This window comes from Sebastes umbrosus, chromosome 21, assembly GCF_015220745.1.
Source record: "Sebastes umbrosus isolate fSebUmb1 chromosome 21, fSebUmb1.pri, whole genome shotgun sequence".
NCBI lineage: Eukaryota > Metazoa > Chordata > Actinopteri > Perciformes > Sebastidae > Sebastes > Sebastes umbrosus.
In genome coordinates this window covers 12,743,086-12,948,261 of record NC_051289.1, presented here as the reverse complement: position 1 = coordinate 12,948,261, position 205,176 = coordinate 12,743,086, and the positions used below count along the sequence as shown (strand labels likewise).

The 205,176-nt window shown below is 40.5% G+C and overlaps 7 protein-coding genes and 5 non-coding genes across 17 annotated transcripts in view; 11 read left to right on the top strand and 1 right to left on the bottom strand.

Moving 5' to 3' along the window:
* Nucleotides 1-37,466, top strand: part of jph1a (junctophilin 1a) — a 40,540-nt gene extending 3,074 nt beyond the window's left edge. Inside the window, 6 exon segments of the mRNA XM_037756833.1 lie at nt 1,872-2,640; nt 23,524-23,642; nt 33,344-33,945; nt 33,947-34,084; nt 34,722-34,818; nt 34,979-37,466. Of these exon segments, the coding sequence (XP_037612761.1) occupies nt 1,872-2,640; nt 23,524-23,642; nt 33,344-33,945; nt 33,947-34,084; nt 34,722-34,802 (1,709 nt within the window). The 3' untranslated portion in view covers nt 34,803-34,818; nt 34,979-37,466.
* An 8,118-nt stretch (nt 37,467-45,584) lies between these two features.
* On the top strand, nt 45,585-49,650 carry eloca (elongin C paralog a). The gene is made up of 4 exons (XM_037757432.1): nt 45,585-45,719; nt 46,143-46,169; nt 47,205-47,348; nt 49,155-49,650. The coding sequence occupies exons 2-4, from the start codon at nt 46,166-46,168 to the stop codon at nt 49,343-49,345; spliced, it is 339 nt and encodes a 112-aa protein (XP_037613360.1). The 5' UTR covers nt 45,585-45,719; nt 46,143-46,165; the 3' UTR covers nt 49,346-49,650.
* Nucleotides 49,651-53,589: 3,939 nt separating this feature from the next.
* On the top strand, nt 53,590-65,162 carry flj11011l (probable ubiquitin-conjugating enzyme E2 W-B). The gene is made up of 6 exons (XM_037757019.1): nt 53,590-53,726; nt 56,261-56,352; nt 59,176-59,278; nt 62,453-62,608; nt 62,707-62,782; nt 62,883-65,162. Exons 1-6 carry the CDS (start codon nt 53,712-53,714, stop codon nt 62,894-62,896), a joined length of 456 nt encoding a protein of 151 aa, XP_037612947.1. The 5' UTR covers nt 53,590-53,711; the 3' UTR covers nt 62,897-65,162.
* Nucleotides 65,163-67,404: 2,242 nt separating this feature from the next.
* Nucleotides 67,405-167,939, top strand: stau2 (staufen double-stranded RNA binding protein 2). 6 transcript variants are annotated; one of them, XM_037756725.1, is made up of 15 exons: nt 67,405-67,520; nt 71,427-71,634; nt 71,843-71,973; nt 72,677-72,836; nt 75,105-75,240; nt 93,411-93,570; nt 99,984-100,091; nt 106,851-107,063; nt 107,563-107,700; nt 112,347-112,475; nt 115,192-115,249; nt 122,214-122,584; nt 137,184-137,297; nt 165,176-165,241; nt 166,402-167,939. In XM_037756725.1, exons 2-15 carry the CDS (start codon nt 71,436-71,438, stop codon nt 166,435-166,437), a joined length of 2,019 nt encoding a protein of 672 aa, XP_037612653.1. In that variant the 5' UTR covers nt 67,405-67,520; nt 71,427-71,435; the 3' UTR covers nt 166,438-167,939. The 6 variants fall into 6 exon arrangements, with proteins under 6 accessions (XP_037612653.1, XP_037612649.1, XP_037612650.1 ...); XM_037756721.1 differs by having other exon boundaries at nt 106,851-107,138; XM_037756722.1 differs by lacking the exons at nt 165,176-165,241; nt 166,402-167,939 and adding an exon at nt 144,602-145,370 and having other exon boundaries at nt 106,851-107,138.
* Nucleotides 167,940-172,683: 4,744 nt separating this feature from the next.
* Nucleotides 172,684-184,429, bottom strand: rdh10a (retinol dehydrogenase 10a). Its single transcript, XM_037756781.1, has 6 exons — nt 183,844-184,429; nt 183,023-183,258; nt 176,899-176,997; nt 175,637-175,782; nt 174,426-174,557; nt 172,684-174,298 (listed from the first exon to the last, which is right to left on the bottom strand). Exons 1-6 carry the CDS (start codon nt 184,127-184,129, stop codon nt 174,175-174,177), a joined length of 1,023 nt encoding a protein of 340 aa, XP_037612709.1. The 5' UTR covers nt 184,130-184,429; the 3' UTR covers nt 172,684-174,174.
* A 4,088-nt stretch (nt 184,430-188,517) lies between these two features.
* Nucleotides 188,518-194,422, top strand: rpl7 (ribosomal protein L7). The gene is made up of 7 exons (XM_037756783.1): nt 188,518-188,616; nt 189,107-189,206; nt 190,120-190,286; nt 190,839-190,976; nt 192,688-192,797; nt 193,506-193,721; nt 194,373-194,422. The coding sequence occupies exons 1-6, from the start codon at nt 188,603-188,605 to the stop codon at nt 193,712-193,714; spliced, it is 738 nt and encodes a 245-aa protein (XP_037612711.1). The 5' UTR covers nt 188,518-188,602; the 3' UTR covers nt 193,715-193,721; nt 194,373-194,422.
* On the top strand, nt 189,650-189,741 carry LOC119481070. The gene has a single exon (XR_005205110.1). It is a non-coding gene; the product is annotated as a small nucleolar SNORD12/SNORD106 (small nucleolar RNA).
* LOC119481073 lies at nt 190,674-190,765 on the top strand. Its single transcript, XR_005205113.1, has one exon. It is a non-coding gene; the product is annotated as a small nucleolar SNORD12/SNORD106 (small nucleolar RNA).
* Nucleotides 191,083-191,174, top strand: LOC119481069. The gene has a single exon (XR_005205109.1). It is a non-coding gene; the product is annotated as a small nucleolar SNORD12/SNORD106 (small nucleolar RNA).
* On the top strand, nt 193,110-193,201 carry LOC119481072. The gene has a single exon (XR_005205112.1). It is a non-coding gene; the product is annotated as a small nucleolar SNORD12/SNORD106 (small nucleolar RNA).
* On the top strand, nt 193,771-193,863 carry LOC119481071. The gene has a single exon (XR_005205111.1). It is a non-coding gene; the product is annotated as a small nucleolar SNORD12/SNORD106 (small nucleolar RNA).
* Nucleotides 194,423-195,090: 668 nt separating the features above from the next.
* si:ch211-171b20.3 lies at nt 195,091-201,637 on the top strand. Its single transcript, XM_037756782.1, has 7 exons — nt 195,091-195,430; nt 195,527-195,572; nt 197,306-197,397; nt 198,297-198,435; nt 198,980-199,087; nt 199,188-199,243; nt 200,883-201,637. Exons 1-7 carry the CDS (start codon nt 195,232-195,234, stop codon nt 201,020-201,022), a joined length of 780 nt encoding a protein of 259 aa, XP_037612710.1. The 5' UTR covers nt 195,091-195,231; the 3' UTR covers nt 201,023-201,637.
* Nucleotides 201,638-205,176: the final 3,539 nt, after the last annotated feature.

Sequence of the window (205,176 nt, the reverse complement as noted above, 5' to 3'; positions counted from 1 at the left end):
AGCGTTATGCCGGTTTAACATTCTTATCATTAGGATCAGTATTGTAATATGATGCTCTGAAGAAGCTACAGTAGGACATCGCATGCTCATTGTGGGCTCAGCAGCACCAAATGGGATTAATGAAGTATTCCTCTCATTATGTGACTCATAGCAATTCCCTGTCGTCAGAGACAAACGGATGGCGGCGAATGTGCCTACTGTCAGTGGGGGAGTTATTGGCCGCCTGAAAATAGGCTCTTGGCTGAGTGATTCACATTCATCCCAAGTGATCCTCGGTATCAGTACCTTAATCAAATCTCTGTGATTGAGTTAGTTATGCTCACAGTCCCAGATCTGAGGGGAAGGAGAGAAAACATTTCATTAGCTGACATACTCCGCACCCCCTACAGCAAGGCGCCTCTGCTCCCATATGTAATGCTGTTTCAAGGACTTAGTGCTGATATAGAGAATACGTGGCCGGCAAAATGCAGAGGAAACAGATTCTGCCACCACTAGTACCGAAATAAATCCAAACTCTCTGTAACTGCGAAGGTAAATGTTACCCTGGTGTGACTTAAAAAGCATTCTCAAAATAGGTTAAGCTATTCAGACATACATATCTTCAAATAATCTGCTGTTATCATCAGTGTTGGTGCAAACACTCCCCGTAAGGACTCATCTAGAGGAGCACTTTTTTTTCTGATAGTTTATGGAAATCCCACACTGCAGACATTTTCTAAGCTTGAACACTATTTCAATTGATTTAGATAAAAGATGAAGAGCCCTTTTTTGGACGTGGGCCCGGTGAGACAAACAGACTGTACACACAAGCAGCTTTGCTTCTTATAATCATTATGAGACCACTTCTTTATCATACCAGCCGATGCTAACTGTATCTTCTTGGAATTGATGGGTAATAGAGAGGGTTTCTCAGAGAGTGAGGCCTAATTTAATTTGCCCAAAAAGTGCTATTGAACAAAACAAAGAAAAAAAGATTTACCTGGTAAATACAGTATTTCAAATTAGAGACATTGTGTTAGAATAACATTAGAAATCATGTTAGAATATCATGCCATCTTTGCTTTGAAACGACTTTTTCAATACTATGTTGCGTTGTTTTCTTCCAATTTGGCTCCCAACGTGGGGTTCAGAGCCCATCCAAGGGGTCGCAAGATGATCCCGAGGGGCTTCAAGATGATTTACATACAGGACAGGAAAGAAGACAAAACATACTTTCAAACATTTTCTCTAATCTTTGCTTGCTTCTTGTGAAAAACTGGATAGTTTAAACTCTTTAGGCCACAAAAAATATTCACATGAACCAATTTGAGAAGGAAAGCTCTTCACTCTTTGGTGGAACTACTTCCAACTCATACAACATGTGACGAGAAGTCACAAGCAGACAATGCGTCATTTAAAGGAGTCATGAGGTAAAAAGGTTGAGAACCACTAGGATAGCGGGGCTGACCCAAATGTTTCAAAGCTTCGACCATTGCCATGGTAATCAACCTCCAAATCAGTATTCAAATGCTTTTTTCTTTTTTTTTTTAATATAAGTATCTAATGATAAAGTATAAATCCCAAAGTAGCTCATGACATAAGGAATAACCCCACAACATTATTCATTATTCATGTCCAACATGAATTATTATTAGTTATTCCCAGACGGATATTTCTGTGTGTACAGTAGTGCGGCGGCGGCGGCACTGAAACGGGGGAGATGGAGACAGACAGACAGAACAACATGTCAGCCTGCTTCGCCGTGAAACTTCGAATGCCTTCGAATATTTCTCACCGAAACTTCGAAGCCCAAAAAAATAGTATTCGGGACAAGGAACCTAGGATATTTGTGACTAATGTGATTCACTGACCCATGTCTACTGGCTCCTCAGGTACCTATCAAGGCCAGTGGATGGGTGGGATGCGACATGGCTACGGCGTGCGTCAGAGCGTCCCCTATGGCATGGCCACCGTCATCCGCTCTCCTCTCCGCACGTCTCTGGCCTCCTTGCGCTCCGAGCAGAGCAACGGCACGGTGCTCCAGGACCTCTCTTCCCCAGCGGACACGCCGACGGGCAGCCGCGGCGGCTTCGTCCTCAACTTCCACTCGGACAGCGAGGTCGTCACCGGCAAGAAGAAGGGCCTGTTCCGCCGGGGCTCGCTCTTCGGCAGCCTCCGGCAGCTGCGCAAGTCTGACTCTCGGACCTCGATCTCCAGCAAGCGCAGTTCTGCGCGCAGCGACGCCGCCATGAGCCGCATCAGCTCCAGCGACGCCAACTCTACCATATCCATCGGCGACGGCGAGCTGCCAGACGAGGACCTACCTCTGGAGGACCACGTGGACGCCACCACGACCGAGACTTACATGGGCGAGTGGAAGAACGACAAGCGCAATGGATTTGGTGTTTCGGAGAGATCCAACGGGATGAAGTACGAGGGAGAGTGGCTTAACAACAAGCGCCATGGTTACGGGTGCACAGTTTTCCCAGATGGCACCAGAGAGGAAGGGAAGTACAAAAATAACGTGCTGGTGCGTGGAATAAGGAAGCAGTTGATTCCTCTTAAGAACCCCAAAACCAAAGAGAAAGTCGATCGGGCCGTGGAGGCGGCGCAGAGGGCTGCAGCCATCGCCAGGAGTAAAGTGGAAATAGCAGCTTCCAGGTACTGTGTTTATATGTGTGTGACGTGTTCATTCATGCTTCTGTGTGTGCATGTGGGTGTGTACTGTGTAAACACAAAAAAAGACAGGGCGAACATGCTCAGGAGTCACCATTGAAGAGTCAGTTGACAAATGTCTCCCGGTCTGACAGACAGCTCAGTCTTGTGTAAGTGGAGTCCCATGACTCCAGCGCCGACCTTTATACATCATCAAGGCTTTTGTGTAGCCAATGTGATCATCCCTGGAAAAGATTCTGTTTCTATTCTCTGCCCATATCTTTCATTCCCAGGGAGAGGGGTCAGGCATCTTGTGTGTGAGAGAGAGAGAGAGAGATTTGTGCGCCCGCCAGTTCATGTGTGTGAGCGGTATAGCCATACCTGCGCCGGCGCCAAGTGCGTCTCGTGTGCCCAATAAACGATACCTGCTCCCCCTGCCAAGTACCGCTCTGATGTGGCATCTGCTCTTTAACAGGTGGATGAGATGTGACCTTTTCATTTAAAGCCGCCCTCCTACTGGGACACAGTTCAGTGTGCGCAGCATCGCTTTGACATCCTCTGGTTTCAGAGCATCAGGGAATCATTAAGACTGAAGACTTGTGAGGATGCGTACAAGCTGTGAAAAGGTCTCCATGCAATCACGCGTGTTTTGATTTCATTTTTTGCTTGCTCTCCAGAGGTGCACATGAATTTGCATACATGGAAACACAAGCTAAATGCTTGTGTTTCCAATACGCAAAAGCAAAGACATGTTCATTGTGTTTTCTGTCTCACACACACTCGACACAAATAAAATGGTAGCTCGTACACATTCGCACACAAACAATGGTAGTTCCGAAACAATTAGTCAGTCAATCAAATAATTAGAAACATAATGAACTATAATTAACTTTAATCAGTTAATCACTTCAATTATTTGATCCTGCTGAGCACAGCTTCACAAACTTCCAGATTTTTTGCTTCCCTACATTTTATATAGAAGACTAAGAGTTTACAGCCTCGGCAGCTGTTCTGCGAGGCTATACTTAGGCACATTGAGCTAAATGCTAACGTCAGCAGTGTTGACAGTGACAATGCTAACATGCGGATGTTTAGCAGGTAAAATATTTACCATGTTCACCATTTTAGTTTAGCTTGTTAACATGCTAACATTTGTTAATTAGCACGAAACACATCACGTCATAAACTAAAATACTGGAAAAAATTTAATTTGACCTGATGATGGCACTGGATGAGATGTTAAGTTATTGCCATTCATCCTGTTGGGAACATGAACTTATGTACCAAATCATGACAATCCAACCAATAGTTGTTGACATGACAATGACAGAGGATCATCAAAGTTATTATGATTCATTGTTGGGAACTATAAATGTTTTGAAAATCCATCTATTAGATGTTGAGATGTTTCTCAGGATAAGTGAAAATCACCCGAGATTCATCAGTGGACAACCTCCGGGTTTGAGATGTGAAGCCAATGCTGAAGTGCCTTAAACCTGCATTCCTTCTAATAACCAGCAGGGGGCGACTCCTCTGGTTGCAAAAAGAAGTCTGATTGTATAGAAGTCTATGAGAAAATGAGCCTTCTTCTCACTTGATTTATTACCTCAGTAAACATTGTAAACATGAGTTTATGGTCTCAATCGCTAGTTTCAAGTCTTCTTCAATACAGCATGATGTTCATTTAGTAAATGATGGTCCCATTTAGAGTCAAATAGACCATAAAGCATGGTATGCTTTAGGGCGTGGCTACCTTGTGTTTGACAGGTCCAGTAGTTGTCCGCGTTTTCATCTTAGAACTTTCACAGTGTGTTTTCAGTTCATGAAGGTTAATTGAACATTTTGGTTGTGCTTAGATGACAACGGCCAAAATACCAAACTCGAGAATTGAAAACGGCAGTCCACAAACCAATGGGTGACGTCACGGTGACTACGTACACTTCTTATATACAGTCTATGGGATTCATCCTCTGCGCACCATGAATATCAGCACCAAATTCATGGCAGTCCATCCAAGTGGTGGATCAACCATCAAACTTACAAACTGACAATCTTTAGAGTCACTCTGGTCTGCTGTTCAGACCAGCTAAACAATAATAAATCAGTACTTTGTGCTCTGATCTTTTATAATGGGTCTCATTATTTCAACATTTTTTAATGATTATCAGTCCTTTTTTTTAACTGATAGATTAAAATAAAATACACGCACTCAATATAACAGAAACAATGAATAAGAGTATTTTGACCCGGGGCTGAACCCAGCCTTTTACAGCAATGCAGTAATAGCAGACTCTATGAATAGCAGGCTTTATTATAATATCCAGACATTCTCTTAAAATATAAAAACTCCTCTCCAGCGAGCTGGGAGAAAAAAGAAACGCTTTTATTCTGCAGATTTCAAGGATATAAGATAACGATTACATAAGGTGGATTTAACATGCTTAATATAAAAACTCCTGCATACTGTTTGTTCCACAGATAAGACCCGTGATATTATGAGTGTGTGTCCGTGTCAGCGAAGGCCGACGAGGTTGTGACAGGAAAAGAGGAAAATGGATAATGTGCTGAAAGAAAGAGCCATCTGATCTCCTCTTTGGCTGAGCATTAGAGAGCAACAGTTTACAGCAGAAGGAGACACATGACCTGATGCATGGCGTTAAAGCAGCAACAGTTAAAAGCATTCGAGCTGATACAAAGTGTTTATGGCAGCAAACAAGGTCCCCTGTACTGTAGTAAGCGATCGAATTACTGCCTGGTACGTGTCGCTCCATCATGTGCTGCTGGGAATCTCAAAACAAGCTCTTCCGTTCTCCTATTTGTGCTCCAAACAGCCAGAATGGCAGACTGTGACGGTTGTGTGTGTGTGTGTGTGTGTGTGTGTGTGTGTGTAAGCAGGTTATGCAAGTCTCATTATACAGTGCATGGTGAAAGATGCACTCGCATCGATCCACTTCTAGTCACGTGACTCTCTAGTCTTTGAATGTGGAGCGTTTGGATCCACAGGGAGGGGAGATGTAGGGGAGGGAGACGGAGCTAGTAGAAGAAATGGATTGAAGTGAGGGAGCCAGGGGGATAAATGGTGATTGGATAAGATGGGGGGGGGGATGCAATGCAGAGACTTTGCTGAGCAAGAGGTTTTGAAGTCTGGAGTGGACAGAAATGAAAAGAAAAAAAAAAGGGCACAGCAGAGGGGGGCACGGCCGCCCCTCCCCTGCGAATTACTGTACAGAAGAGCTATCCCATCAGCCTCTGGGGTGGAGCTGATGACCTCATGCTCGTAATCAGCCAGTCGATAGAGAGCTAGTGTGCTGAGGTGGAGTGGAGTTCTGTGTCTGTGACCCCCATTCACTGTTGTCAGCCTTATCTATGTAAAATGGACTTCTACACACACTCTGTTCAGTGTGTGTGTGTGTGTGTGTGTGTGTGTGTGTGTGTGTGTGAGAGAGAGAGGCCTGTGAACTGAGATAAGTGCCATTGAACAGTTTACCGTGTCATGATGCTTCTCCCACAAAGCCTTTTTGTTACAGATCAGCACTCTCGGTCTCCCGGTGGCTCAGCGGTGTGTCAGTGTATATACACTGTGTAATCTACTGTAATGGCCCTTGTTACACCTAAACTCGCCATGCTATCTCATAAAAGCAGAAGTCTTAAAATGAAGTCTCCGTGTGTGGTGTTATAAATGACCTTACAAAGCTGCAAAATTGCATATTAGTTTCTTCTTCCTGCTTCTTTTTCTTCTGCGTTAAGTTGATTAATCACACTACCTCTACAATGCTGAGAATGATAAGGATGCCAAAACAAACACACACTGTAAGCCAGTCCGTGCCTAGCAGCCGAGGGTGTGCGTGTGTCCATTTGATAGCAATGTTTTCTCTGTAGGCTCTAGTGAAAGGTTAACCAACACCTAATATGCAGGTCCGCTGGAGTGGGGAAGATATTTATATGAGGCTTATTTTTTTCTTTCGCTGCAATCAGCGAAATGTTGAGACTGATGATATTTGGGAGTGCTGAGTGTTTACCATCGTCACATCGGGGCTGTTTTTGGCTCGGTTTTCCCCGTCCTTCTGTCACACATATTAATAGATTTCCTTTAAATCTGCAAATAGGATTGATAGGATATTGGTTAAGAAAGTTTCTTGTACTTCTAATAAATTCTACTGCACTTGCGACTTCATTCAGAACTTTTTCACGTCCACAAAATGGTTAAAAGTCCATGTACCAAATGTTTAGAGAGCTCAACCACTTTGTGTTTGGATGTTTAGTATAACATCCAACTAATACAGTAAATTATAATTTGCTATGATGTAAACTAACTGTAATTATAACCATAGATATCTAATTACTGTGACAGAGGTAATTACACAATTTCAAATCCTTCAAATATGTTTCAGAATCACAAAGTTGGGGAATTTGTCAGTATTATCTATTGACTGTTTATAAGAAGAGGACGTAGTCACCGTGACGTCACCCATTGGATTGTGCAGTGCCGTTTTGAAGCCTCAAGTTCGGCATTTTGGCCTTCGCCATGTTGATTTTTTGCAAGCAGAAGTGACACAAGAAGATGGAGCTAAGTACAACCAAACACTGAATGAGACATTTTTAGGCGACCAAAATGTTACAATTAACTTTCATGAACTTAAAACACACCGTGAAAGGGTTAAAGTTCTAAGATGAAAATACAGACAACTCCCAGACCGGACAACACCGTAGTAGCGACCCTGTCAATTACAAGGTAGCCACGCCCTAAAGCGATTGAGACCATAAACTCATGTTTACAATGTTTACTGAGGTAATAAATCAAGAGAGAAGTAGGCTCATTTTCTCATAAACTTCTATACAATCTGACTTATTTTTGCAACCAGAGGAGTCGCCCCCTGCTGGCTATTAGAAAGAATGCAAGTTTAAGGCACTTCCGCATTAGCTTCACTTTTCAGACCTGGGGGTTGCTCACTGGTATTATCAGAGTTTTGCTCTTTTATAGTTTATAGTTAATGTTGTAATGTGTGGTTTATATATTTATAGGAAGCTACCGACTGTACATATTAGTAGTAAAACATTAGGTGCACGTGTATCCATCCACCCTCTTACACACACACTTACGAACACTCACAGACACACAGACTATCTATATGCATTCACTTAATCAGAACTCACCTCTCTCCACGCAGGAACACCTCTCACACACACACACACACACACACACACACACATAACACACGCACAAGACAAACACGTACAGTGAGAGTGCGTGTGGTGTGTTCTACTCTGCTAGCATGTCAGCAGTGAGTACTGACTAAATAAGGCAAGGCATCAGTTGGCTTATCAGCACCAGCCAGGAATATATACCCGTCCCCACCACTGATATAGCATCCCGCCATCTCACTCACACTATCATCTCTCCTGAATGTCTGTCTGTCGGTGTGTGTGTGTGTGTGTGTGTGAGAGAGAGAGTGTGTGTCCACATAAGCGGGAGTAAAAGATTTAAAGAGAATGGGAGACGCTGTGTGTTTGGAGGTGAGAGGTGAGATACGGTTGCTATCATTTGGCAAGAGAACAGAGAAAGTGTGCGCGGTGTGTGTGTGTGTGTGTGTGTGTGGTGCATTTGTATCCAGGGGTGTTTATTTATCACCTGCTGTGTGATGACCTCAGCCTCTCACCACCTGCCCTTTTTGGAGAGAGTTATAGATCAGCCTGTGTTTCGACATGCAAACAAAATAATCCCATCTCCACAGTATATCACGTAAGATGCCATCTCGGCTCTCCTCGACGGGGACGACTTCTTCCGCTCCAAATAGGGGCACAGGGTTCATTTTTTCTCCGTCTGTGCGTGCGTGTGTTTGTACGGCGTCGTTACAAAGTGGCGCCACACACCTTTCAAAAGTATGTCCCTTTATGAAGTGACAAAATATACAGTAGCAATGAGGCACGGAGAGTACAGTAACTGTAACTGCTGGAAAGACCGCCAGCCATGTGAATCACGAGTCAGAGTAAAGCAAGCCGCATCATACAGTATATTTATCCCCCCGACATGTCTCATATTTATGGCGATGTGATGGTGTGAGGTAACACAACAGTTATTGCTGACAGAATCAAATGGTCACACACACACACACACACACATGAAATAACCGGCCTCATGTGCCTCATATTATCTATATCAGTGACATTAATGGCCGGCGTCATTGCCAGCTTGTACATACGAAAGAGCTATAAATAATGTAGCTGATGCAATGGCACATGCATCATGAGTTAGGCAAGCAGTTTTCAAATGACCCACAGTGAAATCAAATTACAGTGTGTAATGTAATCTTATTCTGTACTTCAACATGTTATCGTTATGGAAAATCAGAGTTAGCAGCCCGACAGATGTCAGCAGATGGAACCAGGGAAGGAGTTGAAGTGGTGATTTAAGGAAAGGCTGATGTTGCGCTGACTGAGCTATAAGGGCTATTTTCTCATATTAATATGTTTTATGATGTACAACAATGATAAAATCTCATATTCGTATGTAATGAATGATTTCACTGTTATGCAATAGACTAACTTCTTCGTATTCATAAACCCAAAACTTTATTAAAGGTGCAATGCGTAAGATCTGACCACATGCTCCGAACAAAAAGGGGTCTGCATTTCACGTCTACTACTAGGTCCATACAATCTAAATTTACAGTCATCAGTTATAAAAAATAAGCCAACTACTAACTAACAGCGGGGCAAGAATACATCAAATTCAACCAAACGGCTGAAACTCTGAGAGACGGTCAAAATACCACTGATATCTTGTAATCTTCACGTGTGGCGTTGGCTTATATTGTGTTTACTGTGCCACTAACCGGGGGCTGTACAATCCATGTACGTTTTGACAGTTTCTTTATTGGAATAAATCCAAAGTGGAAGAAACAAGGCTCTGATAGATGGACCTTCAGTTAGCTGTAGCAACTTCATTCCACCAGCGCAAACCCCAGCACCGCGAGTCAATTCTGGCCAGATCTTACACATTGCACCTTTAACTTGGTTTGTTATTTTGGCCTTTATTTGCGGCATGGCTTTAGGATGATACATTTTATTGGTCTCTCCACCACTTTGGTCCTGAATGAAATATCTGGAAATATTTCATTGCCATGAAATTCATGGTTCCTATACGTTGCCGTTAGTATTTAGCTTACAGCACAACTGGGCTTAAGTACAGCCTCACTGAGCCAACAGCATGGGTGTAGACTCCTAGTCTTTGCACAGCCCTACCTGTAATAATTTACAGTTCAAAACACAAATACAATTTAAAACACACAAGAGAAGATTTTACAAATCACAGCACATACCAGACAAGAAGGGAGGTGACTAATTAGATAGTAGTATTACAGTCTAGTAAAGGTTTACTCGTCATTCTACACGCTACATCACTTAGAACATATGACTAAAGCTGATGCTGCTGCTGTTGATAGACATTATGATGCAGGAAGAAGTCGGAGAAAGAAGAAAAATGAATATGTTGTTTCCAGAGTGAGAGTAAAAAAAACGATTTTCTCTCCATTCCTGAGAGGAGAACATTTTGGCAGGAATCAATCCTCGGCCTGCAGGTCCAGCAGAAAGAAGTTTACACCAAAAAAGAAGGTTTGATAAGGGAAAGAAAGTGTGAAAAATCTACTGTGTGTGTACATGAAGGCTGCTGGGATAGAGTAAATTGTCTGACTTACACTGTATGACAGCTTTGTTCCTGCGGGAGTAGAGTTGAGTAGCCTGTGTGTGTAAACGTGAGTGGAGCGCTGGGCCGTGCCGATAGCAGCGGTGATAGGATTGGGTTTCACCGACATGCCATTACACTGTGTGGCCGTGGCTTGTAATCTCTCTGAGAATGGCACATATTTCGGCAGCTTCTCAAGTAAGTAAGAGTGGGATGAGTCAGATGGGCGGAGGGGAGGGGGGGGAGTCATGTGGAGTCCAAGGCTGTTATATAGAGGTTAACTCATGTAGTGGTTCACCTGCAATCATTAAAAATGTAAAAGTGCTCCTTGTGCAGATGGTTTACCCGCTCCTCCATTTCCTCTATAATCGTTTAATTTATGAAGAATTTCCTACAAGACTGTGCTCCCTCCATTACCAAACAGTGAATATGATTATCTGCTTGTCTTCTGTGTTAATTGTGCGGTTAATGAGAGTCAGAGTCTGTGGAGTGAGTTAGATATTGTATTAGACACACTGTGATTTGAGATATACAGAAATAATGAGTGCAAGCAAATAGTGTTTCAATGTGAAATCTTGCACCTGTTCAAGAGCTGTTATTTTATATTGGTACAATATGTATGTCAATACAATAATCAACTGATGAGGTGAATCCAGATAAAAGCTATTGATTTACATTTACATTATAATGACTTGTGGGCTCTGCTAAAGGTGCAGCAGCTCGATAGTAGGAAGGGATCCTTAATAACCGTCAGTTCAGTGTAGGTTATTGCTATGCTCGACCTGAGCTCCAGAGGAGCCATCACTGGAAGGGAATAAACCTGTTAACTCCTCAAAATAGTGTCCACAGCATGCAGACTGTGACTGTGACAATGTCTTTAAATAGATAGGCAGTGGAGAGGCAGAGCTTTTATTGTATGTTATATATCATCTTAACTGTCTGTTTTTCTATTTTGGTGGCCTGTCAAGATGTTTGCTATTTAGACCTGTGGATATATTATAGGGATGGTTGATGTATGAATGACATCTTCCATCACAGTATTTGTAATTTTTAGGGCTGTCAACGTTAATAATAACTGAGTGATAACGCAAATTTGTTTTAACGCCACTAATTTCTTTAATGCAATCAATCTTCCGGAGGTTGTACCAGGCTCATTTTTAAAGCAAGAGAGACGATATGAAACTATAAAAACCTAAGAAATCCATTGGTACCAACCATGTCATACTAGCTCTTCGAGAAGGAGGTTAAATAACGCTACGAAGTTACGCTAAATTTTGGCGAGGCAAAACTGTCATGGCCATTTTCAAAGGGCTCCCTTGACCTCTGACCTCAAGATATGTGAATGAAAATGGATTTTATGGCTACCGACGAGTCTCCCCTTTACAGACATGCCCACTTTATGATAATCACATGCAGTTTAAGGGGTCAAGTCATAGTCAAGTCAGCACACTAACAGCTGTTGTTGCCTGTTAGGCTGGAGTTTGCCATGTTATGATTTGAGCATATTTTGTATGCTAAATAAAGTACTTGTGAGGGTTTCTGGACAATAATGTGTCATTGTTTTGTGTTCTTAATTGATTTCCAATAATAAATATATACATACATTTGCATAAAGCAAGCATATTTGCCCACTCCCATGTTGTTAAGAGTATTAAATACTTGACAAATCTCCATTTATTTATTTATTTATTAATCGCGATTAATCATGCACAATCATATGATTAATCACAATTAAATATTTTAATCGATTGACAGCCCAACCTATCAGTCAACACTGCCAAAAATCAGCTCACCGATGCAGAATACTGATGGCAATGGCCTGGAATAACAGATAGCTACCTAAGAATGACTGGTATTGTATTCTCATATCATCCAACCCTATACCATTACATTATTTTAATACCAAACAGACATGAAATATCACATGCAATGTCTTAAAATGCACAGATAAAGAATCGTGGCAGCAATAGATTTAACCCTAATAATTGCCATCTGCTTATCCGAGGCACAAAGTGAGTCCGTCATGTCAGTTTGTGTCGCCTGAAGCAACTCTTAAATTGTATTTTTGTACCTGCTATGCTCCCGCAGCCGTGTGTCTTTGACCTCTCTGGATACTAATGTGTGCCCCACTAAATCTGTTCAGCCACTCTGATTGGCTAGCTAGACCGCTTTCACTCCAGATGTTCACGGATTGGATTATGGAATTATCACTTCTCTTGTTGAGTCCGAGTATTGCTTTTCCACGCTGAATCCCCTCGTGTGTCATGCGACCGCTCTTGTAATCACGACGCCGTATGTGTGTCCGGGATGCATTTTCTTTAGGATCTGTTTTGCTGTAAACACGGTTATGCAATGAGGACATTTCATCTATCACTGTCACCGTTTCACAATAATCCACTAGATTATAGTATTGTAATGACACATATATAGTTAGCAGGTGCAGTCGATGATAGTGAGACATAATTGTGTAAATGTTTTTCATATTTGGCTTTTTATGTCACTATCATTAGCTCATGAAATAGCCATAAAAGATAAGTTGTATGACAATTGCATCACAATTTTTTCAGTTGTGGACAGCCTGATGCTAATGCTCCTTTTGGCTTTGCACAGAAGAGGAAATTGATGACTGTGTGTGTGTGTATGTGCGCAGACACTGGGGTGAATAGTGGCAGGAGATTGGAGGAAGAGAGCACAGACCATAATTAAAACTATTCCTTAAGCTCAAGTGGTTACCAGGCGATGTGACCTTTACTCGCGCAGGTTCAGCTTCGGATGTTGAGCCTCGTAGTTAAATGAGACACAACCATGGAGCGGCTGTATGTGTGTGTCAGTCTGTTTCTTTTTGTTTTCAGCCAAGTTGTAAACCTTTTACAGTGTATTCACTTCGCCAAAGCACACTTAAATTGATCACATTTTAAAAGACGCTTTTGAGCGTGTGTTATATGTGTGTATGTGCAAGATTATACCCATACAGTATAGGCTGTAGTGTGGGTTTGTTCATTTGCAAATTCATTAATACAGGCCAGATGCCTGGTTGGACAGCTTGCTCAAGTGTCTCCGGTGGTTGCCGTGGTTACTGCCTCACCGCCGTCATCATCGTTGTCAGCCATTTGTTGATTTTCTTTATGAAGTAGTGGAGTGAAGAGGCGTCGTTCGTTTAACATTGTGTTTATTCATCCTGTAAGGCTTGAACGACGTGTCTGGTTCCAGTCGGAGATTTTACAAAAGATTTATGGACTGTAGATACAACACTATGAAGTCACCTCAGGGTGTCCTTTATTCACACTGATTCCCAGTGGGGCTCATTATGGCACGTCTCACTAATGGTCCTTTTCAACTTCTCATGCAGATTTGATGTATGTGTGTGTGAGTAAATCATTGAAATGAAAGGTAGCTCATTTTTCTAAGGTGTAGGTCAGAAGCTTTTGCATGTATGCGTGTTTGCATTTTGTATATGTTGTGTAACGTCATCTGACAACATGTCTTGATTTGCATCGGTAGAGCCCTGTGTGTGTGTGTGTGTCTGTGTGTGTGGGTACAGTGTGTGTGCTGCAGCTTGTCAGTGTGAAAACAGGCAGATGCTGCCTGACAGAAACACAAAACCTGGAGAACCAGTCTTGAGATTCAGACTTCAGTGATGTTTTTTTTTGGATAGTGTTTTCCTCCATTTCATCTTAGTGCTGAAAAAATGAGTCAATGTGTTGATTAGGCAATCGACTGAAAATTAACCTCAATTTTGATAATCACCTAATCGTTTAAGTCAAGCAAAAATAATAGGGCTGGCAATCAGTTGAAATATTTAATCGGGATTAATTGTTATTAATTAATTTATCAGTTTAAAATGTACCTTAAAGGGAGATTTGTCAAGTATTTAATACTCTTATCAGCATGGGAGTGGGCAGATATGCTTGCTTGTATCTATATATTTATTATTGGAAATCACTTAACAACACAAAACAATGACAAATATTGTTCAGAAACCCTCACAGGTACTGCATTTAGAATAAGAAATATGCTGCAGCCCAACAGGCAACAACAGCTGTCAGTGTGTCAGTGTGCTGACTTGACTATGACTTGCCCCAAACTGCATGTGATTATCATTAAGTGGGCATGTCTGTAAAGGTGAAGACTCGTGGGTACCCATAGAACCCATTTTCAGGTCAAGGGACCGCTTTGAAAATAGCCATGCCAGTTTTTCCTCGCCAAAATTTAGCGCAAGTTTGGAGCGTTATTTAGCCTCCTTCGCGACAAGCTATCTTCACTCTTGCTTTAAAACTGAGCCCAGTAAAAACCTCCGAAAGATCGGTTGCGTTAACGTGTTAAAGAAATTAGTGGCGTGAAAATAAATTTGCGTTAACTTCGACAGCCCTAAAAAAATACCAAATATTGCTCTCTGCGTGTTGTCATTTTAAATTGAATATCTTTAGCTCAGGGGAATTGTGGTAAATTTTATAGGGATGCACCGATCCGACTGTTTTCTCCCGATAGCAAATCGTAATCGTTCACATGGTGTAACATAAGGTCAGTGCTAAAAACTGAAACTCGCCATGACTCAACGAGTGTAGCGGAGACAGTCAATTTCATAATGACATTCACAAAGAAACTGTTTTTTTATGTGGATGGGTTATTTAGCCCGATCCGCTTAATACAGATTTGACGAAACAATTATGCGATAAATCAGAGAAATTATCAATAAATTTAAATAATAGTTGCAAGCCTACTATTAATCCACAAAGACCTTATCCTTTCACCAGTAGATGTTGTATATAGTGATGTTGTGCACTGCAGTGAACTACACTATACTCAGTGATCTTAATTGCCAACAATTATAATAATTGCCAATTTCTTATATGAGTTACATGTCAGTTACATCCACTGTATATAATAATCTAGATCTAGGAGCATGCAAGGTGAACTCAGCTCAGGTGCTTTAAGATGCAGCTCCTTTAACATTGTATTTAAGTGTCCTTTATTTTTTTTTTTCCATTTGTAGTTAGGTGTCCATTCATTTTTACATTCATGTCTCCGATATGTTTCTTGTTAGTGATTTTAAAAATGAGTTTTGTGTGGACAATATAAAGGCTTTAAAAAAAGGGTCTATTTGAGGCTGTGTTGGCTTGATTGACAGGTGTCTCAGCTTTAATAGTTGTTTCCTCATCCCTCCTCAAAAATTGTCTGCCTTAAAGCGACAGTAAAAATCAAATCCAAGCTTCAAAACGTCACGGATACTACAGCCCTGTTTTCCTGCAGTGTATGGTTCAGCCACCATCACCCCCCCCCAACCCCCCTCTCCCTTTGTGTCATTAGCTGTATCAGCTGTGGCCATGTTTCACTGGCAGTGTTGACACAAAGAGCACAGGGCTGAGGTCTGAACCCCTGCCATTGCCCTTCACCAAAACCAGAGGGATCATCTCAGCAAGGGATTCTGTGTCACTCTCTCAACGCGCCAACGAGGGCTCGCATCAGCAGTCAGAGGAGAGCGTATCAGACCTTCAAACATAACAGAGCTCTAAACATGTACCACACAAACACGTGCACAGTATTTATTACAATACAGTAGGCTATTCGCATGTTCACAGTAGTTTCTGAGAAGCACTATACACTTTCATACACTGATGCAAAGGCATACACACACACACACATACCTGTAACAGTGTTTTTGGATGGAGTCCAGGTGGAGTCTCAGTGGAGGGTTCAGTGCAGAGCTCCTGAGTAGAGAACACCAGTGGGAAAAGATTAGGTCTCTTTGTAATCCACAGCCAAAAATGTCAGTAGAGTTTTGGGGGATTTTTTTCCTGTTTAATCAAAATGGATTCTTTTCATTCTTCTTCCCAGAAATGAAGTCTGTTTATGGAGCTGAATTTCAATCTGTCTCTACCTGCAGTTAATCCTTTGTATCATGAGCAAACACTGTTATTTGGGGGTAAATAAAAATGGATTCTGAATCTTTAAATCATGAAGGTACAGATAAAAAAAATACTCCTTGGCATTAAATTATATTATAGTTCACAAATTTGTGAAAACGAAACTAATTCGCTGCATTACTTTAGTGTATAATCACTTGATAATAAGTCTGCCATGTTGCACCAGAACGGACAGTAGCCCAGAACGGACAAACCAAACTCTGTTAACTTTTCCTGCTTGGGCCAGAGTCGATAACGTAACTTGCTCCCGTCATCGCCACCGCTCTCTCTCTCTTGCTTCACCACTCACTTCCACGTACACACACACTTTATACACTGGCTCTGCTCCAAATGGCTCTATAGAGGGCCATTTGCGTTTTCGCGTCGGCCACTGTAGCTCTCCAACACACTGGAGAGGCTTCAGTTGGTTGCTATCTCCTCACCTCACTGCTAGATACCGCCAGATCCTACACACTGGACCTTTTAAAAGAATAGCTTGACATTTTGGGAAATACACTCACCGTTTTTGCTTTCAGACTGATACCACTCTCATCTCTGTGCTCTAAATATGAAGCTAGAGCCAGGAGACAGTTATCTTAGCCAAAAGATTATTAGCCTCGCTTAGAAAGACTGGATTCAGGGGGAAACTAGTCTGGTTCCAAAGAACTAATATTGATAAGAAATGAACGCTAATTGGTCGTTCCATTGCAACATCAGCACGCAGCAGCAGAACTCTGCCATTTTGGACTGAAAGCCACTGTTGCAAGGACGCCAGTGAAACGTCCACCTACAAAGTGCCGTACAAAGTAAAACATTATTTCTCTTCCATTGTCATATATTTAATGTATCTACCAAAATGGCCTGTGTTGAACAATAAAAATATTATAAATATGCATACTATTGTAACTTTTTTACTTACTTACTTATTTTTTTATTAAACTTTTTTGCCCAGCCGTTTCTAGAGGAGCATAAAGTGAGCGATGGACATAAACGGAAGTTAGAAAAATCCAGCACACAGATTTTGAGCACAATCTCAAACTCTTTCACGTCAAAGACTTCCAAAATCGATGTATAACAGACCATGGATGTACAGTATATGAGGATGTGTCCTGTGCTTTTGTCCTGCAGGTTAGAAAATAGCCTACAACTACATTAAATTGTGTTTATGTCATGCTACTAGCACTACTAGCTACTGGCCGATAGCCGGTTGTTTGGGAACAGAGACTTTAATACATCTACCGTGGTACAGGCTTACAGAATGCAGCCCAAAGGTGTATTATAAGATAAAAAAGTGATTAATTACAACCAATATATCCATTATTACAGCGGCATACAGCTAGCAGAATGTGTCATATAAGTGTGCAGTCGGGCACAGTCCCGTGGGTCTGATGTACGTTCATTATGCCGAGGAAAATAACTCTGGATTCGGTTATTAGTGAATTTTACAACTGAGGACTATTTAAGTGTTCACACTGGGAAGTTGATTCTTGTTAAATCCCCGCTCAATGTTCCATTTCCCTGCGCCCTGCCTCTTGCTTTCACCCTTGCAAGTGTTTTTTCATATTGTTGCACCATGTACATTATTCAAGTACCTGTTTTTTTTGGGGGGTTTTTTTGCTGCTGCTGCAGTGAACAAACCTTGCCAGAAAAACATTTAGATTCCTTATTCAGAAAGCATATTTTCCTGTTCGGCCAGTCATAAGACTGGAGAAAATTCAATAAGCCTAATTGATCTTTAGATGCTGCTTTTCTATTTTGGGCATATCTCTACTGAAAAGGCTAGAAAGGAGAAAGAAGGGGAATATGTGCCCAGAGCCCCAGCCTGCCAAACCACCAGGATGTCCTGAGATCTAAACAGTACCTAGCCATGCCCAAATATTCTCATTATACAGCACCGCAGCTCTCTCTTCAGGATAAAGTTAGTTTATCTCATAATAACAGCCACTCCGTCTCCCATTTAAAGCCTCATTTGCTGTAACCATTGTCCCCCTGCACTGCAGCCCCTGGTAATGTGAGCCAAGACCTCAACCCAGGAATAATTCCTGAATAATTTCAGAGTCGTTTTTTAGCTAACCACTAATGATGTTAGTCATGCTCGAGTAATCCTGAATTAGCACCAGCCGGGGATTCAATAGCGGGCATGCACGGATAGAAGAGATATGTGCAGGGCAAACTAAGTGCTAATTTGTGCAGACTTTCTGTCATGTTCTGTGCTGCTCTTTTGGACCTGGGGACTGTTTGGGTAAGATACAGGGGCAGTCATTTCTGTTGATGTATGATATCCTTTCATGAGCAGAGCAGGAGCAGCACTGCCCAACAAATGGTCTCGAAATATGACTCTTCACTGTAAACAATTGCTTTTAATGTACAGCAGGATTTCAACAGTATTAACCTGTTATTGCTAAAAACAGTGTTTTACTGTTAATACAAAAGAAAACCTGTTAAATTGCGCTCATAGTGCCTTTAATTGTATTTATTGAGACTATTCCTATGTCTGTAACCTGCTAAGTCTATTCATCTAGGCAAAAAATAATGCAATCTAAATAGTGCATTAAAACAAATCAGTAAGATAATATAAAAGAAAGGTGAAAAACAGCTATATAATGTATCTTTAAACAGTAAATTAACTGTAAAATACTGTGAAATTAATAAAAAACAACCAATTCAAACTGTATTTTTCATTAACAGTACAAAGCTGTAAATTTCAGCGACAGTATAATAATGTTAATTTTACAGTTACATAAAGGCAACCCTGCTGCAAGTTCTTTACTGTTATTTTACTGGGAAATTCTTAACAGTGTTGCTTTATCGTAGCCGTTTTCTCCCGGATCGTGGGCGATGAAAGAGAGTGATGGAGTTTTTAAGTAAGATTGTTGAGTGCTGACGTTTACCACGGGCGAGGTCAAGACTAATCTTCTATCTTATTATATACCGTACCAGTCAGCATTCCAGTTACCAAGCTTGGACGCCAAGCTTGGCGGGGAGGGGGGAGATGAGACTGCGATGGAGAGAAGGAAGATGAGGGGAAGAGAAAGGGGAGGGGTGGCGTTATTGGAAGGAGCAAAAGGGGGGACCAAGAGACGAACGGGGTGCAGAACTGTGTCAGCATATGTGAAGGAGATTCCTCAAATAGGACATAGCCTGGGGAATGATTGACTGAAGCTTCACACGACATACACATACACAACAGTCACATAATACAGATACACACAGGCCGGGGTACGAAAACCTTAAAGGAGGATGCACCGTGCTGCATCGTGGGAGCTGGGGTTTGAAATTTAACCCTACAGTAAAATTAGAGGAGCTGAGATGCATAACTCAGCAGTTCTAAATGCCCGGGAGTCTTTAGAGGGTCTCTCTCTCTCTCTCTCTCCAGTTCTGTCTGTCCCTCTTTACCATTTCCATACCTTTTTCTCAGTCTCTGTTTTTACTTTTCACTCTCTTTGTTTTTCCCACCTTCATCCTCTATCTCAAACACACACACACACATTCCACAGAGAGAAAGGCGCCACACCGACTGCCAAACTGACTCAACACTTTTCACACAATTCATTTGTCACAGTAATGAAACAACCATGGATCTCACCGGGCCTTCATCAATATCATCTCTCAAGCGGGGGCTTCAGTCCAAAAAGGAATTGCTTCAAAGTCTTTGCTCCTTTCTACACTTTGTCCAAATTTCTACAAACGGTTGTGTGTGTGTGTGTTTGCTTGATATTTGCATTTGTGCCAGCAGGTGCATTTATGGATTCAAATACTTTGATTTGCTTGGACCCATCCCCAACCAGACAGGAGCGCCTGCAGAGCCCAAAACTAGACATGAACAGGTGTTGCTTTATATTCAGAGGCAGAGCGGCTTCAAGTAGAGAGGCTGCAGACTGTCTGACGAGTTATAGAACTTAAAACTTTTTCAAAGGTCAATCGTGAGCTTGCATATCGTTGTTTACCCAGACTTTTTTTTTGCCTTGAATGTGTGACAATGTTTTATATAATTTGGTCTGAAAAATGTGTTCATGCGTGCTGCTGCACATTGTCGATGGGCATTACAAGCCACTGACGCATATACGGTAATGCATATTAATGCTGCTAAAAACAAGATTTTTACATTAACAATAGGTCAAATGATTATGTGTAATGTGAAGGGGGTTGCTCGTAGTGACCGATCCAGGGAGAATTATCCCCTCACTCTGCAATTTCCCTCACCTATACGAAGCATTTTATCATCTTTCAGCTCATTGTTTTGGTTTTACAGCCACAACTGTTTTGATTCACTCTCAGAGCTCTCATCTGCAACGCTTTTAACCACTTGTGGCAGCTGTTGTTTGTAAAAAAGCTCTAATAAACTCACTGTACGCTACCTGCCCAGCACTAAATGGCTGACAGGTAAAGTTAACAACTAGCTGGTGACAGGCTGTTCTCATTCACCGTTAATAGGTATACCTACAAAAAGTAATTTACTGGAATTCGTATATATCCCAAAAAATCAATTTGTATGTAATCCATGTAATTATGAACCAGGAATTATAAAAGAGCGACAAAGACCGTGTAGAGAGGTGGTCGGGGTGGACAGTGGGTCAAAAAACACCTGACATTCGCCCAGGAGACCAGTGTTCCAAGTTATTTTAACCCAAACCACAATCTTTTCCGAAACCTAACCAAGTAGTTTTGTTGTCTAAACCTAAACCAAAGTTTATTTTGAAAAGACTGGAGCAGAAATTGCAGCTGAAGAGCTAAATAGTGAATACTGAACTAAATTGGACTTACAGCTTGTTGCGATGCCCCCAAGTGGACAAAAAAAGAACTCATTGCAGGTTTAACAGTCCATGCATTGTGGAATTGTGCTGGTATCGCTTGCTAGAGTGATTAAAAGTATGTGTGTATAAGATGACATTTTTCCGCTGCCTGCCTGGAAGAAAACCAACCAGCCCTTTCGTCTCTGCGCTCCACATGCCCATGTTTTCTCGCCTTTCATTTCACTCTTGTTCCACTGCTCTATCACACCTCTACTCCCATCGTTCTCTGCCTGTCACCTCCCACCACCAGACATCCTGTCTGTGAACGGTCTGCATCGCTTCCTGCGTCGGCCCGTGACTTTATGCCCACTTTACCTAAAGGGAACTGTGTCTGCCTGTGACTTTATGCCAACTCTATACCTAAAGGGAACTGTTAATATTCTTAGGATATGTCACGGGGACACTGTATATATTCAGACGCATACATGCCTCCTTTCATTCGCCTGCACATTTCACACATTTCAGAAATAGAATATGTCCTTGTGGTAGCATGTGTGACAAGTGGATGTCTATGGTATGCATGTCAGTGGTGTGATGTAACTGGAATGTCGGGTTTTAACAGGCAAGTGCTCTTAAGTAAGAACATAAAGCTGCTTTTAGCCACACCGGTGACATTGCCATGTGTTTGTAATAACTCATGGCAAGAAGAAGCAAAGCACTGTGTGATATATTATAATTTCTTAAATCTTATTTTCGTCTGCAGCTGGCCAGTGTTTTCCAGAACACAGCTTGAGTGTGTCCTTTTGTCTTCGGGTGATGCAGTGTCTTATTTCTGGAGAGGAAACGGTCCGTCTCTTTCCCGTCAGCATATGGCTCCTCATGCATTTTAATGTCTCACTGTCCCAGCGCGTCCAAAACAGGACAGCCCAAAGTCCAAGGGCAGTGAAGTACTCGGAAATAGAGACATCTGTCCGTTGGGGTCACTTCAACAGAAAGACAGAGGGAGGGAGGGAGGGAGGCGGAGGAATGAGGATGAGGGGATGCAGCGTCAATAGACGGATGAAGAAGGATCGAAAAAAAAAAAACAGGAGCATTGATTGAAAGAGAGAAGGGAATGCATGGTGAAAGAAAGAGGGAGAGGAAGATGGATGAGTGGGGTTAAGCAGGGCACAAGGCACAGCTGTCAATACTTACAGTGATACTTGGACAGCCCATCTGGATCCTTGCATCCCATGTTGCATTGTCATGTATCGTGTAAGAGTTCCACTTGCTGTTCATGCAGTAAATGACTTATCCTCTGGGCTTTATGCATTTCATATTGTTGCATAATTAGGTCTTTTTTAAAGGGAGCCTGGTGGTAGCAGTGGTTATCATTTTTTACCACTAGTGCGTATGTCCTCTCTTTGCATGCGCACGAGCGTGTTTACTTGTACGGTATCTTTCGGTGGAGTTTTCAAGGGATTTGTTAAGCAGGTCACCCCCGGGCCTCTGTCTGTCTCACCATGGTATGCTCCTATAATACCTCTCAGTGCTAATGCTAAGCTCACATTGATTCCAGAACGTATTACTCTTCTGCCTTTTGGTTTTTGAGCATCAGCGTAGTGTAGTAGTAGATGTGGATGCAGGCTTTTCTCATACTGGTGTTAATGCACTGCTACATATTGTTTTCATTACAGTGTCTTTTTTTTTTTAAGGCTCACTGTAGATGGATGTTTATAGAGTAGGGTTGAAAACACCTTCCCTAGGGTTCCCAAGATTTTTGAAATTTTGTAGAATTTGTATTTGTAGTTATTAATTTAATTAGCTTTATACCTAATCAGTCACCTCAGTCAGGATATGTTTGCTGCTGACTGGCATGGGATTCAAACCTAAGCCACCTGCTGTTTATACACAATATGATATGATACAATATACGATATGATATGATATGATATGATATGATATGATACGATATATGATACAATATACGATACAATACATGATACTATGATATATGATACAATATGATATACGGTAGGATATACCATACCATACGATATACCATACGATATACCATACGATATACCATACGATTCAATACATAATATGATATGATATACAATACGATATGATGTAATATGATATGATATATGTTATATGTGTGTGCGTGTGCGAGCGTTTGTGCGTGCGTGCGTGCTGGGCACTGCTCCCGTGTGGTCCAGCAGCAGTGCAGTGCTCCAGACTGGATTAAGGTCTTGCTTGGATGTGGCTGCGCTCCATTTGGAAAATCAGGATTTGGATTTGAGATAGAAGCACGAGGGAGGGAGGTGTTATGTTATCCCCAAGAGGGGACAGGCTGAGTGATACAGCTCAAAGATGAGGAGAAAGAGGGGGGGAAGGAAGGTCAGAGAGGAGGAGCAAGAAAGAGAAAAAGATAGTAAAGGGAAGCTTATGATGATGTAAGTGTCATGGATGACAGTAGCATGCAGACACAGTCACACAGACCTGTAAAATGTTTGTTTGTTTGTGTATGTTTCTATGTAGAGTTACCAGAGTTACTCTAATATTGTCTCTGTTTTGTGTTTTTTTCCAGAACGGCCCATGCCAGGACAAAAAGCGAGGCTGCAGACCAGGCTGCCATCTCTGCTGTGCACGACTCAGAAATTGCCAGGGCGGTTGCTAGGGAGCTCTCCCCCAACTTCTACCAACCAGGTAACCCTTAACAACAAGCATTCATACATAACACACGTCTGATATTTTAAAGTGTGTTCTCTGTGTGGTCATCACACAGTCTTAGCGGGGATACATGTCTTAAGTTTCTCTAGATACTTTCCCACTGCCTGAATGACTGACTGATGAAGGACTGCAGGTGCACTGAGGGGTCAGGGAGGTCAGAAGTGTGATGAAATACGATATTTTGACTATATTTCAAGCGGCTAAATTTCCATAAACCTTTGGCTGACATGCAAACTATTTTTTCAGACATTTTAGACAACACATGACCGACCCAGAGATAGAGTTTCAGTCCTTGCTAAGATTGTCACAGAAGCCTGGATCGGGGCTTTAAAGGGTAACTTAAGTATGTTTCCACCTGGACCCTATTCCCTAGGTTTTTGTGTCTAAGTGACAAATGGGAACAAAAATTTCTGAAATTGGTACAGTATTGAGGGATAACGCTGTAATGAGCTGTGAGGGCAAGTGAGCAGCGTCAATATAACGTTACGTTCACTAAAAGTGCATGTTTTTGCCACTGACAGGCTCAAATTGTTATTATAAGTGACAGACAACAGAGAAATAAAACCTTTTTCATACCTTTCGCTTGATCCGGTCTGTTTGTTATTGTGTCCAAGTCCCGCTCAAGGAGAAGTCACCTTGTGAAATCTGAATCTGAATCCTACTCCACCACAACGCACTTTCCACCGTGGATGTATTCCACTATTCACCCGGCAAGATTTCAGAACGAGACTCTTTCCATAACGTCAGGCAATTATAATAACAATCAGAGCCGGTCATGGCAAAAACAAGCACTTTTAGTGGACATAAACAACGGCACCAGCTTGCCCTAATAGCACCATGTTGCATCCAGTGAGCAGCTGTCATGTACAGCGCTCTCCCTCAATACTGGACCAATTTCAGAAATTGTTGTTGCTATTAATCAGTTAGACAAAAACATGGGAAATAAGGTCCAGGTTGAAAAATACCGAAGTGACCCTTTAACACATGAGCGGTTCAACCCCGTCAGTTGGACATTTACCCAGCCAAGCTATCCTGAAACCCCAACCTCACCTCCACCATCCCTGTTTTTTAGCTACACCCTCCTCGAGCAACCAATTTGTCCATTCAAACCATGTTTTTAGGAATTGGGTAACTGCTAAGAGGTTGGGCACTTTGTATGAATAATGATGTTTGCACAGTTTTAGAGTTGTTTACACAGGCTGCGTTTGAGTCGGTAATGAGCTTGTTGTGGGTGCACAAAAAGCATAGGGTTTGCTGTTCCAGGGCTGTAATCGAAGACTAGAGAGGTATTGAGGATGACTTCCAACACCACAAAGGGGGCCTGTGTATGTGCGGCTTGGAGCAGCGTACTGTATTCTGGAAGGAAGCCTCGTCGTCCTTGCTCTCAAAGGCCTTTTGTAACAGCTCGGAGATACTAGCTAAAATTTGCAGCTGTAAACTCTGCCAAAAAAAAGTGAGAAAGACAAAATGTTTTCTGTTCTTTTAGTTTTGCAGATCATATCAGACATGTGCTTTAGTGGAGATGTCTTACAGGTACAGTATGTGCACGGAGGTCAAGGAAACCCAATGCTCCCAATACCAAGTAGATCTCATCTTTCCTCTGCTTGGAGGTTTAACAGGCACACTGCCATACTATACAGCAGCTCACAGGGTAGGGTGTCAACTCAACTCTGTTTAGTTCATTTACAAGGTAAGCCGAGTTTTACAAGGACATATAATACTACCCAAATAGTGAGGGGGACAAATCCTTTTTGGTCGAAGAGATGGGGTCAGAGGTGGGACACAAACGCACGAAGAAGGCAACATCATAAAAACGTGAATCCAAATTGAGTTTTTTAATGTTACCTTATTTTTTCCCTTTTTATTCCTGTATTTTTTAGATAAGCCAGTATTTGGTTATAAGTTTAAGAAGAATTTCAAAAAAGCAAAATCATTAGGGCTGTCAAAGTTAACACAATACTAATGCGTTAACACAAATTTGTTTTAAGGCCACTAATTTCTTTAACGCATTAATGCAACTTGCAATTTTTAGGTTGTAGCGGGCTCAGTTTTAAAGGTATAGTGAAGATACTGGCATCATATGAAACTAAAAAAACTTAAGGAATCCATGGGTATCAACCATGTCATACTAGCTTGTTGCAAAGGAGGCTAAATAATGCTATAAACTTACACTAAATTTTGGCAAGGAAAAATTGGCATGACCACTTTCAAAGAGGTCCCTTGACCTCTGACCTCAAGATATGTGACCCCTTTACAGACATGCCCACTTTATGATAATCACATGCTTGCGGCATGTTTGGGGCAAGTCATGGTCAAGTCAGCACACTGACTCACTGACAGCTGTTGTTGCCTGTTGGGCTGCAGTTTGCCATGTTCTGATTTGAGCATTTTTTTATACTAAATGCAGTACCTGTGAGGGTTTCTGGACAATATTTGTCATAGTTTTGTGTTGTTAATTGTTTTCCAATAATACCTATATACATACATTTGCATAACATAATCAAATTTGCCCACTCCCATGTTGATAACATTATTAAATACTTGTCAAATCTCCCTTTAAGGTACATTTTGAACAGATACAAAATTTGTGATTAATTTGCGATTACTCGCTATTAACTATGGAAAATAATGCGATTAATCACGATTAAAAATTTTAATCGATTGACAGCCCTAAAAATCATACATTGAAATAATTTGACATTGTTCTATAGCCATAATTTGGATGGATGGAAGTGACAGAGGTGCCATGTCACACCTTTTTTTGTTTATTTTTATTTACAGTGTAAGATCTATAGCCTTGCCTCTTTCACTGTTTGTAATATATTTAGGCCTATGAGCTAGCCGACCTTGGGCACTTGCCAAAAGCCACCACAAAATAGTGGGTGACACATAGATTGACAATGGGACCCATTCAAGCATGTCCCCCCACTAAGCCGCAGAAATGGCAAGCCCAGGGGCCAGAGACATCCTGCGTGTTGTGTTCTGTTGTGTTGTGTTGTGGAAAACGGCGATCATGCTTGGCAAGGCCGGGGTGATCTCTGTGTTCACAAGTCTGCCGCGGAGAGTGTCCTTGCCTTATAAGTCAGATCATGAATGAGAAAGCGGGCGATGTCATAATAATGTGCAGCGTGGGGCGACATCTGAGCCGCAGCGTTTTAAACGTTTGATTACGTAAGCGTGTCTGGTAAGCCCAGCTGAATGCCAGACAGGCACCTCCAAAAAAAAGCATTACTAGATCATGAAAGTCTTTATAAGTTATTATATAAATTAGAATATAAGAGCAGTTTGGGGAATCTTGAATGGCCTACTTTTAGGTTTGCTGCGGGTTTGTCTTTTGACAGGTTATGTCATGTTTGAGTGTAAACAGTTTCCCTATTAATGAGACAAAACCACACAATCGGAGTACCATTAGACGGAACTTGTGTGACTTTCCCAAACTAATCTGCTTTGCTTCCTCAATGTCTACGTCTACAGTGGAAATATTCTCACTTACCCCCATCCCACAGCTTCTAATAAGTCCTCCAGGGTAACAACCAGGGGCCTAAACCCCTTGTTGTTTGTAATTGGCATTTCAGACTCATAGCAGATTATCACCCAGATTGTGGAGTGTGTACTTCAAAAGGGAAGAGAGGGTCACAGGGAATAGGACCCTGACCTTTATGATTGGTTCGCACACAGCGCCCAGGAGGGGTTAGCTAGGCGTGGTCTGTTTCGTGACGTTAATTGGGCTATATTCGGTGCCGATGTGTGCCCGCTGGGGTCTATTGGAGACATAGCTGAAATCCTTATGCACTGAGAGGAGCTCGGCCCGCCGCTCGCCCCTCTCCAGGGCTGACGCAGAGCAGCTGTCCCTTCCTTCAGCCGGGGGGGTAGAGCGTTGGCAGGAGGGGGCGGCAGGGATCCCACTTTGCCCTGTTTGACCCAGTCAAGGTACACTTGGACCGGGTGGAACCATAAAAGCCTGGACCTGTCAGGGCTGAACACCAGACATGAGCAGGTGCTGCTTTATATTCACGGCAGCAGGTGTTGTGGAGTTTCAACACGGTAGTTCAGCCGAAGTTCAAAGTTATGCAGCAACTTCTTTCAAGGATAAAACAAATTAAATATTGGTGACACTTTATATAACCATCATCTATAAATGGTAGATTGGTAGTCAATAAACTTTAGTTAATGGTTATTTTACTGTTAACAACCAATTAAATGATAATTAATAATGTTTACTAATTATAAGTTATACTATAGTTTCTGTTATTTTATCATTAGTTTGTGTATGAAATAATTAGTTTATAAATTATATATTGTGTCATAGCTGATAAGAGATGATAACAATTATATTCTGATTACATTAGTAAAGTATTTTTTAACAGTTTATTGTTGCACACACTATAATTTTATATACTATTTTATGTTTTTGTTAATGATTACCAAATGATTTGTAAACCAAATATTAAGCATTGAAAAAGTATTAACTATCTATCTGAATATTTTTTAGAAATGCTTCACAACATATTTATTAACCATTTAAAAAGGTATTATAATCACCAGTTGCAACTTTATAAATAGCCATCCAAATAATGTTTTAGAAGGTTTGCAAACCAATTATTAACTGTTAACAACGTGTACAAATATCTATGTAATGTTAGATGTTTTAAAAGCAGTTACTTAAAGATTTACAATTCATTTGGTAATCATTAACAAATACTTGATATAATATATCAAATGTGTATGTATGCATGTATGTAACTGTTAAAATAACATAAATTGCAGTATTACTAATGATCATATGATTGTTTGTTAATAGAAAAGTAAGTATTAACTTAAGTTTAATTAACTATCAATTTCCCATTTATTAATGATGGTTATAATAAAGTGTTATTATAAGATACCACTGATCTGATCCTTTTCCAAACAAATTTCAAAAGAGTTTTTTGGATAAAAGTGGATAGAAACATGCATCAAACATTAGCTGTAAAAATGCTTCCCAAATACGGGGATACATTTAGATCCATAATGTCCATGTTTGTTCACTCGTCCGGATTTGACTCTTTTCATGTGGTGTCTTCCATCAGTCACATGTCAGTCCATGTGAACATGAGGCCCTTCCATGTTCTTCTTTGCATGTGGCCACTTAAAAACAAAGCACAGGAAGAGAGCGATTACACTCAGCCAGTAGCCACAGACAAAGGGGCATGCTTTATTTGCATGTGTGTATGAATGCAGATGTAAGTGAGTGCGTTCGCATGCCCAGTTTTGAGCCTTATAATCACCACACTAGTGTGCATGCAAACGCACACTGTAACAATGACATGGCTCCCCCTGCCCATCTGCCAGTGTGAGTAGGAGGAAGAAAGATAATCTAAAAAGCTACAAATTGAGTCATGAATATTAAATATAACAGTGTAGAGAACATGCTGAGATCACAACCCACAGAACAGACTAATACATATACAGTATAACGCAGTATTAGAGTGTGAATAGAATAACCAAATGCATCATAAGCAAAGAACACAAACCGGGAAAATGCCCTTCACTACCACTCAGAAGACATGCTATTATGTTTGACATATAGACACAATTGACACACTTAAGCAAACAGTTTGCCCTAGGAAATGTACAGTATATATCTGTCCCTGTTGGCTGCTCGGTGCATCTGACAAAGATGTATCATTCATAGTAGCAACAGCCTTGGGTCAGTGTTTGATTGTCATGCAAAACAACATTCAAATGGTGAAAATAGATATTTCCTTTCAGGTCAAAGTGGCTGAATTCCCTTTCAACTCTGGGGTTCATCACACCAGATTATTATTCTACTGTCCCGTCCGTTGAACCCAGAATGGTTCACAATGGCAACAGATGTGATAACCGCACACACTGTATGTCCTCCTCCCCCCTTACACACATCCATGCATGAGCACTCATACTGACGCTACTGCTGTTCATCTCATATTCAGGTCAGTAGAGGTTAGGCTGGGTCTTAAACAGCCGATCCGTTGTGTTTTGTGAGAGTATATGATTGTGTGTGTCAGCGCGTGTGTTTTGCCAAGAGTGCACTGGAGCAGAAAATGTGCTGTGGATTAACATGAAGCAAACTGGCAACCACAGCTTAACCCTCATCCTGCCGACTGGGATCCCCGCAGACCCCGGAGGTACTTTTTGTCATATCTCACAGGTGCTTTATTCTATCACTTTTCACAACTTTGTCAATCAATTCGTTGTTTGTTGGTAGTCCTTGTATGTTAAATAGGTTGGTAGGATGAGGGTTAAACATGGCATTTTGACAGGTGATAGTGCTTTTTGTATTCAAGCATATGTCTCACATGATGACAATGTTTTACATATCACCGATTTAATTTTTCTCCACTGACATACTACAAAACAACTCTAAGGAAACATTGGAGCATGCCGGGCCCTTCAATCAAATGCTGATTGCTGAAATAGATCTAGTTTCGAGTATAGCGGGCGACCGGGTCGAGAACAGCGGGCGACCGGGTCGAGAATAGCGGGCGACCAGGTCGAGTATAGCGGGTGACCGGGGCGAGAATAACCGCCGACCGGGTCGAGAATAGCAACCGATCGGGTAGAGCATAGCGACCGACTGAGACGAACGAGGGGCCGAATTGGTTGAGTATAGCGACTGACTGGGTCAAGCACAGTGGCCGTCTGGGTCAAGCATAGCGACCGACCGGGTCGAGCATACCGACCGGGTCGAGCATAGCGACTGACTGGGTCAAGCACAGCGGCCGACTGGGTCGAGTATAGCAACCAACTGGGTCAAGCAAGCAAGCAAGCAAAAAAAATGTATGTTTGGTGATATGGAGGTCATGCTCTGTCTATTTTTTACATTAATTACATAACTAATAATGTTCTGAGAAGAAATAAGTTAACATTTTACTATGATGGTTGTTTCTTACAGTAGTTTATTCTTGGGTCCCCAGGGACCCCAGCCGGTAGTCCTTGTATGTTAAATATGTTGGTAGGATGAGGGTTAAACTAAAGCTTGTATTCTAATAACCTCAAGGAGACAATGATGAGGTAAAAAGACACATTACATATTACATTACAAAAATGCACAAATCTGCGAGAAAAAAATCCTGTAATTCAGATTTTTATTTGTGCTTACTGAGTTGCATATTTTTGTCTCGGTCATGACTAATACCATGGCCCATTTTAATGACCCTCTTTGGAAGGCTGCAGACTCAGCCCAGCTGATCAATGCTCAGATGAAAGAAACACCAGGGGCATTTGAGTAATTGAGTCCTAGTACATGTTCCAGCTGACCTGGCAGGATTCCTTGGTAGAGTACATCTAATAAATCTTCACTCACTCATCATAAACAAGATCAACAACATGCTAAAGTATCTACAAAATCAACAACAAGTAATCAGATCAATCAATTTACAAAATTCCAAAAGATTCTTCAGCTTTCTAGTGTTGAAACACAAACAAAAAGGCATGATCAGCATATTTTGAAATCCAGCATGGCTTCAGAAGTGTAGTGGAAATCGTTCTTAATGACTGCCGGTGTTGCACTTCTATGTGAGTGTGAGTATGGGAGTCATTTTAGTGTCGACCACCATTCAGAAAATGTCAGGAATCCCTCGCAGGAATCTGTCCCCAAACAGGGGGAAACTGCTCAGGCCCGCCCACGAAGCCCTAACTCTTATTGAGTTATGGTGTGAAATTAAGCTTGTGGATATATTAAGCCCTGCAGATGTTCAAATGTCCCCCCAGTCTCTTTGTAGTGGGTCTTATTGGATGAGGCGGTTATGAAACAAATCAGGAATGCCATGCAGCTGAAAAATACTTTGGGCTTATGAGTACCGAGGCCCAAAAGATTCTGCAATGAGGCGTTTTTTACGCTGATATGGGATTGGATACACTTGTTCCCTATCTGGATTTGATGTTTACATAATTATTCCTGGAGGGGATGAGAGTCAAAGCTAAAACAGAATGAATTATTTTCGAATTATTAACTTAAAGAGGACCTATTATGCTTATTTTCAGGTGCATACTTGTATTTTGGGTTCTACTAGAACATGTTTACACACCTTAATATTAAAAAAACGCTTTATTTTTCTCATAGCGGCTGTGCTGCTTCACCCTCTGTATGAAACACTCTGTTTGAGCTCCTGCCAGCTATTAGTGCATTTTACAACTTTTAGGACTTCATGATTTTAATAAGGGCTGTTCAAGTGTTATCAAATTATCCGCTGAGTTACAGATGTCTCTTTCCCTAATGTTAGTCTATGGGGAAAAGTATTTTTGGGCCCGATGGCATCACGCGACGGACACGGAAGTTGTAATTCCATGGTTTGGCCACTACGAAAATTTGCTTCAAAGCCCGGCGATCTTCCTGGGCTTGCTCTGCTCCAGCTCCGCTCTAACTAGCTTTGTTTGAGGGCGTGCCAAACTAGCCACTAGGCAAATGTGTTACTTGGTGACATCACCATGTTACAGGAGAAAAGGCGAGTCGTTTCAGGTAGTTCAGGAGCAGTGTTTCTGTGGGGGAGAGTAACTACCTTTGGCATTGACTTTGGGCTTTGTAACTTTGCAGACCTTTTACATGCACAAAAATATAACTCACTAAAGGAAACGGAAAAAGCACAAAAGCATAATAATAAACTCCTCTTTAACAGATGGCATGCATATACGAGGCATCTTTTTTGATTGATCTCTGAGATTATCCCGTTTTTAAATTGCAATAATTCTGAACCAACATGAAAACATTAGAATCACATCACCTCACACTGACTCAGTATATAGTATTTGGTGGGGTTGATTAGGAGTGAAAAACAAGCAAAACAGTCTTTTCTTCTACTTGAAAATATCAAAAAGATTGTCTATATAATTTCTAGATTTATTTCACTCTATTTCAAATTGGCTATACGGGATGCGGAGGATCCTTCTCTTCTCATGCCATCTGATGCGCTTCAAACAAAGCGGCATTGTCCCTCTCTTAGTCACTCTGACACCGTCTAATTTAGGCGAAGTGAGAAAAAAAAACAGGCAAACAAAGAGCCCGATGTCTCTAATAAATATTAATTCAGTGCAGAACAAAGGGACAGATAAAGTGTAATTTTTCTCGCATGCAAAAAGGCATTTACATTCAGATTCGGGCCCTTTTGTCCACACATTAGAGGACGTGATGTCCTTAATGGAAATTCAAAACATATAGATAAAAGAGGAGTGTGCCTTTAGTATCATTAGACTATCTGTGTCCAATAACCCAGGACCTCAGGCCATAAACTCCAACAGTATGAGCTTCCCCAGACAAAAAAGAGACATCACTGCAGCTTATCCTTCTTTATCTGTACAGCCGTGCTGGTTGGATGCTGAGAACTGATGTGACAAGGGCCTTTCCAGGAACACAACATACTGATAAAAGAGAATGGCTGATGAGAAAGATGAGCCTGCAGAGGAGGCTTCCTTTGTGAAATGGTGTTTGTGACCCTGCATTAATCAGTCTTTTTTCCCCTGTCTCCCCCAGTCCTTGCAGAATGATTGCATATATAATGTTGATTCATGAATATTTTAATTGAGAGTTAAACTGTGCTTAGGGCTAGCTCCGATTTAAAGCTAGCTGTGGCAGTGGAACTCTCCATTCAGTCGGGATGGATGGCAAATTAAGAGCTGCAGAAATGTCATGTTAATGTGTGTCACCTCTCTCGCCTCTGCAGGACCTGACTACTTAAAACAACCGGTGAAGGAGCCTGTGGAGATTAAAGAGGTCCCTGTTGAAAAGAAGGACAGCTCCGCGGGAAATTCTCCCCACTTTTACCGCAAAGGCACCACTCCTCCCCGCTCCCATGCGACCAGCCCTGTAGCCACGCCTCCCCCTTCGCCTCACTCCAGCAGCAAGAAGAAAGGTCAGCTCGCCAACAGCACCAGCCGTAAAACCAGTAAAGAGGAAAAGCCTTCCCGCAAGACGAGCAAAGAGGAGAAGTCAAGTCATAAGACCAGCAAGGACGAGCGGTCTAATAGAAAGATAAGCAAAGAGGAGAGGCCGCCCGTCGCCGATGGCCCCAAAAGTTCTCATGTGCACGTCGAGGCTCCGCCTAAACCCGCTAAAATTCAGCAGCCTACCGCGGCACCTGCTCCTCATCCTCCACAGCCTCCTGCACTTCCAGTCAATGGCGAGCTCCACACCGAGTACCACAGTTACTACGTCAAGGCCCCTACAAGGGGCCAACCACCCCCGGACCCTGAAGAGGATATAGAAGAAGAGCCTAGTATCCTGGACCTGGCACGTATGCCCCCGCAACTCCCTAAATCCTATAGTCTCCCCCCCTCCTAAGCCAGCCTCCTTACGGGAGAGCAAGAGCGATCCGAAACTCAGGAAGCAGGATTCCCTAAAGCCAAAGAGCCTCGCAGACGCAAAGAAAAGCAGTATGGATTGTGCAGAAGGCATGGCAGAAACAGTAAGTATCAGTGGTAGGATAGGAAAAAGGTGTTCTTGAAGGAGTAGTTTTACATTTTGGGAAATAAGCTTATTCGCTGTCTTGCCGAGAGTTAAATGAGAAGATTGATATATCACTCTTATGCCTTATATTTTATCAATCTAAAATCACAAATTAACTGGCTATATCTTGTTTGTTTAATCCATACAAAATCTGAAGTAGAAAAATAACAATTGATATTTTGGACCAGTAAGGACCAATAACTTCCTGGAGTGTCCTCTGGTTGCCTGACAATTGGTCCCAGTTGCAAGTGTGATTAAAGCGTGCAGGCAGATTTTGTTACCTTTGGACAGAGCCGGGCTGGGTGTTTCCTCCTGTTTCCAGTCTTTGTGTGAAGCTAAGCTAACTGGCTACTGGCTATAGCTTCATATCTACCATACAGATATGAGAGTGGTATCAATTTTCCCATCTAACTTTGACAAGAAAGCATATTTCCCAAAATGTACAGTATTATATTAATACTTTCTATTCTAATGATTCTTAATAACATTCTTAATATCTTTGTCATGTGAAGATATGGCAGTACATACCATTTGATTGTTGTTGTAGATTATTATGTTATATCTGATCTTTATCATAATGTAATTTTTTTTTGCAGGGTCCTAACTCGATCCTTGTTGCTATGGTAATGCTGCTGAATATTGGCCTTGCAATTATATTTGTCCACTTTCTGACATGATGATGCTGTTTCTCAGGTAAGTTCATTTATTTTCTTAGACAAAAATGAATAAGTAAGCAGATGAATTAAGATGAATCTGCCTTTTCTATGTACTCCATGTCTTGTGTGTGCCACAATGTGTGTTTGAAATGTGACAAGCAGCCAATTAAATCCTAACAAACTATTTTATGTTGCAGTGAAACCATGGCAACCGGTACAGTTGCATCGCCGGCCTTGAAAAATGAAAATGGCGCCAGTGAGACACGGGGGCGGCCGTAGGTGTTTAGGAATCAGCGCGGCACCGAAGAGAATCAGGAGGAAGGCATCGCTACCACCAACCTGTCATGGGCCTTCTTTAGGCCCAGCCCTGTGAATTAGCACTCCTTTGGCTTCTCTGAAAGCTGAGGTGAAATGTCGTGTCTAGTGAGATATAAAAAAAAAAGTTTAAAAACGCAACCAAACATACACAGTCTGAAAAAAGAAGTAATTGAAACCCACACGTGTGCTGATCCAAGCACTGGTCTCTGTAGCCCGCTGCCTTGGCAGAGATAGCGGCGGGCTGACGGACTTCGCTGGAAGAGTGTGGAGATGCACTTTTAGATGACGGGAGCAAACAGCTGCCTTTCTATTTTGCCATCTGACGTTTTGATGGGGAGATGTGAGCCCGGCGGCCGGGGAGGGGAGGGAGAACAGTCGCAGCGGGAGCGTGCTCGGGTGTTCGGAGCGTTTCCTGGGGTTCACACCACTCTGGGACACAGGAAACTGGGCACGGCCGTTGCCAGCAGCAGTCAGTGCTTGCACGGTCACTAGCCAGTCTTACTCTGTTTACCCAATCATCACCGCAGCTTTCTCGAGCTCCGTCCATTGTAACCCAGGATACACTGCTCTGAAACACTCCCCATGCATGGTACAGTTTTAACCTTTTTTGTTTGTTTTCTGTTTTATTTTTCGTTCGTCGTCGTTCTCTGAATGTTGGTTACCTGCAGTCATATGCTTGTAGTTGAAAAAGGAAATTTCTTCTCCTCTCAAAATGAGTAAATACATTTGTTTTCCCTTTTTATTTTTTGAAAGTTTTCCCTTTTATTTTGAAATTCTACTCATTTCTAACAATTGAGTTGTAATTTGACATTACACATTCATGTTACTGAAAGTGCAATATGTTTTATTTTTTCAAAGAAAAGCTTATAGTATATTTTGCCAAAAAGAAAAAAGGGGCAGGGTAGGGTGTACCATTATAAAAAAAAATCCTATGTTCCGTTTATTTTGTCAGACTCTTATAATTTGAATCGACTGGTTTTGAGAGAGGTTGTCGCTTAACAGCCGGCATTGTGTGTTTAGGAAGGAGGCTCACACTTTAAAAGCTACCTAGCTCTGTGAGAGTGAAGTAACAAATGTCTTATGTTATTTATTAAATCGGAAGGAAAATAATGTCATTGCACGTCAATGCTTTACTTCCTTCCTTCTATTCTTTGCTTTCAATGTTTCAGAATACCACTAAAAATGCAAAGATGCAGTTCACGCAGCTGCTCCTGTAGGCCCGGCAGTGTTTGCGTGCTTGTTGGACGGTGGATGTTGAATTTATTCAGGTTGAGGCCATGGGGAATGTGGCACCAGGGAGAAGGAGAGATGCCTTTAAAAGTCTTTAACAGTACTACTGTTTACCTCAGATAAAGATGAGGAAGGGGGGGAGGGGAAGAGATGCCATCCTTGTCTTAACTTTGTCGTGTGGGGGATACTTTGACTGTTGTCATCACCTGAATCATGCTTGCCTCATCGTAGCTGTTTGTAGTCTTTGTTGCAGGTATGGCATGAGTTTCTTTGATTTTAAAAGTGGTTATTTATGTGGTTGGCATTTACTGTCATCACTACCGAGGTTAATTATTTATTCAATGTACAACTGATGTGTTTGTGAACATTGGTCATCATAAAAAAAGGGCTTTAATACGGCTAGGTTTTCTTTTTCTGCAATTCAGTTTTGAATTACACAATGAGCAGCACGTTGCATCTGGAGAATGCTTCAGTCTGTTAGATGTTTGCAAACTGTCCACATAACTAACTGTTAAAATATATATTCAAATTGTGGAATAGACAATATAAAAGCAGACCAAGACACTAGATTATTAAAAAATGTTATATTACAAATGTGAGCATTAAATAACCCTTTCTTTGCTACACCCTCTTTTCTTGTTTTAACTGTCTTCACGTGAGCATGGTGAAGACCGACGTTTCGGAGGGTTTAACAGATCAGCCTGTTTATGGGATATTTTTTGAAATGCAACATTGCATGTCGGAGTCATTTATATATAGATTATTATATACTATTTGTAAGGATTTTTACAGAGCACAATCCAGAATCTGGTATATGAGTTGGTATTTTTCTAACAATTTGCACACCTGTATTTTGACAATGAATATAACTTGTTTGTAATTGGTAATGTAATGCACATATGATAATGTTTGACAGTGGAGAAAAAAAAATACTTTATTTCTAATTGGTTGTACTGTATGTACCATTTGGGGGATGTGAAAGGCAGATGTACTTGTTTGAGTATTTTAGGATATGACGAGGAACTGCGGGAGACTTTTGATATCTCAAGGTTCATGTGACCCCACTGATTTGTGCAAAGTCTTTGGAGATGAAGTTATGTGTATAACAATAAAGATGTTATGCCTTGTTAAACTACATTTCGCTTGTTTCTGATATTTTTGATACTGCTGAAAAACACAATACAGCACAAAATATACTATGCAAAACAATCTACAGATGAATTTGAATTGATGGATGCAGGGATTCCCACTTGTCTTATGAGAATGTTTCCAATTCCAGTCCCATGTTCACTTCAATGTGTCGCGGAGTTTCGTCGTCTCTAGCCTCCCAGCAATGGTGGCCCCATGATGACCTTCTCATAATGAGATCCGGGGGGAAAAGAGTAGGCATGAAATCAAAGTGTCTTCGTCGGGGTCTCGCATTAGCGGTGTGTGAGCGCAGGCAGGTGCCCCACTTTGTCTCGGGTCAGATTGTACTGTTTCCACTGCTGATCAGCCTTGGATTAGTGTAGTGTTACACCAGCAATGGCACCTGTCTGGAATCAGCAACGCCGTGTCTTGCACTTGCTGCGCCCTCTGCCCTGACGCCTGACGAAAAAGTTTACTCATCTCACCCTGTTCTATGGTGTAAATTTTGGAGACGATTGGGTTTCGCAGTAAATTTCAGTTCCTATAACTCCCTTATATTGCTATTTGTTTATCATAGTTGCATTTTGTTTAAACAGGTTAGAATATCAGGAGTCCTTATTGCTACTGACAATTATAGCATCAGACGTTTTGCCTCTGAGGGAATATTCAGAAGAGTGTTAAATCCTGGCACTTAAAACCTCCTGTGTGAAGCCAAACTTGTCAGTAATAGTATAGAATATCTCTGTTACTATTCTGATATGGCACAGCATGCTGGACAAGATTTGATTGCACAAGCAGTCCTGGACGAATATAAACCAAAACCTTATAAGTGTATCATACCTTCATAGAAGCCATTTAACAAATTCTAATGACAGCTATGATCCTGACGAGGAATCTACAATCATCTTTATATTCAGCAATGGCGGATGTACCATCTACTCTATGGGGAAGAGACTCCATATTATGAGTTCATTGCAGCAGGACTGTGACACGTGCCAACCTTAACCATGGCAGGTATTTCACATGTATTTTAGTTTGGTCGCGCTGCACCTTGGCCTGTTCAAAGCTTCCTATTCGCCATGTGGTTATTTAACCAGCCACCATAAATTGTTCTCAAGTTTTCACAGCAAAGGTTCATTTGGCAGAAGAAAAAAGTAAAATTTACAGATGCGGTATAGAAAACCAAAGGTGTCATGGAAATAGTCATTGATTGTTTTAATGTTTTTTAAAAAACTCTTTTTAATTTAATCAATTCATCAATGGAATATATATTAATTTGTAAATTCTTTAAATATTTTTCTTTTTATTCCCCATTTTAAATATCACTGAATGAGGTGCTTAATTTAAACTCTTTATTTAGAGATTAATTAATTAATTTGTAATATCTTTATCAATTCCTGTTTTTATTGTCCTAATTGGACAATATCAATCAATGAAATGCTTAATAACCATTTCCATGACACTTGTGGCCCTCCATATCACGTGATCAGTTTGGACACCAATAATTGACCACTGAATATGTTTTGATGTTTTTTCTCAAGTATTGATAATAAAACATTTAAGAAATGACAATCTCTCAAAAGGTGACTATATATGGCAAGAAATATTCCGATTTTTTTTCAGCCAATCAAGATCACTAGCAAAAATAGACACTTTAAATGAACCCCCCTATTCAGCATTTTAAAGGTGCAATGCATAATGCCTAGCCACCCGCTCCAAAGAAATAGGGGTCAGCATTTCACCTCTACTACTGGGTCCATACAATCTAATTTACAGCCATTAGTTATAAAAAATAATAATAATAATAAAAGAACAACAACAACTAACAGCCGTGCAAGAATACACAAAATTCAAGTGTTATTACAAGAGAGGACCGGCTAGTCGGTTAGCATGCTAATTTTAATAGATATCTAACAACAACACAATACATACAGTAGACGTTTTTGACATAACGTCAACTCTGTAACCGCTTCACATTCTGTTGATAATGTTAGTACATTTTTTTGAATGTTTTAAACTACAATTCTGGCCATATCTTACACATTGCACCTTTAAGGCCGTATTAATAATAAAAAAAATGCGCTTGTAACACCCAATAATGTAGTTATGAGCAGATGTAAGGACATTTTTTAGTCTTTACAAATTTATTCGTCAACATCTTTAACTGTTATACTGTGTTATAACATAGTTGTATGTATCTGTAAGGATTGACTCAGACATACAGTATAGAGTAGACTAGTCTGGAATATACCCACTAAGATGAAAGCAAGAGATTCTCATGTGTATATTTAACTCGCAACTTGCTTGTGCTTCTAAAATTGGATTAAGACTTGTAAGCAGTGAGGGGATATCGTTGGCCGGCGTTTTTTTTAAAAACTGTTGCTCATCAGACATCATATTAAGCAGATCCCCTTTCCATTCCTTGCATAGCTAGCTTAGCTTAGCATCACTCCATCAGTCACACAACCATAAAGCTATCACTCTGACATCTAAAGTAAACGATTATAAAGCAAACATGCAGCACTTTCTTTTTTTGCCGTATGCTAATGTTCCCACATAACATATATAAAAGGCATGCCTTATTATGTCCTGTTTATCTAATGACATCTGAGCGATGAGGGTTTTATCATAGGCCACGCAAGGCCTCAACACAGTGCATTAGCCTCAAGCCATTGAAAGTAAATGGTTGTCACGTCCACTTAACTGTCTGTTATGCCATTTGAAGCCTTCATGCTGTGTGGAGTAGGGACAATAAACTAGCACTGTTTCATAGAAAACAAACATGCAAAGGGTCATTTTATGATTTTGGAAGATGTTTTTTCCCATGCATCACTCTCTGCTTGTGACTCACTTATTATGAGCAATCCATTTTGTCTTAATGGTTGCATAAGTTGGTGGCTTTGAATATTTATTGTATTGCAGGGTGCCCTGTTACTGACGATCATAATAATGTTGCTTCGGTGACTCAGAGCGCATTGTGTCAGTACTGCCGCTGCTGTAGCTGTAATTTTCAGAAACATATTTGATAAAATATACAAAAGCCTCTTTTCTCTATGACTCTATGTCTGTTTGGTAAACAGCTCTGCTCCCTGTGCATCTATTTATCCTAGAAACACACGATTAAGAGACTCCACCACTGTATTTGGGTATATACTGTAAGGGTATACAATTTTTCGTTAAGTTGTCATTGTGTGAGCACTTTTCTGTCAACCATCAGCTTGTAATGAGATTCCCGAAGAATTGAATGATTTAACAATTTGCCAGACGTTGTATCCATCCAAGAATCGCACACGACAGATGTGTGTGTGCCGCGAAGAGTCAGTGTTCGAACTATCACCAAGTGATATTACTGTATGTGGTGTTGTGGTAGCAACGAGAGCTGATACGCTTCAGCATGTCTCAGCTAGAAATCACGCAATAAAGCCAGTCTATCTGTCTTTCTTTCATATTATGACACATTATCACAGATTTTCTTGTCGACGGCGCTATATGAACCCAAATGCCATTATACAAAATATAAACAGAGCTCTTTTAACAGCATTGAAATAAATACATATTATCACATATACTCATTTTACCTTTCGTCCAATGAGACATAATTGTTCGTGATGTGCCATGGGTTGCTGATGATGCTCCTCTCTAGTAAAGGTTCATGGGATTAGGAGCAACATGAGAATTGCATGGCACTGTGACTCGCTGCAGGCAAAAGGGGCAGCGCCCTCAAATTCATTGTGACAAGCCTCAACCCTCTTTTCAGAGAAGAAATGCCCAAAGACATTCCTCCCCCATCTTTCCCTATCATGACTAAAATTCTGACCTGGTTTCATTCAGGGCCTCATCAACTAAGCTATTGTACCGTTCATAAATGATCCCATGTATTGACATTTGACCGACTCATATTGAAACTGGTGGTATTCAGAAGTGGAAAATGAGGTATGTTGGTCAAATTATTATAAGGTCTACTTACCTATTGTACCATGTTCACCTTTAACATAACTTTTAATCATTAATGGTGAGCAAAAAGGTGGGGAAATGTTTTAACGAGATAATATCAATCAATCAAACTTTATATGTATTGCACCTTTCATATAGATTAGTGAAATTCAAAGTGCTTCACAGATGGCTGACAAGCCAAAAATAAGACAGAACAAGTGTGGACCGTGAAACCAACAGAAAAGACAAAACATTTCAGCAATTTAACAATTTGAGAATTTGAGAATAATGCACGCAAAACAATAAAATTATGAAAATGTAATAAAGTAGAATTAAAAGCTGTAATAACATTGATAATGGTTAAACAGTGTGAAGTAAAATCTAGATAATAAAATAACAATAAAATAAAATTATACAACTTAAATACAATAAAATAAGTGATTAATAAAATAACAATGAAATAGTATAATTTGTTCAACTTCTACAATAAATTAAGTGAATAAAATAATAAAATAATAACCAGTCTTAATCAAAGGCGTGGCTGATTAGGTAGGTTTTAAGTTTACATTTAAAGATTTCAACACTTCATGCAGACTGCGGCTTGGAGCATAATCGAACACCTATTAACCAAGTGAACATCATTGTATGTGCACATTTGCACGCCTATATGAATTTAAACCATGCCGGATGTGGCACCTTTGACTTAGTAAGATGTCAAACGAACACCAATATTTAATTGAGCATAAAGATGGACAAGTGCCTTTTCTAGCAAGTTAGCTGCATCCCACCATTTCCAGAATGGCCTGGGTGTGCAAGAAAGTGTGATCTGAGAGAGTATAGGTTACAGTTGATGTGTTAAAGGGATGGGTGATATCACTTGGCTCAACAAGAGTGTTTGGATGTATTGTGTGTGTGTTTGTGTGTATGTGTGTGTTAAGGAAGCCCTGTTCTGAGGGCCCACAGCAGCCTCCCCAAAATAGAGCTGAGAGCAGCTGCAGCGGGGTGAGTCGTATCAGAGAGACATCAAAGCGGCCGCCGCCACCCGCCCGCTCTGATCATAAGCACTAATGGTGTAATGGGGGACTGGAAGGTCAGTGATTGTTTTTGGTTGTGTGTGTGTGAGTGTGTGCAAGTGTGTGTGTGTGTGTGTGAGAGTCGACAGGCAACACAGCCAGTCAACAGGCGGGAGGCTACTGGAACTTTCGGGAACACAAACTGACAGCATAGCTAAGCCTGGTATTACTGTAAGACAAATATCAGGTCAGGTGTCACCTCTGCAGAAGTCACCACTGACATCTGTTGTAGCAATGTACAACAAGTCTGTAAGAATGGGCTCCTTTGATCCTTAATTTCTGTGTGTAAATGAACAACACGAGGAGCATTACACTTCTTCAGAAAGCACCTCTGGGGTCAAATGGCACGGTTTACAGGCACGCTCAGAAGTCTACTCTTAATGTCACAGCTCAGATAACTCTGTGTCCATATGGAAGCCTCCGATTTCACCAGTCAACGCTTTTCCTACATGACAGAGCTCCAGAAAGGATCAGGGCAAAGTCACATTCTGAACCTGACCGTGACTACAGTATGTGCCCACATCTCAACTGTCTCTGATCGATAGCGGACAACCCTTTACCGGCCCTGAAGAGACTTTATGAGCTGTAATGGTTGTCTGTTGGTAAAAAAACAAATTTAATTATCTATTTTAGAAAATGTGGGTCTTTTGGATGGCACAGCAAGATTATAACATTATTCACACAGGTGAATACTCTTACTTTTGTAGCCTAATGTACAGTAGAGTGAATTGATTGTTTTCTACTAACTGGACTTTGGAGAGTAGCCTATATGATAGTGCAGAGTGCATGCCTTCTCTCTCTCTCCACCTCTCTCCCTCTCTCATTCTTTCTTGAATCCAGATTTATGGGCCTCCAAAATGTCTCTGTCATGTCCCATCAGCACCTGTTCTTGCCCATCACAACTAGTGGAGACAGTCAGGAAGAGTAACCTGAAACACAGGCGCCCCCCATAGGCTTAAAGAGGACAATCTCATCTCTTCATGGATGGCCTGTAAACCAGTGTAAATTTGACAAGTCATCTCAGCTCTTTATTAAAATTAAAAATAAATATGAATATGTCCCCTCTCTTATCTAAACATATTATCTAGTTAGGCTTAAATGTTTGTTGTCCAGAAATAGCCTCTGCTTTGCACATTATTTTTTTCACTTACGCTTTTTGTGATTACAATAACATTATTTTGTTGTTTTTTTCTCCTGGGGTTGGGGGGAGGTCCTTTGTATAAGCCTGTGGCTTCTTGATCTCTCCTGACAAATTTCTTTTTTTTTTTTTTTCATTTACTGGATTTTGTGCAGTTTTATATATGTGCAAATAAATTAAAAAAAATTAAAAAATTACAATATAATTTAATAAAAAAATATATTATTCTCCTTGGAAAATTGAAGAGAAAAAAAACATAAAACTCGATTTTAATTTTGAGATAGACATGTTTGCGATGAGCAGGATATGTAGACAGTAGGTGGGATCGTTTCTCTCCGCATCATCACATTCTACGGAAGATCTCATCTCTTCATGGATGGCCTGTAAACCAGGGTAAATTTGACAAGTCATCTCAGCTCTTTATTAAAATTAAAAATGAATATTCTTATTTCCCCTCTCTTATCTAAACTTATTATCTAGTAACACTGATGTGTAATCGTAAATGTTTATTAGCCAGAAATAGCCTCTGCTTTGCACATATTCCCCTCAGCACAACACAAAGCGCCTGGGTCAGTCCTTCATGCTGGTAGTCATCAGGCTCCACAACCAAGGCTGACCCCCATATGAGAACTATGAGGACTTTAAGAACTTTAAACATGCACTATCTGCAACAATCTTGGACTCTAACCACAGGCACACTTTACACTTACTTTACACTATACATCCTATATACCACTTTATGGACTGCACATATTACATTTATTTATTGTACATACTACATTTATTTATTGACGGACTGTACACACTATGTTCACTCATTCGCTCTGTATCTTTTATATCTCTATTATTGTTTTTATAATTTTTGTATACCTTTATACCTCTCCTGTGTTTCACTCTGTTTGCTGATGTTGCTGCTTTGACACCTGAATTTTAATAAAGGTTAATTTTATCTTATCTTATCTTATCTGAACTTATTATCTAGTAATACTGAAGTGTAGGCCTAAATGTTTATTATCCAGAAATAGCCTCTGCTTTGCACATCATTTTTTCACTTGTGATTACAACATATACTTTTATAAAAACGTTTTGTTTTTCTCCTTGGAAAATTGAAGAGAAAAAAAACATAAAACTCGATTTTAATCTTTTTAAATAGTATTTGTTTGCAATGAGCAGGATATGTAGCCAGTAGGGGGGATCGTTTCTCTCCGCATCATCACATTCTACGGAAGATCTCATCTCTTCATGGATGGCCTGTAAACCAGTGTAAATTTGATAAGTCATCTCAGCTCTTTATTAAAATAATAAAAACAAATCTTATTCCCCCTCTCTTATCTAAACTTATTATCTAGTAACAATGACGTGTAGGCCTAAAATTTTATTATCCAGAAATAGCCTCTGCTTTGCACATAATTTTTTCACTTTACAATTACATTATTTGGGGGGTTTTTCTCCTGGGGTTGGGGGGGAGGTCCCTTGTATAAGCTTATTGACCTGTCCTGACACATTTCTTGTTTTTTTTCATTTACTGGATTTTGTGCAGTTTTATATATGTGCAAATGAATAAAATAAATAAAAACAATTTCTTTTGACAGTGCATTTGGTTGGTTCGTAGCCGCAGAGCAAACGGCAACAAAGTAAAATCAAGTTTTAAAAAGGTCCTGGTAATCTTAAACCACATAATGTATGTTCCCATTTTATTGTGACATTTTTAGAATTGCATGCAAATATATTTCTGTCTCTTTCTGTTTTTGATTATGACTTGTACCTAGCTCATCCCTGCAGAGTAGTATGGCAAAATAGACAAACAATATTACACATTTTGGCCATCTCAGTACTTTTATATATATATATCTATTTAAAAAAAAAAAAATCTCCTTGGAAAATTGAAGAAAAAAAAACAAATCTCGATTTTAATTTTTTAAATAGTATTTTTTTTGCAATGAGCAGGATATGTAGCCAGTAGGGGGGATCGTTTCTCTCCGCATCATCACATTCCACGGAAGACATTTATCGCGGACGGATCGGGTGTTCACACAAACTAGTTCCGGGTATCAACAAGCCTGGTGGCTAACATTAGCTGAAACACAAAACCTCCACTCCACTTTCTCCTACAGAAAGGTAAGACACTGCTGTGTTTGTGATTACAACTTAGTGAGTGTTGGTACATCTCAAACTGTTTTATCCGGCATTTATTTAAAACCCTAAATAAAACAAATTAGAACGTTATCGGTCGCTCTGGCAACGCTGTTAGCTTATGCTAAGCTAACGCTGACGGCGTTTTAAACTACATTAGAGCAGAGACGCTACAGATGTTGTTATCCAGATGTATCTTAACTATAGCGGTGTTACTGTGTTGTTCATTACTGGTAGCGATTTGAGTGATCTTACTCAACGTTAACAGGGTGATTATCACAAACAACTAAAGGCCTAGCTGGTGGAAAACCTTCACATTAGAGTCATTATTCAACATAACAGTCAGTTTCCAGCTTAAGTGACGTCATACTGTATGTTTGAGGGTCTTATTTCTTTGTTGTCTTTCAGGGTAAACAGATTTCCAGAACAGGATGGGTGAGTATTTAACTGATTAATATCATCATCATAATATCATGGTTTGCCAATTTATCAAATATCTGTTCACATCAGAGGTGTGTTTGTGCCACACTAGTCACTACTCTTATTACAAGGCAAGGCAGCTTTATATGTATAGCACATTTCAGCAACAGGGCAATTCAAAGTGCTTTACATAAACATTCAAGAACATTGCGACAAAGTGCAAAAGAACATTATAAAAACATAAGAACCTAATGAACCTGAGAGGTGTGGATGCTTCATAACATAGCAGAAGATCAGAAATGTATCACTACTCTTATTACAGATAAGAGTCCTATCAGAGTCCTCACTAAGACCAAGAAAGTGGATCATATCAGTCCAGTTCTGAGGTCTCTACACTGGCTCCCTGTCTCTCTCAGAGAATTGATTTCAAAAATACTGCTGCTGGTTTACAAAGCACTAAATGGTTTAGGGAGACAAAATACATTTCGGATCTCCTGCTATGTTATGAACCATCCAGACCTCTCAGGTTATCTGGATCAGGTCTGCTCAGTGTCCCCCAGAGTCACAACTAAACATGCAGAAGCAGCGTTCAGTTTTTATGCACCAAATATTTGGAACAAGCTCCCAGAAAACTGCAGGACCAACTCTGAGTTCTTTTAAATCAAAGCTTATAACTTTCCTGTTTGCTGCTGCCTCTTATTAAACCAAATAATGATCTTATACTGCACTAGAGCTTTTACTCTTGTGTGTTATACTCTATTTTAGCTTCTATCCTAGTTTTTATTTTTAGCTTGTTTTTATTTTTTAATCTTTAATGTTTTTATAGCTGTTTTAATTATGTCTTAATGTTCTTTTGCACTTTGTCGCAATGTTCTTGAATGTTTATGTAAAGCACTTTGAATTGCCCTGTTGCTGGAATGTGCTATACAAATAAAGCTGCCTTGCCTTGCCTTACAGATGGTCAAATGTGTGTGTGTGTGTGTGTGTGTGTGTGCATTTGGCTTCCACCTGTTTGAGATTCTCAGTATGTGTTGTTGTGTTACTTCACAGACGGTGAAGAGAGAACCTACGGCGGCTGTGAAGGGCCAGATGCCATGTATGTGAAGTTGATCTCTTCAGATGGCCATGAATTTATTGTGAAAAGAGAACATGCCTTGACATCTGGGACTATCAAAGCCATGTTAAGCGGACCAGGTGAGGATTTAGGCAAATTAGTCAAAGTATGGCAAACGGCTGTGTTTTCTCCTAATGTTAAAGTTAGCACGCATATGCATATGGATTTACTAAAAGGTCCTTTACTTTAACTGAAATACTTTTAGACTAGGGTTGTAATGGTATGAGATTTTCATGGTAGTTTAACTGTCTCTGAAAATGTCACGGTATACGGAATAACACTTTTATTAGTATTATTATTATCAGTTACAATGACCATTAAAGGAATGAGAACGGAATTATAATAATAAAAATAATTCTAGATCTAAACAAAAGTGTGTAATATATTGTATAACTGAAGCATGTTAATTTACACATTAGCAGCACTATTGCATGTTAAATTATCTACTAGATGGAAAATATCATCAGTTGTGAGCTTTTGAAATAAGACTCTATGATTATTAACAATTAACATATACTGTAGGTGCGCAGTGTTATACTGTAGGCTCACACACACTCTCACTTATGTCAGGTTTTTTTCAATACAGCAAATGTACACGGTATGATAACTGTCAATCTTCATACTGCGATACCGGTATACCATTACATCCCTATTTTAGACCTGGTAAACTAGTTAAAGTCCACCATGTGTAACAAATAAATAATATCCTGAGCACATTCACTGGTACTCTGATAAAGAAGTCCAGTGTGTACTGAAATAACTTATGAGTCATTAATGTGACACATTTTTGGGAGCTGTCAGAAATAAGTGGAGGATCAGCTCATGGTGTTTTCTATCCAGACTGCTGCTGATTCCTATCATTCTTTTTAACCTGTTTACATGTTTTTCTGGAGTTGCATACATAGAATGTGCACAACAAGTCACCAATCTTCACAAGAAGGTTGAATATGCCTGTAGATTTAAATACTTCATTTTGTCCAGGTGGACTATGCCTGAAATTCAAGATGTTTTATAAAATTGCTTACTTTTGGGAAAAATGTGTCGGAGCATTATACTTTTCCGTTATCAGTGCTGCACAGATAGATATGACTTATTTGTAAACTGTAGACGCAACACTTAATGTTATACAGCTGTGAACGCACTGTTGAACAAAAAAGATTGCTTGGATATCTTCAGACAGTACTGACTTAAAACCCTGCAAACTGTTTGTCCTGTGGAGTTGTGTAATCTGAGATTGTTTTTACTGGGCATCTAAAAGTAGGTAAAACACTCTTTACTGACTCAGGCGTGCATAGTCTGTAAAAAATATTGAAATGTCCACTCTCTTAATCAAGTTCAAGTTTCTTTTATTTCCACCTGGCTAAGTTGGTGGAATACTTAGTTAGCACTAAGTATTAGTTTACGTCCCCTTGTTAAATATGTTATGAATAGGGTTTTACTATAAAGACATTTAGAGCTGAAACAATTAATTGATTAGTTGTCCACTATTAAATCAATCGCCAACTATTTTGATTATCGATAAATTGGGTTTGAGTAATTTTTTGAAGGGAAAAAAAAGTCAAAATGATCTGATTAAAGCTTAAATGTGAATATTTTCAGATTTCTTAACTCTTCTATGGTATTGGTGTTTATTTAGTTAAGTTAATTCTGCATGTCCAGTTGGTGGCACTATGCTCCCTCCATACAACGGTTTTCTTACCTCTTATTAAACATCTTGTGCCTTTTTTATGTTTGTGAGTAGCATCTTGCAGAATTATTCCGTTTGACAGCTATTTCTAGGATAGGATATTCAAATGTATATTTCTTACATTGCATGAATTCAAAGTTGCTTGTCTTAAGATCATTGTTTCTAACTCCTGCCCTCTATTGTAATCCTCCATCTGCAGGTCAGTTTGCTGAAAATGAAACCAACGAAGTGAACTTCAGGGAGATTCCATCTCATGTCCTGTCCAAGGTCTGCATGTACTTCACCTACAAGGTCCGTTACACCAACAGCTCCACAGAAATCCCCGAATTCCCCATCGCCCCGGAGATCGCACTGGAACTGCTCATGGCTGCCAACTTTTTGGATTGCTAAAGTTACATTTGAAATAATGTTGCAGCTTTGAAAAAAGTTTTAGATTTTTGTTGAAATATTTAAATTGTTTTGCCATTTACTTATATGAAACATGAATATAAGTATGTATGTCACCATTTTTTTTTTTTTTTTTTGCACCTTGCGTTCTGTCATAATTTTATTAGTATTAAAGGATTCATTTTAATGTAATAAATGGAGATGGCAGGCTGCATCACTTGCCACAGAATGTGATAATAAATCTGCCCCCACCGCATAAATGTTTCCTCACCTCTCCAGATGAATAAAGACCTGTTTGGTGAGCACACTTTATTGCCAGTTGCTACCTCACTATGCATGTTCCATATTTAGTACAGCGGACTTTAAATACCACTTTCACAATTATAAAAATCATACTTTAATTGTGTATTTTGGTCTAGCTCAAGCAAAACATTACAACATGTTTGAAAGACCACAATGTTGGCAGAGATATTGTTCATGTATTTCATCATACCCTGTATCCTTTCTAAAAGGAAGTTACACCTCAAATGTGGTGGCTTATACTTTTAGTCTTATTAGTACATGCTCTTCCAAATGCTGGATGAAAATGGATTTTGGGAAACTGTCGATAATCTCATTTAACATGACACTTTAAGGTCACGCTGCATGCACTGCTCCAGTGAAACACTGATGTGATTTTCCAAGATGGGGACGTGGTAGTCAATAATGTTGGTACATTGTGGGGCAATCAACAGTCAAGTATTTAGGGTTGGTTGACGGGTACATGTTACATAAACACATGGTATTTCATTATAATAATACACTTTATTTGTATAGCACCTTTCATACAAGAAATGCAAACATAACATGCACTGAGTGTTTCACATGAAAATGAACATAAAACATTAAGATGGAAAATAAACCAGAAAAAAACACATAAATGATAAAATTACTAATCTAATCCGCTTAACTGCCCACTGTGGGTTCCTCAATCTACATCAGTGACCTGCACATTTGCACACATACTGTATTTCAGGTGTGCCCTTTAATGATTTACACTCGAGAAAGTGAAACAAAATGGCCTTGTGATCAATCAAATTAGACAAAATGACAAGTGCAAATTGGTGGACATGATCTTACAATTCTGAACAAATATGGCTTTGAAAATACACATACTGTATGTCCTTAAGCAAATAGCAACTTTTCAAGATATTAACTGGCTTATTAAGTTGCTCCTTGTGTCAACTATATCAGGTGGGAGGACATATCACATCTCAGTGGCTACTGAGTGATATTGTTTTAAAGAAACCTTAGGAGGCTTAGTCAAATTACAGTTCAGTTGAATAAAATGTTCTGAAATTTGCTGACACAGATACATTGGTATACTTCCTGTGGTTGAGACGATCTGGGGAATGAAGATGTATGAAACGCATACATTTATGCTTCTTGGAGATTACACCTGGGATTTTGAAAACATCTCATAAAAGGGAGCTCTAGATGACATAAAAACATGATATTCATTTATCACACAAGTGTAATAGGAGACGCTATGATAAAAGGTTTAATCAATTCATAGTGTAATTTAAGATGAATATCTAACTGCATGATAATATGGTTAATCAGAGTGTGTTTTAATATCTCACTTCTAGTTAATTATTTTCCTGATTGTGACAGCTCAAAGATAAACGTGAAAAAAGAAAAATATTTGGTATAACCATATACTGTATGTGATATATCTCTCTGGATCAGGGGTGTCAGGCAGGTGCTAATTATTATCTATTTACCAGCAGACATAGAAATAAAGTAGATCAATTTACTTTGTATACTTTTCCTGGAAATGTGTTAAATTAATTACCAGCTATTGAGAAATAGTGGAATAAATGAATAAATAATGTTTATAACAAAGTCATGGCAGGTGACCTGAAATGTTCACCTGCCACAACCAACATTTAGCCTGTATTTGGCAGGTGGAGGGAGCTAATTTCATTCTCTGCTCAGGCATAATCAATTTATAGTGTAATTTAAGATGAATATCTATGATAATATGGTTAATCAGAGTGTTGTTTAATATCTCACTGATTGTGACAGCTAAAAGACAAACATGAAAAAAGAAAAATATTTGGTATAACCATAGACCATACATGTATATAGTATATCTCTCTGGATCAGGGGTGTCAGGCAGGTCATCCGTCATTGAGCAGAGGTCATTGACCCACGTGACCTCAGTGGATTTTTAACACCACATTTATTTATTTTTATTTTATAATATTCTGTTATAAAGCCGCTAAATAGTCGACATAAAATGAGTGAGAGGTGACATAAATACATGATATTCATTCATCACAAGTGTAATGGGAGATGCTATGATAAAAGGCATTATTCATTTATAGTGTAATTTAAGATGAATATCTAACTGCATGATAATATGGTTAATCAGAGACAGCTAAAAGACAAACATGAAAAAATATTTGGTATCATATCTTAAATTCATGAGCCTGGTTTGATAGCTCAGGGCTTATGTCCTTTTCTATCCATAGGAAATCGTTGGAGGGAGGAGAGAGGAGATGGAGGAGAAGCCCAGTCGGTTGATGCATCATGGCCCATGACTGGCAAGTTGAAGAGTTGTTGTTTTTTTTCTTCCTTTTCCTCATAACAAAATAAAATAAAATGAAATATGGATAAAACAAAATGGAGAGAAAAAAAATTAAATAAATAAAAAATAAATAAAGAAAGAAAGAAAACTTGAAAAAAAAAGAATTTGGTATAACTATAGACCATACATGTATATAGTATGTCTCTCTGGATCAGGGGTGTCAGGCAGGTCATCCGTCATTGAGCAGAGGTCATTGACCCACGTGACCTCAGTGGATTTTTAACACCACATTTATTTTTTTAAATTTTATAATATTCTGTTACAAAGCCGCTAAATAGTCGACATAAAATGAGTGAGAGGTGACATAAATACATGATATTCATTCATCACAAGTGTAATGGGAGATGCTATGATAAAAGGCATTATTCATTTATAGTGTAATTTAAGATGAATATCTAACTGCATGATAATACGGTTAATCAGAGTGTGTTTGAATATCTCACTTATTATTTTCCTGATTGTGACAGCTAAAAGACAAACATGAAAAAATATTTGGTATCATATCTTAAATTCGTGAGCCTGGTTTGATAGCTCAGGGCTTATGCCATAGGAAATCGTTGGAGGGAGGAGAGAGGAGATGGAGGAGAAGCCCAGTCGGTGTTGATGCATCATGGCCCATGACTGGCCAGTTTAGGAGTTGTTGTTTTTTTCTTCCTTTTCCTCATAACAAAATAAAATAAAATGAAATATGGATAAAACAAAATGGAGAGAAAAAAAATAAAATAAATAAAAAATAAATAAAGAAAGAAAGAAAACTTGAAAAAAAAAGAATTTGGTATAACTATAGACCATACATGTATATAGTATGTCTCTCTGGATCAGGGGTGTCAGGCAGGTCATCCGTCATTGAGCAGAGGTCATTGACCCACGTGACCTCAGTGGATTTTTTAACACCACATTTATTTATTTTTATTTTATAATATTCTGTTATAAAGCCGCTAAATAGTCGACATAAAATGAGTGAGAGGTGACATAAATACATGATATTCATTCATCACAAGTGTAATGGGAGATGCTATGATAAAAGGCATTATTCATTTATAGTGTAATTTAAGATGAATATCTAACTGCATGATAATATGGTTAATCAGAGACAGCTAAAAGACAAACATGAAAAAATATTTGGTATCATATCTTAAATTCGTGAGCCTGGTTTGATAGCTCAGGGCTTATGCCCTTTTCTATCCATAGGAAATCGTTGGAGGGAGGAGAGAGGAGATGGAGGAGAAGCCCAGTTGGTGTTGATGCATCATGGCCCATGACTGGCCAGTTTAGGAGTTGTTGTTTTTTTCTTCCTTTTCCTCATAACAAAATAAAATAAAATGAAATATGGATAAAACAAAATGGAGAGAAAAAAAATTAAATAAATAAAAAATAAATAAAGAAAGAAAGAAAACTTGAAAAAAAAAGAATTTGGTATAACTATAGACCATACATGTATATAGTATGTCTCTCTGGATCAGGGGTGTCAGGCAGGTCATCCGTCATTGAGCAGAGGTCATTGACCCACGTGACCTCAGTGGATTTTTTAACACCACATTTTTTTTTTTTTTTATCTTATAATATTCTTGTTATAAAGCCACTTAAATACTCGACATAAAATGCAAGTGAGAGCTGGACCTGACTCTGCACATCATCAGATTGTTGTCCTCTGTCAAAACAACAACTTGTATCACGTGACGTAGTGCCTGTGACGTCGCCTCCAGTGGAGGAGGGTGATGCAGGGGGGTTTCCATCATGGCGTCGATGCAGGTAAGAACACAAATTGACAGCGGTCGCGTATTTATAATTTACCTGACCTTCAGTCTTTGTCTTTCCATCTAGTTTGTTGACCATTTCACTCATGTAAACGTACCTAATCGAATTAGTGACGGCATTATAATAGAAAGCGATGATTTATCCTCACACTGTTCCGGGTTTAGCAGGTTGGCTTGTTAGCAACACAGCTAGCATCATCACCAACAGCAACCAACTATTATCATATATATATCATATGTATTAAGGACTGGTGGTGTGTTTTTACAGTAGCAACACATGGAGGATAATTCAAGTAATGTGATGTTATGAGTCCAAGTTAATTTTAATGTTTTAAATGACTGCTATTTGAGGCTATCTAGTTGACGTTAGCTCGCTATAGCTAACAGAGCCAGTGCGCAGCAGATTGAGCAGTTCTAGTTTCCTCTCGAGCTGAACAGGTGCATCGCGTTTTCTTAAAGATAGCTGTGTTTTTCATTTGCCTTATCTATAAAAAAACATAAAGTATAATTAACTGAGTTAGTTGCTTATGTGTAAATCGTTTCAACTGATACAAATCGTTTGATTTGGCTCATGTAGTTAGAAGGTATACAAGTTATATCAGGCAGGGTGGAGTTTTTTGTTGCTTTGGTTAGCACTGTAATCCGAGCTATAATCGAGAGATTATATATCCAAACATCATTGATGGAGATATTTTACGGTGGTTTGGTTATTGATCTCTTAATAAAAATGAATAGATAGATAGTAACTTTATTGATCCTGAGGGAAATTCAAGTTTCCAGCCTCACAGTTCCATAGTGCAAAACATGTTAGTAAAAAAGTTAGTAGTGCAAAGTACAAAGTACAAAAAAATATACCAGATATAAAAATACAAGGAGATGAAGAAAACTTGTACAAAGTACAAAAAAATATACCAGATATAAAAATACAAGGAGATGAAGAAAAACTGTTAAAACTGAATATAGTGCAGGGTAACAGCTGTGATACAGGACTATTAAAAAGTGCAGAAGAGACTGTTAAAAATGAGTATAGTGCATGGTTACTCCAGTAGCTTTGTCTATGAAAGTGCACTGTATGCATTATTATCTGTCCTGCAAACTGTCCTCCTTTGAATGAACAAGTAGGCAATATTTTCTATAAGCCAAATATGTTTTACAGTAATTTATTATGGTTTGCATTTTGTTGTGATCAGGGAATGGAATTAGCACCTGCAACCTGCCAGATACAGGCTAAATGTTGGCTGTAGGTAAAAAAAAATCAGGTTACCTGCCACCATGGCAGATTCCTTATATTAAGAAATATTATTTTAAAAAGGCACTGAACAGGTGCATCGCTTTTTCTTAAAGATAGCTGTGTTTTTGATTTGCCTTATCTAACAAAAACATAATTTAATCTACAGATTAACTGAGTTAGCTGCTTATGTGTAAATCGTTTCATCTGATACAGATCGTTTGATTTGTCAAGTCAAGTCAAATGTATTTCTATAGCACATTTAAAACAACATGAGCTGACCAAAGTGCTTTACAGATTTAGGCAAAATAAAAACAGGTCAACAGAGCAGACGACAAAATCTCACTCATTCCACAGACAGAGACCAAGATAAAATCCATGAGTAAAGACTGTTATAATGAGCATTATAAAAGGCCAATTAGTAATCACAATTCAAGTACATTCAAAAGAAAAGAGGTGGGTCTTGAGCTGTGCTTTGTCTTATGTAGTTACAAGGTAAACAAGTTATATCAGGCAGGGTGGAGTTTTTGCTTTAGCGTTAACTAAGTTAGCACTGTAATCCTAGCTATAATTGATGAATTATATATTCAAACATCATTGATATGTTACGGTGGTTTGGTTATTGATCTCTTAATAGAATGATTGAACAAGTAGGCAATATTTTCTGTACGCCACCAATTAGTTTTGCAGTATTTTATTATGGTTTTGCATATTGTTGTGATCAGGGGAATGAAATTAGCACCTGCCACCTGCCAAATATTAAGTAAGTAAAGCTTTATTTATATAGCACCTTTTAAAACACACCGTTACAAAGTGCTTCACACACAAAATGAAACAAACAATGATGAAAACAAGGAAAAATTACAATATGAAACACAGAAACAATGAGAAACAGATCAAACAAAAACAGACAAACACATGTGGATGAGGCCTATAGAAAGGCTTGCCTATAGAGATGGGTTTTTAGAAGCCGCTTAAAATAGTACAGAGATTCAGCAGCTCTAATAGATTGGGGAGGTGATACAGGGTAAATGTTGGCTGTGGCAGGTAAAAAAATTCAGGTTACCTGCCACCATGGCAGATTCCTTATATTAAGAAATATTATTTTAAAAAGGCAATTCCTAAATTAAAAATAGTCAGGGAATTAGGTTGCATGATATACTCCATATTTCTACTGTCTTGTACCACTGACTCTGTGTTTACAACTCTAAAGCCCATTTCAGATTTCAGAAGTAGAATAGCAGAATAGTTTCACTATTTTTTGAGTGTGGTGGAAACCCAAACATATTCTCTCCCAACAGAAAAGGCTACAAAAGGAATTATTAGCCATGCAAAATGATCCACCCCCAGGAATGACGCTTAACGAAAAAAGTGTACAGAACACCATTACGCAGTAAGTATTTTTTAATATTTTTTTATTTCCCATGATTCATTTGTTTCGTTTGATGGATGTCTGGTACCACACATGCAATAAAAGTAACTCTTATAATAGGGAGGTATTAAGACGCAAAGCTGATAGTCTCAGTAGCGACTGGTGAGGAAGAATCGGGGTCATTCCAGTGACTGGCAGGCAGCTCTGACCCCTCAGTGGAGTGTTTCTAATACACAGTGTCACTCACTATTCATCCTTATAAAATATTTAATGGTTGGCATGCAGGGAGTTTGGCTAGGGTAGCAAGGGACAGAGGCTGCTTGGCTAACCTTTCTGTGTGGGTGTCTTGGTGTTCCATTTAAACGCCCGTGAATATGATAACCGAGTGAGTCGAATTGTGTTTGATCAGCAGTAAGGAATGAGTTGTAGTCCACTCTTTCAAAGTTACAACGTGATCAGAATCATTGCGAAGCACTTTTACGAAGAGGCAGTACATGTTAAAGTGGTTGTGGTGGTTAGTAATGTAACAATGAAAGATCTATTATGATGGCGTCTCCCTCATTGGATAACAATCGCTTTGTCAGACCGAATGAATGTTTTGTGTTTTGCATGACTGACAAGTCTACGAACCAGTTCGGCTAGCTTCCTCGTTCACTGCATCCCAAGTTTGAGAGGGTATACTGCATGTATGGGTGTGCCTTGTTTTCTTCAACTCTAATGTCGACAGGTCTGTTGAGCCTGGGTTTATTTTTTTTGTCATGGCGACTGACAGTAGTAGGGCCCTGTTTTTATCAAGCGTGTGCTAGTGGATTAAGATACAAATAGACTGTTATCCTATCTTTTAAACAAACATGGAAAAAAAAACTCACTAGTGACAATGCTGTGCATGTGACGATGATACAATGATCCTGTGTTTTTAGTTTTTTATAGCTTTTGTTTATAGTACACGTTGTCTCTCTGTGCTACTCATTAGATTATAATGTCTTTCAGTTGACTGTGTGATAGTGCCGTAATGAGTCAGCGGCCTTTGCAAATAGAAAACTGCTGCTTTAAACCACTGCAGAATCTCTCATATTTGTACTCTTGTTTTTTCCCCACTTTCACTAAATGGCTCAGTGTTATTTTTGTGACTGGATCATATGATCACACCAGGCTATGGGGAATTTGAGCATTATGTCCTTGGAGTCCTTGCCTGTGATCAGTGTGGGTGGCATCAGGTGTAACTCAGCATCATGTACAGCAATACTGCCTCCCTCTAAGCTTTACTTCCTGAGGAAAAATAGAGCCCCTTTCAGATGCTTTGACCATTGGACTTTCTAAGGGTGACCTCCAATGTAGGCCTAAATAATCATGTGCTGGAGGCTAGATTTGAAAGAGACACAAGGCTATAAACCCGAACAACAGCCACAAGTCTCTGTGGTGACTTACAGTGTCTGCACTGCTTGCCTGGAAGAAATTAGGCCAGAGATTGTGATGCTGCCCTCGGTGTTCCTTTTTCTTTTCTTCTGAACAGGCAATCCCCCTAAATGTTCTACACTGGACTTAAATATTGGCTGTTTTGCCAGTGAAGCCTCTGGGTAATGGCCATAGAGGTATATTAGGCAGGTAGACTGTCCTTCATCCCAGCGATTTAGGATCAAGCCCCTGTGTTTGCACTCATCTCCCATTCTGAGCGAGACATTGAATCCCTCCCAGCTCAGTCAGCACAGTCCTGTAGCCGGGCTACAGAGGCGAAAATGGATTTTGTCCAGTAGATCAATAGAGTATCACATTGTTATTAAACCGCTGTCATAACCCAGCTGCATATTGAATGTCGCTGGAATGAGTCAGGCAAAAAGCTTTTGATTACACACTTGCTGCAGTATTGGCAGCTCACATTTTTATGATCCTTTTCTAATGATAATGAGATGTGATCAAGTCATTGTGTACATGTTTTACTCTACTCCAGAATGATGGGATATAACTTACAGCATGTTATTAATCATTAGTAAACAAGACTGTGAGTGTATAGCTATGCTAGCAGCTCTGTGGAGCTTAGGCATTGGTCATGCTCACCATCTTCCATGCTAAAATTTGCTAATTAGCAAGTAAAATAAGTACAGCTGAGGCTGATGGTAATTAGTTTTGCAGGTATTTGATCATAAAACAAAGTATTGGACAAATTGACCTGATGTTGGCGCTAGATGAAAAGTCAGGGAATCACCAAAGTCATTAGGATACATCAGCTGGGCACCATGAATGTCTTTACTACATTTCATGGCAATCCATCCAGTAGTTGTTGAAATAGTTCAGTCTGGACCAAAGTGGTGGACAGAACAGTCAACAACATTGCCGTCCCTAGAGCAATGCCGCTAGCATGGCTTTAAAAAAGAAAAGCAAACAACCCTGTATTCCATAAAAACATTTTTTTCCCAACGCTGCACAGTAAAGGTTTGTTGTTAAAGGAAGTGTTAACCTGATATCGTGACTTGACAAGAGGAATTCAGGTTTTACTTGCTCCATTATCTTATCAAGAAATGTTTTGCAACAGCCTTAACATGTCACAGGGTGTAGAAAATTAAAAACATTGAAAAGTCAACTGGCCCATCTCTCAGTTGGGCTTTTCAAACTGCTGGGTGCTTTGGTGATTTAAATTTTAGCCAAGGAATACCAGTGGCTCAGAAAGCTAGCTAACCTCTGGGTTTGGGACTCAAAAACAGGGCCGCTCTATGAGGTCATGAACAGTAACCTAAACTTTCAATCTGAGCTGCGTGTTAAGTGTTGGATGATCAGTATATATTTGTTTTTACTCTTTGTTTGAGTGAAATGTTTAACATGTTTTAATATAGTGTGTCTTTCTTTTAGGTGGATTGTAGACATGGAGGGAGCATCTGGCACACTGTATGAAGGAGAGAAATTTCAGCTGCTTTTCAAATTTAGTAGTCGATATCCTTTTGATTCACCTCAGGTAAGCACAAGTTGCTCTGCAGCCATCAGTGTGTGTTTATGTGGGTGAATGTGAAGCTCTCTTTGTCTTGCTCTCTTGCTATATAAGTGCAGTCCATTTACCTTATCTTCTTGTCTCAAGGACTTAGAAAGTCCTTTCTAATTCAACCTTGAAGCTCTCACCAATGAATGAACAGATCTGGAGTCTGGCTCCATTTACTTTCAACTATGCTGTCGGTCTTCCTGACTAAATATCCAGTTTCCATGACGGTTTGATCAAAGAATGAAGTTCTTAACTATTAAAGTGGTTACCAAAACCGATGCATATGCTGCCGGTTTAAAGGTACAGTGTACAGAGGTGCTCTGTTCCAAAGAAAATCAACAACTGGAGAGCTGTGTAACCAATCCTCTATATATCCACCGTCTGGATGCCTGCAATAATCACATGAAACACATCAGCTCTGCAGTTGTTAGTGGAATGGATCTCGGCTTGGAAACGTCGGAGCCAGGAATCACTGACAGAGACACCAGTACAGAGCTCCCACTGAAGCCACAGTTGAGGGGATTAGTTTATCTCAACAGTATTGTTTCACTCATTAGGAGCCCTGGCCACCTATAAATAGAGAATGAGTAGGTGCAGAGAAAATTAGATAAACATAGCTAGTATCCTGGCCTACTGGAACTCAGTCGATAACTTATGCATTAACAGCTTGTAGCTTCTGTTTCCTCTTCTACTTATTTCTGTTATGCAGGAAAAACTGCATTCATTTAGTTTACCACACAGCTTTGTCCAGCTCCTCACAATACACTTTTGTCTGCAATGTTTCGACAGTGTATTGTGATTGGTTGCGATTTTTAACATTGTCTTTTAGGGCTGTGTTTTCCTGGTTTTCTCACCATGTATCATCCTGATTCCCAATTGATTTAATTTTGAGTTATATCCCTGGCTATTGGCTATATAGTTTCCTTACATGGTGAACGTGGGGTGTTAAAAAGAAAAAAAGAAAGCCCATGCATTATAGCAGAAAGGAAATGGGCACCTCCTTGCTTGTTAAAGTGAAAATATGTATTAAACCCTCTGTTGCACACAAATCAACAGAAGCAGCACACAGCAGGATACAAACATGAGCCGCACAAGAGTAGCTGTAACATGACATCGAGATAGGAAACAACATGTAAATTACCTATAGCAGTCATTTCCAAAGACTGGGTAGGAAGTAGTAATAAGTAGGTCGCCAAAAACATTTGCGGAATGTCTTCTAGTCTTTTGTTTAACATTTATATCTGCAGTACACCTTTAAGCCACATGAGGGGAGCCTGGATGTTCGTTTTGTTTTGATAATTGTAGCCCACGTACAGTATATAACATTGAAGATAATATGAAAGGCTAGCGTACATTCTGTTTGTTTTACTGATGAGAGGAAAAACAAATCGGAGAGCTTGTTATCTCAGCATCAATGCATTTATTTGGTCTCATTTATAAAGTGTTTAACATGTGTTTTCAATAGCATGTGCATAAAACAAAGTTGTGATTTATCAAACATATATCTCTTGGCTGGTTTACCTGTTCAAGATAATATGAGGTAATGCGGAAATGACCGTAAAAATGATCAGGAGCGTTCATTTACGCTCAATTCGATTTATAGATAAAGCTTATTGTGAATTGGGTTGCGATGGTTTAGCTTTTTTAAAAAGTGGGTCATCAGAAAAACAAGTTTGGGAAACACCGACCTACAATACCTGTCTGCTAAAGCTCAGACCTCCTGAGCTTTGTGTGTATCCGACGTTTCAGTAAATATTTGAGCTTCCTGTAAGCAGTGAGCTTTCAGTTTCCTTGATGTTTTGAGTATGTGCCAGCTTTACTTTCTGCTCCTATCTGTAACACTCATCCTGTCACCCCCCTCCGGCCCTGTGATGCACTCTCCTGTGAGGCCCTGTCTGGTGCCAGACTGCCTCAACCCATTGTTAGCCATTATACTCTAACCCCCCCTTCTCTCTACTCTAGCACCTCAATCTTGAGTTCCTCTCTTCTCATCACACTTCCTGTATCTCCCTGTTCAGCCACGACTCTTGCACCCTTTTACCGGCTAATATCCCGTCATCCTTTTTATAGAACGTGTCTCCTTTTTTTTTGTTTATTATAAAACATGTCTCCTCTCTTAGTCTCCCATTCTCTCTTCCCCTCTCTCGCCCCATCCCGGCCCCTCTGTCCTAATCCCAGAGCCTCATGTCGCTTTAGAGGGCTAAGCCTGAGCTTATACAGCAAGTCTCATTATTTTGTGTCATTAATGAAGAAATCTCAACTTTTTTCCAGACAAGTGCTCTCCCAAGTTCTATCTTTGACTACCACACTGCCCTCAATTCAGTGTAGAATATAGAAACTGTTATTAAAGGGCGTGTCCGTTATTTATTTATATATTTTTTTGAGGTTTTTATAGTATATTGTGTATTCAAATCAGAATATTCAAATGTTGGTCACAGTATGTATGTTTTATTATAAAAATGGCTATTTTTATTTTCCCAAGCCTTTCTAAAAACTACATTTTTTGTGAATGGAGTCTGGTTTGGTGGCTTTGACGGATTCAATTCCCCATGAGAAAAAGGCTGTCTGATGGCAAGATAAAGCGGTGAAAATAATCTAAATATACCGTATTCTTAAACTGATATTGATTTCTTTTTTTAGGTAACTAAAATACCTTTTTTATGCTGCTCCAAGCCACTTTACCTCGCCATCCGACAGCCCTTTCCGACGGGGAACTGAAGCTGTTATATAGCTATATATAGCTATATGCACCTCTCTTCAAAGCCACCAGATCAGACTCCATTCACAAAAATAATATTTTTACCTCGGAGTATGCATACGACCCCACTACAAAAAATCCAAACTAACCTTTTCCGTTATATCCAAACTTGGCACAGCTAACTTTGACTCAGCTTGTGCTAGTATTCACATTATTCATAACCTTATTGATTAACTTCAATTGGCTTACGTTGGTAACCTACATTACTGCTTTTTGCTAAGGGCTGAGTGGGCGTGTCCATTTAAAAAAAACAAAACAGAAAAGAACGCAGATGGACCCGCCCTTTTAAGTCATCCATCTTTTCGGCATCAAAAAACATGCCACCTTTTTAAAGGCTTATTATTACAAATCTTAATAACCACTGATTTTGTTTTTCTTTGTTTTTCCTGTTGCAGGTAATGTTCACAGGAGAGAATATACCTGTCCACCCTCATGTGTATAGTAACGGTCACATCTGTCTGTCTATTCTAACGGAAGATTGGTCGCCAGCCCTCTCAGTGCAATCAGTTTGTCTTAGCATTATCAGCATGTTGTCCAGCTGCAAAGAAAAGGTAGGCAAACCTGTAGTGATGCCAAATCTAGTGATTCATGTAAATGATACATCTGTTAAATGTTAAATCTAAATGCCCGTTTTTCTTTTTCCCTGCAGAGACGACCGCCTGATAACTCGTTTTATGTAAGAACGTGTAACAAAAATCCAAAGAAGACAAAATGGTGGTATCATGGTGAGTACTTTCAACCTCACACACACAGGAGGACGCGTGTAAAAGCACAAATGCTTGTACAGGTGATGCCATTTAAATTGTTTTTGTTTTGCTTTCACAGATGATACATGCTAATGTACAAACTTTGTAATAATCATAGAAGAAAGAAGTCCTACTGACCTACGTAAAGCACTTTTTAATCATTCAGTCTTTGAACTCTGACCTTTGACTGGAACAATGGACACCATGCGCTGGAGGCTCTTGACTGCATTCCCCTCCCACCACCACCCCCCCGCGCGGGCAGTTGGATGCATGTTTTAGTTGGTTGTAATATAGAGAACGTTTTAGATGCACCCGAGATGGCAAAAAGGTAGTGATGCAGCGAGCGAGCGAGCAAGGTGGATTTGTAGTGAGATAATTCTAATTCCTGTTTTAAGATTATTATTGTTGCTTTTTTTTTTTGTTTTGTTTTTTGTGTGGGTGCATTTTAAGGTCCTTGTTTTGTGCAATAATAACTGATGGATGCATGCTTGGGCCTACAAAGAGAAATCCAAATCTAATTGTTTTCTGGAAGGGATCTAAACCATCATAAACCCAAGAAAATGCTTCATCTGTTTGTTTTATTTTTTAAATGATATGCACTGTGAAAGTATCTAGTTTAAAAAAGGCACTAGTAGTACGTTATTCCCAACTTGCAGTTGTACTGTAAGCAGTCCTCCACTTATTTATCAGGTTTAAGAGTTTTTAGTTTGTAACCACTGAATTAAACACTGTTTTCTTCTTCATCTTCCAACTTGAGACCTGGTTGCAGCTCTTCCTGCCGTTGGACAATATGTCGGTACAGATCATAGGAATTAAACAGATATGACGGTAGTCAGCAGATGACCTCATAGTACTCGTAAAGTTGGGCTGAACTCGTGTAGTGTTCACTAGTCCAGCCTCGAAGATGTGCAGCGGCCTCTCTTCCATTTAAAGAATGTCTGTAAGAGAACACTGTCGCAGGATCCATTTTTTATTTGTATGATAGTTTTTTTTTTTATTATTTCATGCTTTAATCTTCTAAAATGTTTGGTTTTAAAGAGTTCTTTTTTTGTACTGTTTTTCAACTAGCTGATATTTTGAAAAGGGGGGGTTGTTTTGATGGGCCAGTATATTTTGGATTTTCTTTTTTTTTTTGTATTTGTTATTTAATTTAAAACCTTCGTTTTCGATCTCAAGAACGGTAATGAATGACGAAAAGGAGAGTCTTTTATAGAAGCCGTGTAAAGATGTGGCTTTTGTGATTCCCCCTGGTCAGAGTTTTGGCTCAGGTACTTTTTTCAATAAAAAGAGATTGCCTCTAAAAAGATACCTATCAGATATTTTGAATTTAACTATATTTTCACCAAAAGAGACTGTTATGTTGTAAACTTACAACATGTCTGAAACTATTGTACATACGTCTTTAAATTGTCGGATGATGTGAAAGAAATTAGCAGAGGATGCATTTACTTTATAGCAGAATGATAATAGGAGTGCTTTATTTCAATGGAAGTTAGTCTGCATCTTTTGCTAATTAGGATGTGTACAGTCAGCATCAAACACTACTGTTGGTTTAAAAAAAAAAAAAAAAAAAGTTTAGTAGTTTTACAGTGGGGGTGCATGCAATTTTAAACCCTACTTTTTCTTATTGGCATCAGACATTGTGACAACTTTTAGTCTTTCCATCACTTAGGTAACGGTTTATGGGATGGATATTACAAACCTCACCTCCAGAGGCTGTAAGAGACTGTAATCACTCCATTCCTAAAGAAATGTTTATCGCCATCCAGTCAGAGATACTTGAATTTTCCATCTTGGGTTGTTTGTATTGCATTTGCTTTTTCTTTCCAGGGTCTAGCTGAGTTTATTGAATGAAGTTGAGTGAATGTGATGATACTCTATATACTGTAGAGGAGATTACCACGGCACACCGCTATCTCAAAAACTATATTGATAACTTAAAGACATCTATTTAACCAATGATTTTTTTTTGTTTTATTAGCTTCATTGTAACGGTCGACTTGTCTGTTGTCACCGCGCTGTGAGGAAAAGATGAAAATGATTGTCACAACAGCATTTGTGTGGGGGACAAGAAGCCTTCACCTAGTGGGCAGTAGTTCAGAAGAGATTTGAAGAACTTGCGAGTGAAAATGTTACAAGGGTTTGGATGTGACATGTTTTTATTTTTCTTCCTAGGTTTTTTTTTTTCCTTTTCAATGTGGTTTGAACTCTTAGCTTGCAGGTTGTTGTGAGTGATCAACACTAATGAGGGTGTGTTATTTATATTTGAAATTTTGTTCTGGGATGTGCAAGCTCCATGTAATAGGTGCCTGTTCATTTTCATAATCAATAATAAAAGCAAAGATTCACTTTTATTCAACCTCAGTTTGCACGATGTTTGAATATGTAATGCTTCTGTTTTTTTCTGGAGCCTCTAAATGACTTTTATGGATTTTATGCTGATATAAAGGGAGTGGAGAGGGTTTAAGGGTGATGACTGCCAAATTCAGAAAGGAAAATTGTATTATGTTTGCCAAAGATCACTTTGAGGACACGTTAAGTCACATCAAGGATGTCATGTAAACTGATATTGTCTCACAGTTGACAAGTCTACATGCTCAGGCATGTAGACTTGTCAAATTATCAAATGATCAAATCTATCAAGCAATCTTTGCACTGCAATACATAATAACTTGTTGTGTGATGCACATCATCAACCATGTGAAATTACATCTGGCAAACAATCATTTTAAATAGCATCTCATGCTTCATCATTTCAGGTAGCTAAACACTAAAGCTAAAAGGGTTTTCAGAAATGTTAATCATATTTTAGGAGTGGTGGAGGAAGAATTCAGAACCTTTACTTCAGTAAAAGTACAAATACCACACTAAAAATATACTCTGTTACAAGTAAAAGCCCTGCATTGAAAATGTGACTCAGGTAAAACTATGCAAGTATTCAATGCAGGATAATCTCAAAAACCACAATAATCAAAATTAATAAAAAATACATTAAAACAATTAAAAGGGAAAGCAGCTAATTCTCACATTTGAAAAGCTTAAACTATAAAATTGTTATCAAAATCATTGCCAATCCATTTTCTCTCCATTGATTAATTGTTTCATCTCTAACATACATTATATACGCTAGGTAATTCAATCTATAACCAAACATATTTTATAAGTACTTCATAAGATTTATATGCAAAAATTTTCATTTTTAAAGTAACTAGTATCTTAAGCTGTCAAATATATGTAGTTGACTAAAGGTACAATATTCCCCAGTGAAATGTAGTGGATCAGAAGTATAAAGTGGCAGAAAATGGAAATACTCAAGTAAAGTACAAGTACCTCATATTTCTACTTAACGACAGTACTTTGGTAATTCTACTTAGTTACCCTCATGAATTCATGAATTATTTTTCTTAATTGTGTTCAGTATAATGCATGTTATTGGCCAAGCTTGAAAAAGTGTCCATCACCAGTTAGTCTTTATGAACATTAAATTGTGTATGCTAAAATTATTTAAGTACCATATAATAATAGTACTATAATATGTTAACCAGGGACAAGGTCTGCAAATTAGCTATGGCTAGAAGTCCTATATACCTTGCATTGGTTGCACTTTAATTAAGTGTAACAATGCCTATGTATTGTCCCTGTCAAATAAACTAATAATAAAAAAAAAATACAATCAGTCACAGAGTATACTTTTTCCCCCAAGATACAGAGCTCTCCACAATAATAAAAGAAAAGGTGGGTTAGTGGCACCATCTAATGGTTATTTACAGTATTACTCATGCCAAATATCTGATGATCCACAATTCATTTTCTGAGCCCCCTTACCTACCACACTTTGAAATAAAAGATTCTCTCTGAAAAACTGACAATAACCTGATATTTTCAGGTGGAATTTCATTCATTCATTTATTCATTCATTCTCACTGTGCAATATCATTTTCCACTTGAGCAATTTTGTTAATAGTCTGTTTATTGTCAATACTGTATATACTGCTCCTATTTTTATACTTCCTTCTATTTAGGTGGTTCATATTTTGTTACACTTTGTTTAGCTCTTTTTTTACTGTGTTAGCTGATGCATCTTGTTTTTTGCACTATCCCCTTTGCTGCTGTACACTGCAAATTTCCCCACTGCGGGACTAATAAAGGAATATCTTATCTTATCTTATCTTATGTGGGCCCTCTCAAGCTGTGGGACCCCAGAATCACCACCTATGATTCAATGGGCCAAGTCAATGAAGAAGCTTCCCTGAGAAAAAATAATAAATTTTTCGCACCTTATAAAAAAAAAAAAAAGTCTGCAAAATGCATCATATTCAAATAAAAAAATATTAAATCAAATGAATCCATGTGCAAGAAAAAACAAGTTTAAAAAGGGTTCATATTTGTTCTGAATCAAAGTTACACTGCTTCAGGCTTCTGAAGGAAACCAGGACTCAACCATTCACACCGCAAGCAGAGGGGTGTCTGATTCATTCAAGATTCACCTCAAACTGTAATGATACGCAATGCTTTTAACACCAACCACATAAACGAAACACCAACGTTACACACGACATGTAAAAAAAATAAACAGTCATTTTCCCTCTAAAATGTGGCACATTTTTATTCTTTTTCCCCCCAGACAGAAATAACGTGGTCCGTTCCCTCTTCCATCCAGTTCTCTTTAGTGTTTGCCAATGTCGGAGGTGTAACTGGGGTCTGGCCCTGGACAAAGGTAAAAAATACCCTCAAATATGTATCCCTTTGTTGCCGGATAGTGTCTGGATTATTCCTCAAGCTTTCGCCAGTCTGTCTGTCATGTTGCGGTGGACTGAAATCCCCCCAGACTGTCTCTGTGGAGGATGGGGCGGTATGTGGAGATGCTAGCAAAGAGAGAGAGAGAGAGAGGGGTGCTCGGCCGATCAGCCATGATGAGCGTTAACCGGCTAAACTAGCAGCACTGGAGCTGGCTTAGATGGTGCAAATTCACCAGGAGAAACCACAGCGACATGTCCATGACAGCATGCACGCTTGCCCGATTCTGTTGGGTTCGTTTTTAGGAGCTGACATTTGCAGGAAACGCAGGTTTCTCCACCGTTGGTTCACGTTAGCTTCCTTTGCTAAGCTGTGGACACACACACACACAGCTTCGAAGCTGTAACGTACTGTAGGTTCAGGGGTTGCAGAAAAGCCCCTGTGTGTAGCTCTCTGTCAGTCAACCCTACACCACCTCCTCGTATTCAAGTTACCGTGCAGGACAAGCATGCATTCAGGTTGCTATTTATGCATGTTGCTGCAAGAGAGGAGGAGAAAAGAGAAAGAAATATTGTGACCCCCTCCAAAAACCTGAAGGGGGCTTGCAAGATGCATGGAAGATATAAACTAGATTGCATGCAGTGAATGACAGATCTGAGTAGAAATAGCATTTTATTTTGTGCAAACAGTCAATATCTGTTGTTTTATTGTGATGCCACTGCTCTGTTGTTTACACCAGTGCAATAATGGCCCTCAACTGTAAACAATGGACACAGGTAACAACACCTGTGATCATCATTTCAGGGTGAAAACCAGCATTTTGTTTTGTGGAAACACTCAATATGTGTTGTTTTAAGGACATGCCACTGCTCTGTTGTTTACACCAGTACAATCATGGCCCTAAACTTAAACAATGGACACAGGTAATAACACCTGTGATCATGATTTCAGGGTGAAAACTGTTGAAAACATTATTCTGGTATCCATTGACCTATGTTACACCTAATACCTGTCTCCATTTAAACTATTGATCAAATAAGAAGATTATTTTATGAACTAAATTTAATGATCTTATAACTTATTTCAGATGCAACAAAGATATAAACTAGATTGCATGCAATGAATGACAGATCTGTAGTAGAAATAGCATTTTATTATGTGCAAACAGTCTTTATCTGGTGTTTTATGGACATGCCACTGCTCTGTTGTTTACACCAGCACAATCATGTAAACAATGGACACAGGTAACAACACCTGTTATCATGATTTCAGGGTGAAAACATTATTCTGGTCTCCATTGACCTCTGTTACATCTAATACCTGTCTCCATTTAAACTATTGACTAAATAAGAAGATATTGATTATTTTATGAACTAAATTTAATGATCTTATAGCTTATTTCAGAGGCAACAAAGATATAAACTAGATTGCATGCAATGAATGACAGATCTGTAGTAGAAATAGCATTTTATTTGTGTGCAAACAGTCAATATCTGTTGTTTTATGGACATGCCACTGCTCTGTAACAACACCTGTAATCATGATTTCAGGGTAAAGAACATCTGGAAACATTATTCTGAAAACTGTCTCCATTGACCTATGTTACATCTAATACCTGTCTCCCATTTAAACTATTGATCAAATAAGAAGATTATTTTATGAACTAAATTTAATGATCTTATAGCTTATTTCAGATGCAACAAAGATATAAACTAGATTGCATGCAATGAATGACAGATCTGTAGTAGAAATATCATTTTATTTTGTGGAAACAGTCTGTCTTTTATGGACATGCCACTGCTCTGTTGTTTACACCAGTGCAATCATGGCCCTCGACTGTAAATAATGGACGCAGGTAACAACACCTGTTATCATGATTTCAGGGTGAAAACATTATTCTGGTCTCCATTGACCTCTGTTACATCTAATACCTGTCTCCATTTAAACTGTTGACTAAATAAGAAGATATTGATTATTTTATGAACTAAATTTAATGATCTTATAGCTTATTTCAGAGGCAACAAAGATATAATCTAGATTGCATGCAATGAATGACAGATCTGTAGTAGCAAACAGTCAATATCTGTTGTTTTATGGACATGCCACTGCTCTGTAACAACACCTGTAATCATGATTTCAGGGTAAAGAACATCTGGAAACATTATTCTGAAAACTGTCTCCATTGACCTATGTTACATCTAATACCTGTCTCCCATTTAAACTATTGATCAAATAAGAAGATTATTTTATGAACTAAATTTAATAATCGTATAGCTTATTTCAGATGCAACAAAGATATAAACTAGATTGCATGCAATGAATGACAGATCTGTAGTAGAAATATCATTTTATTTTGTGGAAACAGTCTGTCTTTTATGGACATGCCACTGCTCTGTTGTTTACACCAGTGCAATCATGGCCCTCGACTGTAAATAATGGACGCAGGTAACAACACCTGTTATCATGATTTCAGGGTGAAAACATTATTCTGGTCTCCATTGACCTCTGTTACATCTAATACCTGTCTCCATTTAAACTGTTGACTAAATAAGAAGATATTGATTATTTTATGAACTAAATTTAATGATCTCATAGCTTATTTCAGATGCAACAAAGACATAAACTAGATTGCATGCAGTGAATGACAGATCTGAGTAGAAATAGCATTTTATTTGTGTGCAAACAGTCAATATCTGTTGTTTTATGGCACTGCTCTGTTGTTTACCCCAGTACAATCATGGCCCTCAACTGTAAACAATGGACACAGGTAACAACACCTGTAATCATGATTTCAGGGTGAAAAACATCTGGAAACATTATTCTGAAAACTGTCTCCTTTGACCTATGTTACATCTAATACCTGTCTCCCATTAAAATTATTGACTAAATAAGAAGATTATTTTATGAACTAAATTTAATGATCTTATAGCTTATTTCAAGGTGATATTGGGGGATATTGTCCATCACCTGGAGGTATAAAGGTTCATATCCCAGCATTTCATAAAGTGCCCAAGTACAAGTCGCTGACTTTCTCCACACTCCAGGGGTTCAGCTCTGCGTCTGACCCTTTTGCTCTGACCTCTGTGTTGGGACATGAAAAGAATTTCCCTCATTTCCCTTCAGTGCCTGCCACATATTCATTTAAACCAGTAGTGGAGCCATCTTGGCAAGATGTTGTGATACAGTTTGTACCTTTTTTGTAATTAATTTATTACATTTGACTAACTCCCGTCTTCATCTTTTGTTGATGATAAACACATGGTAGCATATTATGTTACCTGTGTTGCATAACCACAGGCCCGTGACCTGAGTGTAATTGCATTCACCAAAATGTTGCGTGCATAAAAAGATAAAGAAGTTAATTTGTTAACTTTTAGCAGATTTGTTGGACCCTCTCAGCTGTCCATGTTGACCTACAGTATGTCTACTTCATATGGGCCTGTTTGTACCTCACTTTAGTCTCAAATCAAACGTGATTGAACGTCCATTGTCTTGTTCAGGCTGCTATCGCAGGATTCTCTCCTTTTTCCGGGGAGCTTAGCAGCAGTAACATGAGCAAAGCTCCTTCAAATAAAGGTTCATTGTCTGGGTGTATTAGCTGCCAGTGGATCAGAATGCGAGATAGGCCTAGGGCTGCTCAGTTTGAAGTCTGTTCTCCCGGCTTTGCACACAGAAATCTGTCAAATGACAGTGAAAAGCTTGAAATTGTGCAACAACTAGTGTGGAATAATGTGTGACTGAGTAGTGTGGCGAAATGAATGATTAATGATGTACACTTCATCTTTTTTGAATCAAACAATTCGAAACTCTAGTCTATTTAAAGTGATATGATTAATGATCAGTGTGTTTCTAAAACCAAAAAATTGAAGTTGCCATCTTGTTTCAGGAATAGAGCATGGCTCAAGTGAAAGTACAGACCTCAGCACCCCTGGCTGGTCCTGGCCTCTCCCCCGGAGTTCCCCCGACGGCCATGGCCAGCCCAGGACCCCTGGGTCTGCAGCCCTCCGTCAACGGCACAGGCCCGGCCCCCACACCCGCCTGCCCTGCTCCTGCAGTCGGATATGGGGACGCCCCTGTGTCTTCTACATCGCCAGGTAGAAACTAACCAAACTATTTCCATCTCATCATCAACATCTTGTATTTTGAATCCTCGCGGGCGATTCTGCATCTCTGACGATATAAATTCTGCACAAGATGCATGCTATAAAATGTATTTTATCAATACATAATAATAATAATTCATGTATGTAGTTCTGTCTATGTTGCTCAATATACCGTGTATTCCACTGTGTTGTGTTTCAGGCCCGCCCCAGGAGAACATGGCAAACCCTAAAGAGAAAACTCCAATGTGTTTGGTGAATGAGTTAGCCCGTTTTAATAGGATCCAACCACAGTACAAGCTCCTCAATGAGAGAGGCCCTGCACATGCTAAGGTAAGGAACGGGGGATATGACATTGAAGTGTAAGTAAGGGATAATGTACAGAGAGACGGTTATCGTTGTGAAATATACCCAGACAGGGCGATGCGGCACTGATGTTGTTTATTTCACAATAATGACCCGCTAGCTGTACATTATCCCGCTTATTACACGTCTACTTACTTATGAAATCAATAATTTGACACAAAAACGGTTCGCCAGAGTCTGACATCAGAATCACGCCCATAGCAACAGTCTGTTATACATAGTAGCGGTGTGCTATAAAGAAATAACAGACTGTAGAACGCCATGCTTGACCAATCAGAATCGAGTATTCAACAAAGCCGTGTAATATAACTGTGTAGATAAATTGTGCAAGGGGATAAACAGGTTTCACTAACTTAAGGAAACTGGGGTTTTTTCTTTTATCTGTTGTGACACCCAAGCAATGACACTTATGTTCAGTTGTATTTTTTTAAATGATAGTTGGTGAACATCAGTCAGTGAATAGATCCCTTGTTTAACTTACTTTCATGCTGAGGTAACACAATGCTTCTTTATGGCATTTCCTCCTGTGATGATGAGTCTTTGAGTCCTTTTCATAAATGAATATCGGTCATGCAGAACGCAGCTCCTACTCTGTGGGTTCCAGAGGGATGATGGTAAAAATGTAGCCGCTGTCGGGTAATTTCTCTCCCTCCGGGTGTCACTGTTCCAGATCTTCACCGTGCAGCTGACTCTTGGGGAGCAGGTGTGGGAGGCCGAGGGCACCAGCATTAAAAAGGCCCAACACTCCACAGCCGCCAAAGCGCTGGACGAGAGTGTCCTTCCCAGGCCGGCGCCCCGCTCCCCTAAAGTGGACATCAACAGCAACCCAGGTACTGCAACCACAACAAAATGTCATTGTAGCTGTTTCCTAGGAATGTGTCTGTGAAGGATCACATTTAAACCCACTTGTTACTAACGCGTTAGGCCCAGAATAGCTGATATCACACAGGTGCAAAATGGTTATTTTAAGTGAGGCAGAATCAAAGCAAGATAATGTTTGTCATCAGCCCTACATGCAGGAAGTGTTTTATATCCCAACTGAAATATTGAGAGTAAATGAAAACAGCCCAGAGCTCAAAGACTAATCCGTGTCTAATTTATGTTTACTACTTTCACGATTTTTATGAATTGAAAACATAACCCCCTGCCTCAGCTTCAGCAGCAGATAACAGATGCTGGCTGCAGCAGTCAGACAAAGTCAGACGGGATAATGACCCATTAGAAAAACAGTGGACCTGTTAAGCTTCTCATTAAGGTTGTCAATAATGAGCTTAAATTTTCAGAGCAAGACAGCTGGTTGTGTCTCCTTTTATCTGTATGTTATTTTAACCTTTCTAAAGGCGCTTTCACAACCCATAGTCCGTTTGGCTAGTCCGAATCAGAGGGAAATTTATACTTTTGGTTCGTTTTCTATTTAATCTGGTTCGGTTTCACAGTGCGCAGACCAAATAAAACAAATAATTTGCTGAGGGGCGTATATGAAGGAGCGAATTTATCTTTTTCGTCTCGAGAGCTGCCACTTCTATACAGGTGATCGCTGACTTAGATATATTGCTGTCCCTTCTCTTCCAGTTTATCTCAAATAACTTTATAAACATCACTATTTTCGTGGACATATATTCTGTATGTTCTCTTTGGCCCAGATGTCAAGCAAACATCAGATTTCTGCAGAAGTCCAGGTCAGTCCTCTCCCGCTCATGTTAATCTTTTGGTTACCTGCGTCCGTCTTGGACCGGTTGTTTTGGTTCGCCGCAGAGCACGATTACTGCGTTCACAACTGCGCAAACAAACCGCATCATAGTTCGATTAAAATGGACTAAATGTTTGCTTGTGAAAGCGCCGCTGAAGCATCACAAATGGTTCCCATTTTAAGGTCAGACTACATTTGTTTGTTAATTTCTTTATCAGTTTATTTAGCTAATATTTTCACTCCACTAACTGCTAGTCAAATTCCTGAGCATGTTCACATCTCGCTGACATTTGTTTTGTAACTGTTTTTCTTAAATGCTATTCCAAATTGAACACGGAGCATACAATTCATTCAGTAGTGTCAATTAAATGTGTGACTGTAGAGGTAGTAGTAAAATAAATGAACTATGGAATTGCACTTGTTGCATATTATGTATGTATGCATTGTCGAAAGCTGTCAGCGTAACAGAAACCACTATAAAATATGACGGGTTCATGAAGGTATGGAAGGGAAGGAGGGACATCCTTTTCTTTCTTCTTCTTCTGTGGTTAAATGGCAGATTGCATCCACTTTAAAGAGTACAGATCTTTGCTGCTATGAGCTGGTAGTGCTATCAATGCATGGACATCAGTCCAAAATATCCCAGCTAGCCTGGAGCTTCTCAGACAGGACATGTTGGACCATTTAACAATGACATCTTCAACCAAAACACCATGCTCGAAAAAAGGTTTTAAGCATCCAGCACAGAATGCAACATATTTAATGTAGTAACAATGCTTTTTCTGAACTGTTCCTTTAGGGTTGCATCATTAGTGCCCTCTACTGTTCATTTTTTTCTGGAGCTAAGTGTATTGGTGAAATCAGGTATATTCATTTGGAGGGAGAAGGTGAAGATTCAAAAGTCAGAGAGCAGCATTTTGCTTTGGGACGTCACCCTTTTATGTGCAAGTTTTATGACAAAGGATGTATTTAAATGTATTTAAATAACCTATGTTCAGATTCAGAACAAAGCCAGTGCACACCCTCTCAATAAAGCCTAAGTGCAGACTTATGTTTTATCTCTGGCCAAATTAATACCACTCGCTTAATACTTACCTACCCTCTGTGGCATTGTAGTAATGAAAGACCTCATAACCAGCTCTTAATGGGATTAAGAAAACCCTGTAATAGGTTATGCAACATCAGTGGGAAGCTTTGGGATTAGCAGTGCACGCATCATATACACAGTCAGACAGGTAGGAACGTTTTCAGTTTTTAAGGTAGGATACAGACGTCCTCATATTTTAACATGTTAATCAGAGTACAACTCTAAAGTTGTATTTGCTGATGTCGGATAGAAATACTTTAATGTTAACAACAAATCTTCCTCGCCTTGGTTTTAATCTTTCATATTTACTCTCATACACAGGCAGTATAACACCCACAGTGGAGCTGAATGGTCTGGCCATGAAGAGAGGGGAGCCAGCTATCTACAGGCCTTTGGATCCCAAGCCCATGCCCAACTACAGAGCAAACTACAACTTCAGAGGGATGTTCAACCAAAGGTGAGCTCACCCAGCTGCCTGATCTGAGCTATGAAGTCACTCTTGCGCCTCGTTTCCACACAGCTCTGTATACGTATGCGAGTCAACCGAAGGTTTATTCATTCCTATGGGAACTTCTGTGATCTGTGATGTGTTTGTAAAAATCCTTCAGTTTTTTGTTGTTTTTTTCCGGTCCATTCGCCTGGAGTACGTTGAAAACAATTTAACTTTTGCGGCAGATAATGGACAGACCGTATGCACCTATGCACTGTGTGCCACAGGATGTTTAACATCTTATGCTAACTTCCTGTGGAATAAGCAAATTAATAAACTGATTGATGAATGTAATACAGCTCTATTCATACGTTTTTTTTTTCTAAGTGAAAAGTTCAACGGCATATTTAGCAGTTTTGTGACACATTTTGTTAAAAGACGCAACCTATGTTAGCTAAATATGCCGTCCAGTTTTTGACTTAGTAAAAATGTAACGTTATAATGTGACTCATCTAGACTGCACGGCGAAAAAACAGACAGTAACTTATAGATTTAAAACACTGTTTTATATCTACGTAGTAACTTACTCTCCCATATCTGCGGTGATGATTCTATCCGTCTGTAAAGAGATGCGTTTCCTTGCGTTGAACACTAGGGTGTGTAATCGGTATACTATACGGATTTACGGACACAAAACCATTCTATCGCCTCCTGCTCTACATGATCACTTAAATTGAGCTTTAACAAAGCCAAACTCGCACTTCAGTTGTTCACATTCAGTGGAGTGCTGCGGCGGAGTCGTCATAAACATAAAACCTGTGCTGTGTGATCAGCTATATTGGAGTTCAACACTGAAACTGTAAGTTAAGCTTTAGATGGGACAGTCAATTGTCTTGTTCACATTATTGCTACACACCACATGACTATGTCTAATGCAAGCACATCTATCTTTGTTTTCCTCATCCACATTAACATGAGAGACTAGTGTTTTTTTCATTTTGGGCTTCATCTGTGGCTAAAACGCAGAGGAAAAAGGTGAGCTTTGAGATTTATCTATCTTAGCGTGGACATGGTCCTCTTGATATATTTCGGATGGCCTCGAACTCCATTTGTCTCTTTGATCCCACTGGCTCAGATGTGTAGCAGACATGGCCCTGCTCCTCTCCATATGTTTTTCTGAACTGATGAATGTGGTGCCCTCATGGGGTCCCTTCGCACTCAGTCTCTGTCGACTTTTCTTTCTTCCCTTCGTTTTCTTTTGCTTTACTGGAGCCATCCAGCCATTTCCAAAACTCCATAAAAATGCCAAGGAGGTGCAATTAATGATCCTCTCTCCCTCAGGGAAGGAATGTTAGTTAAGATGTGTGTTTGACTTGCCCAACCACGAAATCCAGGTGATACTCTCAGTTAAGAAAGAGCAGGATTACACTTTTTGGTTTGCAAAAAATGTTTTTTAAAAGGCAAAGTTTCATATCTTATGACAATTTTTCTGGAATGTCAGTTTGATATAAATATTTTACCATAGTAGTTTATGGTGTTATTAATGCTCTAAATATTATGATATCATTTTAAATCCAGAGGCAAGGGGGGCATAAGTTGTGCATACAGTTTACAGAAGCTGAATTATGTGGCTCCAGAGCACACACTGTTCTGAGAACAAATTTCATAAAGCCAGTATTCATCTAGGTTAGTTTCGAGTCATTTTCAGGAGACATTATGATCCCCTCAAGATGGCAGTGTTTCCTCATTTAAAAAAATCCTATAGCACTGCTTTTGTAAGGTGATTGAGCACCCATTTTGTAACAGGCAAGGTAGGAATGTGGTGATTTAATATAGGTTTTCAGAGGTACGGATCTCCACAGTGTAATCTGTTTTATTAACGTGCAAAGCTTTGCTTATTAAAGCTCTAAACACAGACAGACGCAAACATGTTTGTTTTGCTTTCTACGTAAACTTTGGCTCGTTGAAGTCCTACGGTAAGGTATTCTGATGCCAAATGTGTGGGATTTATTTTTAAAATGTGGATACGGTTGCCAGAAGAAGTCAGTGATTCAGTTGCAGTGTTGGGTAACTGTGAGTCTAGTCAGCAGCAGACAGTCTAGCATCTGGCTCACATCTTCCACTATTTGATCCATGCAGGAACAAACAGGGGGTGAAAGACAAATGTCTGTAGGGTAGAGGAGCAAATCTGTTTTCCAGCATCTGTCTGTCAATGTCATATGTCACAGGGATGAGTTTCTAAGAGACAGGCTGCATCTATTCCTCATGGTTTGTGTTTTCTTAAGGCGTTTTGTAAGGAAGAGAGAGGAGGGGGTGAGGGGATGTGTGGGTCTGAAACACAGAGAAGACATAGGAGGGAGTATATATTATCCCAAGGTCACTTATGTTTTCATTAGGTCTCTTTCTTTCAGTGTAGTCGAGCCCTGGATTAATGAAAGCGAGACCTTCTGAATATGAATTCTCTTCATCAGATGACTGACTATGTGGCGGAGTGACAGGCCATATCCACAATCAGTCACCTTAATGATGCTGGAGGGAAACGAAGGTTTCAATATGCCCATGTCCTTACCTATTATGATGAATAAGAGTGATCCGGAGTCATGTTGATGGAAAATCTCACCATTAAAAGGGCAGCCTGGCTCTGATCCATCAGCGCTCTAATCACCGCCGAGACCAGTATTGATTCGTTCAGAAAGTGCCCTGATGAGAAAATACGGCGATAATATGAAATGTGCATTTGTCAGCGTCTTAATGAATCTTATTTATGGCGAAGGGGCCCTGCGCATAATTTCTTACCATCCAAGTCCACGTTTAAATCAGCGATCCATCCCTGTTATCCCGCGGTCGTAACCGCGCCATTGTTCATTCTCAAATATACCCAGAATAACGCGTGTTTTTCAGCTTATTCCGTCAGAGCTGCTGTGAAACACTATATGGAATTTCAGCCCAAATGATTCACATGAATGATCTTCAGATCAGGAAAATATTTTCGTTATCAAGAAGTGTGCTGACGTCAGCCTTATATCGTGGACAATCCCCGACTCCCCGTGTTATCATTGGAACACCTGATTCCAGTGACTCATGCTGGGGCTCCTCCAGTCTATCCATGGCGCTCCCAGCTTTTCCTCCTGCTGCTCTGATCCCAAGGGGGCGGGGGCGCCTGCATCCTGCATTCAGTCAGAGCTGGAATTTGGATAGGACTTCCCCTGTTAGAGCTAAGCAGAGCAGTCAGAAGCCGCCCACCTCCTCCCAAGCCCTCATTTGGTTGTGACAGTAACATTATGTCAGCTGGAAGAACAGTGGGCTGAATGACTGGGGGTGCTTTGCTCTGTGACATTTCCTCCTGTGATGATGGTCCGATACTGAGCCGGCCGTTACTGCTTTCTCTGTCGGAAACAGGGAGGAAGAGTGGGTCACCTGTGCTGCAGAGGATTCAGTTGTATCGGCTGGAATTTTACATCGATAGAAGCGTAAATGGGGCTCCTAATTTTGGGGTAAAATGACTACTTATGTGTAAGGGGTCCTTCGTAATGATAAACCCACATGGATTTATCACGTCTACATTTCCACTCAGTTCTATGGAGCATTTTAACATCTTCCAGCTTGAAGCTTTTATTTTTCAGACCACATCTTAACTGTTTTGTTTAATTGCTCTTTTCGACAAAAGTGAAGCCAATGCTGAAGTGCCTTAAACTTGCATTCTCTCTGTTAGCCAGCAGGGGGCGACTCCTCTGGTTGCAAAAAGAAGTCAGATTGTATAGAAGTCTATGAGAAAATGACCCTACTTCTCACTTGATTTATTACCTCAGTAAACATTGTAAACATGAGTTTATGGTCTCAATCGCTAGTTTCAAGTCTTCTTCAATACAGCATGATGTTCACTTAGTAAATTATGGTCCCATTTAGAGTCAAATAGACCATAAAGCAGGGGATGCTTTAGGGCGTGGCTACCTTGTGATTGACAGGTCGCTACCACGGAGTTGTCCATGTTTTTGTCGTAGAACTTTAACCCTTTCACAGTGTGTTTTCAGTTCATGAAAATTAATGTTAACATTTTTGTCACCTAAAAATGTAAAAAAAATTGTTCAGTGTTCGCTTGTACTCCGCTCCACGCTCTCGTGTCACTTCTGGTTCCAAAAAAGCAAGATGGCGATGACCAGAAACCAAGATGGCGACTGCCAAAATGCCGAACTCGAGGCTTCAAAACCGTAGTCCACAAATCAGTGGGTGACGTCACGGTGACTACGTCCACTTCTTACATGAAGTCATATGTTCCCGCCACTGCAGGCAGCTTCAGTGCAAAAACTGATAAGCACACTGGACACAGCAAGCAGGCAAAGTCAGCAACTAGCTTGTGAACATAGTGGAGACAATTACATATTTTTGCCTCCACAGTTGGCGGAGACCAAACCAGAGTTTAAAGGACAGTGAATATTAGACTGACTCTCACCACGTGGCCAGAGACATAAGCCATATCAACTTCATAAGATGATAATATGTCAATGATGTGTCCCATTGGCTCCAAGTGGCAAAAAAATCAATGCAAATTAAAAAAGAAAAAAAGATGAATCACCTGTGAGGGTAATTAATTGTCTTAATGATCAGCAGCATGTTTGTATTTTCTCCCCATCTTTTAGCGTCAGTAACTTACCAAACACATTTTATGAACAAGAGACAGTGTGTTATTGTAGTAGAAAACCCGATGACTGCATGCATGGCGACATGAAATCAATCATGTAAGCCTTTTTGTTCCTTTTGAAAAGACCTACAACGACGAACACGATGCATTGAATACAGCGTGTTGCTGAGCTTGGCTTTTGTTCGAGGCTCATTAAGGGTTAACATGCATTATGATTGTATTCTAGTCTTGCCTTATACGTGTCTGTGGCGGTGTCCTTGTAAATCAATGACAGCCTTACATATGCCTTAGTGATGCTGTGTGTCTGTGTGCATGTGTACGTGTGTGCTCATGTAGGAAACATAAAGAGACAGTTGCCATGGAAAGATACTTATCCTTGAAAAATGAATACCCTTCTCATGCCTGCAGGACATCAGAATAAAATCACACAAAGAGCACATACGCAGACACACAGGTGTACTTTGTCATCTACATCTCTAATTGGGCCAACCTGGCTCACTGAAAAGGCAAATCTGCCCATAAGCGCTTTTCTATATTCAACATTTCCTCTCATCTCTTCCTATGTGGAGGTATCAGATATCCTCTGAGGTCCTCTTCACACACGCAGTCGTCTTTTTTTTTTCCCCACTCAAGTTTATTTTTTTTATATAGCTTACTGGCCTGTTGGGCCTTAGAATCTCATATAGCCTAATCGGGACACCGTGTGCTCTTTCGTCCACTCAGGCATTCCACAGATATGGTTTCTCTTATCCATCCCATCATCACTGCTGTCCAAAAACAAAAGAGAGCTGCCAAAGCCCACAAGGTAGAGACTTCATAGGAATAACTTTTTATTGCATTTGGGTTTTTTTTTTTTTTCAATCACCATGCATCTGTGAAAATCAGTAAATCAAATACAGACAGATAGTTCATAATGAGCGACATGCCAGAACAAAGGATAATCTGTCCAAATTGTACAAATGGGTGTAAACTCATAAAGCTGTGTTTTATTGAGGAGACTGGGGGATCGGAGGAGTGGAATACAGGTCCAACATAAACAAATGCTTCGAATGATTTGTGCTCAACAGACTCAATGACACAGAAGTCTGGTCTCTCCTTTCATCTCCTGTCCTCTGAGTGGAGTTTTGTGTTTGTGTATCCCTGTGTGTCCTCCTCCTCCTCTTTTGCCTTGATGTATTGAATGTAAAAACGGACCTGAGATCGCTTTGTACGAAGCAGGTTACATCAGTAGAAATGCCTTTCGTAATTGTGCCTTTCAGAAGGGCTTTTTTCGCAAGAACTCACATCTGTATTTCCGTACAAATACACACCACTTACTTGCGTCTTTTCCCAGGAAATTGGACCCTTCTTTTGCTGTAGAAGTCAAAGTGATTTTTCTCACCTCCTGGGTAGATGTGCAGCTTCAGTGATGAGCAATAAATGGCTGTCAAGAGGGTGCATGTCATCTTGTTGGACCGAGGCGCTTTCCTATTTCCCTGCATCGTTGCGCATCAGCTCTGCAGAAAAGAAGCAATTTTGTCACATTCAAGATGCTCCTGTAGTGGTTTGTGCAAAGCCCCGTCTCCTATAAATGACGTTCCTATTCAACGAAACTCCATTGGGAATTATGTTTCGAGGTATTTGCAATTCGGAATTTGTCACGGATTATGTTTGTTTTTGATGTATCACATATACGTGCGTAGGGAAGAGGTCGGGGTGGTGGGTGGTTTGAACAAACACCGAGCTTTCGCCAAGGAGGCCGCTGTTTGTTGCCCAACTTGAAACTAAAAGTCAACGTTCTCATGATGGTGTTAGTAAAGTAATTTTGTTGCCTAAACGTAACCAAGTAGTTTTGTTGTGTTTCTGTCTTTTTGTTTCAATTTCTTACTCATTTTAAGGCAAACCAAATGTTTTTATGCAGCCATGCCGGTGACAGCCATGGCTGGAGGTGTTATGTTTTTGGGTTGTCTGTCCAGCTATCCGGTCTATTTTGGCGAACGCGATATCTCAGGAACACCTGAAGGGAATTTCTTCAAATTTGACACAAACATCCAATTGGACTCAAGGATGAACTGAGAAGATTTTAGAGGTCAAAGGTCAATGTAACTGTGTCCTTACATCCGTCCCATTTGTGTTATATCTCAGGAACGCCTTGAGGGAATTTCTTCAAATTTGGCACAAATGTCCACTTGGACTCCATGATTACCTGATTAGATTTTGGTGGTCAAAGGTCAAGGTCATCGTGACCTCACAAAACATGAACACAAGAATTCATATGCTATTTATGACAATTTCACATAAATGTCTAAAAGGATAAAATGATGAAGTGATGACATTTTGGACAGACATGGATGTAAACTGCAACTTGACTGGTTGGCGGAGGCATACAAACGAGCGAGGTGGTAATTCTAGTTTTACTAAACCCACCGAAGTAGTGTTGTTGTGTTTTTTGTGTTAGTGTTTTTGTTTTGTTTCAATTTACAACGTTAACCACTTTTTAAACTGTTTCAAGTGTGACCGCAATCCGGGAGAAAATACATTTCCCTCGAAACGTAATTGAGGATGCAGATTAGTTGTGGCATTGCCACCCAGGATGCTGATGCATAGAAGCATCCTGCTGCACATTTAAGTCTTTTGTGTCCTTACAAAGAAACACAACAGGCCTTTTCCATCTGTATTAATTTTCCAGTGCACAGGTGTCAGGTTTTTGTATGAGTCTACTTTCTCTCGGTTCCTGTAATTCTGACAGGGAAGACAGATCCTTATTCTGGGGAAACAAACAAATTCTTGCGTTTTAACCACATCACAATCACTAATCACTCTCCTGTGGTTGGATGTGTCACTGGAGGAAGTGATGAGGAATACAGAAATATCACAAATCTATTACAAATTTGTTTACTTTGGGTTGAATCACACCAGCAGCAGACACACTGTTGGACTGTTCATCTATGCCTTTTTCAGTGCCATATTACTGTTAGGGGACCTGTCTTCTTGCGTCATTATAATACTTTTCAGTGCGGGGGAAAGTCAAAACAAAGTTTGTTCTGTTAAGTGATGCTGCACTTCTTCTTTGGTGGTCCTACCACTTGAGAGCTCACAAGGAAATAGGGGAATCTGAGCAACTGTATTTTACATCATGTAATTGATGCTCTTAGCACAAGCAAACCACACTTCAACTCAAAAATCCACATTTTAAGGGTGTGTGCTAGTTTGTTGAACATCTGGGACCGTATTCACAAACATTGTGAGAGTAAGAGAGCTCCTAACTTAGCCTAACATTTCTAGCAAGGAGTCCTAGCTTAGGAGAGATTTAGGAAACTCAATCTCTGAGCAAGGAAGGGACAGAAACCTTTACCTTAGTGAGGAGGTGTGGTCGACCCCATTGCTAGGTATGACACATTATTCTAGAAAGGTGTGATTGGTTGGTCAAAAATGCACTCTGAGTGATAATGTACGACGGCGTATTAGGGACATTGTAGGTTAAAAAAAAAAACATTACGGAGGGGGGTAATATTCTGAGAAAACTCATATATTAATGAGATAAAAAATCTTGGATATTCTCTGAGATTAAAGTAGGAAATTAACAAGAAAAAACTGACAAATTTGCGAGATTATAAAGTTATAAATTCCCCTGGCTCCATATTTATATAGAATTTTTCAAAAACAACTTTACAAAGTGCTTCACGGACATAAAAGCAAAGTGAACAGTACAATTCCAAATTAGAAAGTTCAATACAGTAAAGAAATATAAACATAAAGACAGTGAATAAAAGCATAAAACTTTTGTAAAAGAAAGGACACTGAGGTAATAGAAATATGCATAGAATTTAGTCTGTATTAAGACATGGTGTAATTATGAATACTATCTTATGTAATGAACATGAATAAATTGTAAGCCATACTATAAAGGTAGCCCACAAAATGTTTGAAAACACAGGCTTGCTTGTGCAGTAGCCTATTCACATGCAGTTGTTATAGTTATTTACCATGTTGGTAATTTTAGTGCTTAATCTATTGGATATAAATAGGGAAAAATGGCTCAGATTTCATCAGTTTCTGTGATTGCTATCCAGTCTATATAAGTAGCGCCATTGGTTGGTATCTAAATCTATAAACCAGCAAACTCTGCATTTTTCCGGTTGCCTAATATCGTAATGATAACTTTCATTGCCGGCGTTAAAGCGTTGGGCGGGAGATGTGAGCGCATCTCAAATGAGGTCAACCTCAAACATTATCCCTGCACTCACTGTCATTCAGAATATTTCTGCTATCTCTTTGTCTTTCTGCCATTTCCCCCTCTGCTTAAGAAACTCTTAAGCCTTTCAAAAGTCCTCTTCCCAACTCTTAACAGTTTTTCACTTTAGGAGCTCTCTTAAGATGCTTTGTGAATACCTTTATCAGGATCTATAGTCTTAACTTAAAGGGGAAATTCTTAGAAAAAGGTCATAATCTTAAGAACTATCTCAGAATTTCATCAATAGGAGAAACTCGTTATACTAGGAAGCTTTATGAATACTGCCACAGAGCTTGAACGTTACTATTCTCACCTGACGTTGAATGATTCAAAGTAAAGGAGTGAAGAGAATTGCACTCGAATGTGCCCTTTCTTGATAATTTAACCAGTTAGCTGATTTGAAAGTCACTTAATTGTATATTTTCTCCCATGTATGCTATTCTTAGAAGATTATACAAACACTAGCTTTCAAATATTCAGATGTGCATTTATCTCTGATACACATTCAATCTGGACAACAGCCAATTAAGAAGAACCATTTATCAATCAGTGAAATATGTTGTCTGAGAAATGCCTGTATAAAAAGACCAGAAAGGCTTGCATGGAAACCAAATTACAATTTGGCTGTAACAAATTCATATTATTTCTTTGTAAAAAAAAATGGCACCGGAGTGTTTTTTCTTAACAAAGCACTTAATGTTCCTCTCTTAATGACAATGAACATAAAACAGCAGGTCACAGTTCAATATTGTTAATGAGGACAGCAGGCTCTGCTTTTAGACTGATCCCCTGCCAGCCATTCCTCTCAGCCAGCCAAGTCTTAACAGTTGGCACTTGAAGGGCACGAGGGTTAAGAAGTGTTTTTTTTTGCTATGTCACATAAATGCACACATGGTGTAATTGCTTTGCACACACTGGCAAGCCTTCTATTACTCACTGATCTTCTGTGCTTAAGGAGTCGGAATTATTCACGCGATGCCTGTTTTCAGTCAGATAATTTCCAGTGGTGGCTTTTATTACCAACATTAAATCAGCCCTTGTTTTTTATCTAGTAAGCCCCTTTTGCATTATTTTTCCTGTAGCGTGCTACCTGTCAGTTACAGTGCCGTAAAGCTATCATGTTTGGAAACAACACTTGATTTACCGCTGTGACTCAGCAATAAAGTGTGACAGGAGAGCCCGGGGTCGGTTTACACGGGGCCGCGACTTCCCGTGAGCCAGGCATTGGAAGGAGGGCACGGAGACGGCACACACTGATTACAGAGCTCGCACAAAGAGAGCTTTAATCTCTTGTTCAAAATTGAAAACCACAACAAACAGTGCAAACAATGAACACTGTCGGATAGGACAATTTAATTAAAATCGGTTATGAAACCTCTGTTTTTATGCACCGTGTCTGTTAGCAATTCTTGATAAGTAGCTGTTGTCGGTAAAGGCAGTGATATGAGTAGTCCGTATGAGACACCAGCTGTCTGCTGCACAGAGACACAGCAGTACATTACACAGGAGGGATATGAGGTAAGGAAATGCATTGTTCCCATGGCAGACTTTAATGAAAAGAGGTTTGCTTATATTAAACTGTAGAATGAGAGCTATTAGTGACCGGTTGAAAGACATACCATTGACTTTAAATTTGCACTTATTGCATTTTGCACCTGACTGATTTGATATCCAAAGTTTTTATACTAAACCTCCGCCTCAAGATTCACATCATAATGCTCCAACACATAAATCACCTAACTTCTTCACCTTCTCAGTGAATAAATGTAACTTCTCTGAGTCAGAACTGCCTTAGGGGGACGTCTGACTGAATAGCTAGTTGTGGCTTCTCTGAGACCGCTACAGGTCTCACACACACACAGTTTCTTATTATCACTTTAAACCTCTTTGTTTGCACTTTTCAAACACCTTTACACACTTTCTTTGCCTCTTCTGTAAACTGTTGAACCCCCCCTAATCATCTGAAGGTGAACACTGTTTTAAACTACCTTTTTAAAACATTTAGGTTTTGTTTATATACAGTTTTATAGTTTGTGAATTGTCAAACACTCATAATTGAGTGTATGCCCAAGCAACTGTCAGTCCAGTTGACACTATAAAGGCTCTTTGTGTGTCTATGAACGAGAAACGCTAGCTGTTGTGGCTAGCCCCGTTCTGTGACCAACATATAACGTTAGAAAGTGCATATCGGCCACATTACCATCATCGCATCCCAACTGCTAGGCGATCTCAAGCCATGTATTGCCCTTTATTTGGTCATTGATGTGGTAGTGTTTGTCCAACATTATTGAGCGTTGAGAAGCCCATTGTTATTTCAAAACACCAATAGTCCGAAAAATGTCCCATTGGACCAAAAAAATGCCCATTTGTCTGACAGTCCGTTTTCCTGAAAACAAACGCCCATTGTTCCAAGGCTCATTTCTCCGAAATTACACACTCTCCGTGCAACAAACAGAAGCACATGTTTAACTATTATGCAGAATGATGACGATCAGTTGTAACGAAGGATTTCATTGGTCAAACATATATTTCTGCAGAAGCTGAAGTCGTGGTCCGTCCAAATATTTTTTGTGAATATTTCGGACAAAAATCCATGCTTGAGCTGAAACAGCTTTAAGGTGGCTGTTATGGTCTTTTCGGGAAAAAATGGAGAGTATCTGCACTCTAAATTAAAGCTTCAGAAACTTTTGTAGACTGACAAAATAAGGACACCTATAATACAGACTCAAAAAAACTAAAAAAAGTACAACACCACTTACAATACAATCATCAAATTTGATCCTGGTCTTGTCCCCCTTGTCATCATGCTAAGAAATATGTTTGTTTCAATCCCATTACTGATTTCATTTTTTATTTATTTTAAACACCCCTTTCATTTTTTTAGTGAAGACTGGTATAGACATTAGTGGCTTCAAACAAGTTTAACTTGTCTTTTTGTGTTTTATGTTCGTGGAAAAATACTGCTTAATGAGCAATTACTGACAAAGAAATAATTTCATGTGAAACCACAGCTCTGCCATCACATTGAATCCATTTGTCCCATGTGGATTAGTGGTTTCTAACCTCAAGACAGGGTCCAAGGAGCTTTGAATATACACCCCACCCCCGCCCCCCAACACCATGTCAGTTGGTGTTTTGAGCACTATGTTTACTTGACTACATGGACTGTTTTCTCACACCACTGTGTATTTTCTGCATTAGCAATTGCGTGAGGCAGAAAGGGAAGGAGAGCAATCAGTGATGGACACGGGGAATGAAGTATGGAAGTTGGGAGGGGGAAAAAAAACAACAAGTAAAGGTCTGACAGCAGATTGGAAGAAAGCGCAGCTGGTGGAGGAGTGAGCTTGTCCAAGTTTTTGTATTTTTTTTTTCTTCTCCCACAAAATCTCTGTCACCCTTTTAATCCCAGCACAGCCCCGTAGCCCTTTACAAGGCTCTGAGTCAGTTGTGTGTGTGTGTGTGTGTGTGTAGTTGTGGTTTAATGCACACAACTATTTTTGTTTTCATGTGTGGCCAGTAGATGTCTTGGTGGTCAACCTCAGTGAAGACAAAGTGGGCAGTACACTCCCTCATTCATGTCTTGTTATTTGTCTGTGTTTGGTTGGCCCACTTTTTCCTGTCTGCTGCTCTTTTGCTCTTTGCTGAAGTCGAATACACGTGTTCCCATCCTTAATACAAAGAGCAACCCACACGTATTCTTTAATTGCTTTAAAGCTACTACAAGTAGCTTTCACTTCTCAAGATATTCACCTTTATTGTACGGGTTTGTGCTACTAAATGGAACACTAAAATGTAAATCAGCTTACTCTCTGCATTTAACCCATCCAAGTACTAGGAGCAGTTGGCAGCTACTATATATCTATATAGTTTGGGGGTCTGGTGCCGTTCTCAAGGGCACCTCGGCAGTCAGTCTGTACGGGGACTTGCTCCGGCTCCCAAGCCAAGTCCCTACGGACTGAGCTACTGCCGTTCCCTTTATTTATGCAGAAAGCAGTACAACCAAATGAATTGAATGAATGAAATTACTTTCCTCCTGACTTGCTTTATCCTGTTAGGGTTAATGAGTCATGAACCACTGGCAGTTAAACCTGTGTTTCTCTCTGATTTGTGCACATCATAAATCAAAATATACAGATGTAAATGGCACATTCATCCAATGTCAATTCTTAGATTGGTTCCATCTTGACAATGGATGGCCCATACACTAACGTGCACTAAAATGAATATAAACATGTTTGCATATCTGCAACTAACGATTATTTTCGTTGTTGATTAATCTGTCGATTATTTTCTTGATTGATCGATTAGTTGTTTGGTCAATAAAATGTCAGAAAATGGTGCTCAATGTTTCCCAAAGCCAAAGATGACGTCCTCAAATGTCTTGTTTTATCCACAACTCAAATATATTCAGTTAATTGTCATAGAGGAGTAAAGAAACCAGAAAATATTCACATTTAAGAAGCTGGAATCAGAGAATTTAGAAGTTTTTTTCTTTAAAAATTACCTTAACTGATTAATCAATTATCAAATTAGTTGGTTATCTAATCGATTTTTCCACTGTCAGACACACCACTGTGATGGAAAATTTAGCCTGTGTCAAAATTCTTACAGTGTCAGAAATGTAGGACCAAAATCCAACAATGTGACCGCTAATACGACCCACGTTTACAATCCAACCATTCAGATCACCACATTACCGAGCTAGCATAATGCTACTGCTAAAAAAACGTATTTACCCACTCACTAACTTTGCAAAATCTGCATTTCATGTTCTTCTCCCAAGTCTACATCCTCCTCCTCCTCCTCTTTTGAGGTTTATTTTTGCATAGAAGTGCCAGCAAAACAGCCAAAGCTCATTTATTGTTGCGCTACATTTTCGTTATTGAAGTCTGTATTGATTTATTTCTTATAAAGAAAAAGAGAAGCACACCAACAAAGCACACACAAATAAGACAAATTGGGGTAAATTATCACAGCAGCAGTCCGAGGCAGAGTCACGGAGAGACCGGTAAATATACATAAAACCCAGCAACAAAATATCCATGACTCTACGATAAATGCAAGAGCCCACCCACACAAAGATCACCCACATATTAGATATTGTTGTGCTACATTATCAAATCACCGAGGCTCATGTACATGAACGGCTGCAATCGGCAGTCTTTCATAGCTTAATGAGCGTTTTATTTGATTTTTAATGACTAATGAGTATTAAAGGTGACCACCAATGGGGTTTCTAACAACCACCAGTTGACTGGGCTGATTAAGGGCGGCAATATATTCTAAACAAAACAGAATTTAATGCTTTCTCATAGGCAAAATGGCAGGTTTATGACTAAAAAGGAAGTGCTGCATTTGGTTTTCATTGCTGCGGTCTGCACAGGTTTGCCAGCCAAAGCTGTTGAAATGTTCACTGCTTTCTATACACTACCATCTGCAACCGGTCAATGTCATGTGTTAAGTTACAGGCCAAATATCTTCAGTTTACTTCCAGAGACAAGCTCTTGTATCACTTTATTCATCTGGCGTGGTCACTGACTTACGGGCTATGGACATTAGTGGCTGTATCTGGTGCTGTGAATATAAATATGCCGCAAAATCATAATGTTAGTGGATGAGAGGTGACCTGTTCAGTTTAAGGAACAAGTGTAACACGTGCAGTGATGGGAGAATGAGCTGATTTTATTCCACACAAGCAGCTAGAAAAGGAAATAGTTTTCAATACCACAGGAGAAAATAGTTTCCAGCCGAAATGTCACCCTGTCATTTATAGTAATAATTGCAATACCATATCTCCCGTTTCCCAGTACAAGACTGTGTGTGGGCTCAACAACTCCAGCATCTTTAAATGTGTCTGTGTGTGTTCACACGAGTCTTTGAATGATTAAAGATGAAAGAGTAACCTTAACCAACGCGGCCCACATCAAAGTCAAATTCATTACTCGCCGCTAAATTCTGATGAGTTATCATTTGATTAAGTCGTGGTATCAGTCTGAGTCACAGCAGATACACGTACGCACATCATCACACAGACACGGTGGTGTTTTTTTTATTCTTTTCAGTCTCCACACCCTCCCTACAGGTGTCCTGGTCCAATTCCCTCTCTGTAGTAATAATAATAACAAAAATAATAATTGATAACACAGAACAGGCAGATCCAGCCAGCATGTGCTGATTTTTTGTACCGGCCACGGAGCGCTGACGTGATTCTCCTGCCTTTTCTTTTTTTTTTTTGTCTGCATGATTTTGATGTGTGTGCGTGTGCTCGCCTGTGTTCTTGGCTGACTTGCTTGTGTGTAAGCCACGACTTTCCCACGTTGTGGAGTAGGGTCTCCCACAGGCCTCCCTCCATGTCCCTCTCTCTCTCTTTCTCTCTCTTCTCTCTTTCTTTACTTCCCTCTCTCTCTCTCTCCCCTTCAGTCTCCCTCTCTCTCCTCCTCTCTGCACCTGTACTCGGCGCTCCAGCCCCAGCTGCTCCCATCTCGGCTCAGCGCTGTTGGCTGGAGCCCATGTTGCACTTGGCATGTCCTCTGAGACCCTGGGGCCACACTTGACGTGCGAGGGCCAGGCAGGCCCCCGCCCAGGGAAGGCTCCCGTGGCCAGGAGGAGCTGAGAGCGAACGGATGAGAGGAGGGCTGTGGGCTGGAGAAAGACCTGCTGGAATTCTGGGAGTAAAACCGCTGACTCATTGTTAGGCCTGCTGAGCAGGAGAATGAGGAAAGACATGAGGAGAGAGGGAAGAAGTGGGGGCGGGGGGGTATTCAGAGAAATGACAGATGTGTTGTTATTAGGACTTATCTCGTAAGACTTACTGTTAGTAAAGAGGCCGTATATCCGGGATTTTGGTTTAAAAAAAAAATGCCAAGAATGCTTCAAGTTCAAGGACATTTCCAGTTTATTACAACTTGGGTCACTTTTTCATAGTTTTTGCAATAGTCATCAGTTGTGACGACAGTTCTGCAGAAATCTGGGAACACGAGGTCAAACATTAGGTTGACATTTTACTTTTTACAGGGAAATGTCTTGACAACTATTGGATATATTGCCATATTTAGTGCAATTATCCATGGCGCCCCCAGGATTCCTAATGACTGGTGATCCCCGGATTTTTCATGTAACTCTAGGGCTGTCCTCGACGAAAAGAAATGCTTAGTCGACTAACACTCATACGATGTTGTTGACTAATCGATTAGTTGATTTAATTGACAGATCTGTAAAACTGAGTTTCTCCACAATGAATCACACTAAAGCACCACTTTAAATCTTGTGTTTACCAGAGATGAGTTTATTAGAAATAAGACACTCAGCATGAAAAAAGCTTAAAAAACAACTAAAGAAATCTTAGTACTAGTGCTTACTAATCAACTAAGACTGGGCAGCCCTATATAATGCCATCAGCAAGTCACTTATCCAGTGAAATATCTTAACATTATCCAATTTTGCACAGATATTCATGGTTCTGAGTGAATGAATACCAATACTTACTTAAAATACTCTTTTCCTCTAGCTCCACCGTGAGGTTCACATTTGACAACTATTGGATGGATTGCCAATGAAATGTGGAATATACATTTACGTCCTTTTCTGGAGTAATTGTAATAACATTGGTGAAACCCCGACTTTTCATATATAGTGCCATCATCAGGTCAAATTTTATTTTGTCCAGTGACCAAAAACCTGTAAACCTAATGACATTCCCATCAGCCTCAGCTGTACTTTGAGTTGAGTGCTAATTAGCTAATATTAGCATGCTAACACGCTAAACTAAGATAGTAAACCTGGTTAACATTATACCTGCTAAACCTCAGCATGCTAGTATTGTCATATTAGTTTATGTACTGTGACCTACAGTATTTCTCACTGAAATGGAATATTTGATCGGTGTATAGTTACAAGAGGGATTTAAATCAAATTCTTTGCATTTGATTGGACCTCTAAAATGTGGGTGGGCTTAGATTGTAGCGCGATACGGAGCCTCAACACCTCCTATGTTGCTGAAAGTTGCAGATTTATTGATGGATGTCATGATATTATTGGTTAAAATGGTTGGTACTAGCTTACGTAAACATGTCATATTTTGTTTTAAAGGAAGAAAAGATGATTTGATTTTGATATAAAAATACAAAGACATTATTTTTTTTGTAATTGTTTTTGCCTATATTGTTAAATAGGTGCATAATATGACTGGGGAGGTGATCTAATACAGTTAAAAATGCATTTTTCCATTTCATCTTTACTTTAAGCGATGCAAGAGAATTAATGATTTCTAACATTTGATCTCAGTCATTAAAAACATTAGCTAATATACAAGGGAGTGTTTCAAATCAAAAAGCGCTCGCTGGGCTGCTGAGGAACATGGCGCTACGACTTGAGATCTCATTATTTAATGATGTGCACGTGTGCAGTTGTGAAGAAAAAAAAAAAAAAAAACTGCCAAAGTTTCCAGTGCACACAGGTTTTCCTGTCCTCTTGGGTTTTCGAGCTTCTTGGGTTCCCCAAATTCCAATCAAGTATTAAATCTCACATCTCACGGCTGCTGCGGTGCCAAGTAGGATGTTTTGGTACAGCTGAAAAATTAACAGATATGTATATACACGAAGAAAACGGATTGCTGCATTTCATAAACATTTACTAACTGCTGATTTTCTCCATTAAAAGCTCAGTGCTTTGACCAAACATGAAAATATTGAAGACATTTGGCACCAGACTCTAGTCAAGATCATAAATCTCATCTGCTGCTATCCATTTGTGTCTACCACATATGGCGGGCTGTATGTCCTTGTGAATATAAGTGTATACTGGCAGAGAAGAAAGAGGACAGGGAGACGGATATTAAAAAGTTTGGATGCCTTTCCTCTCTTGTTAGCTTTCCCACTATTTCTCATCCCTTGTCCTCGACCCGGCAGACATTCTCAGCCCTTCTCCCCCCCGACCCAGGAGGGGGTATCACACACGCGGACTCGCAGACCTCTAAATCTGCTCGGTGACAGCTCAGTCCCGCTCTGTCAGGGCCCAAAGAAAGAGAGGAAAATCTATGTTCGGGGCCAGAAGAAAGAGGAGAGGATATATATGTCCCTGTGCTTTGTTTGCCATCCCTAAGCTGAGATTCAATAGCAAGGCATCAGTCAAGTGGTTGGCCAACAGGCTATTGTGTAGTAATTGACCCTGATGAAGTGGTGGGCCTTTAATTTGGGAACGGTGTAAACGGTGTGAATTGATAACTTGGCTCGTAATGTCTGATCCACTCCCTTCACTTGTTTTTCATATATTTTTAGATATATATCTTTAGATATATATTTTTTATTTATAATAAAGGTTCCTTTCTGTTGTTTTTGTTCATTCCAGGTACCATTATCCTGTTCCTAAGATCTTCTATGTGCAGCTGTCTGTGGGGAGTCATGAGTTTATCGGCGACGGACGCACCCGCCAGGCGGCCAGACACAACGCTGCCATGAAGGCCCTGCAAGCCCTGCGCAATGAACCCATCCCCGAACGGCCACCACAGGTAAACACACACACACACACACACACACACACACACACACAAGCACTTAGAAACAGAACGGCTCTTACATTAGCAGTGCATACAGTAGTTGTTTAACAAGCGCTTGTTGACTTCCCCTCTGGGAATCCTTGCCGCCATCTTTAGCTTGGTTCCATTACTATAAAAGCTAAATGGACTTCTGCCTGACTGACCGTATTAGTCTAATGAAAGACCTTCTAGTTCTCACTTGTCTGGACACAACCATAATCGTTCACGTCTTCCTTGTATTGTCCGTTTTTGGCACAACTGCAAAGCACTTTTATGTCTTTCTCATGAATTTGATAAGCAAAATAAATATTGTGTTATTACTGTGTGGTGCTCTATTTGCACTAGCAGCTGCAATAATCTTTTCATTGTATTAATACTATGCAATGACAATAAATTATATATAAATCATAATTTATTATTCTTAGTGACTGTTGGACCTGCTTAATAAAAGGCTGCGTTATTCTATATTTTTCTTAATGCTCTCCAATTTTGCTGCTAGCCCATCTGTGCGACTTAACCCATTCATTCCTACTGAGCTTTTAGAAAGGTGCCGAATAAAAGTATGGCTTTTACTAAAAAAAATGAATGTTGAATATTATCAGTGTTCAATAGCACCTTTAAGGGTGAGTGATTTCCATATTCAATGTTCGCTCCCTTTAGACCCTTCATCCTCACTCTACAAGTAGCCACTCATGTCACGTATGGCACTTACATATGTATTATTATGTATTAGTTCTGAGTGGTAGCGTCTTCACTCGTACTCAACAGTATTGCGTGTTAAATAGACATCACATTTCTAAGCAACTTCTGCTAAAATAATAATGTCATTACAATTATCAGTCATTATTACTTGACTCCTAACAGTTCAAGGACTAAAAACAATTGACTTTGTGCATCTTGCATTTACATCCTGTCTGTTTACAGCTTGAATGAGTTTCCTGATTCAATTCTGCCTCACATTTGAGAGGCTGTAACCGGGACATTTGTCGTTGAAAATTACTTTAAATGATTATTTTCTCTTATAAAAGATTACTCCACTCTCCAATTAGCTTGTCCTCCAATCATTGCAACCTCATCCCGTCAGCACATTTGTCACCTTGTGACAGCTTTCACCGCAGATGACTGCCTCTCTGCTCGACCCCCTCCCACTTTAAAAACTCTTGCCTTAATGAAAAGTCGAAAGGATTTGCGCTGCTGATCTGTTGGTGGTGTCCCCGCAGAGGCTCTATTAGAGTGTTACGCAGTGTTTTTTGCAGATACTAAGATGAATGCGTAACCACCTTTCATCAGATTGAATCAAAATCCGCATCAGCTCTAATTACTCTAATGTATAATTTAAGCCTGGCAGTCCCCCATAGTTTACTTTGCACCTGGCAAGAGCGTATTTTCTTTTTTTATTTTGTCCGTTTTCTTTCTGCCTTCTCCCAATGTCACTGTACCTTTCCAGAGATTCCCCTCAGGCATAGCTGTTAACTGTTGTTATCATCTCCCACCGGAAATCAAATTACCCCATATCCTCACCGCCTGGCATCGCTGACGGTTATTCAAAACGCTTTGGCTCCTCTCACTCGCCTGACTCGCTGTCTTGTGGCGTCGGCCTCCATAAATGTGCTCTTTGTTTGCCGCTGCTTCTGAGTCTTGCTTTACAAATTGAGGCACATTGTGTCTACAGTACACGTCTGTCATCCTGTCTCCGCGCGAGTGTGTGCGCTCTCGCATGTGTAAATGTGTGGACGCCCTCGGGCTGAAAGTGTTCTTTTTAACCATGGGCTGTCAAACCTTTATTTTGAGGAAGACCACAGGTAAATATCAATGACGCTGTAATTGTGTTGTGTTTTATACGCAGGTAGAGCAACAATATGTAACCCTAGGAAACACAAAAGAGCCTCCAACTTTGCAGGGCTTCAGGCAATAAAGATCATATAATGAAACTTGACTTTACTCGTAAATCCCTGCCAGTTGGTTTAGATACTGATAATGATATCAAAATTATGATGTATGCTGCTAAACAAGTGTGCATCCTGTCTTGAAAAAAACATGTTGTTGACCTCACAGTCACTGGTTTGACTGGGTGTTTATGAGGGGAAATCTGCATCATTAGTTTCTAGGAAAAAGGTTACATGGTTGGTGTGAAGGAAGACGCATTTAGATCTGTGAGATTGTAACCTTTTATGACTTTAAGTCGTCCTGTCCATTGGGAGCCCCGTCTTCCCGTCCTTTGATCTGGAGTCCTTTTGCCCTATTACGAAATCAATAGCCCATGAGCATAGATGTGAATGTGAAGCATTCTGTTCGCCCACAGTCACTGTTCATTCAAACAGCTCCTTCAGCGTGTCAGAGAGTTAATGTCTCAGAACAAGTGAAGAACTCACTGTATCTTCACGTGTTTATACTTTTTCCCCCAGGACTGTCTGTCCAGTAGATCTATAAGTAGAAGTCAGATTTAGCCCGCTATTTGTCTCTGTCACAGGAAGGTCTCTGATCTGCTTGGTCATTCCGGTTTGCTCACTAATGCACGCCCACAGACAGATGCAGGTGCTTAGACCCGGCGGCTTGTTAATGCAGCCTTGAGAGGGGGATTCACACTGTTAATCACATACATTAAGAATGCTTGAAACAGTGGCAGAGGGATACGTAACCATGAATACCATGAATACCATGAATACCATGAATACATATAGGAATATTAATGAAAACAGTCCATGGAGGAAGAATGGACGAGGCCCTTTGGATTGAATCACTCTCAGGTTTCTCTCATGTCCACATGCATACATTAGAGGCTCAACATGTAGAGTTGTTCCGATACCGATACCAGTATCGTAAATGCCTCCGATACAGCCTAAAATAAATGCTGGATCGGGTATCTGCGAAGACAGTACGTGAGTCCATGCACCGGTCCGGTATCACATTATCATATAATTTATCAGCTCATTTAAAGTACGCTACACAGGAACAACAACCACACGTGTCACTCACTACCCAATCCGTACATCCTGCCCGATTGGTACTGCGCATATGCAACTCTAAACAGAGATGATGCAGAAGTGAGATGGCCCACTCGTTAGCTACTTTCATCATCAGCTCCGGAAAAACACTATCAATACGCCCGAAATTGATGACGGAAGTAGCTAACAAGCCATTTTGCCTCTTTCTCATCTCTGTTGAGAGTTGCCCATGTGCAGTACCCATCAAGCAGGTGCTAACGTAGAGTGTAACATAAGCAAAATGTCAGTAATTTGGCAATATTTGACACTATTGCACAACTGTTTTATACTATTACTGTATCATTATTTCACTAAATTGTAGCTGCACTTTAACAATTTATTATAGGTGTAATGTATTCCTAGATTTATTTATTTAAGTCCTTTTTCAGGTATGACTGACTGTCAAACTATATAATAAAAGAAAGTTGCTGCCCCGATCACGTTTTTTGCCGCCGATACGATTGCCCATCGTCGATGATCCATATCGGCCGATACCGATACCGATTTTGTTTTGTTATAGCAGCTGGTATACAAGGCTATAGTGGTTATTTGCATAAACACACACAATTCAAATGTTAAGGAAATAAATTATTGTATTTTTATTTAAATTATTGTTTTGATTAAAAAAAATCTTGGCATTAGTAGTTTTAATTATGTATTATAAGCTGCTTAGAGCTAGTGTTAGGAAGTTAAACAGGTCATAATTCCCTCTTTTATATCTATTTTATATTTCTGTGAAAACACTACTAGACTAGAAACCATTCATGCCGATCCCCCATCGCATATTTTTACTGAATATCGGCCGATAATGATCGGTGGCCAATCAATCAGGGCATCCCTAGTTCTACGACATTCATTCTCTATATGTATTTGTTCATGTTTTACAAAAGGTTTAACCTGAGCCAGGCCATACAACAATGATAGCAATCATATCACGTCCATACAGGGTTAGAAGTATACAGCTGTTTAAAAAATAGTCACATTATATATTGTTGTTTTTAACGCACTGGTATCAGATTGGTAGTCGGTATTGGCCGATATGGAAGTTTGGGTATCTGAATCAGTAAAAGGAAGGAAAAAAATGGTATCCAAACATCTTTAAGAACATTTATGCCTCAGCGCACACACGCACACAAAAAAAACACACATACACACGCCTCTCGCCAATGTGAGGTCCTTCACCCGGTGCGGTAGGTGCATCGCACCACGTGAGCGTTTCCTATGAAATCCAAGAGATCCCACAGTATGAATCATGCGTCGTATCGGGTCACACAATGAGGCGGGAGAAGGGAAGAAGCCCAAAGGGAAAGACCGCAGCCATTCAGACGTAATCAGACAAAGAGCTGGACATGAGAAGATAAAGATCGAGACAGCACTCTGCATTCCCATAGACAATTGGCACCAAAAAGCCCCTTGTTGTATGGCTGATGATATGATCTCTATAGTGTGAACTACATTTCTTTACTAGCAGAAGGGACCAATAGCAAGACTTCTATTCAGGCGTGAATACAACCATCATTCTTATAGATTTAGTCTGTCTGATCCATATTTCAGAAAACTGACTGAAGGCTCAAACTGGAGTCATCTGATATTATGTCCAGAATTACTTCATAGATTCATGAACAGCAAATTTTGTGGAGCAAGTTTTGCAACGTTGGACCTGTCTGGATCAAAAAAAATGTGCGGTTATCCCACCGAAATCTGGTGCTTTCCCACAGATCTTAACTGTGTTTTCCTGATTCATTTCCGGTGGATCAGCTCCATGTTTCTGATGAAAACACAAAATTTGAGCCTTTGTTCTGTAGTTTCTTCTTACAGGGAGAGACCGTTCTTGATGTTCACAAATAATAATTTAACTATCTATAACAGAGAGTTAATATACAACAATTCTCATATTTAACGGACCACCCCTTTAAGAGACCTTCCTGTACAGACAGTATTCCAGGACATGAATGGTGGTCCTCTGAGTTCTCAATCCCGTATCAGATAAGGATCGTAGCCAGACAGGCTTCTCGTTGCAGCAGCTTGGCCGACATCCACCCTGTATGCGTTGAGTGTAATTCTTGGTTTGGTTTGTGCCAGTTTTGGGGTCACAGTTTGGTATTTCTTGGTACATAAAAGCAGAGAAGGCAAGAAAATACATTTACTTTCCATTTATTATGAAAAACCTCATGGCGAATAAACGACACGAAAATGCAAAATACTCGACTGCGAATATTTTGCATCAAAACTATTCATACCGGCAGTGATGCAAATTTGCGACCGCTTTTCAATAAAAGGTTTGAATAGATTTGAGCAGGCGAGAACCAATACCAGAACCCAGAGCAGCGTCTGGCAGTCTTTCTGAGGTACATTTTTGTATATTAATGTAAGCTGATTTAGTTTCATTTTAGTGAGTGAATTTGCCTCTGGTAAACAGTTACGCAGTGTATATGTCTAGGGCTTTTATTGTGAAGGATAAGAACGGAAGTGGAGTGGATCTGGTCTGCGCTGCCTTTGTCAAGGTTGAAAGGAAGAAAGTTTGCTGTCTTGGTTCGGACCACGGAGCCTCTGTGTTGTTGTACACTATAATGTACATATTGAATATGTCCGTTCCACACAACGTGACGGGTTGATGCCTTTATTCGTGGTCCGAAAGCTCCGAAAAATTTACCTCACTGAGAAAAGAAATTACGCTGCTTTTTCGCCACATAATATTCACATTCTGTTTGAAAGTACTCCTGAAAAAAACATCTATTTGAAAATATATATCGACGTGCGAGTTAATTGCACGAAAAAAAATGTCAGTATTGTTCCAACTTACTAATAAAATATTTGAAGGAACATAATAGCAGGCCTCAAGCACTTTGTGTTCACTACGCCTGAATGGTTTCATATCTGTAGCACTCTTGGTTATTGGGAGAACATCATGCACCTCTGTGTGTTTTAGCCCAATAGACACGCCGTATCAAATGAGTTACATCGTTAATGTGGCTTTTCCCAAAGACATAATGTTACCTGGCACTTAGTAGGTTGAACAATGTCCACTTTTATTTGTAATCTAATACACATTTCCTTTTTCAGTCTTGCTCTAATTTACTGGAAGACCATAAGGTTTCCAGCTTTGGCTTTTCTTGTGAGTTCACCACACCAGTGATGCTAGTTATATGAGCCAGATGAACCTAACAAAAGGGTTTATCTACCAGTCAACAAGTGAAAAAGCTTTCCACATGGATTTTTTCTGAAGGTTCTGTATATACTAAACAGTTCATGAATAATAGATAATGCATTACTTAAACTAGTGTTGCAGAACAACAGCCCATTTGGAAACCTATGATCTAAAAGCGGCACTAATTTGAGCAGTAACAATCAGTATGTCTGCCTTTACTTTTTTGACCTCCGATATGTGTCCTTCTTTTCCAGAGTCCAGAGGAAAAAACGGAGAGTGAGGATGGCACCGATGCCAGCAAATCAGAGATCAGCCTGGTCTACGAAATCGCCCTGAAGAGGAACTTATCTGTCAACTTTGAGGTGAGAAAAACATGACTAATATCGCCATGTGGTGCTATCATTATAAGGATAAGCTCACGCAGAATGTATGAGTAGTCATGATGTACAGTAAGTATTACAAAAACTAAACAACTCATTCAAAAATGTAGGAGTCACACTGATAATATTAAACCTTATTGATAAGGAAACCAAGTTTTGCCTAATTTTCCCGTCAGTGAGGCTTCTAATCTTGAAAAGAGTAAACAACATATGTGCTTGGGAAGTTTTAGATGGCTCACCGCCTTCTGGAAATTCTTCTGGTATCAAGTTCAAAGTGTGTCTGGACTGATTTGCGACATCAGTATGAGTTCTAGTGACATCCCATTGTCTTTGGAGGTGACTCAGCTGATAAGGTGCTGTTCAATGTCGGTCATTCGGTACTGTAAGATTGATTCATTTAGTAGTCAGCCTCGTGTACAAAATCAGACGGGCGTATATTTATCGGACACTTTTTCTAAATCTGTATTTAACATCCAAAGTTCCTCTTTAAATGAACACTTATTTTTTCTGGCTGCAAAAGTTTGATAAAACATTTATATGCACATGAGCCCACTAATAAATCTTTCTTTGTGAAGCAAGGTCTCTGACACAATTTCAACAAAAACAGACTTTTATTATAAGGTTACCAAAAGTTATATCACGGCTGTGTTTAATATTCACACCTAAGACACAGTTTTTTTTATGGCTTTAATAATATCTAGTGCATTATTTTTTGCACAGATGTCTGTAATTCAACATGACATGTGAACCTCTGGGTTTGGACTGGAATACAAAGTTCCACTTTGTGGGCTTGAACAGTGCTCGCATGCACATCATAACCAATATAAGTGTGTAATGATGAACCCAGGAAAGGTGTGAAGGTATTAGGATATTAAATAAGTTGAGTATGAACCCTGCAATTATATTAAAAAAACATCTGTAACATTACCTTTTTCTGTCTGACACCCCCTCGAATCTACCAAAATGCCTTTATTGTCTAACATTATACTTGCTCTGTTTACTGTCTGCCTTTAGGTCCTGCACAGTTTAGAGAATTACAGCATGATTGAATCTAATCAGTCCAAATTAAATAAAAAGATCGTACTTCTATGTTCCTATTATGTAGACATGTTCTAGCTGCATGATACATTGTGGTTTCTAACCACAGGATGTTCTTGAGAGGTAGACAGAGAGAGACTTCTGATGGGAGTCATTAAGGCAATCAATACAGAGCTATTGACATTAAAATACGAGTCCAGCTGCTCAATATCAAGCCTCAATTTCAATGCATTACATAAAAGTGTTTCCAGCTGGAGATTTTCAGACTGAACTAACTGAAATTCAGTAGTTGACCAGCAGTGCTGCTCGTACTCTTGAGTTATTTGTCACACACCTGCAGCTGACTGTGACTGAGCTGTGTTACTCTGACATTTCTCTGACAGGAACGGTAAGCCTAATCAATCTCAATCAATCAGTCATCTGCTGAGCCAAATCTTGACAGCATCTGTGATCAATAAATGACAGCCGTTTACTTTAAATAAGTGTATAGATTTCTTAAATCTTTAGCAAAGGCAGTCATTAATTCGGTGGAGGTGAACAGCTGCAGGAAATTCTAGTGCTTTGCGGGATTTTCCTTCTTTCACGTCAGTACATTCTCAGCCGGTTTAACACCCAGCATGTAGTGACCATTAGAGGAAATGAATCTTAAGCCACCGCTGCATCGGCTTGCTTGTTCAGCCAGAACATATTGTAATTCACAGCTGTGTCAGAGGTTTTTGCAGCGGAGGGTTAGTGACCTTGATAAAGCTGCTTTTCCGCTGCTTTCCTAACCAGCAGAGCCACTATCCCCAACTTTTCTAAATCCGCGAAGAAGTGTAGCGCGTCCTCACATGACCTCCAGGTCTGTTCTCTTTGGCTTTCCCCCGTATCTCAGCTGACTCATCCAATATTCACTCCCTGATCGGCCCTCTCTTCTTCTACTGCACTCTGCAAGGTGCCAAAAACAAGGGAGGCTCAGTTTACTCTGCGTTCCCCCTCCCTTCCTCCGCAGAATCCCTGCCTTCCACCTCTCCTTACCATCACTCCCAAAAATCACACAGAGGGTGGCTGCCTGTCGAGGCGAGGGTGAGAGGAAACGGAGAGACAGGGATGGAAGGAAGGGAGGGAGACTCGTTCTCACACTGTTGACTTTGCGTGCTATTAAGAGTTTACACAACATTGGAAGAATTATCTTGAAAGCTGTCCAATCCTCCCTTTTACACTCCCCCCACCACCCACCCCCATCTTTGTTCGAAAACGCATTTGCTCATCAGAGCATGACACGGCTGTCCTTCCTGGATCTACTATTAATAATTTCAGCCGGTCTAAATCTGGATTGATGTGATTCATTATCTGTCATGTCTTTGTCACTGTCAGCAATTAATGCCGCTTTCATTTTCAGTCCCTCCAAAATTGGAAGCTGACAGCGGCGGTTTTTAAAAGCAGACCACAGCCACATTCCTCCGTACGGTCTCTGCTCTGCTCTCTGTCGGTCTGGAGACTGTTCATTACCGCTGTCTGATGAGCAGTAAATCAGTAACTTCCTTTGTCTTCATTTTTACCATCCATCCATATCGCCGTCAACAGCTATTTGCCTATTATTTTAAGTTGTGATTTATGTGCAGTGTCGACAGCGTTTAGGTTTTGTTCAGCCTTTTCTCTGCATGATTTAAAGTAGAGAGAGACCGTGTTGTCGTTTCATTTCAATAAACCGTTAGTTGATTAGTTTTGTTCCCCATTTCTGCACATCAGTCACGCCACATTTGTTTTCCTGTGCCATGTCAAACTAAACTGTCCGAAGGCCAGGCAGCTCCGAGGCAATTATCCTCTCCCTCTTCCTGGCATAACATACCTTTCTCCCCCCACCTCATCCCCCCTGATGGCTCTCCAGCAGATTCACTTTCATCCTCAATCAGCGCGTTGCATGCATACGCCGTGGCTGGAGACCAAGTGTGAATTACACACGTCTCTATGGGTCTTTTTTTTTTTTTGCCCATTGGGTCCATTACATTATAACTCATTAGACAAAGTTTGGCCTCCTCTCGTACCCTGCCATGTCGCATCCCCTTTTACCGTGTCGTCTTTGATGCGCTGAGAAGAAATGGTACACCCCCAGTCAAACACGCACACGTTACACATTCGTGCATCCTACACAAAACCGTAACGGTCATCTCTCATGTGAACGCCTTTCATTGCAGCCATGTTTTCACATCATCTCATCCCTGCCCTCGCCGGGGCATGAAATTACCCGTGAGTCACCGCTATAGCGAGTGTCTGCTTTCCCTTCCCCTCCGCAACGATGAGGGTCGCCGCCACCCTGAGAGCCAGTTGGCTCATTTAATCCCCCCGTCAGGCAATATCAAACAGATGTCAGCATCAAAGAGGAACCAATCTATAAATCACAGCTTGTGTGTTGGATCGGAGGCTCCCTTTCCAAGGAGGACACAAGAGAAGAGGGTCCGGGCCAAGAACCACCCATCTTACAAGACGCAGCTTCCCTCGGGGCTTGTCCATCCACCGCTCGTCACAAAAGAGCCTTTCTTCCCTCTACCAGTCCCCGCCATTGTCCTACCCTGCTCCCATAGCCTCCTCTTCCAGAGTACCTGAGGTCTCGCATGCACGGATCCACAGACTGCTCAGGGTATTAATGTCTCCATGAGAAGCCGAAGAGAAGGCCTCCCATGTTAGAGAAAAGAAGAGATGAAGCGACAAGAAGAGAGAGAAAAAAAATCAACATTGAATTACCAAGTGTTTCCTGTGTACAACCTGATCCTTGTGATTAGGTGCTAGACGGGTGTGTTTGTGTGTTTGTTTGCATGTATGTGTGTGTGTGGGCGTGCGCGTAAATGAATGGAAGTGCTGAAATCCCATCGGTGTGGCGCAGATCCCGTGTCGTCTGCCAGGAGACTGACTGCAGCTCGTCTGCCGCCATCCCGGGCCAAGAGTGTGTGACATGTGTGCACAGATACACACTTTGTCTCATGCTCTCTGTTTGACGGTACCATATACATATACAGGACTCATTTGATTGTTTTTTTTTTGCTTCCTGTTAGTAACTGCATGTTTCCACTTTAAACAGCACAGGGGAGTCTCATCAGTGCAACACTTGTCCATCCCTTTTTCTGCCGTATACTTGCAAGGTCTTGCAAGAAAATTACCATTTTTTCTAAATAAAAAAGCCACAAATGTTTGAGCAGATGATGTTACAATAGATCACTGAATATAAGGGTGTCATTGGTTTCTTTAATATTAACAAAATATTCCCATTGCCAATTTATAAAACTAGTCCAGTGCCTGTTCAAAGCGCGCCTGTTCGGAACAGGCCAATTGCTTTGCCTCCAATATTGCTGTTGCTCCTGTTCTTGCAGATTTCTCGAGAACCGCTCATCCAAACAGCTTCACACTCGACACTGCACTTCCTTGGGTCCTGAGCAATACACCCGCCAAGTGTGAAGTCGATTGGTTGAACAGTTGTCAAGAAAATTGAAGGACATACAGACAGACAGAGACTCCTTCCATTTTAGGCTATACATTTGTTTAAAGGGACAGTTTGTCACTTTGGAAATATTAGCTTATTTGCTTTCTTACAGAGAGTTAGAGGAGGATGTCGATGCAACACTCACGTCTGTACGGTAAATATGTAGCTGGAGCCAGCAGCCGGTTGGCTTAGCTTAGCTTAGCACAAAAACGGGGGGCAACAGCTAGCCTCTCTCTGTCCAAAGGTAACAAATTTCACCTGCCAGTACCTTTAAAGGTCACTTATTAACGTGTTATATCTCGTTTGTTAAATCTGCATAAAAACCAGCGTGTTAAATCAACAAATTGCCGTTTCACAGGGAGTTATTTGCCAGACTATTTCTAAGCCGGGACCAGTAACTTCCTGGAGTCTCCGCTGGTTATCTGACAAAAAATCACTGACATGTAACAGAGGTTCCTGGCTGGTATCAAAACAGGAAGGTTGCTGTCACATCGTCTTAGCCAACCACATAAGCTGAATAGATACACATGTTCAGAAGAGCCTGTGATGGACAAGGAGACAGAGATTGATTGAGTACAGCTACAGAATTGAGGACAGCTGAAGAGTCCTGCACATCCCATCATTCACTACACCAGCATCCGAGCCTCCCGCCCTGCTGGTCCACAACCAAACACCAATTATATCTACATTATATTAATAGCTATTTTTCTCCAAGTGACATAATCTCATCCGACCAGGGCCAGAGATGTGCACTGTCATCATCAACACCATGGGAAAAAAAAAAAGCTGAGAACTCGGATTCATCCAGTCCCATTGAATGTTGTAACGTACAAGAAGCTGCCATGTTACATTTCCTTTTTCTGGTGATGAGCAAGACCAGAGCAGATCCCCTGGGTGGTGGGAGTGAGTTTGGCTGTTAGCTTGGACAGCTAGTGCTCCAAGGCTGCCCTACAGCACACATCCTTACATACAGTATAGTGAAAGTCAGTGTGCAGGAATGTTGACAGGCTAACGGGTACATTGACAGCAAACACGGGGCCAGTGTCAGCCCTGTTGACACCGATGTCCTGCAGTTAGTTAGGATGAGGAAACCTAAATGGAACCTCCTTTTTTAGCCTGTATTTAATAAAGTTAAAATTAAATTTCACTTAATGTACACTATAAGTTTCTGCAGTAATATACTTGTCTATGTTATGGGCATAGTTTTGTATTTTTATCCAGCTTTATCAGTGTCTTACCTTTCTCTGTTTGGTTTTCATGCACCAGACTTGCGTTGTCATTTTAGTTTGTTAATGGAACAAAGCACAAGTTTCTGTGGGTATGGTTATATAGTAGAGAAGGAAGGAGTACGCACACATTATCCTTTGTTCTCCTCAAGGTCTGGTATTAGTCTGTGTTGATGTGTGAAGTATCCGAGGAATGCTCGAGGTTCCGCTTATCAGTCTAATCTGTTTTATCGGCCGCTGGGTTCAAATTAACTGTTTCTAGATTGCATCTAATTGCTACGATTTGTGTTGTCTGCACCACAAATTGAGCTCAAATAAAGGAGAGCAGGAAAGAGGGGAGGAGAGGGTTTTTTTGAGAAAATCCAAAGAAACATTTACACACAGCAGCTACAGCTAGAGGGAGAGCGAGGGAGAAAGTCAGCGAGCTGTGAAACGAAAAAGGCGTCCACATTAGCCGAACATGTACCGCCGGACTCTGTAAGTGTGTGAAACCTAATTCTTCCTCCAGTGTGTTTTCCTAAATAAGGTTGGGGAGAACCCCACCTGCTACACGCACACATACACACATACACTCTCACACTCGGACTTCACAGGAAGTAGATGTGATTGCAGAAGCATGACCTAACGCCAGCCGGTGTTTGTTTTAGGTCTCCCAGGTGACCAGAGGCTAGAGGAAGGAAACTGAGCCCTCATCACTAGAGACTGTCATCTAGGAACACGTTCCTCTTCATATGTGTGTGTGTGTGTGTTTTGTATATGTAACACGCGCTCATATGGGTGGGTAGCACTGTGACCATCGAGAACAGATGTTTTGGACCACCTGGTGTAGCTGCTTGCAGAGTGCGCTGCACACACTCCCTCACACATATCATCCATGACAAAAAAGACCCACATTCATTCCGTTTTTTTTCTGTCTTTTGTACTTTAATCCGTTTTTCCATAGAACATTTTAGTATAAGACAAACTTATCTGGAAGTTTCATTTACATACTCGTGTCCAACCTGTTTCTCCTCTATCCAGGTGTTGAAGGAGAGCGGCCCCCCGCACATGAAAAGCTTCCTGACCCGCGTCAGCGTCGGGGAGTTCTCCTCCGAGGGCGAGGGCAATAGCAAGAAGCTGTCCAAGAAGCGCGCCGCTCTGTCCATCCTGCAGGACCTGAAGAAGCTGCCCTTTATCCCCATTGTGGAGAAACCCAAGACGCACTACAAGAAACGTACCAAGACCATCCTCAAGGTACTGCAGCTGGGCCGGGCTGGGCCGGGAGAAGCTGGGGCTTCGCCGCACATGACACGCTGTGATTTTTATCTTGTGAGTTCATCCTGTGAATTCAAATTCAAAAAATGTTTGAAAATTTTTTGATACACCCAAGGCATCTGTGTTTTTTTTTTTTTTTTTTGCAAGGTACAGTCAACACTGAAGTGTAGCTACTGGTCAGTCATAAAACATTTTAGCGTGGCAGAATTATTCGTTGTCACTATTTCAATTACACGACTGCAAAATGGGTGAAAGTTTCCTACTAATTTCCTGTCTTACTCTACTTGTCTCTATATCTTTTGCATCTATCCATTGCAGACGAGTGTGATCTAATTTCCGTTCACTCATATACTGTTGTGTATTACATAAGAATACCCACCTACTGAACTATCGGTTAAGCTCTGTAGACTGCAGATGATTATGATAACGAATGTGATGACTGGAATTGATCGTCGTGTGTCTCCTCTTTTCCCCCCAGACTGGACCAGACTATGGCCAGGGCATGAACCCGATCAGCCGTCTGGCCCAGATCCAGCAGGCCAAGAAGGAGAAGGAACCAGAGTACCTGCTGCTCTCTGAAAGGGGGATGCCCCGACGTCGGGAGTTCATCATGCAGGTAAATGAGGGTTTTGTTTCATATTCTCTTTGTTTTCTCACGTCTGTCACATTTCTTATTATGTGTATGCTGCTATAAGAAGCGGGTCGGGGTCCCGCTTCGCGTCGGGGTCTCTCATCGCCCTGAAGGAGTTTCTTTCACAACAATGATCCACTTGCTGTACATTATCCCGCTTATTACATGGCTACTTACTTAAGAAATCAATAATTTGACACAAAATCGGTCCGCCAGAGTCCAACATCAGGACTGCGCCCATAGCTATGGTCTGTTAGACATAGCAACGGTCTGCTATAAAGAAATAACAGACCGCAGAACGCCATGATTGACCAATCAGAATCGTGTATTCAACAAAGCCGTGTAATAACGAAATAGCGGCTAAAATCGTTTATTTCTTGTCTCCTCAGTTTGGATTAGAGTGGGTATGTTGGCTCAAAAGGTTTGTGCTTTGTCTTGTAGTGGCGCTTCACATTGCCACTTTTAATAAACGCCACAGTCTCTGAACATATAAGAGATACTGGTTTTGAACTACCTGTGGGAAGAATGAACATGTAAGTCTGTCCAATCTTGATTTAAAGCTCAGTTTCTGCCGTCTACCTTTCTCCTTTTAGAGCATGCCATGTGAAATTACTTTTCTCTGACTCACTTATATCTCAGACTCTTGTCTCGTCTCTCCCCTTGACTGAGTAGCATCACATGGGATGATATACAAAGCGTGAAATTGGTCTGTGAGTTCCCTGGGCCGCTATACCAGTGCCGTAAAGGCTAGAAAAGCTGTGCAGGTTAAAATAGAAACACTCAAATTTGAATAATTCTCAATAATTTATTGGGTATAAGTCCAGCTCCGAACAGGACGCCGTCTAGGTCTGGGTCCGCACCACGGTCCGCCTATTAGTGACCTCTGCCCTGCAGGAATTAAGGCAGTCTAAATTAAGTGGGGATGAGAGGAAAAAGGGTGAATGCATGGGGGATATGTATGCACAAGAAGAACAAGAGCTTAACTATCACCTGCTGAATTTTACTCCCAACACTGCATCTACACAGGAGGTGTAGCGTCAGCAGAGCAACAGCAGCTTCAGTGCTCTGTCTCTGTCTACACAGGATGCATTCAGGCACAGTATTGAGTGTAGGTCACCATTGTTTCAGAGCCCAATATGCAGTAAACTGTAGTTAAATGCGTAAAATGGAAGAATGAAGCATGAAAGAAAAATATGCTTCAGGTCACGTTTTTGCGAGTATAATGGCTGGATCGATTCAAATAGAGGCGTATCCGTTCTGCCTGACGGCGTTTCCTGTGTAAAAAAGCTTTAATGGATGAATCAAAGGATGGGTTTATGAGTTGGTGGAGGAGGAAAATGCTTGAGAAGATGCTCTGTAAACTTGTTGTGGACGGTCCTGAATCAAAGAGGCAGGTACACACTAACTGTATTTATCAAAAGGGGAAACACAGCGGCCAGTGGCAGAACAAGAATAAACCCTCTCTGTCGGGCCAAAGGCAGCCAGCAGCAGCATTATATAACCTTTTTACACTAGAACACAAGTTTCTTGGTTCCCTCTCTTGGGACTACAATCTGGTTTCCTATTTCTGTCATGCGTTTAGTCAGCCTTTCACCCTTCTTCCATTTCTGATGTCCTGAGAGAAAAAAACTATTTAATTTCTGGACTGAATTTTGTTTCAGCATTGGTTTCAACATAAAAATCTAACAGCAGCCACTGAGACCTCGGTGTCATTTGAATATTAATTCCATTAAAGGATGAAAAGAAATGTTGAGATAAAGTGCAATAATAATACTTAAAGTCCAAGCAGCACATATCTTAAAATTAAATTGTTTCCACTTGTGTTATTCCAGTATGTAAAGCCACCAAAGTTGGTAGTACAGTTGTGTCCTGCTTGTCTTTGCACCACATCATATGAAAGCTTGACAAGTGACTTCTAGTTGTGGTACCGTTTTGCATGTAATGATGTATAATTGAATTGGAATCTACTGGATCTCACGGGTACTTCCCATCACTCCCCTGTTTTCTACTATTTCCTTGTTCCTCTCTCACCCTCTCTGTCTCTCATCCTCCCCGTTCCCTCTTGAAATGTTCAGTTTGATGTTCATTATTTTTATAGCATGCATAGCTCAGGATAGATAGAACATCCATCTATTTTTTTTTACAGCCTTGTTTTCCTCAGTTGAGCGGACAACTGTGTTATATATACTATGTTGTTAATAAAGAAAGCACACAGGCTGTCTTCTGTTCTACAGAGAGATATTGTAGCGTGTGTAGTAAGGAGACAGACAGCAGGCTATTTATTAACAGAATAAAATTTCATGGACTTGCTGCAGCAACAACCTTTAGCCCTTAACAAAGTTATGGGTGATTTGCTGTTTATCACTAATCCAGTAAACAGAGCAGGGAGAAGGAATCTCATAAGTATCCCTACTCAGAATTGCTTAAACTATTTGAGGCCATGTATAAAAGAAGCCACATCTTTACTAGATAACAGGAAAACAGCAGCTGTGTCTGCAAGTTCTGAACACCTGCCAGGTAGTTAAATGTGGTTAATTGCCTGTCTCTATTTTATCTCTATACCGTTTACAGACTCGCAAGTGAAAGCCACCTTATTGCTCCATAGTCTCTCTAAGTACAAGGGGTGGGAGTGACCAGAGACCCCACGATACAATATTATCACGATACTGAACTCACAATACCATCTCATTGCGATTCTAAACATTTTGCGGTATGCTGAGTATTGCGGAAAGATATAATGCGATTTATTACCTTTTTTTTTAACTGCAAATTATGCAGTTAACACCTTTTTATCTCATACGATACCGTTTATTAAAGTTTTAATTCACATACTGTATGTTGAGGTCAGTGGACGAGGGACCCATTTGCAAATGCCAGTTTTTCCCCGCTAAAATTTTGCATAATTTTGGAGTGTTATTTAGCGTTTTTCCCGACAACATGACATGGTTGGTATCGATTCCTTTGGTTTTCTAGTTTCATATGATACTAGTATCTTCACTATAGCTTTAAGACTGAGCCCGCTACAACCTCTGAAAGACAGAAAAGCGCCCGGGCCCGCCAGCGGGCGTTTGATTGTTAAGACGTTAATAGTTTATATAATAAAAGATTGATACTTGACGTCTGTGTATCGACACATATTGCCACGCATAATATCGCAACACAATGCTGTACCATTGCCCCCCCCCCTCCCACCCCTCCCACCCCTGCTAAGTGCACTCACATGCAAAGTAACACAATTAAGAAAAAATCCTGAAAAAAAATCCTACATACTTTAATGATCATTCAAAAAGAAATTTGAACTTGTAATTTAGTTTTTCTATTTAATTTGATTTCATTCATGAATTCATTCATTCATTCATTCATTCATTTAATGAACTGTTCCCCAGCTTACTGTGAACAATGTTACTGCTTCAGGGAAATGTAGGCACTCGCAGTAATTTTATCGAATTGGTAAATCAGGATCTCAAGATTATGGATAAACTGTTGTCTTTGTCGGCAGAGATGCCAAGGGAAAACACTGAGTTGCGGTACAAATGTTTACTCTGCTAGGCAGTCACTTTGGTTTCTTTCTTTGATTGTTGTTTCTACAGTCTGTGTGTGTATCTACAACCCCAGTCAGCAGTCTGTTTCGCGTACGAGAGAAAAACAACTAGCGAAGCTGGCGTGGTCCGTTTTTAATTTATGCACAACATTTTAACTGCGGCCCCCTTTGTCTCGCTCTTCCTGTTCGTCTTTCTGTGTCCGTCTCTCTCAGTCAAACTCTCGCTCTTTGTCTCTACTTTTCCGTAATCCTTCTCTTTCATAAGAAGAACAGAGCTTCTCTTAGCGTCAGGCAGTAATTCAGCCTCAAACCTATTCTCCATGCCTCTTTGATACACACATTAGGCCCTGCGAGTGTGTGCGTGTTCCCTTTTGTGCAGTCCACTCACTCTTCTAAAATTTCCACATTGTTTCCTTTTTGGTAAGGGCTCAAATGAGTCTCTGTTTTCGCATCTTTTTTTCTGAACCCATCACTAGTTACAGAAAAAGGCTCCAGCTTGTGTCAGATGAGCGGGTGATCATCTTTTTTAGAATTTGATAAAAGACCTTTTGTGTTTATTTTAGCAATTTGGTAATTTATTGAGGTTTTCCCTCTTCATTGTATGTCGCGTCCTGCTTGATGCATTCAGACGAGCACTTAGTGAGCATGTCAGACCACTTTGAGTAAGTGCACCGAGGCCTGGCTGTTCACAGGCTTTGGCTCCCACAATGTTATTTGTACAGTGTAATTGTCTGTTTGCATAACATAACGACGTCTGATATTCTCTTGGAAATTTCTCTGCTTACATTCTGCATAGACAGATTTAATGTTTTGGGATCACTGAAAAACAAACACTTCACTCGGAGCATTTTTGTGTGCTGTAAAATGGCACGGCTGACTCGGCCCAGTGTGAGCGGAGCGAAGTGTTCTGGCCTGGAAGTGAATGAAACAGTGACAGGAAGAGGAAAGTCATGAGAAAAGCACATTTAGTATCATTCAGTGATTCATTATTACAGGATGCATTTGCACATATTCAACTGTGAATCTGAAAACATTGTCATTCTGGATGTTTTTATCTCATGTGCGTGTACCTGTGTGTGTGTCTGTGCAGGTGAAGGTGAATAACGAGGTTGCCACGGGAACAGGACCCAACAAGAAGGTGGCCAAGCGGAACGCAGCCGAGGCGATGCTCCTGCAGCTGGGATACAAGGCCTCCACAGTCCCTCAGAACCCCACCGAGGTACTTTACTTCTCTCGCTCACACCAGCTTGTATATTTGATAGTCAGTTTGTATACATGTGTCCCCCTCTGTTCATTCATTTTACTGCCTGATTACAGTAAGTGTAGATAGTTTCTCACAAGTTTTAAACAACGTGTACAGTATGTACAATATGCTGTCGGTGCTCTACTGAGGGAAAAGAAGCTTAAAGGGATAGTTTGGTGTCTGGAAGTGGGATTGAATGAGATACTTCATCCATTGTCAGTGTATTACCTAGAGTAGATGACGGTCAGCACGCCCCCACTTTGGAGAAGCAGACAGAAGTCACCGCACAGAACCAAAGCAATGTACTGCTGTGGACGGGGCCGGAAGCAAAATGTATTTTAGCCACCTAAATGAAAGGCCCACCTTAAAAAAATATAGTTTCCCTCCGTGTGTACAGTCTGTAGTTCGAACAACAGCCCTAGAACCGGCAAAAGTCTGTGCCTCATCCGGTGAACTTTTGCTGCCAAATGAGCGGGGAGCTCTGCGTGCTGGCAACATGGAGGGAAGTTAAACCTGTGTTCATTTGCATATACTATGTTATTATGATATAAAGCTGGTTGGAAATCGGCAGTGTCCCTTTAACAATTGTAAGTTACATGAAAGGAAACATTAAAATGTTATGAAAAGCATTAAAAAATGTATTTAACCAGAAAAACTCCACTCATAGACATTATCGATTTATCCGTCAATATTGTTTTCGATTAACCGGTTAGTGTAAAATGTCGGTAAAACTATGTAATTCTAGGTAATATAATTCCACAAATGCAGAAACACACACACACACACACACTGATATATATATATAGGATGTCTTGTCATTGCTATTCTAGCCACGCTAGCAGCAGGCCTGCAGGGATAGGGATGTTTGTTGGTGGATAAAGCCGAGCATACATGATCAGCTGTGAAGCGCTCTGCACTGGCTGTGTCAATGTTTTCCTATGGGGAGAGCGGTGCCGCCCGACGAGGGGGAAGCGCTACCCTTGATGTGCCACCGAGCAAAGTTCAAATCATTTCAACTTTGACCTCGGTTGCTGCTGACCTTTTTAAAGCACAACCAATGAGATAACGGCTGCAACGGTTGTTATTGCCTAAAAACGGTGAATGTTGTTCCTTGCCCACTTTTCGATGACTCGTTTATACCTGTACTGCGCTTTGCCTCTGCAAGGCTCTGCGTCCCACCTCAGAGTACATTTCTTATCACGTGATGGCAACATAACTGTGCATGTACGCTGATGGATTACATAAACCGCTTCTATTTCGTCTTCACGCTATCTCATCTGCACTGTGCAGAATTCCAGAAATCCTGACGCTTCAGTCGATTCCCAGATTCATCACGAGTTCCCAGCGCGGCTGACATGGTCAACCTATTATGTAATCTGCTCAGCTCCCCTGAACCGAATGTGTTTTGCAAGCAACCATTGATCACCATCATCTTTATTCACCTCGTTGGTTTTCAAGCTCAAGGGAGCAGATTAAGATAGCGATGGTGTTACATAACCCGGCTCTCTGTACATATTCAGCGCTCCCCAGACAGCTCATTAGTTAGATATAGTACTGTATGTACCGCTGAATATATCTTATTCAGACAGCCACAGCATACCGTACCGAAAGGATGACACTTGCTCTTATCAAGATGTCTGTGAACTCGTTTTCTCCAAAGGAACCACAACCCCGTGCAGTTCGCCTTCATCCTCATGCTAAACAGTCAACTCTTTTTTTCAGTTTGGTCTTTGATGTAGTTACCTCTGACAAATTTTCTAAAGCTTCAGCATATCAGTCTCTGAAAGTGTCGAACCCTCTGCACGCTGCCTCAGTTGCATGTGTCGACAAGGAAATGTCAAACGTTGCACACAAGTTATTGAATTTCTGTTTGCATCATTGCGTGGTTTATGTGTTAGCCCTAGAAACTACCATGTTTTGATGTCTAAGGTTTCAGATAAACGAGAGGCTGCTGCACTGGAAATAAGCAAGTCTCACTGTTTTAATCTAATTCCTGGCAAGAGGTGAGACCTTTCTGGTTACACTCAAGGCAGGATATTTAGACAGAATGGAGTTAGTGGCTGTGCATTGGCCTGACAACTCTGAAAACATCTCTATAAGAGCTAGTTGGACGGCCTACTTCTCATTAGATCCTCAGACAACCCCGAGCTCCATGGAGTGATTTGCCAAGCGCCTGTTTTGCAGGAAAGCTTGTCTCTCTTTAGATCTCTCTCTTTCCGTCCTCCCCTTCTTTTGGGAGCTGTGTTGCACTACATTCCCACCGTGGGATTGTGGGTGATCTGTGCAAAAGTGTGAAGAGACTTGATGAGGGAGGGTATTAAAGGGGGGGGATGCATTTGTTTACAGCCGTGTCATCTCCTCAGCTGTCACACACATCAGAAATTTTCTGTTTCACACACGTGTGTTTGTGGCTGTGTGTGTTTGTGCAGGCAGACGCGCATACCACAGCAGAAGTAGCACATTGAATAGGAGGCTTTTTCAGCTTCTAAACACTGACAACCCCCCTAATTAAGTAGCTGGCCTAGACAGACACTAGGCTCCTTAAGCATCCCCTCCTGTGAGCGCTCGTCTCTTTGTGGTCCAAACAGTAGGAAGGAACTCGTCTGACATGCGTGAAGAAGCTGTCTGTTCAAGAATCTACATCTCTCTTACCTCCCCCCTTTCTCTCCTCCTTCTCTCCGCATCACTACAGATGGACAACAAAGGCTGGAACGGACAAAAGGCGTCATTTACCGAAGCGACGAGTAACAGTGAGTATCCGCACGTCTCCCTGCGTCTCTATCCACTTCCTTCTCTTCCTCCTCTCCGGCTCTCCATCGCTCCCTCCATCCCGCAGGTGGTTTTAGCCGCCGTGACGGCCCGGCGTTTAATCTCTGTGACTGGTCAATGGGCTTCTGACTGTCAGCTTAATCGGCCGTGCGTCCTCGTGGGGAGCCTGCGAATTCAGGCTCATTCACGCAGGCTTACAGGGCCGGCACACTGAGGCCCACCGGGGAGTCCCCCCACTGCCTTCCTGTGCATAAAAAAAAAACCTAGCCTTTCACTCAGGATTAACACACAAGCACTCTGGAGCACAGATGCACACACACACATACCCATAATCCTACACACAAAACGGTGAGGCAGGATATATGATGATATGATATGAGGATATATATGAAGCAAGATATATCTTACTTAGCTGTGTGTCTCTGCCACATACCAGCTGTAGACAAAATAAGATAAAGACCTCATGAAAAAGCACTGGAACTCTATAGCAACTTGAATAATGATACAAGGGAAACTCATATTAACCTATTACTGATATAGAATAAAGTACATTATATAGTACTTTACACTGTATATCATTTCCCTTTTAATTAGCTTGTGACTGTTCATCTTTGTTGATGCAGTTTTTGCAGTTCTTGGCACATGGTGTCAAGTTAAGAGTCAGCTCTCTTCAACTTATAAAATCATTTAAGTTTGTGTGTCCCTGCAGTTCGAGTACAGGTACCCAGGTACAGCCTTCTAGATCCAGCATCTCTGGAAGTTTTTAGTCGGTCAGTTGGTGCACCACTTAAATATCTTGTCAACTATTGTTTGGAATGCCATTGAATTTTTGTACGGACATTCATGGTCCCCAGAGTCCTGAGGAACATTTTTGGGGGTTGTAGTGAAACGTATCAACTACTATTCAATGGATTTCTATGAAGTTTGGTACAGATATTCATGTCCCACTTCAGGATGAACTGTAACGCTGGTAATCCCGTGACTTTTCATCTAGCATCAAAATTCCAATTTGTCCAATACTTCGGTTTATAACCAGTGGGCAGCTTCCAGGTCTGAAAAGTGAAGCCAGTGCTGAAGTGCCCTAAACCTGCATTATTTCTAAAAGCCAGCAGGGGGCGACTCCTGTGGTTGCAAAAAGAAGTCAGATTGTATAGAAGTCTATGAGAAAATGACCCTACTTCTCACTTTATTTATTACCTCAGTAAACATTGTAAACATGAGTTTATGGTCTTAATAGCTAGTTTCAAGTCTTCTTCAATACAGCATGATGTTCATTTAGTAAATGATGGTCCCATTTAGAGTCAAATAGACCATAAAGCAGGGTATGCGTTAGGGCGCGGCTACCTTGTGATTGACAGGTCGCTACCACGGCGTTGTGCGTTCAGTGGGTTGTCTAAGTTTTCATCTTACAACTTTAACTCACTCACAGTGTGTTTTTAGTTCATAAAAGTTAATTATAACCTTTTTGGTTGCCTAAAAATGTCTTATTCATTAGCTCCACCCTCTTGTGTCGTTGTTGGTTGCAAAAAACCAAGATGGTGACGATCAAAATGCCAAACTCGAGGCTTCAAAACTGCAGTCCACAAACCAACGGGTGACGTCACGGTGACTCGTCCACTTCTTATATACAGTCTATGTTTATAACCAAATAAGTTAAAAACTAATATCATTCCCATCGTCCTCAACTGTACTGTGTGTGTTGTGAAAACGGGTTAAACAAAGATGGTAAACATGGTTTACATTACACCTGCTGAACATCAGCATGTTAACATTGTCATCGTGAGCATTTTATCATGCTGACGCTAGCATGTAGCTCAAAGCACCGCTGTGTCTCAGAGCTGCTTACATGGCTGTGAACTGTCTCACATTGAAACCCAGGCCCCTTTTTATAGCTGACAAATGCTGTTATATCATATGAGATTCCCCCCTTCGCTGCAGTAAACTGACAATAACCTGTTTATTTAACTGCATGTAAACATGCGGCTACGTCTCCGTTCATCTGTCTCTGTCAAAGAGGAAACCAGATATGAGACAAATGCAGAGACATGGGAAAGACAGCCCTCCTTAGTCATCAAACATCCTCCCATTTGTGGACATTTTTAACTGTAGACAAATACAAAATGACAGGATTTATGTATGAATTTACATGGGAATGTGATGGTCTTAAGGGACATTTCATTAATAGAGGGGGGACCCTTCGCTGAAAGGCGTAAGGATGCAATTTTCTCGGAAACAGCTGTTGTCTATCAGCTGTATCTGTTAAGTTGGCTGTCTTGTCTAAAAACAAATGAGAGAGCTTTCCTCTCACCAAAGTCAAACGCTATTTCAAGATTCTATTTTCAGTTGTTTTTCTTGTCTCCAGAGTCTGGCAGCAATGTCATTTTTCCATTTATTCCACATGGCGTGGCAGTTAGGCAAGCTAATATTTAATACAGGTGTAATAAGTTATGCAAGGAATTCACTGTCATGGTGTTGCTTAAGCAGATTAACGGGCATTGTTATATCTGAGCTTGATGTGTGGTGATGCCCCAGCTTGATAAAAGGACGCACCGCAAGCAGTTTCACGCTGAATGCCAGCAAAGTAAATGTCAGCAGCTTGAGAACGAGCAGTTTAAGGGACAAATGAACAGTGTGTGTGTGTGTGTGTGTGTGTGTGTGTGTGTGTGTGTGTGTGTGTGAGATGTGGAGCAGCAGAGTGGAAAACAAACAGATAGCCTTATTAGATTCGAATGTGCTGTCGTCACTTTGGGTTGTAATAGGGGCTTTTGGCATCGCTGCAGTGCTCTGCCATGGGGTATCCAGCTTCAGTCTTCATGTTGAAAAGTACAAAGCAGATTGGTAAGACTCGGACCCCTCGTGTTTTGCCCATTGCTGGACCCGATATACACGATCCAGATGAGAGCTGAGCTCCTGCCACGACTTTTATAGCCCTCATATGTGTGATTTAGTCCAATTCTCTGAAAGATATATCATCTAAATTATGTTTATAGATACATGGTTGTTCTCTTGGATAAACTATTTTGGTGGTTGTGGTTTCTATGGTAGCCCGAGCTCCAGGAATTGCCCAATACCTCCAGAGTAGAGCCCCGTGGGAAACAAAGTCTTCCTTATTTGGTGATTATTCCTATTGTTGGCTCGGAGCGTGTCTGTGGTCCCATGCCATTCCCCGCTCCTAGTTTATCTCACACTCAGCTGGAGGCGCAACTATCTGCTAATTACCTCTTTAAAGTTGCCCAAACCGCACACACACACTCACACGACGCTAATGACTGAATAATGTTTATTGCATAAACACCATTTACAACTCATTCAAACAGATACAGCTGGTCCCAGTTTTCTGCGTGTCTCTGAGTGCTGAATGGAAGATGGTTCTGGTTTGTCCGTTGTTTTGATTGACTGTGCAGTTTATTGAATAGAAGTGGGAATCAGTTTGCAGAATTGCAGCGTACTCAGTTAAAAATAAGCTCTCTGGCATCAGGGATGATTTTAGTGAAAACAAAAAGAGAATTGTTTGTCAGCTCGTGACAAACTTTACAAGTGTTTAAATTACAGGAGCTGTTTCACAGCTAAGTTCATTTCCACTAATAAATAACAAATTTACAGGGATTTTAAAGTTCAAGTTGAAACAGGTGACAATCTTGTTTTTGTTTTTTTCAAGTGGTTTAGTTTCTCACCTTGCTGCAGTAGTGTAAAGTGCACTCCAGGGCGTGTCGGGACACTGTGACATCATTGTTGGGTGTGGTTGCAGATTCAGCAGTGCACACCCAACCACACCCTTCAGTGATGCTGGCGATAGGTGCAACTGGAGAGGGCAATAAAACACTTGTTATAAACCTTTAGATTTCAGTCCTGGTTGATTTTGCAGACACCTGAGATTAGTGGTGGTAACAGGAAGTAGGTGTTAACATGATCGACTGCAATAATGACGTTTAAAATGCATTTAAATCCTGCACGGGAAAGGCGGACTCCACCAGTAACATCAAAAACTACAACAAAGATTCACTTACAGAATGTAATGCTCAATGGCTATTTAAAAAACATTGTCTATAAATAGTATAACAAAAGGGTGTGATGTGATGAATGTGTGTTTGACATGTCTCAAATGTCTTGTTTTGTCCACAACTCAAAGATATTCAGTTTACTGTCATAGAGGAGTAAAGAAACCAGAAAATATTCACATTTAAGAAGCTGGAATCAGAGAATTTCTTTTTCTTAAAAGATTACTCAAACCGATTATTCGATTATCAAAACAGTTGGTGATTGATGTAATAGTTGCCAACTAATCGATTAATCGTCGCAGCTCTAAATGTGGTATATTAACATCCAGAAAATGGGTTAACTGTATCATAGTGGTTGGTTGTACCTGAGAAAACATACAAACTGTTCTCTACACACCTACACAGCTGTCATTGGCCAGCTATACTCCACATAAAGAGCATCGCTGCATTATGTAAAGCAAAGTGGAAGAAAATAGGTAAATGTGTCACAGGCTATAGCGCTCTGTCCTTCCATTCTCGCTCTTCCACATGAAACACACACACCTCAGGCACCCACAAGTGCTCATTGTGTGTGTGTTAGGTTGTGTCCTTTGCCTTGTGTGATCTGTGGGATGCAACGCTGCAACAAACAGGGTGGCTTAGAGACAGGAAGGGAGTGTAAAAAGAAAGAAGAAAAAGAAGTAAGAAGAGAGTGATTTTTCTCCCTTCTATTCCCATGGGTATTGCAGCAGGGCTTTTCACTCGAGTTGCCACATTTCATTTCCTGCTGTGCATATGTGTGTGTGTGTGTGTGTGTCTGTGCATGTGTGAACTATGCGAAGGTCTTGCTCCACCGTGGTGATTTATAGCGGCGGGCTCTGGCCCTATCTGTTTTCGATCAGTCTCATGCTTGGCTCTGGCTTCCCTCCAGCGCTCCCCTGGCCCACCGGACGCCGAGTCTGGGTGGGACCCCTCCGAAACTGCCTGGAAGCAGCACCACAAACACACTCTCCCTTACTCTTTCTCATTCCCCCCCCCCCCTCTACTCCTCAGCCTCACTGTGCTTCTCCCCTTTCCCCCAACTTCATGTACACAATTTCACAATCTCTACCCAGCATCCTCACGCACAAACGCACTCCGTCACTCTTACTTCTTCTCCTCTCTTAACTGTCTCTCCTCCTTTGTCTCACTCTTGCTCTTTCTTGCTCTCACGCTCTCTCGCTTGCCATCTGACACCAGCTTCGAGCACTCAATCACATGCAAACATGCAAACATCCTCGCAGGCACGCCCACGCACACTTAGAGCAGACAATCACACACACTCACATGGATTACATTCGCTGCCCCCTTCCCAGCTCGCGCCCCCCCCCCCCCCTCCAACACAATATTCTTTGTCCACAGCTGATGTCATGTTGGCTAACACCTTTCATTTTTTGTGATCCACTCAGAATGTGCAGGCCTGCGAGTTTTACTTGCGTAAATTCTAATTAAAGTTGTCATCATGATTGGGAGGGGGGGGCGAAAAATCCTAACAGTTGTGTCATTGCTGGCATGGGGCAGTTTGTTGTAGTATGAGTAATAAGTCCTGGATTTCATTGCTGTTTCCTTCGGCTTTGCTGCTCCTCTGGAAAGGACCTTCATTGTTCATAATGGGAAATAACTGTCTGCAGGGTCTCAGAAACCTTAGACAAGAGCGAAGCTACAAGTGCGCAGAACTCTTCTTTCTTTGTATGTGTGTGTGTGATGGTAATGTTAACTCAAACAGGAAGTGGCCTGTCAGTCATGCGCTCACTCCAGCGCTTTCCCCCAGCTGTTGGCCCGTGCGCACACACAAACAAGCGCACACAGACGTACGCACACACACACAGCTGGTCTTCCTGTCTCTGGTGACCTTGGCTGGGCTTCGGAGGCTCCGCATGGTTTTCACATCCACTCATCCCCACCTCCTCTTCCATCTGTACTGGCTCCAAAGCTCATCCTTCTCTTTTATCCTTTTCTCTCTCCCTTTCGCATCTTCTTTCACATTCCTGTCTCTCGCTTTCATCGCAGCCACAAAGTGTTGGTGTTTCCTCCTTCCACCTGTCACGACCATTTCAGGACAGTGATGTCAGAGTGCAGGGGGAAGCCAACATAAACGAACGAGATTCAAATGGTCTGGAATCGGAACATAGTCTTGGAGCGCTGTTGCGCTCAGCTGGCTAGAGCCGCAGCGTATCTGGGTCGAGCTGCGTCCTGTTAAAGAAAAGCTGGTCAGAGTCGCCTCGGGCCTCTCAGATCCAAATAGATCGGGACGCTTCCTCTACTTCCTTCCGAAGTATTCTCACAAAGAACCTTGATCTGAGACCGAACCGGCTTCTGGGGTTCTGTTGGGTCCGCGTTTGAAGACAAGTTGAAGCGGGATGCCGGTTAGCTGACAGCGCTGTTTCCCATCAATGATGAAGTCATAACCGCTTTGTTGATATTGGTAGATGCTCCGTTTGTGTCTGTGTGTTTGTGTTTGAGAGTGAGAAAGAAAGAGGCTGTGTGTGTGTTTCCCAGCAGACACTTTGATAGTGCTCGGAACTGCCAAACCACATGAAACTGTCATCTGCGTTCGGCGATGGGATGCCAGTTTTGGGAGCCAGCACACACACACAAATGGACATGGTTAGGCACACACACACACACACACACACACACACACACCCTGGCATTGTCCTGTAGTGTATGAGTGTGCAAATCATTTCAACGCCTAATAATGAGAGCCATAATAACATTTTTCTCTCATCTCTGTCCAACAATCTCCTACCTTTGTCCCTTTCTGCTCCTCTCTAAACCTTGTGACCTCATCTATACATCAACACTGTTTCTGCCCATTACATCTCTATCTGCTCCTCCATTCCTCATCCTTATCCATTTATCCATTCATCCAACCAACCCTTATTTTGTTCCACTTTTCTCTCCTCCCCCTCTCCCTTGACCCCTCCAGCCCAGAAGGGTCTGCTCCACCTCAGCCCCGACGTTTACCAGGAGATGGAGGCCAGCAGGAAGCAGGGGGGCAGCGCTCCGGGCCCCGGCAGCAACAGCAACAGCGGCGGCGGCTCCGTCAACTACATGACATCCAAAGACATGGGGCCCTGCTCTGCCCCGCTGCCCCCTGGACACCCTCCGTACTACAGCAGCTCCGGCTCCTCACCCAGCCCGACCGCCACCATGGCCAGGGAGCTGCTGCTCAACGGTCAGTCGCCCACAGGCGACGCCTCCCTATCCATGAAGGGGAAGAACTCTACCCTGCCCTGCGGCGTCTCGGTGCAGCCTGCACAGCAGCTGGACTACCTGGCTCGCATCCAGGGCTTCCAGGTGAGAGGCGACTTCGAGGGTGTCTGTAGATCCAGAAAAAGGTCTTAAATATATACAGTGAATGGAAATTCTAGTATCTAGTCTTACTTCATTACTTTGGCAATCTTTCCTATTGGTAATAATAATGATTCCTGGTTCAAATTCGACCTATATTACTTAACACGGTTTCCCCCATGAAATTGGTTAGCAAAGGTGTTAAGCTACTACGAAGCAATACAATGGGATTGATCAATCACCTGCTGAGCTCAATCAGACAGATCCTGATGCGTCTCGTTTCGTTATCAATCTAGTTACTAGATGATGGTTTCAACAGTCGCCTCACTCATTAAATATGTTGCCTTTGTCATGATATAGCACATTCGCCTGAAGCTTAAAGGGGAACACCACCTAAATGAAGAATTCCACTATGTTATGTCCGTGGCCTAGGAGAGTTCAAATCAGTATTTGTGAACATGAGCTACTCTCTCTCTCAAAGCCAAAAACCAGAGAAGTAGAAGTCTCAAATTGTTGGTACAATGTCTGGAGCTGCTCCATTGACAATGAATGACAGACTGATTTTATGAAGCCACAGAATGTTTGTTTTCTTCTTTTTACCCAAATGAGCTTTAGTATTGTATTATTGTAGTGTTCTCAGTTATGAAACAGAAAAATGTTCTCATATACTCAGAACGTTCCCCTGGGTACTGTCAGTGTCATCTAGAACATCTCTCCCTATTCATTGTCTATGGAGCAGCTCCAGACTTTTTGAGTTTTAGCACTCTAGTTTATGGATTTTGGGAGAGAGTTGTTCATGTTTACTAATATTTCTTGGACTGTCTTAGACCATAGGAATAACAAGTATGCATTTTGAAACTGAGATTAGTTCCCCTTTAAGAAGCTTAATATTATATTTCACAAAAAACAGCCATTTCTTCTGACGTTAAAGAGGAGATTTTTATTTCAGGCATGCACCGGGCACCTCTACCATAACATTCTGAGGGAAACCTGCTTATTGTAGTTGTCCATGCACACCGTTTTCCTGTGCAACTTTGGTTTTATGTTCTGTTTACAATCTTTCTGTTACCTGCAGTTAATTCGGTGAGTATGATTTAATAATAAGTGATAGAAATGATGGCCACAATAATTCGAAAAATGAGACCTTAGTTGTATAAAAGCAGAATTTTCCTTTTGCACTATGTTGGTGGCACTATGTTCCTTCTAGGTAAAAGCCACCAAGGAGGCCACCATGCTGCTAGTAGGCATGCAATTGTTTCCAATTTCTTCCATTGTGGAATGTAGGCTTGTATTTCATTTTAACTGCCATAAATCAGATCATAAAAGTCATAATTTAAAGTTGGTTTAAATCGTCACCCGGTGGTACGGTCGTACAGTATGAGCACACGCTGAAGTGACAGCACAGATGTTAGCATGACCGTGCGTAAATATGACCCCCCACACACACACACACACACACACACATTCCTGCCATGATTCTTCTCCCTCTGAGGCATCGCTGTAAATAAGAATGTGGTCTTGGTCATCCTGTGTGGTTATGAAGAAGAAATGTTGTACAAAGCCACACACACACACACACACACACACACACACCACTTAAAAGCTCATAAGCGATGCAGGCTTTATACATGCAGCAGTTACAGGTGATTTGAGGTGGAGGAGAGTAATGAGAGTGGTGCTCCTAAAGGAACAAGTGGACTGCTCAATAACACACTATCCGTTTCCTGTTTCTCACTGTGGACATTATTGGCAGGCTATGGATTTAGAGCTGGAACTAAACCTCACAGGTGCTTCTGTCATTACCAGGCCGGACACACACACAGAACAGAAACACACACTCGCTGTTGGCACCGTTGTGTGTAAAAAGAGAGACAGCCCGGTGTCTGTTTTAATCAGTGCCGGCCGATCTGCGGCGGTGCATACCGTGCCACTGATACCAGCGCCTGTTCATTTAAGCTGCAGATGCTTTTTATCAGTTTGAGCGAAAACATTTTATCTTAACCTGCTGAGGGTTCCTTTGAAAGGCCTTTGTTATTGCTCTGAGCCTTCCTGTGTGTGTGTAACCTGAGAGAGCTCCGCTGCCCGGCCAAGCCCAAATACACTTGTACATATGCACACACACACACACACACACACACAGCAGGTTCTGTTTAGTGGAAATGGAAGAGTTGGGCTAAGCCTGTGTGTGAAGTTTAAGTCCTTGTCGTTCTCATACTGCACTAACCATCTCACATAAATATGAGTTTATTAGTTGTCTGTGCATCTTTACCTACCGGCATTGATCTGAGTAAAGAAATACACACACAAGCATCTCGCTTATTTCCATGTGCGTGTGTGTGTGTGTGTGTGGAGGAATTCAGGCTGTAATTGAGACATGCAGACAATATGTGTTCTATTGAGGGGATGTTTCATATCATGTGGGTTTGTAATGAGAACCTCTGGTTGCCTACAAACTCATGTTAGGCTGACTTTTTAAGGCTTATGTATTCTTATGTGTTTTTGTGGGCTAAACCGCCACAGATTTTTTTATGTTTTTGCCAAAAAATGCACTTGCCTGCTTTTCCACTGGACACGTAATGTGCAGCTTTGCGTCGAGCCGGCTTTCTCTCGACCACACTCGACAACAAACATGCGCTCAGATCCACCACATGATTTTTTTTTTTTTCTCTTTGTTGTAATTTGATAATAATCTCCTTGTCTGATTAGCAACTTTGTTTTTGTAATGTAATTATGTTATCCAAGTGAGCGGATTACAGTGACCGCCCAACACTGGATTAAAGCAACTAAGAAAGCACCGAGGACATTCTCATAGTGTCTGTTTCATCCATCCAGCTCCGCAGACAAAGACCCGGGCCTACCTGCTAAGCCCTTCTTTTGATTTGATTGGAAAATAGCCTCTGGTGGAAGCTCTGACTGGATAAGCAACAGTGTGTTGTACTCACGCCAGCTTGGAGCAAGGATGCTGGCACTCACTCCAGTGTGTTTGTGTGTTTGTGTGTTTGTGTGTGTGTGTGTGTGTGTGTGTGTGTGTGTGTGTGTGTGTATGTGTATGTGTGTGTGTGTATGTGTGTATTTCCTATTAATTTGGCTGGCGTGTTGTTGGCACGGCGGGTATGTGCGCTGGAAGTAGGGCAGAAACAAAGAAGCAGGAGGTAATAGACAACACATGGACCAAGGATGAAGTACTGAGTAAGAGCCACGTAACAGATTCTCCCTCTTTCTCTTTGTCCCTCTATTTCTCTCTTTGCTCTCTTTAGTTAATGATTGTTGTGTGTTGGTGTTTCTGCACCTCCATCATAATCGCTTCCTCCGTTCTTCCCTTTTGCTTCCACAAACTTACTAACTCTCTAAACGCCTCATTTTCACTGCAGGTTTCGGCTCTAACTCGACTCGACTCACTGTTGGTACCAGGTCCTTTTCTCTACTTCGTTTTTCCTCTGCAGATAGTAACCCCTCAGTATAGGTGGGATTCTTAGCTGATCGTCATAGCGCCGCCGCGTGAAACTGCCGTGACATCTTCAACGCGACACTTGCTGAGTCCTTTCATTGGCAAACAAACAGAAGAATGTCTGCACTTCGTCAATTGTACAGCATAGTGTATGGCATAATGTATGCCATAATGTAGGGCATAGTGTACGGCATTGTGTATGGCATAGTTTTTTAAAAGCTGAGTCGAGTGAATAAAAAAATTGCTGTTGCTATTGATTGTAACTTGGCTGTTTATGGCAGGTTTGTGCAGGGTGTCCCGTGTTGCACTAGTGACGATTCTCACTGACCAATCAGTGGTCTGCAGTGCTTTAACTCCACCTTCAACTAGGGATGTCACAGTGATGAAATTTCCCCCCCCGGTAATAAACTGGTTGCAACACCGGTGTTACCGATTACACCGGACATTCTACAAGAAAAGATGACACTCAGTATCTGTAGATCGCTTACTTTGATCTTTAACACTTGATGGCTTTGTCGTCCGCATGCCGATTGCCTCATTTAACGTTATGGTTCCTTTATAGCGTTGTGTTTAAATCCAAAATATTGCCAAATATGGTGCTTTTGCTTTTCACTTTCGATACCAAATCCTCCGCCATCGTTTGTCAACTCTCTCTTGTCCTGTGTGTGTGAAATCTTTCACTTTCAGTTTGTAGCGTCCATCGTCTGACTACGTATTGAAAGCAAGGCGCTGATAGCGAAAATGAACTAAATAGGTTTTATTTCTTAAAATGTCAGTGTGACACTGATAACGCTAACTACCGCGGCGCGCCTACCTTCTAATATCGTCTGGAACCTCGATCCGAGGTGGTACCAAATAAAAGTACTAGATATTATCCACAACTTTTGCTTATGGAAAACCAAAAAAGAGCGAGTTGAGTAGAGCCGTGCCGTACCATGCAGTGGAAATGCTGCATCCTTTCTCTCGTTGTTAGTGTAGTTTGAAAAAGTCAAAGGGTTTGACCTCGGCATTGCAGTCACCAGCTGCCCATTTACTCTGCCATCACATCACTTAATAGAGTCATCACAAATTGCCTCCGCCTCAGATTATTAACCGTTACCTCCCTTTAAAGCGAGCTGGAGATGTTTTTATCTAGAAGATCAATGATTGATGGAAATCTAATGATTTTTTTTTTTTCCATTACCTTCAAATGGAGCGGTGATACACACCTGGACTAAGTCAAATCTACTGCTTCTGAGCAGATTTATTCTCTGTCATCCCTTCACGCCTTTTTCACATGCACTTTATTTCCAATAACCTGCTTCATGGAAGACTGGAGTGTTTATCAGAGCGCCTCTCTCTGTTTGTCCGTGTCTCTGAATGTGGACTGGCAGTGGAGTTATTTAGTGGTTGAGCTAGTTAATAAAGAAGAGGGGAGTGAAAGGGGAAGAGAGAGAAAGGAAGTGTGGATGAAAGACCACTGTGTGTGTGTGAGAGTGTGAGTGTGAGTGTCATCACATGCTGCTTTTATCTGTGGACCATTACTGAGAGCGATTACCCAGACATGAGTAAGACACGGTGGTGGGCATGTGTGCAACAAGGTGGGATTTTATATTCCTTTTTTATGGATAAAGATCATCTTGGTTTATCTCTGGTTCAGAAAAGATTTCCAGCTTACTCTGTGTGCATCATATTCTTTATCAGATTCATGTTTTGGATGAGTGGACTTGCTTTGTTTGAGCTCAATTTTAAAGCGAGACTATAATGTAACTTTTGCTGAGCAGTGGTCAATGTGGCTACAACTGACTGTATAGGGGTATTGCTTAGCATTAAGCTAAATGGCTAAACTAATGTAACAGAAGTACAAGTGGAGAAGAGTCATTAAGTCAGCAGACTGACAAAGTCCTTATACAGCAATATTTATATAAAGTTTGTTAATATAACAGTAACCAGAGGTGTGAATCTACACTGGTCTCACGATTCGATACGATTACGATTCACCTGTCAACGATTCTTGATGTATCGCATCCTCAGTTTTCTGTATTATTACTGAACATGGCTACTTTTTCAGTGTCTGTGTGACCCACCTCAGTACATAAACATTACAAAAATAAAACATAAATCCTTCTGCAGTGTATTGCAAATGTGCTGTAATCTCCAAAAATTAAGGTTTTTTCATCCCAACATTGTTGAATCAGAGCAGCTAATATTGGTTGTGAGTTAGCGGACTGCCGAGAGTGTTTGTATACCGTCTCTCTGCTCGTGCAAAGCACCGCCCCTCGGTGACACTCAGAGGAGAGAGGAGAGAAACCAGCGCAACAGTTAATGACAGTAAAACGCAGTAAAGACTCACACTGAGCTGAAATGAAATGAAACTCCCGATAATGTTCTGTCACTGCATCGATGCAGAATTGTCCACGTTAGAATAAGAATAATAAGAATCTTAGAATTGAGAAATTTCCACACCTTTATTAACCACCGTAAAATACTGGTCATACTAGACTAGACCGAGTAAGGCTGGAGGGTATTGAATTGAGAAATTGTGCGTTTTATTGCTAATAAATTCAACTTTCTTCTTTCAAAAGTAACACAGTCCTGCTTTAAATCATGTCCACCGTGAAGACCAGTCAGTTTGACATTTAAACTGCATGTCGTCACCGTTTGGTTGTACTGTATATAGATTAGATGCACCTTGTTAAACCAAAGGTGCATAAAAAAACAATATGACACAGAACAGTAAGCAAAGTGTCTCATTATTTTTGCTGGGCATAACTCAGTAAGCCATATTCCTAAGTAACTGGCATGTACAGTGAATGTAGCACCTTTTTTCAGCATGAATTACAAATTACACCCCTCTCCTGGGGTTGTGTTGAGGTTGTGCAAGTGGAAAATATGACAGAACCACTTTGTGTATTGTAGCTGATATTTTCAACAGCCTGCGTTTTTGATGAGCTGCTTAAAAAACAGTGTAACCTGATTAGTTTGTGTCATTTGAGTGCATGTGAAAGTGTGCAGAATTGGATCTCTCAAATCATTAGTACAGGATCACTCTAATGTGTGACATTAAAGGTGCAACATGTTTATACGTGTCAGATGTTAACACTTACTGACGCAGGATATTGCACCGTTTTTAGAAATTGTTAATATCCTCTTGCATATGGCGATTTAAAGATCAACGTACTGTGCTATAACATTCCAGGTTGTGTCTGGAAGAGTTGAATGGTATCTACTGTATCCATCAGTGCTGTCCACCTGCTAAATCCAAACATAATAACACCGCAGCGATAGCAATCAGCTGAGTTACGTTATCTAGCCAGGGCAGGCTTAACTCGGGAGATGGATTTAGAGAGAAAGGGAGGGGCCCGCGCTCTTTGCCGTGCTGGAATCAGAACTTCCATGTTGGAAATCCCATGTTAATGAAAACACTATCCTTGGCGGGTGGCTGGTGTTGATATCCATTCAGTACAGTTCCCAGGATTTCTCACACTTTCACGTTGTTTGCTCTCCTCTCTTCTCCGCTTCCTTCTTTGGCTGTGTCGGAGAAACCACTTCAAATGGTGCCGACTACACCTTGTACCCGGCCTGGCACTTTCCACCCTCTCTTTTTTTTTTTTTCATTGCTGACTCTCTCATCTCTCTGTATCAACATCAAACGCCTGATCTGGTACAAACGTTCAAAGGACTCTTAACAGTTTGTTGCCAACCTCCTTGTCATCGTCTCATTCCTCTACTCTCTGTTTACTCTGGGATTTGCGTTAGAAAATACATTTCGGGATGGCTAATCCCACCACGTTTGATTTCTGCGGCGGAGTGATGGCTTCCAGCTGCGCTCCGCGGCATATTTGTGTGAAGAGCGATCTTCGAAAACAAGTTTTGTCTGTGGTATAAATCAGACCGTTAATGCTGTGCTGGCTCGGCGCTCAGTCTCTCTGCTTGCATGGTGGCCCTCCGTGTGCGTGTCGGTGCGTGCGTCTGTGTGTGTTTGGCAAAACTGAGTGATGATGTTTTTACACCACAATCAAGCCCATTTGCAAACCTTTAAATCAAATACCCTGAAGAGCCAGCACAGCATATTGCAAATTTGAATATGCAGCATAATTTTTTTTTTTTTCTTTACTTGCTTTTGTTCTCTGTATTTTGATAGTATTGATCAAATTTCATGTAATGCTCAACACTAGGCAGTGATAACAGCTGTGTGCCACCATGGCTGAGATGGAGGGTGTGTTAACCTGGCACTTTGTTTGGAATCTAAACAGTGCTCTACATCATCTGCACAACAGTCGCTATAGAAACAGCTAGCCTGGCGCTACCCAGAGGTAAAAAAAAAAAAAAATCCACCTCGCTTGGCAGCCTCACAGAAACGTCAAGACTCAGAGAAGTCACTGCACCCGGCAATGAAATAGACCAGCGCATAACCACCGTAAAACCACAAATTATTATTTTTACAATTTGCTTTTGTACAGATTATACCGACAAGATGTAACGTGTTAAATAAGCCCCTTTCCCAAGGGACAAATAAACTCACTAACACCCACTAAGATCTGTCTTTTGTCTTTAGTGGGATAGGTTACAATCGACATTCATTCCCGGGACAAATGACAATGGAAACATGACACCCGAGTGGACAAGCCCTTTTTTCCAGCGCGATTTTATGTGACGCATTGAAGTGAATATAAAATAAATCAAATCAACATGGATTTGGACAATTATTATGATTTATTAACATACGAAACATTTAATTAATATGATTGAAACACACATCATTCTTACTTGACAGAAACAAAATAAATCTTTCAGAACCGTCTTTATGAGTCTTTCCACTGTTCCAACAATCACCAAATCTGGTTTGAGAGTTTGAAAGAGAGACTGAATAAGTAACAGATATAAAAAAAAAAAAAAGAACCACCGCATTTTCACGGTTTACTAACCCTGCTTCCGGTGCCAGCCGAATGATATCGAACATGACAGAAAAAAAACCAGAAAGGCCAGGACAACAGCACGGCATTCTCACAATGGGAAAGGAGTCATTCGCCTATCTTTAGCGGCTTTTCCCGTGTTTAAAAAACCTGCATAAACGCCCTAATTTTGATGGGAAAAGGGTATTTGTGAGTTTTAGGGGTGCTGGTAAGAGGATTTTTTTTGTCCTTTGAACAGACCCAGGCTAGCTGCTTCCCCCTGGTTCCAGTCTTTATGGTAAGCTAAAGTAGCTAATGATTGGAGCTTAATTTTAAAGCGTACTAGAGTGACATCAATCCTCTCACCTAACTCTCGACAAAAAAGCAAAAAGAGTGCATTTCCCAATGTGTTAGTTCCTTACTAAAGTGATTTTAAAAGAGCGAGTCTCTTATGTGCGGCACATCATTCTGTTAAGAATTACAGGAGAAAATGCCAGTTTGAGGAGCAGGTGGATCAAGACGCATACAACTTTTTCTTATCTAAGAAACATACAGTCGTCTTCCGTTGAAGAAGTGGTGTCTGTTTTTCTGGTCACTAAGCGCATTTATTTTTAACTTGTTTTCTCTAAAAAATCTATTCTCGATGATGAACTGGTTTCCTCCGAACTCACTTTGTCTCATTGTCTTAAGACTTGATTTGGGCAAAGTGCTTTCAAAGTTTTCAGAGTGGCAGCTTTGTTTGCCTTTAACCTCCTGCCATTAGGAGTGAAGTGAAAGGTATATTAACAGTTGTCTTTAAACACTCTTGACCCCCTGATGTCTCGACTGAAGTGGCTCGACTTGGACCTCTAATTGCTTCTCACCAACAATGACAGCGTTCCTCAGCTGAGAGGGCTTGTTTATTATAGTAAAGTCAAAATTATTTCCGTGCTCTTTGATTCTCCACAGCCTGCACTCGGCTTAGCCTGGAATCAAGCTCTTGGTCCCGCGGTGCTTGTGTTCTGTGGTTTTAACTGGAGTAACATGACAGCATACCTAATAAGTGTTTGTTTTTGCAGTTACCTTGACAGTGTTGTGCAACACAGTCCTAATGATATGGACTTGTATTTTGTGTCCCCCTTCAAGTCTGTTTGGATTCCTGTTTGCGGGTGTGCACATGCATATTTGTGCACTTAACATAAATTGAGGCACGGCTGCATGCGCACTATGAGTGTGATTGCTTTTCAGTTTGTGCATGTTCGCGTTTGTTTCGAGGAGCATTTGAAGAGGAGCCATCCAGCTTTAGAAGCCAGATGTCAAGAGGTCGTTCCACGTTAGTGCCGCCGATCAATCGCAGGCCTTGCGTAACTCTCCCGCTTCTTTGTCTCAAAAGGAAGTGGATTAGAGGCCGTTTTCTGAGTTGGGACCTGGGATGATTAGTTAGGCCTGTTTAGAATGCATGCACTCACAGATGCATACAAACATGCGCTCAAAACAGACAGCCCGGACAGGAGAATAGACGGTTTGTTTTTAAGATGCTCGTTATTTCAGTTTCCGCCAAATCATCGCAAATGAGATGATGCCATAATGTTCTTTGATGCTGGCACATGAGGAAACTTTCTTTTCCTGCCTGCAGGTCAGAGGCGCTGGAAAATCCCTTTTGACTAGTTCATCAACAAGCCACCGAGAATGTAAGACCTCCAGGTGGCGTTTGGTGATCTGCCAAAATTTGCTGTTTTATCCAGAGTTTGGCTGGTGGCTGGAGCAAGTCATGTTTATTTATATAATCCATTATCACATACAATGTGTCAAAGGGCATTAGAGGTTTACAACAGCATATAGTCCAGACCAAGCTCAAGATCTCATCAAGAGGAGGAGGAAAAAGAAAAGTTATGTAAGCATTTAAGGAAACAAGACTAATAGTCTACAGCCATGCTAGGGGCTCTGTGATCCTGTACTTGTGCACCACAGTGCTTTGAACTAAATGCTAACAAGCTCACATGTTCATGTTTAGCAGGTATAACAGAGTGTTACAGGAATGAGTCCTAAAACCCGGAAATGAGTTCGCATTTTAGCACTTCCGGTTTCCCATCTCAAAGTCAATGGGTTTTTAATTAGATGCTTGAAATACGGTTTATGGTTAACACAAGCTTTAGAGATTTTAACGTTTGTTCTACAATATAAAATACGTCAGTAAATATCCCACACGTGAATTTTGAAGCCTCTATGTGTCTTAAAAAAAGGCGGTTGTCAACAAGTGGCTAAATGAGACTACAAAACGCCATCACGCCGACATTCACACTTCAAAAGTCATAAAAGTGGTGTTCATTTACGGAGGTTATCTTGCTGTACAAAACATGTAAGTATCATAAATGTGTGTTTGCCAAACAATCCAAAACCAAATGGAAAAATCCCATTGGCTTTTTGTTGACGTGCACCAAATTTGAATGGCAATCCATCAAGTAGCTGATGAAGTATGCCACTCAAAACAACAAAAGTCAACCTCATGGTGGCGCTGGAGGAGAGGTCAAAGGATCACCAAATTCATTAGGATAGTTCATCTGGGAACCATGAAGGTATCTACCAAATTTCATGGAAATCTATTCAGTAGTTGTTGAGATATTTCAGTCTGGACCAAAATGAATCTCTTGTCATGTCCAAGCCTAAAAAGTGGAGGAAACCGCAAGAGGAAATCCCCTCTCCACAGAAAGCTTTGAGGGTAAACGGCAATGACAAAGAATGAACAGGATGTCCAACAGTTAGAAAATATTTAAAATACAGCAATGATCATTAACCTGAAGAAGGAATCATTAATTGTAATCTCAGTTAGGTTAGTTTAGATAGTTTGTTTACTCTAGACAAAGGGTTTCCCCCCTAACACTGACATCAGACACTGTACTCGTACACACATATTTCGTAATGTTATGCAATGAAATGGCTGATACTAAATTAATTTAATTTATTCAATAATAAATATCATCACAACCAACCAAAGGACGACATTCATTGTTTTTTGGTTACACAACCTTCATGTTGTGTAAGGGACCTCCTGATCTTTGCCCCCCTCATGGTCAAAGATACGTCTATGTAATTGGTAGTTTCCATCAACTGAACATACACGTCTGTGTGCATATACGCTCGCAGACAATGGGAGAAGTTGGAAATTATTAGAAATTTGATATATCTAAGCATATATCTTTTTACAATGGGAGAGAGCGTCTGTTTCCTCCAGCGCCATCGAAGGGCCTCACCCTCGGCTGGAGGCCTGACTGATCAGACAGCATGATTACACCATACATCACGGGCTCCCAACCACAGGGCTTCATACTGCCTAAATGAACCAGCGTACTGGACAATTACACACGCACACACACACACACACACTAAGATTAATATCTTTTCAAGCACAAACAGTCCTGTACTTCTTTTTATTGCAATCATTCATGTTCAAACTTCTGAAATAGGATTCTTGGTACCAAACAATTAAATTATTTCCCCTAAAAAGTCCCCCTCCTCTGTTTTTTTTCTTCACTCCTCTCTCTCTCTCTCTCTTTCTCTCTCTCTCTCTCTCCTTAATGTTGAAGTCTGGAGAATTTATTGGAGATTAACTTGTCAGAGAAGGCTTTTTCCACGGCTCACTTTACTACATTCATCATTCATACACATAACAGATAGCATTCCACAATTTATCACTGTGGGCCCATCTCCTCACCAGCAGGTGTGTGTGTGTGTGTGCGTGCACACGCACGTCAGCACGTGTGGTTTCTCGCGTACTGTACGTAGCATGCACATGTTCATATCTCTGTGTGTGTGTTTGTGTATGTTATGATGGGTCTGTGTCTTAATGGGCAGACGTCCGTGTGTCTGGCTGGAGCACGCACACACACTTTTTTTTCCACATATGTTCATAACTCATTCAGAGAGACACACAATTTGCTCTGGAAGCTTTCAGTCACAGACCATATACAGCTGCTTGTGTGTGTGTGTGCGGGCATGTGCATAGACACAAAATTCAGCGTGTATAACCGACGAATTGTAGACAAAACTTTGATCCAGTGAGGAAAGTTAATATGCAAAGAAAATACACATGCTTATGTGTTGTGACATACATTTTTCTATTGCTTAAAAGGGAGGTAATAACTTAAAACGCCTCAGCCAAAAGAAATACACAGAGACAAACCAACACCCACATTGTATATAAATTCAACAGATACTGACATCGAAAGGTTCTCAACACATTTTTCTACAACATTAGCTGCTATGGGAATTATACATCGATGTACAAAAGTATTTAAAATGGATTTATGCATCCTGATTATGGTATTGCTTTTGCTTATTTTGGCGGTAACAAATCCTCCTCATCATGGCTCTGAAAGCCTTTTTTTTTTTTTTTTAATTATGCCTAACTCACTGTGGCTATATTCATAAAGCTTCCGAGTACAAAGAGTTTATTCAAGGGACGAAATTCTGAGAAAACTGTTAAAATTATGACGTTTTCTAAGAATTTTCCCTCAAAGTTAAGACTAGATCCTGGTAAAGATAAAGGTTATTCACAAAGCATCTTAAGAAAGCTCCTAATGTGAAATACTGTTAGGAGTCGGGAGGAGGACTTTTAAAAGGCTTAAAGGATCAGTGTGTAACATTTCGGAAGATCTATTAGCAGAAATGGAATATAATATTCACAACTATGCTTTCAGTAGTGTATAATCACCTGAAACTAAGAATCGTTGTGTTTTCGTTAGCTTAGAATGAGCCCTTCTTGTTGCTCCGCCATGTTTCTACAGTAGCCCAGAACGGACAAACCAATCACTGGCTCTAGAGAGAGCCTTTTACGTTTGTATGTTACCTGAAGGCCAACGTAGTTCTCCGACACGCTTGTGAAACTTGTTTTGTAGTCTCATTTAGCCACTTGTTAGCAGCTTCTAAATTCACGAGTGGGATAATTACTGACATATTTTATATCGTAGAACAAAACGTTAAAAAACCACAGACCTTATTTCAGGCACCAAATTAAAAACCCATTAAAAAAAACCCATTGACCTCCAGACTAGAGAACCGGAAGTGCTAATATGCCAACTCATTTCCTGGTTTTAGGACTCATTTCTGCACCACTCAATTGAGACTCAATTCTATGCATATATTTCTATGACCTCCGTGTCCTTTTTTAAAACACTAGACTTTTAATTAGAGTTTTTCTTTTTGTTTTATGCTTTTATCTATTGATTTATTCTTAAGATTTTCATTCATTGTCTTTTATCTATGTTTCTATTTCTTGGCTGCATTGAACTTTCTAATTTGTTATTGCACTGTGTACTTTGTTTTTATGTCTGTGAAGCATTTTCACTGTCCCTTCTATGCCCATCATCACTAAGAGTGCATTTTTCTTTTTCAATTTTTTCTTTTCTTGATCAACCAAATCACTAAGGTAAACGTTTCTGTCCCTTCCTCGCTCAAAGTTGCTCTGAGAAGTTTCCTAAATCACTCCTAAGCTAGGACTAGATATTTGTTTAGGAGCTCTCGTAGAGTATTCTCAGATCGTTGGTGAATACGGCCCCTGAGGAGTTTGAAGTGCAGTCCAGTTGTACAGAAGTAGCTAGAAGCTGTGTTATGTCCATAGCTATATGCTTCCATACCTCCTATCTTACTTCTTCTGTTTGCTCATTGATGTGTAAAAGCATTTTTGAATCGCTAATGTCCTCTCTCTCGTTCCTTCTGTCCTTTGTGTCTCTGCATCGGTCAGATATTTCTCCTCTTTCAGTTCTCATAGTTATTTATGCCATCTATTAAGATGCCTGCAGCTGTCCTGGGCATAAGTAGGCCAGGCAAACACACATGCACAGAGTGAGAGCCAGTGAGAAGTAGGGCAGACAAGCAAGCGATATTACCAAAGCCCTTGGATCTCAGGAGCAGACTGTCCCAGAGGAGCATCATGTCATAACAGTCCTGATTGCACAGCATTTAGGAATGCCTGCAGAGTTAACCTCTCAATGATGAGGGGTCGCCAGTGATGTCATCACTACCCCCCTCGAATGCCCCCCCCCCTCAATCGCACATACACACCCTTGCGTTCATTCCCCTCCGTTGCCATCTCTGTATGGTGTGGGGTAATTGTCCACAAATGCTCTGTGGTGGCAATTAGACATGCAAGATTTACTCTCAAGCCAACCACTTCCAAAAACACAAGACTGTATCCCGCTGAAAACTTGAGATGCTTCAGTTCTCTTGTCTTTCGCGCTTTGATTGATCTTTTCCTGTATTTACTTTTGGGCTAACTCAGTTTGCCTACCTTTGCCCTCTCTTCCAGGTGCAGTACAGCGACGCGCAGAGCGGTAAGGATTTCGTGACCTATCTGACCCTCTCCCCTGTGCAAATGACTTTCCACGGCACCGGGAGCACCCTCCAAGCCAGCCATGACCAGGTATGTGTGTGTGTGTGTGTGTGTGTGTGTGTGTGTATACCGTTATGCATGTTAAGGGAGGGTGAGTGTCACACCTGTTGAATGTTGTAGATAAATGGTACATAGATATCAAATATAGATCAACATTAAAAAGTAAGATTACAGTGAATGATATTTAGTAAGTTAATTTTAGCATTATCTGGTCATAGCAGTGCCAATCTGAAAATCACCAGGTAATAAAGGTGTCGGCAATTTGATTGGCTGCTGCATGAAGCTGGTTGCAAACACTTCGTACAGTTTTTCGGTTATTACATCCACGACGCACACAACGCCGATCTTGATGCTCCGATAAAAGGGCAACTAAACGTGAATACTAAGACGAATAAAGATGATGATTGTGCGATACTATTTTGTTTTCTTACATGAACACATAAAATAAACTTTTGTAATAAAGATATATGCGAGTATATATATTTTGCAGTTGAATAATAAACTTTATGATTATGTATTACTGTACACAAGTTAATTGTAAAAAAAAAAAAAATCCGATATCATCACGATACTTAAGTCACGATTCGATCTTATTGTGATTTTAGACATTTTGGACAGATATATTGCAATATAATACTTTTTTCAGCTGCAAATTATGCATTTCGTCAACATCTGTTTTATCTAAGATACAGTTTTCACTCTGTTCATGTCATCGTTCACATATCTTGAGGTCAGAGGTCAAGGGAGTCCTTTGAAAATGGCCATGCCAGTTTTTCCTCACCAAAATTTAGCGTAACTTTGGAGCGTTATTTAGCGTTTTTCCCGACAAGCTAACATGACATCGTTGGTACCAACCGGCGGATTAAGAGTTTAATAGTTTATATAATAAAAGATCGATACTTGATGTCCGTGTATACGTGAATACAATATTGCTACTGGTAATATTGCTGGACTTGCATTTACAGTATATAGCGCCTTTCTAGTCTCACGACACACATATTCATACACTGATTGCAGAGGCTGCCATGCAAGGTGCCAACCTGCCCATCAGGATCAAATCTAAATACTCATTATCACACCAATGGCACAGCCTTCGGGAGAAATTTGGGGTTAAGTATCTCGCCCAAGGACATTTTGACATGTGGACTGGAGGAGCCGGGTATCGAACCCCTGACCTTACGCATGGTGGACGATCCGCTCTACCTCAAATATGCATTAAACTGCTGTCAACTGTATTGCTGCAGTTTACTCCTCTGCAGTTTCTTTTTGCCAGCAGACAGTAAACAGAAATGCAAATATGTCTGTGACACCCCAATAATGGCTGATATTATCAGCCGGACTCTACTCTTTAGGTTCTGCTTACTCTGGTGCGGTGAAGTGTAGCATGTAGTGTTTACTGTATAGTGTAGTATATGGGGCATGTCGTGAGAGGGCTTTGGCCGGTTCTCTTCCTCTAATTAACAGGGAAACCTCGGCTCTGTGGTTTTATTATTAATCGCCAGGGCATCAGAACCACCTGTGATAATTACCACTGATTGCATTTCTCCTCCGTTCCACCCACACACAGCCGCAACTTCTCAATGATTTTCAATCCATCAAAGTAATCCCCGTCCTGAAAAAAAAACAACTTGTGGCGTACCCCTCTTTCTTTCTCTCTCCCTCCCTCTCTAGTTTTCTCGCTCCCTCTCTCTCACGTCCTCCCCGTATTCAGAAGGAGGCTCTTTGTCTCGTGTTGCCCAAGCAGAAAACCAGTTGCTTACATTCTATCACCTAAACATAGGACGCCCCTTTATTCAGCAGTCTTCAAAGCTTTAATAAAGGGTCCGCCCGGGCCCTGAATGGGACAGCTGACAGGGGGCTAGTGCCGCCACCGCTAACTGAGAGCCAAGCCAATATAGGCCAGGCAGGTCTGCGTCCTCTGGACCTGTTGTTGCCAGGAGCACTGGGGCATGACCGACTGTTAGAGAGGGCCTTTCTTTTTCTCTTCTCAGTACAGTGAGGAGTGCGACCACAAAGGGAGCACCTAACAATAAGGGGTCACCCTCAGCAGCCCCCAAACCCCAACACTTGTTGAACAAAGTAGGCCTGAAGGCGTCACACATTTGGTCGACTTTGCCATGATGCCGCATGGATACTGGCGGCTGTGAGGAACGGGCCTGTTGTTGACATACTAATAAGGCCCGTAGAGTCACCTGTAGGTCGATAGAATAGGTTCCCTCGTGTGCTGGAGAATCTCAGGCATCCTGTTGCACACATTCAAATCAATTCTGTTCCGAGTTGCCAATTAATACTTCACTGGAGATCCACGTGTTTCCTCTTCCACAAAACACACACCTTGCTCTTTTATCTTTGTAATTGGACATTGTAAATCCGATGACATGGAGCAGAGGATCTCTTGGCGAAGAATTGATAAAACCTTTCCTGGAGCCTGCCTCTGTTTCTGTATACACACACACACAGTAATGGGCATCATACGTCTCTGTGGGAATTTCCCTGCTGTGTTATCTGCGCCGTCATGGAGGTTTATGCCAGGTAGACTAGAGCAATTGATAAAGATCAACAGCCAAAGGAAATCCTCTCCACACCTCTCTTCCCATGATGTATGAAGGGAAGATGTGTTCTTTATTTGGCAACGTGACGTCACCCGTTGGTTTCTGAAGAGCCGTTGTTAAGCTCAAAGTGGGTGGCTCCGTCCGTCGCCATCTGGGCTGTGCCAACTCCCCCTAACTCACAGCTAATTCAAAAAATGGGCAAAGAGGTGGAGCTGAGACGAAAACCGTTTTTTTGTACCAGGCTGTAAACATGTTTATTTCTGCTGTATTGTTGGGTATTTTAACATGGGGGGGGGGGGGTCTATGAGGATTGACTCGCTTTTGGAGCCGGCCTCAAGTGGCCATTCGAAGAACTGCAGTTTTTAGCACTTCCACTGGAGGTTACTGCTTCAAATAGGAATGGTTTAGTCTTTGTTTTGACATCAGAGGTATAATAAAATCATGTTGGGCTGTAAATAAAAAGAGTGTCAGCTATTGATTATCATCCTTAATTAGCTTCCATGTTATGCAATGGTAACAATTTTAAGCACGTTTACTATAAATAATGCCTCGATGGAAAGTCTGCAATAGGGGTCAAAACTTTGTTGTTTTGGTTTAAACTCAAAGAGCATGGGTCCATCCTTTCCCCGAGTGCTCCTCTCTCTTTCTTTGCTCCACGATGGGTCGCACTTGCTATATTTAAATCCATTATTACATTTGTGGGGGCGCCAGTGGCCTAATGGTGAATATTCATGCCACATAACTGCAACATCCACAGTTTGACTCCCTCTCTTGTTACATGTTATACCTCTCTATTTCCCCATGTTTCTGATAAGTTAAATAAAGGACAATAGTTTCAGAAATAACATTTTCAAGGGGACAAGCGTTATGTTGAACTGAACTAACAATCCTTGTGTATTTATATATGCTGAGTTTAAACTTAGGGAGAGCTAATGCAACCAGATCATACCCCAGGTCATGTTCCCAGTTAGCGTTGTGTTAAATAACATCACCAGTGAATTTATGTAGGTGTGTATCTTTAACGTACTGGATCAGATGTGAATAGTGAAAGAGAAGTAATTACCTGTTAAAGGCTACAGAGTTGGTGATCTGAGAGTAAAACCTTTTTGCATAGCCTTCCGTTGGACGGTAAACATTACTGATGATCGAGAGCAGAGGTGTTGTCGGTGTATTTTACGACGGTCTGCTCTTTATCAACAAGTGCAGACGCACACAGAAGCAGCACAGTGCCATAATCCTTAGCCTTGCACAGACATTCCTGGAGGGCCTGTATGTGTGAGAGATATACAGCTGAGTGCTCTTTCTGACCTTATGTGCCATCTACTCGGTGCCATCTGCCAAACACATGTGCGCCCGCAGGGCTGCTACGCTCGCTGAAAAACACGCCTGGAGCTAAAGATGTTTGTCAACATGTTCCCCATTTTGGCTTGAAATGATTTTTGCTGATAGCTTCAGCCTTAGGTTACAAGTATGTTTAGTTAATAGCTTAAACCGAGAAGGAAAAAATACAGCTTTTTGACCAAACAAAAGCATTATGATAATGTTTAACTCAGCTTTTTGTATGCTTAATGTTCTCAGTTCCCATATTCAGCTACAGGTTTATTTTGTTTGAAGCGCTGTCAAACTTCCAGCCACGAGTTACTCCGTGTCCACAAACTTCCAGCCTCGCTCTCTGCTCAAACTCTCTCAAGGTCATATCCGTTAAATCTGCACTCACTCAATTGATATCTGCCAGTAACAAGGACACATTAAAGGCCATTGCAGTGGGATATATTTAGACTTTTTTTTTTTATCGACATCACTAGATGCTTTTTAGACAGGCGGATTTCTGTGTTTGTTCTGCAGAGCTGAAGTAACTCTCTGGCAGTCCCTTCTGTGGCGGCAGCGGGACACCAGGGGGGCCGAGGCCCACTGAGCTGTGTGTGAGGTGTCGCTGGTCCAACATGAGCGGCCCGCAATCGAAGATGACAGGGTGACTGTTGTCTGCCACCAGACTCTGCGTGTGTTTGTGTGTATTTGTGCGTTGTGTGTGTGTGTGTGTGGGGTAGCTTTGCGTGCAGCAATGTCCTCAGCTGAGCCACCCCGGGTCCCGGGGGCCCTTGTCTCCCAGATTGTCAGCTGTGGCTGCTTTGGGTTTTCTGCAGCAAAAGCACATTTTTGGCTGATTTGATGTGACATGTTGAGCGTAGTGTATCGGGATTAAAATGTGTTTTAGACATGCTTTCAGGTAATGAGGCCTGCTCTTTTTAGATTACGTTTCTGGATTTGTTTCTTGTGAATTGTACTGTACCAGGCCTGCCAGGTCTCTTTTGGTGTGCTTGTAAAATGGAAGTTTTCTCTCTTCTCTTTGTTGTTTGTAATCTAGCTAAGCAAAGTTAACCATAGCTTGTCTATGAAGAGACTCCTATGATTCCCCTTGTAAAAAGACCTTTCAAAGGGCTGACGTTACCTTACCAAAACACCATTTGGTCACATGCTTACTTTTTCTGTTATCTCATGATGCCAAATTCACAAACAAGCTCAGATAACCATGCCTTCGGGTTATTACCCAATCCTCCCTACAAACAAAACAGTAGTGATGAAATTAATTGGGCATCTGACCTTGTTCCTGGTTGGTGGATTTTTGCTACCAGCAGAGTTGCGATGAGGACACAAAGGATGAAGGAACAGGGCTGAGTGATAATGAGGACCAGTGGTGAGGAGTACATTTATGTATGCGTTGCACACATTCCTGCCTTCATTCATTTGGCTTGGTATAAATGAGAGTGACAGGAGGAGAGCGTGGTGGCAGCAAGAGGATAGACGGGACTGATTCATGGCGTGGTGACTGCTGGGATGGTTCTTCAGAGATCCCCCACGGAGCTCAGGGGAACAGCAGGAGAGGGAGCTGCAGAGGGGTGGAGGTTGTACAGGCCTCGTGTGTTTGAAGTCTTCCTTCCCGACTGGGGCGCAGACGTTACCCCAGGCTGGGCTTCCTCTCAGGGGGTCCGGCAGAAGTGTTACCCAATCAGGCAGCTGTCGGACAGCCTCTCCTCCCTCCTCTTATCTGGCTGGTCTGTGTCCTCTTTATGTGCCAGTGTTGTGTAACCAAACACAGCACCTGGACGTATCCTAAATCACTAATCTGCATCGACGTGGTCTGAAAGTTTTTCAGTGAATACGGAGCAGACATTCCAAGGTTTCTGACCACACTGAAGACCTTCCTTCAGTGATGTTTAAACATATTGGTGTGTCAGCATTTCATTTAGTTAAATAAGGCTTCATTAAGGCGACTTAGATGCTCAAACTTAAGGCTTGTGTGAGTTGTTTGGCGCTTGTATGTCTGTAGTTTTTGTTTGTTTTCCCTGAACTCTCACCTAAGTGAAGGAAAAATTTGGGTCAAAGCATAACGTACCAAAAGCTCGTAGAGATGTGATAAATATTTGGCTATATTAAAGTCACAGCTCATTGTAATGATCCAAAACTTGAGCCTGCAGGAGCGTTCATCTGATGCTTCTATGAGCTGTGTCAGACCAAAAGATCCTCAGCTACATGGCAACAGGTCATAAGTGGAAATGTAAGTACTGTTACAGCCCAGTTTTCAGTTTATTCTGTTTCCGGTAAATTCATGTTGTCAGTTTTACAGGAAAATATGATGCACATGCTTCCTTGCTTCAGTAGAAGATCTGTTATAGGATGGTTTCTGTAGATCATGTACCTGTTGCTATTACTGTACATGTTTAGTGCTCATCTACGTAACAATTATCAACAACATAGTAGACTCATCTATTCCGGCCTCAGAACACAATAATGTAAGGGTTCTCAAACTTATTACTCAAAGGTCCGCATCTAATTTGTATTCAAGGTCAAAAGTCCGGAACGATTAGCGATAACAAAATAACATCATCACGTATTGTATTCATAACACGAGTAGAGATGGGATTTTATCAATACTCGTTATCGGTTCGGTTCTTTACCGATACTCTTATCGGTCCTTTTTCATTAGTAAATAATTGCTTTTTAATATATTATTTAAAACGAATGATTTCAGAACATGATTACAATTTATTTATATTTTAAATATAACTAAATGTTATAGCAGCAACAATTATGTTTAGAACAGCAAAGTCACAATATAAACTCATTATTATTTCACTGGAAACAAATTAAAATGTCAATAAAATAAATCATGTAGAGATTTGAATTTTCAAAAAAATTTCAACTACAAGGAAACTGTGTGTTGCCAATGACAATGTCATGTTGAGCCAAATGTAAAAACAAAGCTTTTAATATTTAACCTAGTTGAGGGGCATTTGTGCTGCGAGTTGAGGCTGGAAAAGTTAGACATTAATCCCAATTTTGAGATGAAAGATTTAACTTCTGACATTTGTTTGCCAGGATGTAGCTAATGGTTTTTAACATTTCTGGGAAGTTTTGGATTTTTTTTAACTATGTGCACAGCAGAAAAAATGCTTATCTTGTCTTTTTTAGTAATGTTTTGAATGTTTGAATTTTTAATATTTACTACTGTATAGCCCACGCTTCAGAAATAGAGTCAATTCAAATGAATTGAGTATATAATAAGACCGTTTTGATCAGAGTCTGCAGCAGTAGGCACATGTTTTCAGAGCTCTCATAATTAGCTCACATCATATAGAGTAATAATATAGGGAGCAGTCACCTCCCCTGCTCCCCCTCAACAGCACCTTTCAAAGGCGCTTGTACCTTGCTTCCCTCCCCAACGCCGCCACACCTAACACTCCCGCTGTCAGACCTACCCAACCTCACCCTGTTCCCGCCCAGGAGAGAGGACAAAGTGAAGCGTCCGCGGAGCGATCCATCACTCCCGCCTGTCTTCCCGCATGCCCTCCTCAGGAAACACCTTTCAGACCGGGAGATTAGAGTGTGACGGGAGAGGAGAGGAGCAGTGAAAGAATGATGGAGGAGGAGGGAGAGGTGGTAAACGATCCAGAGAGAGAGAGAGAGAGGGAGAAGAGGAACTGGAGAGAAACTGATTGAGTGGGGATACGTGAGATTGATGAGGACAGGAGATGAGAAAATTGGGAGATAGAAGTGACTGTCTTTTTTTTTTTCTTTGCGCACCAGAGGAAGCAGCGTCCAGTGTGGAGAGAATAAACATGAACTTGCCCATTAGGGGACGTGTTGATAGCTCCAAGTGGCCCCTTGGAACATGAGCATGTCTATTAAGGGTTGACATGGTGTGGAACTGAACACACACACACATGCGGTCACACACGCTCTAAGCCTTATTTACTTTAAACATGATACGAAAGATAAACAACAAACTGAACTGTTTTGTAACTATACCATAGCCGCTTTCAGACACGCACGCGTTTATGTGATGGCAATATAACATGTTGGTCTTGTGTCTGTATAAGAGTCACTTTTACGCAAAAGTCATGACGGCAATCTTACTATATCGGACCTTGTAACATTTTCATGTCACTTTAAACATGGTTGAGTTAAAGTGTGAAGTAAAGGGCGTCAGATTAACTGCAGCAGCACAAGGTAAAACATGCAGAGAGAGAAATACATGTCTGGTTCACGCTACCGGTATTGTCTCAATCTTCATCTCTTATGCACAAGTAAAAGTAATCCATTTAATGAACGCTGTGAAAGAGACGATTTTAAGTTGTTGAAGAGATCTTTCTTCATATCAGATCAATCTATAAAAACTAATTTCCCCTCGTTTTGTGACCGTCACAGTCCTAATCTCACTATATTGTCAGTGTTCATTCATGCCAGCAGCTGTCAGTCTTTTTTTAGTGTTATTGCCGCAACTAATGATTATTTTCATTATTGATTACATAGTCCACTAAATAGATTCATCGTTTAGTCTCTAAAATGTCAAATAATGAAAAACATTGATCACATTATCATTGTCCAAAAGTGCCCAAAGTCTATTTTGTATGTCAGAAACTCGATGATATTTAATTTACAATGATACAAAATGATGAAAATAAATAACATCTTCAGTTTTAAGCCTCAATTTTTTTGTTAAACAGTCAAATAGCAAAATTGGCATTGAGAATTTTTCTGTCAATTGATGAGCCTTTTATTCAACAAATTGTTTTTGCATCAGGTAAAGGGTCGTTTCACCCAAATATACAAAAGAACTTACTTGTAGTAGTACAGTGTGTAGCCTTGCAGATCATTTTATCTGCTCAAGTTTTGATTTGTGCCTCCACCCCAATACAACAGAGATGAATAGAGTTTTGTTTGTGGTGCTCAAAGCAATGCAAATTGACATTTAAATTTAATAACAACATCTCTTTCCTGAAACAATGTTTGTTTTTATTACTGAGGAGAATTCACAGAGCAAGATGTTAACCGTTTTCATAGGAAGCTGTTCACACTGCAAAAAGAGTGAGAAAAGTAGGTATATATGTGATTTTGGTGAATTGACCCTGTAACACTATTAACAAGTGTCGTGCTGTATGAGCAGTGTGAATTAACACTGACATACTGTATACCTTATGTGCAGAAAGCATCTCAAGAGGGTTACCACCTGTGCGCATATGACTTGTGCTATGTTTTAATCATCAGTGTAGTATAGAGAAATGCATCACCTAGTTTTACTCTTTAAGGCCTAGATGCACCAAACCAAAATCAGAGAACTAGCGGTGACAAAGACAGACTTTTGCATCGCCTCATTCTGCACCTGCGTGAGATGAAAAACTCTCCACACCAGCAGGTGGCGGTAGTCTGTGTTCGTCTTTTGAAAAGGGAAACCGAAAGACCTAGAATATACAAGCTGTTGCTATGATACGTACATGAAACAAAGCAGTGTTTGCCGACCATTCTCACACCACTCTCATTCACCACTTAGCTTCAGTCCAGATGGCCATGATGTCGTTGTGAGAAGATCCGTGTATTGGAATGATCAGATGTGATGAAGGTGAAAAATGAGAATAGCCTTCCGTGTGTGCCGTCTTGACTTAACTCGTTTGCTTGCTTTCCTCACTTCCGTTTCTCTTCTCGTGCACTGATTCGCTTAAGCCGAACAGCCAACCGGAGTGATTTATCTCATTCAACATGCTGAATCGGCCAGAAAAGCCGCAAACGAGGGCCGAACAGTGCCAGCGGCATGGGACACACTGCAAAAACTCGGCCCACAGACGCTCATCGACGGCCCAACATTTGCTAACTAATGCTTTGAGTACCATGCTGTGCAGTCCACACGTTATAAACCTTATCAGTGATTCATTAAAGAAAGTAACCCATTTATGAAGGATGATTAAGCAGGCTTCTCTCACAAGAACCAGTGTTTGCCCACAAGTGCTGTCTGTGAGCAGATGATAACAGATGATAACTTCTGTCCTGCCCTTATGAAAACAAAAGTGAAATGCCTGCGTCTGCGCTACAGGCTGTTGGCATGTGTTTGTAAAGTATGTGCTAGAAAGTAACTTGACACTTTTTAAGTTGTCAGAGATGTGGAAAATTGTCAGACGCTCTAATAATATGGTGAGCATGACGGATGGCGTTACCGTACCTGCCAATTTAGGTGAAATTCCATAATTTGGAGTTTCTCTGACAGATAAATTGAGATGTGATACACACTATTTATATTAGTAGTAGTCATTGAAATCAGTTTTTATTGTTTTTTTGTGCAAACAGCTATTTTTGTTAAGGAAAAGAAGTGATAACAGGAAGTATACTTTATATCTATATTTATGTGTATGTAAATGAATTGTTCCCTGTTGCTTTCTGGGTCCTGTCAGACCAGGGTGATTGCTTTAAGGCAACCAAAGGTGTCACCTTCATTATCACCTCTATGCTAAGAGGCGCAAGATGTTTTAGCAGTGGCCTTGCAACCTTCAGTGCTGTTAGGCTCCGCGTGTGATTTCCCACACACACAAATTTGGCGTGGATAAAGGCCTCTAAACTAATCGCACCTCTCCTTCACTCATCACCTCCCCCCCCGTGGGAGGCATAAGCCAGCTAATTCGCTACCTACCGCTCCTTTGTAGCGTCTTCGGCTCATTATCTTAATGTCATTTGATACTGAGTGATAGTTCGCCTCACTGAAAAGGTCCCCGAGATAAGGGCCCAGGTATTTAATCGTTTTCCTCTGCTTTGCCTGACAACATGTGAGATATGTCACCTGTGGAGAAAACACCTTTTCTAACACCAACGCTGTTAGGTTTTCACTTCACAAAGGTTGACATTTCCCCTTTGTTTCATAATCAGCATTATGCAAACAGTTTTACTGTCTCCTGTTGTACTTTATTGCCCTAATATACAAACTATACTGCAGTAGAGGAATGTTAAGGAGGTATTTAGAGAGGTTTTCAGTGAGCAGTAGGGGTGGAAATCACCAGATATATTGTGATATGTTATGATTTATTACCTTTTTTCAACTGAAAATTATGCAGTTTGTCAACATCTGTTTTATCTAATAAGATCCAGTTTTCTCTCTGTTTAATTTTCATTCACATATCTTGAGGTCAGAGGTCAATGGACCCCTGTGAAAATGGCCATGCCAGTTTTTCATTGCCAAAATTTAGCGTTGACTTTGGAGCGTTATTTAGCATCCTTCCCGACAAGCTTACATAACATGATTTGTACCAATGGATTCCTTAGGTTTTCTAGTTTCATATGGTATCATATCTTCACTCTAGCTTTAAGAGCCCGCTACAACCTCTGAAAGACAGAATAGCGTCCGTCGGATTGCTAGGAGGTTGATAGTTTATGTAATAACAGATCGATACAATATTCCCATGCAAAATGTCGCGATACTATGCTGTATTGTTTTTTTTTTCTACCACCCCTAGTGAGCAGTAATGAATATCCCTCTTTATGTGTGTTTAGGAAATACTCACAGTTGATAAGGCGAAGTGTGTAAAGCTGCCTAATCCCTTGTTCCACAGCTCCTTAGGTAATTAGGACATAGATAAAACAGACGACCACATAACCAACACTGATGCTCTCAGTTGTGTCCCGATCTTGTCAAGTTTCACAATACATCAAACATCTATTGTGCAACTCTCTTATGTGGGAAGCTCTGGATTTAAAAAAAAGGCCCTTTAACTTGATATGTGACACAGGTCTTGTGGTGAAGAACTACTAAGAATTAATCATCATAGACCGCTCCAACAGCAAATCACACACTGACAGTAATTGCAGGGATACCTCTCGGGCATAAAAACAACCACACGTATACAAATGTGCACACACACACTTAAACAATGACCTGTATTGTTGGTTGTAATTATACTCTTTTGTTGCTTTCCTGACTTAATGAAATCCGATCTCTCAGATGCTTAGATGCTATTTGTTTGTAAAAGTTGTTTTTGATTTTCATCGTACACAATGTGATTATGTCTTTAGTTTAAAGTTTCCGAAATTACACGCTATCACTCCGATTTCACTGACGGGTCCGTAGCCGTGCGAGACGAGGCTCCTCCTGCCCAATACGGAGTTACTACAAGTGATTTATTTAACCCCCTAACTGCAACCATGAGGCAAGAAGATGAGCCTTTCTTTCACGGCAGTCATGAATTGGGCCCTAAATGGCCCTTACTGTTCACCGGCAGGTAACGACGCTTCCAGCGGTGGGAGTCGGGTCGTTAATGTCCCATGTTAGGATCAGTGCTCTCTGGCTGCGTACTGAGTTATGGAGATGAGCGTAGCGACTGGGGAATGTTTTTCTGTCTGTCTGAGCCCCCCCTCCCCCCCTAACTGCCCACCACCACCACCTTCCTCTCATCTGGATGTTAACGCATTCTCAGGCCTCAAACAGCAGACTTTTTGAAACACTCAAAACAACAGCCACGTCGGGGGTTAACACCAGTTACGACTAAGGTGTCACACACTCCTGCGGTTTAAGTAAACACTGTGTGTGCGCATGTGTGTGTGTATGTGTGTGTGTGTGTGTGTGTATGTGCCTGCCCACCTCATAACAGTCTCTTCATGATCTTCCAAATCTCCTCTGTAAATAAAGTCACAAGTGACAGCTTGCGTTCTGTTTAACATGCAAATTCAGCCCAACCCTTTGCATTTAAAGGGGATAAGGAAAGATTGAGCAAACCACACTGTCACTGCCTAAATGTGAGAGGAAGAAAGTGCAGCGGCAAGTGAAACAGGAGATGCTTAGCTTTTTTTTCTTTAAGGAGATTGACTCTCCTTTTGCATGTCTTAGCTAGCTGAGCAAAAGGCTGTCCTGCTCTCTCTCCTGTTGCATATGACAGCTATCACATGCTCCGAGACTTGCACTGATTTACCAAGCATTTATCCGGAATATGATCTAGTGATATGACAGATTATACGATATTATACTCTCTAGCTTCACAGTTGTAGTTTATGTATTTTAATGAGAGTACAGTTTGTAGGATTTGGCGACATCTAGTGGTGTGGTTGCAGATTGCAACCAACTGAGTACCGCTCCGCTCACTCCTCCCTTTCCAAGACTGTGGTAACGTGAGCTACCGAGTGCAAAACCGTGGTAACGCCGTTCACCTCGCTCAGAGGCTATCCTTACCATAATAACACTACTTTAGGAGCAACGGAAGTCAGACGGCGGCTGTCAGTACCACGGATTTGCACTCAGCAGCTTATGTTACTGCAGTTTCGCAAGCGTGGTGGAGAAGTACGGTGGCCTTCAGGTAGCGTAAAAACGCAAAAGGCTCTTCCTAGATCCAGTGTTTGGTTTCGTTCTGGGCTACTATAGAAACATGGCGGAGCAACATGGTGGACTCCGTGAAGAGGACCCGCTCCCTATGTAGATATGAAGTTATCTAAGCTAACGAAAACACAACGATTCTTAGTTTCAGGTGATTATACACTAATGAAAATATAGTTATGAAAAGTATATTCCATTTCTGCTAATAGATCCCAGAAATGTTACACACTTTTCCCTTTTTTTACTATTAGTTAGACCTTTTTAAAGGCGTAACCAAAGTGAAAAACAACACGTTGAGGTTTTACGGGGAGTTATGTGCTGTGCTGGGACCAGTGACTCCGCTGGTTGCCTCGAAACTGCTCAGAAACTGCTAAGAAATTGTCTGGCATATGTCCCCCCCGATAAAATGTTGAGTTATTGTTTTACACTTTGTTTATTATGAATTAAACAAAATATAACATGTTAATTAATGAGCTTTAGAGGTGCTGCTAGGCAGATTTGGTTACTTTTGAACAGAGCCAGGCTAGCCGTTTCCTCATGTTTTCACTCTTTGTGTTAAGCTAAGCTAACCAGCATTTGGCTCCAGCTACATATTTACTGAACAGAGTGAGATGCAAGACTCTCTGTAAGAATAAGCACGTCTCCCAAAATGATAAACTATTGGTTTAACACAATGATAATTGATTAGGGTGTCCCTCAGGGTTCCATTTAAGGAGCCCTGATATTCTCCCGTCACTAACCTTTTGTCTTTTTTTTTATTATTATTATATGATTGCGTAGAAATGTGTTGTTTTCTTTTCCCTTTCTATACTTCAAGAGTGTCTCTATATGTCACTGGTTTTGATTAGCTGCTCTCAGCGTCATTTGGATGATGTGCGTGTAGGAAGACTGTAACAAAACCTGTAGTCAGGAAAACATTCATTTTAAATCCATATGTAACTCATCTGGCGTTGTTATGAATGCATAGAGTAAAGGAAACCGCAGAGCGGCATTATCTCAGCCATCATTTATCCTTCTATAGAAGGCACACCTCAATTTACCATGAAGGGAGGGAAATTATGTTTTGATTGCAGTAAAACTAGAGATGTAAACTGAACATGTGCATAAGAGGAAGGCATTTTCAAATGTGCACACACATTGTGTTTAGAGTGATGGCGTAATGGCTTTCCCAAAATGGTGTGATTTATTGTGCATACTTTCAAGTGAGAGGTCTAATGCAGCATAGTTACTAAATAAACATTTTGTTTTAGAGGCCCCGTTTTCCTCCGGGACATCTTCTCTATTCCTAATTCCCTTCTACTTCTCTCTTAACCCAAACTCATTCTCTTTCTTTCACTCTCTGTTTCGCTGTCTGTCGTTCTCTCTTTGAGTCTCACCCCCACATGCACATCTCCCTCGTGCCCAGTGAGTAAACGTGGAACCGTGTGAGCCTTCAGGAGGACTTTGAAATGAGACATGGCTGGGACATCAGAGGACTCTGCCACTCTCAATGAAGCCTGCTTGATTTATACGGGAGCAGGGAGTGGGGGGTTGTTTCCAGAGGCACACAAGGCCACGAGGTCCTCCATTAGTACCCTGACCCCTGTTTCATGGGACCAACCACTGCATAAGAGGAGAGGGAGGAGAAGAATGGAGGGATGGATGGATGGTGGACATGAGGGGGTCTTTTCTTTTTTACCTTAGAGAGTCTGCTATTTACATTTTCACCGCAAGAGAAGGCAGCAGAAATGAGAAACCCTAGCTCGGTCATTTGTCAGTGGCCTGTGGTGTCCCGACTTAAACGTCTGCTGCTGGTTGTACCTGATCCCCTCAGCTCAGGCCCGTCTCCGCTCCCCTCTTTTTTACGATTCCCCTCACAGTTTTACTGTCCGCAATCTAATTAGCTGTGTCTTAATCACGTGTTAAAGCGCAGCGCCTTCCCGGTGTTTACTGTCTGTTTGCCATGCTGTAAAAATGTGTGAGGTGGCTCGTAAAAACCCACAGAGGATTAAGTACTCACTCTCCTTTTGTGGATAAAATCACAGCATCACCGACAAATAATGGGTTATAGCCTCTGGACTGTGCTACTGCAGGGAAACTGTAGCACTGTTGCAGTGTGCTTGTTTTTGAGGGTGTAAGGGGTAGACATTGCCACATCTTTTAAACAGTTTAGTTTCAAGGAAACTACACCATCACAACTTAGAAAATCAGTTCCAATCATTTCATTTTAATCTCATTAGATTTTATTGTTGCTGTAGTCAATTACATTATAGAGAGATTTGACATTAAACTGTATATTATCTGGCTGAAATAGTGGCCTATTTAATTTCCTTTGCGATCCAACATCATGTCATACTGCTTTTATCTCGCATGTGAGGCCCACCGCGCCTACGTCAATCTATGTTTGCTCATCACGTCAGCCGTTCAGTGTTCGCAGACTGAATCCATAACATGTCTTTGTTCCTCAAGAGATCGGTTCCTGTTGTTTATGAACACTTTGTGACAGGCCTGCCGGCTTTAAGCTAACTCGGTAATGGCATTATGTGAACATTTTAAAAAAGACATATGTTTTCAGTGTGCATTACGTTAGGGTTTTTTTTCCCCCATCGCGTTCCATCTTTGGCTAGTTAGCGTGGCAGCCCCTGGACCTATTCATCAGAAAAACCAGCCTAGTTGGAGGAGCCTTACCCAGCGAGGCCTGCCTCTTGATATAAGCATGCTGGAATTTATTGTTTTCAGTAAACATGCCTTATACATAATCTGCCTTGGTAGTCCACACTGCCAGTTGCCATAGGAACCTAAGAGGGTTTTCATAACACTTCAAGGGCTCCCTTAGGCATGATGGGTTTCAGTCGACCCCCGTAACACACTGAGTTGAAGAGCCACTCAGGCTCTTCTTGGGATCTAGGTACAAGACAAAAATGTCCATCCACGTCTTATAGGCCCGGCGAGCATGCTGGGTAATGAGAAACAGTCACAGGCCTTGTGGGGATCCAAAGCAAATTATAAAACACGGCAACAGGTTTTACAGGCATGTCCCTCGTGTGTACGAGGTGATTAAAAGTCAACGCGGAGAGGAGCTTAGGGAGCCACAAGGAGGAAGAAGGTGTAAAACGCCGTCTGACTGCGCGGCCTCTCTTGTTACCGGAAGTCCTTGTCCACCAGACATCCACGCTCTCATACACACCGTCGTGTCTGACAAGAATATATAAAGGGCTCTTGATGGAGAGTTGGGGATTATTGCATGCAGCTGGCGGCTGTCACAGTGAGACACTTAGCCCCTCACCCTTTATCTTAACCCTTTCATATACCACATCCCCGAGTTCCTCTTTTTTGCATTTTCCACACCTGGAAGTCTCCTCTGTAAATCTTGCCACCCTTTTTGTTGGTCTAAAGGTGTCAGTACGCTTTAAACAAAGTGCTTATGGGATCACTATGCAGCATCTGAAACCCCCTTCCCCCATACCTTTTCTATGTGGGAACTGGGGGGATTGTATCCGACATTATATCCGGACAACATGTCGTACGAGATGCTTCATTTAAAGTATTAGTGGGAATCACCGGTGGCCCCACGATGCAATATTATCACGATACTTAAGTCACAATACGATCTTATTGCGATTTTAAACATTTTGCAATATGCTGAGTATTGCGATAAGATATATTGTGATTTATTACCTTTTTTCAACTGCAAATTATGCCGTTTGTCAACATCTGTTTGATTTAATAAGATACAGTTTTCACGTGTTCGTACTGCGAAGTTGATTCACCTCAAAAAAAAATATCCGCCAATTTACGGATGTCTCTTTCCCAATGTAAGTCTATGGGAAAAAGTCTTTTTGGGCCAAATGGCATCACGTGACGGACACAGAAGTTGTAGTACCGCCGTTTGACCACTACGAAAATTTGCTTCACAGCCCGGTGCTCTTCCTGGGGGCTTGGTATTTCCCCACAAAAATCGAGCGTAAATTTGAAGCGTTATTTAGCATTCTTCCCGCCAAGCTAACATCACATGGTTGGTACCTATCAATTCTTTAGGTTTTCTAGTTTTCATATGATACCAGATCTTCTCTCTAGCTTTAAGACTGAGCCTGCTAAAACAATTTTAAAGACGTTAATAGTTTATATAATAAAAGATTGATAATATAAAATGATAATATATGATTCAAATATGATTTTTTTCCCCAATCCCTAGTTTCAAGCATAACTCGCATTGAGGTTCTGAGCTCAAGACAACCAGCAGAAGGCTTTAATAACTGCTCTGTGATGTGAAGTTGCTGCTAGGATGAGTCATCGGACCTATCTCTTCATTTGGACCATTAGTTTAGCTTCCGTCACTTAACCAACGATGAAGAAATAATTGGATTCCAATTTTAACGGAAGTGCTGATAACGGCCAAACATGCTCTTTGACATACAGGCTGATATGCTCACTAGTGATTGATACGGCCCACTGAAGTATCTTTACTAAGTTTATTATCTATGCAAATAGGGCGGAAGTGATTAAGACCTTGGATCCTAACTCTTGTGTGGGCTGCCCATGCTTCTATGCTGCGAACAGACAAGGTATTTTCCTCTGGTTGTGTAGCAGCTATCACATTTTCATCCCCACCCAACCTCCGCTTGTATCACTGCCCACTTTATCTGGGCTGTGCACTTTATCACAAAGCGAACAGTGCGAGTTTGTCATTTTGAATTCAGGACAATGAAACTTGGCAGGAAAAGAGCAGTTAAAAGGATCATGCGGTCGATCTTTGACACAAAGAGAAAAGGGGAAAGCGGAGGGAGATTAGGAGGCAGAGAAGAGCAGAAAAGAGAGAAATGGGACGCCCCTCGGGACCGATGGCTATCTCTCCGCTGATAAGAGAGCGAGTGCCTGAAGGCTGGCTTTTCTTCCCACAGCTTTTTGTACCATCCCCTAGAGCAACTCGAGTCCAATTGTTCGGGATTATAGAAGCTTCTCCCTCCGGCATAGAAAAGTGGATCTCTGCAGGTGGAGATGAGGTGATGCAACGCCGCCTTGGAGTCACTGGGGAAACCTCATGGAAGCAAACATTAACCATAGAGGACAGCCAGGCGGGTGTTTCCCAAATCTCCCACCATGACTTAACTATTAGCCCAGGAAGGGAATCTTCAGTACAACATTTGATGATCTCCTCGACTTCCCCATATTTGTGAAACATCATCAATCCCTTGGATGACTTTTAAGACACAGTAATGTCAATGAAGCAACACTATTTCTGTTTATTTCACAAGCGAAGCAAGAATTGTGAATGAAATAACTGTGTTCCGTTGGATGAGTCATAAAGGAATAGTCCACCCAGACAGTCTCATCATTCAGGTTTTGTCTGTGCATGGTGGGGGGTGTCGGTCCGTGAAGATTTAAAGGAATTCTTTTCGGGGAGCATTTGAGCTTAGTCAGTGGTCATGTCGGTGAGTCACTGGCCTTAAGGCTGTTTTTCTCTTCTTATCCAATATCTTCACAGGCAGTAGCCCCATAGCTAATGCATTCTTCATGCCCCATATCATATCTCATGTTGTATTTAGTCACTGATTCATCAGCAACCTTGGAATAAGTTAGCAATACTGAGGATGGACAAACATAGACTCCCCTGCGTAACTCCCTGTGGGTGGCAGATTCCTTGGAAAGATGATGAAAATGTGTCATCATCTCTATTCTTGATAAAAAGGGAAAGTGTCATACTTTCTCTTCTCGGTCAAAGAGTGTGTCATTTTGCAGAGTCACTCTTGACCTTAGATCTCTTTATGGTGTGAAGGCAGAGTAGGGCTGGGCAATATGACGAGATATAAAGATATAAAAATCTCTATTGTATATATTTTTCTATATCATTTCTATTGATTTCTCTATAATTTCACTTAAAACTGTTTTGTTCATTTTGCACTCAAGTTCTTAATATGAGGAAATACTCAGTACTTTTCATTTCTTAAGTATTTAATTCACACAGAAGTATACAGAAATAGGCTCTGCCATGTCGTTATTTCATATAGACTATTTATTTATTGAATTACCAGTAATATATTGATAAATTGTATATCGCTATAGAGATATGAAATGACTTATATCGTGATAGATGATTTTGGCCATATCGCCCAGCCCTAAGGCAGAGTACTGCATACACAGATACAGCAGCAAACAATACAGCTCACTGGTATCAATCTTTAAAAAAAAAAAATCGACGTTTCAACCCCCTCCTTTATAATATCCTGATATTGGTTTAACATTTTCTACATGTATGAATAGTCATTAATAAGATTTCTTATAATTATATTTTATAGTGTATTAAAGCCTTTTTATAGGGCTGTCCTTGCCAAAAGAAATTCTTAGGCGACTAACACTCATGTAATTTTGTCGACTAAACGATCAGCTGATTTAATAGACAGATCTGTAAAACTTTAAATATTGTGTTTACCAGAGATGAGCTCATAAGTTTCTTGGAAATAAGTCATGAATGAGCATAAAAAAATGACTAATCAACAAAAGAAAGCTTTGTCGACTAAGACCAAAACTAACGATTAGTCAACCTAGCTTCTAATACACAATTTAAAACTGTTCATATATGCATTTAGACAAATCATTATGTATGATTTCAACTCTTATATTGTGTTATAAGCATACATTAACTGTTTATACAACAAGTGACGGTAAAGTTGTTGACAAATACACTAATAATCACTATCTATTCATTTCTTATATACTTGATATAAATGCTAAATAGTGTAACCAGTGATCACTTTTTATTGTTGTTATCCTATAATATATAATTATAGCCTATAATTATTATTATAGATTATTGTTACAACATCAAAAGCTCAGCAATCTGTTTCCTGACAATCTTTGATTGTGGCATACGAGCACGGTGTTATCATAGAGGCCGTCTTCGGCAGTATCTGCTTTTCCTCCGAGGAGCTTTGCTGACAAGGCAGGAGTATGGTATGCTGAGGTGCTTCTGCTCCTCGCCCTTTGCCCATATGTTTTGTATTACGCCCTAGGAGGTGCCATGCTCAGCAGCTCGGTGATGGGGAGGGGATAAAGCGGGCCTCTCCGCCCCAAATGACGCATGACATGGCGCTGCGCCCTGGGCCCTTATTTATGGCTTCCCATGTCAGCGAAGGCTTGCTCCCCTGGGGAGCCCCACGGCCGTTACCCGCTAACTCAGTTCAGGCAGCCTTCAGTGCTCATCTCAAGGCTGGGAGACACACAAAAGAACACACACACACTCTATCCACCGTGGGGATTCCGATCACCATAATGTGGCGGCATGCACACATGACTGAGAAGTATGCAGAAAATCAAATAGATATCCTCATAGAGAAGTTTATTCAGCTGGACAACATTCACAGTTGCGACGTTGTTTTCACAAGAAGCGAAGCCGCGCGTATGAAGCGCTACTTCAGAAGAATGAACGTAACGTCAGCCTACAGCTAGCCCGCTGACAGGCACACACTGCCCCTTTTATCAATGCCTCTGATGTGGAAGAGGATGTGAAATCTGGAGAGAGAGTGAGGAAGAGGTTTGGTGAGAGGATCTGAATACATTTTCTCTGTAGTTACTCAAGAATCCATGTACACATCACACCGCATTAACAAATAAGACGCGTACACTGCCAGCACTCATGCACACACAGGTGTTCTCCACGAGCTATCCGGGAATATTCCAGTGATCCCCGTCCAGCGTTTTGATGTGGGTAGAGGGAAAAAGAATTTAGAGGAAATGAAAGCCAAGGGATGAGAAGAAGCTCGAGAGTAGATGACAGAGGGGGGAAAAGGAGAAGAGAGAAAACCTGCAATCGATAACATTTCAAAGAATTTAATGAACATCCGAGAAAGATTGTGACGTGATGGTGTGCGTGGTTGTTAGGGTTAACACAGGACAAAAAGATGGCTGGGGTTTTCTCTTCCCTGGTATCTCATGTTTCTTTCTGCTTTGGGGAGTGAGCGCAAAAAAAGAGGGAGCACTGTCAAGGTTTTATGTGGCCTTTTGAAAACAGAACAAGCCCTCTCCAGAACAATATATCCAGCTTCTGACAACAGGGCACTCATTTTTCCAACTTCCCAGGTTACTGACTGTAAAACACACTGTTTGAAATCCACTCTGGTCATTGTTTAGTCTAGTGGAAGTCCCTTAGATCATCCTCATCAGCAGCCGTCCTGCATCCCCTTCATGTTCCGAGTCCCACCCCCTCGCCTCGCCTCTTCTTGCAGCAGCTCAGAACCAGCCACTCGATGTTAATCGGACTCTTTCTAGCATTATTAAGACCTGACAGCCAGCGTGTTATTGCAGAATAAGAGGATGAATTGTACAATTGAGTAAACAACAGCGAGCAGTTTGGGTTACGGTCCATCCACCCCAGCGAGCGTCTCCAATTCTAAGAAGAAGCTGTTCTCGAAGTGTTTGTGAAACAATGCTGTGGTTTGTGTTTATCAGTGGTGGAGTGGGAGTGGAAGTGGGGAAGTGTGTGTTGCCTAATATTGTTCCTGTAAATGATACAATGATCCATTGTGTAGCCATGGGACTAATGTTACACAAAAATTGATTAAGTTTCTAGATACAACAAAGGCATCGCCATCCTCATGCCCACACAAAGGCCCTGACACACCAAGCTGGCAGTTAGCCATGGACAGTTTAGGGCCATCGGAGAGCGTCCGTCTTTTTTTCGGTGTGTCCCGCACCGTCGGCTCTAGTCTACCTGTGACAGAGTTTTTTCGGCGGCACCCGTCGATGGGAGAAATCACTCTGATTGGTGGTTCAGCTTAAGCGAATCAGCGCACGAGAAGAGAAATAGAAGTAAAGAAAGCGAGCCAATGAGTAAAGCCAAGAGGAAAAACACAGACCCTCATTTTTCATCGTTCCAATACACGGATATTTTCACAACGACATCATGGCCATCTGGAATGAAGCTAAGTGGTGAGTGAGAGTGGTGTGAAAATGGTCGACAAACGCTGCTTTATTTCATGTACGTATCATAACAACGGCTTGTATATCCGCCGTCCTCGGTTTCCCCTTTTTGAAGGACAAATACAGACTTTGCGGTGTGTTCGAGTGCATTTTTTTGGCCAAGAAAAGGCGACGCAACTGGTGGCCTTCATTGCCGTTAGTTCTTTGATGTCGAGTTGGTGTGTCTGGGCCTCAATAACAGTGTCTACTGACTCTGCAGGTAGCGTAGGCCTGCATGACACCATATCACACCACACCACTGAGCTTTTAGAGCTTTATCTCTCTAACGTTTTTGTTTCATTTTTGTATACATGTACTGTATCTATTCTAGTGCGCCTTCAGAGTTGTTGAGCGATGGTTTCCAGTCCAAGAAAAATATGGCTGAGGAAGAAACCAAGCATTTCCTCTCTCCTGCCTCTTACTCCTTAAGATAATGTGGATGTCCAAACACATGACTTAGACAATGATGCAGGATCAAAGGAAAGACGGGAAGCTGCTACTGATGCTCTTGGCCTGGACTTAAGATTAGAGCAGAGATCTAGCAGTCCAGCTGGACTGCGCAGAGCCGGAGAAAGCCCTGGGAATCTGGATCTGCTTGGTAAAGAGGGGAATACCACACTGTACTACTGAGACTGGGTCATTGGGTTAAACCTTTAGCCATTGTCTGCGCTTTCATCAGGCCTCCAGCAGAGCAGATCTCTGATATCTGATCTGATAAAGCCAAGAGAACATGCAAACTAGGCTAACGTTTCTCTTTCTTCTACTGCTCTGAAGATTCAGAGTAGGAGGAGAGAAAGAGATCCAAGTATGTGAGAGTGATGATGTGCTGGTGGTCTTCACCTCATTAGGACCTCCCTGGTGTCTTTGATGGCTGCTAAGGGCCAGAGGGTGAAGTGATGGAGATCGAAGGATCTCTCTGCTTCCTTTCCCACCAAACATTTCATTTTTCTGCTCCTTCTCCAGCCGTACCCTCGACTGCCTCTGCCCCTTGTTCTTCTTATTCAAACACCTTTTCTCCACCCGTTCCCCAACATGTCTTCATTGCTTCGCTAGAACCCCAGTAGTCCAGCAGTGAGAGCTGACACAGGGGTCTGATTTGTCAGGGTCCGTGTGATCCAACGATCAATCAGATCCATCAGGCCGGTGCCAGGGACTCCTGGGGGACCAGGGCCTTTTGTTTGGCTAAGCCGCTGACGGAAACGAAGCCTCTGTCGGGGGAAGCCATTAAGAGCGCAGCAGGCCCAGAAAAATGAGCCGCCCTTGTCACTCCGCATCAGGAGCTCGGCCACGGTCGCAGATTCCTCCTCAGACGCCATCGTGTTCGACCGCTGTTTGTCCAAGCCTTTGAACTAGGGACAGCTAGATAGATAGATGAATGTGTCAAGTGGCTGTGGGGGCGCTTCAGGTTGGCTCCCCCAGTCTTGGATTGATGGAGAGTGCTGGGTTGTTATCTAAAGTTGGGGCGAGGAAAAGGATAGGTGAAGAGGGAGTGATGAGGGTGACTTCAGTAGAGCTGCGTTCCTATGGGCAACCTGTCATGCTGTAGGTTCCTCTACATCCAGGAGATCCAGTCTTGACGATTGCTTGACAAAAACGGCATAAAGCTGTACTCATTACAAGGTATTCTGAGGTGCGCTTGCACATGTTTGCATTTCCAGATGACAATGAATTGCTTTGCAGCAAAAGGTTCAACTTTTTTGCCTGCATTTTGTTGTTGGAGCCCCCTGCGTCAGCACCCCCGCTGTGCCAATGCAGTGGTCTCATTGAAGTGAATGAGGCAGTGTTAATGTTGTTATAAAGCTACCACTATACTCCACAAGAACTACTTGTCGGATGCTGAAACAGCTTTTTTTTTATTCTTTACACAACACTATGAATGCCTTCCAGGAGAGAAAACGTGTCATTATACCCATGTTCAAATGATTAATGGGGTTTTACTGCTCATTGGAGAATGGCTTTTCAAGTGTGGCCGTTTGAAACACTTTCAGACGTGGTAAGACGACGTGTAAAACAAACTAGTTCATTCGTAGCGTTGGTAAAGCCCTTAGAGGCCAATTAAGCATTTCTTCCCGTTTTAAGCAATCGATTTCAGAAGCCTCCGCCAAATCCATTCCTCTCCCATTTGTGAATGACTCAGCATCCTCTCTCTGCACATCGTCTCGTAACCCACCTCTTACTCTCTCTCTGTTCTGTGACAGAGATGGAACACCTCCACCTTGCGCGTCTCGGGCCTCAGACTAAACATACTCTCCTGGTGTTGATGCATCAGTGCAGCGGGCCGCCTCTAACGATGGCCAACTTATCTCATTAGAAAAATAATGATTTCACTGGCTGCCATTCCCACAGATAGGCCCAGTATTTGTCTTAGGCTCCGTGTCCTTCGCTGAGCTGCCGAACCCAGGGATTGGCCGCCACGGACCCTCATGCCTGCCTGTCGTATATCAGCAGCGCTGCCACCGTCAAGCCTCTGATTTATGGCTGTTTATCTCCAGTCAGCACCCCCCCACCCCCACCCTTACACCACCACCACCACCACCACCACCACCCTTCCAACAGATGGGCTCTAGATATTTACTCAGGGAGAGAAAGATCCCAAACCGAATAAATACAACAAACAAAAGGTAATCATGGGGAAGTTGGTTGTGATTACAATTTATTGGTCAGAGAAAATGGAGATTGATCTGACCCTGTTGATTATCAGGTGTGACCTGATCATGTGTCCGAGATTAGTCTGCCTGCGTTAGGTTCCCCCTCTTATCTTAATTACTTTTTCCGCTTCAGTATGTGTGGACAGATGACACGATGATGCACATAAAAACAATTCTATCAAGAGTCCCCCCCCCCTGATATGATTTATGATTATTAACAGTGTAATTGTGAAAACATTCCCTCAGCTGTCATGTTCTACGGGGTTGTCGCCTTAAATCTCTGCAAGTTATATTCAAGCTCTAAATCTCGCTGGCTGTCAGATCTTCACAGAGAAAAAAAAACACACTGCACCATAAATTGTCTTTTTACAGACTTAGAGGGGCTCCGGTTGATTTCTGAGTCTCTGGAGAAAGGCCTTCAGTAATAACCCAACAGTATCAATTTTTCAAACCAGTCCTACTATATTGTTGCACATTTTTCAGTACCTGTAAGCATTAGTTTTTGTTTTTTTTCCCCTCAATTTGATGGATACAAACCAGATTTTGACCCTTGCGCCCGTCGGTCATAAATTCTGATTCCTGGTTTCTGTTACTCATAATCTAGAGTCAAACACTTTGAAAATGATTTTGGACGCGAGCACACAGGTGATAGTGCGTAACATCCTCCTCTACGTATTGCATTCCATAGAGACACATTGATACGCCGCGCAGCGGGATTTATATTTTCTCAGGATTAAAGCGTGATAAATGTTTCCGCTCGGTGCGTATTAACTTGAGTACAGACCGTTATTCACGCGGAGACGTCTCTGTCTGTGTGTCAGAAAAATGTCTCCCATTCAGATATTTCTTGTGGGCAGAGTTTAAATCGTCAGCACCACGAAGGCTGATAGAACTAATAAGAATAAAGTACACACTGACGTTGGTGGGCTCCATAATGAGCTAAACTCAGCCAGTCGTCACATCTCACTCATCTACTGAGCAGAGCCTCGTATGCCTTATCTCGCCCCTGATTAACCACTGATGGAGTGTAAAGGATCCAGGCTAGGGCTGACCACTGTAGCACCAGATGTGTGTAAAATAATAAAGTGAAGCTTTAAGAGGTGATTGTTTTTTAATGTTTTTTTTTGTAGTTTTTCAACAGTAATGTTCACTTTATATTAAGTAGTATTTATCAGCACTTTTATTTCTTTTATTATTAATACATTATTTACTCTGTAGATGGACTATAAAGTATGTTTAAGCACTACTTTTGGAGGATTCAACACTTTAAGCATCAGAATATTCCAGTGTGTGTTGCAGTTTATAAAAATAGGCACCCAAATAAAATTACTACTAAATCTAATGTACAATAGGGCTGCAACTAATGATTATTTTTCTAGATTAATCGATTAGTTGTTTGGTCTATAAAATGTCAGAAAATGGTGAAAAATGTCCATCAGTGTTTCCCAAGATGACGTCCTCAAATGTCTTGTTTTGTCCACAACTCAAAGATATTCAGTTTACTGTTATAGAGAAAAATATTCACATTTAAGAAGCTGGAATGATAGACTTTTTCTTCTTAAAAAAATACTCAAACCGATTATCAAAATAGTTGGTTATTAATTTAATAGTTGACAACTAATGGATTAATCGTTGCAGCTCTAATCTTCAATAATGATGGAGTGCATTTACAAGTTCAACATCACTAACTAAAAAAAAAAATCACAAACAACATGCAGACAAACCATTTACCTGCACATACAATAGATAATTAAGCGTTTAACTTTATGTATAATCGTCCACACTAAATAATACTTACATACAAACGTATGATATGGATCCACCAGCTGAAATTGGTGTGCTTTTTTAAAATATGACATGAAATGCTCCTATAATGAATTGTCTACCATTTGAAACCAGTGACGCCCACATTGACAAAACAGTTGTAATTAAACCAGTTGGTGGTGCTGTTAAAGGACAATTAAATCCTTGTTAGACAGCATGGTAACACAATGACAGATTGAGTGCTTATTTGCACAGATACTGAATGACAAATCTACTGTATTTGAACAGTCATGATGGTTGGTACGGAAGTGAAAGGTCTGACAATGTCAGTTCTGCTGGGAGATATATTCCCTCTGCTCCAACACACTGAGAGACAGAGGGGAATGGGAGAGAGGGCAAACACATCTGGAGCCAATCTTTAGGATGGAGGACGGATCTGCGTCAGGATCGGAACCTGCAACCTGGTTAAGATCAGATCGACCAGCTCATGTTGGCACTCTCAAATAGTTCTTCTCTAGAAGTGGTCCGCAAGTGGTTTCTGCTGAAACACCTCTGCCTCTCTCAGGTTTCATTTGTTATTTTGTTTATCTTTCAGTCCCACTTCACATAGCGTTTGTGTCAGTCTCCGCTGCCCCTCTCGACTCACACACATGTTGCGTATATTATCATAGCAGGCTGGACCCTCCTCACATCACCGGCGGGCCCCCTCTCGCTGGCACGGACAGGCGGGCGATGAGCAGGAAGGAAATGACATCATGGCGTTTCTGATGGAGGCTTGGCACAAGGACCAGTGAATTATTTAAGTAGTGTGAATTTGTGGAAATAAAGATAGGAGGTCGTTTTTTTAATGACACGGCAAATGGAGAAGTAAATTCAAAGTAATTTCGTCGATAGTGTGAGGCTGAGAAGTGTCTGAAAACTTCCCTCCTCAACCACAAATTGAACATAATTAAGTCATTAAACACTTAACAAGACAAATGTTACACACACTTGTTTATTTTCACTCGTTTAGTGTGTGGGCTACACCGATTCCATTCTGCGTGTTGTGTTACCTTTACGATTTATAGGTATTTCAGACCTGCTGCTATTTGTTTAGCTGTGGTCACAGAGAATACAGATGTCACTCAGATTGACTTAGGAAAATGCAGAGCAGCCAAAACATAAAGTGGAAATGTTAACCCAATAACGCTAGATAAACAGTCAGCGGAGAGGAGCCAAAGACAACAGAGAGCGAAGGGAAAGTGTCCTGCTGGCATCAGGTTTCCCAGAGTAAGTGTTATTTGAAAAGCAGCTGAAGGGTGACACTCACTCTCCTCCCACCCAATCTCCCTCTCTGCCTCCCTCCCTCCTCTCGCTCACTCGACCATCTGTTGTTCCCTCTCTTCTCAGGCTGCTCTAAGTGCCTTGAAACAGCTGTCGGAGCAGGGACTGGACCCGGTGGATGGCCCCATCAAGGTACGGTAGGACACGGATCACGCCAAACACGCAGACGAGACCGCTCTACGCTCACTCAGCGGGTGGATGTTTAATCAATCGGCCAATCAGGGTGGACAGATGCTTGTCTAGCGAGGAGCCAGATGTGCGTGTGTGTGTGTGTGCCAATCTGGCTTTTTGCAAATCCTCCTCAGCGCTGCAGGCTGGCCCATCATCAGCTCCCTCCCCACACACACACCCACACAGACACATCCAACATTTCCGCTCAACATTTACCCTTCCATAGGACCAGCAACAGTAGGCGTCTATATTTACATGCACCACACTCCCGTCGATACTTTGCATGATGGCTATCGCCACCAAGGCTCAGTCATGGCAGAGAAAAGAAGGCTTTCTCCACGTACCTCCCCTCCACAACGAGGAAGGAAGGAGGAACAGCGGAGAATGGAGTAGGAACGCTGGAAACCAGGGAGGAAATCACTGTCAAGCGTTTCTGGAGTATTTTCATAGTAGGTGTAACCGTGGGAAAAAAGAAAGAAAGTTTAGGCAGGGTTGTTTTCTTGCAGCCCCGTGTCTCCTTTAGAGAGAAAGAGCAAAAGGAACAAAGAGAGGAAAGACAACCGCAGCGTTATAACAACTTCATTTACGTCACCGTCAAGAGGAGAGAGGCAAATATGGCAGCAATTACACTTTCACCTGTGCAGTTAATCGCTCATTTATCACTCCGGTATTTCCCCTCTCGGCCTCTAAAACTCATTAAGCCACCCATGCTTTGACGTTAACAACTTTTTTGGTGGTCAGGCTTGAGATGATCGCAGTTATCAAAATGAAAATACAGCTTTTTTCCTCCAAATCAGCTGCTTTTCTTTTCTCTGCACCCTCCCTACACACATTTTTTTTTTTACAGTCCTTTCTGGTAAAAACCACAGAACAGGAGTCAGTGTGAAACAGATTGAGGTCAAGGACTTCTGAAGTGTCTAACAGTGGCGGCACTTTCAGTTTCTTTTGGAAGATTTTTCTTTTACAAGAATCACTTATCGTACTTTGAAAGAATCAAAACCTGGGGATCTTTCTGAGGAACACGTAGAACAAATTACCGACAGCAGGACTGATTATTAGCAACACTGCTTGAGTTCCCGGATATAATCTGCCCCTAACACCGTTTCTATTTGTCTTTTCAGACCAGTGAACCATGCGGGAGGGAGGACGGACATTAAACAGACTAACTCAGGCACCACCACTCAGGTCTGCAAGGATTCAAAGGCTGTCGTCTAGGAGCTGACAACCCCGAACCCCCCTCTTTCGGCGTACACAAACCTGACAAACCCCACCCACCCCTTCACCCCGATGTCCCATAACCCACAACCCACAATTGTCCCCACTACCTACAATTCCCCCCACCCTCTCTCCCAACCCACCCCCAACCCCACGATTGCCACTGTATCCTGCAAAACCTGTAAACATGCAATAGGGTGGATGTGCACCGAGAAATGACCGACTAAAACACCATTACCTGAGTCTATGTGAAGACAACGCTATGTTAACACGTTTATTGATGATTTCAGTCAAAATTTTAGAGGATAAAAAAAAAATATTAAACACAAACTAATGAGATAAATGCATGGTACTGTATGAAATCAAGGGAAATCCAAAGTGATACACTGCATATAGACAATTTTCCCTTTGGATAAATGTCTGTTGGTATGGTTAAAAACAAATATGTACATCATGCCATTGAAACACAAAAGAAACATTTTAGGGGAGAAACCAACTTGCGTACAGTAGCTTATTTTTTCGGGGGTATTATGTTTCAGTTTTTTTTATTACTATTATGATTTTATTTTACTAATCTAACAATGCTTGAGTACTGTATTTAAAATTAACCAATGCCAGTGCTGTGAAAGTTGTAGTTGTTGTCTTCATATATAGTCACCCAGCTTACCTTGTATGCTGACATAAAAAAAAAAAAGAGTTCATCTATCTATATGGATGTGTATGACTTGCAAGAGTATCATATTCCGAAAAATAACACAGAAAAAGTTTTTTTCATGTGGACAAAAAGGACAAAACTGGTGTTAGCAGTAATCAGTAGAAGTGTCGACCACCCAGGAGGGAAGGTTGGACTAACCTTTACGTCCTGAAGGGTCTAATTTTCCCGTTTAACATGACCCCCCTCACACTGGCATAGCATCACTGGAGCATCACCTGACCAACAGCGGAGGCAGAGCGGCCACCACAGTTGTACTTTTTAATCTAGAGGCCCGTGGCGAGCATTTTGCGCACAGTCTCTAATGCCAGTAAACATTCAAGTCAAAACTCCAGAGAGTTTTGTGACTGCATGTCCTCCGGTGAATGAAAAGTTCCTCTCCATTCCAGTGATTTTGTGTCAGTGGATCGCCCCCTCCCCCCCCCCCATCCCTTCTCCCTCCCCCCACAGTTTTGTCGATCACATCTACACCCATTGTGTGTGTTGTATTGACCCGCCAAGGCATCAACTGGGTGCTTTTAATGCCTGCATTCTGTCGGGAGTGCATCTTTTGAGCGGAGAGAGTCTGCGTCCGATTCCGCAGGCTCTCTCCCCCCCGAAGGCCACTTTGAGTCACTTTGTTCACTGACATTGAGGACGTGTCTTCTTCTTCGCTGTGAGTACAATGTGTAATAAGGCTGTTTCTGTTACTGAAATGCAGTAAAAACACCTCAGTTCATGTGAAAAAAAAAAGAAATCATTTGTGTCTTATTTTGTCCTCCTAACGTGTAAACACCACATCTCGCTCCAACTGCAATTAGCAGCTTCACACATTTTACACTAATAAGCTGGAACCAAAATTACATTCAAGGAAGTGGAAATGAGAGACAGGGGGATGACATTAACAGCGTATACCGTAGTGTTGAAGAATAAACAGGCTGCCCATCGCCATCTGTTGAACACACTCTTAACTCAAGGCCCATTTACTTGCTTTTTCTGGTACTTTCACTTTTACTTTCAACCTCATCTAACAGTCTTCAGCAGTGGATAGTTTACTCAGTTGTGCTGCGTATGAAAGCTCTCGAAAAAGCTAAGCTAAGTGGCAGTTTGGAAAACGTTGCACCTGACACAAAGCCCTGCCTTAGCTTTTAATTCTCAGAAGCCACTCAAATTTTACTCAAGCGAGAAAATCTAAGAAACATAAAGTACTTCTAAAATACCTCAAAGAGAAAAAGACTTCAAATTATCCTCATAAATAACATTTATTATATTGTTTTCCTCTTACTGCCCATGCTACTGCATTCATTAGTCATAATGACTAATAAAATTTAATAAGCACATTAAAACAGATTGGGTTGTTGTGCTCCAAAAAAAATAAGCGCAGTAAAGATTTTAATAGTGTGTTTTTATTCCAACTCTCTTCATAACACAATATCATTGACTGCTTTATCTAATGCTTATGGTATATGAGGTTATAAATCATCTGATGACCCTCCAAGCACAAGATTTATCTGCAAACCGAGCTCGCCGTGGTTTCTCATCTCCTCGGTGGCGTCATAAAGTATCCCTTATCTTAAAGGATGAGTCTGAGGATTTCCTATATTTCTTCTACCTTCAACAAATCCTGTGAAAAGACCAAAACCAATATTGCATTAGTCCGCCTCACAAAGCTTTCTGACTTTTCTACCACATCTGTGGCTCTCAGCTCCACGCCATAGGCGCCGGAAAAGGGCAAAAGAGAATTTTTTGTCCCCCCACTTTCAGGTGTTGTGGTAATAAAGGGGTAACGTCTAAGCTAGGTAAAACTATGGCGATAATGTCTATATGGTGTCTAACACTTTGTACCTTTATCCAATCATAATCAACCATTGTTTAGCCTAATTCAAATGAAATCAATGTGTTCTGACATCCAGCCCGCTACAGTTTCATAATGATCCGAAAATAGTTTTACCACTTCTCAACGTGTGGAGTCTGCGCAGTCGGCTTGGAAAGGTGAAGATGGCTCGCAGCTCCGACCGGCACCCCTGACCCGAACTCGCTTCTTTCCAGGGCAGTGGACTGCTCGATCCACAGTGCACCCTCTCTCCCTGCGGGGAGGGTCGGGTATCCAAGTGAGTCTGTCAACCGGGGCAGACTGTTCTCAGCGCATCAGGGGTCTGTTGCGATGTCGGCAACCCATCCGACGCGTCTTGCAACGTGGACCCCGTCTGATTAAATTGTTTTACTAGAGCACAAAGTTCTTCATAGATCTAGCTTCTTAATTTTGATCTCAAAGTGCACCAGATTGATGCATTTAACTTTGAATTGTACAAAAGTTTCTTCCAGGGGGAGCATGCCCCGGACCCCCCTTGAGGCCCCACGATTCCTACAGTACATGTAAATATTTATAAAAGATATAGTTTAAAAAAGAAGGCTCAGTAATGAATATGAATATGAATATTTACGGCAACAGGACTTAAAATAAATACAGTCTTCATGTTAATCATAATGAAGGAACACGTCGCCCACAGAGGAAGAAGCTACAGTATATCAGGCTTTGGCTACACAGACGATACTTAGTCGGATCAATTCATTGTTCATTTGTTTTCATCTTTTCTTGGGATTTGATGACAATACGAAAAATATAGAATATCACCAGACCTTTAAATCCCTCTGCAGCATTCTCAGGTCAACCTGCTGGTTTACCAAACAGTTCCACAGCTGAGTATGTAGCCAAGCAGCCCAAAACATCAAATGACTTTCTGAGGACAAAGACGCTGTTTCACGTTGTCCTTCACTCGTGCTATCTGAAGATCAAGCTTTACAAATGAATAACTTCTGTGATCTCATGATATCCTGTTAATTTATACTGTAAAACAAATGTCCTGTAGTCGGTGAAGGAAAAATACTGTTTGTGTTTTCCAAATAGAGACACTTAATCTTTAACTTTATGACTCTCAGCTGGAGCGATAGCACCCGGATTGATTGCGAACACCTTATCTATCACGTGCTGGCGTTGCGTCATTCCATCACTTTTACTTGCTTTCCCTACATGCACCTCCACTACCTGTGCTGTCGTCCGGCGCGCAAAATCGTCGCATTTGCACCACCGAACCCCATACTCTGCTTTCTCCCCATTAGCGAGATGAATGAGCGAGTGGGACAGCGGCGGTCTAATTCAGCCTTCGCTGACTAATGGACTCAGCTGGCAGCTACATCTGCTAGCCATTGAGGAGAGCCAAGGCTGTTCACACACATTAGCAGCAGATCTCTATTCCAGAAGCTTGTTTCAGGTAGTGGCAGACCAGCTTGGGGGCCGTGTTAGACCCCAGATGAATTGCCTTGCTCTGACCAGCCAATATGGGAAGTGAACCTTTGCTGCCCAAAATAGAACAAAATCAATGTGGCTGTGGAGCTCGTCCGTGCCATGCAAAAGCAAATGCCAGAGTCATTGATTTTTCCGTCTGAATGATGTGCCATCGACCCCCTTGAAGTCCTTCTAAATTAGAGCTGTATTAACAGGGGGATAAAAGAGTGAGGGGAATCCTATAGATGTTGATGAATGTCCAAGAATCGACTCAAGCCAAAATCCTAATAGTTTTCTTTCTTGGATGAGTCCAAAGCATTTTTGTGTGCGCTCACATAAAGGGCGATTTCACACAACGAGGCCCCGTTTTGATCTACATGGAGCCCTAACAGTAGCTAGAAGTGGCTGCTGATTGCTTCGGTACACAGAGGGATTGAAACTGTCAGTACAACTCTCCCTCATATTAGAACTAATCTGCCACTGAGCAACTTTATCCAGCCCCGATTAGTCACGGCAGAGGAGCGCTGAAGCCCTGACATCCCCGCGCTTCCCCCTGTAATGCACCGAGGAACTCGCGGCGAGCAATCAGAGTCTGGAGGATGGGTGTATTCTCTGTCGCCGACCAAGAAATCAATTTGTTCTGTGGAGAGATGAGTGTGAGTGAGAAGATGTGCGGAGGATCACTCAACTCCCAGACTCCATTTTTGGATTCAACAGCTTAAAGACGTTGAAGGTAAAATGTATAAGAAACAAGATAGATGAAGAAAACCTTCTTTGTTCTAGTGATCTGATTTCAAAAACCATAATGCTGTTAACTATTTTTTTCTGTGTGGCAACAACAACAAGCTTCTAGAGAACAGTTTTTGGTATTAAGACATGCATGAATTGGCATTACAATCCATAAACTCTGCGTTATCAGTGTTTGAGTCCGTTTTAATGACTCATCTAGAATTTATCTGCCGGTGCAGTGATAAGGGAAGGTCTCAGACGGGACTCAAAAAGCTTTGAAGACATGGTTGTTTGTCTGATCCAGACTTAGATATACAAAGTTCAAGCCTTCGGGCCTGGGCTCATGACCTTGGAATATGTTTCTTTTTTACATTTCATTTATTCATTTAACTGCAATTTGTGTTTTTACTCATTCAAAGGCGGTTGTTTTCCCCAGTGTTTAGGAGGCTTCTGCGCACAAACAGGAAGGCATGTCAGCAGAAGAATTATGATTAATTACTCCTCCAATCGCATTATTTTCATGTGTATAAATAAATGTCTGTCTTTAAGGATACCAAAGTCTAAAAATGCCTAAAAAGACTTTAAAACAACCAGGATTACATGCTCCTCTATGGGTGGAAAAAATGCATTTTTATTAAGTGTTTTTGTCCAACTCAACAACAAAACTTAGATCACTAAAATCCCCACATTTTCTGACAAATACCAAGGACGTGACCACAAAGGCAACTACAGCCATGTACAAACAACTCAGCTGTTTGAGCATGTGAGTCCAAATGGAGCTCATGACATCTTAATGTGATGCCGACACCAATTAGGAAATCTTGCAGGGTTTTATTTTTTTTTTTCTTCTTCTTGCTTTCCTTTGGGGAAGTAAAAGGTCAGGGTCAGCTGCATAACAGCTCCAGTAGAAATGGTAGGAATTTCATTGTTGTTGCTTCCAGACATCTCAGCAGGGCAGACAGTTACCAGAACTGGGTTTTAACCCAGCTAGTACCATTTGATGAGTGTTTTTTTATTCTGTAATGAAGTTGAACGTAAATAGCTAACCTTTCTGTAACATGACAACTTTGTGTATCTGCTTTCCTTTTTAGTCACTTTTTCGAACTCTTGTGTAAGACTTTACTTTAGAAATCACATGGCTGCTTGTGCTCTACGTACGGTACATTTACTCACAAAAGGGAAAAAGGCTTTTGCCCCCTTTTAGCCAACACCCATATCTAAAGGCTGCCTGACTCACGGTGTGGCACAATGTGGGAGGACAGTGATACCGAAACCAGTCAAAAGAGTAGTCCTAAAAGAGGAGAAAAGGATGTGTGGGTGTCATTTTAACAATTCAGTGGTGACAATTCAGTTCGTCAGCACCGCGGAGGATCCTCTTTCCTCGATTCACAGAATGACAAATACTACTGAGAGTGACGACACGGGAATAAAGTTCAGTTCAGGTCCACATGCTGCAGGCTAGCGGGTAATAACGACACACCATTTAATAATCTAAATCACTTTTATTAATTTAAGTTAGGTAGAGACACTAAACATTGGAACCACATTTGCTCGGCTATGGAGCGGTCTTCAGAAAATTACAAAAAAGAGGCTTATGTCATACTGTCAAAAAAAATGGCAAAAATTAAGAGGTAGAGAATTTAGGCTCATCGCTGTGACTGGAGGGATGAAGCCTATTGGAATGTAGTTGAAATTCAAAAACTCTTGTCGTCCCAAAAGGTATATAAAATATTCATACATCAAATATGGTGGAGACATTTTGGGATACTGGAGGAGGTGGGGGGGGTATTCACAACATTTAAACATTTACATTTCACTTTAACTGGACAAGGTGGACAATGGACAGGAGAGTTAAAGTGTTACTTTGGAAAGAATAATGGAAAGCTAGTGTCTTTTTAATACATTTCCCTCGACCACACATCAGTGATGGGACAGCGGTTCGCCTGGAGTTACAGCCTATGTTGCATTATTTTATTTTTTTTTAACAAATAATATTGGTAACAGATACATTTACAATATAAACACCACAGGTCTTGAAAATAAAGAGAGAAATACAAATTTATTTCCTCTCAGGTTTCTCCCCCAAAGCAGTACATTCTGAATGTGTCACGCATGCTAGTTCAACCCAGGACACTTGACTCTCTCGTCCGCTTCTCATTTGAGAGGTTAGTCAATGCAGACCTGAAATAAGAGGACCATTAAAAGGGGGACAATGAGCCCCATTACACTGGAAACTCCTGTGAAGATTGAGGCCACAATCTGGCCTTTAAATGTCCCATTTGGAATGCGTAGACTTAATTATCAACATATGCTACATGTCTGTAATTTAAGTATTAAACAACGGAATATGGTAAACTTTTAATGGTGACATTTATCTTGCTTTGTTTTTAAATGGCACAATGGGAGCCTTGTTAAGCTGCAAACTAATTTCCTGACCGCCTGAAAAAGGAGCCTCTGCGCGGGGAGACGTTTGAAATGCTGCGTTGAACCGTCCTACACAGAGAATGCTGGCAGTGTAGAGGAAAAAAAAAAATCTGAAATTACAGTGCATGTCTACAAAAATAAAATAAAAGTGAAAAACATTTACTGTTTGTACAGTAACATACTGTATATTTCCACAATGACACTAGATAAGGCTGGTGACTACATTACGTAAATAGTTAATTATAGGATAGCTTTTCTGTATGATTTCAAAAACTAGTGACACAGTATATAGATGTTGGTTTCTTTAAACAAACTTAAAAAAACAAAAAAAAGAAGACAAAACAAAGTCAAATAAATCCTTTGTGTAGTACACAGCTTTCTTTGTTCCAGAGGAACAATATGGTAAACCTTTGCATTTGCTCAATGCAAGTGCACCAGTCTAGATTCAGTCTTTTCTTTCCTTCCGTCATCCCCATTTTTCATCCTCAGTGGTTGTTTCCTCATGCTTGCAGGTTTATGTGCCTCTGTTCGTGTTACAAACAGCGCCCCCTAGATCCCATTCTTCGCCTCGTTGTTGTTCATGGCCTCCTTTCTCTGAGCTAGGAAGGGGTACATGCACTTGTCGGCGCCTAGGAATCGGTACATGCACACGATGGCCTCGAAGGGCAGGATGCTGCGGAGACGGGACAGAGGTAATTATTAGTGACACTCCTGTACAGTTAAAACAGAGAGCTGACGAGGGGGGGAAACTGAAATGAGGGGACGTATCGGATGATATTAGAGCGTAGGAAGCAGCTCACCTTTTCATGAAGTTGACCATATAGACGATGCGAGGTGTACAGATCATGGGCTGGTCAGTGAGGATGGCCCTCATGGCCTGTTTCACACAGAACTCTGGCTTCAGGGGAGGCAGGAAAGGCTCAATCTCCTTCCTTAATGGAAAGAAAAATATTAGCAGTTATTCACAGGAAATAAAAGGAAACTTAAGGTTTAACCCATTTGTGCCCAGAGACTATATTTAGTATGATGGGGAAAAATGCCTTGGGCAAGTATCCAACAGTATAACTTTGAGATTTGTTTTTGAGATCACAATTTTATTATTAATAGTTAAAGTTTGAAAAATTAGAAAAACGCTAACATTGTGTTTATTAAATGTTTTCTATATGAAGTGTTTTCTTTACACTGCATATGTGTGCATATCTTTGATATTCAACTTGTTATGAGTTCATAGATACCAAATACTTGATTGTGCTCCTTGTAGTTTCTGATATACAGCCGTTTTCGTATCATACTTTATCTAGTCTTTGGTCTATTGAAAAAACATTAGTCCCAAATGCCCAAAGACTAAATAAGAAAAAAACAAACTCACTTTTCAGCCGAACTGTTTGACCAATTTTGAAAATATATTCACATTTGTGCTTAGGTAAGCCCAGAGAACACTTCCAAAGGAAATTAAAAATTTCAGTTGTAGACCACAAATTAATTGTTAATTTGCTAAAACTGACCAACATTTGAAATTTGTTTAAAAAGCCAAATAAATTAGATTGAAATCATTAAAAAAACTGGAGTGGAAAAGACTTTTTTTTTTTTTAGTAAATCCATAAATAAGGTGATACTGGTTAAAAAGGTTCTTGCGCACAGTAATAGTGATTGCTCCGAAGCGGAGGGACAGTAAAGCCAAAGAACATGCCACCTGCTGACTGTAACCATCAAACAAAGTGAGGACTATTACAGCAGCAGAAGGGGGTTGGGGGGGGGTGTTAGCCCAGGTGCACCTGTTGGCAAGGTTTTCCCCTGGGAAAGTCTTTGTCTAAGCAGAGCACCAACCAATGGCATACAAGTGACTTTATAATATCGCTGTAACACAAACCATCAGCTGCTGCTGCTTTGAACTTCAAAAGGTGTTTGCGAGGCAGTTTTATATGCTGAAAATTACAGATGACAAGCTCATCCCAGGTGCAATAAAGCTTTTAAAAAGCTGCGCTACACAATTACATGTGTTGAAACTAACCTTATCCTGCAGCCTTTGAACATTCCCGTGTCGACCAGGTAAGGGCACACCAGCGTCATGTTGATGCCCTCCTTCTCCGAGGCCTTCAGCTCATGGCTCAGTGACTCGTGGAACCCGATGGCACCGAACTTACTGGCGCAGTAATCCTGAGGGAGCGAAGGAGAGAACAGGTTAGCCCTGTAAAACTCTGCCTCGGCCCGCGCCCAGGGACCGCAGAGAACATTATCAAACATGCCCCGCGGGCGCAGAGGTCTCTCCTTGCTGTTAATGATACAGCCACAAAAAACCTGAGCGAGCCTGTCCGCCGTTCTACTGTTTCATTAGCATTCTTCTCCAGTGCATCAGGAGACTGTTCGGCTTGGCGGGAAGGTTTTGATGTGATTCGCCGTGGAAATAATCTTTTTTTTTTTTATTTAAGAAAAAGGCTTGGGCAAACACAGATGCATGTCGATAAACACGGGGAGGATAAAGAGATTTGACTGAGCCCACATGACAGGCGAGAGCTTTTTGTTCCCTGAAATTAATGTCTGAAATCACAGTCGAGGCACTTCCAGGAAGCATAATAGCCTAACAAAAACTGACTAAACTTCAGCCCCTTTGAAGGGGGGACTTAATCATTATGGATGAGTGCTTGTGCAACAAAAGCAAAACGTGCAGCTATAAAAACAACGGCGAACGGAGTAGTAGTCCCCGTAGACCATCTGAAAATGACACCGTTCTCAGCCAGCGGGATAAATGAGAACTCTGTTCTCTGAAATATCAAAATAAAACCTTCTAGGAGGGCTACCAATTTACTCCCTCTGTGGTTATGGAGATAAATGGCTCCACTTAATATTTTAATATGCATTAAAATAACAAAAAGAATCTGTGCTGGGGGAGAAGAAAAAAACTATAGGAAGGAAAAACCTTATCCATTGAAAAGCTGCTGTGAGCTGAATACTGAGCGAGCACCAAGTTGTTCACAAAGCAGTGATGAAGATGTCTCTGTCCCTTGGGGAGCTGTCAGCTCATTCTGGCCCCGGGGCCAGAGCCCAATAGGGGCCCCACACCCCCACTGCTGCAGATAGAGGAATCTATAAGAGGCTCCCCAATGCTCATGTGTGTCCCTTAATTTAACGGGTGGAGGGACAACTAGAGAAAGGGGGCCTAACCTCCCCCGCCGCAGTGTGCTAGCTGGCACGCTGAGGGCTCTGGAGAAAAAGCGCTGGTTTTGTATGGTGGGAACGATGGGATGTGTATGTGTTGTTGTGTATGATACTAACCTCCACTCCAGCTGTGCTGAATAAACCCAGGGAGCTGGCAACCGTCACAATGTGGCCATGATTCAGCTCCAGCATCTTGGGGAGAAACGCCTTGGTGGTCTGGAGGGGAAGGACAGAAGAGACAGAAGGGCAAAGAAGAAGAAAAAAGAGGAAGGTTAGTTCACTTGTGCAGTTTGTCTGTGCCAAAGCCCTTTGATCCTCTCTGTATTCCCCCTCTCCATCTGTTTCCCCCTCTTCTCCATGGTGATGCAGAGAGAGGCGTCTGAATGAGAATTCATAACACGCACAAAAAAAAAAAAAAAAACAGATTCAGACTGAGCACTGGAGGTGCAGCATTTGGAAGTATAAAAGTTTTTTTTCCTTTGTGGTAGGTGTGAATTAGATGTTGAAGAGAGAAAAAGGATGAGGGTTTTCCCCCTTTTTACTGAACAAACAGGTACGTGGTGTGTGTGTGTGTGTGTGTGTGTGTGTGTGTGCGCGCGCGTTGCAGTACAATCTGTTCTTTTCCCACACAGATCTGGTGCCCGTCGTTGGGCCCGGCTCTAAAGACTTGGTGACAACACCAATCATAGGCCTCCGTTCACTCAACAACAATACAATTCAGCCTCTCGTCTACCCGGCACAGCCTTGCGCCCTGCCCGAGCAGCCGGAACAATCGGCGGCGAGATGAGCTCCCCGAGATGAAAGAGTTTCACCGGAGTGCCACGTGAGAGAGAGAGAGTGGTTTCACCGCCCGAGACCAACGAGAGTTAGTGAGGTGGTGAGAAGAGAGCAACCAAACCCCCCTGCGGAGGAGATTCAGAGCGAGTTAGCGCTTGATTAACCGATGGATCCATTCCTCATTCTGCCCGTCTGCTGACTCTGGACACAGCATGAGCCAATCAGCAGGTGTGACATGTGACGGCAATGACAGGAACTGACCAATCACTCTCCCACTGGGAGGTCTACAAACAACCAGCAGGCCTTTTGTTGGTAGCGCTGCTAGATCTATTCAAGGGAGATGTGCGCTGCCATAGTGAAGAACAATGTAGCCTACAACACCCTCCTTTTAAAATGTCACTGAGGTTGCAAATAAAAAAACACAGAGGACACCTTTTTATCACAATAACACGCTGGCTACAGCATGTAATGTAAAAAGAAAAATGTAGTACCGCTTGGGGGTTTTTATGCAAGCAATTTTGAGACATTAATTGGGGTGAGCGTTTGTTATTACGTCTGACAGATTCATTCCTAGCTTCCAATAATTCTGTGGTCGTATAAATGAAAGGTAACAGTTTCATTGGTTGGTTACAGTATGTAAGCCTGGCCAGAGAAATGATTCAGCCTCCTTTGTAAACATGTGCTGGAGGGGAGCACGGAGCCAGAGAGAGAGCGCATGGTACCAGGTAGTACAGCCATGAAACCACTGGCAGGGGAGGAAAAGCCTCATTAAAACTGCAACCAGAGATTAACTGCATCGGACCTACTGACTTCTAGTGTAATCTCTGCTCGGCTTTACATCTGTATTTCAACATCTTTGTGCTCGTTTTGTGTGATAAATAAAAAAAACGGAAGGAATCAGTCAGCTCTACGCAGAGAAAGCCGGGGGTAAAGGAAGATGACTTCACCGTTTTGGAGTTTTTTTTATTCTACAGCAAAGCTACAGTATAACTGATCTGACTCGGCTCCAAACATCTGCACTTTTTCAGGACATAAATTTTCTAAGTTGCTGCAATATTCAACTCATCAAATGATGGGGCCCCAAAGAGAGGGGGGCGAGAGAACACGAGGCCTGGGCAAAAGCTGAGGAAGGCCTCTGCGAGCCAGAATGGCAGTGGATGAGGTAGAGCGTTGCGTGCAAATGAAGCATTAACTTAAGATATGCCCGTACCTGACTTGAGCCAAAGTTTCCCACTCCCACAGCAACCTTTCAGAGAGCAGGGAATGACTTGATCTGGCACGATACTCTACGGCTAAAGCCAACACTCAGATACACAACTGGACAATTTTTGCTGAGTGTTGCTGAAAATAACTGGAGCTGATGGAGGGAAAAAAGGCTGGTTCCCCTCAGCTGGAGGACGGGGCTGAACGTGAACCGAACGTCCCCGTCTCTCTCTCCCACCCACCCGTGATGTCCCGCTTCTCATGGCAGCTCTGGCATGTGGGTATGACCCCCGCTGACCTCTCAGACACAAAATGTGTGAAGGCAACCAGGGGCTCGTGTCTTACATCAGAGCCGCCGTAATTGGGTCTCAACGCTCCCTTGTTCCGCTAAATTACCCGCTGACACAGCCGGGCCTCCTTGGCCTATGTGGGGGTGCCTTGCCCGCTCGCACCCCCTAATTGGTGCGTGCCCCCAGGAGCATTTAAGCCACACAAAGCTTCTTGCAGCTGGGGTGTCAGGCTGTATTAGTGCTAGCGCCTGACCAACAGGAATATGAACAAAATATTGGCCTTTGCGTAGGACCAGATGGCCATTTAATTGGGCTGACTTCTCCCTGGACGAGGGAGAGAACCGCCTGTGCTCGTCTGATCCTACAACAGATCATGGAATTTGAGTGGGTTGGGTTTACAGGTCATCAGGGATGATGGATGCAGATTGGTCATGTTGTGGTGGCCATGCTGGTCAATAAGCCTCTGCTACAGTTGACTAACCCTCAAACCCCCTGTTGGTCGTACAGTACCACTGGAATCCAATTTACTTAGAAAGCAACCACATCGATAGGCCAGGGAGGAAGTAGTGTTAGTGCACTGCAAACACCAAGAATCCTAAAACTGAATTGACGCAATTGGTTCACAATGAGCTTCTGTACATTTGGTCACGTTGTAGACTCTCTAAATCACACCTGTGAATGTTTTACCTGAAGAACTTGTTCTAGCCAAGGTCTGTTTCATTATTTAAAGACTCAATTTTCACATACAATTTCCAGTTTTCTCAGCTTTTAACAATTTTTTCTAAAGAAATGTTCTATAACGAATCACTCTGTAGCTATAAAACCTATGTATAAATGTAGTAATAGAAGTTCAGTATGATAAAAATCAATTAGTCGTATTTCACAAGATGACATATTGGTCCTTAAATGCCAACTTTTTGATCAATTTTCATGTTCAAATGGATGTTGACTTTTCTTTACCCGTCTAATCCCATCCCTTGAGATGTGAACAGGTACACGCTCAGGGAGAGACCCAACATGGGAGCAGCCGTGGATAGCTACAGTGAGCGGTACAGGTGCACCAGGCCGGAGGAGGGGCCCATATAAAACCAGTCAAGTAGGACCCTTCTGCCTGGCTGCCTCCTTTCTCTGACTACAGCAGGAATGCGGCCTGCAGAACTTGGCTCCTGTCGCCTGGCATCTTGTCAAGCTGATCCACAGACAAGAAACCAATTGTCAGATAAAGTGGGTCAGCAGCAGCTTACCATTACCCTCTCGCCTCGCCTGTGGATGGGAAGGCACTGCCTTCCTTCCTCTTTTCTTTTCCCCTGCTCTTTTCCCGCCATGTCACTGTCGAGCGCTCGGCGCTTTCATGTAATTGCACGAGAGCGGTAGGATTTCCACATGAGGGGAATGGCTGCTTATTGTTCGTGAGCCACCTGTTGGATAACCAGCTCAAGATGCGGAGGATGATTTCCTTTCATGTCATTCCACTAGACACACACTAATCCTCAAACACAAACTCTGATGACACTTACTGAGATGACTGCACCTCCCCTATCCTGCCATGACTAAAAACTGAGGCTCAAACATCCAGCTGGAGTAATCAGAGCATCATCAAACAAATTAAATGTTATGACCCCCTGCTTCATAAAAAGCTAAAAGGAACAAGAGACTGAATCATAGCCGTTTGTGTGTGTGTGTGGCACAGCCGGATGAACCGCGCTGGCCTCCGTCTGAGCTGAATGCCATGCAGCTGCACCCACTGCCTCCAGATCAGGTTGGGAGGAGTCAGAGGGGCCTGTGGGGGGAGGACAGAAGAAGTGTGGGGTCTGGGCTGGCTGCTCCGCAGACAAACACACCGCAATTACCATCCTTTTCCTGCTCATGTCTCCATCCCAGTACACTGACGCAACAAATGTGAACTTACACAAATATCCTCTCTTTCTTCATATGAACTCCGGCCTTTGGGTGTATTTTAGATGTAGGGGAAAAGCTTTGAACCTGCTGTTGCTGCATGTTGCTTCTTGAGAAACTGGGTGGGAAATTTCAATAACGGGCTGGGATAAACGGAGGGAGGCTGAGAAGTTTTGGGGGTTGACATAGCTTCTCTTGTGTCTCCCCGAGTGGCCAAACTCATTAAGATGTTTTGCCAAATAGTGACGCTCGACAAGCTGAATAAGATGAACACCCCTCAAGAAGAATGCAGACTAACTATGTTAACTGCTGAAGTATTTCAAAAATAAGAAATGACAAGGCGGAGCACGCCGAGTGGCTGTTTGATTTAATCTCAATCTTTGCCTTCAGAATAGACAAACTCCTCTTTTGTCATATCCCTTTTCTATAAAAACACATTGAAAGCATGAACCTAAATAAACAAGGTTTAAAATCCACTTCAAACTTTGTATGACTAAGCCCTAAACTGAGGGGTATTAGTTGAGTCATAAACCACAATTAAGCCATTTTAAAAGCCTGTTGTTCAGAAAGGAAAAAAACAAAAATCAAAAGGTTTGTGTAATGTGCCACCTGAACGCATTGAGTAACTGTACCGTGTTTGTGTAAGAGAGGAAAGTGGACAGGTCCCTGTTAGTCTAAGCTCTATTCATCGAGCTTGTGTCTTTAATGAACCACATCCTCCATTCTGGCTGTCGCCATTCATTAAGTCCCTCTTTCATCTGCCACCCCCCACCTCCTAAAGAAACCACGCTCTCCACAGAATATGGGAGAACACAAACACAGATGGGAGAACACAAACACAGAACCCCTATTAAAAAATCCCAAATCTGCCACCCAACCCACTGGATCCCGACTCTAAATCCTGGATGTAAAAGAATGTGGAGATGGCCAGCGGAGAGGCACATGAATAGTTGAATGGAGCGTCCATTAAAAAAAGGAGGAAACACACAACCTGTCTGACTGACAACACAAGAGATTTTCATGCTCAATTAGGGAGCTTCAAATCACTGTGGTTTCATGGTATCATTGAGAATGCAGTCCCCTGTTAAAAAGAGGAGCCTGCGGCCAAAGTCTCAAAATGAGCATCATCCGCTTCACTAGACACACTGCTCAATGTAAATACAATTAAAAGATGAAATGGTCAATTCAGAGCTATGCCACCTGGCAAAAGGACACATTCTCAATCCTTGCAATTTACATCACAGCAGGCCTTTACGTCAATTTGTGCACAATCACTAATTCATTTTGGATTAGAGGAAAGGGGTTTAAATGCTAAACTGTCATTCCCATCAGTGAGGTTGCTCTTCTCAATGGATTTCTAATTGTCGGGCTGCAACCATCGTCTTTCCACACTCACCCTAAACACACACAAAAAGCCATGATAGCACCTGGCCTGTCCAACGCTGCAGCTTATGCTTATCTAAAGTGCAGCATATTCACTCCATCAAGTCCGCGGAGCCTTTCAGATAAGTATTCACACTGAAAAAGGCCCCCGAGGAACAGAGCCAGAGTAAAATCGGATACACAACAAATCACTGCCTGCCAACGAAATGTGGTGAGCTGATCCGGCACAGATCCAGCTCCGCGTACAGAAACCCCTGCTTCCATCACGCAAGTCAAATTTGTGCAGATCTGCGCGGCAGAGGAGAGGAGGAGGAGGAAGAGCTGACATACCACGGGGATCATCCCCGACTGAAGGGGCTGCCGAAGAGCAGCGAAGGCAAGACTTAAGAAGCCAAACACGTGACTTTCATTTGTCAGAATGAAACTAAGCGGAGCTGAAATTTGAACATGCAAAGGCAACTATTTATGGTCATACTGGAGGACACACACCTTTAATTCTTGAGTTTGGCAACACAGAAGGATGAGATTATGAATAGAAAAAGACAGACTGGAAACATTCCTGTGGACCTGGCATCACTTTAAACACATTTGATAACACTGAGCTCATGGAAACTGAGGCAGATATATCAAACTGCAAATCCTAATATCCAAGTGTACTCTTTTCAGCTAAGTCGGCATGTGCATCAACTCACCCAGAAGTGTGCGTGGCAGTTGACCACCATGGTGCGCTCGATCAGCTCATCGGGACACTCCAGAAGGTGATGGCCAGAGACGACGCCGGCGTTGTTGATCAGTATGTCCACCTCTCCCACCTCTCGACGCACCTTCTCGGCTGTAGAATACACACTCTCCCGCTTTCCCACGTCACACACATAGGTGTAGACCTGCGGCTGGAAAGGAGGGACCTCCTCTACACCTCCAACAGGTCCTGCAAGGGGGGGGAAAGAGATGATAAAAGTGATCAATGATAAAAGTTAGTTCAGCAGGCTGAGTTCAGGCAGTTATTGTAGCTAATAAAGCTGAATTATTAAGAGAAATTAGATTTAAAGACTTAAAATACTGGTGATTTGTTAGTAGTGTGCATATGAATGAAATATTCAGGGATTAGGGATGTATGTTAACGTTTCAGCTAAATGTTGCACACTTTTTGGAAAATAATCAGTATTTAGAAGTCAGACTTGTGTAAAAATCTGAGATTGGGTGCAACATGTGAAACATTTCAGTGTATTCATCCTTCCTTGAAATACAATTTGTCATTTTTCAGCTAAATGTTGCACACTTTTGGAAAATAAATCAGTATATATCAGTATTTAGAAGTCAGACTTGTGTGTAAAAATCTGAGATTGTGTGCAAAAGATGTCTGCCAAGCACATAATGTGAAACATTTCAGTGTATGCATTGCAATGATAATACTGAGACTTTGCCACTGCACAAGCAAAACAAGAATGCATAAAAAAAACAGATGACATCCTATAACTTGCTGCTAAAAAAAAAAGAAGAAAGCAGACTTTACCGTCTTTAGTGATGGGAGTGTCCAGCTCATGATATATCTGCCGCACCATCTCCGCCGTTTCCTCGTTGCTTTGGCTGTTTATGTCCCACAGCACCAGTATCGCTCGTCTCCGGGCGAACTCCTTGGCGAAGAGCCGCCCGAGGCCGCTTCCAGCGCCGGTGATTACACACACCTGTCCGGCCACGCTCTTCTCCTTCGGACGCACGACCCACTTAGCACCGGCGGTCATCATCGCCCAGAGCACCTTCAGAATGACCACGAAGAACTCGGCGATAATTATCATCATCTTGACGGAAATTGAAAATAAGCAGCGGAGGAAGAAGAAGAAGAAGAAGAAGAAGAAGCGCAGGGATATATGTTTCCCTTCTTGTTTGTGCAGCAGATAGGTAGTAAACTTGGACCACAGTGCAGGTAGCTAACAACGCTCATGCACACAAAAGTGGTGGAAAAAGGAGCACAAGTTGTGAGTGAAAAAAGAGAGCTACTAAGTCAGAGTCCAGTTGCGGTGAGTTATGAGCCACGAAACTGTGTGTGCCTCCCACTTCCTCTGCTGCTGCTGCTGCTGCTGCTCCACTCATCTCATCCTCACCCGCATCTCTCTCGCGCTATTTATTCAGTCCTCCCATCAGTGCTGGACCCAATAGGATTGAGCGCCTGTCATGTGAATGAGGAGTCCATACATATATTACACACTCAGAGGTGGTGATGTAACCTAGAAGATTTTTACTTAACACTATAATCTGTGGAGATTTTTGTTTTCCCTCCAATGTAATATCCCCAAAGGAAGATTAGAGAATAAACTTTCATATCCTTTATGTTTCTGTATTTTTTCTATTTTGGCCTGTCAGAATGAGGAGTCCATACATACATTACACTCAGAGGTGATGTAATATAGAAGATTTTTACCTAACACTATAATCTGTGGCAATTTTTCCCCCTCTAATGTAATATCCTAAAGGAAGATTAGAGAATAAGCTTTCATACCCTTTATGTTTTGTTTTTTTCTATTTTTTTCTATTTTTTCTATTTTGGCCTGTCAGAATGAGGAGTCCATACATACATTACACACTCAGAGGTGATGTCACCTAGAGGATTTTTTACCTAACACTATAATCTGTGTCGACTTTTTTCCCCTCCAATGTCCAAAAGGAAGATTAGAGAATAAGCTTTCATAACCTTCATGTTTTTTTGTTTTTTTTTTCCATTTTTTCTATTTTTTCTATTTTGGCCTGTCAGAATGAGGAGTCCATACATACATTACACACTCAGAGGTGATGTCACCTAGAAGATTTTTTACCTAACACTATAATCTGTGGCAATTTGTTTCCCTCCAATGTCCAAAAGGAAGATTAGATAATAAGCTTTCATATCCTTTATGTTTTTTTTTTCAATTTTTTCTATTTTGGCCTGTCAGAATGAGGAGTCCATACATTACACTCAGATGTGATATAACCTAGAAGATTTTTACCTAACACTTTAATCTGTGGCGTTTTTTTTTTTTCCCTTCAATGTTATATCCCCAAAGGAAGATTAGAGAATAAGATTTCATACCCTTTGTGTTTTTTTTAATCTATTTTTTCTATTTTGGCCTGTCAGAATGAGGAGTCAATACATACATTACACTCAGAGGTGATGTAAACTAGAAGATTTTTACCTAACACTATAATCTGTGGCGATTTCTTTTCCCTCCAATGTAATATCCCCAAAGGAAGATTAGAGAATAAACTTTCATAACCTTTATTTTTTTTTTTTTTTCTATTTTGGCTTTCATTATATTCAAAACAAAGTTATTTATAATAAAACAAAAATGGCTTTAGTTCAGTTGCACAGATGTCAGATTAACTATCCTGCTTGTCTTGATTTATCATTATTGTTTTAATCCTGTTTTTTGATTATTAGAAGTATGATTTCAGGAACATTGAATATACTGATGCCGAGTATTTCCACCAACAACCAGGCCACATCCTATAGTCCAGGTCAATGTCCGTCCATACATGGAAAAAAAGCAAAACCCTAGTTGTTCCTTATAAAGAATATCCCGATTTTTTGTCATGTGAGCTGGGGTTTTTTTTACGCAATATTGAATCTTAAATCAGTAGTCAAGTAGGCTATCACAGCAATTTACTGACAATAATCCACCGCGATGTGCTCATTGCTGAAAGTGAAAGTGGCTTGATGATAGGTATAGGCTATACGCACCCAGACGTGCGTAAAAACGCATGGCAATAGTGACTCTATGGGCAAGTAGACTGCATATATTGTTCTTATTCCAAACATGGAGATAATTATGGTTAAAAAAAATGATGCCCTACAAACATGGCATGGGTTGCGTGCAATGTAAAAACCTTTTTCTTACCGGTTTGCAATATTGTTTCCTTATTTTACGCACGTTTACGACGTTGTGTAACGTCCTGCAGCAGCCTTTATGATGAGGGGGCGTGTCTGAGGGGCAAACCACTGCTGGAAGAATCTTCAGATCCTAATACCAGAATGTGAATATTGCATTCAGTGAAAGTCCTATTCAAAATGTTGCTTCAGGAAAAAAATGCCCAAACATGAACAGCAACATGTAGTATTAAAAGCAAAGTTTTATTGTGAAGGTCCCTTACAGAACGATGACTTATTGATGGATATAGGCTATTACTGTTCGGTTGGTTACTATACTTTAAGCCCTTCAAGCTATAGTTAAGCCTATAGGCTCATTTGCTTTACATGCAAAGTATTTGATTTTGCATATAAAAGTATTTGCATAAGAATTTGCAAAGAGAAAAGAAAGCTTTAAAGTAGCCAAAATGGAAATATATCAAGTACGGTATAGCAAAAACTATACTTGGGTCTCACTTTTGAATCGAATTAATGTGCACCTTTAACAGATGCATTTGGAGTTTTTTGCCAATGTGGTCTATAAAGTCAGTCTTCAACATATATCTGTACCTAACCTTGCTGTGCATTACACTGCCTGTGTTTTGAAACCTGAATTAGACCATCTTTTCTTCCCCACTGAGCTCCAGTATCAGCGAATGAAACTTGCCCCACTGCTTCAGAGCTTCAGACGCTCCATCTATGATCCTCGTCTGCAAAATGAAGTGATTGCTCCCTCTGCCGGCTCAGCGAGTGCACAACCATCACCTGTGTCATGAAATAATGGAAAGGTAGGGTCATAAAGTGGACCGTCTTATTTCAGAAGAATTTTGTGGAGAAAATAATGGTCATAGATGAGAGAATTAACATTTTAAAGTTAGTTTAATGTTGTAGCCTGTTGTTTGTAGCAATCCACATAAAACAAATTACAATTTATGATATATTTTATATAGAGAGCACTCCAGCAACCTGATGCCACATTTAGTTCAAAGTATTTTTATTGGTATTCTGGACAAAATCCAATAAATTACAGAAATAATTGTATAAACAATTATACCCCCCATCCTCCCATCCCTATAGCAATATTACTGCATCATTAAATAAGCAGAATTAATTTCATAAACCATTACATTTATACATATAAATGAAAATTTATAATAATTAATAATTAGAGTATGTTTGGCTCAATAAGGAAGCTGGATAATAATTAATAAATGACTTATGGACAAGGGGTGGGATTAAATAAATGTATACTTCTTCTCACTCCTTTTCAAATATGTAAATCAAGGCATCAAGTGTTGACAATTTATTTTTCTTACGCTTTTCATTGTATGTAAATACTACTATTGTTTCTGACTGTCCACTTGTTGGTATGATCATCCTTTCCTTCATTTTTTTTTGTATTCTACATGTTCGAAATAAATTTTGAAATGAAATATATATATATATATATATATACACATACATATATATACACATATATATACACACAAATACATATATATACATACACATATACATATATACACATATACATATATATACACATATATACACATATATATACATATATATACACATATACATATATACATATATAGACACATACATATAAATACACATATAGACACATATACATACATATATATACACATATACATATATATACACATATATATACATATATATACATACATATATACACACATATATATATACACACATATACATATATATACATATACATATATATACACATATATACACATATATATACATTTATAGACACATATACATATAAATACACATATAGACACATATACATACATATACACATATACATATATATACATATATATACACATATACATATATATACATATATAGACACATATACATATAAATACACATATAGACACATATACATACATATACACATATACATATATATAGACATATATATACACATATAAACATACATATATATATACACATATATAAAAAAAATATAAATTTTGAAATGAAATGAATTCAATTCGATAGAAACATAAAAGAAACATATATATATATATATATATATATATATATATATATATGTTTATTTTATTACAAATTTATTACAAATTATTTAAAAAAAACGAAAAAAGGAAAAAGTAAAGGACCAAAAACACAAAAAGATAAGTAAATTTGTAAAACTTGATGCCACATTTGATAAAAAAAAAAAATAAAATACGATAACATTCACATTGTTTTAGAATACTTCTGCAGGCTAACGCTTTGCTTGCAAAAAAAAAAAAACATTATAAGGCAGGCAGCTGGAAGGACAGCCCGGTGGGGTCCTACAGATCCTTTAACCCGGACATGCGCAGAAGGAAGTTTCTCTTTCTCGGTGGACGCAATGGCGGACGCAGAGTGAGTGATCTCTCTGTACTACAATCTAAGCACATCCACTGTTAAAACAGCCATCGGTGTTAATTTTACATCCTGGATAGATTGTTTAGTTTGCATACATCATAATCCTAGTAGTATTGTTTAGGATTTATGATGAATATTGTTGTTATGATCACTTTATGGAGTCGTAGTAGTACAACATGGCTGTGTCTCCAAACTAGCTACTCCGGAAACTAGCTACTCCTGGAGTAGTTTGTGTGTTTACAAACTAAGTTAACTGTTTATACTATTAGAATATGTGGGTTTTAATGCTTAAATGGTGTTATCAGGTTGTTCAAATGAGTAGTACAACCTGTATGGGAGCCGGTGCATGACAGGTTAGCACGCTAGAGGCTACTAGCAGCGGTGATGGTGATGTTTCATCGTTTTAGTTTAACTCTGAGGATACCAGATATAGTGTGAATATGTTCTCCAATGTGATCCTAAAGTTTTGTTGTATGTTTATCAACAGAAAAAAAGTACCGGCGGTCCCTGAGAGCCTTTTGAAAAGGCGAAAGGCCTTCGCCACCATGAAGGCCATGCGTGTCAAGAAGCTGCTGGCTGAGAAGAAGGTAAGTTTGCATTGCTTGTGTTTGTGTGTTTGGCTGTTCAACGAAGTGATTGGACTAACGTTATATGTTGGTGTGCGTCTCAATATGTCAGTTTATTGAGATCCCCATTAGCTTTCGCATAGCAGCAGCTATTCTTCCTGGGGTCCACATAGTTTACATTGTGACTAGGGATGTGATGGTACCAGACATCTAGTAGTTGATACCAGTACCAGTGAATTTACACGATTCTCCATACCAATTAGGTACCACGGTAAAAAAAACAAAAAATCCCATGTAATTCAACACACACTCCTTTTATTAAAACATTTGAACATTAAAAATAACAGGCATGTAGCCTTTAAGTAATAAATAAAAAGAAACGTCTATTAATATTTTTGCGATTCTATTGTAGAGTATATTCGCAGAAATTAAGTTACTAGTGACTAGAAATGCTTCATATCTGGAATGTGGTTGATGATGCTGAACTTTTTTCCCCATCTTATCGACCATGGTGAATACTGACTGAAACTAAGCCAGTTTTGTCTGAAACCACATTCCATGATAGTAATAGGTATTACAGTGTGCTGTATTCTGAGAAAATATTAAGTTGATTGCTCTGAAGTTCTTGGTTTGGATTAACTAAAAGACATCTTTTAGTGTGAATGTCTTGAAAAGCAAGACGTTTTGACAAAGACTGTTGTAACAATTCTCCAATTGGAGATGAGCCATAATGATGACACCCTTGATATGCTCCTATGTTGTCCTCTAAAGTTCCCATAAAATCAAAAAGGAGTTGTTATATCATCACATGTATTGCGCTGGTTGTAATATAATTTTCTTAATGAAAACTATCAATGAATACAGCAATCTATTTCAGTAACTTCATTAATTCTTGCACTGAATGAGCATCTATTCTTAATGTATCCTCCCTCAGGCCCGCAAGGTGACCAGGAAACTCATCTACAAGAGGGCTGAGAAGTACCACAAGGAGTACAGGACGATGTACAGGCGTGAAATCCGTCTGGGCCGTACTGCTCGCAAAGTGGGAAACTTTTATGTGCCAGCTGAGCCCAAACTGGCCTTTGTTGTCAGGATCAGGGGGTGAGTAATGTCCAGAGTCTATCTTAAGGACAGAATTGTCTTGCTTGTCAGTTATAAACCTTTTCATTAACGTTTACATGGGTAACTAGATTTCCAACAAGACATGAAGCTCAAACTGTTGACATGGATTGGTTAACAGCTATGTGTTCCTGCTCACATGCTGATGAAAATGCCTTCTCCATGTTGCTGCAGGTTTCCTCTAGTATTCAGTCTTGTTGCTACTGTGGCCATGTTTTGCATGCATGTTAGTACTACAGTAACTGCTTCAAGCTGATCTATTTGTAGTGGTAGGGGCTGCTGTTTAGAAGGCACTTTCATTTATTAATGTCAAAATTTGGTTAATATAGCAATCCATGTAAATGTACTGTACTGTGTGCAAATGTTAGTTATGTGGTTAATGATGAACACTTCTTTCCCCGACTTATCGACCATGGTGATACAAATATGCAAAATAAGCCAATTATTTCTGAAACCACAATCAATTGAATTGAGGAGAAAGCTGTATACTGATGCTAAGCTATACGCTAATTATTGTTTCCGTTTGGTTTCCAGTATCAATGGTGTCAGCCCCAAGGTCCGCAAAGTTCTGCAGCTGCTCCGTCTGCGCCAGATCTTCAATGGCGTTTTCGTCAGGCTGAACAAGGCTTCGATCAACATGCTCAGGATCGCTGAGCCTTACATCGCTTGGGGGTAAGGCTGTTATCACTAAAACTTAATGTTGAGCTCATGATGGAGACACAAGTCATTGTGTACTGAAATTAACATTAACTAGTGACTATAAATGCTTCATCTCTGGAATGTGGTTGATGATGCTGAACTTTTTTCCCCATCTTATCGACCATGGTGAATACTGACTTAAACTAAGCCAGTTTTGTCTGAAACCACATTCCATGATAGTAATAGGTACCACAGTGTGCTGTATTCTGAGAAAATATTAAGTTGATTGCTCTGAGGTTCTTGGTTTCGATTAACTAAAACACATCTAGTTGTGTGAATGTCTTGAAAGGCGAGAAGTTTTAACAAGGACTGTTGTAACAATTCTCCAATTGGAGATGAGCCACAATGACACCCTTGATATGCTCCTATGTTGTCCTCCTCTGAAGTTCCCATAAAATAAAAATGGTGTTATATCGTCACACATGTATTGCGTCGTCACCTAAACGCCAGTATCTGGCTCAACAAAGGCAAGGCGTTTTATAGGTTTATAGGTCTTAATGGTATTTTATGTGTAGTAATTTCCTGGAAAACTATAAATGTTCATTCATCTGCACTACTGGCTTCAGATCTCGGCTCGTACATGTATGGCCTAACTTCAAAAACAATTTCTTCATGGACGTCTTTTTCCTCTATTTCATCCCTGTCCGATTCACCGGTAAAATCCGCTGGCGTATGCGATGGTGGTGGCGAGAAGTCCTCATGGCTGTCCTCCATGTGGAGCTACTGTCAATCTGAAATTTGGCGGGGTGTGTAACGTACAATCGGCGCTATTGGATTCTGTAAAAGGCAATCAATTTCTGTGACAAGTCCCTCCCTAGCTTACTGTTTTTCAGGGAATGTGTAAATAAGCATAATCAAATGGCAGTCTGCTAGCTGTTTCATGGGAACTTAAAAAGAAGTCTTATCTCAACCCCTAGAGAATAATATAACAATTTAATGCTGTTGTTGTAGGGCTGTTGGCTCTACTTAAAATGTCGGAATAAGCACTGTTACACAATTTACAATAAAATAGACCAATGTCAAATTATTGTAGGAGGTAAAGACATGGCTACACAAAAGTATAGCTTTCTTGGCTTGTAACGAGTAAAAGATAAAAATGTGTATCTGATCTGGATGTTTGACACTGCTAAGTAGTGCTGTAAAAGAAGATTTACCTGACCCTTATTAAAGAAACAAAGCTTCAGTGCTGTAGGTGTGCAAATTGCTTTTTGCAAGAATACCTTTCAGTCACCAGTGTACAACCTTAAAAATCCAGTGTTGCTTTGCTTTTGTATAGCCTCAATTTAATCTCTGTAGATTTATACCATTATGTCCAATCTGTTTGAGTGCGTTGGTTGGATGGATGTGCTCCCCATACCGCCAGTATACATTAGAGTGCCGATTCCAATACCACGTAACTTCATAATTTCTGTAAATATCTAGTTCATATAACATAGCTGGTTAGTGACACTTCCATTCACTGTGAGGTGAAACACATGATAAATGCGTCACTAGGTGCTCTGTCATCTGCAGTTGCTCATCTGTTGTCTGTGTTCAGTCAGAACTGCTGCTACAATGCTCTCTAAGGGTTGTAATCTTAAGCACCTCTGATCCCTATATGCAACTCTTCCTATGTTGTGAACTACATTGCTCAGATTTTATTTGAGCTCATTTCATAACCTGTTACGACCTGTGTTTCCCCCAGATACCCCAACCTGAAGTCTGTGCGTGAGCTCATCTACAAACGTGGCCATGGCAGGATGAGGAAACAGCGCATTGCCCTCACAGACAACGCTCTGGTGGAGAAGGCCCTCGGTACGGAAACTTTATACCTTTTTTTTCTTTTAAAAAATAATACTTGTACATATCACGTCTATACTGTGCTATGTACATCTATGAGGGGAATATTGTTCCAGAAGAAAACCTCATGTAACCTTTGGCTTTTTTTATTCTGAGGGACTAATAATTGGAAATGGGGTATGCTTTCTATTTGAGCTTCTTGATCATAGATAAGACAAGGTCTTGATCATGGCAGTATTATGGTATTTAGTGTTATTTATTGCTTCTACAAAGCACACAGTTTCAAAAATGGAATCACAACATAAGTTAGATTAAGGTATAGTGCTACATGTGGTTAATGATGCACACTTTTTTCCCCGTCTTATCGACCATGGTGAGAAAAAACTGAAAACTAAGCCAGTTGAGTCTGAAACCACATGCCAGTCTAGCAGTGACTTGAACATTAGGGTGTATTTTAGTTGACAGCAGACTTTTACCCTTGCTAATCAGACTTGTTTGGTTCAGCCCTTTATGGAACTTGGTGTCACAAGCTAAAATGTATGTTGAGCTTTAAGAGAGTCTCGTAAACTTGGATTATAACTTTGTAGAAATTTGAAATGTTGGTAATATTTGAGTTATTAACTCTTGCTTCCAGTGACATCTCACATTTTTAAGTAAAAGCAATTGAGTGTGCCAGCGCTTGTGCAGTTCAACTAATTAAGCCCATTGCTTTTTGATCTGCAGGCAAATACGGCATCATCTGTGTTGAGGACCTCATCCATGAGATTTACACAGTTGGAAAGAACTTCAAGCCCGCCAACAACTTCCTGTGGCCCTTCAAGCTGTCATCACCCCGCGGTGGCATGAACAAGAAGACCACACACTTTGTGGAGGGTGGAGACGCTGGCAACAGGGAGGATCAGATCAACAGAATGATCAGGAGGATGAACTAAAGTTGTGGTGAGTTCCAGGGGAAATTGCAGGTCTAGGAAGCATAAATGGCTCATTAGGTGTGGTTAATGATGCATAATCTTTTTTCCCCATCTTATCGACTGTGATGAAAACCAGCTGAAATTAAGCCAATTATGTCTGAAACCACACCTTGGCCATTAATCTTCAAATCATTTACTACATATACATAAAGTTTGTTCTACATGTGACATTAATATCAATGGCATGGATGGGACTGGGAGATGCATGTTTTAATGGAGATATCAGTCACTTGTTGAGTGTGTTACAAACAATAAAAATGTTTAGATAGAGACTTTATTGATCCCGAGGGAAATTCAAGTTTCCAGCATCACAGTTCCATAGAGCAAAACATGTTAGTAAAAAGTTAGTAGTACAAAAAAATATACCAGATATAAAAATACAAGGAGATGAAGAAAACTGTTAAAACTGAATATAGTGCAGGGTAACAGCTGTTTTTATAGTCCAAAATGTAATTCAAGGTCCCTTTGCTATGCTAATACAGGTCCCATAACCACACTTTAGAAGAATAGAATGAGCATTGTACTTAGTTGTTAACCTAATCAATTGCACATTGTTTTGTATCTGCTAATCCTGTTTAAATTCTCCATTTTTATATATATTTTTTTATTTCTTTTTCAGGTTTTCAAAGGACTCAAAATGTACAATAAAGACCTGGAAGAAAAAAAAAATACCTTGTTTTTGTCATTGTGTGCCATTTTCATTCAGCAATGTGTCATCTCATGCATATAATCTTTTGTTACTTGGTAATAAGCAGAGGGTATCCATTATAACTCAGTTTTAATTAACTATGAGGACTTTAAGAACTTTAAACATGCACTATCTGCAACCATCTTGCACTCTAACCACTGGTGCACTTTACACTATACATCCTATATACCACTTTATAGACTGCACATATGTACATATTACATTTATTTATTGTATATACTACATTTATCTATTGACGGACTATAAACACTATGTTCACCCATCTTTTATCTTATTTTTTTATATAATTTTGTATACCTTTACCTCTCCTGTGTTTCACTCTGTTTGCTGATGTTGCTGCTTTGACACCTGAATTTCCCTCCTGGAATTAATAAAGGTTCATTTTAGCTTATTTTATCTTATCTAAAGGGTCATTATGAGCCCATATTGACCCTTAAAATGACAAGTGGATGACAATGTACACAGATATATAATATCTGTCTTACCTTGTACATTGAAAGTAGACATTTAAAAACATTTAAGTGGTATTAAAGGAAAAGTTAAGCTACTGTATCAGTACTAAAACTTTAATATTGGGTAAGGAATGAGCCTGTTTCCATGGTGACGCAGTGACTCGGTTACAGTCACCATAGTGACACAGTGAGCTGCAGCCTAGCATTGCTGCTCTGTGATGTCAAGCTTTTGGCCTTTTCTAACGGGCCATGTGTCGCATATTTGCTCTATAAACCAGGTTATGTCTTAAAACAGTTTATTGTATGGCAGCTCCAATATGATGTCATACCAGGTTAATGCGTCGCTACCAACCGCGAAGGCTTTAGTATCGCAGGGAAGCTCAAATTGCGGCCCTGGTGCTGCTAACAGATACCCGGCATACAGGAGCTTCGGGATGGGAGCTGGTGGAGGACTAGCGGGTGTCAGACTAAACCACACAACAAGGAGGAAACTGCCTGCGATACAGCCCTTGATCAGTGAGTAAACTCAGCTCCATGTATTGCATTATCATGCATTACTTACATGCTATCTTAACGGTGTGTTAATGTTAATGCTGAGCATCTCTGTTGTAGAGTCCAAGGACTGGACAACCTTGGTGAGCGGCTTTATAGTTGGAGGGTAAGATGTGTGTCAGCATTTTGACTGCTTGGTTGCTGAGGTCAAGATCCCCATTTTCATTATCTAAGTGTCCTGTTAGCTCCTGTCTTCTACAGTAGGCTATGCAAACAAATATAGCCTAGTACATATAGGTGTATATGTATATATGTATGTATATGTATATATGTATGTATATGTATATATATGTATATGTATGTATATGTATATATATGTATATATATATGTATGTATATATATGTATGTATATATACATGTATATATATATATGTGTATATATACATGTATATATGTATATATGTGTATATATACATGTATATATGTATATGTGTGTATATATATATATATGTGTATATATACATGTATATATGTGTATATATACATGTATATATATACATGTGTATATATACATGTATATATGTATATATGTGTATATATGCATGTATATATGTATATATGTGTATATATACATGTATATATATATATGTGTATATATACATGTATACATATATATATGTGTATATATACATGTATATATGTATATATGTGTATATATACATGTATATATATATATGTGTGTATATGTATATATGTGTATATATACATGTATATATATATATGTGTATATATACATGTATATATGTATATATGTGTATATATGCATGTATATATGTATATATGTGTATATATACATGTATATATATGTGTATATATACATGTATACATATATATATGTGTATATATACATGTATATGTATATATGTGTATATATACATGTATATATGTATATATGTGTATATATGCATGTATATATGTATATATATACATGTATATATATGTGTATATATACATGTATACATGTATATATATGTGTATATATACATGTATATATATATATATATATGTATGTATATATATATATGTATGTATGTATATGTATATATGTGTATGTATGTATATATGTGTATGTATATATATATGTATGTATATATATGTGTATATATATGTATGTATATACATGTGTATACATGTATATATGTATGTATATATATATTTCATTTCAAAATTTATTTTGAACATGTAGAATACAAAAAAATTAAATAAAGAAAAATAATGATCATACAATCAAGTGGACAGTCAGAAACAATAGTAGTATTTACATACAATGAAAAGCGTAAGAAAAATAAATTGTCAACACTTGATGACTTGATTTACATATTCGAAAAGGAGTGAGAAGAAGTATAAACTTATTTAATCCCACCCCTTCTCCATAAATCATTTATTAATTATTAACCAGCTTCCTTATTGAGCCATACATACACTCTAATTAAATTTTCCTAAATTTGTCTAGCTATATTATTTATAATTATTCTAACTATAATTATTACCTTTTATCTGTGACATACAGAAATATAAGTGAATTACTGGTATAATTATCCTTATCAAAATATAAATTTGTTATCAATCCAAAATACCAATTAATTATTTATAATATAACTTAATCACAATACCAATTCACTACTTACATATTTATCTTAATCATATTGACTATTTATCTTTTCTTATATGTGCAAATTATTATTTATATATATATATATATATTTTAAAAAATAATATGTATGAATAGTTTTAGTGGTAATACATTTCATAAAAAAATCCAAGGATAATACACATTGTATACTGTATGTCATGTTCTATGTGGTATTCACATTTTTTTCTTCAACCTATATGTGTAGGTCACCTGACTCAGCCAAAGATGACAGACTGGTGATGGAGAACAATGACCTAAAGGACATCAGTGGGAGACACTTTATTTTTGATAAACAATGTAAGTATTGCTGAATAGTAATTGCCCCTTATATTATTACAATTCAGAGTTTATTTATAAGTTTCTTTGCATATTGTCACTCAGAAATAAATTGACTTTTCAACCTAAAATAATTGAATTGGATGCACGTTGTGTGAGTTTTTTTTTCCTGGATTGTAACCTGACAGCCAGTAGGTGGAGTTGTCATCACACATAATGAGGCACAGGTCTCATTTCAGTGACTGCAAGTGTAACATTGATACGCGAGTACAACTTTGCAATCAGAATTAATAGTATTTTTGCAAGCAAGATATTTGCCATATTGCATAAATCTCATTTTTTATTAAAGGTCCCATATTGTAAAAAGTGAGATTTTCAGGTCTTTTATATTATAAAACAGGTTTAAGTGCCTTATAAATACTGTTAAACTATCAAAATGCTCAATATACGGAGAAATACACACAGCCCGTATTCAGAAATTGTGCGTTTGAAATAAGCCGTTAGGATTTCTGTCCATTTGTGATGTCACAAATATACAATATTTACACCATTACATGGTTTTAAACTTAAACATTCTAAATGTGTCCCAGTTTATATCCTGTTGCAGTGTATGTAAATGACATCAGCTGACAGAAAGTAAACAAGGACCCAAGCTGTTGCCTAGCAACGCAATTCCGTTGCAATGCACTAAAACGGAGTGTTTCAGACAGAGGGTAAATACAGGTATATTGAGGCACACAGTATGAGAAAAATAAAGTGTTTTTTTTAACATCACAGCATGTAAACATGTTCTAGTAGAAACACAAAATAAAAGTATGAACACGAAAATGAGTGTGATATGGGAGCTTTAAAATATCCTTTTAGAAAATTGTCTTTATATGAGATGTTTATTCTGAATGGCTAAATCTAATTATTTTGAGGTGCGAGGTTGGAGAGGACCAGAACTGTGATTCCTCCGCTGCCAAGAGACTACCATGTACACAGACCTGGCAACCTGCATCCCCTCAGCCTCTCCAAGGAGCTTTCCCACAGCCATGCGGGGCGGCCTTTCACCCTGGGGTAACCAGTGGATTAATGTCACTCAGCCCTGTAGTTGTATAGTTGTAGATGTACTCTTCACAACATTTCTGGAGACAGCTGCACAGATTACAGTAATTACACCGAGTCACTGTCTCACATAATGAAAAGAATTGCAAGAATATGAACTGAGGAAAAAAAGTAGCCAGACAATTAATATTTTGACACGCATTATTTGTCCGTCACAAACAGACGATTTCAAGCTGATTGCTTTTCATTTTTAATATTCTGGCAACATGTAGGGCGTATGATTAGAGCTAAAATTGAATCATTATTTTGCACAATGAGATCATAATCATTTATTACTCCTCCATTTGTGGGAACAGTTTAGTTTGATGGCACGCAGCCTTCACTTTCGCACGTAACAACCCTGTAATAAAATTTGAGAGAACAAAAAAAAATATGAATAAAATTGGACGAATGCTGACAGAAAGTAATCAAACCAAATGCAAAAGATTTATCCCAACAGCTATACGTGTCGCCCTATGTTCCATATGTTCATAACGTCCTCAATGTTGTCTTCCAGCTACCCTGAAAGATATGAAATGAATACAACTCCAGCCATCCTCTTTCCCTCCGCTTTAGTCCTCAATGGCAGAAACACCTTCCCAGTTGAGAACTGCAAGCTCAGCAGGTATTTTTGCCCTTATAAACTAAATTAGACCAAGCTAATCAATAGTTCTCTCAATTGTTCCTCACACCTTTGCCTCTTCTGCTTTTCCTCTGTTCTGCAGGCCCAAGGTGAATTATCCAACCTACAACCTACTGAATGTTAAAGACAATCAAAAGAGTGAGTTGTTTTGATACTTAGACCGTGAAGCCAAGTCTTTAAGTACCTTGTTAGCTCAGGTATTTTTTTGTGGTCTTGACACATCAGGTCAGAATGCCCCTGTCTGTGTAGCAATGAGAATCCAACTTTCAACCTGCACAGGTGTTTATGATGTTGATTTATTGGCAGCAAACACGTCAGTTTTATGGATTTTCCTTCTTCAAACAAAAAACATAGATCCCACGCCTCGTTATTGTCAGTTCCAGGGTACCTTGTTTGTTTTGTGGTTCATAATAATAAAGTGGTACAAGGGGTCACACGGAGAAAGGGAGTGTTCAGTGTTGTCAGGTGGAGTGTTTGCTCCCATGTTAAAGTGCAAAGACGGTACTTTTCTCTTTTATTTTACACGTATTTTGATTTAGTCCCGTACAATGAAAATATCAATTATACTTTATACTAATTGATACAACTTATTAAAACCCCTGCTCCGACGGCCTGCCGGTGAGCCCGGATGCAATCCTGTCTTTTAGAGGTTGTTGAGTAGAGGGTTTTCAAGCTGGAGTGAAGATACTGGCCATGCTAGCTTTTTGGAAAGAATGCTAAATAATGCTATGAAATTTTGGCGAGGAAAAAGTGGCATCGCAATTCTCAAAGGGGTCCATTGACCCTCTGACCTTAAGATATGTGAGTGAAAATGGGTTCTATGGGTACCCACAAGTCTCCCCTTTACAGACATGCCCACTTTAGTCAGCACACTGACTGACAGCTGTTGTTGCCTGTTGGCCTTGAGTTTGCCATGTTATGATTTGAGCATAGTTTTTATGCTAAATGCAGTACCTGTGAGGGTTTCTGGACAATATGTGTCATTGTTTTGTGTTCTTAATTGATTTCCAATAATAAATATATACATGCATTTGCATAAAGCAAGCATATTTGCCCACTCCCATGTTGGTGAGAGTATTAAATACTTGACAAATCTCCATTAATCACCATATGTGAATGAAAATGGGTTCTATGGGTACCCACGAGTCTCCCCTTTACAGACATGCCCACTTTATGATAATCACATGCAGTTTGGGGCAAAAACCATGCAGTTTCTTTTAATGCAGTATAAATGTGTTATTTCGTCTATGCTAAAATGGTGTATTTGAATATTTCTGCATACTGGGGTCCCTAAACGGTTTTGGAATTGCACAAATTGGGCATGACTGTAAAGCTCTAGAGACTCTTGTGGATCCAATGAGCCCAACTGTATTCATGTGTGACAATGTAAGTCCCCATAGTACCCATTTCATTGTAATGAGACCATTTTTTAAAAACTTGATCTCACTGTATAAAATGACCTGATGTGACCTCTAGGATAATCACAGCCTCATGAAACTTTACAACCACAAACTAGAGACCTATAGCATTCATGGCCTTCCTAATGTATTCCTTGATTGACAATGAAGGGGGTTTCTGAGCAGTTTCCATAACAGAAATGCTCGCCATCCAATCTATCCATCAAACTACTCACAAAATAGAGATAAAATCCAAACCTTGAACTCAACATTATGAAAATGCCCCTTATATTATGCTTTTTATTTTCAAAGTATATGTCATATTATAGATCTCGTCCTAATATTTCTTCTTCCGTGTCTTCCATCTGCATCTTTCACAGGCCAGTTCTATCCAGACCCAGTGGTCGGAGCCTCTCGCTCTTTTATCCACAGGATAACTGAGCTGTCCTCTTTGGAGGGTGAGACGGTAAACCAAGAAAAGCGCAAGAAAATGAGGAAATCTAAAAAACCTCCATCCTGACAATCACCTTCTTCCCAGTCACACTGGTCAAGGATCAAAACCTTTGAGTCTGTGCCAATGACGTCTGAACAAAATAAGACATTTAGGGCGCCATGCTCATCTCAGTGGCTTCTTCTGACTGCTTGTTTGTCCTCAGTGGTATTAGTTTCCTGCTTAACATGGCTGATCTTTACATTTTGGGATTCCTGACTTGAGCTCCTCTCTATTAGTAATGTAGTACATGTAGTATTTACTGTGGTAAATTGCAGCATTTGCTACAAACATGCTGTTGATGAATATTATATATTTTCTATTCTGACTCAAAGCTGTCGGTAGTTTCCCACTTAACATCTGCATGAAAAGATATTTATTTTATCTTTCCAATGGCTTGTAACGGCTGTTTGTAATACTGCCATATTTCTCGTTGTATCATGCATTTGTTGCAGATGCTGTCAAGCTTGAATCTCATTACACAGCATTACAACAGTGTTCCTTCAAACATTGCCGTTATATACTAATTAAGCTGTGTTAAGTAAGTAGAATATATTTGTACGAATTATATGGTTTAGCAAAACCATTATTGTGCCTTGTTAAATGTCTTCCTGAAAATAAATATATTTATTTTTGTTATCGTCACTCCTTTTGTTAAGAACTTTTTCTCTCTTGCGAGTCACAATTTTTCTTCTCTGGCTTCTATAGGGCTGATAAAGGGAGCTTCCAACCCCATTCTTCTGGCACATACGCTACATATCGACCAGCGCAGTAATCAGAATGCCTGAAAGATTGCAATGAAACATAATCTGCATTCCATATCTACAAAACAGATACTAAACTGTGCCCCCAGATACCAGAATGTGGTACTTTCCCACATAATGCATTGTTTTGTTGCTGTATGGCGGGCAGCTCATGTCTCTGAATACTCTTGTTCATTGTATTTGACAAAGACAGCAGTCATAGTCTTTTTGTTTAGAGAAATGAGGACATTATTAATTGAAGATGTAGCAGCTGGAGTCACCATTTGTGCTTGTTTAACATGTGTAAAAAAGTCATAGTATGGTATGTCGAAAACAATCATATTATAGTATGTCCCAAAAATTCAGAGTATAGTATGTCGAAAGAAATTATGATAGTGGGTCGAAAAAAGTCATAAAAAAAATCATAGTATGTCGAAAAAAAGTCATAGTATAGTATGTCGAAAAAATTAAAAAAGGCATGGTCTAGTATGTCGAAAAAAGTCGTAGTATAGTATGCTTTTTAACCCTCCTGTTGTCTTCCCGTCGCCCATGCAACTTTTGCCTTCCCGGGTCAAAATTGACCCGGTCTGGTTTGACTGTTTTTAAAGCATACATTATAAATTATCACCCAATTCTGTATTACACCTTTTTGGCCAACTTCATTCCAACTCATTACCACGAGTTTTACACTTTTTTTTGGAATTCATGGTCACTAAACCTAATTTATATGAAATTAAAAAAGATCTGAAAAATATCCGAAAAAAAGTCTGAAAAAATGTCCCAAAAAAAAGTCTGAAAAAATGTCCCAAAAAAAAGTCTGAAAAATAGATCTGAAAAAAGTCTGAAAGAAAAAATTCTGAAAAAAATAACTGAAAAATGTCTGAAAAAGATGTCCAAAAAAAAATTCTGAAAAAGAATATCTGAAAAAATTCTGAAAAAAAAGATCTGAAAAAAAAGTAAAAGAAAAATATCTGAAAAATGTCCGAAAAAAAAGTCTGAAAAAAAAGATCTGAAATAAAAGTCTGAAAAAAAAGATCTGAAAAATGTCCGAAAAAAAAGATTTGAAAAATTTCGGACAAAAAAAGTCTAAAAAAAAAAAGATCTAAAAAATGTCTGAAAAAAAAGATTTGAAACATTTTGGACAGAAAAAGTCTGAAAAAAAAGATCTGAAAAATTTCTGAAAAAAAAAATTCTGAAAAAAAAAATTCTGAAAAAAAAGATCTGAAAAATTTCTGAAAATAAAAGTAAAAAAAAAAAGATCTAAAAAAAGTCTGAAAAAAAAGATTTGAAAAATTTTGGACAAAAAAGTCTAAAAAAAAAAGATCTAACAAAAGTCTGAAAAAAAAGATTTGAAACATTTTGGACAGAAAAAGTCTGAAAAAAAAGATCTGAAAAATTTCTGAAAAAAAAAATTCTGAAAAAAAAGATCTGAAAAATTTCTGAAAATAAAAGTAAAAAAAAAAAAAGATCTAAAAAAAGTCTGAAAAAAAAGATTTGAAAAATTTCGGACAAAAAAAGTCTAAAAAAAAAGATTTAAAAAAAGTCTGAAAAAAAAGATTTGAAAAATTTTGGACAGAAAAAGTCTGAAAAAAAGATCTGAAAAAATTCTGAAAAAAAAATTCTGAAAAAAAAGATCTGAAAAAGATGTCCGAAAAAAAATTCTGAAAAAAAAGATCTGAAAAATTTCTGAAAATAAAAGTCTGAAAAAAAATATCTGAAAAAAGTCCGAAAAAAAAGTCTGAAAAAATGTCCGAAAAAATGTCCCAAAAAAAAGTCTGAAAAATAGCTCTGAAAAAAAGTCTGAAAAAAAAATTCTGAAAAAAGTCCGGAAAAAAAGTCTGAAAAAATGTCCGAAAAAAGTCTGAAAAATAGATCTGAAAAAAGTCTGAAAGAAAAAATTCTGAAAAAAAAGATCTGAAAAATGTCTGAAAAAGATGTCAGAAAAAAAATTCTGAAAAAAAAGATCTGAAAAATTTCTGAAAATAAAAGTCTGAAAAAAAATATCTGAAAAATGTCCGAAAAAAAAGTCTGAAAAAATGTCCGAAAAAATGTCCCAAAAAAAGTCTGAAAAATAGCTCTGAAAAAAGTCTGAAAAAAAAATTCTGAAAAAAGTCCGGAAAAAAAGTCTGAAAAAATGTCCGAAAAAAGTCTGAAAAATAGATCTGAAAAAAGTCTGAAAGAAAAAATTCTGAAAAAAAAATCTGAAAAATGTCTGAAAAAGATGTCAGAAAAAAAATTCTGAAAAAAAAGATCTGAAAAATTTCTGAAAATAAAAGTCTGAAAAAAAATATCTGAAAAATGTCCAAAAAAAAAGATTTGAAAAAGTCTAAAAAAAAGATCTAAAAAAAGATTTGAAAAATTTCGGACAGAAAAAGTCTGAAAAAAAAGTCTGAAAAAAATATCTGAAAAAATGTCCGGAAAAAAAGTGTGAAAAATGGATCTGAAAAAAGTCTGAAAAAAAAAATTCTGAAAAAAAATATCAGAAAAATGTCTGGAAAAAAAATATCTGAAATATTTCTGAAAATAAAAGTCTGAAAAAAAAGATCTGAAATAAAAGTCTGACAAAAAGATCTGATAAATGTCCGAAAAAAAAGTCTAAAAAATAGATCTGAAAAAAGTCTAAAAAAAAAAATTCTGAAAAGAAATATCTGAAAAATGTCTGAAAAAGATGTCCGAAAAAAAATTCTGAAAAATTTCTGAAAATAAAATTCTGAAAAAAAATATCTGAAAAATGTCTGAAAAAAATGTCCGAAAAAAAAATATCTGAAAAATTTCTGAAAATAAAAGTCTGAAAAAAAAGATCTGAAATAAAAGTCTGAAAAAAAAGATCTGAAAAATGTCCGAAAAAAACGATTTGAAAAATTTCGGACAAAAAAAGTCTAAAAAAAAAGATCTAAAAAAAGTCTGAAAAAAAAGATTTGAAAAATTTCGGACAGAAAAAGTCCGAAAAAAAAGTCTGAAAAAATGTCCCAAAAAAGTCTGGAAAATAGATCTGAAAAAAGTCTGAAAAAAAAATTCTGAAAAGAAATGTCTGAAAAAGATGTCCGAAAAAAAATTCTGAAAAATTTCTTAAAATAAAAGTCTGAAAAAAAAGATCTGAAAAATGTCCGAAAAAAACGATTTGAAAAATTTCGGACAAAAAAAGTCTAAAAAAAAAGATCTAAAAAAAGTCTGAAAAAAAAGATTTGAAAAATTTCGGACAGAAAAAGTCCGAAAAAAAAGTCTGAAAAATGTCCGAAAAAAAAGTCTGAAAAAATGTCCCAAAAAAGTCTGGAAAATAGATCTGAAAAAAGTCTGAAAAAAAAAATTCTGAAAAATTTCTGAAAATAAAAGTCTGAAAAAAAAGATCTGAAAAATGTCCGAAAAAAAAGATTTGAAAAATTTCGGAAAAAAAAGTCTAAAAAAAAAGATCTGAAAGAAGTCTGAAAAAAAAGATCTGAA

What these genes read in the sequence shown, in the direction of transcription:
- stau2 (XM_037756721.1), top strand. Translation starts at nt 71,436, where the DNA reads ATGGCTCAAGTGAAAGTACAGACCTCAGCACCCCTGGCTGGTCCTGGC. An exon ending in GAGGCCCTGCACATGCTAAG is followed by an intron (nt 71,974 to 72,676) that starts GTAAGGAACGGG and finishes TCACTGTTCCAG; the next exon opens with ATCTTCACCGTGCAGCTGAC. An exon ending in AGAGGGATGTTCAACCAAAG is followed by an intron (nt 75,241 to 93,410) that starts GTGAGCTCACCC and finishes TGTTCATTCCAG; the next exon opens with GTACCATTATCCTGTTCCTA.
- rpl7 (XM_037756783.1), top strand. An exon ending in TTTGTTGTCAGGATCAGGGG is followed by an intron (nt 190,287 to 190,838) that starts GTGAGTAATGTC and finishes TTTGGTTTCCAG; the next exon opens with TATCAATGGTGTCAGCCCCA. An exon ending in TCTGGTGGAGAAGGCCCTCG is followed by an intron (nt 192,798 to 193,505) that starts GTACGGAAACTT and finishes TTTGATCTGCAG; the next exon opens with GCAAATACGGCATCATCTGT.
- si:ch211-171b20.3 (XM_037756782.1), top strand. Translation starts at nt 195,232, where the DNA reads ATGATGTCATACCAGGTTAATGCGTCGCTACCAACCGCGAAGGCTTTA. An exon ending in GGGCGGCCTTTCACCCTGGG is followed by an intron (nt 198,436 to 198,979) that starts GTAACCAGTGGA and finishes GTTGTCTTCCAG; the next exon opens with CTACCCTGAAAGATATGAAA. An exon ending in GAGAACTGCAAGCTCAGCAG is followed by an intron (nt 199,088 to 199,187) that starts GTATTTTTGCCC and finishes TCTGTTCTGCAG; the next exon opens with GCCCAAGGTGAATTATCCAA.
- flj11011l (XM_037757019.1), top strand. An exon ending in ATCCTTTTGATTCACCTCAG is followed by an intron (nt 59,279 to 62,452) that starts GTAAGCACAAGT and finishes TTCCTGTTGCAG; the next exon opens with GTAATGTTCACAGGAGAGAA. An exon ending in TGTCCAGCTGCAAAGAAAAG is followed by an intron (nt 62,609 to 62,706) that starts GTAGGCAAACCT and finishes TTTTCCCTGCAG; the next exon opens with AGACGACCGCCTGATAACTC.
- rdh10a (XM_037756781.1), bottom strand. Translation starts at nt 184,129, where the DNA reads ATGATGATAATTATCGCCGAGTTCTTCGTGGTCATTCTGAAGGTGCTC. An exon ending in CACTCCCATCACTAAAGACG is followed by an intron (nt 183,259 to 183,843) that starts GTAAAGTCTGCT and finishes CCCCCCTTGCAG; the next exon opens with GACCTGTTGGAGGTGTAGAG. An exon ending in ACTGCCACGCACACTTCTGG is followed by an intron (nt 176,998 to 183,022) that starts GTGAGTTGATGC and finishes CTTCCCCTCCAG; the next exon opens with ACCACCAAGGCGTTTCTCCC.
- eloca (XM_037757432.1), top strand. An exon ending in AGCCATGTTAAGCGGACCAG is followed by an intron (nt 47,349 to 49,154) that starts GTGAGGATTTAG and finishes CTCCATCTGCAG; the next exon opens with GTCAGTTTGCTGAAAATGAA.